Source organism: Pseudorca crassidens, chromosome 7, assembly GCF_039906515.1.
Source record: "Pseudorca crassidens isolate mPseCra1 chromosome 7, mPseCra1.hap1, whole genome shotgun sequence".
NCBI lineage: Eukaryota > Metazoa > Chordata > Mammalia > Artiodactyla > Delphinidae > Pseudorca > Pseudorca crassidens.
Genome location: NC_090302.1, coordinates 20,630,424 through 20,915,388, shown reverse-complemented (window position 1 = coordinate 20,915,388; position 284,965 = coordinate 20,630,424). Strand labels below are relative to the sequence as shown.

The 284,965-nt window shown below is 43.6% G+C and overlaps 11 protein-coding genes and 2 long non-coding RNA genes across 43 annotated transcripts; 6 read left to right on the top strand and 7 right to left on the bottom strand.

Moving 5' to 3' along the window:
• Positions 1 to 23,975: 23,975 nt before the first annotated feature.
• On the bottom strand, positions 23,976 to 69,256 carry ZFP37 (ZFP37 zinc finger protein). 5 transcript variants are annotated; one of them, XM_067743633.1, is made up of 5 exons: positions 69,116 to 69,256; positions 68,882 to 69,009; positions 33,741 to 33,867; positions 33,297 to 33,431; positions 23,976 to 26,544 (listed from the first exon to the last, which is right to left on the bottom strand). In XM_067743633.1, the coding sequence occupies exons 2-5, from the start codon at positions 68,915 to 68,917 to the stop codon at positions 25,034 to 25,036; spliced, it is 1,809 nt and encodes a 602-aa protein (XP_067599734.1). In that variant the 5' UTR covers positions 68,918 to 69,009; positions 69,116 to 69,256; the 3' UTR covers positions 23,976 to 25,033. The 5 variants fall into 5 exon arrangements, with proteins under 5 accessions (XP_067599734.1, XP_067599733.1, XP_067599736.1 ...); XM_067743632.1 differs by lacking the exon at positions 69,116 to 69,256 and having other exon boundaries at positions 68,882 to 69,091; XM_067743635.1 differs by lacking the exon at positions 69,116 to 69,256 and having other exon boundaries at positions 68,886 to 69,060.
• LOC137227552 (collagen alpha-2(I) chain-like) lies at positions 69,090 to 71,896 on the top strand. Its single transcript, XM_067743637.1, has 2 exons — positions 69,090 to 69,605; positions 69,933 to 71,896. Exons 1-2 carry the CDS (start codon positions 69,090 to 69,092, stop codon positions 70,002 to 70,004), a joined length of 588 nt encoding a protein of 195 aa, XP_067599738.1. The 3' UTR covers positions 70,005 to 71,896.
• A 13,439-nt stretch (positions 71,897 to 85,335) lies between these two features.
• Positions 85,336 to 94,524, top strand: SLC31A2 (solute carrier family 31 member 2). 8 transcript variants are annotated; one of them, XM_067743620.1, is made up of 8 exons: positions 85,336 to 85,442; positions 86,480 to 86,678; positions 88,135 to 88,188; positions 89,249 to 89,315; positions 91,487 to 91,534; positions 91,821 to 91,991; positions 92,214 to 92,403; positions 93,468 to 94,524. In XM_067743620.1, the coding sequence occupies exons 4-8, from the start codon at positions 89,249 to 89,251 to the stop codon at positions 93,634 to 93,636; spliced, it is 645 nt and encodes a 214-aa protein (XP_067599721.1). In that variant the 5' UTR covers positions 85,336 to 85,442; positions 86,480 to 86,678; positions 88,135 to 88,188; the 3' UTR covers positions 93,637 to 94,524. The 8 variants fall into 8 exon arrangements, with proteins under 8 accessions (XP_067599721.1, XP_067599720.1, XP_067599726.1 ...); XM_067743619.1 differs by lacking the exon at positions 88,135 to 88,188; XM_067743625.1 differs by lacking the exons at positions 88,135 to 88,188; positions 91,487 to 91,534 and adding an exon at positions 90,729 to 90,894 and having other exon boundaries at positions 91,758 to 91,991.
• Positions 94,525 to 96,973: 2,449 nt separating this feature from the next.
• FKBP15 (FKBP prolyl isomerase family member 15) lies at positions 96,974 to 152,622 on the bottom strand. Of its 5 annotated transcripts, none has more exons than XM_067743604.1 (28): positions 152,390 to 152,621; positions 143,826 to 143,941; positions 138,561 to 138,645; positions 138,106 to 138,175; positions 134,395 to 134,469; positions 133,818 to 133,916; positions 131,896 to 132,045; positions 130,705 to 130,773; positions 129,250 to 129,396; positions 126,375 to 126,505; positions 125,836 to 125,893; positions 121,523 to 121,630; positions 119,004 to 119,106; positions 118,412 to 118,518; positions 116,818 to 116,932; positions 115,322 to 115,431; positions 114,906 to 115,013; positions 114,295 to 114,389; positions 113,358 to 113,436; positions 110,202 to 110,367; positions 108,143 to 108,279; positions 104,257 to 104,448; positions 103,354 to 103,506; positions 102,260 to 102,388; positions 101,538 to 101,645; positions 100,582 to 101,225; positions 99,072 to 99,168; positions 96,974 to 97,614 (listed from the first exon to the last, which is right to left on the bottom strand). In XM_067743604.1, the coding sequence occupies exons 1-28, from the start codon at positions 152,440 to 152,442 to the stop codon at positions 97,537 to 97,539; spliced, it is 3,582 nt and encodes a 1,193-aa protein (XP_067599705.1). In that variant the 5' UTR covers positions 152,443 to 152,621; the 3' UTR covers positions 96,974 to 97,536. The 5 variants fall into 5 exon arrangements, with proteins under 5 accessions (XP_067599705.1, XP_067599703.1, XP_067599707.1 ...); XM_067743602.1 differs by having other exon boundaries at positions 110,202 to 110,373; positions 113,334 to 113,436; positions 152,390 to 152,620; XM_067743606.1 differs by having other exon boundaries at positions 104,257 to 104,412; positions 152,390 to 152,620.
• Positions 152,623 to 152,720: 98 nt separating this feature from the next.
• SLC31A1 (solute carrier family 31 member 1) lies at positions 152,721 to 179,077 on the top strand. Its single transcript, XM_067743627.1, has 5 exons — positions 152,721 to 152,880; positions 174,939 to 175,102; positions 175,611 to 175,683; positions 177,063 to 177,231; positions 178,729 to 179,077. Exons 2-5 carry the CDS (start codon positions 174,971 to 174,973, stop codon positions 178,928 to 178,930), a joined length of 576 nt encoding a protein of 191 aa, XP_067599728.1. The 5' UTR covers positions 152,721 to 152,880; positions 174,939 to 174,970; the 3' UTR covers positions 178,931 to 179,077.
• On the bottom strand, positions 155,862 to 171,806 carry LOC137227548 (uncharacterized). The gene is made up of 4 exons (XR_010944897.1): positions 167,699 to 171,806; positions 163,906 to 164,016; positions 157,441 to 160,991; positions 155,862 to 156,938 (listed from the first exon to the last, which is right to left on the bottom strand). It is a non-coding gene; the product is annotated as an uncharacterized lncRNA (long non-coding RNA).
• Positions 179,078 to 184,195: 5,118 nt separating the features above from the next.
• Positions 184,196 to 192,678, bottom strand: CDC26 (cell division cycle 26). Of its 4 annotated transcripts, none has more exons than XM_067743629.1 (4): positions 192,529 to 192,678; positions 189,743 to 189,852; positions 189,149 to 189,270; positions 184,196 to 184,631 (listed from the first exon to the last, which is right to left on the bottom strand). In XM_067743629.1, the coding sequence occupies exons 3-4, from the start codon at positions 189,227 to 189,229 to the stop codon at positions 184,455 to 184,457; spliced, it is 258 nt and encodes an 85-aa protein (XP_067599730.1). In that variant the 5' UTR covers positions 189,230 to 189,270; positions 189,743 to 189,852; positions 192,529 to 192,678; the 3' UTR covers positions 184,196 to 184,454. The 4 variants fall into 4 exon arrangements, 3 of the variants coding, with proteins under 3 accessions (XP_067599730.1, XP_067599729.1, XP_067599731.1); XM_067743628.1 differs by having other exon boundaries at positions 192,483 to 192,676; XM_067743630.1 differs by lacking the exon at positions 189,743 to 189,852 and having other exon boundaries at positions 192,483 to 192,677.
• A 39-nt stretch (positions 192,679 to 192,717) lies between these two features.
• PRPF4 (pre-mRNA splicing tri-snRNP complex factor PRPF4) lies at positions 192,718 to 209,474 on the top strand. 5 transcript variants are annotated; one of them, XM_067743610.1, is made up of 14 exons: positions 192,718 to 192,851; positions 193,628 to 193,808; positions 195,995 to 196,181; positions 198,920 to 199,007; positions 199,417 to 199,496; positions 199,676 to 199,769; positions 200,305 to 200,399; positions 201,863 to 201,921; positions 202,362 to 202,485; positions 203,860 to 203,949; positions 206,571 to 206,693; positions 206,804 to 206,911; positions 207,002 to 207,120; positions 207,643 to 208,549. In XM_067743610.1, exons 1-14 carry the CDS (start codon positions 192,825 to 192,827, stop codon positions 207,834 to 207,836), a joined length of 1,569 nt encoding a protein of 522 aa, XP_067599711.1. In that variant the 5' UTR covers positions 192,718 to 192,824; the 3' UTR covers positions 207,837 to 208,549. The 5 variants fall into 5 exon arrangements, with proteins under 5 accessions (XP_067599711.1, XP_067599712.1, XP_067599710.1 ...); XM_067743611.1 differs by having other exon boundaries at positions 192,719 to 192,851; positions 193,631 to 193,808; XM_067743609.1 differs by having other exon boundaries at positions 192,737 to 192,857; positions 193,631 to 193,808.
• Positions 209,475 to 212,296: 2,822 nt separating this feature from the next.
• Positions 212,297 to 228,570, bottom strand: RNF183 (ring finger protein 183). 2 transcript variants are annotated; one of them, XM_067743618.1, is made up of 2 exons: positions 228,433 to 228,570; positions 212,297 to 213,424 (listed from the first exon to the last, which is right to left on the bottom strand). In XM_067743618.1, the coding sequence occupies exons 1-2, from the start codon at positions 228,524 to 228,526 to the stop codon at positions 212,814 to 212,816; spliced, it is 705 nt and encodes a 234-aa protein (XP_067599719.1). In that variant the 5' UTR covers positions 228,527 to 228,570; the 3' UTR covers positions 212,297 to 212,813. The 2 variants fall into 2 exon arrangements, with proteins under 2 accessions (XP_067599719.1, XP_067599718.1); XM_067743617.1 differs by lacking the exon at positions 228,433 to 228,570 and adding an exon at positions 218,797 to 218,930.
• On the top strand, positions 218,916 to 221,002 carry LOC137227549 (uncharacterized). Its single transcript, XR_010944898.1, has 3 exons — positions 218,916 to 219,044; positions 219,894 to 219,973; positions 220,881 to 221,002. It is a non-coding gene; the product is annotated as an uncharacterized lncRNA (long non-coding RNA).
• Positions 224,449 to 250,409, bottom strand: WDR31 (WD repeat domain 31). Of its 5 annotated transcripts, XM_067743614.1 has the most exons (12): positions 250,261 to 250,370; positions 249,620 to 249,725; positions 246,594 to 246,690; positions 239,881 to 240,021; positions 239,305 to 239,437; positions 237,800 to 237,874; positions 236,940 to 237,084; positions 236,736 to 236,836; positions 235,479 to 235,546; positions 234,381 to 234,522; positions 232,650 to 232,812; positions 230,886 to 231,093 (listed from the first exon to the last, which is right to left on the bottom strand). In XM_067743614.1, exons 4-12 carry the CDS (start codon positions 239,991 to 239,993, stop codon positions 230,933 to 230,935), a joined length of 1,101 nt encoding a protein of 366 aa, XP_067599715.1. In that variant the 5' UTR covers positions 239,994 to 240,021; positions 246,594 to 246,690; positions 249,620 to 249,725; positions 250,261 to 250,370; the 3' UTR covers positions 230,886 to 230,932. The 5 variants fall into 5 exon arrangements, 4 of the variants coding, with proteins under 4 accessions (XP_067599715.1, XP_067599716.1, XP_067599714.1 ...); XR_010944893.1 differs by lacking the exons at positions 239,305 to 239,437; positions 250,261 to 250,370 and adding an exon at positions 224,449 to 226,341 and having other exon boundaries at positions 228,433 to 231,093; positions 249,620 to 250,254; XM_067743615.1 differs by lacking the exon at positions 249,620 to 249,725 and having other exon boundaries at positions 250,261 to 250,409.
• An 8,235-nt stretch (positions 250,410 to 258,644) lies between these two features.
• Positions 258,645 to 283,476, top strand: BSPRY (B-box and SPRY domain containing). 3 transcript variants are annotated; one of them, XM_067743599.1, is made up of 8 exons: positions 258,647 to 258,959; positions 262,158 to 262,256; positions 267,268 to 267,498; positions 268,644 to 268,669; positions 276,408 to 276,532; positions 277,714 to 277,928; positions 280,524 to 280,580; positions 283,338 to 283,476. In XM_067743599.1, the coding sequence occupies exons 1-7, from the start codon at positions 258,729 to 258,731 to the stop codon at positions 280,545 to 280,547; spliced, it is 951 nt and encodes a 316-aa protein (XP_067599700.1). In that variant the 5' UTR covers positions 258,647 to 258,728; the 3' UTR covers positions 280,548 to 280,580; positions 283,338 to 283,476. The 3 variants fall into 3 exon arrangements, with proteins under 3 accessions (XP_067599699.1, XP_067599700.1, XP_067599697.1); XM_067743598.1 differs by lacking the exons at positions 280,524 to 280,580; positions 283,338 to 283,476 and having other exon boundaries at positions 258,645 to 258,959; positions 268,647 to 268,669; positions 277,714 to 279,113; XM_067743596.1 differs by lacking the exons at positions 280,524 to 280,580; positions 283,338 to 283,476 and having other exon boundaries at positions 258,649 to 258,959; positions 277,714 to 279,113.
• On the bottom strand, positions 280,874 to 283,580 carry HDHD3 (haloacid dehalogenase like hydrolase domain containing 3). 2 transcript variants are annotated; one of them, XM_067743600.1, is made up of 2 exons: positions 283,444 to 283,580; positions 280,874 to 281,965 (listed from the first exon to the last, which is right to left on the bottom strand). In XM_067743600.1, the coding sequence occupies exon 2, from the start codon at positions 281,789 to 281,791 to the stop codon at positions 281,036 to 281,038; it is 756 nt and encodes a 251-aa protein (XP_067599701.1). In that variant the 5' UTR covers positions 281,792 to 281,965; positions 283,444 to 283,580; the 3' UTR covers positions 280,874 to 281,035. The 2 variants fall into 2 exon arrangements, with proteins under 2 accessions (XP_067599701.1, XP_067599702.1); XM_067743601.1 differs by having other exon boundaries at positions 283,332 to 283,551.
• Positions 283,581 to 284,965: the final 1,385 nt, after the last annotated feature.

The window sequence follows — 284,965 nt, the reverse complement described above, 5'->3', positions numbered from 1 at the left end:
ACAAGGTGGCAGAAGAGGAGAGATTTTATTTTCCTCCAGGAGAAAGAACTAATGAGAAAATAAAGTGTCTTAGCTGTTTTCACTTAGAAAGTTGCTTGTTTGTGATGTATTGATAAGAATCATGATAACACAGGTGAACAGTTAAGATCTGCTTATAAGTTTAAACGTCTTTTTTAAAGGAAATAATTTTTCAATTTTAATTAATTCAATGTGAAGTGGGACAATTTTGTTTGTTGTTAGTTTCTCCAGCTTTCTCCAGCTTACTCAGAAACCTATACCAAACTCATTGGATCATATTCAGGGGACAACTGCAGAAAACATGACATGTATCGAGTTGAACCATAAAAATTTTCCTTTTATAGGTGAAAAGACAGTTGATAATTGGCAGTCTCTTATGGTTCAACTGAATAGTAGTGATGCTACTGTTGACATTAATGGTTTTCTTTTCCTGACATGTAATTATTTTTCTTAAATTATAGGATTTTATCAGAAAGATACATGCACCCCTATGTTCATAGCAGCACTATTTACAATAGCCAAGACATGGAAACAACCTAAATGTTCATCCACAGATGAATGGATAAAGAAGATGTGGTATATATATATATATAATGGAATACTATGCAGTCATAAAAAGAATGAAATAATGCCATTTGCAGCAACATGGATGGACCTAGAGATCATCATACTTAAGTGAGGTAAGTCAGAGAGAGAAAGACAAATACCATATGATATCACTTATATGTGTAATCTAAAATATGACACAAATGAACTTATCTATGAAATGGAAACAGACTCACAGATATAGGGAACAGACTTGTGGTTGCCAAGGGGGAGGGGGCTGGGGAGGGATGGAGTGGGAGTTTGGTATTAGCAGATGCAAACTATTATATATAGAATGGATAAACAACAAGGTCCTACTGTATAACACAGGGAACTATATTCAATATCCTGTGATAAACCATAATGGAAAAGAATATTAAAAAGAATGTATATATGTGTATACCTGAATCACTTTGCTATACAGTAGAAATTAACACAACATTGTAAATCAACTATACTTCAATATAAAACATAGAATTTTAAAATATATTTTTGTCATTAATGTGAGAAACTTTTAAAAATGCTTAAAGAAATCCTTAAAACTGGACTATTAAGTGTGCCAAGATGAATTTGGAAATGAGTGGTATTTCCTGATTTTTGCCTTACTTAATTCACTTAATAGACATTAATTCAGAACTTGCAGTCTGAGTTTGAGAGTCAATTTTCTGGGATGACCATAGTTTTGATGTTGGCATTTAGGTTTTATTTAGAATGTAAAACAATGAAAAAGTTTTTGAATAGTACATATGGAACAGATTTTTTTAAATATATGCTTTAAAAATCTACCAGTTTCTTCAAATACATTATTTACAAGTCTAGTAACATACACTTTGTTTATTATAAAGCAGGTATATAAACAGCTTTGTACAGTGAGAACTGCCAAGTTTTAAAAGAATTTTTATTGGGGTATAATTGATTTACAATGATGTGTTATCTTCAGGTGTACAGCAAAGTGAATCTGTTAAACAAATGCATATATCCAGTCTTTTTTAGATTCCGTAGAAGTGACGATTTGTGTGATTTTCCATGTTAAACGACTGTAGCGTTCAGTCTAACTGCATGTGATGTAGTCCATCCAATCATGTGTTTTGGAGAGGGTTCTTTATTCAATAAAGTTTTAATTTAGTATATAGAAAAATGAAGGAGGGAAGGGGCAGGTCAAATGCTGTTGAAAAGCCAAGTAAAATGAGGACTGAAAAAAGGTCTGTGTAATTTAGTATTCTGAAGATAACAGGTGGCCTTAGAAAGACCTGTTACTATGAAGCTAGAGGGGCAGCAGCCTCTCCAAGATCTCTGCAACTGTCCATGCTTGGATCTGGCCCAGATCATCCAGAGATGAAAGGGAAAGAATTCATAACCACATTTTCCATCAGCAGCTTGGGACACAGCTGAAGCTGGTTGAAGTCAGAAGAGGAAGACAGCACAGAGCGGAGCAGAGGCGGAAAGTGCAGCAAGGTGTAGGATTGCCCCCTAGTGGCCAGCCGGAGGGATGACCTGCTCCCCACAGCCACACTGGCTGTTCCTGGGCCCGCAGGCGCAGCCTCTTACGGCTTCCTCTCCTCTTCTGTGCATTGTGAGGTTTCTGAGGTCAGGAGTACTGAAGGCTTATTTTTGTCATATACACACATGTAAATATAATTTGCAACTATTAGCTGAAGAGTCTCAGCAGAGTACAGAAGTGTTACCCATTATGGCGACCTTTAAAAACTGGAAAGTCTGGGGGATTCCCTGGTGATGCAGTGGTTGAGAGTCCGCCTGCCAATGCAGGGGACATGGGTTCGAGCCCTGCTCCGGGAAGATCCCACATGCTGCGGAGAAACGAAGCCCATGGGCCACAACTACTGAGCCTGCGCTCTAGAGCCTGCGAGCCACAGCTACTGAGCCTGCGCACCACAACTACTGAAGCCCGTGTGCCTAGAGCCTGTGCTCCACAACAGGAGAAGCCACCGCAGTGAGAAGCCCGTGCACCACAATGAAGAGTAGCCCCCGCTCGCCACAACTAGAGGTAGCCCGCACACAGCAACAAAGACCCAACGCAGCCATAAATAAATAAATTTATATTTTAAAAATTGGAATGTCTGCTATTTTAACAAATTTGAGAACTGCAGCAATGGCTATTGGCTCGAATCTTCATCTGGTTGATTTTCATTCACAAGTGCAACCTATTTTCTACACAATTTCCAGAGAAAACTTGTAAAAATGGAAATGAGATCACTTAACTGCTGAAAATCTCGATCTTTCCATCACTCCTAGAAAAACCATCCAAACTGCTTCCAGTGCTGACCTCTCCAAGCCCACCCTCATGTCCTGGCTGGCTCCCTCCTTCACTGGGCTTTTTGCTGTTCCCTGAACATGTCGAGCTTGTTTCCATCCCATGACCTTTGCGATTGCTATTTCCTCTAAAACACATTTCTCCTACCCGGTGGCAAGGCTTGTTCTTCCCAAAGTCACTGCGTAGCCTGCTTAGTACCTCCATAGCACATCGTCCCTGCAATTTTATTATACATTTGTTTCATTTGTTTGCTTATTGTCTGTCTCTCTGAATAGAATATAAACTCCCCAAGTACAGAAATTTTGTTTGCTTGTTCCCTGCTGTGTCCTTAATGCCCAAAACAGCACCTGGCACAGAGCAGGAGCTAAATGAACACATGGCAAATAAAGAATAAAGGAATAGTAAGACACTGGCTATGTGGCATGTCAAAAATCCTGCTTTGTCTGTTTCGTGCAAAAGTTGGTTTTTTTGTTTGTTTTTTGTTGCATCCTCTCAACTGAACATTTTTCAACTTTTCTGAAAAGAGAAAAACAGCCAATCAAAGACCTCGGAAAATTGCATCTCAGAAATAATCCATAAAAATTATTAATTTACTCTCCCTCAGATAGTTCAAATTGGATAAGTTGTGGGTATCCAGTCTTTTTTCTCCTCCCAGGTGCAAATCATCACAGCCACTTTGCCCAATGTGTGTTGGGGGCCAAGAAGCATAACAGGCAGGAAGCCTCTGAATTATCTCATTTCCCTGTTTTACTGGCTGCACTGACCAGCTTTCACGAGCCTCAGCTTCTCGGTGCCCATGTGGGGTGGGATCCCTGAATCACGTCCCTTGCCTTTGCTGCGGGTGGGCCTGAGGCTGTCAGCAGGGCCAGGAGTCGGAAAAAAGAGCCAGACACAGTGGGGCGAGCGTAGGGAGAAAGACTACCAGCTGGAATCTGCTGGGCACCTCTGCATCCATCTGTCCATCACCAGATCTGACTACCATGACCTTCAGAGAGCAATGAGCCCTGGGCTGAGACCTGAGGTCGAGAATGTGCCAACCACAGGAAGAATCCAGGCAAGAGCTTTCAGACAGAGGGAACAGTATGTGTAAAGGCTTAGCTTATGTGAAGAACAGAAAACAGACCAGGGCAGCTGGATCATAAGAAGCAGGGGAAGAATGGTATGAAACAGAGTTAAGCTATAGCCAGGGAATGGTCAGATTATTGTGGGATTTATAAAGTAACGAGTTTGGACTTTATCCAAAGTGCAAGTAATTGAAGGGTTTTAAGCCGGGAGGGGAACATGGTCAGATCTGAGTTTTCCAAAGATCACACTGGCTGCTGTGAGCTAAGATGCAGGCTTGGTGGGGCAAGAGAGGAAGCACTGGTACACATCCTCACACATGTATCTGTGTGCGTGTACTTCTGTAATCTGGATTCCTCGAAGTGGGAGTTCTTGGTCACAAGGTAAGCACCTTTGACCTTTCGATATGTATCCAAATTTGCTTAAACATCACCTCTCTGAAGAGCTTTCTATGGCCCTGCCATCTAGGTATGCCGACCCCTGCGCTTTACTTTGTGGCACCCTATCTGTTTTCTTCTTAGCATTGATAATGATATATAAGATCTTGTATTTAATTACTTTTGTATCATTTGTCTCACCCATGAAGGCAGGACTTGTCTTATTCCCCATTATACTCATCGCCTAGGACAGTACTTCGCGTAGTAGACAGACAGTAAGTGAGGATTTGTTGAATAGATAATTGCCCTCCAAAGAGCCTGCACAAATTTAAACTTTCAGCAATAATGTGATAAATATCAAAATGTCATTTATGTTTGCTCCCACCGAATAAAAAAGAGTAGTAATATCGTTTTTGGTTAAGTAATTTGGAGACCAAATTGATATTTTATTGTTTATTTACATTCTTTAATTAAAACTACAATATGATATTGCTATGTGCTAACCAGAATGGCAAAAAAAAAAAAGGCAAAACCCAAAACCTGACAACATCACATACTGGAGGAATGTGGAACAACCAGGATTCTCATACATTGCTGGTGGAAGGTAAAATGATACAACGACCGATTTACATGCCGATGAATGAAAAAAATCTAAAAGCCAGGACCATCCCACTTAAATTTGAGAAAAACAAAAGAACCTAAGAGTTACAAAGAAAAAAATAAGTCACATACAAAATCAGGATGGCATTCCGCACAGGACCACTGGAAGTAAGAAAATGGTGGAGAAATGTCTTCAAAATTCTGAGAGAAGATGATTTTTCAACCTAGAGTTCTACATCCAGTCAAGCTATCCATCAAGGGTAAGAGGAGAATAAAGACAGTTTCACAGATGAAGAGTGAACATTTTTACTTCCTTGTACCCTTTATCAGGAAGTTTCTGGAGGAAGATATTCACGAAATGAGGAAGGAAACAAAGAAAAAGAAAGATATGGGAAATGGGATGATACACAAGAGAGAAGCAAGAGGAACTCTTAGGATAATGGGAAAGGATCATCCCAAGACCAAAGCAGCAAAGTTGGCACAAGCGCAAATACCTGACTGGAGAGGGTGAAAAGCTCCAGGAGTATGTCTGCAGGTTTAAAAGAAGAAGGAGGAGGGGCAGAAGGAAAAAACCGAGAAAGAGGAAGAAGAAAAGAAATAATTAAAAGGCAATTTACACTTCTGCCAGCTACCCGAATAAGGGAAATGTACATGAAGAAACTAAACCTATAAAGAAATAACAACTCCAAGGAAAATGTAAGTTTTTAGAAGAAAATATAATGTAATATTACACTATGACGTTCCAGTGTAAATCGTATTTAAAGGGACCAAATAATGTAAAGTCTGGGTTCAAGCCACCTGTCTTGGCAGCCTGCGTGCCCAGCCTACATTCACGTTCTTCATGCACATGGGTGCACTGGGGGTCGTAGCCCTGGGCGAGCTGTCGGTTCCGGGGTCCAGCCTCCTGTGAGTGCCCACTGGTGGTGCACAGCCCAAGGTCCCACACTGCACATGGGAATTTAATTAATTTCTTTATTTTCTCCCATTCTAATTGACATGCCCTCGAGTCTAAATTCTGACTTCCTCATTCACCACCAGGCCAGAAGAAATCTCCATACTCGCCTCAGGTTCCATACTAAAATGAGGCCGAAACTCCTTTATTCATCGGAAGGTTCAGCAGTTGCCGGCAGGCAAGGCCCTGGGAAGTTGTAGTTGAGGCTAGTGGCCGCTAGGCGGCAACAAAGCTCTCAGAGTGAGGCCACTTCTGGCGCCACCGGATGCCTGGTCTAATGCCCGCTCCGCCAGACTTCCGCAGCGAGATCAGCCACCCACTCGCTCTTTTCCATCCCTCTCTCCCCACAGGGCCCTCACCAAGCCATGGCAACAGGTCAAGGAGGCCGGTCAAGAAAGCTCTGCAGGAATATTACTCAGCCATAGAAAAGAATGAAATAATGCCTTTTGCAGCAACATGGATGGACCTAGAGATGATCATACGAAGTAAGTCAAAGAGAAAAAACAGATCATATGATATCAATTATATGTGGAATCTAAAAAAATGATACAAATGAACTTCCGTACGAAACAGAAGCAAACCTACAGACATAGAAGACAAACTCATGGTTATCAAAGGGGAAAGCGGGGAAGGAGGGATAAATTAGATACACACTACTGAATATAAAATAGATAAACAACGAGAACCTACTGTATAGAACAGGGAACTATATCCAATATCTTGTAATAACCTATAATGGAAAAGAACCTGAATTTTATATACATATATATATATATATATATATAGCTGAATCACTTTGCTATACACCTGAAACATTGTAAATCAACTATACTTAAATTTAAAATAAAAAAAATAAAGAAACCTCTGCAGGTGATGAGAAGAAAATGGAGACCATGAAAAGAAAGTGAAGGGGCAACTGTGCCCAACCAAAGGGAGAGAAAAGGACAAACCTGACTCAAACCTGAGCCGGAGAGCAGACGGCACTGCAGAGGGCCCAGGCCCCACACTTGGCGTTTGGAGCATGGTGGTGCAGGGTGTGTGTGTGTGGTGTGTGTGCACACATGAGTTGCCTCTAAGGCCAAGTGCACAGGGGCAGGATCACAGGAAGGTGAGATTGGCTTGAATACCTAACGGGCTGAGATGAAGGCATCCAGGGCTTGGCCCAGAAGCCCACTGGAGCTGGGAATGGGTAGCTAGGGCCTGGGCCAAAGAAGAGATCACAAGAAAATTAGAAAATACTTGGGTCAGTTAAATGACAATGAAGATGTGATATATCAAAATTTGTGGGCTGCAGCTAGTGCAGTGTTTAGAAGAAAATTTGTGCTTTTAAATACTTCCTTTTTATGAAAAAAGAAAAGTCTAAAAATCAATGACCCAACGTTTCACTCCATAAGGCTTGTAGAAGGAAAGCAAAGTAAACTGAAAATAGAGGAGGTGGGCACCTCCAGCATGACCTCCACTGCTCCGCTCCTTGGGCCCCCTGGTGCCCCTCAGTGCCAGGGTCCCAGACCTGGCAGATCCTCCCTCTAGGCAGAGGGCACGTGGTGCTTTGACAGCCTCTGTCTGTGTGCAGGCCCGAAGCAGCTAATGGTTAGAGGTGGGAGGTCTGGGTGTGCTGCGGTAGTTCATTTAAAGCCCCAGTCCCACAGGCTGGTGCTTTCTACCAATATGAATCTTCTCATCCGGGACCATTTTCACTCTGAAAAGAGGAGTAAGATCGAGGAAGCACCCACAGCAGGCCCTGAACTCTCCTAGCCTGGCCCTTCTGCACCACTTGCTCTTGCTGCTGTCAAACACTTAGATGATACAGACAAACTTTATTAAACACTTCATGAAGTGGCCAGTCTCTTTTCAGAGAACTGCAAAACGGGGCAGAAAGCATGAAGCTTTTATAGGATAAAGAATAAAGAACAACAGAGAGACAAATAGAAAATATCTAACCGGTTGGGGTCACACAGTTTACCCACCAATATCTCCTTTCTGTACCAGCTGATCTACTGACATGAGGGCCCTAAAGACCAGTGGTAGGTCACAGTTTCACGTTCAGTGGACATCCTGCCCCGGAAAACAGGACCTCCACTCCAGCACAGCCTAAGTTTGTGGGAAAGGAAGGACAAGTGGGACTCTGGGAGTGATGGTGACAGGAGCTGGTCCTACTTTAACCCTTCGTTCCTGGGCCTGTGTCTAACAGCCACTGGGGGCTGTGAGATAACAGAAAATGTGTATTAGTCTCTGTCTCCAGTCCTGGCACAGAGGTCCCAAAACCCTTGTAATTTCCCAAGTGATAAGTGCACTAAGAGCATCTCTTGTTTTAATGCTTGTCTTTGACCCCGTCCCTGACACAGAGCTCCTGAAACTCTCGTAAATTCCTAGGTGATAAGAGCACTAAGCGTATCTGTTGTTCTAATGAGGTGACTCTGATTGGCCTCCTGGAGGGTGGCTGGTCACCAGAAAGACCAAGCCATGATTAGAAGCTTGGAATTTTCAGCCCCACCCCAATTTCTCCAGAGAGGGGAGAGGGGCTAGAAATGGAATTAATAATTGATCATGCCTGTGTGAGGAAGCTCCTATAAAGTCCTAATAGTACTGGGTTCAGAGATCTTCTGGGTCGGTGAACCCATCCACATCGGGAGGGTGACTCACCCCAACTCCACAGGGACAGAAGCCCCTGAGCTCGGGACCCTCCCAGGCCTCACCGTATGTATCTCTTCATCCGGCTGCTCCTCTGTATCCTTTATCATCTCCTTTAATAAACTAGTAGACGTAAATAAGTGTTTCCCTGAGTTCCGTGAGCCACTCTAGCAAATTAATTGAAACTGAGGAGGAGGCCATGTGAACCTCTGATTTGTAGCCAAACCAGACAGCAGTTGTGGGTAACTCAGGGACCTACTACTTGTGACTGGCGTCCGATTAAGGTGGGAGCAGTCTCATGGGACCGAGCCCTCAGCCTGCGGGATCTGATGCCATTGCCAAGTAGATAGTGTTAGAGTTGAGTTAAAGTACAGGACACCAGCTGGTGCTGTGCAGAACTGCTTGTTGTGAGGCAACAAACCCACACATTTGGTGACCAGAAGTGAAGGGTTCTGTGTGAGCGTGGCAGTGGTGTGAACATAAAAGAGTCACCCAGGAGGTGAGGGACTGGGTTTTCCCTACTCAGGAGGGAAAGAACTGAGCTTTTCTGGCTCAGGGATGGAGGACAACTTGGGGGGCACAGCTCCAATGTATGTGCCACAACTTGGACAACAGCACTTGAACTCTGAAGAGTGTCATTCCTAAACTGGTGGCTTAGCTGAGTCTTGAAGAGGCCAGCTGAAAATTCTACTAGAATGGCAGCTGGTAGGTCATACGGCATACGGGAGGACCAGTGGATTCCTTGATCATACACCCATTTTCACACAGCCTTCACCAAAAATGGGTACACTGACCTGGTTTAAAGACCTAAATGTAAGACAAGATACGATAAAACTCCTAGAGGAAAACAAAGGCAGAGCACTCTTTGACATAAATTGCAGCAATATTTTGGGGGGATCTGTCTCCTAAAGTAAAGGAAATAAAAGCAAAAATAAACAAATGGGACCTAATTAGACTTAAAAGTTTTTGCACAGCAAAGGAAACTATGGACAAACAAAAAGACAACATACTGAATGGGAGACAGTATTTGCAAATGATATGACCAAAAAGGGATTAATATCCAACATATATAAAAAGGTCATACAACTCAACATCAAAAAACAAACACCTCGATTAAAAAATGGGCAGAAGAACTTGTGAAATAAAATTTATATTCTATGGCAAGACAAGAAATATTTAAACATAAATTTTTTTCTGCCCTTTAACCTCTTCTCTCCCCACACTGTGCATTGTGTATCTGCATTATGCATCAACCACACCTCCCCCACTGGCAATAATACTTCCTCAACCATAAAAAGCAACATTCTCCTAGCATCAACAAGACAACTCCTTAAAAGGTAACATTCCTTCTTGATCCTGTGAGGGTACACATGACCCACCATAATGACGCTTAGATCTGGATTATGTAAACTGTCAATAATATGTCATTTGATGTACAGCCCTCTGTCTCAAGAGACTCATATAACTCTGCCTTGATTTCTAACCAGTGGAATATTTCTAAGAACTTTCTGAGATGCTCTTCCCCGGTTATAACCCTCAGATTTGGCTCAAATAAAATTTTCCATTTATTTCTTAGATTGACTGATTAATTTTTCATCGACAAACTAAATAGACATTTTTCCAAAGAGGAGATGCAGATGGCCAACAGGCACACAAAAAGATACTCCACATCGCTAATCATCAGGAAAATGCAAATCAAAACCACCATGAGACATCACCTCACACCTGTCAGAACGGCTATGATCAAAAAGAACACAAATAACAATGTTGGTTGGTGAGGATGTAGAGAAAAGTGAACACTTGTACACTGTTTGTGGGAATGTAAATTGATGCAGCCACTGTGGAAAACAGTATGGAAGTTTCTCAAAAAATTAAAAATAGAATTATCATATGACCGAGCATTTCCACTCCTGGGTATATATCTGAAACAAACAAACAAACAAATACAGTAATTCAAAAAGATACATGCACCCCAATGTTCACAGCAGCATTATTTATAATTGCTAAGATACGGAAGCAATCTAAGTGTCCATCAACAGATGAACGGATAAAGAAGATGTGATATATATACACATATATACATATACACGTTTATATACATACAACGGAATACTACTCAGCCATAAGAAAGAACAAAATTTTGCCATTTGCAGCAACCTGGATGGACTTAGAGGGCATTATGCTAAGTGAAATAAGTCAGACAAAGACAAATACTATTGATATATGGTATCACTTATATGTGGAATCTAAAAAAATACAACCAACTAGTGAATATAAGCAAAAAGAAGCAGACTCACAGATAGAGAACAAACTAGTGGTTACCAGTTGAGGCGGAGGGCAACATGGGGAGGTACAGGATACTGGGTATAAGATGGGTTACAAGGATGTATTGTACAACATGGGGAATATAGCTAATATTTTGTAATAACTGTAAATGGAGTGTAACCTTTAAAATTGTATAAAATTTTGGGGGGACTTCCCTGGTGGTGCAGTGGTTAAGAATCCACCTGCCAATGCAGGGGACACGGGTTCAAGCCCTGCTACGGGAAGATTCCACATGCCGTGGAGCAACTAAGCCCATGCGCCACAACTACTGAGCCTGCACTCTGGAGCCCGCAAGCCACAGCTACTGAGCCCAAGTGCCACAACTACTAAAGCCCACGCGCCTAGAGCCCATGCTCCGCAACAAGAGAAGCCACTGCAATGAGAAGCCCACACACCGCAACGAAGAGCAGCCCCCACTCAACGCAACTAGAGAAAGGCCGCGTGCAGCAACGAAGACCCAACGCAGCCAAAAATAAATTTAATTAATTTTAAAAAAACTTAAAATAAAATAAAATTGTATAAATTTTTTAAAATAAATTTAAAAAATGGGTACATTGGTCTTAGGCAATGATTTGGAGGATCCCACATCCATAACTTAGGCATTCAGTAAGCTCTCAATTATGCAGCCAGAGTCACTGCACACAGCAAAGGCAAATCCACACCCAGGTTAGTTGTCAGCTCCATTAAGAACAAATCACCACCTCTTCCAGGATGGAATGTGCCCATTGTAATCAACTTGCCACCAAGTGGCTGGCTGATCTCTTTAGAGATGTTACCACAGAGGCTTAGAGTCAGTCTCTGCTGCTGAACTTTCAGGTATTCAACAGCAACATTAGCTAGATCAGCTTTGGTGAGAAGGAGGCCATACTGTTGAGTCTTTTATGTAACACTTCCATCTCTGCAGTCATGGTTTCTCAATTCATGAGCCCACTGCACAAGCACTGTGGTGGAAAAACACAGAGCCTGGCTGACATTTGCTAGTACATCCAGTTGTTGAGTGCCTCTTCTGTAGGGGGTTGTTTCTGAGACACAAAAGTCTACAGCTGGTGCACAACCCCATGCACATGCCTCTTGCCCAGACTTCCTTGTCCACACTATCCCAATCTTAATCCTTTCAGGCCTCTTGCCAACCAACCAAGCCACTTGCCACTAGTCGGGAATCCTTGTAGGTCCTTATCTCAGACCAGCTGTCACTTCCTGTCAAGTGGATGACCAAATATAGTGCCGCAGACCTTTACTACTACCTTTACTACTGTTGTTCAAAGATGCTTTCCTTTCCAGCTAAAAACACTTAGGGATGAAGGTTGAAAACAGGTGAAAATAATTGTTTGTTTAATTACATAAAGAAGGCTGTTTGGGGAATCCCGTGGCAGTCCAGTGGTTAGGACTCCGAGCTTCCATTGCAGCGGACCGGGGGCACAGATTTGATCCCTGGTCAGGGAGCTAAGATCCCGCAAGCTGTGCAGCGTGGCCAAAAAAACAAAACAAAACCCCAAACAAACAGAAAAAAGAAGGCTGTTTTTAGCATTAATATTTTTATGTTCTTTTTGTCTTCTCAAGGGACCCTCCCTCAAGAGCGATACATTCTTTGGCAACAGTTGGGGTAATTTTTAAAGAAAAGTGAAGTTCTTAAAAATTTAGTTACTCCTCCTCCTACTTCTACTATAATCTCATGTTAGAAATCCTAACATTGGCCAAAGTACATCATTTCTAATCCCATAGTTCACCCTTGGCAGAAGGAAGCCATAAGGCTTTATGGTGTCTTCATTTATCACCAGAAAATGATAACCATTTTGTCTGGTATGCATTAGTGAAGTGTGGGATGAGTGAGGAGTATACTTTTCTTATGTAAACCTAGAGAAGAGTTGTTGTGAATACAGATTTGCTTTCAGATAATAAACTTTAGGAAAGAGAATATGGAAATTTATTAACTCCAAACCATACCTACATGTATTTCCATGTACCTCCAGGAATTCCTGTTTGAAAATCATTGCCCTGGTCTAATTTTACATGCATGTGCTAATTTATAGACAAACATAGTCAGGATTTTTTACCTCAATATCTGCCCCACCTCTTATCCTAAAACTCAGAATGGCTTCATCTGTTTGCTTTCTGCTTCGATTATGATTCATATTTGTCCTCCAGTTTCATGTACTGTTGTGGGTTGAATTGTGGTCCCCCAAAATATATGTCTATGTTCAAACCCCTGAAACCTGTGAATATTACTTTATTTGGAAAAAAGGTCTTTGCAGATACAAGTTAGGGTCTTGGGGTGAAATCACCCTGGACTACCCAGGTGGGCCCTAAATCCAAATGCCCTGATAAGAGACAGAAGAGGAGAAGACAAACACAGAAGAGAAGAGGCAGAAGATAGTCACATGGAGATAGAGGCAGAGATTGGAATGATGCAGCCAAAAGGAATGCTGACAGCCACCAGAAGTTGGAAAGGTGAGGAAGGATTCTCCTGTAGAGGCTCCAAAAGGAATGTGGCCCTGCCGACATCTTGATTTAAGACTTCTGGCCTGCAGAACTGAGAGACAATAAATTTCTGTTGTTTTAAGCCATGCAGTTTCTGGTAATTTGTTACATCAGTCCTAGAAAATGAAAATGCATAACTTTGGCTTCCTATGTCCGTATTCTGCCTATAATGGGCTCTACCCTATGGCATAGGCCCTTGTGTATGGTGTCATCGCAAAATTCATACCAGGTTTGTCATCAGAGCCCTACAGATTTCTTTTTGTCTACCTTTTTATTGTGAAAGTTTTTGCATAATTTTAGATGTATTTGTTTTGTAATCCTGGTCCTGCCCTTAAAAGCTGGGTAACCATGGATGAGTTAGATAACCTTAGCACCTTAATTTCTACACTATTTAATTTAGCAACCAACAAATGTTAGTTTTCCTTCCTGTAAATCTAATCTAAAAGCTGCAGCTTTTAAAAGGGATCTTCACTGATAAAATGGTTATACCCAATATTACTTGTTCCTTTGTTTTAGGTTTATTCCTTTTCTAGTGTTTTTCCAATTTTTGCAGTGATTTGAAGAGACATGCCATTATAATTCTATCAAACCAAAACCTAAGCCTGTCAAATGCCTCGACGTTAAGAAATCAAAACCTAAGGACAACCAATCACAAACAGCCAACAAGCTTTCCCAAATAAGGGAAACTACAAATAAGGCAACTGCTTAAACTACCAGCAATCAAATAATTTCCTTGCTTTGCTTCTGTCTTCTCTGTAAAAGTCTTACCCCCCAGCTCCTGCCAGTGGAGTACTTCTAACCACCTGTGGTTTGGTGCTGCCCAATTCAAATCACTTTTTGCTCAAACTCTTAAAAATTTTAATATGCCTTAGTTTACCTTTTAACATTATTACAGAATAGCCAGCCCTAACTAATGCTTAAAGACACTGGAGATTAATTCTCAGGGGTCACTCAGCTCTTTAAAATCAGATACAGGTGTACTTCATGCTTCTGGAATATCCTTCCCAACCATATGCCAGGAGAACTACTATTCATGCTTCAAAGCTGGGCTCCAACATCCTCTTCTCTCTAGGTTTTTCCAGATCCCCCAGGCATCTGTTCCTTTTTATGGGCACAGCTGAACATGCCTTCCTCTGTCACAGCCATGTTGTTGTCTGGAACTGGGATTTCCAATACTTGTGTCTTTCTCCCCTTTGGTCTGACAGCTACTCAGGGCAAGACTGTGTCAGAATCAGTTTAGCTCCCCTGATTTGTTAGCTATATATTTATGTCTCCCAACTTTTTCTCCGTAATGTAAAGCTCATGCATTCCTTCAGTCACACACATTTATTATTGCCATGCTTGATGATGCAAGGGAGGAGCTCAATCTGATAATGCCAGTGCAGTGTGATCAGTGTTCTGACAGGGGCATGATGTGTGCTGCGGGGGCACAGCAAGAGGGGGCTGACTCTGTCAGGGACTGGGTGGTAGTGATGGAGGTGTGGGAAGGGCTCTCAGGAAGGCTTAGGACATGATTTTAAAAACTGAGTCTTGGAAGAGGAGCAGGAATTTGTCAGGAAAACAGAGTGAAGAAGGGATTTCTCAACAGAATAGCAGGTATAATAAACCACTTTTCACATCCCTGGATCTGACATCCTGATCGTACCTCCACATCTTGATTCAGGTGACTCTCTCCGTTGGGAATGGCCACACACTCCTGTTTTGGGGGGAAATTCCTTGCCAAGGATCGGGGAATCTCCTTTGCCTTATGAGGCCCTAAATTAATAGTTCTTTTACATGTATAATCTAATTCAGGGGTCTGCAATCTACAGCCCGTGGGCAAATCTGGCCTGCTGTCTGTTTTAATAAATAAAGTTTTATTGGCCATGCTCACTCATTTACATATTGTCTATGATTGTTTTTGTGTTATAACAGCAGAGTTGAGGAGTCGTGACAGAAACCATATGGCCCCCCAAATCTAAAATATTTATCAGTATTATCTATCCCTTTAGAGAAGAAATTTGCTGACCTCTGATCTAATTTAATGCTGAGGGGGAAAACCATTATTATCCCTGTTTTACAGAGGAGGAATTTCAGGCACCAAAAGGTCACACAGCTTGTTAGCGGTGCAGCCAAGATATAATGATATATAGGAGATATACATAGATATATAGATATGTATGGAGAAGTATATCTGAGCAGAGCAAGGGATGGATTATGATAGACATAGAGGTGCATATCCAGATTCTTCTGCAAGGAAGGTCTTACTGCTCAGCTGTGGGGAGTACAACTAGAAGACAATTTCTAGCTGTCAGCTACTTAAAGGTGGGCCTCAGCTACAGAGAGCTGCCTCACCCAAGGTCATGCCCTTTGCAGGGAAGCCTGCATCTGGTGAATGAGCAAGGTTGGGGTCAGGGTATGAAGACCCAATACAGGACACTTGGAAGAGAAAAACACTCACCCCAGAGCTCCTCACCAGGTTGACATTTTTGGGCCTATAATGTATTTAAACTTCCTTTGCCTAATCCTGCTTCTCCCCCTTCCTTTCATGGGTATTGATCTTTAAGAAACACCTGAAACTTCAACTCTATCTCAGAATCCGTCTCCAGAGATCCCAATCACAATTGTATTGTGGTCAGAGAACAAACTCTGCATGATTTTAATTGTTTTAAGTGTATCAAGACTGGTGGTGTGGCCCAGCATTTTTCTATCTTGGTGTACATACCCTGTGCACTTGAAAACACTGTATATTTTACAGTTGTAGAGCTAATGTTCTAGAAATATCAAGGTTTTTCACAGTGCTCTTCAGGTAGTCTATATCTTCACTAATTTTTTCTGTCTAGTTTGTTCTATCAATTGCCTAGAGGGGGATGTGAAAATCTTCAATTACGATTGTGGAATATTGATATATCTGTTTAATTCTTTCAATTTCTGCTACATATACAGGCATACCTCATTTTATTGCGCTTTGCAGAAAAAAATGTCTTTTAAAAATTGAAGGTTTGTGGCAACCTTGCATTGAGCTAGTCTCTCAGTGCCAGTTTTCTAACAGCATTTGCTCATTTTGGGTCTCTGTGTCACATTTTGGTAATTCTCACAATATTTCAAACTTTGTCATTATTATTACATTTGTTGTGGTGATCTGTAATCAGTGATCTTCGATGTTATCACTGTAATTTTTTGGGGGTGCCACGAACGTTGTTGTCTTATTTTCGGAAACTGCCGCAGCCATCCCAACCTTCAGCAGCCATCACCCTGATTAGTCAGCAGCCGTCAACATCGAGGCAAGACCCTCCACCAGCAAAAAGATTACAGCTCACTGAAGGACCAGATGATGGTTAGCATTTTTTAGTAATAAAGTATTTTTTAAATGAAGGTATGTACATTTTTTTAGACATAATGCTGTTGCACACCACAGGCTACAGTATGGTGTAAATATGATTTATATATGCACTGGGAAACTACAAAGTTCATGTGACTTGTTTTATTGGGATACTCACTTTATTGTGGTGGTCTGGAACCGAATCTGCAATAACTCTGAAGTATGCCTGTACTTTGGAACTCTTTTAGGTGCATAGACATTTAGGTATGTTATGTATTCCTGATGAATTGATCCTTTTATCTTTTTTAATTGGCCCTCTTTATGTCTGATAACACTCTATCAAGAAGTCTGTTCTGATTAAAAAATGGGCAGAAGACCTGAATAGGCAGAAGATATTTTTCCAAAGAAGACATACAGATGGGCAACACACACATGAAAAGATGCTCAACATCGCTAATCAGAGAAATGCAAATCAAAACCACAATGAGATTTCACCTCACACCTGTCAGAACGGCTATCATCAAAAATACCACAAATAACAAATATTGGAGAGGATGTGGAGAAAAGGCAACCCTAGTGCACTGTTTGTGGGAATGTAAATTGGTGCAGCCACTGTGGAAAACAGTATGGAAGTTCCTCAAAAAACTAAAAATAGAGCTACCATATAACCCAGCAATTCCACTCCTGGGTATATATCTGAAGAAAACAGAAACACTAATTTGAAAAGATACACGCACCCCAATGTTCACAGCAGCATTATTTACAATAGCCAAGATATGGAAGCAACCTAAGTATCCATCAACAGATAAATGAATAAAGAAGATGTGGTACATATGTACAATGGAATACTCCTCAGCCATAAAAAAAGAATGAAATTTTGCCATTTGCAACAACATGGATGGACTTGGAAGGTATCATGCTTAGTGAATTAAGTCAGAGACAGAAAGACAAATACCGTATGTTATCATTTACATATAGAATTTAAACAATAAAACTAATAAATATAAAAAAAAAGAAACAGATTCACAGATATAGAAAACAAACCACTGGTTACCCATGGGGAGGGGGAAGGAGGAAGGGGGAAGGGGAAAGATAGGGGTAGGAGATTAAGAGGTACAAACTACTATGTATAAAATAAATAAGCTACAAGGATATATTGTACAGTACAGGGAATATAGCCAATATTTTATAATAACTATAAATGGAGTATAATCTTTAAAAATTCTGAATCACTATGCTGTACACGTAATATTTATGTAATATTGTAAATCAACTATACCTGTACTTTATTTTTTATTTTATTTATTTTTTTGCGGTACGCGGGCCTCTCACTGTTGTGGCCTCTCCCGTTGCAGAGCACAGGCTCCAGACACGCAGGCTCAGCGGCCATGGCTCACGGGCCCAGCCGCTCCGTGGCATGTGGGATCTTCCCGGACCGGGGCACGAACCTGTATCCCCTGCATCAGCAGGCGGACTCTCAACCACTGCGCCACCAGGGAAGCCCTATTTTTTTTAATTAATTTTATTTATTTATTTTTTTGGCTGTGCCATGCAGCTTATGGGATTTTAGTTCCCCGACCAGGGATCGAACCTGGGCCCTCGGCCATGAGAGCTGGGAATCCTAACCATTGGACCGTCAGGGAATTCCCTATACCTCAATTTTAAAAAGTTAAAAAGCTAAAAAAAAAAAAAGAAGAGAGAGAAGTCTATTTTGTCTGCTATTAATATAGCCATTCCAGCCTTTGTATGCTTACTATTTGTATGATATATCATTTTCAATCCATTTAATTTTAACTTACCTGTGACTTTTTAAAGTTTGGATCTTGTAGAGAACATAAAACTGGGTCTTGCTTTTTTTTCTCCATTATGTAAAGCTCTGCCTTTTAATTGGAGCTTTTAGTCCATTAACTTTTTTTTTTTTAATTTTTATTGGGGTATAATTGATTTACAATGTTGTGTTAGTTTCAGAGGTACAGCAAAATGAATCTGTTATATATATACACATATCCACTCTTTTTTAGTCTTTTCCCATATAGGCAATTACAGTGTAAGTTCCCTGTGCTATACAGTAGGTCCTTATTAGTTATCTATTTTATATATGGTAGTGTGTATGTGTCAATCCCAATCTTCCAATTTATAGTCCATTAACTTTTTTTTTTTTTTTTTTCCGGTACGCGGGCCTCTCACTGTTGTGGCCTCTCCCATTGCAGAGCACAGGCTCTGGACGCGCAGGCTCAGTGGCTATGGCTCACGGCCCTAGCCGCTCCGCGGCATGTGGGATCTTCCCGGCCCGGGGCACGAACCCATGTCCCCTGCATCGGCAGGCGGACTCTCAACCACTGCGCCACCATGGAAGCCCTTCATTAACTTTTAATGTAATTATTGCTATGGTTGGATTTAGATCCACCATATTATTTGTATTGTTTTTCCCCTTTGATTTTTTTCCTCTGTACCTCCTTTCCTGCTTCCATTAGGAATTTTAAATACTTATTAGAGGTTCATTTAAGTTTATCTGTTGTGTTTCTGGCTATACTTCTTTGCTTTACTCTTTAATGGTTTCTCTAGATATTGCTCTATACAACCTTGACTTTCATTCTACTTTCAATTGCTATTATTTATAGCACATAAAATTTAGAAACTCTCTACAATATAGGTCCACTCCCCTTTCTTTATGCTAGAGTTGTTATATGTACTGAATCTAAATACCTTACAGTCCACATAAGGCAATGTTATAAGTTTTGTTTTAAACAATCCTAAGTATTTTCAAGAAATTAACAAGTTAGAATAGTCTTTTATATTTACCTATGTATTTACCATTTCTGTTACTCTTTAATGCTTCCTGAAGAGCTGAGTTTCCATCTGGTATTATTTCCCTTCAACCCAAAGAACTTTATGGTCATTGGGAACAAATTCTCTTAATTCATTTATCTAAAATGTCGTTATTTCACCTCCATTCTTTTTTCTTTTTTATCAAAATTCATTTTTGTTAATAGAAAATAAACACTTATTCCAGTTGTTATACTTGAAGTTGCTAATAAAAAAAAAGAATTTAAAATCACCACTTAATAATCCTGCTTTAACTAAGACAATGAAACTGTGGCTTAAAAAAAAAACTAGCACCATTTGCTCCACCTCCATTCTTAAAGGATAGTTTTGCTGGATATAGAATTTGAGGTTGAGGTTGAAGGTTTTTTTGTTTTTTTTCTACAGCATTTTTAAGGACACCAATCCACTGTCTTCTGGCCTCCACAGTTTTTGATAAGTCACCAATCATTAAGATTGTTTTTATCAAATATGTGTCATTTTTTCCCCTGGATTTCAAGATTTTCTTTCTTTCTTTTTTTAAAGATATTGATTTGGAATATGCTCTTCTTTTTTTAAAAATATTTACTTATATATTTATTTTGGCTGTACTGGGTCTTAGTTGCAGCATGCAGGCTTCTTAGTTGTGGCATGTGGGCTTCTTAGTTGCGGCATGCAGACTTTTAGTTGCGGCATGCATGCAGGATCTAGTTCCCTGACCAGGGATCAAATCTGGGCCCCCTGCATTGGGAGCGTGGAGTCTTGGGACCACCAGGGAAGTCCCAAGATTTTATTTCTATCTTTAAGTTATAGAGCTTGTCTAGGAAGTACCTAATCATGGCTTTCTTAATTTTCATCCTGCTTGGAGTTTGCTGAGATTTTCAAATCAGTACATTTATGTCAATTACCAAACTTGGGGAAATATCAGCCATTATATCTTCAAATATTTTGTATGTCCCATTCTCTCCTAACTCTCCTTTTGGGACTTCATCTACATATATGCAAGACATGGTTTTTTGTCCCCCAAGTCACAGGTTAATGTCTTTTCATCATTTTTCTCTCACTTGTTTGATCATTTCTACTGATCTATTTCAAGTCAATGACTCTTTCCCCTGTAATTTACATTTGGCAAACTTATCCTGTGAATTTTAAATTTCAGACATTGTATTTTTCAGTTTGAGAATTCTCTTTTGGTTTTTCTTTGTAGTTTCAATTTCTTCTCTGAGTTAAAAATCTTTACATTCATTTTGAGCATATTTTATTTCATTAAGCATAGTTATAATAGCTACATTAATATCCTCATCAGCTTATTCCAATTTCTGGGTTGGTTGTCTGTTCTTGAAATGGGGTCACATTTTCCTAATTCTTTGAATGTCAAGTAAGTTTGTCTTGTATCCTGGATACCATGAATGCTAAGTTGTGGCAATTCTGGATTCCATTATATTTCTTGGAGGAGTGTTAATGTTTTTGTTCTATCAAGTAATTAACATCATTGAACTCAGACTTTAAATTCTGTCCCTGAGGAAGCAGCACAAATGAAAGCTCAGTTCAAAAGACAAAGGGTTAGGAGTTGTGCCATACCTGCATGATTCAGGGGTCAGCCAGAGACTTGTGCAGACTTTATTCACATAATTTGGGTTCCCCCCCTTTGAGTCTCTCTTTTCTGGGATTCTCCCCTCATTTTCCAGTAGCTGTGATTGCTATGAACTCAGTCTTGTGGTTTTTCATGTTAAAAAAACCTGCATGTTTTCTCTCAAATTATCAACGTCTACCACACCAACTTCTATCTTATGAGGGTGTCATACTTTATTTAATCAATTAATTGGCAACTTATGTTTTATCCAACTTCTCTGTGTTCTGTGATAATTATAGTACACCCTGATTGTGTTTCATAGAATAGATTCCTGGAAGTAGGAGTGCAAAATATTTTCAGGTTTTGATGTATACTGTCAGATTTACATTTAAATAGGTTGTGCAAACTTGACTACCAAAAGCAGTGTATGAGCTTTCTACCTCTCCTGCAAATCTGATTATTTTTCAAATCTTGATTTAATAGAAAAATTTCTTACTTTTTCCTCTTCTGTATGTCAGAGGAGTTCAGCATCTTTCTCTCTCTTCCCACTCCCTCAGATTCTAAAAAATGTATGCCTGGAACACTCTTCCATCATATATACATGACTTGTTTTCATATTCGTCAAGATTGTGTCAACACTAAGTAAACTTGAGCTTGTATCACCACTACCACCATATTTAAAACTGCATTCTCTTACAATTGCATTTCCTTTCCCTGTTTTGTTTTTTGCCATACCACTTGTCACCCTCTGTCATACTCTGTATTTTAATTACAGTTGACTCCTGAACAACACAGGTTGAACTGTGTGGGTCCAATTATACATGGATTTTTTTCAATAAATATATACAGTACTACATCATCCATGGTTGGTTGAATCCTTGGATATAGAACCACAGATTTGGAGGGCCGACTATGGGATGTAAGCATTTGCAGATCTTGGTATCTGTGGCTGGTCCTGGAACCAGTCCCCTGTGGATACCAAGGGACAACTATATTTAGATTTACTGCCTGTCTCCCACTCTAGAATTAAGCTCTCTGAGGACAAGATTTCTTTTCTTCTTGTTTTGTTGACTGCTATATCTCTAAGACTTAGAACAGTGCCCAGCATATAGTAGATGATCAATATTTCTTGAATAAAGAAATGTTTTAAAACTGTTAATAATTAATTTTATGGATATATGCCTCCTCCTCTTCTTTACATTGAAGAAATGTCTCAGGAACATTTAAAAAGATTTTTTAATTTTACTTAAACAATTATTCAGATGAGTGATTCTCAAAGTGTTGTCCCCAGACCAGTAGCATCAGCATCTTCTGGGAACTTATTTAAAATTCAAATTCTCAGGCCCCATCACAGACCTACTGAGTCAGAAATTTTGTGGGTGGGGCCCATTTCTAAAGTCCATGTTTTAACAAGCCCTCCAGGCCACTGTGATGCATGCCCAAGCTGGTGTATCATTGATTTAGACTCACATCTGTATGTCTATTTTCTTTCATTGTTTGCTTCTAATTTTTTTAAAAAAATATATTTATTTATTTTTGGCTGTGTTGGGTCTTCGTTGCTGCACGCGGGCTTTCTCTAGTTGCGGCGAGCGGCGGCTACTCTTCGTTGCGGTGCATGGGCTTCTCATTGCGGTGGCTTCTCTTGTTGCAGAGCACAGGCTCTAGGAGCACGGGCCTCAGTAGTTGTGGTACGCGGGCTCAGTAGTTGTGGCTCGTGGGTTCTAGAGCGCAGGCTCAGTAGTTGTGGTGCACAGGCTTAATTGCTCCATGGCATGTGGGATCTTCCCGGCTCAGGGCTTGAACCTGTGCCCCTGCATTGGCAGGCAGATTCCTTAACAACTGTGCCACCAGGGAAGCCCTGTTTGCTTCTAATTATTTTTAGACATCATTTCCTATTAATTGATACTAAATTTTAATTCATTTTTTACTGCACAGGATGACTTTCAGCATTCATTTTTACTGTTCAGGTATACCTATATTCTTGACTGTCCCAGGTGTGGCACTACCATGGGTTCTCCAAGAAGTGTAGGAAATTTCTAGCCATATGTGCAACTGTTTTATTCTTCTACAAAGTACAGATTTTCTACAGCTCTGGACAGTGATGATTCATTCGGTGCATAGTGCTAGATTTTCACCTGGTAATAAATTACTGATGGAAATGGCTTTCACATTTCATTTTCTTCCCTGACAGTAAATAAGTTACTTGGTAATGAGAGCATAATATCCGTGAGTTAATCTTTCAATATATGTATGTGCACATGTGCACACACACACGCACACGTTTCATTCTAAATATTCATACTTTTAATTCTCCAAAATGAGTTCAAGAAGGCAGGCATTGGAATAGGAAATATTTGCAAAGATGGCATTTAATCACATATGGTTGAGGGTCCATAATTATGCTAGGCTAGTATCTAGGTGAAATATTTATTGAGAAGTATTGACCATGACTAGACAAGTCTTTCCTATCAACTTATATGTTTATTCTGAGGAATAAATCAGGTAATGCAGTGAATGTGTTCTGAAAAATGTAAAAGGTGACATACATATCAAATATTATTATTACCTTATATTACAAAACCATTTTTGTCCTTATGTTACTGTTTTTAGTGTAACAACTTAAATTTTAGAACAGTTCAGCTGTATTTTTTAATCTATGACTCACGAGTAAAAATAGGAAAATAGGTTTCCTGTGCAAACCCAAATTGATTAACAGTATCTTCTGGAATGCATGCTTAAGAATGATTCTGAGGCCAAGTCTAGATTCACTCAGAAAGAGTGCAGTGATACATTAACAAGGTCTGCTATTGGGCAAGAACAAGAAGTAGTGCCATTTGCTGCAATATATTTGAAATCCCAGATTGAGGTATTTGTGTATAAGCACTTTGAATATGAGATAAAATGGAGTGATTGTGCAGAAAATCACTTTCATTCAGCTGCAATCACAGTTCATCTTCAGTCTTTAAAAATGTGATAAATAAAAGAAACACAGTGCTGAGTTATAGTTGTAATTCATTATTTTAATGAAAGAACATGTTTGATAGGAAAAACCTTTGTGAATTCAATATCAAATTTAATACCATATCCTCATTCATGAATAAGCATAGAAACTCTTACTTTGTCAAATAACATCATGGAGTGGGTTCAGTGAAATTTTTCATTAGTACTGATTTATACATATTAAAAGGATTTTAATTGTGAAAATAATATATGTACATGATTTAAAAATGTAAAGAGTATACAATAAAAAGGAGGTCTCCGTCCCATCCCAGACCCCATTCCTGTAGTCCTGTGCCCAATGGCAACCGCTAAGTTTCTTTTGTATTTTTTCAAACCAATTTACTCACATATAAATATACATATATATACACAAATACATACATACATACACACAGACAGACAGGAAAACACACACACCCTTTTGTACACAAGTGGGAATAAACTATATACACAGTTGAGCAACCTTTTTTCACTCAACAATATATCTTGGATAGCATTCCCTACCAGCACCTGTGTGTTCTCAGCTGATTTCTTTCATTTTCTCTTAATTTTGTGTTAACATTTTTTTTTACATAGATAATAACCCTTCTATAAAGTTTTCTGCTGATGCAGGTACTAGCAAAGACATTAAGAAAGAGCTGCATGATAGCATCAAAGATGAAACTCATATCAATGGTCACACACATTTATACATGGCAATAAACAGATACGCAAATTCAATTCTCACATGTGGTGCTTAAGTACACAACCCTCAAGCAACTCAGGAATTGTCAGAAAATGTAATTTGTTTCTCTAGTGCTCTGATTATTCAATTATTAACAATTTTAAAAGCTTTATATTCAATCTGAATATATAGATCATTTAAAATATTTTAAAAACAATATTTTATATAAAAGGTTTAAACTCTCCATCCATTTCTTCCATGTGGTGATTCATTTTCAAATTCTCTCATGGGTAACGAGGTGTAACTTCTTGTTAAAAGCTTTCTAACATTCTTTAAAGTTAGAATACTTCTAAGGTTAAATAAAACCTTTAGTTCAGATTTCCCACACTAATTTCACGCATGAGATTTCTCTTCTGAATGAGTTTTCATATGTTTAGTAAGGGATGCATTTTGTTTGAAGGCTTTTCCACATTCATTACATTCATAAGGTTTCTCTCCAGTGTGGGATCTCTGATGTATAACAAGTTGTGACTTTGCATTGAACGCTTTTCCACATTCATTACATTCATAGGGTTTCTCCCCAGTATGAGTTCTCTGATGTACAATGAGGTGTGACTTTTGGGTAAAGGCTTTCCCACATTCATTACACTCATAGGGCTTCTCCCCAGTGTGAACTCTCTGATGTTGAGTAAGACCTTCAATTTGCTTGAAAGCCTTCCCGCATTGATTGCATTCAAAAGGACTTTCACCGGTATGAGTTCTCATATGGTAAGTAAGAGATGAGCTATGTCCAAAGGCTTTTCCACATTCATTACATTTATAGGGTTTCTCTTTAGTATGAGTTCTTTGATGTATAATGAGGTGTGACTTCTTGCTGAAAGCTTTCCCACATTCACTACATTGAAAGGGTTTCTCACCTGTATGAATTCTCATATGTTTAGTAAGGGATGAGCTATACTTAAAGGCTTTTCCACATTCATTACATTCGTATGGTATTTCACCTGTATGAGTTCTCACATGTTCTGTAAGAGATGAGTTATACCTAAAGGACTTTCCACATTCCTTACATTCATAGGGCTTCTCGCCTGTATGAGATCTCACATGTTGAATAAGGTTTGAGCTATGTCTGAAGGTTTTCCCACATTCAGTACATTCATAGGGCTTTTCACCAGTATGAACTCTCAGATGGTCAGTGAGGGCATGTTTATGACCATGGGCTTTGCCACACTGAATACACTCATATGGTTTTTCTCCAGTGTGAGTTCTCTGGTGTACAACAAGGTGTGATTTTTGGCTAAAGGCTATCCCACATTCATTACATTCATATGGTTTCTCACCTGTATGAATTCTCTGATGGTCAACGAGTCCTTGTTTGTGGCTGAGAACCTTCCCACATTCATTACATTCATATGGTTTCACTTTATTCTGAGTTTTGTCACACTTGGTAGGAGATGAGCTATGGCTGGATGATTCCTTATGTTTTTCTCCAGTTTGAATTTTGTCCCGTTCAGTATGTTTCTTGCCAGTTTGAGTTTTGTCAGGCCTATTAGATGAGCTATGGTTGGGTAATTTCTCACATTTTTTTCCAGTTTGATTTTTGTCTTTCTTTGTATCAGATAAGCTATGGCTGAATGATTTCGTATGCTCTTTAGCTACATCAGGTTTCTTTTCTACATAATTTCTTACATGACCAGGTAAGTCTAAATTCTTTCCATGTGAATCAAATTTAAGAAGCTTTTTCTTTGAAGGAACATATTTTGTACTCACATTTTTTTTCCCCAATGAACTACATTCATGGCCCTTTTTCTTAGTCAGAGTTGTTTTCTTGAAAGCAACTTCCCCAAGGAGTTTGTTTTGAGATTCCTGGTGGTTCTCTAGCTGGTCATCATCTTGCTGGACTTCTTCTAAAGTGGAATTCAATGAGACATTCTTGTGAATCTTTGCACTCTCATATTTTGGAATACAACTTATAAAGAAATGCCTTGTTGTGGGGCTGAATCTTTACTCAAGCCTAGTATCCTAAAGTGAATGAAATATCAAGTGCAAATGTCCCTGTCTTTTTGGACTGGAGAGGCAAAGTGCTGTAGTAAAAACAGGAAAAAAAAATTGACAATAGTGATTAGAAAAGGCTTTGGCTGTTTATAAATATGACCTTGCAACCTGGGATAAAAGATGGAATAAACACAAGGAGCAGTGAATAAAAAACAGATGAAGTTAAAAGCTTGTAATTGTTGTTGACACTTTTTGAAGTCTCTCCTCAGCCCAAGCTGCCCAGATTTAATAACTGCCAATCCACCAATAGTATTTGGCTCTTACAGCCCATCTATATTCATCCAACTCTCCATAGTCACGGTTGGAGACAGCTGGCTCAAGCCAAGATGTCCAATAAGAGTACGTCTCCTAAAAACTTAGACCCAAGTTAGTCTCCACTGGGTGCTAAATTTAAAAATGATATAAGACAAGCACTACAAAGCCACATTTTCCCTATGTAAACAGAATGTTCATCAGTACAAAGAATAAAGCATACATCCACAGAAAAGCAGAGATGTAAGATCATGTGTCCTCAAAGAGACCATTTGCATAATCCCAGTTCCTAATGGCTTCCCAGTACTGGTTCTAGTCCCCAGCTGAAGTATCACCCCTTAGGTTACAAGAAGCCTTATAATAAATTCCTCCATTTACTTAGGATAGCTCAAGTAAAATTCTGTTATTGCTCCCCAAAGAGCCAAAATAAGAGAAAATAAGGTAAGTCAATCAAAGAGTACTGAACAGCATATAGATGACTGAGGGATTAAGCAGGAAAGGATGTTCCACTGCTACCACCCATGATTAATATAATAATGCAATTCCTGTAGTAAGAATCATCCCACAGTTTCTATGAGTTACCTGATGTTTTTACCATATTTTAAAGTTTGATATTGGCAAATAAACTTTACACCATTTGGATTTACAGTGTACACACACACTTGTTTTCCAATAGTTTGCTATGGAGCACACCTTCCTGTCAGGTCACTCTAATTGCCAATTATAAATTTTAAGCTAATTCCTAACGCTAAGTGATTGCTCACATTCTTTCCTCCATACATTATACAATTATACATTTTGAGATATCTTCTCAATCTATGCTTCCCTTCTCTGAGACCACCACCCACATTGACAGATGTAGGCAGCCATGTTTGTAGTATATGATCTAACTTCTCCTTGAAAACAATTGATCAGACAGTGGTAAACACCAGGCTCCAGCTATTCAACAATTCTCCTAAGAACTTAGAATTGAAACTTGAAGACTTCTGTTAGCTACATATGGATGTTACATATGTAAAAACCAAACAATTTAGAAGCTAGGACTACCATTTTGGGGGTGGCCTTTTTCAGCTATGGACATGGAAAAACAGAAAAAGCTTCAGGATAGGAATCAAAGAGACTCAAAGAGAGAAGCAGATATAAGAGTCCCCATGACCTCAGAAAGAAAGAGATAAAAAGTGAATAGTTGTTTTACTAGTAAAAGAACATTACATGGATAAAGTGAAAACTGAGTTCAAACAGAAAAGAGTTATGGTGTTTGAATATACAGCCAGGAAATACTATTACTTTTATGGAGAACTTGTAAGAGATTAGTTCCCATGGAGTAGATCAATTTTTATAAGTATACATAAAGTAGTGTTATAGTAGCAAGAATTGGAGTTGCCAGCTGCTTTTTCATTTAGGAAATTTTAAGTGATGCAAGCATCCTGAGAAAAAGAGTATAACAAGAACTTTTTTTTTTTTTTTTGGCGGTACGCGGACCTCTCACTGTTGTGGCCTCTCCCGTTGCGGAGCACAGGCTCCGGACGCACAGGCTCAGCGGCCATGGCTCATGGGCCCAGCCGCTCCACGGAATGTGGGATCTTCCCGGACCGGGGCACGAACCCGCGTCCCCTGCATCGGCAGGTGGACTCTCAACCACTGCACCACCAGGGAAGCCCAACAAGAACTTTTATGTAGCATGACAAGGCTGCATCTTCCAATGTCCAAGGATGCTGGGGAGGATGGAGGCAAATCTCCTTCTGGGAAGAAAAGGATCAAAACTCAAACCTTTCCCCTTGAGGTATAACATTATAAGAACCTCTTATTATGATGATTTGGGCTGGTCCCAACTGACATTGGCCAGTTGGAAAAGATATAAAGCACCACAAGAGAAATTTACCATGAGGGAGGGGAGGAGGCTCTGAACTAGTGAACTGGTATAATAATAGGGTAATACTAGGGGAGAGCTGGGTCTGGCAGAGCATGTAATTAAGGCTATAAGCTTGTCCTGAATCTGAGACAGTAACTAAGACATGAATTTTAAGCTAAAATGACTGTAACTTCAGAAACTGAAGCATGGAGCTCATTAGACCCAGCAAATCATTGGAGGTAATACAACAGTCCTTCCTTGAAGAAACTTCAAGAATGATAGAAGAACCTGAGCCAAGAATAGAGTCACTGTAGCAATGACAAAAATGTATTAAATGACTCAGAATTATTTTTTAGTTGTAACACCAAGTATCAGCGAGAAAAGTGAAGACAGCCAAAACTGGAGCCACTAATGCATGGATCAAAAATTCTATGAAGGACTTCTTTGGTGGCTCAGTGTTGAGAATCTGCCTGCCAATGCAGGGGACACGGGTTTGAGCCCTGGTCCGGGAAGATCCCACATGCCGTGGAACAACTAAGCCCGTGCACCGCAACTACTGAGTCTGCGCTCTAGAGCCCATGAGCCACAACTACTGAGCCATCATGCCACAACTACTGAAGCCTGGGAGCCTAGAGCCTGTGCTCTGCAACAAGAGAAGCCACTGCAATGAGAAACCTGCACACAGCAATGAAGAGTAGCCCCTGCTCACCGCAACTAGAGAAAGCCTGCGCGCAGCAACGAAGACACAACGCAGCCAAAAATAAATAAATAGAATAAAATAAACAAAAACAAACAAACAAAGAAAACTCTATGAAGTCTCTTCATTTGTCATTTGAAGGATTGGTCCCTCTGGTCTTGGGAAATTCATAGAGTCTTGAAAAATTCAATGTTAGAAGAAACTTGAAAAGATATTGTGGACATTCTGCTAATTTGGGGACTGTAGTGATATATAATAACTGAATATTTTAATGTTTGGTGGCAACATCTAAGATGAATATTTTTAAGGGGGGGATTTAATAAGCTACCTAAGAATTGGAGCAATTTAGGTATGGGACAATATGAATATAATTTGGGTGATGTCAGTCAGAACTGAGGGGGGAAAAAGAATCAGGAACTGAGGAAAGAATAGTAAGAGGGAAGGCAGAGAGCAAGGATTCATGGGAACTCCATGGCAGACAGGCCTAAAATCTGACCCTGATAAAAACAAGGAAGGTGGAAGGAAGCTCTAATTTAGAAAGAAAGATAAAGCTTTCAATTTCTGACCATCTGAGAATAAGCTATCCTGTAAGGAGGTAAAATATAAGACAAAGGAATTGAAGATTTATCTGGACAAGATAAATTTATCTTGGAAGTCACCAGTATAGAATAAATAGCTTGTATTTACACAATAGATTATTCCTTTGAGGAAAACAGAATTAAAAAAAAGAATAGATAGTAGAAGACAAAACCTTAGGGACACTTCAAAGTGAGAAAGAAGAAAATCTGGTGAAAAAACTGGTAAAGGAACACTTAAACGATAAAATCAGATTCAAGTGGTACAATTCAAGCTAGGTGGGCAAGAATTTCAGGCTGATCAAAACTATTAAAATATGCACTGGAAGGTTACCACTGCTGACTTTAAAGTCAGAAATTGTTAGAGGCATGGATCCTATGGAATTTGACTGCAAGGGTTAGGGAGAAAATGGAAATAATGCTGGTGGTATAGACCACAGATCTAGAGCATTTCACAGTGAAAGGGGGGAAATGGAAAGTAATGAGGGGCAGGAGGATTACACCAAGAGATCTGGATAGAGGACAGATTTAAGAATGCCTGAATCTCTAAGGAGAGGAATTTGATACTATGGGGTCTAAGAGTGTGGGTGGATGAAGGGAGAAAAGCTGAGGATATTAGGAAAAGGGAGGATAATTTTAAAAAGCATTGCTTTAGAGAGGTAAGCAGGAATGGGATTACTTAAGAAAACAGCTAAAAGGGTTCACTGCTCTTTCTCAAAACTGAGCAACAGAGAGCATGGATGAGGAAAGATGGCTATGTGGAAGGGTCAGTTAGGCATCTGATGGTCTGGTATCCAAGGTTTAGAGCCCTGTTTTTCACCTTTTTTCCTACCACAACCCGAGTGGTATGGCAGACTGTATTATTGTTCCCTGTGGATTACACCTCCCAGCCCCACTGTATGGCCATTTGAATCCTCCCTGTGAAAGGAGTATACGTTCCTACCCAGTTGAACTCGGGAGTGGCCAGGTGATCTGCTCTGACTAATGAACCAATAAAATGTAAGCAGAAAGAGATATCTACCACATCCAATCAGTGATTTTAAGTCATCATATGGTTCCACTCCCTCTTCATTGCCTCTGTAATGAGACCAGAATTGGCCAAATAGGGACTGCTCTTTCAGTGTAGGTCACAAGATAATGTGGAAAAGGGCTACAGCTTGAGCAAGAAACAAATCTTTCTTTTTTTGTTTTTTTTGTTTGTTTGTTTGTTTGTTTTGCGGCACGCAGGCCTCTCACCGCTGTGGCCTCTCCTGCCGTGGAGCACAGGCTCCGGACGCGCAGGCTCAGCGGCCATGGCTCACGAGCCCAGCCGCTCTGCGGCATGTGGGATCTTCCCGGACCGGGGCACGAACCCGTGTCCCCTGCATCAGCAGGTGGACCCCCAACCACTGCGCCACCAGGGAAGCCCCAAATCTTTCTTTTTGTAGGCCACTAAGATTTTGGGGTCTTTCTTTAATGGGACATAATTTAGACTAAGCTGACTGATACAAATGGTATAAGCAAATCCCCATAAGTCACACTGGCTCCCAACTACAGTGAATCTCCTATGAGAACCTCTCACGTGGACAGGTTCACAGAAGGAAGAGATATTAGAATCTCCAAGGTTGGAGAATCTTTGTAGTTTGAACTCTTTTTCCCCCAGGAGATTTTGATATTTTTCTACTGCTACTTCCTAGGATCTATAAGACGAATTTAAGAATAAATTATTCGAAGAATTCCAAACGCATGCATCTATTGTCAATTAATCTATGACAAAGGAGGCAAGAATATACAATGGAGAAAAGACAGTTCTCTTCAATCAGTGGTACTGGGAAAACTAGACAGCTACATGTAAAAGAATGAAATTAGAACATTCTCTAACACCATACACAAAAATAAACTCAAAATGGATTAAAGACCTAAATATAAGATCAGATACTATAAAACTCCTAGAGGAAAACACAGGCAGAACAATCTTTGACATAAACTGCAGCAATATCTTTTGGGACCTTCTCCTAGAGTAATGGAAATAAAAGCAAAAATAAACAAATGGGACCAAATTAAACTTAAAAGCTTTTGCACAGCACAGGAAACCATAAACAAAATGAAAAGACAATCTACAGAATGGGAGAAAATATTTGCAAACTATGCAACCAACAAGGGATTAATCTCCAAAATATAAAAACAGCTCATACAGCTCAATATCAAAAAAAAAAAAAAAGCAAAAAACAACCCAATCAAAAAATGGGCCGAAGATCTAAACAGACATTTCTCCAAAGAATACATACAGATGGCCAACAGGCACATGAAAAGATGCTCAACACTGCTAATTATTAGAGAAATGCAAATCAAAACCACAATGAGGTATCACCTCACACCAGTCAGAATGGCCATCAAAAAGTCTACAAATAATAAATGCTGGAGAGGATGTGGAGAAAAAGGAACCCTCGAATACTGTTAGTGGGAATGTAAATTGGTACAGCCACTATGGAAGACAGTATGGAGGTTTCTTAAAAAACTAAGAATAGAGCTACCCCATGATCCTGCAATCCCACTCCTGGGCATATATCTAGAGAAAAACATAATTTGAAAATATACATGCACCCCAATGTTCATTGCAGCACTATTTACAACAGCCAAGACATGGAAGCAACCTAAATGTCCATCAACAGATAAATGGATAAAGAAGATGTGATATATTTATACAATGGAATATTACTCAGCCATAAAAAAGAATGAAATAATGCCATTTGCAGCAACATGGATGGACCTAGAGATTATCATACTAAGTGAAGTAAACCAGACAAAGACAAATATCATACGATATCGCTTATATGTGGAATCTAAAAAAAAAATGATACAAATGAACTGTACAAAACAGAAGCAGACCTACAGACATAGAAAACAAACTTATGGTTACCAAAGGGGAAAGATGAGAGGAAGGGATAATTTAGGAATTTGGGATTAACATATACACACTACTGTATATAAAACAGAAAACCAACAAGGACCTATTGTATAGCACAGGGAAATATACTCAATGTTTTGCAATAGCCTATAAGGGAAAAGAATCTTAAAAAATATATGCATGTATAACTGAATCACTTTGCTGTACGCCTCAAACTAACACAATATTGTATATCAACTATACTTCAATAAAAAGAAAAAAATATATTTTTAAATTAATAAATAATAAAAATGTGAAAAAAAAAGAATTCCAAAGTTACCACTAAGAAACTAGGAACTTACTTCCATTGGCTCCTATTCCCTTGGGTCTTGCTATTTCACTCAGACCACCTTGTCTGGGTCTTTTCCCCTTCCCCAGCCATGGCTCTTCTCCTTTTCCCAACTTGGATATCATGTCTGGTTTGAGAGCTTGATATCCTATTCATGAGAAAAGATAGAAATTGAGTGTTAGAACAACAAACATTCCAGAAATCAAGCCCTACCATTTAAGCTTCAGAGCTTTTAAAGGATAAAAGAACACACGGCTTCTGAAATTTCACAGTGCAGATGTCCATGTACCCCATCTGAGTAGATCCTCCATTTTCAAGGCAGAGGAGCACAAGTATTCTGGCTAGTACCCAAAAGGGATTAAAACTCTTGGACTCATAAAAATTAAGGATAAACTTATCCAAGGACTTCAGAGAGAAGGCATCACAGTAGGCACACTTTGAATTACTTTGTCCTTACCCATTGAGGCTAGGTTGCTGTAATTCTCCAGCATCACATCCTTGTACAGGCTCTTTTGAGCAGGATCTAGTTGCTCCCATTCCTTCTTGGTAAAGGCCATAGTCACATCTTTGAATGTTACCGATCCCTGTAATAGCACATTCCTAGTTCAGTCCAATGTTATCCACATCAGTGAAAGATGCAGACTATAATGACTTTCTCTTACCTTGACCATTCACTGATGATCATAATGTTATACACGGGGCTTATTTTTCTACCCAATTTTGCATTTTTGTTTTTGAGAGACAAAAATCATATTAAGAAATGTCCCTATAATGGACTCAATGTTTGTGTCCCCCCAATTCGTTGTTGAAACCTTGCCCTCCAATGTGATGATATTAGGAGATAGGGCCTTTGGGAGATAATTAGGATTCAATGAGATCATGAGAGGGGAGACTTCATGAATGGGATCAGTGCCCTTATAAGAGTCATGAGAGAGCTTGCTTCCTGTCTCTGCTCTTTCTGCCAAGTAAGGATCCAACAAGAAGTCTGAAACCTGGAAGAGGGCTGTCGCCAGATCCCGACCCGATGTCGGACTTCTAGCCTCCAGAACTGTCAGAAACAAATTTCTGTTGTTTATAAGCCACTTAGTCTACGGTACTTTGGAAAAAAATCCTATGATTATCAGAGAGAAAGACAATTACAACAAACAAACAAACCAGAATCAGTCTTCATCTTTTCTTCTGTAACTAAAGACTATGGAGGAGTGTTTATAGAGTTCTGAGGTAGAAGAATCGAGACCCTTGGTTTTTATGACCAGTCAAAAAATCATTTATGTTTGGAAGCAAAAGTAAGGTATTTTAGGCATGTAAGGATGCAGAAAGTATATTACCTATGTACTTTAGAAATAAAGAGAAGGAGGGAGGGAGAAACTGGGAATGTGGTAGGAAGAGGAGAGACAGGAGGAGAAGAAGAAGAGGAATGATTTTTAAAAGAAGGAAAATTGGATCAGAATAAAGATTTCAAGATTGGGAAAGACTTGAGCATATATAAGAGAGAACTACGAATAATAAAACCAGTAAAATGTCTAGTTACATCCAAGTAACTTGATAACGTTCTTGTGCAATTGTTATAAAAGTAACCTTAAAATCAAGAGGCATGATATAAGAAAAATAAGCAGGCATATAACTGGTTAGGGACGGGGAGAAATTAAAGCATGTTAAACTTCTCCTCTTATTAGGCAGCTACTGGAGAATTCTGAAACTGATAAGTATACATTCAAACATGTCTGTTTAACATTTAAAGATCACCCCTGACCGCCATAAGCCACCAATAAATTAGCTGCATGTGTCACCAATCTCTGACCTCACAAACGTCGTCACTGATTCCTATAACTCCCGTCATTAATTGTCACTGGCCTCCCAATCACTGAGCCAGCATGGCCCTTCCTAATCACTAAGCCTATAATTCCAAAATTACTGATCCCAACAAACTCCCAATCACTAACAGCAACAGATCTCCCCAGTCACTTGCCGCACAAACACTCTGATTACATATTCCCACAGGTTCCTCAACTATTGATACCAGTGGAACATATCAATCTCCATCTCTGATATCACCCCAAATCCTATCAATCTCCAGTCACTGATGCCAACAGAACTCTCAAACAGTGCCTTTTACAGAAACTCTAATCACTGCCAGTAAACTTCACTACACACTCACCCTCTTTAGCCATCCCCTTTGCCTGCTTGCTTTAACCAAAACCTACCTGTCTCCTGAGGACTCTGTTCCCTTACAGTGATCCCCGTGGAGGTTGTTTGCCCACCTCCACTCCAACCCATGTACCTCAGGGCCTGAAAATGAAGTAAATTATACTTTCAACAGTTTTTCACTCATCCTTCAAAATCCCTAACTCGTTTAGAGTATCACCAGACTTTAACCCATTAATAGTCTGGTTCGATGATTCACTAGAAGGACTCACAGCGTTCAGCATATAGCTGTACTCATAGCTATGATTTAGCACAGCAAAAGAATTCAGTGCAAAATCAGCTGGAAAAAGCTGCATGAGGTGAAGTCCAGAGGAAGCCAGGAACAAGTTTCCAAGAGTCCTCTCCCAGTAGAGTCACACAGTACATACTTAATTCTTTCAGAAATGAGTTGTGCTAACACATGTGAAATGTTGTTTACCAAACGATGCTACTAACAAGGGCTTAATTTCCAAAATATACAAACAGCTTATAGAACTCAATAAAAAAAAAAAACCCAATAAAAAAATAGGCAGGGCTTCCCTGGTGGCGCAGTGGTTGAGAGTCCACCTGCCGATGCAGGGGACTCGGGTTCGTGACCCGGTCCGGGAAGATCCCACGTGCCGCGGAGCGGCTGGGCCCGTGAGCCATGGCCGCTGGGCCTGCGCGTCCGGAGCCTGTGCTCTGCGGCGGGAGAGGCCACAGCGGTGAGAGGCCCGCGTACCGCAAAAAAAAAAAAAATACGCAGAAGACCTAAATGGACATTTCTCCAAAGAAGACATAAAGATGGCCAATAGGCACATGAAAAAATGTTCAACGTTGCTAATTATTAGAGAAATGCAAATCAAAACTACAATGAGGTATTACCTCATAGTGGTCAGACGATCATCATTAAAAAGTCTACAAATAATAAATTTTGGAGAGGGTGTGGAGAAAAGGGAACCCTCCTACACTATTGGTGGGAATGTAAATTGGTGCAGCCACTATGGAGAACAGTATGGAGGCTCCTTAAAAAACTAAAAATAGAGTTGTCATAGGATCCAGCAATCTCACTACTCTTGGGCATATATTCAGAAAAGATGAAAACTCTAATTCGAAAAGATACATGCACCCCTATGTTCACTGCAGCACTATTTACAATGGCCAAGACATGGAAACAGCCTAAATGTCTGTTGACAGATGAATGCATAAAGAAGATGTGGTGTGTATATATATATATATATACACACACACATACAATGGAATACCACTCAACCATATAAAAGAACGAAATAATGCCATTTGCAGCAACATGGATGGACCTAGAGATTATCATACTAAGTGAAGTAAGTCAGACAAACACCATATGATATCACTTATATGTGGAATCTAAAATATGACACAAATGAACTTATTTACAAAACAGAAACAGACTCACAGACATTGAAAACAAACTTAGATTACCAAAGGGGAAAGGGGTGGGGGAGGGATAAATTAGGAGTTTGGGATTCGCAGATACAAACTACTATATATAAAAGAGATAAACAACAAGGTCCTACTGTATAGCACAGCGAATTATATTCAATGTCTTGTAATAAACCATAATGGAAAAGAATATGAAAAAGAATATATGTATATATTTTTTTCACTTTGCTGTACACCAGAAACTAACACAACATCGTAAATCAACTATACTTCAATTTAAAAAAATGCTGTTTACCAATGGTTGGTAAACAACATTTTTAGGGGTTGGTCAAATAGGCACTCTCTGCCTAGCATATACAAAAGTCCCAGATTCCCAGAAGGAAATCAGACATTCAGCATAAACCACATTGTTTACATAGTTTAGGCACAGTGAGCCACTTTTAAAATTCCCGGGAATAGCGGGAACTCTCCTGAAATCTAAGTTCTCGGATGTTGGCCAAAGGTTAACCTTGCAATCAGACCTTTCTAAGGACAGCTGTTTCAGGTCTTTCATGTCAACTTTTCTGCACAGTCATCCTCCCTCATTCACTGAAAACTTTAACATCAGATCCCTTTTCACCACAGCCCTGCACTATTTCTATATCGATGCAGAAGAGCCTTTCAACATCCTGGCCTATTGTAAACCATCATCATCATCTCTTCGCTTTAACTACTGCAATAAGCTACTAACTGACCTCCCTGCACCTCTGCACGCAGCCCGGGACAATCCAGTCTAACTACCAAAGGCACCGTAATCGCTGGCTCCCCTAGACATTCCCAGTTGCGACCTCCACAGACTCCCCAATCTTTGATACACCCCAAAGCCCCCATTTCTGATCCCCATGGCCTCCCAAACTCTGACTTTCCAGGAACCGCCACAGACCCCTCCCCTCCAACCACTGTCACCGTATATCCCTCAAACACTGATTTCCTCAAACTGCAGCAGTCACGGACTCCACAGACACCTCCCAAGCACTACTCCATCGATCCCTGAGTGTGCTAACACCATCCCCCCACCCCTGCAAGAGGCCCTCCAGTACCGACTCCAACTTCCGAATCACCTATCTTCACAGACTACAGTAACCCTCCAGTCACTGACGCCCGATTCGACCGCAGCTGACCACCAGACCACCCCTCCCCATCATCGCGCTCACCGCGGCGCTGCCCCCGGGCTCCGACACAGCCATCTCCGGGGGACACCCGGCCTGTCCCGTCGTCCCTACACTCCTCCTCCGGTCCGCGGTGTCTGGCTTTGTCAGGATCAGGGGGCAGGCGGAGGCCGACATGGCGGCCCCCCAGAGCGCGGCCTCTGCCAGTTCGGCAGCTGCGATGGCGCCGCCCCTGGGTATCCGCCCGGGCGCGGCCATCTTGACCGAGTCGCCGCCGTACAGTGGGGACCTGGCGCTCTCGGCGGGCTCAGGGGTGGGTGGCCCGGCTAGCTGAGATGGTCTCGCAGTGGTGAGGTGCAAGCGGGCAAAACCTGGCTCGCAGACTGCTCCCTGCAGAGTGCTTCACTGTGCCTGACAGCCCACCCCCGGCGCTCAAATGTTTCAACACTTGAGGACAGAATTTGGAGTTGCTTTTCCCAGTCAGTGCAGCCAGCTGCGGGGAAACCGGGAATCGCACTGCCTACCGCAGACTCCAGAAAGCTGGGATAATGAGAGAAATTGGAGGGGAAAAGCCCAATGGGGCAGATGCCATTGTTTTATAGAGAGAGAACGCTAATCTTTGAAATATATGTCTTTTCATTTATGGTATAAGAACAATGAGAAAACATGAAGCATCAGATTAAGTGAATACATCAATCCTCAGTGAGAACCAGTTTGATGGTGCTGTTTCAGCCAAATAATCAAGCCCAAATAATCAAGCAATTGGAGTAGAAATAGTTTCTCAATGGGCCAGTTCATTTACAAACTTCGTTCATTTAACAGTTATTTGTTGAGCTTTTATACTATATGCAGACTAGGTTGCTTGGGTTTGCTAGGTAATGAGAAAACTGGAGATTCAGACACAGCCTTTGTTCACCCTTGTGGAATTTACAATGAGGCAGAGGGCTGGTAAAATTATCACAAATATATTGTTCTTTTTTCCAGAGCCAAACATACCCTGTTTTGCACCTTCAACTTTTATGTGCTAAAAAAAACCCAAAATACAACGGAGTAAATTAGAAGATCTAATTGGCTTTATTAAATGATTCATCAATGGGGCAGCATCCTATCTAGCAAACAGAAAGGCCATCTGAGGAGTTGTACAAAATGGGGAGCTTTTAAAGGCAGAAAGGGGCTGGGACAGGGGAGTCAAAAACAAAACAAAGGATTATTTCAAGCAAGGTCACTTTCCTTTGAGGAAAAGGCGGGGGGTGTCCCCAGGCCCAGCAATGCTTTCCTAGTCTTCTGACATCAACTCTAGGGCTTAGCAAAATATGTTGTAAATATTATGATGCATAGAATCCTAATATGGCCCCCATTAACTCCGCTCCCTAGCGTAATACCTTTGTGAGATCTCCTAACTTTCAATGCAAGAGGAACCTGTGGTTTGGTGGAATATTACTTCCATGATTAGATCCCAAATCAGTTGACTCTGAGTTGATAAAAATGGAGATAATCTTGGTGGGGCTGATTTAATTCGGTGAGTCCTTAAAAGTGGCTAGACCCTTCCAGAAGTCAGAAATTCCAAAATTCCAAATGTGAGAAGGCCTGTGGAAGGAGCCACATGGCACGGACCTGAGAGCAGCGGCTGAGGACTGCGAGTGCTTTTTGGTCTACCACTGGCAAGACAACATGGACCTCAGTTCCACAACTGCAGAGCAAATGTTTCTGACAAAAACCTGAGGGAGCTTGGAAGGATATCTTTCTCTAGTGGAGCCCGAGATGAGGACACAATCACCCAACACCTTGATTTCAACTTTGTGTGCCCTTGAACAGAGCCCAGCCATACAATGCCCAGACTTCTGATGTCCTGAAACACTGATATAATAAATCTGTGTTGTTTTAATCCAGTAATTAGTGATAATTTGCTCTGCAGCAATAGAAAACTAAGGACTCAGCAAAAATTGAAGGATAATTGTGATTGAGATTCCTCTTCATCTACTGGAGACACAGCACCTCCCCTGTGTCCCTGACAGAGCATCTTTGAGCCTCACCTTCTGGGTGTGAGCAGTTGACGCCCATCCTCCTCAGATAAAGTCCTGACTTTGTCCTTACAGTACAGTCCAAAGAGGTCCATTACTTACATTAAAAAAAAATAGGGGCTTCCCTGGTGGTGCAGTGGTTGAGAGTCCGCCTGCCGATGCAGGGGACACGGGTTCGTGCCCCGGTCCGGGAAGATCCCACATGCCGCGGAGTGGCTGGGTCCATGAGCCATGGTCGCTGAGCCTGCGTGTCCGGAGCCTGTGCTCCGCAACGGGAGAGGCCACAACAGTGAGAGGCCCGTGTACCGCGAAAAAAAAAACCCAAAAATTCTACTTTCTATCTGATCCCAGCTAGTTGTGAGAGAAGAGAGGCAGTCCAGTTTCTCCAGACTTTGCTTTAACAATATCAGTGTTTCCTCACCGATCCAAACAAGTTCCAACCTATCTATAAACAAAATGCTGTCTCTATTGTAACAGCTCTCCAAGCCCTTGATTTTACTAATTAACTAATCATCCTCACATGGCCCTTAGGGGGCGGTATTCAGAGACAGAAGTGGGTGGAAAAGCATAGGAAAGGCAGGGTATGGATATTCCCTGCACTGAAGAGGAGGAAGGGAAGCAAGGAAGAGGGGAGAGAAATGAAGAAGATGAACGAGGTTGGTGAAAATAGGTCATGGAATGGTGACGAGGAACTTTCAATCTACCAGAGGAGTTCCATCATTTCTTGGCATGGCAGAGTCTGTCAGTTTCCAGGCTCAGGATAAATAGTGAAAGAGTGAATCTTCTTTTTCTTTTCCTTTTGGCCACACTGCGCTGCATGCTAGATCTTAGTTCCCTGACCAGGGATGGAAGCTGCATCTCCTGCAGTGGAAGCGTGGAGTCTTAACCACTGGACCGCCACAGAAGTCCCCAAAGAGTGAATCTAACACTTGAATCAATTTTGTCAAGACGGTAAGGATCAGTGTGTGGGTTGTACACTTACATGTGAGTTTTTGTGTATGTGCAGACATTTTCAACTGAGTAAAACAATTGTCATATCAAAGAAAGCCCAGGAAATTGTCTCTGCTTTCCATGATCTCTACTACCTCTTCTGGTCTCATGAGATTCTACCATCTGCACAATTTTAGGTACCTGATTTAGAAACTCTGTTCCCTCCATTAGCCTGTAGTCTGGCTCTTGACTATAAAGACTTTCTTACAATAGTCTCTAGGAAATGTCCTACCAACGGACCTTGTGTGAGACTTGTCCAGAAAAGTTAAGAGAACTGTGTGATCCCACCTATCAATGTTTTCTCATGCATGCATTCAATAATTCATTTTCCACCTGTAGATATCTATTGAACATCTATAATGTGCCAGGTACTAGGCCAGGTATTGTGGATACAATAATGGGAAAAATCTTGAAACGTGGGTCCCATTCAGGGAGCTTAGGATGCAGGGGAGGAAACGAGTATTATTCAAATGAGCACACACAAAATTAGGACTATGATAAGTGCTTCAAAAAAGATACATGGTGCCATGAGAGTATGGATTATAGACTTAGATTTATGTAAATTACCAGGAAGAAAGGACATTTCAGCTGACATTTGAAGGATGAACAAGAATTAACTATGACAGCATTACAGATTGAATAATTGCATGTGCAAAGCCTAGTGCCATCTCCCAACTCTAATCTTCACAAAGAAGAATCTGGAACCTTCCTTATCTCCCCTAGAGCCCTCCTGGGTCTCAAGAACCTCCTTTGCTCCATCCATTATTGGGTCCTCATTCTTCTCCTTTCTCTTTAAGGGACAGGTTCCCTTGGAGAAAAAGCCTATTTTCCATGTAAAGGACGTTGACTCTCATAGTTCGCGTTGCCAGGGCTCTTGCCTGGCAGCCCATCCCACATCATCCATGTATATCGTTCTATATTATTCAGAGACTGCAGAAGGGCCATGCCGTGCAAGTGGACAACTTTATGGATAGGCACAATACGTCAAATCAGTGAGACACAAAGCTCCATATAATGTCCAAGGAATTGCTTTCCAGAAAGACATGAGTTCACATTTTTAGGTTGGTTGGTTATAAAGATTGCACATGATGGAAATATTCTGTGTCTTGTGGGTGAAGTGGTGGTAACATGGGTTCGAATACATTTGTGAACATTTGCTTGATGTATGCACTTACATGCTGTGGAATCACGTTTAAAGTGAATACAGTGGAGAAAGGAAACAGGAAAATGAAGAGTAAAGGAAGGATTCAGGACACTACCAGAACACTTGTAAGCACATTCACAAAGTCACACTGACAAAGGACTGCCAGAGTAAAAAATTTATTGCAGTACATGGGAAACACAATGGTCCATAATAAGTAAAAATGTAATTTTACTTTCAACACCAAAAATCTACAAAGTCCCTCCTAGAACCCAGATTGCTCATCTGATAAAAAGGTTTGTTCAAGGTAGGTTTCTAAGCATAACCTCGAAGAAACCCAATCTCTGGAAAAACGCAAAGACAGACGTCTAATTGTTCTTTGCAGTGGAACATACCCCAGAATCGATCTATCTCTACCTCTATCATCTAATCTATCTATCTATCGACCTATCTATCTATCCGTCTGTCTCGTCCTCCTCCTCCTTCTCCTCATCCTCCTTTCCCCGTCTCTCTCTCTCCTTTCATTTTCCACATGAAACAGGAAAATATGGAGGGCTGAAAAGGCACAAATCACATCACTAAGGTTCGCCGTCTGAACCGCAGAAGAACAGAAGTGTTTTCCTCTGAACGCACATCCTGGCAGCCTGTCTTCTGGACACGGGGCCACATCTCCCTGAGCTGGGATGCGGCAGGAGCTGATGTCTGGTGCGTGCTGAACACCGTTCCCGGGACAAGTGGATTTCTGTCCGCTGTGGGGGAAGCTCGTCGCCTCCGGTTACACGATGCTGCCGCGGAGCCTTGCACGGCGAGGTGGCGGCGCGGAGTCCGGCTGGCTCTTGGGCGGAAGGGACCGGCCCTAGGAGGGGCGGGGAGCAGCTGGGTGCGCCCCTAAGGCGATGGCGCCCAGGGCGGGGAGGGCTGCGCGCCGGCGGGCCCGGAGCGCGCGGCGAGCAGGGAGTCGAGCGCCGCGATCGCCCAGTGCAGGGCCGCGCCCGCGTGCGCCAGCTGCCAGGCGAGCCAGGCGCGCTGCGCGGCCGTGGGCTCCGTGCGGCCGGTGGACAGCGGCAGGAAGGCGCCCCCCGGGGCCCGCAGCTCGCCCAGGACCACCTCCAGGGCGCCCATCTGGTTGTAGAGATGGGACGTGAGCGCCGCCAGGGGCGCGCGGGCTTCGGGCCCCAGGGTTCCGCGACGGCGTTTGCGGGAGGGGGGCCCGGCCTCCGCCGGGCTGTGCTGGCAGCGTCCCCAGCTCCTGGCCCACGCTGGCGATCGGGACCGGGTCCTCCTGCCGTGGAGGCGCCAGGGAGTGTGGGCGGAACCTGCGCGGGAGACAGAACGGGAGGGATTCAGGTGATGCGCGCCGCCCCGTGGGTCAAGGTCACCGTCGCCCTTCCCCGTCTCCACTCCCCCACCCTACGCCCCACACCCCACCACGCCTGACTCTGGTGGCCTCTTCCAGGATCTGCTGGCAACCGGGACCAGGTCCTGGATGCCTTGCTCTCAGCCCTTCTGCCTTCAGGGGCATCTCACCGGGGTCAGGGTCTTTCTCGGCACCCTGGGGGCTTGGCTTGCCCCTCAGGTCCTTCCCTCACATCCTCACCTCTGCCGAGGCCCAGCGCAGACACCTACCTCCTCTGCGGTGAAGTCCCGCTCTGGAGGAGTCGGGCTGCTCCGTAGCTCTCCGGTGGGCTGGGGGTGGTCGTCCCCTCACCTTCTCTTCTCCAGGTCTGTTTCCTTGGTGGCGACTGTCAGGGGAGCCATCGGGGCTTCTCCCCCGCTTGTGCCTGGTGACCGCTGTGGGTGGAGAGGAGGAGAGGAGTGAGTGTTCCCTGACCTACCTCTGGAACGTGGGGGGAGTGGATTAGAGGAGATTCCAAGTCCCACGGCTCTGCCCACCTCCATTCCACCCCGTCCCCCAGGCTCTGGTTTCCTCCTGCTCCCCACAGCCTCCATGGGCAGCTCCCTAGGGCCGGGCCTTTCCTGTCGCTGTGGCAGCTCCTGAGCTGCCTGGCAGGCGTGCCCCTCCCTCAAGTGCAGCCCCCGAGGATGGCACAGCTGGTAGAGAGCCCCGAGTCACAAGGAATCGGGCCTTCACCTTGGGTTTCTCTCACCACTTGCAGTGGTGTGAATGTCACGTCTGGCACCTGTTCCTTTGCTCCTTAGCCCAATATCTTGTGTCTCCCAAAGCCTCTCAAGCATCACTCAAAACAAATGTCTGCAAAAAAGGACCTAGACTTTTACCTCCTTTGCTCTGACAGCCCTCTCGGGTCTCAATGCTTCCTATTGCTCTCCGTCTTTCTGAGGGATGTGCATCTCCTCCCTTCTGTTTTAGAGACAGGTTCTCCTTGGAGCAAAGCCTTCCATTTTCCCTGTGGGAAAGACCTTTTCTCTGCTGGCCAGGCCGCCTGCCACTTGCTGCCCCTGCCATTTCATCCAAGCCTCCCGGCTGAGCCACAGGTCTGGAGGCCTGGGGAGTGGGAATGACTAGGCCAGCAGAGGCCCTGGCCTTTTATGGCTTCCCAGCAGCCCACTGCCGGGTCTCAGATTGGTGCGCCGGAGACCACACCCCCCAAAGAGAATTGCAATGATGAGGTTAAGGGCTGTTCGGGCTCTCCCACTGCCTGCCTTGGTCCTCAGGACGTTGTAGCTGTACATTTCGGAGCATTTCGGCTCTCTGCTGTATGTTAACTTCACAAAAGGGCACTTGTTTTCTGGTTCGTTTCACGGTGCTTTTTATCTGTTTGTTTCACCAGTTCTGTGTGTGTCTGCATGTGTTAGCATGGGTCACTCTTATGCCAGGGGTCAACAAGGTGCTGGTATAAAGGACGAGAAAACCTTTTGGTCCGTTTTACTTGCATTCCCTTTGGCCCCTACTCAGGTCTGCCATCCTGACAGGAATGCCACCATAGACACTACAGGATGAAAGACTGTGGTTAGGCCCCAAAATAATGTTTTTTACAAAATAGGCAGCTGCATACACCCAGCCTTAGGACCTCTGCCCTCCACAACATATCAAATTTTGAATTTAATTTTTTTTTTTTTTTTTGCGGTATGCGGGCCTCTCACTGTTGTGGCCTCTCTCGTTGTGGAGCACAGGCTCTGGACGCACAGGCTCAGCGGCCATGGCTCACGGGCCCAGCCGCTCCGCAGCATGTGGGATCCTCCTGGACCGGGGCACGAACCTGTGTCCCCTGCGTCGGCAGGCGGACTCTCAACCACTGCACCACCTGGGAAACCCTGAATTTAATTATTTTTTCACTCCTCTTTCTTCTTTTGTACTGGATATAGACTTTTTTTTTCAACTTGGTCCAAAGGGTACAAAAAGACATATTAGGAGAGTGTAAAAAATAACCTAGGACTCAGCCAGTGAAAGCAATGGTCCATGATTTCTTTGAAGCACCTGATGGATATATTTGCCGGCTCTAATGGCAAACAGTGTAGTTGTAGATGGAATAATTTCTGTGAGTGAGCAGGAGGGAGGGTATGGAGACCGATTTGTCTTTTGCACAGCTACTCTTCTATAAAAACAGTCTCCACCACATCAGTGGAGCCTGTAGGTCAGGTTGTTGCGGCCTATGGCTGATAAAACCAGCAAAAGCCAAACAGAATCTATTCTTGTTAGAGTCAAGGTACCCAGACCTCAGAGTAAGGAGCTCAGTCCCATTAATGAGAAGGTTCACTCTGCGGTACACCTGAAACTAACAACATTCTTAACTATACTCTAATAGAAAATAAAAAGTTAAAAAAAAAAAAAAGAAAAAAGGAGTGTCCTGTGGTTGCTGGGGCTTATGGAGTCCTTACCTGTTCTGAGGCTTCATGAACTGTTACTTGGACTCGGAGACGTATCATAGTATTTTTTCACCAGTTATCTTGGACCACGTATTGATATAGGGTGTCACATCTTGCTAGAAAGTGTATGAGTTACGAGAGTGGCAATTAATTCCAGGTGCTCATGTGTCTGGAAGTCCCTGCTCTCCCCTCATTCCAGGGTCACCATTGGGATGGTTTGTATGTCATGTCTGGAAATCCTTCAGCTGTAATCATGGCGACTGGCCACGTGAATGTAGGCTTCTTGAAGTGTTAAAATCCAATGTGGCTCTCCGAGCAGGTTCCCATGGGGGAGTCAGTATTCTTTATAATTTTGCTCAAAATATCCAAATTTCATATATCCCAGAGGTTTGCCTTTAATGGGCACAGAATTTAGATCCGAAGAGATCACAGATAAAACCAGTATAAAGTGGATGATTAAGGGCTACACGTGCACTCAGGGAAGGTGCTGTCCTCCTGGCCTGGATGTTGTGATTCATAATAAGAAATATATATTTGGTGTTTGCCAGGGTTTCTGGCTCAGCCCCTAAACCCACTGGAATTTCCTAAGTGATGAGAGTGATAAATGGGTTTTGTTATGTTAATGAGGCGACCTTTAGAAAGCACCCAGGTCACCAAAGGGTGGGGGCTGCTTTCCAGAAGACCCCACGTGGTGATTAGGGGATTAGCGCTTTGTATCAGAACCCCCAGGTTCCCGGAAGGGGAGACAATCTGGAGGTTGAACCCATCACCAATGTGTAATGAGTTAATCACGTCCCTGTAACGAAGCCTCCTTGAAAAAAACGAAAAGGCTGGGGTTCAGACAGCTTCCAGGTTGGTGAACACATGATCTGGGGAGATACCTTTTGTAAAGGCATGCCCCTTCCCCATGCCTTGCCCTATGCATGTCTTCCATCTGGCTGTTCCTGAGTGACAGCCTTTTATAATACACTGATACTCTAATAAGTAAAATGTTTCTCTGAGTTCTGTAAGCAAATTAATTGAGCCCAAGAGTGGTTGTTGGAACCTCTGAGCTATAGTGGATCCCCCAGAAGCACAGCTGACAACCTAGACTTGCGATTGCACCTGAAGTGGGGCAGGGGCTGTCTTGTAAGACTGAGCCCTGAGCGTGTGGAATCGGAAGCTGTCCCTGAGTAGATAGTGTCAGGATTGTAAGACACCAGACTGGTCTCAGAAATTCCCTGGCGGTGTAGGGAAAACGCACAGACACATTGGAACTTGTACTAGAATCTTCCCACCCTTACCAGGCTACTGTTACCGCCAGCTGCGCCTGCGGGCCCCTGCATTTGTAGGACCCCTCTGGGTTCAGAGCAGCCAAGCCGGGGAGGTCCTGTAGGCTTCAGGGAAACCAAAACAGTAGCAGGCATAGCTCGTGTGAGGCTGACTTCTCTTCATTTACCACGTATTTATACTTCCCATAGCAAGTATAAATTGGATTGTTTTCCCATCATTCACTCTGGACTCTCCTGTCTTCAGAGGTCTGATTTACTTCGTGTCCACAACATTGGGCCACATCGCCGTTACTAAGGGAGATCTGTTGCTTTCCCTCAGCCACACGCCATGAGCACAGAAGCCCTTCCAGAAAAAAAAAAAATTGTTTTTTGATCACTTTCCCTAAGGCAGTTATATCGGAGCATCTGGCATTGGCTGGTTGGTTGGTTGGTTTTAATAGTCTCTACTCACGGCATTTCTAAGTAGAAAAATGACCATCTAATCTATGCTAATGTGAAGAGAGGAAAGGACTCGCCTTGCCCCCCATCCCCGTTCTGGAAGGCTCACTTCAGTCCATATCTCACAGGACCATGTGAGATGAGTAACCTCAAGGAGAATGTGCCTTTGTCTTTTAAATTCTACCAAGTAGGTGAGTGGTTCACAAAGTGTGATCCCAGGACCAGCAGTATCACCATCACTTGGGAATTTGTTACAGATGTAAATATCAGGCTTCCATCCAGACCTAGAGGGTCAGAGCACTGGGGGCGGGGCCGTGTGATCTGTGTTCCAAGGCCCTCCAAGAGATTCTGATGCAGGTTCCAGTTTGAGAAGCACTGAAGGAGGATATTCAGATAGAGATGGGGGAGGAACGTCATTCACTTACAGCCAGTGATCAGGATCCTAAGGGAGCCGTCTGGATCGGGTCATTTTACTCTTTTTTTCTTATAAGGGCAACATACAGTAATTTTTGTGTGTTTATGCCAATATAGGTTTTAGGGAAATAAAAGCCAATTTTCTTGTTGGTACAAGTTGTATCCTAAGCTTATCTTCCCTAAGGTGTAAATTCAAAAATTAAACACAAGGGACGGAACTGAAGAATGCTCAATCACCCTTGTCACTGAAAAACCAAAAGAAAACTCTCGAACTGAAAAATACAATGTCTGAAATTTGAAATTCACAGGATAAATTTGACAAATGTAAATTAGAGGGGAAAGAGTCATTGACTTGAAATAGATCAGTAGATGTGATCAAACAAGTGAGAGAAAAATGATGAAAAGACATTAACCTGTGACCTGTGGGACAAAAAAAAAATGTCTTACATATATGTAGATGAAGTTCCAAAGGAGAGTGAGGAGAAAATGGGACATACAAAATATTTGAAGATATAATGGCTGATATTTCCCCAAGTTTGGTAAAAACATTATTTTGGGGCCTAACCACAGTCTTTCATCCTGTAGTGTCTATGGTGGCATTCCTGTCAGGATGGCAGACCTGAGTAGGGGCCAAAGGGAATGCAAGTAAAACGGACCAAAAGGTTTTCTCGTCCTTTATACCAGCACCTTGTTGACCCCTGGCATAAGAGTGACCCATGCTAACACATGCAGACACACACAGAACTGGTGAAACAAACAGATAAAAAGCACCGTGAAACGAACCAGAAAACAAGTGCCCTTTTGTGAAGTTAACATACAGCAGAGAGCCGAAATGCTCCGAAATGTACAGCTACAACGTCCTGAGGACCAAGGCAGGCAGTGGGAGAGCCCGAACAGCCCTTAACCTCATCATTGCAATTCTCTTTGGGGGGTGTGGTCTCCGGCGCACCAATCTGAGACCCGGCAGTGGGCTGCTGGGAAGCCATAAAAGGCCAGGGCCTCTGCTGGCCTAGTCATTCCCACTCCCCAGGCCTCCAGACCTGTGGCTCAGCCGGGAGGCTTGGATGAAATGGCAGGGGCAGCAAGTGGCAGGCGGCCTGGCCAGCAGAGAAAAGGTCTTTCCCACAGGGAAAATGGAAGGCTTTGCTCCAAGGAGAACCTGTCTCTAAAACAGAAGGGAGGAGATGCACATCCCTCAGAAAGACGGAGAGCAATAGGAAGCATTGAGACCCGAGAGGGCTGTCAGAGCAAAGGAGGTAAAAGTCTAGGTCCTTTTTTGCAGACATTTGTTTTGAGTGATGCTTGAGAGGCTTTGGGAGACACAAGATATTGGGCTAAGGAGCAAAGGAACAGGTGCCAGACGTGACATTCACACCACTGCAAGTGGTGAGAGAAACCCAAGGTGAAGGCCCGATTCCTTGTGACTCGGGGCTCTCTACCAGCTGTGCCATCCTCGGGGGCTGCACTTGAGGGAGGGGCACGCCTGCCAGGCAGCTCAGGAGCTGCCACAGCGACAGGAAAGGCCCGGCCCTAGGGAGCTGCCCATGGAGGCTGTGGGGAGCAGGAGGAAACCAGAGCCTGGGGGACGGGGTGGAATGGAGGTGGGCAGAGCCGTGGGACTTGGAATCTCCTCTAATCCACTCCCCCCACGTTCCAGAGGTAGGTCAGGGAACACTCACTCCTCTCCTCCTCTCCACCCACAGCGGTCACCAGGCACAAGCGGGGGAGAAGCCCCGATGGCTCCCCTGACAGTCGCCACCAAGGAAACAGACCTGGAGAAGAGAAGGTGAGGGGACGACCACCCCCAGCCCACCGGAGAGCTACGGAGCAGCCCGACTCCTCCAGAGCGGGACTTCACCGCAGAGGAGGTAGGTGTCTGCGCTGGGCCTCGGCAGAGGTGAGGATGTGAGGGAAGGACCTGAGGGGCAAGCCAAGCCCCCAGGGTGCCGAGAAAGACCCTGACCCCGGTGAGATGCCCCTGAAGGCAGAAGGGCTGAGAGCAAGGCATCCAGGACCTGGTCCCGGTTGCCAGCAGATCCTGGAAGAGGCCACCAGAGTCAGGCGTGGTGGGGTGTGGGGCGTAGGGTGGGGGAGTGGAGACGGGGAAGGGCGACGGTGACCTTGACCCACGGGGCGGCGCGCATCACCTGAATCCCTCCCGTTCTGTCTCCCGCGCAGGTTCCGCCCACACTCCCTGGCGCCTCCACGGCAGGAGGACCCGGTCCCGATCGCCAGCGTGGGCCAGGAGCTGGGGACGCTGCCAGCACAGCCCGGCGGAGGCCGGGCCCCCCTCCCGCAAACGCCGTCGCGGAACCCTGGGGCCCGAAGCCCGCGCGCCCCTGGCGGCGCTCACGTCCCATCTCTACAACCAGATGGGCGCCCTGGAGGTGGTCCTGGGCGAGCTGCGGGCCCCGGGGGGCGCCTTCCTGCCGCTGTCCACCGGCCGCACGGAGCCCACGGCCGCGCAGCGCGCCTGGCTCGCCTGGCAGCTGGCGCACGCGGGCGCGGCCCTGCACTGGGCGATCGCGGCGCTCGACTCCCTGCTCGCCGCGCGCTCCGGGCCCGCCGGCGCGCAGCCCTCCCCGCCCTGGGCGCCATCGCCTTAGGGGCGCACCCAGCTGCTCCCCGCCCCTCCTAGGGCCGGTCCCTTCCGCCCAAGAGCCAGCCGGACTCCGCGCCGCCACCTCGCCGTGCAAGGCTCCGCGGCAGCATCGTGTAACCGGAGGCGACGAGCTTCCCCCACAGCGGACAGAAATCCACTTGTCCCGGGAACGGTGTTCAGCACGCACCAGACATCAGCTCCTGCCGCATCCCAGCTCAGGGAGATGTGGCCCCGTGTCCAGAAGACAGGCTGCCAGGATGTGCGTTCAGAGGAAAACACTTCTGTTCTTCTGCGGTTCAGACGGCGAACCTTAGTGATGTGATTTGTGCCTTTTCAGCCCTCCATATTTTCCTGTTTCATGTGGAAAATGAAAGGAGAGAGAGAGACGGGGAAAGGAGGATGAGGAGAAGGAGGAGGAGGACGAGACAGACAGATAGATAGATAGATAGATAGATAGATAGATAGATAGATAGATAGATAGATTAGATGATAGAGGTAGAGATAGATCGATTCTGGGGTAGGTTCCACTGCAAAGAACAATTGTCCGTCTTTGAGTTTTACCAAAGATTGGGTTTCTTCGAGGTTATGCTTAGAAACCTACCTTGAACAAACCTTTTTATCAGATGAGCAATCTGGGTTCTAGGAGGGACTTTGTAGATTTTTGGTGTTGAAAGTAAAATTACATTTTTACTTACTATGGACCGTTGTGTTTTCCATGTACTGCAATAAATTTTTTACTCTGGCAGTCCTTTGTCAGTGTGACTTTGTGAATGTGCTTACAAGTGTTCTGGTAGTGTCCTGAATCCTTCCTTTACTCTTCATTTTCCTGTTTCCTTTCTCCACTGTATTCACTTTAAACGTGATCCCACAGCATGTAAGTGCATACATCAAGCAAATGTTCAGAAATGTATTCGAACCCATGTTACCACGACTTCACCCTCAAGACACAGAATATTTCCATCATGTGCAAACTTTATACCAACCAACCTAAAAATGTGAACTCATGTCTTTCTGAAAAGCAATTCCTGATTATGTGGAGCTTTGTGTCTCACTGATTTGACGTATTGTGCCTATCCATAAAGTTGTCCACTTGCACGGCATGGCCCTTCTGCAGTCTCACTTCATCAGTTACTCTTAATAATACAGAACGATGCGCATGGATGACGTGGGATGGGCTGCAAGGCTGGAGCCCTGGCAATGTCCTGTGATCAATGTCAGTGGTTGGGAGAGAGTTAGTAGAATTTGTCTACATGTAGTAAACGTTGCTTCTAGGGATCCATGCCTGGATGGCTGGGAGAGAGGGTGATTTCTGATTGATGATGGAAAACCTCCCAAACTCGTGAGGCAAAGTTGGGGTGGCCAGGGACCTGGTGGCTGAGGTCCATTGCTCACAGAGGCAGCTCTGATTTCTCGGGGTCCGGGCTCTGCACACAGCCTGACATGTCTTGGTTTGGACCATGGCTCTTTTTGATTTTCCCTCTTTTCAGTAAATGAAGACCCTGAAAAAAACACCTCATTTCTTTTTAATTTTACCCTTGGACAGAACCTGTGGTTCTCCCCAGGAGTCTCTGCTTATTCTGGGTCTGGTCCCATAGCCTCTTCTCTCAGAGACAGGAGACCTCTGGGGAGCAGGACGTGGTTCCCTCAGACACAGGTGCTGATCCTGAAGCCTCACAGCTCCTGGCATCATGACTCTGACTTTGACCTTCCTGTTGCTTGTTAAGAGCATTGTGACCTCAAGACCGCTCCAGTCTGCAGGTGTGGATTTGATGTCCTTCCCTGTATAGGGAAAGAGGGAGCCTTGTAATCTTAAGGGCTTTGCTTATTTGGTCCCCTCCTGGGCTGTGAGTACATCTTTGGGAGGACTTTTCTCATTGCATTAGCTCCACAAGCTACCCCTGCTTTGTAATTTAGGAACTGGTCCATGACTGACTTGTTCTTCAGAGTTTTAACATCCACCTTGTCCTGGAAACACCTCTGGTTTCTGGTGGGCCTGGGCTCTCTCTGCACAGAGCCAAACACCCTTGCCTCTGTGACATGAATCTTCTGGGCCCTCCCCTGCTTTCCAGTGGTGAAGCCCCTGAACAAATGCCTCATTGTATTTGGAAAGTGCCCTTCAGGGGAGCAGGTGACAGGCATGGGGATGCCTGGGGTGTATTTTGATTATTTACTATTATCTTGTGTATTTTTGTGACATTTAGGAGGTTTTGACATATAGCAATGATAATCCATCTTACCCTTCCCCTACATTCTGTTTTTAAAAAAATAAATGTATTTATTTATCTATCTATTTATTTATTTATTTATCTGTTTATTTTTGGCTGCGTTGGGTCTTAATTGCTGGGCAGGCTTTCTCTAGTTGCGGTGAGCGCAGGCTACTGTTCGTTGTGGTGGCGGGCTTGTCATTGCGGTGGCTTCTCTTTGTTGCAGAGCCCAGGCTCTAGGTGCATGGGATTCAGTAGTTGTGGCATGCAGGCCCTAGAGCGCAGGCTCAGTACTTCTGGCGCTTGGGCTTAGTTGCTCCGAGGCATGTGGGATCTTCCCGGACCAGGGCTCAAACTGGTGTTCCCTGTGCTGGTGGGCGGATTCTTAACCACTGCATCGCCAGAGAAGTCCCACCCTTCCCCTACAATCTTAAAGATTCTTTTTAATATTTGCTTTTTTGGGCTTTAAAATGATATCTCATTTTGATTTGCATTTATTTAGATTCCAAATATACTAAAACGTTTATTAGGCATTTATGTATCTGCTATTGTGTATTATATTATATCTTCATATATTTCCACATCTATTCACATTACATTTATCCTACATCACAGTAGATATGCCTTATTGAGCTAGAAAACTATAGGTTACACACTGAGCCTTATGACTCATGCACTATTATTATCCATATATCAGCAACATGAGGTATAGAGAGATTAAATAACTTGTAGTTTTTCTCTGCTACCTGACGCTGAAGACGAATTTCTTTGTAACAGAGATAAGAGAAGTCCTGACTAGAAAGAGTTCTTTTCAGCTTTGCTAGGAAAGCCGGAGGAGCTCTACTTAGGTCACACATGTGCTTGTCTGCCTTCTGCCCACAGGGATGAATGGTCTTTGTCTCTGGTGGCCAGTAGAGGGCGTGAATTCCCTCCTGTGATTTCCACCTCCCTACAAAGTTACTAGCGCCTGGATTTTGTTTCTTAGTAGATGCTGTCTTATTTTGGGCAGCCCTGGACTGCCCTCATGTCCAAGTTGGCTTTTCTTTTTCTTTTTTAAAATTTTCTTAGCTATAATTGACATAATATACGCTGGGCATATTTAAACAATACAATGTGATAAGCATTGACAAGTGTATACACCCATGAAACCATCACCACAATCAAGGTAATGAAGATATCTATCATCTCATCTCCAAAAGTTTTCCTGTTATAGTCCCTTCCTTCTGCTACCTGCCTGTCTCTTACTCTCTCCCCACCAGACAACTACTGAACTACTTTTTATCCCTATAGATTAGTTTACATTTCCTAGAATTTTATGTAAATGGAATCATGCAGTATAAATGATTTTGGGGGGGTCTGGCTTTTTTCATTCAGCTTCATTATTTGAGATGCACCCCTGTTCGGTTCCTTTTCGTGGGTGAATAGTACTCCACTGCGTGGATGTGCACATTACTTGTTCACCTAATGATAGGCATTTGGGTTGTTTCCAGTTTCTGGCAATACAAATAAAGCTGCTACGGGTTTTCCTGTATAAGTCCTGTGAGGACATATACTCTCATTTCTCTAAGCAAATATCTAAGAGTGGAATAGATGACTCATACTGAAGAGATAAATTTCACTTTTTTTATTTTTGCGGTGCACGGGCCTCTCACTGTTGTGGCCTCTCCCATTGCGGAGCACAGGCTCCGGATGCGCAGGCTCAGTGGCCATGGCTCATGGGCCCAGCCGCTCCGCGGCATGTGGGATCTTCCCGGACCAGGGCACGAACCCGTGTCCCCTGCATCGGCAGGCGGACTCTCAACCACTGCACCACCAGGGAAGCCCAATCAATTTCACTTTTTAAGAAACTACCAAAGTGTTTTCCAAAGTGGCCATGCCCCCACTGTACATTCCCACCAGCAGTGAAGGAGAGTTCCATTCACTCCACAACCTCTAACACTTACTAGAGTCAGATTTTAAAATTGTACCCATTTCATAGTTATGTAGTAGTATTCAATTGTGGGACTTTTTTGTTTTTTGTTTTTTTTGCGGTACACGGACCTCACTGTTGTGGCCTCTCCCGTTGCGGAGCACAGGCTCCGGACGCGCAGGCTCAGCGGCCATGGCTCATGGGCCCAGCCGCTCCACGGCATGTGGGATCTTCCCGGACCGGGGCACAAACCCGTGTCCCCTGCATCGGCAGGTGGACTCTCAACCACTGCGCCACCAGGGAAGCCCTCAACTGTGGTTTTAATCTGTACTTCCCTAATGACTAAGATACTAAGCATCTTTTCATGTTTTTATCTGCCATCCACACATCTTTTTTGGTGAAATGTCTCCAAACAAATCAAATCTGTCAAAAATATTTAAAGGAAAAAGTTTTTCAATTGAAGGAACATCCATTTTCCAGCCCCATCTTTTCTATGGGTTGTGATCTGGCTCAGGCCATTATCTGGGCAAAGGGGACATCTTCATGTTCCTCCACCAAAAAGTGAGTGTTTTATGTCTGCCAATCCGGGAGGACAGACCTGACTTCAGGCTCCCCAAGATGCAGGGACCAGCTCTGGGAGCCAGCTCCAGGGAGCCCTCACCATGGCTGCCTTCCCTGAGATGTCTCCGTGGAGTCAGTCAGTCCTCAAAACATGTGTGGATGAGGAATAAAGGTGTACTGGGGAAGAGGCTGGGATTGGGTCTCACTCATCCTCAACTGTGTTTCGTGTTCAAGGACATTAAAGAGTGGGCCCCACCCTGGTGCACCACAAACTGCATAATAAGGGCTTCTAGAAACTGTCAAGGACCTGAATAAAGAAAGAATAACTCCTGAGATGTTCACTTAACTGACCACATGTGAACTGAAGGACAGTAAAATGAAAGCACATGAAAGAGTGAGTCCCATTGCCAACCTCTCTGTATGCTGAGTGAAAGACCACATACATCATCCTGGACATGGGAGTATCTGTCATAGTCACTGACTGATGGCCCCAGTGTCAATCTCTATCTAAGTATTACTAAGTATATTAACTACCTTCTTTCTTATTTTGAGAAAACAATAGTCTAGGCTCTTTTTCAACTTTAATCTATGCTCTTGAAACAGTGTGAATCTCCCTTTTTAAAAAGAGCCGATGATTCTGTGAACCTTATGATTGACATCCCTGAGTGTATTTCCTGGGTTTAATATATGGAATTAGATTGTGAGTCACAGTTTTATTGGGTAAATTGTGTTCAAGCAAGAAAAGTGGATGTTAATTCTAAAAACCGAATTAGTGTTTATAATGTAAAAATCAACAGTGCACTTATTCACCAATCTCGTCTCTCAGTTACAGAGTCCAGGCTCACACTGCTTGCCCCATGCCTGGCCAATAAATCAAGAGACAAGTTGCTGGGGCAAGGAATAGCAAATTTATTCAGAAAGCCGGGAGACCAAGAAGATGGTGGACTCGTGTCCCAAAGAACCATCTTGCCTGAGTTAGAATTCAGGCTTCCTTTATACTAAAAGGGGAGGGAGTAAAATCAAACATTTCCTGGTTCTGGTCAGCCTCCAGAGGGGATGTGTTAATTTCTTCCTTCCTACAGTCATTCACAGGTGGACGTGGTCAGGATGTCTCTGGTGAGCTAAACTAAGGTGTTTTGGCTTAATGCTCATTACCCGTGAGGCAGAGTTCCCAAAGATGGGCCATAATGTAAAATTTAAATTTACAGGCAACACTCCTTTAGTAATTAACTTGTAATAAAATACAAAGGTTCTTCCCTATTACATCCCCTTCTCCTCAGTCACAAAATTAAGACTGTCTCACAGCCTCTTTATTGTGAGGTGCGGCCATGAGACTGAGTCCTGGCCAAGTTTACATGGCTAGAAGTGATATTTGGCCCACACAGGCCTGACCTATGAAAACACTCCCCCAAGAGAGGTAACACGCTCTTTCACCCTCTACAATGAGTGGGGTAGACCCAAGCACTGGAGCCAGATTTGAAGCCACATGTTGACAATGGCAAATTCATAAAAAAGATGGTCCTGGGGTCCCGGATCATTGTTGGGAGAAAAGCCATAAGCAAAGTCCCTTGATTTGAAAGCCTATATTTAGGTGTTATATGAAGCAAAGATAAGCTTGTATGGTGTTCAAACAATAGTCACGTGTTTTTCTGTTGCAGAAGCTAACTTCACCTTAACTGACAGAAGTCTGTACACCAAAGAAAGTTTTCCATAAATATATATATATATATATATATATATATATATTTCAAATTGGGGAAATATCAAAGACTCCCTGAAAATTTGCAAAACTAAATGATAAATGTAAATAATAAATGTAATTATTTAAGGAATTATAGATCATGTTCTTCTCTCTAAACTTTTATTTTTGTGGAAATTGAAGATGTACAAGCATGATTTTGGTTTCTGGTATTTTAATCTGATACAGAAATACAAGGGTAGATTGCCTTCTTGTACTTAGCAAACAATAATAAAATTAAGAGTGTTCCAATTTCACTTTTTTCTTTATTTTCTGATTTTTCGTAGGGATTTGTTAAATGGGGGGGAAATCTCACTTCAGTCTCCCCTCTAATAAGCTCCAAGGCACACTGGCTGAATGACCCCTGCTTCAGAGAGCTACTGAGTTCTTGGAAGTTCCTCTGAACAATTCCAAAACAGGTACAAGCCTGAAGAGATTCTACCTTTATCTTCTGCTCCAGTTGTTCCTGATTGTGATCAAAGTTAGAGAGAGATTTATCAAGGGGGCTCTTATCTCAGGCTTCACTGTAGTCCTCTGTCAAGCAGGTTGAAAAGCGGCGGATGGTCAAAACAGGTGCTTCAGTGCCTTTGGGGTTTTGATATCCCCTGTTCTTCTCCTGAAACTTGAAGTCGGTCCTGACATTATGGCATGACTTAGAAGAGATCCTTTCCAGATATCTTAAAGCCATGAATATTTCCTTGCTCTCCAAGCTATGGCACGAAGGCTTGTCCCAGGAAAGAGAACAGGTATGGCTAGAGCAGAGCATCTCCAGGGCCATTAACGAAAAGCAGGGCCTCGAAAATTTCCGTGATTCTCCGACATGGCCGCGAGGAGGCGCTTGGCTTTGTTCGCCACTCATCAACGGCCTGCAGAGGGCGTCCGACTCGCCCCGAGACCAATAGGCTCCTTAGTGGGTGCGGGATCCACGTCCCGGGTCCGGAATCCACGTCCTGAGTCCGAGAGATGTGGAGCCTTTTCCCGGACGAGAAACCCACTTACATTTATCACAGGTTCGCCTGCGTGACCCCTGGGGGCTGCGGAAATACTGAATAAAAAGTTGCTTTTCCCAGGCCCTGACTGCCAGGAGGAGCTTGGCCACGCAGATCTCTTGAGACTATTTTCTGAAAAAATGAGCACAGACCCTCCCGTTTTCCGCGCTCTCCCCATCTCTTTACTCTCAACTTTCTCGTATAACATTTTAGCGAGACTTATTTTACAAAAGTATCCATTTATTGAGGCATTTGGAGTATCCATTTGTTGAGGCATTTAGAGGCTGGAAATCATCACGTGCTGTACTAATTTTTCCATATTCAGGGTTGTTTCTTAGGAGAGATCCCGACACAAATCCAGAGAAAGGGAAAACATATCCATGATAGGGGCAAAATATACAAATACTGGGGCTTCCAGTTGAAAAAGCTGGGGCCAGTGCCCGCAGAGTCACGTAACATAATCACTTTTTTGGTGGAAATAATGGATTTTAGAACCTTGTGTGTACCTGTCACCACTGTTCCTTATATAGCTGACCACTAGCATTATGTCAATATCATCTTTTTCCGTAGTATCAATAATTTCCTAAGCTAAATAATATCTAAATTTCTCTTTCATTTCAATAAAGTTAATAAATCTTTCTTCTGTTGTTATGACGGTATTCTTAATGTGAACATGCCTTATAATCTGACATTTCTGCAGCAAGGAGTGCATTTGTCATACAATTAAAAAGTTAAGTATAATATTTTGCGTCTTACTTTCTCCATGGTATTTCAGATCAAACGTGATTTCTTAGCATTATAAATTTGTTTGGAATTTTATTATACAAATAAGGTGGGGGAAAGAAAGCAATACTAATGGAGAAACACATGTAATGGTCATAGCCTCCCGAAACAGGCTCATTCTAAGACTGAGATTTAATCAAAGGATTATAGAATGCTCCCCTCCCCCACAGTTTACCACCATACTAAAAGGAATTCAGTATAACAAGAGTGGATAACAGCTGAAAGAGCTATAAGACACAAACTCTCTCTGAGGAGGAGAATTTATGGAAGCCCAGAGTCCCAAGGGAATGAAAACAAGGACACTAGAGGTGTTTGAAGGCTCTAGAACCTAGAGTTACAGCAAACATTAAGAACAGCTCAACTCCTAGCCCAGTTAACATAAATCTTCACACAAAAGGCCTATTTACCTCAGTTCATATGATTCAATACAACATGTCTGGCTTTCAACAAAAAAAATTACAAGGCATGCCAAAGGGATATATTTTTTTTAAAAAAAGTCAGTAGCAGTAAGAACAGTGAGCTTTGTGGCATTTTAAATTGCCCTCTTCCATCCGTCTCTTCCCAGTTCCATGGTAGCTTGAAAATCAGCAGGTTCACAATCAAGGTAGCTGTAAAAAGCAGCAGCCTACCAGCCACAGGAAGGGACAACTGGTTCAGGAGCTCCCCAGAGCCCCATCTCCAGAGAACTGTCACTATCTGAACTATTTTTCAGCTCCCTGAAAGGGCCTCATTCACAGGCTTGTCTTTATTTGATCCAACTTGGAACTCACTCCATGGGAGAAGCCCCTGTCCCCAGAGAGAGGATCTAAAGCAGTCAGTGGCAGTTAACACCACAGCTGCCTGAAGCACTGATACTGCTTGCGGCAAACAGAGGCCAGCCAAAAACATAAGGAAAACCTAAGGAATGAGATGCCCATAGGAGGGTTGAAAGGCTCTCACATATTCTTGGGGATCTAAAAGGTTACGTGTGTGTGCAAGACTGTGCACACACCCAGGAAAGACCTAGGAAGGCCTAATCACTCACCTCTGGCTAACCTTAAGACTGTGCACAAAGAGCAAAGGCTAAGAGAGAATTATAAATTGCTGGAGTATTGAAGACGCGCCCAGAAACACACAACAGACGCTCAGCAAAGACTATGAGACTTATTGGTTCAGTTAATTTAAGGAAATCTCTATCTAATCATTGGCAGACTACTAGGCTGAGTACACACTTCAATAGCCAACATGATATAAAAATAAGAATGTTCAGCAGTAGTCCCAGAAAGTCACAAATCAAACAACAACAGCATCAATAACAAACCCTAAGGAGATCAAGTTCTGATTTCGAGATTTGTCACATTTTATTGTTTAAAATGCCCAGTTTTCAACAGAATAGCAAAAGACATGCAAAGAACCAGGAAAGTATGACCCATACAGAAGAAAAAAGCAGTCAATGGACTTCCCTGGTGGTCCAGTGGTTAAGAATCCACCTTCCAATGCAGGGGACATGGGTTCGATCCCTGGTCGGGGAACTAAGATCCCACATGCCGCGGGGCAACTAAGCCCACATGCCACAACTACCGAGCATGCGAGCCACAACTAGAGAGCCCACATGCTGCCCACACACTCTGGAGCCCGCATGCCACAGCTACTGAGCCCACACGCTCTGGAGCCTGTGCACCAGAACTAGAGAGAAGCTCACGCCCCACAATGAAAGATCCCACATGCCGCAACGAAGATCCCTCATGCCGCAACTAAGACCCAGCACAGCCAAAAATAAATACTAAAAAAAGAAAAGAAAAGAAAAAAAAAAGCAGTCGAAGAACTAGCCCTAAGGAAGCCCACACATTGGACTTATTAGACAAAGACTTTAAATCAGCTATTTTATATGATTAAGAACTCAGGAAAACCGTGAATAACTAACTAAAGGAAAGTATGAGAATACTATCTCATAAAATAGAAAATATCAATAAAGAGATAGAAATTACTTTTTTTTTTTTTTTTTTTTGCGGTAAGCGGGCCTCTCACTGCTGTGGTCTCTCCCGTTGCGGAGCACAGGCTCCGGACGCGCAGGCTCAGCGGCCATGGCTCACGGGCCCAGCCGCTCCGCGGCATGTGGGATCTTCCCGGACCGGGGCATGAACCCGTGTCCCCTGCATCGGCGGCGGACTCTCAACCACTGTGCCACCAGGGAAGCCCAGAAATTACATTTTTAAAAAAGATCCAAATAGAAATTCTAGATCAGCCACACTGGTGATCATTCACGTTTACATGACTGATCTCCAATAAAAACCTTTGACACCAAGGTTTAGGTGAGCTTTCCTAGTTGGAAATATTCCATGCATATTGCCAGACCCTATTGCTGGGAGAGGTAAGCACAATCCACACAATCCCACTGGGAATGGACAACTGGAAGCTCATACCTGGAACTCTCCTGGACCATTCCCCATGCTTCTCTTCCTTTTGCTGATTTTAGTCTGTATCCTTTCACTGTAATAAACCATAACTGTGAGTATAACAACTTTTCATCAGGGTTCTCAGTAATTGCTCTTAATTCTTTTTAAAAATTAACAATATATTTTTCCTAATTTAAACATAATGCTTGTTATACTAGATGTTCATTGTAGTGTTATTTAAGGTCTTGACAAACTGGAACCAACCTAACTATCCAACAACACAGAAATGGTGTCTCTCATAGATACAGAAAAAACATGGGTAGTTGCCAGAGGAAAGGGGGTGGGAGGAGCTGAAATAGGTGAAGGGCATTGAGAGGTACAAACCTCCAGTTAAAAAATAAATTAGCCATGGGGATGTAATCTACAGCATAAGGACTATGGTCAATAATATTGTAGTAACTTTGTATGGGGACAGACAGTTACTAGACTTTTTTTTTCCTCCAGTTTTAAAGATCTTTCTCTATCTCTCTTTTCAAGAATAGAATAACGGTATAACATATTCAAGAAGAGAAGAATAATATAGCAAATATCCATGCTGCTTCCACTGAGAATTGTCACCTCTTCCCTTCCGTGGGAGTAGGGAGATCAACCATCATTAATTATCCATGTCAGGTTCTCTGTTAAACAGTTTACATCAGTTATTCATTGAAGAGTATATGTATATGAGATGCAAGAGGGAGGAGATACGGGGATATATGTTTATGTATAGCTGATTCACTTTGTTATACAGCAGAAACTAACACACCATGGTAAAGCAATTATACTCCAATAAAGATGTTAAAAAAATAAATAAAGTAAAACTACAGATGAAAAAAAAAGAGTATATGTATATGTAGTGGATAGTATTATCCCCATTTTCAAGATGATGTGAAAGACACAGACCCAAAGAAACTTCCAGGATCATAGAGATAGTAAGTGGCAGAACCAAGACTGGAATGCAGCTCTCTCTGACCCTGCCACTGCACCACGCTGTCTCCTAGATCTGTGTCCAATTTACAATCCTATCATCACTGATTTCCCTCAGTGATGATAGGATTATAAATCCTACTGTTGGCAGTGGGACTTTTTTTTTTTAACTCCTGATGTAAGAAGCAGAACATAAAGCCTTTTGTTTTGAATGACATATCTTTAAGTTACCCGGAATGATTTTATCCGTGTGTGTTAACTAGTTTTTAGTGTGTTTTTTCCTTTGCAAATTATATAGTCCATTTATTTTAAATCTTAGTGTTTATTTTCATCAACTATATGAAGCCTTGCCTTTCAATATCTTATAAAAATTTTTAAAAATACAACAGTTGGGCTTCCCTGGTGGCACAGTGGTTAAGAATCCGCCTGCCAATGCAGGGGACACGGGTTAGAGCCCTGGTCCAGGAAGATCCCACGTGCCGTGGAGCAACTAAGCCCGTGAGCCACAACTACTGAGCCTGCGCTCTAGAGCTTGCGAGCCACAACTACTAAGCCCGCGCACCTAGAGCCTGTGCTCCGCAACAAGAGAAGCCACTGCAACGAGAAGCCCGTGCACTGCACCAAAGAGTAGCCCTTGCTCGCCACAACTAGAGAAATCCCGCGTGCAACAACGAAGACCCAACACAGCCAAAAATAAATAAATTTATATATATATAAAAAATAAAAGTTATGTGTGCCTTTTGGATAAAAGTTGTAATTACTCAAAAGTGTTTAACTGGAAGTCCAATACCCTCAGGCACTCTCAGGGTTTAAACTGTTTCTTCCATCCCTCCCTGTCCCCAGTGCTTGACTCTCAGAAATGCCAAGTCCAAGTAGCAGGAAGATCTCTGGGTCTGATAGTAAGTAAAGACTCACCAAAGCGAAGGGCCTTCTAGCCTTAGGAGTGATCGCTAATGATAGGGAGTCTCTTCCCACTAGGAATGGTGGAGGGTCGTCCAAAGACTACAGAGTCTGAGCAGGGCCCTTAGCTTGCCTTCATGTGGCTTAGACATAGATGCTTCCCTGGGGAAGACCCAGATTTTGGGGGGTGGCACATCTGAACACAATCTTACATTGAGCCAAGAATCTGGTGATAAATGAGATCAATTCCTCAGTCAACCAAGAGAGCTTGTTCTCCTTAGACTGGAGTGATGCTTGACAGGTCTTGGAGAGCAGTGTCCAACCCCAAAGACTGATCAGACCCTTTCCAAAGTTTCAACTTTTTGCCTTATAAAGATGCTCAGGGACAAATTCTGCTGTTTCTTTCTTTCCTCCTTAAGGATTTTCTTCTCCAATCTTGAAAACATTGAAAATTCAATAACCTGAATCTGTTAACACTGTCTAGTAACTTTCATTTTTTCTTTTTCATTTGTTGTTCTAACAGCAGTGTGACCAACTTGGAAAATAATGAGTCAGTAATCTTTGTTTTCCACATTTGCCAAAATCATCACTTTGGTTTCATTCTTTAAGACTATAGAAAAGAGTTCAGAATCAGGAATTAGAGAACTCTCTTCTTGCTGACCGCCTATAATGGATTTAATCATGGGAGAATGTCCCCATAACTGATTCATGTAGCTCCTCTGAATCTATTTATTCAACGACATTTATTAAGTGTCTACTGTGTGTCAGGCAGCACCATGTTATTAACTGGGGATATTCGACCTGGCCTTAAGGAAGTCTACAGTATAGCAGGGGAAGATGTAGAGACAAGTGCAACAAAGTATTATAGAGGCTGTGAAGTGTTTACAAGGTATGGTGTCAGGGGGTGGGGGGCAGAGGAGGGAGTGGTCAATTCCATTGGGAACAGAGTTTCTGGAAGTTCTTCATGGAAGATGTGATGCTTAAGCTTTGCTTGGAGGAGGCATCTGGTAAAGAGCAGACTTTGAAGCCAGTATCCTCAGTCCAACTGTGAAGCCTGAGATTTTCTAGCTGTGTAACACTGAGCAAGGGAAACTCTGAGTCTGCTTTCAGTCTCTGTAACATTAGGATCATAGTAGCAATCTCATAGTGCAGTGGTGAAGGTTACCTTAAACATATATTTTGAACACTGTTGGTGGAGGAGGATCAGCAGGGAAAGGGTATTCAGATCCAAACTACCAGGGCTGGAAGGAACTCCTCTGGGTCAATCTAGTGCCTGAAAACTGTCTGCCCTGGGAGCTGTCTCTGGTGCTGATTTCCCGGGGCTTCACACTCGTTATCTTGGGAAGACCTGCTCAGCACTCTGCCTGTGTCATTCTTCAGGGGTCTGAACTGCTGTCTCCATCTCAGTAGAAGCCTGGGCTCCAACAAGTGTGCAGACCCCACCTCCTCCCTGCCCATTCCCAGCCTGCCAGTTCAGCCCTTCTGTGAGCCTTGTGGAAGAAGGGCTGACTCAGAACTATATGATGGGATAGGGGTTCTCAGTATCCATACTCCTGGCTCTGTAGAGGTAGAATGGGGCAACTATATGGGTTTGTCCACATCCTCCACCTGTCTGAGAAGAGTGCCAGGCTCCAACTCTAAACTTCTGCAGAGGAAACTCACCACTCCCCCGCAAAGCCTAGGAAGTGTTTACCTCTTGCTAGAGCAACTGGGGAAAATTTTGTCCCCCGGGGGACACTTGGCAATGTCTAGAGATATTTTCAGATGTCACTACTCAGGGGTGGGGGCATTCATTACTGGCTTCTAGAGGATAGAAGCCAGGGATGCTGCTAAACATTCTACAATGCACAGGACAGTCCCCTACAACCAAGAATTATCTGGCCAATTAGGCCCAAAAACTAGTGCTGAGGTTGAGAAACCCTGCTCTAGGGTTTGAGGCAATTTGGTGTGGTGTCTAGAACCTTACCGGACATCAAGGTCTAGCTCAGTATTCTTTATTTACCAGCTATGACCTTAGATAAATCATTGAACTGCTCTGAGCCTCACCTTCTACATACGTATGTTTAGGTTCCTGGACTAGAAAGCCTCAAAGCCCATTCAAGTTCAAACTCAACATGTCTGCATAAATATTTGCTGAGTACACCGCTAGGAACCAACATTCTATGGTACTATGTACATAAAATATCAGGAAATGCATAAAATATCAAAAGGAAAGGAACATAATGGGGGGAAGGTGAGAGCTGATAACAGGTTACTACCCAAATATACACAGAATTTATGCAAATATAAGTGTTCAGATAAAATACAGGCTCTTAAACTTCAGGTGGTGACAAAAAATGACATCTTCACTAGCAATTAAAGAGATACAAAATAAAATAACTATGCCATGTTTGCTAATCTTTATAAAGAAACAACTCAAAATGCTTAGGAATGCAAGGTAGTATATGTACTTAGATATTCCTCTGTTTCCCTCTGAACAAACCCTCAGCCTGGGACTATGAAATAGCAGCTACAGAACTGGTTATGCCGCACAATCAAATCATTCCATCATAAAGAGGATATTTAAAGTTTCTTTCTATATCTATAAAAATTTGTGCCAGCCTTTGGACAGTAACTGAAACATCAGTTCTCCTGGATTTCAGACCTTGAGGCTCAGACTGGAACTACACCATCAGCCCTCCTGGGTCTCCAGCTTGCGGACTCACCTGCAGATCTTGGGACCTGTCAGTCTCCAAAATCGCGCGAGCCAGTTCCGTATACTAAATATCTTTCTGTATATATAAAAAATTAATGAGGGACTTCCCTGGTGGCGCAGTGATTGAGAGTCCGCCTGCCGATGCAGGGGACATGGGTTCGTGCCCCGGTCTGGGAGGATCCCACGTGCCGCGGAGGGGCTGGGCCCGTGAGCCATGGCCGCTGAGCCTGCGCGTCCGGAGCCTGTGCTCCGCAATGGGAGAGGCCGCAGCAGTTAGAGGCCCGCGTACCGCAAAAAAAAAAAAAAAAAAAAAAAAATTAATGAGGGACTTCCCTGGCAGTCCAGTGGTTAAGACTCTGCGCTTCCACTGCAGGGGACATGGGTTCCATCCCTAGTCGGGGGAACTAAGATCCTGCACATCACACGGCGTGGCTAAAAAAAATAAAAATTAATTAATAGGAACTTAGCATTCTAAAGTAAAGAACAAGGTACTAGATTACCCTCCCCCCTCCTTATTCACCAAACAATAAGGCACTGGATTTAAAGAATTAATTTTCAGAATTAGGAATAAACCACCTTATCACACCTTCCCTTCACCTCTTAATTATCTTGAATACCACCTTCAGGGTTAATGGGAGCCGCAAAGGGCGCAGAGATCCCAGAAGGAAAGGACTGTGAGTGTACTCCTTAGGAGAGGAAGATGTAAAGCTGCTGGTGTATCTCTTTCCATGTGGAAGTCCCTGTCTGAAGCAGTCAATGTGGATCCTCCTCATTTGTTCCCATACAAGAGGCTCTTTTATAAGAAAGACCAGAAGGAGGTCGCTTCTAGAAATGACACTTTCAAGCTGGTGTAATTTGGAGATGGAGACCTCCATCACACTGGTTTCAGTCATTTGACAAGGATGGGCCACCCTAGCTGTGCCAAGAGAGAGAGGGCACACAGCACAGGAAACAACTTTAATTACCCTTCTTAAAACCATCTTTTCATGATCCTCCATTGCATCACTCTGAGTGTGAGGAAACAGACCTTTTCACTCTGCCTGTAGGTCAAGGAGAGAGAAGTAGCCGACACCTCCCAGGAAAAGGTACTACCAGAGGAATGAGCCTAGGAAGTACTCCTCTGCTGGATACAGAGTGAAGGTGCAAAAGGTACACATATTTGGGCCTCAGAGAGAGAATACAGGCACTGTTGCTCACTGAGCAGTCCTTTATGTGGTACCGAGGACACCGCGTGACTTGGGAAGTGTCAGCTGGGAAGAGGCAGAAAAGCCTTACCAGCCAGCAAGGTGATGTGGCTTCCCAGTAAACTGTCAAAACCTGCCAGGGCTTAGGGCTTCACACTCTGCCAGGCTGTGAATTCATGTAGACAGGGAGCCATGAATGACTTGTTCACCACTGCCTCCTAAGCACAGCTCTGTGCTTGGCACATAGGTACACTCCACAGGTGCTTTAAAAAAAAAAAAGGTTAAATATTTAATGGAATCTTTTAGGTGAACATTCACATGACACTGGAAAGCATGAATAGGAAGAGGAAATTCTGTTTCTGGAATAGCTATGGTATGATAATGGAATTTGGCCCTTTTAAAATCAACAAATGTGTCTTAAAATTGGGTGAAACTCTCTTATTAGGAAATTCAACCACTTTCTGCAGGAGCACAATTGTTGCACTTCTCATCAAAGTGCTTTCTTTGGTCCCTTAGTTCAGTTATTTGATTTTTTTTTTAATGATGTAATAGTTTGAAGGTTGACCAAAAAAAAAAAAGGCTGAGTAAAACCTGGGACCTGGATACAATGTCATAATTAAACTGAGAAGTAAAATGTAGTAAAGGAATATGCTTTTATCACTTCGCCTAATAGTCCAAAGAATAACTCTTAAGAATAAGGGAACTCTACTTAAACCACACATAGTCTAGCTCAATTTACCAACCACCACCAAGCAACATAGGTAAGTACTATAAAGGAGTCACCCAACTCAACAAATCCACCTGCCAGTTTCTACTACATAATTCACTTAGGCTTTATACCCCTTAAATGCAAATGTTTCAGCAAGATGAAATACTAAAAACGCAATAATTAAAATCAAGCCCCATGGACTTCCCTGGTGGTGCAGTGGTTAAGAATCTGCCTGCCAATGCAGGGGACACAGGTTCGAGCCCTGGTCCAGGAAGATCCTACATGCCGCGGAGCAACTAAGCCCGTGCATCACAACTACTGAGCCTGCGCTCTAGAGCCCGTGAGCCACAACTACTGAGCCCGTGAGCCACAACTACTGAGCCCGCGTGCTACAACTACTGAAGCTCGCAAGCCTAGAGCCCCTGCTCCTCAACAGGAGAAGCCACCGCAGTGAGAAGCCCGCACACCACAACGAAGAGTAACCCCCGCTCGCTGCAAGTAGAGAAAGCCCGCGCGCAGCAACAAAGACCCAACACAGCCAAAAATAAATAAATAAAATTACTAAAAAAAAAAAAAAAAATCAAGCCCCATGATGTTCCCTCGCCTTTTTTTAGCTCCTTGATATTGTCCCCACCAGGAGCCTGTGATTTACTGGTAACTCCAACATTCTGGAAAACTATTAGATAATAAACACTGTGCAAGTCAATACTTAAAGGATGTCAAATTCATAAATCATCATGTGGCAGTCTCAGAATGAAGTTCACAAAGAGAAATTCCTAAAATGCAACAGAGTCTACAGGACAGGAGTAAAACAGACGATGCACCAATACCCCAGGTGACTTCGGGCACTGACCTTCACCCTCTGATTCCAAGATCAGTACAGAATCTTAATGCACACTGCAGACAGAAAAACACAGTCATGGCTTTACCTACCCCTCCCCTGAGAATCTGGAGAAATGTTTCTCTTCAGAAAAACAAAAACCAAACAAACAAACAAACCACCCCCCTACATTTCCAAATTCAATCAACCGGATAACCTGGCAGCAACCCCAGGCTAATCGCAGAGCTCCAAAACAACCCTCTCTCTGACGCCTGTCAACTTCACTGGGCAAAGGGAATCGGCAAACCCTGACTCTCCGGCTAGGTCGGGCCCCATCCAGGGAGGCTAAGCGCAGGGGGAGCTTCATACCAACCCATCGGTGATAGTAGACTGTGTGCCATTCATTGGGGCCTTTGGCGAGAGGTCCTCCTTTTATCCAATTTGCATCTTACAGCTGACGCCACCCCACTCCCAGCGCTCCAGGACCAGGCTCAACTCTGTAAGGAACACAAGAGTCCAACTCAAAACTCCATTCAGTCACCTAGAACGTCCGACTGGAAGTGGTCAAGGAAAGGAGATGTGGGTGAGAGCGAAGCAAGTTACCTCCCAAAGCAAACCAAGCAAGTCCGCCAGAAGGCGAGTCCTAGAGCTAGAGAGCGATCCTCCTCGGGAAGGCACAGGAGAAAACTTCGTCACGGAGGGAAGTCGGCGAGCCGCGGGGAAGGGCGCCCTGGAGTCCCTCCGGGGCCGGGGCAGGATTGGCTCAAGGCTGGGTGTCGGCTCCTGCGCCGGGTCTCGGGGGCCTGCAAGTCCCCGCCGCCGGGCCGGGCCAGCTAGGCTCCGCTCTCCATCTGGGGCTACCGGCCGGTCGTGGCCGCAGCCTCGGCCGCGTCTCGGGCCGGACTCCTCGCCGTCCCGCCAGGTTCCGAGCGCCGGAACTAGAGCGGATGTGGGGGACGGGGTTCCGACAGGCGGAAGTGACCGGAACCTGTTCTCGCAGCGCGGCGGTATGTTTCCCATGTCTCGGGGCCCCGGACTTTTCCTTGGTCTGCACCAGCGGCGGCGGCGGCGGCGGCTCCTCCCACACACGCGGGTAGGCGGCGGTTGCCTCGAGGGGCGGGAGGTGCCCGTCTGTCCCGGCCTGGAAGCGCCGGCCCCAGAGACCGGCAGCGACGGCGGCGACTCGGAACGCACGGCCAGCTCGCCGGGTTCCCGGGCCCTCGCGGGAGCGCGCTCGGCGGGCGGAGGAGGCCGCCGGCGATGGGGGCCGCGCGACAATCCCATAGATGCTTTTCAAATATATGAACCTATCATGTGAACTCTAAAGTAGTGTTGTAGAAATGAAAGACATTTTTACGCATAAAACTGAAAGTAGGTTCCGCTTAAACTATGATCTTACTTTGTCTTTTTATTTTCATAGGTGATATTCGTGAACCTCAGAGGTTCCTCAATAATAAATCCACCCAAGGTAGCGCGGTTGGACAGAAGATGAGCACTGTGGTTATCCTTCCAATCACTGGGCTTGCTCAACTGGTTGGGGGTAAATGCACCAGAGGGGTGGTTTAGTGGGAGGGAAAATTAGGTGGCCTGGGAGTTAGGAAACCTGTTTTCCAGGTGGCACCAGGAGCTGTGTGCGCTGTAGCAGGCCCAACCCCAGGACACAGGATCCCTTTCCACCTTTCCCTCCCCACAGTGCCCATCCCCCTCCAGGAGCTCACAAGCAATGACATCCCTGTACCAGGGCCACTTGCAACCCCTCTCCATGTACATGGGAGAGAATTGATCAAAAAGAAAGCTGCCATGCTGGGCACTTTCAGGATCTGGCCCAGTGTGTTTCTGAACTCAAGGTTTCCAGATTTGTCAGCAGCAAGACTGGCCCAGGCAAGTCACTTCTTGGTATCTCTCCGTGGAAAGAAGAGCTGATTCAGCTCCAGAGTCTGGACAGAGAGGGCCAGCCACAGCACCAGGTAGGTCGGGGAGCCTGGGTCTCGGAGTTGGAGTTGAAAGAGCACTGAGCAGGCGTCGGGAGACCCGGAGACTGGTCGGTAAAAGCTGTGAGACCCGGACAAGCTGTTTAGTATCTCTGGACTGTCAGCTTTGGGAAAGTCGGTGAGATGATGTATATAAAAAGCACGTTCCTGCACGACAAGGAAACAATCACCAAAATGAAAAGGCAGCCTATGGAATAGGAGAAAATATCTGCAAACCCTATATCTTATAAAGGATTAATATCCAAAATATATAAGGAACTCCTACAACTCAATAGCAAAAATCCAAATAACCTGATTTTTTAAATGGGCAAAGGATCTGAGGAGACATTTCTTCACACCTGTTAGGATGGTTATTGTTTAAAAAAAGGGGGGGGTGTTGGTGAAGGTCTGGAGAAAAGGGAACCATTGTACACTGTTGATGAGAATGTAAATTGGTGCAGCCATTATGGAAAGGAGTATGGAAGTTCCTCAAAAAATTAAAGTTAGAACTACCATATGATCCATCAATCCTACTCCTGGGTATGTATCCAAAGGAACTGAAATCATGATCTTGAAGAGATATCTGCATTCACATGTTCACTGCAGCATTATTCACAATTATTATAGCCAAGACATAAAAAGAACTTAAGTGTCCATTAGTGGGTGAATCAATAAAGAAAATGTGGTATCTACATACAACGGAATATTATTCAGCCTTAAAAGAGAAGGAAATCCTGCCGTTTGCAACATCATGGATGAACCTGGAGGACATTATGTTAAGTAATATAAATCAGGCACAGAAGGACAAATACTACATGATATGAGGAATCTAAAATAATCAAATATACAGAAATGGAGTAGAATGGCGGTTGCCAGGGGCTATGGGGAGAGGGAAACAGGAAGGTGTTGGTTAGAGGATACAAATTTTCAGTTATACACCATGAATATGTCCTAGAGATCTGCTGTACATCTTAGTGTCCATAGTTAACAATACTGTATTGTACACTTAATATTTTGCTAAGAGGGTAGATCTTAAGTTATATTCATATCACAAAAAGTAATAACAAAGAGGACAGGAGGAAACTTTTGGAGGTGATGGATGTGTTTACGGCATAGATTGTGGTGTTGGTTTAATGGCTGTATACTTATCCCCAAACTCACCAAGTTGTATACATTAAATATGGTCAGCATTTTGTATATCAATCATACCTGAATATGGTATTGGTTGTTTTTTTAAAAGCATGTTCCTTTACTAAACAGTTGTCAGATCTTAAATATGCGTTGTCTTGCCATGAAGCCTATTCTTCCAGTAAGTTCTAACAAGAACTTTATTCTTCCAAAGTTATTCTTTTCACAACCCCCTGAGTTCATTTATCCCTTTTGCACAGAGAACTTTAGTACAGGAACTGTTACCATTTTCTTTTTTGTGAGTCTGATGGACTATGGCTTGTCTCTCCATAGAAATGCCCTGTGTGCTTGCATGCACACACACACACACACACACACACACACACACACACACACACACTGTTTTGCATATAATTCCTGTGGCTTTTTGACACCCAGAAGTCCATGGATCTGGGTTTTAAAAATCCAGAAAAGGAATGTTTGAGTCCTAAAATATCTCAGAATCCAGGATTATGATTCTTTTTTCATGCTGGCCAAGCCAGTCTAGATAGTGTCAATATCCTGCTCTGCTTCTCAATCCTGCTCCATCTCCAGGGAATGTTCACTTCAGACCTACTGAAGTTGACTGTCCTGCGAGAGGTCATACCTTCAAATATCTCTTCCCTCACCCTCCTTGTTCCTCAAACGTCCTCAGCTGGCCTTGACTCATTGCACTGGTGTGCAATGGAGACGCACCTGGGGGCAGGTGGAAGCCTTCTCATGGTAAATCAGGGCTGGGCTACAGCTCATTTCTGCCTCCAGTGCTCCTGGGTCGTTGACAAGCCTGCTTCCTAGATCCCTGGCCAGCACTTCTCCCTTCCTCTGTTCCACTCCTGCCCTGGGTCCACCTGCAGGGCCACACCTAGAGAGTCACGCTTGAGGAAATAGACTGCCTCCTAACAGTGAACTCAACTTGATCAGGGGCTCCCAGCAAACACAAGAAGCTCAGAGAAGGGTCACAGTGCAAATGGTAGGAACTCACACTGAGCTTTCGTTCACAGATGGTGGCAGGTGTTCTAAATGACCCGTAAGTGGGAGAGGAATGGAAGTGATTCCCCCCTCAGTCTTCCAAAAATTGGGATCCAGAGTATTGCCCCTAAGGTGGTGTCTTTTTGGTGTTTCAGATCTCATGCTAGATCAGTGAAAGGTAAGAAACTTAGAAGGACAGTGTTCCCAATAGATCAGAATGCAGACACAGTACCGAGGCTGTGTGTGTTTCAGCCCTTCAATTCACACTTTTCATGCTGCCTCTAAAATGGGTAGGGATACCCAGATTCATGACCCATTCATTGGACTATCTCAGCCTGAGAATAATGTAATTCCCATGGACTACTCTGTCTTAGGGTGAAACTAGGCAAACTCTATTTGCAGGCTTAGTCTTCTTAGATGCAAAGTACATTTGTAATGAGTTTCTGTACTCCTCACCAGAGAGCAAAGAAAATATTAAAGCTTGTTTGCAAAGTTGGCACAAGAAAGAGCCTAGAGGCTAAAATTCCAAAGACCTCGTGGTTAGCTAGAATTTCCTATCAGATTATTTAGCTTCTTTCCAGATGATTTTTCTTAAGAAATGGGTCACAGGTGTATATTCTGCCTTTTCCTAATAAAGCTTTGATAACATCGACTTGGATATCCAAACTCCTTTGTAAAATTCTGCACAAGTTTCCCGTAAGACAGCACCTCTCCTTGTGTAACCTGGAAGCCTGACAGGACTCAAGGGCATTTGGCTCCAACTGGCATCCCTACCCATCACCTGGCTCTGCTGAACTGCCCCGATGCCCCAGCCGCGTGTGAGAACTCACCTACTGCTCTCTGGGAAGTCTGTGCCTAGGCTAGGCAGCAGTTCTTTGTAAGTGGGCCTTCTGAAGGAGGGGGAGGGGCAGGGGAAGGCAAGGACAGGGTAATAAATACCTTGCTTTGGCCTTACTCCTGTGTCTGAGTCTTTTCTCAAGTGCGGATCAAAATGGATAACAGCGCCACCCAGTGGCCAATCCCCAGTAAAACAGCATCACGTCTCTCTCAAGCTGCAGTTATCTAGTACGACAGCCACTAGCCACACGTGACTATTAATTACTTGAAATGTGGCTAGACAGGAAGCAAACCCAGGCAGAGAGTGGGGCCCAGGGAGTGATGCAGCATTCTCTTCTTCAGGTGAGCATCTTGATGCTCCAGGAAGAACTGACCCAGCATCAGCCAGCCAGGACTGCAAATTCCAGCTCTTCCTTTGCTCTCTAAGTGTCCTTGGAGAAAGGACTACCCTTGCTGGCATCAGTTTTCTCTTCTATCAAATGGAAAGTATTTAACAAGCTGATCTCAAAATCCTGTCAGGGCAAAATGTCCCATAATCTCTGTTGTTTCTTCTATCCACTCCTGACCAAGTGAACGGGGAACCTGTAAGGAAGTGCCTGGTTTCCGGCTCATCACGGGTTCCCACCATTTCCTAGGGGCTCAGGGGCCCTGAGGAGACACACACGCAGTATCTCAGCACAGTTCCCTCTTCACAGGACGCTGTCACAGCAGCACCTAGCCAGGTGATGATGGTTCTGCCCATTCTACAGATGAGAAAACAGTTTCAGAGGGGCTATTTGACTCATCCAAAGTCAGACACGGACTCACAGGATGTTGATGCTGGAAAAGATGTCTGAAATTAAAGGGAGGTAGTCCTCACTGTCATCTTACTGGTAGGGAGACTGAGGCTCAAGATCATGTGACCTGGCAGCAGCCTTGGTAGTGACAACAATGGAATCCTCAGTTTCTAAGACTCCTAGTCCTACCTCATGCTCCTTATCTGTAAACTAAGGGTAATAATAGTGCCCAACTCATAAAATGTTATGAGCACTTAGCACTCAGAGGTAAGTTCTCAATAAATACAGCTGGTATGTGACGTTGCCTGCGTTCACCTTTTTATCTCCAGTTAAGATCCCTTCCTGAGGTCTTTGGCTAGAACTACCCCAGACAGACTTTCCATAAAATAGTCACCTTAGGTCATCTGCAGTGGTGGACCGAGAATAAGTTGGGTGATAAAGATCAGCGAGGGACAAAATTGTTGAAGACATACTGTGTGGAGGGTGGGGAGGTGGCTGCGATTTGGGGAACGATTTTCCTGCAGGTGTAAAGGAATAAAGAGCCTGACAGTCCCCCATTGCAGAGATGAACACAATGGAGAGAGGTACCCGGGTCCAGCTGGCAACTCACAAAGAGTTACTGTCACCGTGTGTCTGACCTTGCCCGCAGTCTCCTGAAAGAAGGGCAGCTGAGTCCTCCTGGCAATAAGTGCCAGTCATCGGAGCACAAAGCAAGCTCTGTGTGTGTTCCCGCTTCTCCCCACATGGTGCCATCTCACGTTGCACAGCACTTTACAGTTTATCAAGGTGAGACAGGTAGATTTTATCTTAGCTCATCCTTACAGCATTCCTGTGCAGGGGGCAGAGAATGTCTGTCTTTGTTTCACAAGGTTTCCTCTCATTTTACAAGCTAGAAACTGAGATGCAGAGGTAGTTGTGCAACTTTGTATAAGGTCACACAGGTAGGACATGGCTTAGCCAACACCCAACATGTGGTCTGAGTCCCTCTTAATCCTGTCGAAGTCTTTACTCCAAAGGTCTGCAACGGCCAAGTGATTTTAGCATCTTCCATTGCTCTGCTCAAACCATAAGTGCTCTGAGAAACTTCATACAGTTCCGTGAACAGGTCATACTCTTTCTCTGTTCTCTTTTTTCTGTGCCTACTCGGAGCCCTGAATATACTGCCTCGTGTGCCAATTAAAGGAACACGAAGCATTCATGCTCCAGGAAATCTCCAGCCCTTATGATGATGATGTGCCATGTTAAGTGGTCACATTTCTGAAAAATAATTTGTTTCTAACAATTACAAAGGACTCTGGGTACCTAAGAAAATAGCCTGACACAGCAATTCCACTTCTGGGTATTTACCCAAGAAAAATGAAATCATAAGCCTACAAAATCACTTGTACATGATAGTTCATGTACAACCCAAATTTATATTGACAGGAAATAATATATCCACACAGTGAATACTATTCAGCAATGTAAAGAATGAACTACAGACAACATCATGGATGAACTCAGAGACATTAGGTTTACGAAAAGAGCCACATACAGAAGAGTATACACTGTATGATTCATTTAGATGATGTTCTAGGACAGACAAACTAAACTATAGTGATAAAAATCAGAACAATTTTTGTAGAGGGCAAGGGGTGGGAAGCATTATCTAGAAAGGGACACAAAGTAACTTTTTAGGATGTTGGAAAAGTTTATATCTTCTTTGGGGTGATAGTTTTACAGGTGTATATATTTGTCAAAACTCATCAAAGTGTACATTATACCTCACTGAGTAAATTAATAATACCTTATTAAATTATGCATTATTTCTGAAAGTCAAAATTGAGGAAAGACTGAGAGTTGCTTTAGGAAAAATGTGTTTTCCCCATAACTCTACTTACACATTTTGTTCTGCATGTATGATTCCATAGGTCAATGGTTTTATATATGTTAATTATGTGGTCACTTTGGGGAAATTTTCAGAAATCACCCTTGGCTTTTTGCTAGTCAGTCAACCCAGTATCAACTGAGCACCTACCATATGCCTAGAAACATCTAGGTAGTGGATTGGGAATAGAGAAGTAGGTAAGACACAGGTCCATCCTGGAGGAGCCCACAAAGGCATATAGGAACTAAGTCAGAGATCACTAAGGTAAGAATAAGGAAAAAGCACCAAAAAATGTTTTAAAAAAGGTATCCACAAGACAGTACTGTGTCCTTATTATGAGTCAGGGAAACTGAGCCCTGAAAAGGGATTTGGCAGACTGGGAAGGGGAGGGCATTCAACTGCAGGGAACAGCTTCTTTCACTGAAACAATATATTTTTTTTTCTTTTGCGGTACACAGGCCTCTCCCTGTTGTGGCCTCTCCCATTGTGGAGCACAGGCTCTGGACGTGCAGGCTCAGCGGCCATGGCTCATGGGCCCAGTCGCTCCGCGGCATGTGGGATCTTCCCGGACCTGGGCACGAACCCGCGTCCCCTGCATCGGCTGGCGTACTCTCAACCACTGCGCCACCAGGGAAGCCCAACTCAAATAATATTTAATCCTCATTTATTGAGCACTGTGATATGCCTCCTAAGGTAGGTGATTTTGTTTATGCCTAAGAAGGGGGCCTCTGGAATCAGACTGCTTGGGGTCTTCCCTTTACCAGCTGGGTGTCCTGAGCAAGCTATTTGGCCTCTCTGAAAAGATGGGGATCATCATGGCATCCACATCATCAGTTATTATGCTGATTAGAAAAGATAATCTGTGTGAAGTGGTCAGCATAGAACCAGGTACAGGAAATGTACAATAACTCTAGATTCCATTATTGCTATTGCCATCCTTAAATATATGCCAGAAACTCAGGCAAGCCCTGGAAATACTGAAGAAAACTCCACGTTTGCATTAGTCAGCTTGGGCTGCTATAACAGAATACCATAGACTGGGTAACTTAACAACAGACTTTTATTTCTCGCAGTTCTGGAGACTGGGAAGTCCAAGATCAAGCCAGCAGATTTGGTTCTTGGTGAGAATCCTCTTCCTGGTTTGCAGACACCTGCCTTCTAGCTGTGTCCTCACATGGCGGAGAGAGAGAGACAGACAGAGAGAGAGAGTCAGAGAGAGCGCGTGCAAGAGAGCTCCGGTCTCTCTTTCTCTTCTTATAAATACACTAATCCCATCATAGGGGCCTTACCCCATGACTTCATCTAAACGTAATTATCTCCTAAGGGCCCCATCTCCAAATACCATCACGTTGGGGGCTAAGGCTTCAACGTATGAATGGGGGTCAGGGGGACAGGAACAGTCTGTTAGGTTCTAGTGGGGGAGACAGATAAGTTTACAGATCATTAAAATACCATGTGCTAACCACTTGGAAAAGAAGAAAATTTAGAGATTCTGTGTTGTAGATTATCTTTATTCCTACAGACACCCAGAGGAGGGAAATGACTTTCCTGAGTTACTAGGGCAATAGCACAGTCTGGAGTCAGGTCTCCTGAGTCTCAGTTCAGGGGGGACATCCCTTACTGTTTACCCCTCTGAAAGAAAAAGACGTATCCTTGCTCCTTCAAATTCCCTGGAGCTCTGATTATAGTTTTCTAGAACCAGGTATCTCTCTGTGACTGGAGAGACAGGCCAGGTGACCTCTTTGCCTGGTTCTTGTGCTCAACCCACTTATACAGAAGCAACTCAAGGCTGCTTTCTGGAAGGTGACAACCCCATCTCCCCCTCTGCAAACGAGGCAGGGGTCTGCAGATGGAGACAGTCTATCAAGGAGGGGTCTCAGGGCACAAAAAAATAAGAGGAGGCTTTCAAATGCGGGTCTGAGAGTAGGAACCTGGACAGACTGGCCTTGGATCTAGAGAGGTACATTGTAATCAACCCTGGCTCCAACTGGAAGCAGCGCCAGCCCTGGGGTTTTCCAAGTCAGGGACCAGAGAGGTGGTTTCCCGTCAACCCTGCAGCATTCGTGTCCCAGGTTTACTTCCTGTGGGCTTTCTCATGGCCAACAGTGAGCATCCAGCCCTTCCTCCTTTCCCCCATCATTTGAAGTGCCTACATGTTCACACACACACACACACACACACACACAGACATCAGTCCAACATTTCCCCACATTCTCAACTCACACATTAGCTCACACAGAGACTTGCCACTCACACTGACTCACAAGTACAGAATCATGAATCTACCCAATGCACGTGCACAGTTACACACGTGCTCAATCATGCGTACTCTGACATATACACACTCACCACACGCACATCCACGTCCTGATCCACGTACAGGTGGCCCCTCATCCACAATGCTCTGCTGCCCTCTCCCTGCCAGTCACTTGTGATTTCTCAGAAGGGGACATTCAGGCATGTTTGGGAAAGCTGCCTGGATGTCTGTGTACTCACAGCAAAAAATCTCCCTGAACTGTAAACTTCCATGTGGTTCTTTGTTTTGCAGTACCAAACCAAACAGTACAAGATGTCTGAGCAAACAAATAAAGTACCAACTGCATATTATCTCATTTTTAGATTTGCCTCTGAGTCACTGTTGGGACATGACATCATGGGCTAACTTCAACTTGATGGAAAGTCTTCGGGGCCCCTCAGTCTTCCTGCAGGAGGCAGGTGTGCAGGGCCTGGGAGCCCTTGGCAGTTGGAGTGGACAACCTCATAGAGGTTGAAAAGGTGTCAAAGGAGCCCATCAAGACAAGTCCAGGGTCCCTGTGAAGTTGGGCAGAGAGCCTGTGCCTAAGAATTCTTAGAGGTGTTACCTCCTCAACCGCGGCTTCAAGAATGAACACATTGGGACTTCCCTGCTGGCGCAGTGGTTAAGAATCCGCCTGCCAATGCAGGGGACACGGGTTCGAGCCCTGGTCCGGGAGGATCCCGCACGCCGTGGAGCAACTAAGCCTGTGCGCTACAACTACTGAGCCTGCACTCTAGAGCCTGTGAGCCACAACTACTGAGCCCGTGTGCCACAACTACTGAAGCCCGTGCACCTAGACCCCATGCTCCGCAACAAGAGAAGCCACCACAATGAGAAGCCTGTGCACCACAACGAAGAGTAGCCCCCGCTCGTTGCAACTAGAGAAAACCTGCACACAGCAACGAAGACCCAATGCAGCCAAAAAAAAAAAAAAAAAAGAAAGAAATACCACACAGTGAATGGTCACAACTGTGGAGAAAGGAAAGCCCTATCTAAGCAAGAGATGGCTAGTGCTTCATCCAGCCAAAGAGGTTGAAGTGGTTCTGGAAACTTTGGTGGTGGTCACGGAAGTGGGTTCATAGGTCGGGGTGGCTTTGGTGGCAGCCGCCGTGGTGGTGGCTATGGTGGCAGTGGGGACGGCTATAATGGATTCGGTAATGATGGAAGCAATTTTGGAGGTGGCGGAAGCTACAATCATTCTGGCAATTACAGCAATCAATCTTCAAATTTTGGACCCATGAAAGGAGGAAACTTTGGAGGCCGAAGCTCTGGCCCCTATGGTGGTGGAGGCCAATGCTTTGTCAAACCACGAAACCAAGGTAGCTGTGGTGGTTCCAGCAGCAGCAATAGCTATGTCAATGGCAGAAGGTTTTAACTGCAAAGCTTAGCAGGAGAGGAGAGCCAGACAAGTGACAGGGAAGCTACAGGTTTGTGAACAGATTTGTGAACTCAGCCAAGCACAGTGGTGGCAGGGCCTCGCTGCTACAAAGAAGACATGTTTGAGACCATACACATGTGTACGGACAAAAAAAAACCCTCAAAGGCTGTATTTGTGACTAACTGTATAACAGGTTATTTTAGTTTCTGTTCTGTGGAAAGAGCCAAGCATTCCAACGAAGGGTTTTAATGTAGATTTTTTTTTTTTTTTTGCACCCATGCTGTTGATTGCTCAGTGTAATAGTCTGATCATGACACTGAATAAATGTGTCTTTTTTTTTTAATGCGCTGCGTAAAGTTAGTCTACTCTGAGGCCATTTTGGTAAACTACCCCAACAGTGTGAACTAAGAATTCCTTCAGGGTGATGCCAGGTTCTATTACAACCTGCTTGGATGGAGAAGCCATTGTCTTCAGAAACCTTGGCGTAGTTGAACTGAGAGTTACTGTGCTGTAACCTGGAGTTCACCATTAAAAGGGTCACCCAAGCAAAGTCATGGAATTTTTTTGTTATTCATATGATTGTTGGCACATCCCATGCAAACTATCTAAATTGAATTATGGTACCAGATAAAGTTACAGATGGGGATGAAGCTTGTGTATCATCCATTATCATGTGTAATCAATAAACGATTTAGTACCCTCAAAAAACAAAACCAACAAACAAAGAGACACGGTGCAAGTAAAGCATGGGATCTCAAGGCCCTGTTTGGGGTTGTCTCGGGAAGCATCTCAGGTACATTCGGGTAAAATGTGTGCACCTCCCCGGGGCCCCTTTTCCCACTGTAGTTGCGGGGAGGTCTCATCCCGCATCCTGCACATGCTAGTCTGAGGTTGTAACAGCTGCTCACAGCCTTCCACAGTGGGACACAGTGCTGGGCCAGGTGCAAGTTGGGGGGGCTTTTGTCTGCCACGGACTCACTGTAGACCCTGGGAAGTCCTATCCCCTCTCTGGGTGGCCACGTCTGGCCTTTTGGCCCCTGGATTGCTTCAAGAATCCAGGTTAACAGCGAGAGCCTTTGCAAACAGAGAGAAAGTGATTGCAGGGGGACTTGCTCCATGTTTACCCAGGAGGAATCAGGCTGATCTAAACGCCTGAGGTGATCGGTGAAAGGGAGTCACAGCCCAGACATGAGCAAAGGAGAGGGCTGAAAGGTAGGGTGCCCTCCAGGGATCTGTCTCCCACCTGCCTGTCCTCTGTTTAAGTTTTCCTAAGACTTCACAACTCAAGACCAGGGCTTCCTAAAGAAGCGCTCATCTTTTTTTAACCCCCTCTAAACAGGTTGTATGTTTATTTGTATGATCGGTGGTCTCTCTACCCCTGGTCCATGATTTTAGGAGGCAGGACCACACTTGGGTTTGCTATCATTGTTCCGACTGCAAGGTCTCTTGACCTCTCAGTTGCTCCTTCCCCAAGCTGGGGCATGGCCCTCTGTCCTGTCTGTCGCCATTCCCTCCAGGGCCTTCCCCTGGTGATCCAGAGGCCCCTCGCTTCAGGCTCCCTCTTCTAGGCTGAGGTATTCTGTGGGTTGGGGAAGGGAACCCCGCTTTACCTCGTGCTGCTCCACAAATTACTTTCTAACTTCTCCCACAAACCGCCCCAAACCTGCCACACTCTCATGGAGGCTGCCTCTGTTTCTGCCACTTCCTTCCTCTGAAGCCATGAAGCACAGAACGTGTGCCTGCTGGGGTTCATTCACTCATTCAATGATTGTTAATGGACAGTCTGTGTTGTGACATGAACTATTTACGGGACTGGGAGTGCCTTCTTGAATAAAAACACAGAAATCTCTGTTTTCCTTGAACTTGCATATGAGTGCAGAGAAAGGAAGAATAAATAACAAAATTAAACAGGATGCTACACAGTGATGCATACCATGGAAAAAAAACAAAGGAGAGTAAGCAGGGTGAAGGATACAAGAAGGATTGTAGTTTTAAATCAGGTGGTCAGGGTAGACTTCACTAAGAGTGACATTTGGGAAAGAAAAGGGAAACTGCAGGGAGAAAAACATACATTAAAAACACTTTGGTGGGCTTCCCTGGTGGCACAGTGGTTGAGAGTCTGCCTGCTAATGCAGGGGACACGGGTTCCAGCCCTGCTCTGGGAGGATCTCACATGCCGCAGAACAATTAGGCCCGTGAGCCACAACTACTGAGCCTGCGCGCCAGGAGCCTGTGCTCCGCAACAAGAGAGGCCGCGATAGTGAGAGGCCCGCGCACCGTGATGAAGAGTGGCCCCCACTCGCCGCAACTAGAGAAAGCCCTCGCACAGAAATGAAGACCCAACACAGCCAAAAATTACTTAATTAATTAATAAACTTCTACCCCTAACATCTTCTAAAAAAACAAACATTTTGGTGATTCTCTGTCCCAGAATAAGTTCCTCACTTTACACATGGCCTTCAGGTTGTCAGTGGCCTGGCTCCTGCTTTTCCCAACCTCACAAAGTCCATGCCACACACACACACACACACACACACACACACACAGACTCTGTCTCTACACTCTGATCAACCTCTGATGTGCATACTCTCCCTGTGCCGCACACACCAGATGCATAATGCTGTGTTATGTATTATGTATGTATTATACATTATGCTACTCAGAGCATAAATATGAAATAGTAGGTTTGGAACTTCCCTGGTGGTCCAGTGGTTAGGGCTCCGTGCTTCCAAAGTAGGGGGTGCGGGTTCGATCCCTGGTCGGGGAGCTAGGGATGCCACACGGCACAGACGCCCCGCAAAAAAAAAAAATAAAATAAAATAAAACAAAGTAAAATAAAATACTAGAGGTTTGTGGAAGAACGGGGGAGGTTAGCTGGATGGAGCTACATGGAAAACATGCTAAAATCCTAGCCATAGAGTGTTCAACCCCAAACTCAAGCTCACTTATAACTGCAGATCATCAGCATGTGAAGGGGCAGTTAGAGGTCATCCATTCCAGAGAGGCCCAGAGAGGGAGAGCGGTGCCCATGGGGTCACACAGACTTATCTGTGCATCAAGGTCAGATATTCTGCAGAAGTAATATTTTGTGCATGTAGGCTTTTCATGAGAACTCAAGTTCCTCTACTGAGCCTCAAAAGGAGAAATGACTAGTTGGATTTCCCCTCCACCAACTGACACGCATGAGCTGAGCACCCAATTTAAAGGGCCCCTGGCTGATCTCTGTGGCACCCGAGGCAGCACCATCTTTTCTGGCTGAGGATTCTGTTCTGTCCCAGGGCTCTGGGTGTGCACTGGAAAGACAAGGGCAGACTCTGTTGCTCCTCGGGAGGAGGGGAGTCTACAGGTTGTCAAGTACGGAATATGGAAAGAATCTCTTGCCATGGACCAAGGCTTGGCCATCTGTGGTATTATCTTATGAGCTGGGATTCTGTTCCCTGCCTGGGAGGCAGAGGAGGAGAGTCTCTGGTGGCTCAGAAAGAAAAGGGGCACTTCAGAACTTCAGGACTGTTAGAATCGTAACACACCCGAGGAAGTGAGAACAAAATGTGAAGGTCATCAGATTGTAACAAAGCCAACAAAAATAGTAAATGAATAAAGCTGTGTTGAAAATCCTTTGATGGGGTTTGGGGGAGTGGGGGAGTGCATGGGTGCCTGCCAGTGTGAAGGTCAAGTCTTCTTATCTCTGTTGCCCAGAGAGGTGAGAAATTACACCCAAAGCACCAAGCCCTTGGAGTCCAGATGCTTCAAGAATACCTCTTCTCCCCATTGCTTTCTCCATGGCACCTAGCACATCCCTGACAGCAGCGGCCCTCCCTCCCAGACCTCCTCACAGTGCTGGCCCTGTACTCTTTCCCCGAGGCTGCCCCAATCCCTGATTTCCCTCAACTCTCACTGTCTTTCAGATTGAGGCCCTTAGAAGCTGTGTGACCTTGAGCAAGTGGCTTGACCGTTGAAGTGGCTTCCTCTCTTAGTGTTGTTGAACCCAAGTTCGTGTGCCTGACGCACAGTGAGGCCAAAGAAACCAAAACGTCGGCGTTTGGAGCAGACATAAGTTTATTGCAGGGCCGAGCAAGAAGAACAGGGCAACTCACGCTCAAAAGACCCAAAATCCCCGATGGGCTTCAGGGAAGCATTTTTAAAGGCAGGGTGAGGGAGGGGCATCGCAGGGTGTGTGATCAGCTGGTGCACAATTCTCTGATTGGTTGATGGTGAGGTAACAGGTTGGTGTCACAGGGGTCAACATTATTAATCCTCAGGCTCCAGTGGGTCTGGGGGTTCCATTCTCATGATCATCTAGTAGTCAACTTCTTCTGTTAGTTGGGGTAAAACAACTCAGGAAATTTGCATCAGATACTGTTATCTAGGTACTTCAGGGAGGAATTAAAAAGATTCTGTGACTGCCACATGGCTGATTTACTGTTTAAATTCTTACCTGTTTCTCCTGGCCCAACTGCTATTTTTGTCACTACATGTTCACCCTTTCAATCACTAATTCTTGAGTCAGGGGAGGCTTAGGAGACTAAAGCTTTTCTACAAAGAAGAGGCAGACAGAGGACATGCTGGGAGGGGTCTGTCCCTGGAAGGCCCCATAGGGTCCTACTCAGTTACAACAGAACAGAAATATTTGCTGCTAACGATGACAATGGCTATCATTTTTTGAGCAAGCTCCCACTGCCAGGTTCTATGCTGATAATTTAACACACAAGACTTCATTTAAGGCTTACAATACCTCTATGACATAGATTCTACTATTCTTTCCATTTTACTGACTGACCAGGAAACCAAGGCTCAAAATATAAAGCCATTTGCTGGAGGTCCCATAGCTAGTTCTTGCTGGCTCAGGATTTGAACTGAGGTCACACTCCAGGTTCAAGGTCTGCTAGTAAGGTTCAAGGTCTCTGGAAAGGTTTCTCTAAGAAGCCACTTTCCTCATAGAAGGACTGGCAAAGAGTTCTTCTAAATATATTTAGGATACTAAATATATTTTAAATTAAATACTGTTAAAAGTCCCTCATCCCCTATAAAACTTCCCCAAAAAACTGAATGGGTGAAATGGACAAACAATACAGAAAAGTAGAAATACCAATAAGAAAAAAGTTTCCCATCCTAGTAATCAAAGCAATACAAATTAAATTTACAACTGTGTATTGCTTTTCACTTATCAGATTGGAAAAGAAAAAAAAAGAAGAATGGCTACATTAAAAGCCTAGGGCATAATTTCTTTAATTTACTTCTAATTTGTTTCTATTAAGTCCATAGGATGGACTCTTCAATATATAACTCAACATGTGTTAAGCTTCGTACGGTTTATTATAACAAGCAATAAATCTTTTTATGATAATTGCGAAGTCAAGTGCAAAACAGAATGGGGCCAAACGGAAGGCAGGAGGGAGTCCGCTGTGCTGGCGGCTCTGGCCCAGCGACCCGCTTGGCTTGGGACCTGGGGCTCGGCAGGGGGTCCGGCACGTGGGTGCGCCCGAGGACGCGCTGAGTGGGGCGCGCCGTGGGGACCACAACTCCCAGGCGCCCGCGCGCGCCTCGCCCCGGCCACGTGACTGCGCGGCATCTGCTGCGATCCCGGCGGCTGCGGGCGGGACTTGGAGCCCGGAGACCCGAGCGAGCAGACGCGGCTCCGGGGCCTGGCCGCCCAGCCTGCTCACCATGGCGGTGAGTCCGGGCGCCGCCGAGAGGAGCGGACGCGGGGTGGGCGCTGGGGCGGGGTCCCAGGAGCAGCCGACCTCTGGCATCCCGAGGTGCCCGCCGCCCGTGGCCGAGGGCCGGTGAGGGGGTGTGTTGGCAGCCTTGTCAACCGCGGGAACAGGGCTGGGGGCACGCGAGAGGCAGCGCCGGCCGCGTCTTTGGGGTTTCCTTTTTATTTGTCCCTCCTGCTGGGAGTCAGTCCCGCTCGACGAGCAGTCATTACGCGCAGCTGTGGGGCAGCTGAGGGTCGGGGCGCGGTGGGTGAAGACGGAGTTGAGGGTCCCCAGCTCTGGGCGCAGTGACTTGGGAGAGATTCTGGGAAGGCTCCCACGAAGAGGGAATGCCCGGAGCATTTCAGCCTGAGGCCGGGCGCGCACACACCCCCGGACCGGTTCCCTGTCTTGCAAGTTCGTGGTCTGATTCTTTTGGGGAAAAAAAAACCAGAGCCGGCTACTTTCCATCTTCCCTACACTTGGGTTAGAAATAGCGTTTCAGATAAACTAGTTTTCTTGGTAGAGTTCACCTGGGCTGGAGAGAATGACAGCTTGCAAACCTCTTTGGTCTTTGAATAAATCATATACGCAATTTTCTTCATCCCATGAAGAATGTCGTAGAATTGAAGATTCAGGAAGCCAATGCACGTCATTTAGTCAAACGCACACACCCCCCTCCTGCCGGTCCTCTAAAAGGGGAAACGGATGGGAAGAGCTTATGTGAAAAGTTACCCAGGGACTTCCCTGGTGGTCCAGTGGTTGAGACTCTGCGCTTCCAATGCGGAGGACGTGGGTTCCGTCCCTGGCCGAGGAACTGAGATCCCACATGCCACTCTGCGCGGCCAAATAATTAAAAAAAAAAAAAAAAAAATCCCCAGTCAGCGGCACGACAGCGACCTTAATCTTCCTCTAAACTCTTCGGGTTATAACTGAGGGCAAAAGTGTAAGTAACCCCAAATGAGAAAATAAAGAAGAAAGCAAGTCCCATGATTGCTCTCTTCTTCACCACAGCCCCTCCCTAGGAGGGTGGGGCCCTGAACAAGGAGCAGATAACTCAGCTACTGGAGGCCCGGATTTATCCTAAGCAGTGAAACAGGATGAGAGGCCCGCCCCTTGCATATCTGACCACGGGACTATTTAACTGAAAACTGCAGCTCCAAGTCAGGGTGTGCTGATTTGAATCTTTGTCTGCTGTGAAAAGGCAAGAGAGGTGAGTCTTTGTCCCTCCCTGGCTCCTTACTCCCCAGTGGGGTGGACACTCTGTATGGACACTTTCAGCTTGGAAATACTGGACTGTCCATCTTCCCCTAGCTGCCTCCTGCTTCAGAAGATGTCCTAGCCACCTGCCTCACTGGATGGGTTAGGTGTCCCCCAGGGGTCTTCATCCCCAGTACCCCAGCTGGCTCCCCTGTGCCTCTCCCCCTTGCTGAATACATACACCCCGTTGTAATATCTGTTCACTCCCTCTCCCCTAACAGATGCTAGCTCCTTGGGGGCCAAGGACTTGTCTCATTTATCTCTCTATCTCCAGCACCTGCATCCCCAGCACAGCAATGCTTATTGATTGAATTAATTGTACTGTTTGGTGGGTGTTCAGGTCTATTGCAAAAACTGTTTGGGGCCCCAGAGATAGCTGGCTCAGGCCCAAGGATGACAGAAGGAACCCAGTTATGGAACCTCTCTGATTAATTAGCCACAGGGGACATTCCAGTCATGCCAACTGCTTTATCACATGAACTCAGAGAAGGGGTAGAAGCACCTCCCTCCACCCCACCTGCAGAGAAGGTGCCAGAGGCTTCTGAAATTGCATGAGCGCACCTCCAGTATAAATGGAATTTCACAGGATTATTCGTACCCGTGTGTTTCTGCATATTAATCTTTTGTGAACATTTTGCCACCTCAACTGATATTCTCTTTGAAATCTTAACACGGCATGTCCCTGGGTAGTAGGACTCAAAATGAGTTTTACTTTCTTTTTGGTATTGTTTCAGCTTTCTACATTGAGCCAGTATCACTTTCATACTAGGGAGATAAAAAGCTACTTTTATTTTAAAATTATTCAACAGGATTTTTAAAAGACTGCCTAGGTTTCCATTTTCGTCTTATGAGGTCTCGGACAAATCCATTCCCCTATTGGGACTCCTTTTCCCCATCTGCAAAGGAGAAGGGGTTAGAAAGGGACTAGAATTGGACTAGATCAATGTTTTCCACACTGAATTTCAGCAGAGCTCCCATGTCTCTCCCCTCTTCACCCAGAGCCCTGCGTTTTATATAGTGGAGTTACAAGGAAGATTTTATTTGCTGGTGTCCCGTGGAAAAAAAGTGAAAACCAGGGGACTAAAAATTCTCTGAGAAAATAATTAAGTCCTGGAGATGTAATGTACCACCATGGTGACTAGTTAATAATACTGTATATTTGAAAGTTGCTGAAAGTAGATCTTCAAAGTTTTCATCACAAGAAAGAAAAATTGTAACTGTCTTGATGGATGTTAACTAGACTTCTTGTGGTGATCATTTTGCAATATATACATATATCGAATCATGTTGTACACCTGAAACTAATATGTTATTTGTCAATTATATCTCAATTAAAAAAAAACAACTTTCTGAGGACACTTCTAGCTCTGGCGTTTGAGGATTCTAATATTTGGCCATTGTCTTTGAAGGCAAAGGCTTCCACCAGCTGACCCCAGGATCTCAGCCAGGATCTCCTCAGCTGGGTGAGCACTGACAGTGTTTCTAGAGCTGCTTCTGCTGGCTGAGGTCTTACGTTGTGACAAGAGGGAAACTTCTGTTCCTTGAGAGGGTGAACTGATTGATCTCTCTGGCTTTAACCTTGCCAAACATAGTCATTAAGCCTGGTACAGGCATTTAGAATCACCATTCAGTTCCCATCTTGTTCTCCTTTCTTGGTCATTGAGAGGCAGCATAGATGGATAGGGCTTTGGATCTAACTAGGCTCGAGTTTGAATCCCAGTTCTGCCAACTTGTTAGCTTTGTGACCTTCAGCAAATTACTTAACTTTTCAGAGCCTGGTTCCCCGTTTTCCTTCCTGTAAGCTGGATCTAATTGGCCCTGTCACACAGAAGACTGGTGAAATGAGATAATATATGAAAAGCCCTTGATGCCACCCTGAACACAGGGTGGACCAGCTGCTTTTCGAGAAGAGCCTTCAGACAGATGCTGTGCACGCATTGCTTCTACCTTCATTCTTTCTATAAGACTGTGCGTTCATCAAGGGCAGAGACGTTAACCTTTGTCCATAATGTTGGGCACACAATTGGGCTCAGCAAATGTTTAGTGAATTTCAAGCCAACAGGTGGGCGGTACAGACTGAAGACAGCTGTCCCTGGGCCCTTTCATGATAAACACTGCTGGAGCAGAACAGCTGGGGCCCAGGGGGTAAGAAGAGGTAGTCATTCCTCAGTCTAGTGCTTCTCCCATTGGCTTTGGAGGGCACAGGGGAGTCATCTCAGCATGACCTGAGAGCACTGTGACCCAATTGGCCCAGTGAGGATGGGCAACTCCCCACCAACACCTTACTTCTACCTGGAACAGGGCCAGCTCAACTATAGCTGTACTGCTGACCCACTGTGGGACCCTGGGCAAGTCCCTGCCTTGTCTGGCCTCATTTGGCCCTGATGGCCCCTAATGGCCCTTCCAGCACTTAAGTCCAGTGACCTCATTTTCCTGGGCCTTTACAAGAGGTTGCTGGAGAGCATTAGGGAACACAGTTTCCACTGCCCTAAGCCCCCTGTGATGCAGTCCCTTCTCTTTCAGATGCATTTCATCTTCTCAGATGAGGTAGTGCTTCTCTTTGATTTCTGGAGTGTCCACAGTCCTGCAGGTAAGAATTGGGAAGCCTTGTACCTCCAGGCAGTGGGAACCTGGGTTCTCGTTATTGTTATTCTCGGTGGACAGTTTAGCGATCCTGACTCCTCTTGCATAAACATTGAGCGGGAACTTTGCATTTATAATTCCATTTGGAACCACTGCCCTTCAGATTGCAAAGGGCTCTGTTATCTCACTGATGCTCACAAAGGCCCAGAGAGAGGCTAGGAGGTGCAGCTTTCCCCTCTATTACAGGGGAGGGGACTGAAGCCCAGAGAGGGGAAAAGACTCGTCCAGGGTCACACAGAGTAAGTAAGCATCAGAGCCAGAACTAGATCAAAGCCTCTTGTTACCTCTTAGCACCTCCCTTATACAGGGTTCACTGTCCAGCATCAGATCAGAAGCCCAGAGCAGCTGCTGCAGCCGTTGACCTCAGATGAGAAGAGTATTCCTTTAACTTGAAAAGGCAGAGTCGGGCACTAATTCATGATGGAGTTTTATTTCCACTTAAGTACTTGCATTTAAAAAATAGGCTGGTGAGATGAGAGCTTTCACTCCCATGATCCAGTTATCTCTGTTAGGAGCCCACATCTCCCATTTGCCCATTCTCTCCAATCCTTCTAGCTCTTTCTAGCTCTTTCTACTTTCTCCTCTTATATACCTTTAGACCCGATTCATATTTGTGTTCTTCCACGTGTCGCCATTTTTACTTTCTGGTTTTATAATCTCTGCTGGCAACCTATGGATGGAAATTGCATTGATCACAATATTCAGTACACATCAGCCACCTACCAGGATCTCTAAAACCTGGGAATGGACTATGAAAGGCATTGTAACATTAGTAGAAGGAACACAGGCATTAGAAACGGAGTAGGATATGTTATTTCCTAGCTGAGTAGCTTTATTCAGTTACTTAGTGCATTGAAGTCTGTTATTACATCTGTTAATAGAAATAATACATGTTTCTCAAAAGTTATTTTGAAATAGTACATGTGATTTTGTTAACTATAGCTTGCTAGGCAGATTGTAAAATACAAGTGACTACAAGAGGACTGTTCTTACATCAGTGATGATAGTGGCAAAGGCAAAGATTATGAATAATCCAGTTCTACACAGCTGAGGTCCATTTAAAACAATTTTAAAGACTGCAGTGTTTTGGAAGTGTCAATTCTTAGTTCTTAATTTATTCATTCAATAAATTTTGTTGAGTACCTTCAAAAAATAAAATAAAAATAGACTGGAAGCAGCCCAAATGTCCATCATTGCAGGTACTGATCAAATGAACTATGGCCCTCCCTACAATGTGTTACCACTCCAGTAATCTACTGTGGGGTAGACCTAGTGGCTTAAAACAGCAGTCATTTTATTCTTTCTCAAGGTTCTGAGTTGACTGGGCTCAGCTAAGCAGGCCTCAAAGTCTCTTATGCAGGTATAATCAGACAGTGGCTGGAACTGGAGTCATCTTGAAGACTTACTCTCATGTCTACTGATTGGTGCTGGTTGTAAGCTGGGACTCTCAGCAGGTGTTGTTAGCTGAGGTCCTTGTGGCAGGGCGGCTAGGTTCCAAGAGTGAATGAGTGTCCCAGGAGAAAAAGGTAGGGGGGGAAGAAAAGAAAGAGAACAAGGTAAAAAAAACAAAAAACCCCACAAAAACTCATGCCTAGTTTTTAAGACCTAGCCTTGGAAATCAGAGAACATCACTTCCACCTTTACTGCTTGAGGCAGTCACAGAGGTCTTCTCAGGCTAAAGGGGAGGGAACGTGGACCACAGCACTTGATGGCGGGAGTGTTGACATTGTAAGATGAACATGTGGGGTGAGATACAGTGAGGTAGCCATCTTTGGAGAATCTAATCTATCACAGATGTTACGAAGCCAGAGAATAAGGTAGATCAGTGTGAACTAAGGGGAACGCATGCACGATGTACAGTTGGATGACAATGTCAGATGCTGAAGAGTATGCACAGATAGGGTGCTGTCATTTAGACAGAGGTTTATATATACATTGAGTATCTCTGGAAAGCTATATACACAGAGGCTGCTTTAGACAGGGGCATTGGAGTTTTGGGAGACTAGGCTGGGAAGAATACTTACTTTTCACTGTATACCCTTTTGTACTGTTTGAATTTGTACCATGTGCATGCAATTACCTGTAATTTTATATTTCAAAAACCTGCATCTTTTGCCGATGATTTCCTCCTGGAGGCCCCCCAGAATACTATAGCTGGACCACTTAGTATCCCTCCACTTGTAAAAGAGAAGTAGCAATTAGCAGTTAATTTTACACAGCAGTTCTAGTAAGCACTTAATGTTTTCTGTAAAATAGCTGGTTTCTTCCCACTATTACAAAAGTAGTACACAGTAGAAACTTAGGGAAATTCGGTGAACAGAAAATAAAAAACTGTATCCTAATTTGCTGAGATAATTATGACTCCTTTATCGTATCTCCTTCCTTCCAGACTTTTCTGTATATGCACACGTAAACAGGAACTTGCTATACATGCTTCTTCCTTAACAAGAAGTCAGCACAGAGACTTGGGCTGCCTGCTGGGGCGCAGCTGGAGCAGTGGGGCACAGATGGCTTCTCCCCCCACCAAGCCCCTCACCATGCTCCCGCCGATCCCCCCCACCCCCGGCACCGGCCCCCAGCTTTGCCGGGAAGCTTCTCTTCGTGATCTCAAAGCCACACTCCAGTAGGCCACCCCCATCAAGAAAGGGCTGGAGGGGGAAAGCAACAGGAAGTTCTGAGCCCAGCAAGGGTGGGGAAGAAGATGAGAGAGGGAGGGAGAAGGAATGGATTCACAGTGGCTGGGGGAGGTACCCTTTTGCCTCCTGTGCCAGTTCCCCGGGTAAGCTGGCAGAAGAGGAGCTGTGCTTGCCTGGCTGGGCCTCTGTAACCCAGCCTCCTTTGACAGGCATGGCCCTTTCGGTGTTGGTCGTCTTGCTCCTGGCTGTGTTGTATGAAGGCATCAAGGTTGGCAAAGCCAGGCTGCTCCACCAGGCCCTGACAAGCCTGTCCATCTCCACCAGCCAGCAGCTCATTGAAGAGACAGACCAGAATTCTACAAGCTCAGACTCCCCCCACGTCAGCAGAACCCACCTCAGGTAACAGACTCCGGACGGCGGGGGTTGGGAGGGGGGAAGGCAGAGTTCTTACATTCACCCTGAGAGCTAGCCTGGGCCCACAGGGCACTTAGCCCCACTTCCCAGAAAGGAAATTGAGGCCCAGGGAAGGACCAGGACTTGCTGAAGTGCTTACGGTTAGTAAGTAGTGACGTGAGCTAGAGCCCAGGTCTCCTAATGCCCAGGCTGGAGCTCTCTGAACAGCCACGTGGGAGGCTCCAATCTTCAGGACTCTGGTGCAGGCCTCAGTCTAGCAACAGGGGTGTCCACCCAGCCCTCCCCCAAATCTCAGCAGGCTTCCTTAGGTCACTAAGGCTTCCAAACCCAAGATGGGACCTGTGGCTGTCCCCCCACAAATAAGAATTGCTGTCAGCAATGTATCCAGCTTGGTGGTGGAGGCGGGGGTGGCCTCTCTCTCCTTTCTTCCCTTCTGTTCTGATAGGACAGCCACTTAGGATCCCCCTTCTGCCCTCTCTGCAGCTCCAGCTGTGCTTAACGGGCCTGCCTGTTTCTTACATGAGTGCCTCAAATAGTCACAACCCCGCTGCAAGGGACGTATTTTCTTACCTGTTTTACTGATGAGGAAATTTAAGTTCAAATAGGTTAAGACATTTGTGCTAAGCCACAGTTAGTAAGTGGCAGAGCTAGGAATTAATCTGTCAACAAAGTCCATGCTCTTTCCATTGTAATACTGCCTCTCACAGTAGATTCAGGAAAAAAAAATCTGCCTTACTGATGATTTTGTATTATCCCTTGTCAGATGTGACAGATTACATATCTCATTCTCCCTTTTTGCCCTGGATACCAGGAAGCTCAGAGCTAAATGTGGTGGAGAAGTGATTATCCTAAACTCCTTGCACAGGTCCCTCTTCCCCTCTCAATCACTGTTTTCTGATATGTCTCTTTAAAAAGAAATCTCTCCTGGGTTGAGCATACAAATTATAAATAAGCTAGTCCTGTAACTCAGCTGCTCTTTCTACTCCCTGACACCAACTCCTAGCTTCCAGCTCATTACCAACATTGACTTGGCTCTCCTTTTTATCCAGGTGGTTCTTGTGTCACTTCGGCCAGTCTCTACTTCATGTCGCTCAGGTGGTCATCGGCTACTTCATGATGCTGGCTGTTATGTCCTACAACACCTGGATTTTCTTCGGCGTGGTCCTGGGCTCAGGTGTGGGCTACTACCTAGCCTATCCACTTCTCAGCATGACTTAGCTGGTGACAGCGTGCAGGCTCTGGGAGCTGGAGAGAGCTGGGGCCCCTCCTTCCAGACATTGAACTTCCAGCCCCACATCTCCTTTTTCTTCTGTTGGCTGTTCTCACGGCATCCCCAGCTCCTGGAAACTTTCAGCTGAAGCCAGCACTTGCTCCCTGGAGTTGAGGCCACTGTAGCTCCTCAGCCAGGCTGCAGAGGGCCCAAACATAGTGTTTCTGTGCCTTAAGAAGGGTGCTGTGACCAGAGGGTGAACGGAGAGACCAGAACCCGGGGGGCAGGTTTCATGATGATGGCAGCATCTGCAGGACCTGTTTCCCTTTCTTGGGGGGAGAGTGACAGCAGACTAAAGGCAGAAAAGCAGGACTGTCAGCAAGGCTTTCACCTATCCTCCAAATAGAGTGAGCTCCTCCCATCAGACAGCACTGCCTGCAGGAAGATGATACTTCAATGGCTTTAGGTGTCAGGGAGCTCTTCATGGCCTTAATTCCCCCCTTATCCTGATCCTCCTTCTATGCAAAACCAAGAACTGCACTGAATAATATTCAATACAAATGTTCTTTATTTATTACTTACTGCTCACCCATAATGATCTGGTAGGGAAACATGATTCATCCATTTAAAATACTGAGTAAGCCACAGGGGGTACTGACTGAAGATGCAATAAAGCAGTCAAACCAAAGCATTGCACTAGTAGAGTTAGGTGGGGCTCTTCAGATACGTGAACCTTTTCACTTTCAAGAAAAGGAAAGAACAGACCCAGGGAGAGAAAATCACTGCTGTATACTGTAACGTCTACATTCAGGTACCTCGTGGGCTAGAAGAAAGATCTGAAGCTTTGAGAATTTAAAAAGAAATATATTTTAATAAATATATATTTTTAAATAGTCTGTGACTGTTTTTCTGTTTCTCCTCATTCACACAGCAAGCTCATGTAACCCTGATAACAACTGCAGGAGCTGAGTGGGGCCAGTTGCCTGGTAGTGCTGGCAGTAGGGCTGTCCAAAGACTGAGTCTGTCTGTCTGCTAAGAGGACAACTCTGTGCTCAGCGAAACCCAGCCCTGAAACACCATTCCCTCAGGCAGACACCCCCAATGCCAGCCTAGTCAACAAACCATTCTTTTGTGCACGTAACAGACATTGATGGTGAACCTGCTATGAGAAAAATGTCACATGGACTATAAACGCCCGTGTCAGCACAATTATTAGCACCTTCTCTCCCTGAGGGCAGAAGCAAAAATATATCAAAACCACTTTTAAAAATTTACAGTAAGAAATAGCTGTAACAAAGTATAGCACGTGACGCCTTCAGTATTGATCAGTCAGTGCATTCTCCCCAAATAAGCAGTTAGAAAGCTGCTCAGCGTCACAACAAGTATAAGATTTCTTGTCTTGCTGATGGAGGCTCTGGCATCCACTTATGTGTCCTGACCAGCTAAGGCTCCACCCCTGCCCTCGGGCACTGCTGAAATAAGACTCTCCATAGGTGGGTGACCAGCAACCTCTTCAGTTTGAGTCTATTTTTTTTTAAAATAAATTTATTTATTTATTTTTGGCTGCGTTGGGTCTTTGTTGCTGTGTGCTGGCTTTCTCTAGTTGCGGCGGCTTCTCTTGTTGCAGAGCACAGGCTCTAGGCATGTGGGCTTCAGTAGTTGCACATGCACTTAGTTGCTCCGCAGCATGTGGGATCTTCCTGGACCAGGGCTCAAACCCACGTTCCCTGCGTTGGCAGGCGGAGTCTTAACAACTGCGCCACCAGGGAAGTCCCTGATAGTCTCTTTAAATGCAGTAATACATCTGAGGCTTTCACAGCGTGAAGGGCTTTTTAAAAAAAATCTATGCTCTAGAGAAATGGACTATGTGGCCAAGTTAAGTAGGCACAGTCAACGTTCTTCAGAGCCAAATCACAAAAGGTGGTATTTTCTCTACTTGGTTTTTTTTTTAATTTAACAAACACCTATATAGTGCGTATTATGTGCCAGGCAGTGTTCTAAGCACTTTACAATATTAACTCATTTAATCCCCACAATAAGGTAGAAACTATTTCTGTCCTTGTCTTACAGATGAGGAAGCTTAGGCACACAGAAGTTAAATAAAGTCACCCAGCTAATAAGTGGCAGAGCTAGGATGCAGAGCCAGGCAGCCTGGGCTGGAGTCTGTTCATCAACTCAGATGAGGGTTGAGGCTGAGCGTGTATTTCTGACAAACATCACTGCCCTCCTCCCTCAACCCAAGATGAATGCTGCTGGGGTGGCCAAGAGCCCTGGCTCCGGAATCCAATGACCAGGATTTGAATTCTTGTCCTGCTGCTTACTAGCTATGTAACTTTGGACAGGTTACTTTACCTCTCTAAGCCTCAGTCTCTCTATAAAACAAGGACAACAGTGTCTCCTGCAAGGGTTGCTGGGGGTGAGACAGTCTGGGTAAAGTACTCCACAACAGTGCCTATTTGTTGAACAACAAAGTTTAGTAAATGGTAGGTTTTACTGCCTCCCAGGCCCACAAATGGGAGACACACTCAAAGCTGTCATCAAAAAGGATGATGTCAGGTCAGATGGAGTGGAATTCAGGTTCCTATCTTATAAACATTTCAAATCAGGGAACATTTTTATTAAAATTATTCTACTTTTTGGGCTTCCCTGTGGTGCAGTGGTTGAGAGTCTGCCTGCCGATGCAGGGGACACGGGTTCGTGCCCCGGTCCGGGAAGATCCCACATGCCGCAGAGCGGCTGGGCCCGTGAGCCATGGCCGCTGAGCCTGTGCATCCGGAGCCTGTGCTCCGCAACGGGAGAGGCCACAGCGGTGAGAGGCCCGCGTACTGCAAAAAAAAAAAACAAAAACAAACAAAAATTATTCTACTTTTTGAAGACCTGCTGCATGGTCTTTAGAAAATCCTGGAATAAGTAAAATGACCACAGATATTTTCTCAGTATTCCCTACATTAGTCCTGGGCCTAAACTCAGAGGGAATGGAAGGTGCTCTCAAAGTGAAGACTCAATCTCTCAGGTGCCATCATGGATGACAAGAGAACACAGGGACCCTCCCACCTTCTCTGCATGGCTTCCTAGGGTGTAGGACTACACCTGCAGGAGCCAGTGGATGACAGGACTGGTCCTCAGACAACCCTGCTGCCCTGAGCCTTAAAGTAGCTGGGATGAGCTGGGATAGCAGAGTGGTGACCTTCTTTGAAAGCCTAAAAGTTCCAGGGTTAAGTACAAAAGGGAACATGTCACAATGCTTTCATGCATGTTAACCAACCCAGATCTGTTACAGTTCCTACCCTTAGATTCCCAGAGAGCACAGACTGCCCTCAGAACCAAATTCGATTTCACCCTGAGTCAAGTTTCATTGCAAACATTTATTTTAGTTTTGTTAATTTCAAATATTCATTGACCTCTTATATCAGCTTTAAGGCAGAGAAAAGATATATGTCCCAGCACTGCAGGCAAGGCTGTTAACTGAACCGGGTTTAGATGGTATACTCCACCCTCGGTTCTACCAGGGAGACCTAACCCCAGGTGACAGTCTTGTTGCTGGGACACAGTTGAGTACTGAGAGGCAGATCAGTCTGAGAGTTCAGAGAATAAAAAGCTTGGGAGTGGGCAGGACTCTTGTAGGGACTGGCTGAAGGGGAGCCCCCCAGCCCTTCTTCCATGGGGGACTCTGAGGCAGGACCATGGCGGGCTGCTGACAACCCCAGCGTTCTGAAGACAGGTTCACACTCTGCTTCACCTGGCCAGGCGGGAGCTCAGAAATCGGCTAACTCAGATATCTGAACTACTGTCCTCAGGATGCTCACCTTCACCTCACCCTGTGGCTCGTCTAGACCCAGGGCTGGATGTGCAAAATCATGCTTAGGGAAAGGTTGGTAGAGAAACCTTTGCACCAGTTTCCTGGGTCTTCATCCCAGCCAGTCAATGTCCTCGTCATCATCATCATCTCCAAAAAGGGGTGTTGGGGGCGGGCGTCCCTTCATGCTCTGACAAAACAGGAAAGAGCAGTCAGTCCTCACTTGTCCCTGCACCACCAGATGGACTTCCCGCCTGGGCAAGGTGAAGTGACCAGCATCTGTTCCCGGCTCCAGGTTGGAAGGGAGGTTGCTGGTTAGGGTTTTACTGAAAGGACCAACCCTGAGGCCAGCAAACCCTAGGCTTCCAGAAAAGCTGAGACAAGCAGTCAGAGAAGGGAGGCAATCTTTCAACACAGAGACAAGAAGACCAACTTTGTTTGGCTAATTTTGTCATTTATTTAAGAAACGTGTACTGATTGGACAGGTTTCCTCTCATGTGGTAACTTACACATTTCGTGTCAGAAAGGAAGGGTCGAAGGGCAAAGTGGGAGTAGGATGAAGGAACAGAGAAGCAGACAGACCTCAGGGAAGAGGATGCAGGAGGATGAAGGGAAGCAGGGAAGAATACAATCACATTTGAAAAAATGACGCTGTGGCCTGAGGCGGTCTGTCTGGCTCTGGACGCGGCCCCACCATCTGAGAGAGAGTCGAGTTCAGAGGCTTGGCCACATGACCAAGTGGAGAATCCCAAGATGAAGAAACCCCAGGAACCCAGGGCCACAGCCTCCTAGCCCTAGTCTCCCTCCCTCCCTCACACCCTCCAATCAGGTAGGAGGATAAGGGGGATTAAGGGGCCTCCGAGGAAACTCTCCTCTCTTCTCATGACTTGAGCCCCTGGCCTTCTTCTTCCGGATTGGCAGGGAACAGGTCCCATGGGGGCAGCGGGGATTGATGCTGGAGAAGGCACACTGAGTGTCCTCTACTAAGGTACCTTCTGCTCTGGTGGCCTTCCCTTTGGATGGTCCCGTGAAGACTGATCATGGGCCAGAGTAGTTCCCGAGAAGTGAGGCTACGCTATCAGGGCTTAACCCATTTTCTGCCCAGGGATGTTGTGACAAAACAAGGCAGCTGATTAGAAAGCAGGCTGATGAAGCAGAAAATGCTTAGAAACAGGTGGTCTTAGTAGGAGCCTGGGGTTGTAGTCCTGGCTCTGCCATTAACTCACTCTTGGCTTTAGGTAAATCATCCTTCTGAGCCTCAGTCTGTTTGTGAATGAGGATGCCAGACAAGAAGATCATCAAAGTCCTTTCCAATTCTAAAATATAATCCCTTAGCAGAGCTGAGGAAGCCTGAGGCTTCAGCACTCTAGTACAGGACGAAGCAGCCCGACTTTCTTTACTTAAAGTAGAAACCACTGCTGCATGAATGGAGACTGTGGTCCTTTGTCAAGAATAAAGTGGTATCTGACCACCCCCACCATGCTTACAGAGCTGCCCCCTCCCAACCCCAAGCCTGCTCCCACAGGGCCCTGAGCACAGAGCCCAGGGAGAGGGCCACCAACAGACTCCACTCCTCTTCTCACAGCCAGCAGGGAAGGGCCCCCAGGGAGCAGTGTGAGGACTTGGCAGCGCCTGGGACTTCCTTACCACCTCGTCTTCATCCTCCTCCTCAGCCTGTGCTTTGGGCCTGGGAACTTTCAGAGTTGTCCCTTTAAACAGTTCATCCTCTTCATCCTCAGAGAGACTGAAAGAAAAATCAGGAAAACCAAGTCATAGGAAAATGTTGTTTCTGCTCCAGGCCACAATGCCCACAGGCTCTGGGTTAAGAATCCAACAGAATCCTGGGGTAATCACCCAGGAATTCCTCCCTCTCCACACTGGCCTCCCAGCACTCTTGACTCCCTCCATAACCTACAGAGCGATTTTTTTTTAAATAATTTTTAAAATAGATTTATTTATTTATATTTATTATTTATTTTTGGCTGCAGTGGGTTTTCGCTGCTGCACGCAGGCTTCTCATTGGGGTGGCTTCTCTTGCTGCAGAGCACAGGCTTTAGGCGTGTGGGCTTCAGTAGTTGTGGCATGCGGGCTCAGTGGTTGTGGCTCTCGGGCTTAGTTGCTCCGTGGCATGTGGGATCTTCCTGGACCAGGGCTCGAAACTGTCCCCTGCACTGGCAGGTGGATTCTTAACCACTGCACCACCAGGGAAGTCTCCAGAGCGATCTTTTAAAGCCGGTAAATCAGACCATGGCACCCTTCTGCTTAAACCCCTTTAATAGCTTTTCACTGCACTTGAAGTCCAAACTTCCAACAGTGACAACAAAATCTCACATGACTTGGCTCCTATTGAGTTTTCCAACCTCAGCATAACACCACTCTCCTCCCACTCACTGTGCCTTCTTCCTTGATTGTGTCATGTCCCTCCTACCGCAGGGCCTTGCACGTGCTGTTCTTGCTTTCTGCAAATGCTTCTTCCCACTCTTGGCAGGGAAGGCGTCTATCCATCCGTCAGGTCTCAGCTTAAATGTTACCTTCTCAGAATCCTTCCCTAATCACTCTACCTAAAGTAGAATAATTCCTTCTAATCACTCTATCTAAAGAAGAATAAGCCCCTCTTACCACTCTGTCTGATGCAGAATAACTCTCCCTTTATTCTCTATTAGACACCCTGTTTGTTTCTTTTTATGAAGCATTTGTCATGCATTTATAACATACAGTTGACCCTTGAAGAATACAGGTTTGAACTGCACAGGCCCACTTATATGTAGACTTTTTTCAATGAATATGTACTAAAGTACTACTCGACCCACAGCTGGCTGAATCTGGGGATGAGCCAACTGTAAAGTTACACACAGAGGGTCAGCACCCTTAACCCCTGCGCTGTTCGAGCTCAACTGTGTAAGAGTCTGTCTGTCTTTCCACCAGACTGTAAGCTCCTCAGCTCAGGAACTCTGCCTTGCCACCCACACTACCACAGTGCCTGCCACAGAGCCTATTACGAATACATGCACGCATGCATGCATGCATGAATGAATGAATGAATGAGTAAGCAAATCGGCCAGCCAGGCTCTGAGGATGAGTCACCAGCCCTGGAAAAACCAGAGACAACCTCCACACGCAGCCGCCTTGTTCCTGAAACTCTGCCCAGGGGACACACCTGGGATGCTGAGAACGGTGTTCGGATCCAGGCACTGCTCCTACGGCCGCAGACGCTGCCTCTGTGCCGTGCGGCTCCTGGGAGGGAGCAGCGGAGCTAGTGCCATCCTCGTCTTTCTGGAGCTCTGGAGCCTGAGGCTCTCCTCCTGGACTTTCAGGCCCCACAGCCAGCGGGTCCACCTTCTCGGGGTCTGAAGTCAGGGGCAGTCTCGTGGAGCTTTCTTGCTCCCCGACACAGGCATCTCCCAATGGGCTGGCTGCCAGCGCCTCCTCACCCGCAGAGTCCACAGTCACAGGGCCTGGAGGCACAGGGGGAATTGAAGTTGGGGGCCCCAGAGCTCTTCGGGAGGGGAGGCAAGCCGGTTCTTTTATCTCTGAGTGCGCCTCTGCTTCCGAGGGCTCCCCTTCCCTTCTCTGTGCATCAGCCTGGGGAGTGGGGAGGGCCTGAGGAGGCAGCGGGGCAGCTTCCTGGACCACCTGCTCTGACGGCACCATGGGGGGCTCCCGCCTCTCCCTGTTCAAGGGTGCCTGAGACTGTCCGGAAGCACTCTGAGGTCGCTCCTCTTCTTCTTCCTCTTCCTCTTCTTCATTGCTGCTCTCTCCCTTCTCTCTCTCATGTTGGTTTAACAGCCGAAGAGTCACCATCTGTTCAAAAGCCAAGAAAGAGGAGAGGATCACTGACTGGAAACAGAGGCACTCCCAGGCACTCCTAGCTCTCCTATTAACACAACTGGTCATGTAGTTCAAGTGACTTTGTTTTTCAGTTAGTTTTTTTCAGTTCAAATGACTTTGTTTCCTCCTCTCAAAGGAGGCTGTCCATATCTGTGCAGGTAAGTCATTCCAGGCATCCTAGTTACTGATGAACAGCCTTGAATCATTTTTTTACGCAGGATCCCTTAGACGGTACTTGAGCAACAAGATACCCATCTCGATGAAACAATCGAGAGCCAGCTGTACCTTGATAGTGTTCATGATGGTCCCCAGAATGGTCCTGCCATTGTAAGACTCCTCCAGCTCGAACTCTCCCCGCAAGGACTGAAACACCTGGTTCATGATCTTCTTGACCTGAGTGACGACATGAGGAGAGAAAAACAGTACCAAAATGTACACTGCCAAAATCAAGCGACTAAGGGATGCATGTAACTTCCAGAGAGAGGTTTGGAAGGCTACAATGAAGCCCTCTTAGAACTCTACAGTGGGACACAGCTGGTCAATGACTGAGACACCTAAGGCTGTCACTGTGGAGGGGACAATGTTCAATAATGAGCAGCACTTGAGAGGAGGGCTATGAAGGATGGGTAAGCTGTGGCCTGTGTGCCCAAGACTGCTCAAAGACCACTCACTGATGCTTTCCTCCCACCGTGGCCACCACTAGAGCTGTCATGGGCTATGAGGATTAGTGGCTAGAAGATGCTGGGCACACTTCCCACTCCTCCCCTGTGATTTAGAAACATTTCCCTTATCTGTCAAAGCCTCAGGATAAGGCCCTTTGGGGGTTGCCACCAAAGAGATAGATCCAATGGGTTAACTGTGACTTAAGTCAGATAAGTGGGAGATCGATAAAGTTAGGAAAAAAGCTAACAACACAACAAACTAACAGATGTTCTTTCCGAGCGCCTGATGTGTACATTCAATCCCCTGACATGACATGGCTCACTTCTCCGAAATCGGCAGCTCACCTTCTCTGAGGGGTCAGCAGCAGCAGCAGCAGCTTCAACCCCAGACATCTGGGACTTGCTCTCCAGGTCCTTGATGTGTTGTGCATTTTGCTCTGTCAGGGCTGTGACTTGGGCCTGGAGGGCTAAACACTGCAAAACAGACTGTGGCTGTGGCCTTGGAACCTGGACTTCCAGGTGAAGGTCAGGAAACCCAGGAGGAGGAGAACCATCCTAAGCTTCAAGTGTCAATCTCACTTCGTTTGGTCTGCTGACATCCACACCCTCCGCCCCCACCCAGGCCTGCTGACTCAGGGCACTCCATTTCCTCATCACTCAATCTCAACTCACAACTTCATCTCCTCTTTACCAACAAGGTCACTTGCCTTGTTCCTCATCAGGTCAAGAATAAAATAAAAAGGCGGGGCGGGGGTGGGGCAGGGTTTGATAACCCTAGTCACACAGACATATGAACAGTGGACGTTAGAAGCAACCTATTCACCTACAAGATTGCCTTCCTCTTTTCAACTGGGTACTTTAAGAAACTGACCTCCAGATATGAGGACTTTGGCGCTAAGCCATCCCTCTCTCTCTCTCATTTTTATGCCAGATGATTCCACCACACCTGTGCTCCAGCCCACCTCAGAGCCTCTGCCCAGAGCCTCTGCCGCCGCCCCCAGCCTTCCCCACCTCACCGAAGCTCCTTGTCCTTCTTGGCCGTGCTCCCCTAGGCACTTCCTCTTCTGGGTCTCACAGCATTTAATCCTTATCTCTGTTCCTCGGTCTCCCTTCCTTGATTGTGAGATTCTTGAGGAGAGTTCCTTTCCCTAACACAGTGTCTGGAACCCAACTGGCACTCAATAAATATTTGCTTAATAAATGAAGGATCAGATTATAATGGAAAACATGGTCCAGATCATGAGTGCTGCTGTTTCTAGGTCACTGACCTGTCATCCCAAATGAGTATGTGAAAGATTACTGATAAACTGGAGAGCTGAGCAAGTATGATTCTGTTTTCAAGCTATTAACATCTTTCAGGTACAAAAGGATCTGCAAGACTTGAACAACCTGTTTGCCTCAAATTAACCAGGCTGTCTAAGTCCAGGGAAAACACCCACCTTCTCCTCAAGATGGAGCAGCTCCTGCTGCCTGGCATCTCTCTGTGCACACGCCTCCTGGTACTGCTGCAGGTGTTCGTTCTTGGCAGAGGCCAACAGATGTTCACACTTGGCTTCCCACTGGGTCTGCAGCTCAGCCTGTACTAGAGACAGCTGCCAAGAGAAAGTAATACCCGTATGCTGGGGGGTCCAGTCGCATCTAAGGAAGCCCATCTTCAACAAGGCAAAAAGAGTAAGCTAAGAGCCCAGATTTAGCAAGGAAACAACGGTTTGGAAGACCTTGGTTGCTAGGACTCTAAAAGGTACTCCAACCAGGTAAAGGTGTGACTGTCTAGACACGTCCCAGGAAGGCAGGGCCCTAGTATGATCATACTTTTCAGGATCCAGGCCCTTAAACTTTATGGGTTCAGAAGAAACTTATTTTTGTCCAAATTCCCATAGGTGATCAAAGTGAGGGCACCAATTCACTCTAATTAAAGAACATGCAAACATGAATTTAGGAACTTACCAAAAGAAAGGCTGCTGTCAAACGGACTAGAGATCCAGCTGTGTACTGCCACTATCCCTGGTTTCCCTGCCTAATTACCTAAATAAGTCCCTTCTTTTCAAGGACGATAATGTGCCTGAAGGATGGTGTCTGGTGGGTGAGGACTTTGGCCTTATGTCTGGAATGTTTTTATAAAGAATTTTTTCCTTCATATTTTACTTATAGTAAAATTCTCACTAAGCTTTAAAAAAGGAAGAAGATTCTCCATTCGATTCCTGGCTCTTCTTCCACCTTTGTCCAAAGTTAGCCCATCAACTATGAGAAATCTCACCCTAAAGGATAAAGAAGAAACTAGAAACTTTTCTGAGTCCTTCATGCCTTCCTTTTATTTCCAAAGTGCTTCAGCTTCCCATTACCTGCTCTGCAGCTGCTTGGTCCGTGGACACCCGAGCCTTTTTCAAGAGCTGTCGAAGTTTGTCCAATTCCTCCTGGTGTGATTTACGAATTTCATCTATCTCCTCCTCAGCCTGACAGCGCTCTTGAGCTGACTTCTTTTTCCTTTCTGAGAGGTTCTTAGGAACAAGAGAACCATCATCAGCTCTAGTTGTCTGATAGAGGATAAATGGAGATGGTGATGGTTGGTGCTGGTAGTTATTAACATCACTGGGTCCTTACTTCGTTTCTGGAAACAATTCATTTTTGCAATTTAATTTCCCCTATTTATTTAACATTCTTGGCTACTGGCAGAAAAAAATTGTGACAAGAAGAAGGAAAACAAGAAGAGCTTTATCTACCATTCTATGAAGAGATGGGGAATATCTTAACAGTGGTGAGGGCAGAGGGAAGTAGATACTTTCACAATCTACTGGTAGGAAAATCAGAATCCTGTGACAGGACCTTCAAAATACGCACACACACCCAGAATTTACACAAATTATAATTTAAGGAAGCAGTAGATCATGTTCACAAAGATAATGTGCTACAAGGACGGTCACTGCAGGAGTATCTAGAACAGTGAAAAACTGAAACAGCCCCCAAGATCAGAAAGAACTGGTTTTTAAAAAACCTGAGAAAATCATAGAAGAAACTGAAAATACAGACCAAGATTTATCCCCTAAAAAGGCACTAGGCCAAAAGGACTTTACTAGAGTTTTATTAAAACCTCAGAAAGAGGTTGCTGTTTTCATATTTAAACTGTTTCAGAGCACAGAAAAAGACAGAACTGTTCCCAATCCATTCAGTGGGGCTAGTATTACCCTGATATTAAATTTATAAAACATCAAAAGATACTATTAAAGTTAAAAAACAGTAAACTAGAAAAATATTTGTAACATCTATGACTGACAAAGGATTAGCACCTTTAAGAGTGTTTCTAAATCAAACTAATATTACAATAGATAAAATAGCAAAGGACATTAAGAAGAATTCACAGAAGAAATATAAATAGGCATTAAATATATAAAAGCTTTAATACTAACAAAAACACATATTAAGACAAGATAGTATATTTCACCTATCAGACTATAAAGATTAGAAAAATCGATACGTGCAGAGTTGGAAAAACTATGGAGAAATGGGCTTGTTCACACAGTGCTGGAAATGTAAGCTAACAAACTCTTCAAGCATAATCTGGCAATATTTATTTCAAAAATTTAGATGTTAAGCACTCTTCTATGATGCAGCAGTTCTTTTTTTTTTAACATCTTTATTGGAGTATAATTGCTTTACAGTGGTGTGTTAGTTTCTGCTTTATAACAAAGTGACTCAGTTATACATATACATATGTTCCCATATCTCTTCCCTCTTGCGTCTCCCTCCTAATGCAGCAATTCTAATTCGAGTGATCCATTTTATGGAAATGCTCAAAAGAATTTGCAAAAATAGTTATATAGTACAAAGATGTCCACAACAGCAGTGCTTGAAATAGTGAAAAAAGAGAAACATAAATATCCATCAACAGGTGAATAGTTAAATAAACTATGGTACAGCCTCACAGTAGACTATTATGTAGTAGTTATAAAGAATGAAAATTAAAGACCTAAATGTAAGACCGGACACTATAAAACTCTTAGAGGGGCTTCCCTGGTGGCGCAGTGGTTGAGAGTCCACCTGCTGATGCAGGGGACACGGGTTCGTGCCCCGGTCCGGGAAGATCCCACATGCCACGGAGCAGCTGGGCCCGTGAGCCATGGCCGCTGAGCCTGCGTATCCGGAGCCTGTGCCCCGCAACGGGAGAGGCCACAACAGTGAGAGGCCCGCGTACTGCAAAAACAAAACAAAACAAAACAAAACAAACAAAAAAAACAACTCTTAGAGGAAAACATAAGAAGAACACTCTTTGACATAAATCACAGATCTTTTTTGACCCAACTCCTAGAGTAACGGAAATTAAAATAAAAATAAACAAATGGGACCTGATTAAACTTAAAAGCTTTCGCACAGCAAAGAAAACCATAAACAAGATGAAAAGACAACACTCAGAATGGGAGAAAATATTTGCAAACAAAGCAATTGACAAGGGATTAATCTCCAAAATATACAAACAGCTCATGCAGCTCAATATCAAAAAAACAAACAAGCCAATCCAAAAATGGGCAGAAGACCTAAACAGACATTTCTCCAAAGAAGACATACAGATGGCCAAGAGGCACATGAAAAGATGCTTAACATCACTAATAATTAGAGAAATGCAGATCAAAACTACAATGAGGTATCATCTCACACTGGTCATAATGGCCATCATCAAAAAATCTACAAACAATAAATGTTGGAGAGGGTGTTCAGAAAAGGAACCTTCTTGCACTGTTGGTGGGAATGTAAATTGATACAGCCACTATGGAAAACAGTATGGAGGTTCTTTAGAAAACTAAAAATAGAACTACCATACGACCCAGCAATCTCACTACTGGGCATATACCCTGAGAAAACGATAATTCAAAAAAGACACATGCACCCCAATGTTCACAGCAGCACTATTTACAATTGCCAGGAGGTGGAAGCAACCTAAACGTCCATTGACAGATGAATGGATAAAGAAGATGTGGTACATATATACAATGGAATATTACTCAGCCATAAAAAGGAATGAAATTGGGTCATTTGCAGATACGTGGATGGACCTAGAGAATGTCATACAGAGTGATGTAAGTCAGAAAGAGAAAAACAAATACCGTATATTAACGCATATATGTGGAATCTAGAAAAATGGTACAGATGAACCTATTTTCAGGGAGGAATAGAGATGCAGATGTAGAGAACGGCCGTGTGGACACAGGGCGGAGGAGGGGGGGTGGGAGATTGGGACTGACATATATACACTACCATGTGTAAAGTGGATCACTAGTGGGAACCTGCTGTATAGCACAGGGAGCTCAGCTTGGTGCTCTGTGGTGAACTAGATGGGTGGGATGGGGGTGGGTAGTGGGAGGTCCAGGAGGGAGGGGGTATATGTACACATACAGCTGATTCACTTCCTGTACAGCAGAAACTAACACACCATTGTAAAGCAACTATACCCCAATTTAAATAAATAAATAAATAAAAATAATCAACACTGCAAAAAAAAAAAAAGAATGAGAAAGTTCTCATTAGTATAATGGCCACAATACAATTTTTTTTTTAAGTATTAAATATGATCCCAGGGGCTTCCCTGGTGGTACAGTGGTTAAGAATCTGCCTGCCAGTGCAGGGGACAGAGGTCCAAGCCCTGGGAAGATCCCACATGCCACGGAGCAACTAAGTCCATGCACCACAACTACTGAGCCTGTGCTCTACAGCCCGTGTGCCACAACTACTGAGCCCAAATGTCTAGAGCCCGTGCTCCACAACAAGAGAAGCCACCGCAATGAGAAGCCCGCGCACCACAATGAGGAGTAGCCCCCACTCGCCATAACTAAAGAAAGCCCGCGCACAGCAACAAAGACCCAACGCAGCCAAAAATAAAAAATAAATTAATTAATAAAAATAAATACGATCTCATTATTGTTAAAAATGTTATCAGCGTACATATATGTATGTACATTTATTTTATACATACATGTATATACGTATGTGTATGTATATATTATATACACAGAAAACAATCTGGAAGAATAATCATACATCTTTTATAGTTGTTGCCTCTAGTGTATGAGAGGGGGAAAAGATAAATTTTATTTTTTATTTTATACTTTTCTGTATTATTTGTATTTGTTACAATGAGCACATGCAACTGTAATTTTTAAAAGGAAAATAAAAATGTTTATTAAACAGCTAACCCTGGCCACTTGGGCCCAACAGAGAAACTTCAGATGTAGAACTTACCTTTTCCAGAGACTCCTTCTCAGCTCGAAGGTCAGTCAGCTCCTCCTCCAGGGACGTCACCCTGAGTTCCAGTTGTCTCCGGCTTTGCTTTTCACTCTTGAATTTGGACTGTGCTTGCTCAGAGGTTTCTTGGAGCTCTGGGATATGACAGCACAGAGACTTGGCTGCAGAACCAGAGCTGCAGTGGGCTGTATGGCAACCCAGCACCGCCTTCAAAGCTGCATTCCATCATCTCCCAACCCTACCACACGAGCCTCTTCCACTCACTTCTTCCAGCATCACCTCACTGACCAACAGCAGGTTTATCAAGCCATAAACTGACTCCCCCATCCATCCATATTTATCTCTGCACCTACATGTCACCTTTGACAGATACAAAATGGAAGAGAAATGTTCCAAGCGGTCAGAGACCACCTTCGGAATATTACCACTCCCACAATTCCATTTCAGTCATCATCTCAACACACTGGACTCAACACATTGAGATCTTTGTTTAGTAGTGGTCCAGGCCCTTTCTCACTGCCTGGGTAAGATATTCTCAACTCTCCTGGTAGCTGGGACATTCTACGAAGAGTCTGCTTTCAAAACATTCCTTCTCAAATAAAGCTATTTGGAATATTTCTTAAAAATGTAATGCATCAAACAACAAGGTCCTACTGTATAATACGGAGAACTACGTTCAATATCCTATGATGAACCATAATGGAAAAGAATATTTAAAAAAATGAATGTATATATATATGTATAACTGAATCACTTTGCTGTACAGCAGTAATTAACACAATGTTGTAATCAACTATACATCAATAAAAAATAAAAATAAAAAAATAAAAATGTAATGCATCAAAATTAATTTTGTTGGAAGACTTTTGAGATCCTTATGGTGCCCTTAAGGTAACTGTCACAGAGCACCACAAAAACAGAAAAGAGGCTATCTGTACAACATTCAAATCTAAGATTTTCCCTCAAGTGCACCCAAGTGATGCTCTAAAAAGGAAGGGATTTATCTTCAAGGTATCACTTCACCAACTGACATCAGTGTTTTTTAGCTTTCTTTTTGGGCAAGTTAATTTTGCTTTTTCCTAACTCTGCTGCTATTCCAGCCACACCCCACCCACTGGTCCCATCTGTGCCTTCCACATGTCTTTCTTTATACAAAGTGGTGGATGAATCAACACGCCAGTCTTCACAAATCTGCTTTTCAAGTCACCATGTCTTGAGCAGCACCATTGTGCCAGGCACTAAACTAATACTAAGGGAAGGACTTTACAAAGATGAGAAAGACACCATCCTTGCCCTTCAGAGGCTTGCATTCTAGAAGGGAAAACACATATAAGTAGTGCTGATCAAAGGCTATCTCTGATAATGGGCATAATAATGCACTTGGAGATGAAGGATTTTAAAGGAGATCAAATATTCTAGAAAAAAAAAAGGGAAAGTTTCTGAAAGAGCCAGTGTTTGGAGAGAACTGGAGTCAAATCTTGGCGATGGTGGGCACACCAAGTCCAGAGAACAGCATGGATAAAAAGCAAGGCAAGAAATACAGGATGTGTTGAAGCAGCAGGCTGGCTAGTATGTCCAGAGCTACGTTGAATTGGGCAACATACAGGAAATAAGCCAAGGTGGAGGGGCCTTGAGTGCCAGGCTGAAGGACTGCAATCCATGCTCTAGGAAAGAGGCAACTGCAGCAGGAAGCACCTGCTTCTTAAGCTTCTACTGAGTCACAAGTTAAAGGAACCCTTCAGTTAGATTAGTTAGTCACAAGTTAGTTTAACTCTTCAAGGCCTATGAGGCCAATCCTAAGTACCAAGGATACTCAACACTCACCCACACAAAGCAGAACTGTGGCCACTGATCCACTCTAAATGGATAGTCAGTTCTTTTGTTGTCCTTTATGCCAAACAATCATGTAATAGGTTTATATTGGTTCACCTTAACCTTTGGCTCTGTCCTTCACAAACTTCATTAGCATTATGCCAAATGGACTGGGAGGAAGGAAACAGTGTAATTCTTTAAGTTTACATTGTCAAAATCCCAGCCCCCTCCAGCAAGGGCATACCTGAGAGCTCTGCCTGCAGTTTGGCGACTTGGCCCCTGAGGAGGTCCGTCTCCTTCATGCTTTCTGTCAGCTGTACCTGCAGCTCCGTTTCTTTCTTTTGGTGGGCGGTCATTTTCAGGTGTAGATGAGAGACCTGTGCAGTGGCTGCTGCTAACTCTTCCGTCACCTTGGCCTGAACAGTAACAAAGTACGATGTCACTTTAAAGATGGTGATGGCCCAACCTCACATACTCTGTGCTGGCTGAACTGGTAGGAAGATAGCTAAGGCCACCTTCAACCTGAATTAAGCCCAAATCAAGCCCTCAAATGTGCAAGGTCTCTGACTCAGGAATGCCCTTGCAAAACTTTGTCCTTAGGAAATACTATGCAAGAACACAAAAATTTTGCTACAAGGATGACCGATACAGCATTGTTTATAGTTGCCAAACAATGGAAACACAAAATAATTTTTAAAATGAGCTTAAGCAAATTGATATATCTATCCTGTACGCAACTATTAAGAATAGTGTTATGAAAAAATACTCAGTGGCTTGGTATACAGTCACCACCTATTGTTAAATCTCACCAATCTGATACATGAGAAATGGTATTCCTGCCATTTTCTAAGTTTCCTATAATGAACAAGCATTTTTTTTTTAACAAGAAAAGGGTATTTTAAATTTTAAATTGAATGCCTTTGATGGCAATCCACTTCTCAGGCTACAACTTCTCTCCAGCACTACTGTACTAATATTGGGTTGGCCAAAGAGTTCACTTGGAAATGAACTCTTTGGCCAACCCACAGTAGTACTATAAAGATCGGTCACGTGAGAGTAACTGCTTTGGGGGTTCTTTGAAGAACAGTGGTAATAAAAGAAGGGAACAGTCCAACTTCTTTGACTGCTCAATGCATTTTATTTTATTTTTTTTTCAATGCATTTTAAATGGTGCTCTGTACTGGCCAAACAGGAGCTAAATAGTCTCAAGTAACATCCGATGAAGTCAAAATGACTACCCTGGAAAAGTGTCTACAGATATTGTTTATGAAGGGCGATGATGAAAATGATAATTAAAAGGATGGTCAGTGAAAAGGAATGGTAAACAAATGACAAATACTACATTCATTTCACCTGAATTGATGTGCTCCTGTAAAAAATAGGAGAAATCAGATGACAGGAAAGGCAGTGAGCAACTGCTCCGCTGATTTTGATTTTTGGGCAGCAGTGTATTTACGGGGTTGGACCATCTCTCCTATACTATTACACTGCTACTACCATTACTCTTCCTATACCATTATACTTTACATGCATTCTTACTGCTGTCTACTTTCTTATTATCACTTGTCCCTTCTTAGGGTATTCACTGCGCCTACCTCAGTTTTAAACATTTATTCCAAAGCCTTAATCAGTTTTCTAGCTTACATTTAAAATCTGATATTTTGGCTCTCTTAAAGGTGGGGGAAATAAAACAAATTGTGTACAAAATAAAAAGAAATAAGCTATGAATGAGTATCTGAGTGTACACTGGCAAAGTCTCTCTCCTTGACCACACTTCAAGTTAGGCTCCTCTAAGCCCATGACCTTGTTCTCCCCTCCTGTCTTTGGCCGGACCAGCCCAGTTTTAGCAAGAATCCCTGCTAAGTCAGTTTAGAGTGAATCTCTACCCTTGATATCTGATCAAAGTTCTCCATCCCAACCTTTGCTGTCTAAGTCCTTGGCCTGTCGTTAGTAAGAATCCCCCTACCCAGGATGTCTCCTCTTAGTAATTTTCCATCCACTGACCCCCCCCTCACTCTGCTCCTTGGCTGTAAATTCCCCACTTGCCCTCTTGCCCTTAACTGTATTTGGAGTTGAGCTCAACATTTCTTCCCTATTGCAATAGTCTTTTTATTTTATTTATTTTTTTGGCCACACCGTGTGGCTTGCGGGATCTCAGTTCCCCAACCAGGGATCGAACCCGGGCCATAGCAGTGAAAGTCCAGAATCCTAACCACTAAGCCACCAGGGAACTCCCATCTATTGCAATAGTCTTCAATAAAATCTTCCTTACTGTTTTAGTAAGTGTCAGAATAAATTTTTTAGTAACATGCGACTTTTAGAGTGAGCTCTAAGATACTTATTTTTGCTGTTCAGCAGCCTTAGATTTTCATCTGTTAAACTCAGAGGACAATGACAGTTTGGACTTCCAGGCAGAAGAGGAATTTTCACCTGCCGCAAGTAGAATCAAAGTTTTACTCACTGTCTTGCCTCAACTGGCCTAACAGAAACTGAACTAACACAATGCTCAGAGGGCTTTGCGTCTATCGTGGCTCCAGAGTTCACTGATATCAGAGGGAAGACCACTTGCATAGGGCCTTGCAGCAGCTAAGACCACTGGAGGGGATGAATTCCAGAAGAGAGGCAGTGGGGTGGATGGTCACTCTCACCAAAGAACAAGCAGAGTGGAAGATCACTCAAAAGCTCTTATCTCAAGTTATAAAGTGCATTCCACTCAATTTTCATGTTTTCAAAAAAATTCAAATACAAAATATAAAACACTTCTTAAATCTGAGAAAATAGCAGATGAAAGGGTTGCGATGTCCCAGCTGATGAGGGGGAGCCCAAACAAGAAGGAACTCATTTCAGAAAACCAGTGTCACTGGAGCAAAGACAGGAGGAGTGGGGCTTCCAAAGCAGTCATCTCAACCCAAGACCCACAACAGTCTTCCTTCCTTATAGCTACTTCAGAAACAGGTCAAAATACCTAATTCTGAACTGACTGAAGTCAAACAGCAAAACTTTAAAATGCTTTGGCAGACACAGATGAAGGAGCAAACTAAACAGTCTCAAACTTCACAATAAATGTTTGTTATGTGGCATAACAGAAATCGTCTGTTGATTTTTTCAGCAGAATAGGATTAGTTTCTAATAAACTGTATAATCCTCACCTTAACCAGATTACTAACATCAGTGATTGTTTTTGAGTCAACTTATTGTAACACATTTATACAACAGAAATCTGGATGTTGGATATATTAAAAATCTGTTGGAAGATTTCTAGTTCTCTTCTCAATGATGGCAAAAATTCTAAAAAGCGAACTGGTAAGGACGTACAGAGGACACTCCTTGGCTCTACACATCCTGACTTGGGCTTTTCTCTCCCCAGTTACTTTACCTTCTCTTGCTCAGCATGCAAAACTCTTGCCTGTGTGTTTTCTGTGGCAGTTTGAAGTGAGTTGTTCCTCTTCTCCATCATCAGGTTACTCTGCTCAACATACCTGTGAAATAAACAGGGAAAAAGAAAACATTTATCAAGCACTCAATGCATACCAGGTATAACCCAATGTATCAATACATTCGGTCGTCAGAGCATTGCTCTATACCTTCATCAGGAACAATCTGAAAGCATTTTATTTTCCGAAGATCTGCAGTAATCAAATTTGGAGGCAGGAACCTGGACCGGGGTGAATTGCTTTGAATTTGAAGAATGAAGAGGAGGGGAATCTGAACATGTGTGGTGAGGGGAAATAAGAGAGGAAAGAGACAGGAGTATGAAGGCTACAAGGAGGGAAGAAAAGAAAGCCACTCCCCTTCCCCCTTCCATGTGGGAGACAAGAGACACTGGAGAAGAGAAATATGGGAGGATATTTTAAAGTGAAATGCTGCTGTAACATGTTCCCCTGACCCCTCCCCACAAAAAAAATTTTCAGAAGGATCTAGAAAAATTATACAATGCTTGGGTTTTATGTGGAAATCAGTGAAGTTCTGGTTGATAAAATAAGAGTCAGCCCACACAGAAGAGAGAAGAGGACATCAGGAGTTTTCTAGGCACTAACACTGCTTTTACAGATGAGGAAACTAGAGCCGGTGGGAATAAATAAAACGCCCAAAGCCACACAACAAATGAGGAGCAGAGCCAGGATTCAAACGCAGGTGTGCATTACATCACAGCCTCCTGAGCCCTTTCTCCTGAAATCCGTTCAGTCAACAAGCAGTAATTCACATGACAGGCAGGAAACAGAAAAGAGCAGAAATACACATAAACTTCTGTAAACAAACATGCTTATTTAACTTGGGCATTTACAAACTAAACCCTTTTTTGTCCATCCTAGCCAGTGCCCCGTACCTGTCATTACCTCTGATTTCGTTCAATTAGTTCACTAATCTTGTCATTCTGTTCTTCTATCCGACTGCTCTTTTCAAGGATCTCTTGCTTCAATCTTTCATTTTCCTAATTCGAAATATATGACGTTTAACTTGTTAAGAGAGAAGCACCAGATAAAAGGGAATACCAGATGATACTATTACACCAGATGATACTAAAAAATCTAGAAAAATCTAGAACTTATGTCCACATAAATATAATACTTAAAACAATGTATCAAATTCTACCTGATGGATACAAATCACTACATCCAATAGACTAAATGTATAAATGGCTATAAAATGAAGCGGGAACTTTGGAATATGGTCAAAAAAGAAATGTTTCCTTCTGATAATAGAGTGATAAGTCACTTGGAGTAATTAAGTCATAATGGATTTTCCAGAATTTCCCACCTCCGTGTGGCATTTATCACATGCTCTTATTCCTGGAGTAGAGGTTTCAAACAGTAGTACAACTCCAGAGAGAGCAGCGGCAAGATCTCCAGGTTGAGTGCTCTGTTCTTTTTTTTTTTAATGATATACTTTTTTTTATTAGTTACCTATTTTATACATATTAGAGTGCTCTGTTCTTGATCACTCTCACCTGAATAATTCGTTGGATGTTGCTCATAATCATGCTTGTTTCCATTGTCACCGACATGCTAGGAATGAGCAGGGAATTGCTAGTGGTACGTTTCTGTAACTCTTCAACCTACAAAAGGAGTGTCAGAAAGACTTTTCATGACATTTTTAAAAGGAGAAATACAATTTACCCAAGGTCTGACTACTTTTTTGAGGGGGTTAATAAGTTTCTGAGACAATCTCCAATGTAAGCAGGAGTTTTCTTCTGCTAACTGGATCCCCAAATAAAACGACCCTTCGAGGGAAATAACTACTAACTACTATGAATACAGAAAACCAGGAAGAGTTTACCTATAGCCCTGGTTGCTCCCTGTTTGTATCCCCTCTTTATACCCCCACTTTCAACACAGCCCCTTAGTCATGAGATGACTCAGTCACCTTAGTCATGAGATGATCCATTTTATCAGCCACTTTGCTGACTGCCATTCGAATTTCAGTGTTATGTTGCCGGGCTTCAGTCATGAGAAATGAAGCCATGTCACCTGATCCTGAACAGACATTAGCCAAAAAGAAACTTATGAAACTGTAGCAGAGGATACTGTATGAAGAAAAGCCAACAGCTCTATCAGCAGAAGAAAGAAAGAAATGAACATTTCCAAATACTGGAAAATGCTGTAGGTGACTTACACTGTCAGGAGAAGATGGAGAGGGGTTAAAGGCAAAATGGCTCCAAAGCTAACAATAACCAGCTATCCTCCTGCAAAATGCGTCAAGTGATACAGTCTGGGTCAAGGGCACAAGTTGTGCACTAGCAACTCAGATCGCTTCTCCATTCACCCAACTGCATGCCAGGTACTAGACCAGGTACCAAGGATACAGCAAGGAATGAAACAGGGTTCCTGCCCTTGGCAAGGTCAGTCTGGTGAGGAGACTCACGTGTAAACAGATCATTATAACAGAGTGTTGTAAGTGCAAAGAATGAACCATGTACGAGGTTACAAGGTACAAAAGAAGCACAGAGAAAAGCAAGATTAACTCTTTGGTGACACACGTATACAGTTATGTCTCTGGAAGGAGAGCAGAGAGGGATGGTAACAGGAAGCCTTCACAGAGGAGATGACAGATTCAGTGGTTTCCCAGATGGAGAAGGGCAGGGCTTCCAGACAAAGGATGCACCCAGGAAACCCTTACCACTCCAGGACCATACATTTCATTGTGGGATATACTTGCTTCTTCCTACCACTGTCCTAATACCCAAAGTGATTACTGTACAAAAGACAAGCTGCAGAACAAGAAGGCAGGATACCATCCCAGCTGTGTGCATTTTATTTTGCTTTGTTTTTTACACTAGGCAACCACACTTGTACATGTATACAAGATATCTGAAAAGTGACCGTTTCCTAAGGTCAGGGGGGTTTAATGATGGAAAAAAGTAACTTCACTTCACACCTTTTTGTGTTGTTTGACCTTTTTATAAAAGTATATTCTTTTCACAACTTTAAAATTTTAACAAAATAGCTTTCAGAGATACTGAACAGTCATCATGGTTTCTCCCAATTTCCTCCAATGTTTTTACTCTTTTACTATTAGCTATGAATTCTACAGAGCAACTCTGAGAGAGGAATTAAAAAGGGCTGGCAGGAGAAAATGCAAGAAACAAAACACAGAAAGTGGCCATGAGGGTTTTTGTGGGGATGATGTAAATGTTCTAAAGCTGGATTATGGTAATAGTTGCTCAACTCTGTAAACATCCTAAAAAAACCCATTGAATTGTACACTTAAAACGAGTGAATTGCACGGTATGTAAGTCATACCTCAACTAACTTGTTTAAAAAAAAGAAAAGAAAAAAAGGGCAGAGATCTACTGGAGTCAAAATGAAAAAGGGATGGGAGGGAGGAAAGCACAGCAAGAGCAAAAGATGAGAAACTCCTACCTTGAAAATGAGGAGACTGAGAGAGCGGTGCGGGGTACAAGGGCCGGACGGGCTGCAGCTGGGAAGCAACAGCTGGTGCCTGAGGATAAGCATAGGCTTGCATACCTGTATAGGGCTGAGAAAATGCCAAGTTACAGATGGCTTATAAAACAGTCATATCTCTCTTTTCTGCTTAGTTTGTCTTGGATGGAATAAAGTAGATAAACTGGAAGTAGACTCAAACTTATTGAAGCTGGAGATGTATGAGACCAGGGTTTGGTATTGGGTAATAATTGCAGCAGGAGAGTCATGTATGTAATCCAGTGATGCCTGGTCACTAAAGTCATACCTAGAGAGTGAGGGAAGCATGTCTCAGGTCACTCCCCAGTCCTCTTGAGATGATTTAATTAAGTAGGAATTCATCCCCCGGCCATTGGGCCTATTGATGGTCTAAAAAAAATTTAAAACTAAGCAAACGATGCTTGGTTTCATTAAGGTAAAAGAAGAGGTGTTCACTGCGATTCCAAACTAAAGTCACCAGTTTCCAAAGGATGCCTCTCCCCTTCCAGATTGTGATGCTTATCTGTATGACCAAGAGCTCTCATTTTCCTCTGAGCCTCAGCCACCTCAACTATAAAATGAAAATAATAATACCATTTCTTAGGGTTGTTGTGTGGATTAAATGAAGCGATATATAGGTAAAGTTCCTAACAGCTCGTAAGTAAGTGCCTGGAAGACAATAAATGCTCAATAAACAGCAGCTATCATTTTAGTGATGATGGTTATTCTTCCTTGAATTAAGGAAATCCAGCTCATTTCCAGGGATTGGTATAACCACCCATCCATTACTAAAAAAGAATCTTAGTCTATAGGATATAACTCTCCATTAGGTCCATTCAGGAGTGGGGAGAGGGCCAGGTAGGACTTTCCTCAATTCTGATACACCCCTTCCTAATGGGGCATAACTTGGCCACCATCACTCTGATCCCTCCATCAAGAATCACCAAGGAAGTGAGGGTCTGTTACCATGGGGAGTTAAGTCTTAACCATCAAATGTGTCAGGGCAAAAGAAAGAGTCCACTGTCCGGGCAAACAGTCAGCAGAGGCAGACAGGCTGTTGCCACTGCCTTCTGTGAAAACAGTAAAAACCTACTTTTAAGAGCTCACTTTTGGAGGATAACTAGACAAAGAGTTCAGCTGTATTTTCATACAGCCTCCATCCATTGACCTCCACCACAACCGTTCTGCTGAGTGGAGTGCAGAATCTTGGCCTATCAGCTGTTTGACAGAAGAGAACACAGAAGACTTGAATCTATAGCCCTCAATTAGACATGTGTGAAAAGGAAAACAAACAAACATTGCTTGGGCTTTTACTATGTGCCAGGCCTTGTGCCAGGTGCTTTGCTTGTTCTTGCACAAAATCTTTACAACCACCTATAAGGTAGGTAATCCCTTGCTTGTTTAAACATGAGAAAGTAGGAGTTGAGGAAGGAGAAAAATCATAAACTCTGTGAGGAACTGGTACAGTACAAATCGTGCAAGAAGAAGAAAGGAGACTGCCTAGAACCATAATCAATTATAGCTTATAACTGATATGGTTTAAAAATGTTGTTACCTGAAAGGACTGGGCGTTTCCAGATACAGCTGAGTGGGAATCATGAGATGCAACTTGCATCAAGGCAGCAGACGGTGTTTGGAGCCCAGAAACAGATGGCTGAGGTGCTAAGATAAAGCAAGAAGTTTTCACTGTTATCCATCCCTTGCTTCTTGGTACAAGTCTGGATTATCACCTTTCAAATCACCACCCTTCAGACTTGACCACTTCTCTCACCTAGTCTCCTAAACTCAGCTCTACTGGAGTCTCAGCAATGGGCTAGTGGAAGGAAATTGGGCATGCTCAGGTGCACGTGACTCAGACCTTCGACACCATCAGCTGACAGAAAGTGCAGAATTACACACAGGGAGATGGCTCATTAGCTGAGTGCTGATTTCCAAAACTGACAATGCAACACAGCAGAAGACACAGCAAGCAGACCAAATACATCTCCAGGTCTGAAAATGCCCTACCCAGGGACAAACTGACAAGTTTTATACTCTAGTTCAGTTCTCAATACTAAAACAATGCAGCCTAACATTTTAAGGAACAATGATGACAACTTTGGTACCGACCCAATTCAAGGCCACAGAGCCTCAGAGAGGTTCCTTACCTTGTGAGGTCATCTGTGGTAGCACTGGATGGGCTGGCTGAAGAGACGGCTGGATGGACGGAGTCACCATAGGCTGCCCAGCTCCTCGAAGAGCATTCACGTCCTGCAACAGCATGAGCATTTTGGTTACTGTGTCTATGGGTCCTTAATTGAAGACTGAGGGTGACTGTCCACCCTAAACCTGCTTACAACCAGTGCTTTTAGGCAAAGAAGAGGAAGGAAAGGCAAGCAGGAAGGCAAGAGTTTAAGGTGTGGGCTATGGGAAGAAAGCACTCTATTATATACTGGAGTAGGATCCCTTCTCCCTGTAAATTATATCAAATAATCATAGTTAATTTCCAGTATAAGTTGTTGATGTTATTTTGTCTGAAGCAGCTAGAGTGACTGCTCCCCATAATGTATCATTTTGCAAACCAGCAGCTAGCTTCCTTCAGACTGACCTAGTCTGTTTCCACAGAATTAGGGCCTCTTACAAGGAAACCCAGGGAATAATGCAGCCTTTCTCTTCTGCCAAATAATATACACAGACCTCAAGGTACTCACAGAAAATCAGATAGAGTAGGATTCACTGTGCCTCATTACGATGCTGTTTTTGACAATATAGTTTTAGAGTGTTTTCCCCTCATTCTTTCTCTTCATAAAAGCCAAGCAATGTTGGTCCCTACTATAATTCTAAACAAAGTTAACATACAAACATCTTCCTGATTCATTCAAGGAAAAGAAAAACTTGAGGCACAATATACAGTGACTGTGATCTGCTATGCTACAGTTTAAGGGCTGAAATCTCTTTGACATTCTTTTACTTCAGAACTTCCTCTTGTTTCCCAATATTCTCAGAAATGTATTTTGCATTTCTGGAAAAGCATCCCAGTTTTACATCATTACATAAATCAACCTAAATGTCTAACAAAAGAGTAAAAGGCATCATGATAAATCAATGTAACAGAGCACTGGGTTATCTTCAAAGGTGATAAAGCTTTGTTTTATTTATTTACTATTTTTATATTACTGATATTAACATAAATGTTCATGATATAACATTAAGTTAAAAAATCAGATTATGAAACAACATATAAACAATGTCCTTTTTGTTAAATATGTTTCTTCTTTTTAATTTACATTACTCTACAATTAATAATTAGAACCTAAAAATTTTAATAAGAATATTATCTTATCCAAATTTCATTTCCAGAAACCAGATAAAAATCAATCCTATAACAGATCCCAGAAATCCTATCTTCCTTTAAAATGTTAAATCTACACAGAGCTTTTCCGTGAAGAAATAAAACAAAATTGTGAAAAAAAAAAAAAGCCTATTTTGAAAATTTTTTTCCTCAAAAGCATCACGCTTGCTTTGTTTTACATCAATATCAAAGAATCCTAAAAATTAATCACTGTTAAGTGTTTCAATTCAGTTGAGAAAGAATTATTTTATTCAATAAGGAACTAACCAATGGGAAAAGAACTTAGTTGGAATTAAGTTACTTCTCACCGTTCACCAAATTCCAGATGGATTAAATATGAAATAATAGATCTAAACATATAATAATAAATATTTTAAAAAGACATGTGATGTTTACAGTATCTGAAAGTGGGAAGGCTTTCTAAGCATAATGTCAAAAGCAAAAAACAAAGGGAAAAATTGATAGAGCTGATTGCAATAAAATTTTTGAACTTCAAAAAAATCATGCCGGGCTTCCCTGGTGGTGCAGTGGTTGAGAGTCCGCCTTCCAATGCAGGGGACATGGGTTTGATCCCTGGTTGGGGAACTAAGATCCCACATGCCACGGGGCAACTGAGCCCGTGCGCCCCAACTGCTGAGCCCACATGCTCCAACTACTGAACCTACGCACTTTGGAACCCGCACCACAACTAGAGAGAAGACTGTGTGCTGCAATGAGAGATCCTGCACGCCGCAACTAAGACCCAATGCAGTCAAAAAAAAATTAATTAAAAAAAAATCATGCCACATACAAAGCCAAAAGATACAACAGTGGTTTTTTTTGGCTGCACCTCATGGCTTGTGGGATCTTAGTTCCCCAACCAGGGATTGAACCCGTGCCCTTGGCAGTGACAGTGCTGAGTTCTAACCACTGGACTGCCAGGGAATTCCTACAACAGTGTGATCTTCATATTAAATTACATCAGTGGAAAAATCAACATTTCCCAAGAGAATCTAAACATTCAATCAACAAATATGAGTTCATTCTTTTACGGGTCAGGCATCATGCTGCCTAAAGGCTGATGTTTGCTGACAACAGAGATTTTAGTAGAAAGCTAAATTAACTACTTAAAACTGCCCAGTTCTTGTGGCAGATATACAGAATTGCTTCCATTTCTCAGGGGAAGTGATAATTATAGCAGAAACACATGTACCAATACCAACCTGTATCATTCTGAATATAAGCTCTCTAAATAATGATTCTGGGTTAGAGGCAGAAAAAGCAATAATTTCAGTTAAAAGAACAGAAGACAGCAACATCTGCACTATTCATTCTAAGACAGCCAGTGGGACATACTTCAATTTCTGAATCATTGGAATCCAGCTGTGGTGGAAGAATGGGCAGCATGGGCTGGCCCATTTTAGCCATCCGAGAGATCAACTTGGCCTTGACTGTATCCGGATTCTAAAAAGAGAGGAAAGTCACAAAAATCACTATAATCAAGGTTCATTACCTTCAGTCAACTCTACGTCTTTTGGCTCTTATATCAAATCTTTCAACAAGTCCCCCCTGCCTTATCTATTTGAAACTATCTTCTAGAAAATGAGAATTAAAGATTTCTTGCCTAGACGCATACATGGGTCACAATTAATAACAGTAGGAAAAATAATTCCCTATATGTTGGAATGGACAAAGTGATTTCATCTGTATTCCTTCACTGCAATCAAGTCTCCCTACCAGGCATAAGTATTCTCATTTTACAGATAAAAAAACTAAAGTATAGATTAAGGGAGGGAGGCATTTTAGATAATAGTAACCTCTCAAAAGCCCAAGAGCAACTCAGCAGATAAATATTCAGAAGAGATTTAGGGCAAAAAGAAAACAGGAGCTCTGTGTTCTAAATTCAGGTTCATTTAACACTGACTTGGCACTGATGACGTACTAGTCCCTGAGCTAGACGCCTCTGTATGCATTAACTGGTTTAAAGTGCAGCCTTCAGAGCAGAATGTATACTCCTAAGGGTGAACAAGATGATCTAATGAGTGTAAAAAGAAATGACCATGACCTCTATTTTAAAATTATTTTTAAGCTACAGTAAACATCAGACATTAAACTTGTTTACAGGGATGGAGAGTACTTTATGTATATAATTTGTAAACAAACATATACTGAGAGGGTGTATCATTTTTTCTTAACTAATGGAGACACATAATCAAAAAAAGTTGGGTCTATCAAAAGAGGACTAGTTATATAAACCAATATTCACACAATGGAATATTGTGATCTAAAGATAAAGAAAAATGAGGATGCTTTCTATATACAAACATGGAAAGATACTGTTATTATAAAAAGCAAGGTAGATAACATATATAATATGCTATTTTTTTGTGAAGGGGGGAAAATAAAATATACATTCCTATTTGCTTGCATCTGCATAAAGAAACATTGAATACATAAGAAACTAATAAAAGCAGTTACCCAAGGTTGGGGATGAGATAAAACAGGGTACATGGGGGCAGGGGTAGGAATGAGTCTTCTCAATGTATATCTTGTTATACTGTTTTGCTAACTGTGCCATGTGAATGTAATTACCTATTCAAAACAAAAAATAAAAACTTAAATGTAAAAAGAACCAAAAGATGGTTAATTTTATATTATGTGAACTTTGCCCCAATTAAAAAACCAAAACTGTAAAATAAGAAAGAAAAAAAAGGTTGGAGAGCACTAGTCTACGAAAAGTTACTGAAGCTTAGAAATAGGTGACAAAAGTAGCTGTGTCTCGAGACTACAAAAGAACTAATATTGAACAATCGTGGCTATTCAAAGATCTGAGATTATAAACTGTTTTTCAATTTTCTTGATTCTCTGGCTTAACCTTCTGGGTTTAGATCACTTTTTACACATATCAGATCAATTATTTGCTTAATTAATTTCTGCTTTGGACTGAATATAAGCAAATAAACTAGTGTTGGAGAGAAATTAATCATCAATTTCACTTCATACAATTATCCTGTTTCCCAATGTGGCAGGTGAAAGCCACAGAGCTTTAGAACTTGAAGCACTTCAGCTATCATCTCATCCACATGTAGTAAACTCAGATGCCTTCACGGACCAGGCAGAGCAGCAGCAAACACAGTGTACATCTTCTAAAGGTCTTCAAATCCAAATTTTACTACAACAGTATGCTAGTCTTCTCATGTTACAGTTGGGGAAACACAGAGGCCCAGAAACCTGACAGAAGTCAACTAATTGGTGAATTAGTGTAGAATTCCTCTGAGAGAATGAAAGTATGAAGATATGTAGCATTAGCAGTAATTATGATAACAGAGCTAATGTTAATTGAGCTCTTACAATATGCCAGACACAATACTAAAAACTCCATAGGCATCATTTCATTTAAACCTCATAAAAATCTCAAGATTACTGAAGACAAGCTCTATGTAGGCTTTGAGCTTAGTGCTTTATAAACATATCACGGGAACACTTAGAGGGGCTGTGAGAATTATTTCCATTTTTTTTGTTTTTTATTTATTTTTTTAATAGATCTTTATTAGAGTATAATTGCTTCACAATACTGTGTTACTTTCTGTTGTACACCAAAGTGAATCAGCCATATGCATACATATGTTCCCATAACCCCTCCCTAGAGCCTCCCTCCTATCCTCCCTATCCCACCCCTCTAGGTCATGGCAAAGCACCGAGCTGATCTCGCTGTGCTATGCTTCTGCTTCTCACTAGCTAATTATTTTACATCTGGTACTGTATATATGTCGATGCTACTCTCACTTTGCCCCAGCTTTCCCATCCCACCCCGTGTCCTCAAGTCTATTCTCTATGTCTACATCTTTATTCCTGCCCTGCAACTAGGTTCATCAGTACCATTTTTTTTTTTTTTTTTAGATTCTATGTCCACGCATTAGCATACGGTATCTGTTTTTCTCTTTCTGACTTACTTCACTCTGCATAACAGACTCTAGGTCCATCCACCTCACTACAAATAATTCAGTGTCCTTTCTTTTATGGCTGAGTAATATTCCATTGTATATATGTGCCACATCTTCTTTATCCATCCGTCTGTTGACAAACACTTAGGTTGCTTCCATGTCCTGGCTATTGTAAATAGAGCTGCAATGAACACTGTGGTACATGACTATTTTTGAATTATGGTTTTCTCAGGGTATATGCCCAGTAGTGGGATTGCTCGGTCATATGGTAGTTCTATCTTTAGTTTTTTAAGGAACCTCCATAGTGTTATCCATAGTGGTTGTATCAATTTAGATTCCCACCAACAGTGCAGGAGGGTTCCCTTTTCACCACACCCTTTCCAGCATTTATTGCTTCTAGGTTTTTTGATAATGGCCATTCTGACCGGTGTGAGGTGCTACCTCATTGTAGTTTTGGTTTGCATTTCTCTAATAATTAGTGATGTTGAGCATCTTTTAATGTGCCTCTTGGCCATCTGTATGTATTCCTTGGTAAAATGTCTATTTAGGTCTTCCGTCCATTTTTTAATTGTATTGTGTATGGTGTTACGTAGTGTTCTAATTTCATTCTTTTGCATGTAGCTGTCCAGTTTTCCCAGCACCACTTATTGAAGAGGCTGTCTTTTCTCCATTGTATGTTCTTGCCTCCTTTGTTGTAAATTAGGTGACCATATGTGCGTGGGTTTATCTCTGGGCATTCTATCCTGTACCACAGATCTATATTTCTGTTTTTGTGCCAGTACCATACTGTCTTGATTACTGTAGTTTTGTGGTATAGTTTGAAGTTAGGGAACCTGATTCCTCCATTTTTCTTTCTCAAGATTGCTTTGGCTATTCGGGGTCTTTTGTGTTTCCATACGAATTGTAAAATTTTTTGTTCTAATTCTGTGAAGAATGCCATTGGTAGTTTGACAGGGATTGCACTGAATCTATATATTGCTTTGGGTAGTATAGTCATTTTCACAATATTGATTCTTCCAATCCAAGAACATGGTATATTTCTCCATCTGTTTATGTCATCTTTGATTTCTTTCATTAGTGTTTTATAGTTTTCTGAGTACAAGTCTTTTGCCTCCTTAGGCAGGTTTATTCCTAGGTATTTTATTCTTTTTGTTGCAATGGTAAATGGGAGTGTTTCCTTAATTTCTCTTTCTGATTTTTTGTTGTTGGTGTATAAGAATGCCAGAGATTTCTGTGCATTAATTCTGTATCCTGCAACCTTACCAAATTCATTGATTAGTTCTAGTAGTTTTCTGGTGGCATCTTTAGGATTTTCTATGTATAGTATCATGTCATCTGCAAACAGTGACAGTCTTACTTCTTCTTTTCCAGTTTGTATTCCTTTTATTTCTTTTTCTTCTCTGATTGCCGTGGCTAGGACTTCCAAATTTATGTTGAATAAGAGCGGCGAGAGTGGACATATGAAGAAGCTGAAGACCAGAGAAGTCAGATAATTTCCTCAAAGCCACATGCTTATAAGAATAAATATTTGAATCCAAGTCTGTTGATGCAGAAGCCCAAGCTAATTTATACTGACTCTCAAGTAAGGGAAAATGAATAAAGTAACCACTGATTTCTAGCCTAAATCAACATTTTTCAACATTTTTTTTCTCTAACCTACTATACCCTAGGCACATGAAACCCTTCTAGCCAACTGGGGATGAGGAGATAGACTTATATACTCACTGTATTTACTGTAAGCTGTTCACTGAGGGAGTTAGATTTGGAACGAAGAACTGACTCCCTGAAAGCAAATAAGACATATCCTAAGATAAAAACAAAATCCATAATCACGAGTCTAGATTATACTGTATAAACAAATTTTTTTAAAATGTTTGCCAATTTAATCTCTGTAAAACAGAGTTTTAACTCTTCTTTAGTTTGTATAATTTCTGAAAGCTAGTGAAGATGGACAATTTTCCATTCAAATGCTTATTATTTACATTTCTTTCCTTGGATATATATTTTGTGTTTATACCTTCTGTCCAATTTTCTTCCAGAGTTTGGCAGGTATTCTTTTATATCTAAGTTAGTGCTTTTATAGAGTATGAATATTAATCCTTTGTCAGAAAATCTGATGCAATTACTTTCCCCATTTCCCTCATCCCATTTTTTCCCAATTATTTAAAATTATTTTAGTTTTCAACTATATCCCTATTTCTGAACCCCTCTAAGAATCATTTACATGGACAATAAAAGAGCTTTATACAACTCCAGTATCTTACCCTGATTTGAAAGGAACAGATGTGGACGGTGACACAACAGGATCAGCAGCACCAGGTATGGGTGAAGGGGCTGCAGAATCCCGGGAACTAACACTGTGCCCATCAGAGCCGGAATCTCTAGCAAATTTGACCTAGGGAAAGATCAACCACAGATGGAACAGGCTAATACACCACAAAAAAAGGCACGCTTCCCCCTCCATTCTCCTTTCATTTTACTTATTCTTCATTATACAAGTCATTACCTAGTCACTGTAGGCAAATCAGAAAATGTAGATAAGCCAAAAGAGAAAAAAAAGGTAACAATCACCTGCATTTCAACCACTAAGCAATAACGTTTTTAGAATTTTGGATGTAATATTTTGCACTTATATTATCTGTGTGTGCGTGTGTGTGTGTGTAAGTGCGTGTTTTACAACAATGGGGCCATACCGTTTTGTACCCTGCTTTGCTTACTCACTGATATATTAACATATTTCCATGTTAACTAAATTATTATTTAGTTAACTAAATTATTAATCGACAACATCCTTTTTAACTACTGAAGAGTAGGTCTAAGGGTCATGCCCCTAACTGTTATCATCTACAGGAAAAAGTCTCCAAAGGATTTTGGGAACACAAGTCATAAATATCTATGTTATCATAAAATATATTTCACCAATTCCTAGTTGTTGGATATTCAATTTATTTCTAATTTTTTCTATACAAACAATACTTCTAAGAATAGCTTTATCTCTCTTCGCACATAATAATTTCCAAAATACAAATTCCCAGAAGTGAAATTGTTAGATAAAAGGTATGCTTATTTTTAAAACTTTTGATATATACCATTAAATTTCACACCGTAAAGGGTAAACTACTTTATACTCCGTAAGTAGTATATAAATCTTTCTTAACACTCTTGTCACATTGGGTATTATCGTTCTGTATCAGCCTTGTCAGTTTTTTTTTTTTTTTTGGCCACGTCTCACGGCTTGCGGGATCTCAGTTCCCCGACCAGGGACTGAATGTAAGCCACGGCAGTGAAAGCCAGAATCCTAACCACTAGGCCACCAGGGAACTCCCCCAGCCTTGTCAGTTTAATAATCAATTTGTAATTCTTTGATTATTGGTAAAATAGGGTATTTTTTTCTTATGTTTACAAAATGTCAGTCTTAATGGATTCAAAATGGTTTGTTATCTATTACCACCCCTGACTTCCTCAAACTCAAAGGAAAATTGAGAAAGAATATAAAAGCTGTGAAAAAGGCAGCTGGAAGCACATCAGTCAAAGAGGACTGGAATGCCCACCAGAGATAAGGGTGTCCAATTAGGAAAGAGTCATTAATAAAAAATGCATATCCTGGGCTTCCCCAGTGGCGCAGTGGTTGAGAGTCCGCCTGCCGATGCAGGGGACACGGGTTCGTGCCCTGGTCCGGGAAGATCCCACGTGCCGTGGAGCGGCTAGGTCTGTGAGCCATGGCTGCTGAGCCTGCGCGTCCGGAGCCTGTGCTCTGCAATGGGAGAGGCCACAACAGTGAGAGGCCCACGTACTGCAAAAACAAACAAACAAACAAAAAAAATGCATATCCTTTGTTGCAGCAGGAATAAAGGAATAATCACAATGAGGATGGTCATAATATTTATTTGCATTGTACTTTATAATTTATAGTCACAAACATTATCACATTCAGACTTAATAATCAAAGTATAAAGCAGAGTCTTTTTTTTTGGTGGTGGGGGAGGGGGAACATTAATTAACCGCCATTTGTTAAAACTTTATTATAGAAATTATTCTTGATAAAATTTTTAAATGGTACAAAGGGTAGAATGTAAAAAAGTAGAAGTTTCTGAACTCCATTTCCATTCTCCAGAGAAAATCATTTCATTTCTTTTAATGCCTCCAGAAATTTTATATGAATATATGGGCATATACATATATTCATTTGTATACACACAGACACACAGACACACAAACACAAGATCATACTACCATACTGTTTTTTGTTTGTTTGTTTGTTTGAATGTATTTTTGGCTACATCGGGTCTTAGTTGCAGCATGCAGGATCTTCATTGAGGCATGCGGGATCTTTTGCTGCGAGGCGCAGGCTCTTTGTTGTGGTGCACAGTCTTCTCCCTAGTCGTGGTGTGTGGGTTTTCTCTAGTTGTGGAGTGCGGGTTCCAGGGTGCGTGGGCTCTGTAGTTTGCGGCACGTGGGCTCTCTCGTGGTGCGGGAGCTCAGTAGTTGTGGCACACAGGCTTAGTTGCCCCGTGGCATGTGGGATCTTAGTTCCCTGACCAGGGATCGAACCCGCATCCCCCGCATCGTAAGGCGGATTCTTTACCACTGGACCACCAGGGAAGTCCCCCCATACTGTTTAGCAACTTGCTTCTTTCACTTAAAAATAGATTTTGGATATTCTTTAAGAACTACATAGAAGTCCACTCTATGAAGAACCATAATTTAACCAGTCTCATAATAATAGACACTTAAGCTGTTTCCAGTTTTTTACTATCACAAACAATGTGGCAGAGCGAGGAAACTATGTATCTATCTCTATTTATCTATCTATATATAGGTATCTTTGCACTCTTAAGTAAACATGTTGATAGCATACACTTGTAGCCATAGAATTACTAAATCAAAAGGTGTGAACATTGGGCAGGAATCACTATTTTACAGATAAAATAAAAAGGTTAGTGTAGAGAAGTGACTATGAATACAGAGCCAAGAAGGACATAAACCTTGGCCTTTAGATTCCAAAGCTGTTGTTCTCTCCAACTATACCATTTCTACTTAAAAAAAAAAAAGATATCTTCAGAATCTTTTTCGACACATTGATTTATTCATTTTACTTAACTAGCAAAGAGGACTCATCAAACACAACATTTCACTCACCCGCCTAATCTCCACCTCGAACACCAGGATCGAGTCTGTTGATGGAGTCCATCCTATTACCCCTTCAGAGCCAGCAGCGCAGGCTGGCGGGATGATAAGCAATCGCTTCCCTCCTTTTCTCATGCCCACCATTCCATCCTCCCAGCTCTTTAGGAATCAGAGAAGAGGAAAAGCTCATCAGATACAAACCTTTTCATAAGACAAAACAAAGTACAGGATCATCGGGTTTATATTCCCCCCTCCCCACTGGTTATAAGAATATCTAGAATACTGCTTCTCAATTCACTTGTAAAAGACAGCATATCCAGGGCTGTATGAAATATACTTACCTTAGATGATGAGAGAAATTGGAACAGAAGAATGGCATTAAAATAGAAATAAAAGCTATCACTTATTAAACACATTTTTCTAAGTACTTTGCTAAGTGCTTTACTTCCATTATGTTGTTTAATCCCTAAAATAACTTCATAAGGTTAATAGCAATATCTCCATTTTACAGAAGAGAAAATTGAGGCTTAAAGAGGTTAAGTAACTAGCCCAAGATCAGTTAGTAAATTGTTAAGCCAAGATTTCAACACTAGATGAGTCTAACTTTAAGGGTCATGCCCCAACTGCTATGATCTACAGGAAAAAGTTTCTAAGGGATTCTGGGAAAAGGAGTCATAAACAAAGCTATGGAGAAAACCATTCTGCCACATGGATAAATGAGTACTTTACAACGCATCAGTATGTCCTGACACAATGACACCCCACGTGTGTAAAATACTCTTTTTTTTTTTTTTAATATTTATTTATTTGGCTGCTCCAGGTCTTAGTTGCAGCACACGGGATCTTTTTTGCCACGTGCTGGATCTTTAGTTGCGGCATGCAGGCTCTTAGTTGCAGCTTGAGGGATCTAGTTCCCTGACCAGGGATTGAACCCAGGACCCCTGCATTGGGAGTGTGGAGTCTTGACCACTGGACCACCAGCGAAGTCCCTAAAATACTCTTTACTTTATAAAATGCTTCCACAGTTGCTAACGAAGAAATTCACAACATGAACCCAGGTCCTCAGACTCCAATCCCAGTGTTCCTCCTGCTATGTTGTACTTGCTTCCCACCATGATTTAAAGCATCCCAGACAAATCAGAATCACCCATTATGATACACTTCTAGAAGAAACAGTTTCACCTCTTTCTCAATTAGGCGATAGGAAGAATTTAATAGTTCCCTCAGAACCAAAGGATGAAAAATAAAATGTAGGGACTAGAGAAAAGAAATGTACCCTTCTTCAATATATTGTCTCACAGGTAAAAATTTCCCAAATGTAGGTAACATAGCACATTTTTCTCTTCCTATTTTTTTAACCAAGCCTTTCCAGATTCTCCAAAAATATACCCAGGTTAGAAATTTTACAAAGTAAGCCCACTGCAACTGATAAACCCATATATAATAAGAACACAGTTAAGCCTTTACCTTGATGACTTTTCCTGATCCTAATTTCAGGCGAAGCAGCTTATCTTTGTTAGCAGTGGAGTCAAAAACCTGAAAGTTGATCAAAATAAACAAGATTAGCCAATTTCAAAAATAATAATAATCATTATGATATTCAACTTAATACACACCAGCACAGTACTTCTGAAATAGGTAATGTCAAATAAACTGGAAAAATACTTCTTAAAAGACCTGAAAAGAAGAGACCACATCATGGCTAAAGGTGTTATCACACTGAATATCTCTGAGGCAAGGATTTTCCAGGTTTAGAAAAAAATAAACTTCTCCTACCAAGTGTTTAAAAATATTTTCATCTATAAAGAATTTTCAGATAAATTATCTCATTTGATGCCAACAGCCGTCCTGCCAAGAAAGCAGGGTGAGCACCACTAAGCTCCATTCACAGGAAAAAAAAATTAAGAGCTTAAATGACTTGACAAAGTCAAGTTAGGATAAAATTGGGACGTGAATCCACATTTTTTGGACTCATAGTCGAAAGCTCTTTCTATCACACCACACTACTTTTGAGGGCTTAATAATAAAAAAACAAAACAAGCCCAATCTATTCACAGTATCTAGTATAAGAAAACGGAAAAGGGCTTCCCTGGTGGCACAGTGGTTGAGAGTCCGCCTGCCGATGCAGGGGACACGGGTTCGTGCCCCGGTCCGGGAGGATCCCACGTGCTGTGGAGTGGCTGGGCCCGTGAGCCGTGGCCGCTGAGCCTGCGCGTCCGGAGCCTGTGCTCCACAGCGGGAGAGGCCACAACAGTGAGAGGCCCACGTACCGCAAAAAAAAAAAAAAAAAGAAAAGAAGAAACGAAAAACGGAGAAACAACTGTGAGAAAGTCTAAAAAGTTTTAAAACCTAATCCCCTAAGAATATATTCAAGTTTAAAACTGGTATAGGAAGAGACATACATATGAACAATTACCAAAAATGACACTCGCAAAACTGGTTTCCTTTCTCTAAGTAGAAGAGACATAGTGGCACTGAGCAGATTTTATACATTAGCATTTCATGGCTATGCCCCAAAAGCAGTTGTAGAGACTAAAGCAGGGCTCCTCAAAGATTTCTATTTGCCAAAAGCAGCAGTTCATAGTAATAACACCTTACATTTGAATAGCTCTCATGCTATTTAAATTACAAAAGAACTTGCAGGATACATTTTCTTACCTGGCCCAGTCCGTGATTCTGAAAGAGCCAGCTGGTATAGGCCACTTCCAAAGAATCTCCAACTTCTACAGCAGGGCCTTCTACTACAATAAGGTCCTGTGACAGCACTGAATCCAGGGAAGAGGTGCTGTTGCACTTGGCGATGCATACCTGTGCGATGAAGTCAAAGCAGCATAAACTTAGTTTAAGCTCAGTAAGTACTCACTCAGTTATTGCTAATGTTCTTTTCCAAACAGTGGCACCCACTAGCAAAACAGCTTACATGTTCAGAAGTAAACCATTCCAAAGTCAGTAATCTCGCCAGGAATCAAAGTGCCTAAGAAGTATGGTTTTGGAGTCATACTGTCTGGGTACAGATCTGGGCACTGTCACTTATTAACTTGTGACCTCAGCCAAATAACTTAACTGCTGTGAACCTTATTTCAGAGTTTTTTTTTGTAAGATGGAGATAAAAGCTTTGCATATTTCCTAGGGTAGTTATGAAGACTGAGCTAATACAAGTAGAGTACTTGGCACAGTGCCTGGCAAATAACAGTAAGTACACAATAAACATTAGCTATCATTACTATATTGATTTACTGCTTCAGTGTTTGGGAACCTGTGAAAGCTAGGGGAGCCGCTAAAAAATTTCAAAATGCATTTCTAAAGACAATAAAATAAAGGCCCTTTACAAAACCATGCTGTATTCCCAGAATTCATATCTCTACCACCTACAGATTTACCCATATTGCCTTAGCACAGATTCTAGGCAAGGAATTCAGATACATCTTTATGAATAATTTTTCTATAGTCAATGTTTAAACATAGTATACCTTAGAAACTTGCTACTCATTTTCTTTAAAAAAGTTTCGTTATCGCAATCACAGAAACGCTAACTAAAACAATGAGAAGTCATTTTTTATCAAGCGAATAAGACTAAGAAGGAAAAAAGATAGTAATTCTAAATGCTGGCAAAGGCATAGTGAGAGAATGACAGGGATGTAAAATTGTACAATCTCTCTGAAAAGCAGTGTGCCAAAGTGTATACAGAACCTAAAAATATATGAACCCTTTGATTCAATCTTTCACTTCTTCTAGACTAAAAAATAATCAGAGGGAAAAAAAAAGACAGATTTGTATACAAATCTGTATAGCAAAGATGCTCACTACAGTATCATTTATCTCAGAGACTGAAAATAATCTAACTGCCTAAAAGTAAGGGAATGATTAAATAAATTAAGGAACATTCATGTTATGCAGTTTTCAAAAATGTTTCTAAATAATTTTTCATGAGGTGAGGAAAGATGCATTTTACATCATTAAATAAAATAAGCAAGAGCTCTTAAAGGGCTATAACTACTTATGTAACTCATGAATAGAAAAAAATGAAACATTAACAGTGATTACTTTGGGTAGTAAGATTATGAATGATTTTTTTAAAAACATGCTTTTCTAAATTTTCTATAATGACCATGAAATAACTTTAAAAAATTCTCTTGAAACACTACTTTAAAAAGATAGTTGTGGGCTTCCCTGGCGGCGCAGTGGTTGAGAGTCCGCCTGCCGATGCAGGGGACACGGGTTCGTGCCCCGGTCCGAGAAGATCGCACATGCCGCGGAGCGGCTGGGCCCATTAGCCACAGCCGCTGAGCCTGCGCGTCCAGAGCCTGTGCTCCGCAATGGGAGAGGCCACAACAGTGAGAGGCCAGCGTACAGCAAAAAAAAAAAAAAAAAAAGAGTTGTGTTTATTCCTTAAGATAATTTATGAAGTGGAAAGTGTTTTAAAGATGTAAGTTTACATTTAGCCTTTTTTTTCTCCTTAAAGTCTCATTTTCAAGCAATTTCAATAAGTATTCTTATTATTTCCCTAAAATACAGTAAGCACAACTGATGAATTTAGTGGGTTTTTTAATGCTTGTCACTAAAAAATATATAGATATTACCTGTTTATTGAACTCCACAGCAGCCTTTTCAGACTCAAACATGATGGACCAGTTTTGTCTCTGATCATCATAAAAGGTGCTATAGTTATTGGGCCGAACCTGGGGAAAGGAGAAATGTTGGGATAACTCAACTGCAGGCAGTGTAGCAGATAAATCTGGCTGCCTAAGCTCATGTAGAAGGGCCTTGACTCAGGTGGACCCAAAGAGAGCTATCAGGGAACTTTCTTCTTCCCTCCCACCCTCCACCAATCACCCCTTAGTCCACATTCCCAGAAGGCAGCCAAGAGACCTTTCCAAGAAGCTCTGTTAAGATATCCACTCTGGGGAATTCCCTGGCAGTTCAGTGGTTAGGACTTGGTGCTCTCACTGCTGAGGCCCCGGGTTTAAGCCCTGGTCAGGGAACTAAGATCCCCCCAAGCCACAAAGCACAGCCAAAAAAAGGAAAAAAAAAAAAAAGCTATCCACTCTGCTCTCCAGAGCGGAAGTAGTGGATCTAGTTCCCACCAGGTATGCATAGATCAATCTCTCCTATAAACCAATCCCAAAGGATTGATGATTCCAATACAGGAAGCCTTACCATTAGCTCAAAGTTCAGATGAATCCTGGCAACAGTAACTGGCTGTTGCTGACTGATGTAAAGAAGAATCCTATACTGTACTCAAGCAAAGATGGGCAGGAAAAAAAGAGAGAACAGAAATTAAAAGGCAATACAAAATCAGCAGTAAGATGTCAGGAGTCAGGCTTCATATAGGCATAAAACTCAAAACTCAGTTCATCCCTTAAAGCTTAAAGTTTAACTTACATCTTCTCACCATCCACTTTAATCTCTTCTCATTTTGACCCTACTCTTTAACTATAGTTAGCTATGTCTTTATTTTGTTGGTGTTTTTATTTGTATGAGGGGTGACTATGAGATATACAAACGGCCAACAGGTACATGAAAAGGTGTTCAACATCATTAGGCATTAGGATAATGCAAATTAAAACCACTATAAGGTACTACTTCACACTTATTAGAATGGCTATAAAAAAAAGGAAAAATAATAAAGTGTTGGCAGGGTAGTAGAGAAACTGGAACCCTCATATATTGCTTGTGGGAATGTAAAACAGTATGGATGCTGTAGAAACAGTCTGGCAGTTCCTCAAAAAGCTAAACAAGGAATTACTATATGACACAGAAATTTCACTCCTAGTATACATGCCAAAGAACTGAAAACAGGGACTCAAACATACACTTATACGTCAATGTTCATTGCCTGTTATTCACAATAGTCAAAAGGTGGAAACAACCAAGTGTCCAAATGATGGATGGATAAATAAAATGTGTTATATACATACAATAGAATATTATATAGCCATAAAAAATAATGAAGTTCTGATACATGCTACAACATGGATGAATCTTGAGAAAACATTCTGCTAAGTGAAATAAGCCAGACAAACACTGTATGATTCCACTTATATGAAATACCTGGGGTAGGCAAATTCATAGAGATAGAAAGTAGATTAGAGGTTACCAGGGAGTAAGGGAAGGGGGATGGGGAGTTATTGCTTCGTGATTACAGATTTTCTGTTTGGGGTGACCAAAAAATGGAAATAGTGGTGATGGTTGCTCAATACTGTGAATGTAATTTATGCAACTGAACTGTACACTTAAAAATGGTTAAAATGGCAAATTTTATGTCTCCTATATATTTACTACACACACAAATACACACACACACACACACACACACACAAATTAAAATTCAACCCCAGAAGGGAGGGAGGGACTGACTATGGGGGCTCATACACAATCTTGCACCAGAAAGGACTTTCTTTACCCTATGTGAAGCAGATAGAGTGAGGAGCTAATCTTACAGACTGAGCTGGTCAGGAAAGGATCACAGATTTACTAAGAGCTGGTCCATTTCTGGTTGTCCCTACTCTTGAGCACTATCTTCGTAAGCTTCTGATTAAGAGTCTGGAAGGTCTCTGACTCCTCAGTCTTGACTTTTCTGCCCATCAGAGATTCTGAGCTGAGATTCTTTAGCCTCCTCCCCATGAAGTTCAAAATCTAGCACATGTATTGAGAGGAAGGTTGTTGCTTTCCCACCCTACAGTAGGATTTTATCTCCTATGCCCCACAAGATTGCAGAAGTTTCCCTCTGCTTTCTGGCACAGCCCTTGGACTTCCACACCACCTCCAAACTCATTAAATGTCCCACGGGGGGGCTTCCCTGGTGGCGCAGTGGTTGAGAGTCCGCCTGCCGATGCAGGGGACATGGGTTCATGCCCCGGTCTGGGAAGATCCCACATGCCGCGGAGTGGCTGGGCCTGTGAGCCATGGCCGCTGAGCCTGCGAGTCCAGAGCCTGTGCTCCACAACGGGAGAGGCCGCAACAGTGAGAGGCCCGCGTACCGCAAAAAAAAAAAAAAAAAAAAGTCCCATGGGGAAAAACTAATCTTGTGTTTGGAGCTCCTCTAGTTTTTACCAATGTCTCTTTCCCCCAGTAGTCTCTCTCTGTTTGGGACATACCTGATGTTTAGTCTACTCGTAAGCATCAGCAAAGGTCCCCAGGGAAGAGGAAACACTCAGTTCATTGGCTCTTTCCTCTCAAAATTTTAGTTCATCTAGTCCTCATAATTTCCATAGCTCTCTAATGAATTTTAAAACATAATTTTTGCAATTTATCTGTCTTTTTATAATGGTCACAGTGGGACTGTTGCCTGCCACAACATGCTACATCCTATCTGGAGGTGAAGGGTGATGAAGTCCCAATACCAGATTTTTGAAATCCAAATGGCAACTCCTAATGAATTAATAGATCTAGATAATAATCAACAATGGCTGCTAACATAACAAAATGAGAGACAATCAGACATTATTTACCTCCCAAAGGGCGAATGAAAGAGATTTCAGGAACACAGTAACCAACTACAATGCATGGACCTTATTAGATTAAAACAAACTTTAAAAAAAAGAGAGAGAGAGATAATCAGGGAAATTTGAATACTAACTGGTAGAGAATGAGATCAAAGAATTATTGTAGGTTTTGTTTAGGTGCGATAATGGCGTAATGGTTGTGTTTTTAAAAATCCTTACCTTGTAGAGATACATACTAAAATATTTACAGCTAAAACTGTATGCTGGAGATTTATTCAAAATAATCGGAGCAGGGGAAGAAGGAAAACAGGCTGCAGTTGAGATGAAACAAGATTAATAACTGCTAGAGACCGGTAATGGGTATCTGGGTGTTTGTTATTCTTGACCCACCATTTTTATAGGTGTTTCCAAATTTCCAAAATTAAGCTTTTTGTTTGTTTTTAATACAAATGAGTGTTGTCCATTATGTTAGTTACCCTGAACAGGTCATCTTCTCTCTCAGTGTCTCAGAGTCTCTGAGGTGCATGGACTCCATGTTACCTGGACCTCTGAAATTCTATTATTTCTTTTTTTTTAATAGATTTATTTAATTTATTTGTTTGTTTATTTACTTTTTGGCTGCGTTGGGTCTTCATTGCTATGCATGGGCTTTCTCTAGTTGCGGCGAGCGGGGGCTACTCTCCGTTGCAGTGCAAGGGCTTCTCATTGCAGTGGCTTCTCTTGTTGTGGAGCACAGGCTCTAGGCGCGCGGGCTTCAGTAGTTGTGGCGCGCGGGCTAAGTAGTTGTGGCGCATGGGCTTAGTTGCTCCACGGCATGTGGGATCTTCCCGGACCAGGGCTCGAACCCATGTCCCCTGCATTGGCAGGCGGATTCTTAACCACTGAGCCACCAGGGAAGCCCTCTATTATTTCTTATGCATATTTCAACAATGTTCAAAACCTTCTGGAGCAGAATTTGAAGCTAGATACAACCCACAAAAGGAAATCAGTCTCCACACTTCTATCCACATCTTTTTGACTCAAACCAGTATTTTGCTGTGTGATCGACTACCCAACTCATCAAACTTTCAAAGGATAAACGGTGGTCATGCTCTAAGTGGTACACTAAATGTTGTTCACTACCTAAAAAAAGGATGTCCTCGGTAAACGGTTTACTCTGAAACTCTCCAAATTCTTACGCTAGATCCATTTCACAAAGGTCAAACTTACTGACTTTGAGCAGTTGAATTTGTTTTAATACACAACAGTAAGCAAAATGTGACTATAAATATTATTATATATCTAACATTAAAAATTCACATTCAGTACAAACAATCAATCTAATCCTCTGATATGTAAGACATCAGACAAGTCCCGATAAAAACCGGCTCACTGATATAATTTGGGACACGTGAATATACATGAGACAAGGAGGCAATCTTACCTCTCTGGCTGTGTGATTTCCCAGGACTGCAGCACCAAATTTGCCCTGCTTTACATATTGACCATTTGTGCTACAGAAGCAAGAAAAACAGGTATTAATACTTCCTTCAACTAAGTAGAACCAGCTTTCTTTTCTGCCAAAGCTCACATACAACTTCTTTACTCTTTAAACATCTACTATTCATGATTATCTCAGTGGAGTGGCTTTCTTTGAGCGCTTAAAAAGGCAGTTGTTGAGGGTATAAGCAGTTCCTAGAGAAAGTACACAAGATAATGGCTCTTCAAAGTTTTGTGTGCAAAATTCTCCAAATGAAACATTAAAAAGCATTACTGATACTTTGTCTATGGCAGGACTGAGTAGCCATTTTGCAATGAACAGAAAGGCTTACTGCAAAACGCAGGAGCTTAACCCACACCCCCACCAACTTTATAAAGTGTTCCTTCTCAGCTACTTACTAGCGATATGCATGGACTGCTGTTGCAACCAATACTGTGGAAGTGCCTGTTGTGGTGGGTGCTGTTTTTGGTGTCGCCTGATTTCCTGAAGACGAAGAGATGAAGCGGAAAACAAAGTTGTCATTCATTTCTTGCTTGAAACTGATTTTTAACCCTTAAAGCAGCTTCAAAATTCTTCTTTAACCTTGTAGTTAGTGTTACAATGCTTTCATGACCATTGTCCTCATTTGATCCACAAAATGGCCCTATGGCCGTGTCTGGGGATGAGGAAACTGAGGCTCTAAGCCCCCAAGTGCCTTACACGATAACAGTAGCAAGGCTAGGACTAGAACCCAGGATTCTGGCTCCACTCCAAACAAGTCTTTGGGCTGGATGAGAAGCACTGTCTAGAAAACAAGGTTACATTCCATCTTCCTTTTCTCCTTCCAATATTTTGACAGCTTTAATAAATAAAAATGAAGCTGTTTCCCCTTCCCTTACTTCTGGGGTAGAAAACTTATGATATTAAGATTATATCCATTACTTTACTTTTACAGTGGTATAAAGTAACACTAACATTTAAAAATAGTGTATTTAGAGTAAATAACATATTCACACTCACCACATGAATCTGTTGAGAACACAGGCATGGCCATAGCAATCAAGAACTTATTTTCAAAAGTATCCTTGTTTGATTCCTTTTGTGGTTATTAAAAACAAGACAACAGGCCCAAAATGGAGTCACTTAGGCTAAGACCCACCCCACCAAACAGAGATTCAACATAATTACAGTTTTGGCTCTCCCAGAAATGGAATCTTAAACCAGAATGATCTGATCAGCACTAATTAGGTAATCTGTTTGATAGACCTCTGCTATCCCCTAAAGGAAAGTAACCTTGTAATAAGCAACCCACTTTTTTGCCTAGTGTTACACTAGACTCCCCCTTCTGCCTGGTTCCTGCTCCCTTCTGCCTATAAAGGACTTTCATTTTGTCAGAGCCCCTATCTACTAGATTGGATGCTTCTCAATTCATGAATCACTGAATACAGCCAATAAGATCTTTAAAATTTACTCAGCTGAATTTTGTTAACAGTACTGAAATACCTTTTTCTGGTTATAGAGTACATGTACAACTGTAGAAAACTTAGCAAATACAGAAACACATAAAAAAATTACCTATAATCTCACCATCCAAAAATAAACATTAATAATATGATGTATTTATTCCTAGTCCTTTTTCTATACACATAAACTTTCCAGCTTTTTCATCTTTTTTTAAAGAAAATTAATGATTTGACAATCTCCTTTTTTCACTTAGTGTAGGCATTTCCTTATACTTTTCAAAACAGTCTCCAAAACACAAAATAGTCCTAAAAACACTTTTTGATGGTTAAATACTATGTTGACTCTACTAGAATTCATCCAACTTCCTATTGTTTGACATTTCTTTGGGCTGTTTCCAATTTTTCTCTATGATAAATAACACTATGATGAGCGTCCTTAAAATGCACATTTTTGCATGTACCTCTATTTACTTTCTTAGAATTAATTCCCAAAAATGGAATTATGGCATGCAAGAGTGTGAAAATTTTTAAGGTTTTGTTACAACCTGCCCAAATGCCCTTGAGAAATGCCATTACCAGTTTACACTCCCACCAGCAGTTATGAGTAGGCCAGCTTTGCATCCCTGACAGCAAGGGGAGATAATCTTTCTAAATCTTTACCAATGGGATACGGGTGGCATTAGGGAAAGGGGAATGCCACCTGACTGTTGTTTTCATTTGCATTTATTGATTACAGGGAAGGAGAAATTTAACATTTTCTATAGATTTGTATTGGCCATTTACTTTGTTTTATTTTGATGAATTGCCCATTTTATGTTGTTGGCTTATTTTCCTAGTCTGGGTTGTTCTTGTTTTCCTTATTCTTTTGTAAAAACCTACAACATAGTTTTAAATTCAATCAGTACTTTCCAGTTGTATGTAATGCTACAATAAAACTTTTCTCCTGAGAAGCAGTGAATACCAAAAAACGGAGGAACTAAGGCCTCAGTTATCAGGCCAAGTCTGAAACACAGAAAAATTACTGTCTCCCCAAGGTCAGCCTAGCATCCTCCTTCAGGTTAGTTTCAACTTTTCCCAGTACACTCTCATCTCTCTACTTAACACCCTTGTTCATGGATTTGCTAGAGGGATAAGTGAGTCAGATGCCACAATCATGTGATCTTCTCATTGGTTAAACACGTCTTCCTCTCGGAAATCAGTATTGTACAGATTCTTGAATTCCCCGCTCATGAGGACTGCTTTTAATATGTATTTTCAAATCTTTTTTTTTTTCCCAAGGAAAGTTTTCTTGAATTATAGTTTTAGGTGCCTGTTTTCCCCCCCTATTTTTTTTTTTAAATTCTTCAGGGAATATACATATGTATATTCCACACGTTGGAAGTTGTTTGCTATCTTCAATATTGGTCACTTTCCTTTCAAAACTTTTTATCTCTTAAATTTTTTAATTCTTATTTTAAAAACACCCTCTTGTTAACCTTCTATTTCTCTTAAGGCATAATCTGTTGTGTTTATTCATTCTTGTGTTCCTTCTAGTTTAGTCTTCATTTCTGAAATAATTCTTCTGACATCTCTAATTCTTGCCTAAGTCCTGTCACTTACTTCTGAGATTTTAAAATTCTCACTTATGTTCTCATTTCATGTCTTATGTTATTTTCTTAATGGTAATAGGTGGTTTTAGTTTTGATCTATTCAGTAAGAAACATTCTCACAGAGTAGAGCTCTCACTGTAGGGATACTATTCTGCTCCTTGCTCTTATAACTTTGCATGGAGTTTGACTCTGATACTTTTCTATTGTTCATTTTTATGTGAAATTTGCTTTCCTGAACTTTTAGACAGAGGCATGGCTCAGGGTGGCTTTCCTAACTTCGTGGAACTCACTGTTCTGTTGGATACAGAGTTCAAAAAAGCGGGAAGAATGGGCTTCCTCCTGAGACTTCCTGATTCTATTCTAGGGCTACTTTTTTTTTTTTTTTTTTTGGCGGTACACGGGCCTCTCACTGTTGTGGCCTCTCCCGTTGCAGAGCACAGGCTCCGGACACGCAGGCTCAGCAGCCATGGCTCACGGGCCCAGCCGCTCCGCGGCATGTGGGATCCTCCCGGACCGGGGCACGAACCCGTGTCTCCTGCATCGTCAGGCGGACTCTCAACCACTGCGCCACCAGGGAAGCCCTCTAGAGCTACTTTTATCTGGATCTTTTCTTCTTCACTTTCAATATCCCTATCCTCCTTCATTTTAATTCCACTCTCAGCAGGTCCTACTCAGGGTGGGGACCTCTCCTGGAAGGACACCATAGTGGATGAGTTTCAACACTTCATAGGACCAAGACTGCTCCTGTTCTAGTCACCATCATCAACCCCTTGTACTTACCCATAACTAAAATGGGCAAAATGCTTTGCAGTTCCAGCTTGGCCTGCCACATTTCCCATGAACACCTGTTGGCCACTTTGGGTTCGCCCATTCTCAGATTCAAATATTCTCCCATTGCTTCCTTGTTTTCTCCCATGCAAATGTTGACACCACGGAAGCCTTGTGTCCATACCTGCTTGTATTGGGGGCGTTCATAAGGATACCTTTTCAATTGGTTTTATTGTAAATATTATCCAAGGTTTGTCCAGTTGCTCTGTTTTTCTAGAGATCTGAAGAGATTCAAGAACTATGCTGCAGCCACCTCCTTTCCCAAAAAGACTTGTTATATAAATACTCCTTGAACAGAGAGCGTCTCCTGTATTGCAAGTTTTTATTTTATTTGTAAATGCCTACATAAGACAGTAGTTTTAAGTTGAAATGCCTCTATAATTCCCCTTTAAAAGTATAATTAGCTCACAGTTGTTGTTTTCTAATTTTAAAAAGCAAGTTACTTCATTGGGTGGGGACTGAGATTGTTTGTTTTAATCCACATTCATTAATTCAACCACTTTAAACTGAGTTAGAAGTACACTGCTGAGAAGAGTTGTGCCACAGGAAATGTAAAAGCATAGCCTACTAGAAATCTGGCCAGGTTATGGCTTGGAGAACAGGGCCAGCAATCCACAGCAAAGCTGCCAAAAGTGACAGGTAAGACTTAGAGCAGGGGTCAGCAAACATTGTATGTAAAGGGCCAAACAGTAAATATTTTAGACTATGGGCCATACAGTATCTGTAGCAACTGTTCAACTCTAAATATCGTAACAACATTCTCAGTGTTGGCATTGCGCCTAGCATATAAAAGACATTCAATACTTTCTTCTTCATTCAACAAATATTTAATTTAATGTCCCTTACCACCTGTTTTGCTCTGGGCTATTTCTATCAGTCCCTCACTCCTCTTCAGATTCTTACACAAAGACAGCAAAGTGTAGAGGATGGTAGACAAGCTTTGGAGTAAGTCAGATCAGGGTTCAAATTTCAACTCTGTCACTTACTGCTGTATGACCTTAACCATGTGCCTAAACCTCTCTGAGCCTCTAAAATGGTGGTAGTCTCACCTATTTCACAGAAATGTTGTGAGAATTAAATAAGACAATCTAGGTGAAGCACCTGAGACCAAACACATAGGTTTTTTAGAAATATTAGTCCCCCCTTTTCTCCTTTCGTTCAACAAATTTTCATTCAATATGTCTTGTGTTCATCCTGATGAAATGTTCAGGGGATACAGCATTGAGCATCATTCTCTAGTTGGGAAAAATTCACTGTCAGCATATATCTAACCCACCCAGGTGAAAGATGGGAAAAGCAGCTCTTCCTTCTTGCCAAAATATTGGACGGCGCCTACGTAGAGCACCCTGGGCAAAGTTTTGGAGAGTGGTGTCCACATGGGGCAGAAGAGCTTGCCTGTGACCTTCCTCCATCAGTTTCCAAAAAACAGCATACTGGGACTTCCCTGGTGGTGCAGTGGCTAAGACTCTGCGCTCCCAATGCAGGGGGCCTGGGTTCAATCCCTGGCCAGGGAACTAGATCCCACATGCATGCGGCAACTAAGAGTTCGCATGCCACAACTAAGGAGCCCACATGCAACAACTAAAACCCGGCACAACCAAATAAATAAATTAAAAAAAAAAAACAAAAAACAGCATACTACCTAGCCGCCAGAATTCAGGATCTCAGAGCTCAGAGCAGCATGCACCTCGCTGGTGAGCTTGGCCAGACTGATCAAGGAGGGATGACCTGGCATGTCACTTTTAGAAGGTTGTTTATCATTCCAACTAACCTGTCAGGGGCCAATCCTAACCTCTTAACTTACCTGTTGGTGCTGTTCCCTGGCCTTTCTTAGGCTGCTTTGGGGCTGTGTAGTGGAAGAATTCATTTCCATGGCCAGCAGCTGCCTGATCCAGTCCGAAAAGAGAGGCCAATCTGGTACTGTTAGTAGAAAATGAAAATGACATTTCATTTGACATATCTCAAACCTGGAATCATTATAAAAGCTGCTCATGCTCCTACCTCGAACAAATACCTCCTTGACTATATATCCCACCACTCAGTAACAGAAGCAGCAACTAAGTCTCTTCGAAATCAAGATTGTATCTCTGATATGAACAGCATCAAATGACCTTGCCCATCCACAGGACTTTGGTCAAGGCATCTCTTCTTTCTGGACCTCAGTTTCTGCATCTGTAAATTAAGGTGATTAGTCCAGGTGCTCCCTATGGTCTCTTCAAACTGTACATTCTTGCCTTTAGCAGGTCATAGTTCCCTATTTTTCACTAGTTTATTACATTGAAGTAAAACTGTATTACAGGGAATTCCCTGGTGGTCCAGTGGTTAGGACTCCACACTTTCAAAAAATAAAAAAGAAAGAAAGAAAATCACCACCTTTAAAAAAAAAAAAACCATATTACAAACTTACTGCATCAAACATAGTCCCATATATGATTTCATCTTTTATCTTTCACAGCAGAACCATTCTTTTATCATCCCTTGTGATGAATCTTATGCTCCAACTATTCCACTGAAACTGCTGTTACTAAAATCACCAACAACCTATTTGTTAATAAACAGTTTATCGGTCCTTATCTTATTTGGCTTTCATGCTGCCTTTTTACACTGTCAACTAACTTGTTCTTCTTTAAACAAACTCTTCTGATTTCTGTGGGGATACCTGCAGGGGTGCGAGGAGGGACCAGCCCAAATAAGACATCAATAAATGTTAATGGGATCCCTCTCTTATTGTCTTTCCATCTCTCTGGCTCCTCATTTAACTCCTTGGACTCTTCTACTATTGCCCAACCTTTAAATATCCATGTCCCCAAGATTTCATACTCACTCTCCCTTGGCAATCTAATTTATTTACCTTGATATCAGTGCTATCCAAATTCTGATGGTGCTCAAATCTGTATTCCTAGCCCAGAATTTGTTCCTGGGTGCAGACAACACAGATATCCCACAGGGAACATAAATGCAACATGTCCAAACCAGAACTCATATCTTCCAATGCCCAATGCCCAGAAAACCTGTTCTTACTCTTGTGCTCCCTCTCTTGATGAATGACATTTTGTGCCAGGATCCTCAAGACTGCCCCCAGGCTCAGTGATTTGCTAGAAGGACTCACCGGACTTACCATACAATTATAGCATAATGTATTATATATATATATACACACACACACACACACACACACACACACACACTCAGGGCTAAGGTCTATTACAAGGAAATGATACACACCAAAATCAGCAAAGGGAAAAGGCACACTGGAGCAAAGTCCAGAGGAAACCAGGAACAAAATTCCAAAAGTCCTCTTCCAGTGGAGTAACACAGGACATGTTACATTCCTCCAGCAATAAGTTGTAACAACATGTGAGAGTGGTCTGCCAGGAATGCTCATTAGACACTCAGTTCCCAAGGTTTTTTATTGTGGGCTAGTCACATAGAAACCTTCTAACGTGTACCAAAATTCTAGACTCCCAGAAGGAAGATAAGGTTCAGTAATAAACCATATCGTCTGTACAAACAGTGTAGGCACAGTGAGCCGCTCTTATCATTTGTGGAAAGCTTTAGTGTGTGGAACTGTTTACCAATCGAGTTTCCAGCTGCCAGCCAACCCTGTAAGCAAGACTCTCTAAGGATAACCGTCTCAGGTCTACTATGTTAATCCTTTTCTGCAAACACCCACAACCAAAACTGAAATCTGGGCATCGACCTTGACTTTTCTTTCCCCTGGTGTTCATGACCAATCCTCAAGTCCATTTGATCTTACTTGCTATTTCTCGAACTCGTTCACTTCTCCCCAGCCTCACTGACACTTCCCTACTTCAGACCACCATCACATCTACAGAGCTTGAATTCCTGCAGCCACCTCCTGTCCCATCTCCCTACCCTGGTCGTGTCTGCTTCTTATCCATCCTTCCCACTGCACCCACAGTGACCTTTCTCAAAACCAAATTTGACCAAGTCTCTTTCCTCCTTAAAACTCTCAATGATACCTCAATATTACCAAGATAAAAGTCCAAACTCCATAAGACAGTTTTACAAGCCCCTTCAAGACCGCACCTCTCCTTACCTCCCCAGCTTCCTATCTGACCATTTCTCATCTCCAACTGCATGCTACAGTCACACTGTGGAACTTCTAATTTCTCATATAAGGCAAGATCTTTCTAATCTCCAGCTTCTGGATATGCTGTTCTCTCTGCCTGAAACATTCTTCCCCTGGAAGCTGACCCTTAATCTCAAAGTCTAGGTTAGGTGATCTTCCTTGGGGCTCCCACAGAACTCTATACTTCATTCATTCAAGAAATATGCATCAGGGCTTCCCTGGTGGCGCAGTGGTTGAGAGTCCGCCTGCCGAAGCAGGGGACATGGGTTCGTGCCCTGGTCTGGGAAGATCCCACGTGCCGCGGAGCGGCTGGGCCCGTGAGCCATGGCCGCTGAGCCTGCGCGTCCGGAGCCTGTGCTCCGCAACGGGAGAGGCCACAACAGTGAGAGGCCCGCGTACCGCAAAAAAAAAAAAAAGAAAAGAAATATGCATCAGACACTGTGTTAAGTGCTGGGTATACATTGGTGAGCAAAACTCAGTTCTGTTTTCAAGTAGCTTATATACTCTAACAAGGGAATTAGGTATATACTATATAATTGCAAACTATAACATGAGATATATAACAAACAGCTGTTATATGGAGTTACACTCCATAGAGATTAATAAAACTTATTCAGTCTTTATCATCTAACATGGTAATTGGTTACTATTAAATACTGAAACATCCCAACAACTTTTTTTGGTCTCTTTTCCCTGATAATTTTAATGTATAATACATACTAGCATTTTGCAAAATAAATTTAATATGATTTGAAACTATTACCGTGTATTCTCAAGGTAGTGTTGAGTTTCCTGTAAATGGGGCCAACAATGTCTACTTTAAAGGACTAAGAGGTTTAAATGATATTGCAATTATAGAGAGCAGTGCTGGCCTACATTAAGACATAAACAAATGCTAATGAAATTTAGAAAAGACCAAGACTTCTCCTTTTACCCAGGGCAATCTGAGCAGATTCCCTAAAAGAATAAGATTCTAGGAAGTTGAACAATGCCTTTAACCTCCTGAAAAATTTGCAAAGCTTAGAACCTAGTTAAGATTAACAGATTATGCACAAATCATTGATAAGAAAGAATGTCCTTGGTAGCTTCAGTAAACTATGGGTATTGGATTTGCTTTTTTAATTTTGCAGGTGCGTTTTATTTTTTTTAATGTAAAGACAAAAGTGCTGCAGGTAAACTAAGTTTCCACAGATGCCCTAAAGGCCAGCCAATTGATGATTGCAAAATCAATCCAAAAGCCAGGTCAACCTAATTATCTTTCAGATTAATTCTATTTTCTATTATTTTTTTAAAATGAACTCTACACAGACTTAGGGGCATAGGTTTTTTGTAAATTATTACACTTTCCACTTCTGAAGTGTTTTCAAATGTACACATCTCCCTAACTATGTTAGCAAGAATGAGATTGCTAACTCTGGACTTTAGTCTCTAAGTTTATAATTCATAGGAAAAGTCATTCCAGCATTAATCACATTTAAAAAATAAATGTTGGACTTTCCTGGTGGCTCAGTGGTTGGGAGTCTGCCTGCCAATGCAGGGGACACGGGTTTGATCCCTGGTCCAGGAAGATCCCACATGCCGCGAAGCAACTGAGCCCGTGTGCCACAACTACTGAGTCTGCGCTCTACAGGCCGCAAGCCACAACTACTGAAGCCCGCGTGCCGTAGAGCCTGCACCCTGCAACTACTGAGCCCATGCGCCACAACTACTGAAGACCTCACACTCTAGGGCCTGCGTGGTGCAACTACTGAGCCTGCAACTACTGAAGCACACACGCCTAAAGCCTGTGTTCTGTAACAAGAGAAGGCACCACAATGAGAAGCCCGTGCACTGCAACAAAGACTAGTCCCCGCTCGCTGCAATTAGAGAAAGGCTGTGCGCAGCAACAATGACCCAACATAGCCAAAAAATAAAAAAGATTTGTTTAATTTAAAAAATTTAAAAAATGTTAGCCTGTGCATTTAGTTATCAAAGTCTTATCTAACCTTAATTTTATACTCCTTTTCTTTTCTCATTAAAAACAGTAATACAGAACTTCCCTGGTGGTGCAGTGGTTAAGAATCCGTCTGCCAATGCAGTGGACACGGGTTCGAGCCCTGGTCCGGGAAGATCCCACATGCTGCACAGCAACTAAGCCTGTGCACCACAACTATTGAACCTGTGCTCTAGAGCCTGTGAGCCACAACTATGGATCCCGCATGCCACAACCACTGAAACCCGTGAGCCTAGAGCCCATGCTCTGCAACAAGAGAAGCCACCACAATGAGAAGCCCGCACACCGCAACAAAGAGTAGCCCCTGCTCACCACAAATAGAGAAAGCCCACGCGCAGCAACGAAGACCCACACAGCCAAAAATAAAAAACAAAACAACAAAACAGTAATACATGCATTTATGATTTATCAATGTATTTTAATAAACGGGGACTCTTTCAGTTGTTCAAATACTTCTTTTCCAAACTGTGGTATCAAACATTTACTTCTATAATAATAATAAGGCATACAGGCAGTCTGGTGGAAATCTGCTTGCCTGATTTCAAATCTAGGTTCTTTTACTTTTTAGCCGTTTGACCTTGAGCAACTTTCCTCTCTCTGCCTTAATTTCCCCTTTGCAAAATGAGTATAATATTAGTAAAAACTGCCTCAGAGAGTAGTAGAAAGAAATTAATACAATACTGTATATATAGTACTTAGTACAGTACCTTGCACAGAGTAAGTACACAATATGTTTTATACACGTGTCCACATCCTATTACCTTAAAATGTCGATTCAACTCAGATACCCCTAGAAGGAAGAAACCATGCCTGACACAAACTGACCTGCAACTATAAGCTGATATTAGCATAAATACAAACTACAGGATTGGGAAAAGTCTCAAAGATCACCTAGAGCAACCCCATTATTTAATAGACTGGGGAATGGAGAGTCAAGGATGGTAAGTGACTTGTCCATAAAGTCACACTCCTAACTGGGGACAGAATCAACATCAGAATCTAGGCTTTTCAGTATCTTTTAGATACCGAAAATGCTTTCTGATGATCAGTTCCAGATTTCTTTTTTCTACCTCTACACTGGTGATTTATCATCATTATGCTAATCAGATTTGCCTACATATAACTTTTTTTTTTTTTTTTGCAGCGCCGCGTGGCATGTGGGATCTTGGTTCCCCAACCAGGGATCGAACCCACGCCCCCTGCATTGGAAGCACGGAGTCTTAACCACTGGACCACCAGGGAAGTCCCTGCCTAGATATAACTTTTATATAATCTACAACACCGGTATATACATTCCTGGCCCCTTAAGAATGCTTTTTGATTATCATTATTGGATTGTTTTATTCTACTACTAAACTGGAAGTTTCTTAGGGGCAGGAACTGTTCCTTATTCCTATCTGTATTAGCTGAAGCCACGTACCATACACTTAGTAGGCATTCACATATTTCTTCATTTCAAAGTCTCAATGGAAAGAAAGGGCTAAGACCAAAAAAAAAAAAAAACCCACAAACCTTCTGATTACCACTTTACTATTGCTAGGTTAACCATGGACCAAGAGGCCTGGAAATTTGGAACACAGATTATCAATCATCTAGACAGCCATCCTAGGCACTAATACTCTCACTTCTGTTAGGCTTGACTATCTTAAGTGGAATCAAGTAAGTCACACATTTAAGTCAAGATACTTAAAAAATAATAATCAAGTAATATTTACAGTAAATTACAGTTGTACAAGAGGAACTGAAAAGCAGCCGCAGTACTCACTGTCATATGTTTTACTTCCTTAGAGAAAACTGACAAAGGAATAGCTGAATCAGGGAATGTTGGTGAAACTTTCTGTATTCTCAAACTTGATTTAGTTTTTCTGGTTATTATGGGGAACAAAAATAAGTCACCTGTATAACTTCGTTTACTAAGCCTTTTATCATTCAATTAGCTGTTGTCTGTGTTTAGGAGTACAGTCTCCTGCCTAGAACTAGTTTCTCAGGTCCTTAAGGAGCCTGCACAGGAAATCAGCATAGCTGAGCCACCAAGAACTTATCTCAGGCCAGGAACGTGGAGAAGAGCACATGACTGACGTTATCTACCCAGGAATTTTCAGTCAGCAGTGTACTGCTTGTTGCATCAAAGCTGGAAGCCCTAAACTCTACTCAATATTCTTTAATAACCTATATGGAAAAAGAATCTGAAAAAGAATGGATATATATATGTATAACTGAAATACTTTGCTGTACACCTGAAACTAACACAACATTGTAAATCAACTATACTCCAGTATAAAATAAAAATTAAATTAAAAATAAAGTTGGGAGCTGTAACATTCATTTACAGACTTCCCTCAAAGACTTTCACTTAGTGAAGAATGTGAATTTAAAGTGTATATTGTGGGCTTCCCTGATGGCGCAGTGGTTAAGAATCCGCCTCCCAACGCAAGGGACATGGGTTCGAGCCCTGATCCGGGAAGATCTTACATGCCACGGAGCAACTAAGCCTGTGTGCCACAACTACTGAGCCTGTGCTCTAGAGCCCGCAAGCCACAACTACTGAGCAAGGCCGCGCTCCGCAACAAGAGGAGCCCCGCTCGCGCAACTACAGAAAGCCCGCGCACAGCAACGAAGACCCAACACAGCCAAAAATAAGTAAATAAATAAATTTACTAAAAATAAATAAAGTATATCTTGTAAACTTTCAAAAGTCACAGCCATTTACAAAACAAGTTTGTCTGAAAAAACATTAATTCAAATGGCTGACTACACAGTCAACAGCAACAGGCTGGATGTGTGGAAACAGTGAATGTTTTGGGTGGAGTAGGGAAAAAAGGAACCAAAGCACTGCTTAACTCTAAAATAATTGAGCAACTGAAAGAACTCAAGGGGGAACTAAGTGGATGTAGGACATCCAAAGCGAGGGCAGGGGTGGAACAGGGCAGTGAGAGTGAAAAGAGGACTCAGGATGGCTAATGTAGAGCTGATCACAGTGTAAGTCAAAAGATCCTATTTAAGACCAAAAGGGAGCCAGTGTCATTTTAGGTCAATCATGTACTGGACTCTCCATCAGGACTAGGAGCAACCTGAGACCAGAGAGAACAGCTTAATCATTTTTGTAACCTCTAAATATTTCGTAGAATGAGGAGTATATATTGGTGTATTCATCATTCTTCGGTACATTTTTTTTTTTTTTTTTTTTTTTTGCGGTACGCGGGCCTCTCACTGCTGTGGCCTCTCCCGTTGCAGAGCACAGGCTCCGGACGCGCAGGCTCAGCGGCCATGGCTCACGGGCCTAGCCGCTCCGCGGCACGTGGGATCTTCCCGGACCGGGGCACGAACCCGTGTCCCCTGCATCGGCAGGCGGACTCTCAAGCACTGCGCCACCAGGGAAGCCCTTCGGTACATTCTTAAATTGGTTAAACAGATGTTCAAAGAAAGACTCTGCAAGGATCAGAACTTGGCAGCTCACAAGTTTGAAGGGAGTCAAGCTGTCTACCAACACAACATTGATTAGTGGAAGAGAGAAAACCCTGCCTCTTGAAGACCTGTACCCCAGGCTAGTTTATATAGTGACTGGGGACAGGGGACAGCAACTGCAGTTTCTTACATTGGCTTTAGGCTTTACAGTGCAATTTCACAGTCATTATTCACTCAGTAGGCACCTCCTGAGCACTCACTATGTGCCACGGTGAACCGTGCCGAGAGCAGAACAGTATGAACAACGTAAACAGTTCTCGTCCTGTCAGGGCTCAAAATCTAGTAGGTTCTGTGTACAAAGATAAAGGTAAGCACACCTAGTTGTGGGAATAAGTAAGAGAAAGCAATTTATTCTCCCTTGGGGCCGTGGGAGAAAGGAAAGCACCAAAAAGTGACATCCGAGCTAGGCCTTGAAGGATGCTGAAGCTGACCCACCAGCGCCAATTCTGAAGTGTCACCGCCTTGTCCACGGAAAAGAGAAAGTCTCCTATAGGCACCAGCTGACTCATAAAAACTCTGAGACAGGTATTTTCATCAATAATCACCCCCATTTCACAGAAGGAGAAACTGTGACCCAGAAAGCAAAAGTCGAACCCCAGGGTCCTACTGCGCGTCAGGGGAGATGCCAGGTCCAGAATCCAGGTGGACAGACGCAGCACAACTTCGAGCTCTGCCTGGATTCTGAGACCTGTGGAGCACCGGAATGTGGCAAGGGTCTGGACCCGGAAGTTGGGAAGAGGTCTAAGAAAGCGGTCCCTCCAACCGTAAGGCCAGGCTCTCTCAGCCACGCCCTCTGCTCCACGCATGTGTCACTCACCCGCCGCTAGGCGAGAGGAAGTCGGTGTCTTCTTCGTCGCCCGCACCGAACATCCCGCAGCCTTTCGCCCCGCTTCAGGGAAGAAGTCGGAGGGTTTCCGGAGCCTTTCACCGCCGACGTCGTAAAACGCCGCCGCGCCGTGCTGTTTTCCGGCAGGACGAACTCTCGCACTGTGACTCGGCCAGGAGGAGTCTAGGTTCTGGAGAAGGTGGAGCAAAGGCAAATGAGAGGACCTGGAGGGGGAGGCACGCCGCGTGACGAAAGGCTTCTCCGGCCCTTAGAGGCGGTGAGACGCACAGGCGCTCCGAAACCCTGCGCTGCGATTGGCCAGAGAGGCAGGGGGCGGGGTAGGGGCGGGAATCGGCGCTTCGGTGGCGGTCTTGGACACGTCGAGAGGGTCACAAGTGGAGGGGGCTCCTGAAGAGTCCTGGGAGTGTGACAGAATAAGGTTCTGAGAGGGAGGCGCCGGTGGCTGGACTCGATCTGGGAAGGTAAGGCCTCTCCCGCCCCTCTCGCAACCCTGGCACGAGCACAGTTCTTTCCCCTCCGAGACGAGGACCTCCACGCCATTCTTCTCAGCTCGGCGAAAGGAAAAAGGGCCCGGAACTGGAGGTCTGGAGACCCGAGCTTTCGGCCCGGCCCCCGTAGTGACATAACCGGAGTAACCTTGGGGCAAGGTATTCCGTGCCTCAGTTTCCCCGTCTGTAAAACCAGCCTGATCCCTCTGCCGCTTGTCCCCTGTGGCCGCCCTCGCTATTTATTCAACGGGCTGTTTGTCCAGTGCTTCCGTGTGCCGACTGGTCAAGAAGCTTTAAGACCTCAGAGGTCATCGAATTCAATCCCAGTCTCCTCCTAATCCCAGACTTTACAGGTAGGGAAAGAGAGGAACTAAGCACTTGGATGACTAGTCCGAGGTCACACAGAGTAAAGGGCAGACTGGGGCTGGATCCCTAGTCTCTTGATTCGGGAATTAGCGGGCTGCCGGGTCAACAAGAACCTTACCAGTCCTTAAGTACTGTATTCTCTCACAGAGTGGTTATTGCTCCACTGTGGCATACATCTGGAGAGAAGTCCCCTCCCTAGAGTCCACCTATGCAGGTGATGAGCAGGAGAGCTGGAATGTTCTGGGGGTGGGTGATGGAAAAGAGGAAACTTCAGAAGCTGAAAACCCCCAGCACCAACCTTGGCCTGGGTTTTGCTTAGTCTTCTTGCCACAGACCTAAGACAACATCAATTGCTGTCGACTTCTCTGCCTCCGGTTTCCACCCTTTCTGAATCTCATATAAGAATTTCTTTGGTTAACGTAGGGTCATTCTTGGAACAATCTCGGGGTAGGCCTGGCTTAGCGGAAGTGTGGATAAGCAGATCATGTCCCACTGTAGCTTCTGTTTCCATAGATCTCAGGAGAGCTTTCACTCTGGGCTTCTCCTCACAATCAGATTAGTACAACAGGTGTCCCTTACCTGAATGTTTTAATCTGTTAGCATGAAATCAAAGTGAAGTGGTTGGTAGCTCCTTCCCAGAGATTTTATACCTCTTGGCACTTGCCTTGTTCTGCTTCTTATTATAGTTTGTGTGCTTCTACTAAATTGTAAGCTCCTCAAGGACGATAACAGTTTTATTCATCTTGGTGTCTCCTGTGTCACAGAGCACTATGCCTTCTTGCCCGTAATGGGTCCTCATTAATTCTTTGTTAGACCAAGTAGTGGAATTCATCCTTGTTTCCTTATTCCTTAATTTATTCTCTTAGGATATTTTTTTCCGTGTGACCCAGAGAGCCCAGCAATGGCTCTTGCCTTTTATAGGTAGCTTCCAGAAAGATAAAAATGCTGTACTAGCTGTGAACTGTCTGGGTTGCTTAGTCTCTTGTGTCAATTGAAGATGATTTTCCTATTGTTTAAAGCTCTAGGGGAGGGGAAAGAGAAATAGGATAGCTAAAAATATTATATGTAGGTCTAATTTTTGTTAGTAAAGTATTCCTCTGTTAAACTGAAGGATAGGGCTGTTGTCTGCTTCCTGTGTTTATTTTACAGATTAAGATGGTTAAAGCAGTGAAGGCTGACAATGTTAAAGCAATGATGCAACTGGAATCCAAGCACTGGAACTGGAACCCTTTGTGGTAGCTCTCTGTTAAATGTGAGCTTGGCTACTCTCAGGAAAAAAAAAAAAAAAGAATAAGCTGCATAAGTAACAGCTCTTTCTTACCCCTCTCCCCAGTACTGGTCATTGTCATTCCAGCACCACAACATCTGAATAGTGCTTTTTAAAAATGCTGAAGGGGGGAAAAGAATGCTACATGGGATCATTGAGCCCTTATTTTGCATTCTTGAGTTGGGAGTGTTTTTATCCAGGGTGTTTAAGTCACCTTTCTAGATAGGCTGGAATCCTAAAATCTGGATCAGCCCTTTTGGTGATGGAAACACCACAAATATGGGTGCCCAGATTGCCACTGTGGGACACAGCTGCTGGTTCTGATTGGCAGTATGAGGAAGGGGAAGATAGTGCTGAGGCTTCCTCAGTCTTCCAGGCTTTGAACTGCAGGATTGAGGGTACCTAAAAAGCCACTGTCTTCCTGAAGTAGAATATTGGACTAGGAATCAGGAAACCTGAATGCCTGTCCCAGCCCTTCTAACTCACTCAGAGCTTGGGCCAGGCTCCCTAGACACTCCCAGATATCTATCAAATAGTACTGCTGGGAGGTAAATAGGCACAACCCTGTCTCAAGTTTGAATAAAGCATTTTTGTTTTTTTGTTTTGCTTAAGTAAACAGCTTTTAGATGTGTTTATAAAATGTATTGACCCCCTGAAGAGTAACCAGAAAGCATCAATTTTAACAGTTCCTTTAGAATTATCAGCAATTTTGCTACACATTAGATGACAATTTTTATATACAGGTACACCTATATTAATCTGTTCTGGTGGATGCGTTTTAAAATTAATAGTTTAAAATTATAACCAAGTTAGATCTTAGGTGTGGTGTTAGTGATATGAATTGAACGTAGGTTTGGGGGGGTATAGTGTTCTTTCTGTTCAGTCACTGAAACAGAAGAATGTCAGAACACAATTCAAGAAACATCACCTGAAACCTGCTATGTATACACGCTGTGCTGGGTGTTGCCTGGGATGAGAAAATGAGTAAGTCATTGTTCCTGTCCTCAAAGTGCTTATACTTGAATAATGACGATAATTGAAGTATGCAAATAGCCATAATAGAAGATATAGCAAAGTAAGTCTCATAAGTAGAAATGAATGATTGTAGGAATGCAAAGGAAGAAGAGATCAAATCTACATAGTTTGGAGGAAGGTGTGGGTTAGAAAATGGGCTTTGAAGGTGAGTGGGATTCCAAGTGGAAGTAAGGAAGTAAGGCTTTCCAGGTTGAAGGGAAAAGTTAACTGAAAAAAAGTAAGTCAAAGCAGGGAATCATACAGATATTAGTTACCTGTAGATCTTAAACATTTTATTTTAATTTAAAACTTAAAACATCTTTTTGCCATTCTTTTGACATAAGCCTTTTCTTGGAGTGTGGGTCTCAGGGATCTCCAAACTACAGTGTGAGGGCTAAATCTTGTCCTAGCCTGCTGCCTGTTTCTGTAAATAAAGTTTTATTGGAACACAGCCTTGCTCACTTGTTTATGTATTATCTGTGGCTACTTTCACATACAAGGTCGAGTGGAGCATAGTTATGTGTATCTTTATCTAGTCTTTCCTAAGCTTTCAACTTGTATAGCATAGTAGTTAAAGCTCTGGAGCCAAATTGTTTTGCCAATTTTGAGTTGTATAGGCTTTGGGCATGTTGTTCAGTCTCCTCCTTTGTGAAATAGGGACAATAATAGTATCTAGTTCCCAAGGTTCTTATGAAGATTATATGAGTTAATTCACATAAAACACTTAGAACAGTGCCTGGCAGGTAGTAAGTACTCAGTTAATATTAGCTGCTGATGTTGTTTTCCTCTTCTCATTTATACTTCATTGCTTTATGTAATACTTTATTAAGTTATATATTTAGAATAATAAACACAATTGGCATAAATTGTTTTCTGAATAAACACAACTGATAGCCTCAATAAGCACATAATTTCACTGAGAGTGAGAGCAGAAGTGTTGCTCCCATGATACTGGAGAATAGACTAGCTAATGTGTGATCAGTTAAACTGGTTAAGAGAGTTCTGTGCAATAGTTTGCTAATAGTTTACTGTTATCTTAAACAGTATACATAGGGAAATAGTGGATTAAAGTTGAAAAGGAGACCAGGGCCATATTTGTCAAATACCTTGAAGGCCAAGCTAACAAGTTTGTACTTAGCCCAGTAGGAAATAGAATTTTTTATTTTAAGTGACCTCAGTCCAGTTTTCCTTTTGATTATAATCTCAATTTTGAATTGAGAAAAATAAATGTTCTAGACTGAATGTGAATAAAATTAAATGACTTCTCTAAAGGTAACAATTTATACCATACTCTTAAGAGTCTCTGATTCTTAAGTCCGTTCCTCTCCTTGTTCCAGTTTGCCTCTGCTGTTGATTCTTCTTTTTGCCTTCCTCACCAGACATGCTGCAAAAGACAAAAAAGATGACATAGTTATCACTGAAAAAAGTAAGTGTTTACAGAGACAGAATGACTTCAACTAGTGGAAGATGTCAGATAAGTCAATAACCAGGCAGCACCCAGATAACTCTGCCATTTAAAGTTGGCAAGCCAGGCATGGTTGGGGAAAAGGGAGGCAAGAGAGAGGGCATGTTGCTGATTGATGCCTGCACTCCCACATGCAGCTTTTAGCATAAAAAAGCTGTTAAAAAAATCAAAAGTTTTCTATAGTTTGTGACTAAGTATGAGAAGTCAGCAAGGGTCTGATACTTAATCCATTAAAGTGAGCAGTTTATGCCAAAAGAAATCTTAGAGTAGGCACTGGGAAGGAAATGCTTTTGAAGTTCCATTGCTTTGAGTAATATCATTTCATGATTTAGGTAACATCCCCAAGCAGGGGGGGGGGGGGCCATCCTTAGGAATACAAAGCCCTGCAGAGAAGGAAAGGGTTGAGAAGGGTCCACCCTACCTCTTTTCCTTTGCACAAAGGCCCTAGGCTTTTGTATACAACCTGCTTTTGTAGGCTGAGGACATTGTGCAATACAGCATAATGACATAGAAACCTGCATTACAAAAGTAAATAAGAGAAATGATTTGGGGGGAACACATAAAGAGCAAAACTTTAGCAACCAGTAAAACGTTAGCGGGACCTTTTTTAGCCAGTTTGAGTCTTTCCCTAAATAGGTAGTAGAGTTATTATAGAACTATACAGAGTGTTTGTATAATTTTGAAGCAATTTGGAGCATGTAGAATGTATCCGTTCAGTTTATGAAATGAAAGAAGAGGAATGCTGCTAACTGTACCCGCAGGCACCCATTCCTGTCTCCTACCTTTCCTAATGGCTTTTTATCAGTTCCCACACAACCCTGTGCATAACCTATATCTTAGTTCATCTCATACTGTATTTTAATTATTTGTATGTATCCCTTCTCCATCAGACTGCGCTTCTTGAGGATAGGGTTTCATCATAGTACCTTCACTCAGTAGGTACACAATAAATTTGAATGAATGAACGAACAAATGAATGAATGAATGAATGAAGAGACCTAGTTCCTCGGGTCACACAGATAATAAACCCCTAGAGCCAGATATAGAACCCAGGTCTCCTGATTCCTAGCCCAGTACTTTTCTACCATGCCATGCAGTCTCTATCTGAGGTTTTGAACAACTTTTCTCTCAGAGGGAGGGAGGAGTAAAAAAGGAAAAGGTAAAATGTTTTCTAGTTTCTGCCTCACACCAAATTAATTCCCAGCATTCTCCACAGGCAAACCAACAACACTGTGATATAGACGATTGAAATCCCGTATAATATAACTAAATGGAAGGTTTAGCAAGGGGGACCTTTGTCTGCCTTTGATTATAACAAAGAGGCATTTAAAACAATGCTTTGCCAACCTATACATATCTAACTAGCTAGTGTTCTTTAAATCAGGCTATAAGAGTCTGTGTGTTTTAAGTGACATGAAAGTGAGCCCTATGTGTGACTTGGACATCTAATTTCAGAGATTAATTTTGTCCTCTAATGAGAAAGCAAGCTACCATTAATAATATCTCATATTTACTGTACCTTAGAATTAGGAAGTATTTTGACATATTTTATTTGATCCTCACAACCTGTGAGATTGGCAGGGTGGATATTTTTATATCCATTTTGTAATAAATGAACTAGTACATGTTGAGTTCAGGTGATTTGCTTAATGTCACATAGCTAATGTATGGCAAACTTATGTCTATAGTTCAGAGTCTCTGATGCCTAGTCCAGGGCTGTCTCTACTCTTATCACGCTTTTTATAAAACACTCGGATCTTTACATAAATCATACTTAAGCATTCATGGTTAGCATGGTGGAAATGTGTCAAGACTACAAAAGGATCCAGTTAGAGGGGTATGAAAGGGTGCATCTCGGGATTGCTTTATTCCAGGATGTGGCTTAGCCAACAACAAAAGGTATCAGAGAAGTAGAGTATAGTAACTGGGAGATCCACTCCCCATTGGACTTAGGCCCTTCTATCATTGCATAACTAAAAGACCTTTTCAGTTTGTTTGTTTGACATATCAAATTTGAGTTGTCCTATTCGGACCAGGCAAATAAAAGCTTTTCCAAAGGCCTTTGTGAAGAATGTAGTTGTACACTTGATCTTCTTTGTACAGAAAGGTGAGAGTGGCCAAGAGAAACAGGAGCTTCTATATTATTTGCCACTAAAACAGGATACATAAAGCTCAGAAACCCCTCCTACTTAGCTGCTTCCCAACAAACTATCTGGAGAAATGGGAGGGTTGGGGGAAGTAGCTAGCCTAGTGTTACAGAAGCAACGTACAAGAAGCAGATGTTACAGGTTCAGTTGACTAAAGAGTATATTAGCATCATTATTCAATGACCTAGGCCTCAGTTTCCCCATCTGTAAAATAAAGGAGTTGGACTTGATAATTTAATTTTTTAGTAGGAAATATATTCACATGGTTCACAATTCAAAAGGTACACAGGATGTATAATGAAAAATGTTGCGTCAAATCCAACCTACATCTGACCAGTTGCCTTCCTAGGGATCACAGTGTTACTACCTTCTTATTCCCCCATGCCCAGAGGTAGTATAGGTGTTTACAAATAATATGTATATACTTTTTTCCCTTTCAAAACTTTTTACAAAGGAGAGCATATAGTGCCCCTTCTTTTTTCATCTCATAAGGTACCTTGGAGGTCATTATCAGTATACAAAGAGCTTCCTCATTCTTGTTTATGGCTGCAAAGTAGTCCACGGCACATCTTATAATGTATGTATTTTCATCGCAAGATGGCGCTTTGAGCATATCTCGTTTCCTTCTCAAAATCCTAATGAAATGACTTTAAAAATATAAAAATAAGAAAAAGTATGATATTGTGATTTATAATGAATATATTTTTGGTCTTCATCCCATTTCTGGCTCAGAGCTAACACCCTTGGAATTTCCTAAGTGACTAGAGCTATAAAGATGTCTTTCGTTGATAAGGTAACTTCTCTGAGGATGGGGGCTAGTTGCCTGTGAAGCCAACCAAAGTGACTAGAGGGTTGGAACTTTCAGCCCCTGACTTCCTGGGAGAAGGGAGGGGCTGAAGATTGAGTTTAATCAACAGTGGCCAAATTGAATCAATCATGCCCATGTAATGAAGCCTCCATAAAAACCCAAAAGGACAGGGTTCCGAGAGCTTTGGGTTTGGGGAACGAGAATGCTTCCAAGTGCCACCATGCTGGCCCCAACCTACAAGGACAGAAGCTCCTTTGTTCAGGACTTCACTATATATATCTCTTCATCTGGCTGTTGATTTATCTCCTTTAATATACTTTGTAATAAATCAGTAATCTAGTGGGTAAATGGATTTCCTTAGTTCTGTGAGCCACTCTAGCAAATTTGTAGAACTCAAGGAGAGGGGATTGTGGGAGCCTCTGATTTATAGCCAGCTGATCACAAGCACAGGCTTGCAATTGGCATCTGAAGTGAAGAGCAGCCTTGTAGGACTGGGTCCTAAATCTGTGTAATCTGATGCTATCTCTGAGAAGATAGTGTCAGAATTGAGTTGAATTGTAGGACACCCAGCTGGTGTTGGAGAATTGTTTGGCAGTGGGGAAACCACCCGTAAAAAAAGTATCCTTGGGGCTTCCCTGGTGGCGCAGTGGTTGGGAGTCCGCCTGCCTATGCAGGGGATGCGGGTTTGTGCCCCGGTCCGGGAGGATCCCACATGCCGCGTAGCAGCTGGGCCCGTGAGCCATGGCCGCTGAGCCTGCACATCCGGAGCCTGTGCTCCGCAACAGGAGAGGCCACAATGGTGAGAGGCCCGCGTACCGCAAAAAAAAAAAAAAAGTATCCTTTATCATTAGAAAACAGAGAGAAAGAAGCCTGAAACTTCGAGACATTTCAAAGAATATAAATGCAGATTGGAATCAAATTGAAACAAATTACTGACCACCTGATTCTTTATAGGTGAAGAACATCCTTCCCTGTGAAGTGAAGTGGATAGAGTTCACTAGCACACTCTGAAAACTCCTAAAATGAGAACAGCAAAGGTTAGAAAGAAAGGTTAGCTATGGAGCAATGGGCGAAGGACAAATCAAAGGATTTGGGGAATTATACCTATGCCAAGTTTAGAAAGAACAGTAGATTAAGAAGTAACGGTAATGACTATGTATCGAGGGCTTACTGTGTTTAGGCACTGTGCTAAGTTGGTGTTTAAATGCACACTGTCACGAGGTAGGTGCTACTGTCATCCCTATATTAGAGGAAACTAACTTACCCTCTTAACCACTATGCTGTTGCCTCAGTGAATTCGTAACAATCCTGTGAGGGAGGCTACTTTTTTTTTTTTTTTTTTTTTTTTTTGCGGTACGCGGGCCTCTCACTGCTGTGCCCTCTCCCGTTGCGGAGCACAGGCTCCGGATGCGCAGGTTCAGCAGCCATGGCTCACGGGCCCAGCCGCTCCGCGACATGTGGGATCGTTCCGGACCGGGGCACGAACCCATGTCCCCTGCATCGGCAGGCGGACTCTCAACCACAGCGCCACCAGGGAAGCCCGAGAGAGGCTACTTTTATTACCTGATTTTAGAGCTGAGGCCCAGAGATATTAAGTAATTTGCCCAAGGGCCCACAACCAGAAAGTGCAGTTTTACTAGTTAGAGAATAACTTCCTTGCATACTTGGAAAGCCGCCATAAAAAAGAAAGAGAAAATATCTCTTCTGCCCACAGTTTCCTCCTCATGTTTTTTTTGTTTGTTTGTTTTTAGTGACCTATTCAGGATCTCTAACTGAACTCTCATTCTCAGAAATGCAGGAGTTGATGGTTAGGGACAGGCCCTGGAGTGCTCAGCTGGGAACAAATCTTAACTTCATTAATCATGTTGGGAACTATATACAGCATTTTCTTCACACAGAAGGTTTTTTGTTGTCTTATTAGTCAGCAATAAAGTCTGTTTTTCTGATAGTTCAATTCCTGTATTTCACAACTAATCTAGAAAAGTAGAACTGTAGAAGATATATAACTTCCCCTTCATCTGGAACTCAGATTTTATTCACACAGTGGGTGAAAGAAACCTCTCTCAAATCCCAAAGATGAGCCATTTGGTATTAAATTTAGTGTTAGCCCAGAAAGTTCTTTGATTAGTAGGTGGTGGTGTGTGTAAATTCTAAGTGAGACTGGGCAATCTTTGTGCCCTTTTGGAATATCAGAATAAACAAATGTCTTATTTTAGTTCCTGGTTGAATCTTGACTTTCTTTCTTTTCTTTTTTTTTTTTTTTATCTCCCTCTTCTTAAACATACAGTCGTTAGAGCCTGGTTACTATATCTATGTTGTACATCTCTGTAATTCAGAACTTTGGTTCTCAAATTTTAGAGCGCATAAGAATTGCCTATATATCTGGATATATACCTAGAGTCTGAGACCCCATTCCCTGAGAGGAGATTCAGTAGTCTGGAGTGGGGTCCGTAATTTTCATTTTTAGCCAAACATCTCAAATAATTCTGATTCAGGCGGTCCTTGGACCATACTTTGAGAAACCCTTGAGTTAGGAGGGAAGCAATTATCATTTATTATTTACTATGTATGTTATTAATGTGCCAGTCGTTTTCATATATATTTTTACATTTGATGTTCAAAAAAATTGTGAGATTTTATTAACCCAGGTTTCTGTGTATGTATTATCCCCACAAAGTTTTAGTAACTTGTTCTGAACTCCAAAGATGGCATGGCATTATGATACTCAGCAGTGACTCCAAGAACCAGGAGGGCTGTTGCTCTTAGTATTTCTGCTTTAGGTATTTCTCAGAAGAGATGATTGTATAAGATTGGTGAATTGGAATATATTAGAAAGTGATAGGAACAGTCTGTTAAGTTAAAGCCACTGAAATGTTGGAATGTCTAAAGCATATCATCTAATATTCAGAATGTTCCTAGAAAAGACAAGTATGCATTTGTTCTTCTTTGAAACGATATTATACACACCTAAACTTTTCTAATTGAAATAGGCCCTAAAGATGAGTTATGCTATTTCTTCACTAAGGAAATTGTGACCATAAAGATTAAATTGCTTAGTGTAATGGAAACACCCAGGCTAGAACCCGGGTCTTATTTTCTTTCGAGTTGTAATAATTATAAAGGTTAAGGTAGGCTACAACCCATACGTTGCCTGAGAATTACTCAGAAGACTATTGAATCAACGGTTGAGAGTGATGACTCTTTGCGACATTCACCATTTGAAAGTTCACACAGAGGCATAATAATTAAATGTGTTCTGGTATTTTAAAGGAGTAGAATAAATGGTGACTTTTTTTAACGGTGACATTTTTATGAGCTATTCTTTAAAAGTTCTGTTTCTGACACTGAAAATATATAGTCGAATGGCATTTGGGGCTTTTGTGAATTTTAATGGAATGCTGAAATGTGGCCTGAAGCTCCGGCTATGTGGAAGTCCATTCTCACTTAGAGCTACAGAGGCAGAGCAGCCAAGAATACTGCAGGTCATAGTTTTAACACAAATTGTAGGCCATAGCATGGTGTAAAGTGTTGCAAGACACAACTACTCTGGAGGTAGATAACAACTAGATTTAGCTCCTCCTGGACAACTTAATGGGGTTTATAGACTTGACAGTGCCCTTGGATAACTTGATCTTTGTTTACCCCAAATGTAGGGAATATTCACTTGTGCCTCCCAATAGAAATAGGTCTACATTTCTTTCTAAGTTCCCTAAAAACTATAACTGTTTCCTTATCTCAATTTTTCAGAATTGCCCCCATAAAGTAAAATAGCTACCTTTGTGTTAAGAGACAGGGACGCAAGTAGTTGGGTAGAAGTACAATGATACAAGTAATAGGTCACCGGACTTGAGGTCAGAATCTGGATTCTAATTGCAGACTGCCTCGAGACTGACTGACACGTGACCTTGGCTAGTCAGTTAACCTCATGTACCTCAGTTTTCCAGCTGTAAAATAAGCAGCCATTCTTGTTTAATCCAGGCCTGTCCTTCATGTGGAGTTAGGTCTAGAAACTCACTACATTGTGGTAGCTCAGCAGAAAAACCTGAGAACATGCCAGAAGAGAAAATGAAGTTACTATTGGGCCCAGACTTAAAATCATTCAATCAACAAATATTTATTGAATACAAACGTAAAAGGTGTATTAGATTGCACATAGCCTAACGTAGGCCTTAGAATGCATTCCATAAACAAGATGTGAGTAGTTTTCTTCAGCCTTGTTTTTGAGCACTCATAGAACATAATAATAACAGTAACTCACAGAGTAATAATAATGCTTTTATGTATGTTATATGGTCTTTTTTTCTCTCTCAGTATTTCTTGCCATTCATTATCTTATTTGAATCATACAATAACCCTAAAGGAGAACAAGACAGATGTTATCTCATTCCCCTGAGTTTCGGATGAGAGGCTAAAACTCAGAGATCAATAGTGGCTCTCAAAGAAGTAGGGTGATTCTGCCCCCCAGGGGATATTTGGCAAAGTCTGGAGACATTTTGGATTGTCACACATGGGACAGTGCTACTGTCATTCAGTGAGTAAAGGCTAGGGATACTTACTGTTAAACATCCTACAGTGCACAGGACAGCTCATACAGCAAAGAGTTATTCAGCCCCAAATGTCAATAAGGCTAAAATTGAGAAACTGACATTGGTGTTTTATCCAAAAGAATACAAAGTGACAGAGTTGGATGAACCAGAATCCAGATCTTGGACTCAGTCTAGTATATTCTCCACTGCCCTTAGCATTAAAAACTGCAGTCACATAAATTCTGGACTTACTGCCAATGTTTCGTGGAGGTGTGAGTGAAAAGTGGGGTTTGTCATATATCACTGTTAAAGGTTTCCATGTATAGTACAGATTGTATAATCCAATAAAAATCTACTAAACACTTGCTGTGTATCTTACAGTCTGCTGTCCATGTCCCACAGGGAGCTTAGTCTACCTTCGTCATATTTTTTAACTTATTGAGCAACTACCAAATTTGAGTAATTTACCCAAATGGTATTGAAATCTGGATATGGCCCCTTTAGCAGCCTCTATGCATAGTACCTACTGCCAACCTAAAGACTCATGGGACTTTTATAGGAAATGTCACCAAGATACTCAGAGAGAAATTAGCAGAGCCAGGATTTGGATCTTATCTGACTCCAAACTCATGCTCTTAACAATATTCAGTAAGCTTAACTCTCTCCTACAAAAGGTGATGTGTGACTTTAGAAGCTTTTACAACCCAGGACAGTCCTTGTAGAATATCCTTCAGTTTTGCCCCTCAAACCATTAAATAACCCAGAAATTAGAAGGTTCTTCTAATCCTTCTAAAGTTTTAACAGATGTCTTTCTGGATTCTGGCAAATTAAAGGATTATGGCCCATGGCTCTGTAGGGGATTTTTTTTTTTTTCCATCTGTGAATGCCTCACAGAAAACTTGAGCAGGAAATATTATTAGGGAAGAACAAATAAAAGCCAGTTATTCTACACATCAAAGTATTCTGTTAAAATATAAATCTGGCCACATCACTCCCCTGCTTATTACGCCTAAATATCTTCCACTTGCCCTTGGAATAAAATTTAGTCTCCTTTAAATGACCTATAAGGCCTTCTTCAGTATACCCCTTCTGCCTCTTTCTTCAACTTCATTGGCCTCTCTTCTCACTCAGTGTGTTCTATTCATACTGACCTTGAATGGCTTTGATTCTTTTCTTGCCTCAAGGGTGCTATTCTCTGCTCTTCTACCCAACTCCAGTAATTTATCAGTCTGTTTAAATGTTGCCTCCTTAGAGAGGGCTTCTCTCTTCTCTCTCCACCTAACCGCCTCCATCTAAATTAGTTCTTTTACTGTTATTCTCCTATCACAGTACCATGTTTACTTCCTTCATATTACTTATCAAATTTATAATTATATATACGTATACATATTTATTTTTTTCCATATTTAATGAGGATTCCTCCTCTAGAGTAGGTTCCGCAAAGGCAAGAATCTTGTCTTTTGCAGCTGGCTCCTTGTAAGTAGGTATGAAACCTACATGGGTTTTGTAAGAATTAAATACATTTTGAGTGAGTGAATATTTGTCCAGTGTTCTTCCAGGTGCAGTAAGGAGGTATAAATTAGTTACTTGCCCTCTAAGAACTTGCTGTGTATATGTGGTATTTTTTATCTCGTACTTTAAGAACTGTAAGTCAAATTTTCCATAAGAGAAGATTGCTAGAAAAATTCAGAAAAGAGAGAGAGATTTCTTCTGTCAAGAATTCAAGGAAAACCTCATAGGAGAGGTGGCATTTTAACTCAGCCTTAAAGAATGAACTAGATTGTAAACTCAAAAGAGCAGGGGCCGTATTTTACCTTTATCCTACTTCTGACACATTTTAAGTGCACTGTAAATGTTGAATAAATAATGATAGGATTTGCTCATATTCAGAAAATCGGGGGGGGGGGCGGGACTACAGAGAATGACACGGCCAAAAAGGCATACAAGTGTCAAAGTACTAAATTTATTCAGGAAAATTGAGTAAATCAATTTCGGTGGAATATTTGAATGTGAAGAGGATGAGATTGGGATAAGGCTGGAAAGTAAATCTGTAACAGAGACATAAATGCCACGCAGTGAACATAAAATAAGTGTATCAATATGAGAAGTTGGAGGTGAGGATACTTATGTGCCTCTTTGCAGAGAGATTAGTTTCTAGGAGTACAACCTAAAATGCAAATTACAGCTTGAGAAATACATGCAAATGGTATCTGGACACTAGTGTAGGTGGGAGTACTGGTTCTATTATCAACACCATCACCAAAAAATAGCAAAATGCAGGCTCCTATGAACCATCTCCTGTACTTGGCTTGGCTGGAAAGAGAGTGTTTGTTTCCTTATATTTCTGGAAGGGAAACATCCCCAGGGATGTGTTTGTGTTTTTTACGGGTTTTTTCCCTGTAACTGATTTCTAATCTCATAGCGTTGTGGTCAGAAAAGATGCTTGATATGATTTCAATTTTCTTAAATTTACTGAGGCTTGATTTGTGACCCAAGATGTGATCTATCCTGGAGAATGTTCCATGCGCACTTGAGAAGGAAGTGTAATCTGCTGTTTTTGGATGGAATGTCCTATAAATATTAATTAAATCTATCTGGTCTATAGTGTCATTTAAAGCTTGTGTTTCCTTATTAATTTTCTGTTTGGATGATCTGTCCATTGGTGTAAGTGAGGTGTTAAAGTCCCCCACTATTATTGTGTTATTGTTGATTTCCTCTTTTATAGCTGTTAACAGTTGCCTTATGTATTGAGGTGCTCCTATGCTGGGTGCATTTATAATTGTTATATCTTCTTCTTGGATTGATCCCTTGATCATTATGTAGTGTCCCTCCTTGTCTCTTGTAACATTCTTTATTTTAAAGTCTATTTTATCTGATATGAGTATTGCTGCTCCAGCTTTCTTTTGATTTCCCCTGGGTCCCGATGCGCACACGACTTTGTGTGTGCCCTCCAAGAGTGGAGTCTCTGTTTCCCCTAGTCCTGTCGAAGCCCTGCGGTCAAATCCCGCTAGCCTTCAAAGTCTGATTCTCTAGGAATTCCTCCTCCCGTTGCCGGACCCCCAGATTGGGAAGCCTAACCTGGGGCTCAGAACCTTCACTCCAGTGGGTGGACTTCTGTGGTATAAGTGTTCTCCAGTTTGTGAGTCACCCACCCAGCAGTTATGAGATTTGATTTTATTGTGATTGCGCCCCTCCTACCGTCTCATTGTGGCTTCTCCTTTGTCTTTGGATGTGAGGTATCTTTTTTGGTGAGTTCCAGTGTCTTCCAGTCGATGATTGTTCAGCAGTTAGTTGTGATTCCAGTGCTCTCACAAGAGGGAGTGACGTCTTTCTACTCCGCCATCTTGAACCAATCCTCCTGTTTCTTATATTGTAGTAGCTTGGTCCATTCATGTTTGCCTGGAAGGCATAGATGATTTAGAGATTGGAAAGTGGGTATTTAAAAAATTGAGTTTGTCCTTAGCATGCTTTCTCTTAAAAATGATAGCCCTCCATTATTATACATATAATTCTCCATGTAATCAGTTCCTCCAAGACAAACAGGCTTCTCATCTCCTTTGCTCAGCCTGAGCAGCTTAATAAGGTGGAGTGGACATAGGGAAAGATAAAATTTACGGTAGAAGGGGGTGACCTTGAACCAGTATCCGGAAGCAAAGCCTTTCTTCGTCTTATTCTGATTAGAATCGAATCACAGGTTTGCTTTCTGTCTTTTCTGTGGATAGTTAGAAAGAGATTCTCAGGGCAGCTCCTGAGTTATCGTCTTTTTTTACTAAAATAGGTATTCTTAGCCAAGAACTTCTATGTAAAAGAGCTACTCTCACTAATTTATAGCTGCTCTTTTATTCTTCTAAAAATTTGTCAGTCCATGGAGCATTTCTTATTTGCCTAGATCATTGGCCATTCATAAATGAAGGCCCTTTAAGTGTAAGTGTTTGAAGTCGTTTTCCCCTTTGTGTCTCTGGAAGTTGGTTACTTTTGATGCATCCCATTAGTCTGATGTATGAGTAATACAGCCACATAGACTCTGCTTATTATTTGAATATGTAGACTGTGCATAGGTTGGTTTCTTTCCACAAAAAGTGCTTTCAAGGAATCCTGCAACTGGTTTATTATCTTTGCTATTGTTACTGCTCTTGCCTGATAAACAGTCATTTGTTCTTATGTTCCCTTAAGGTCATTATTACTGAGACCTTTTCAAGGGCAAGCATGGTAGCCAGGCTTAGATGACAAGATGGCTTTGGCCTAAAATGGCTTCTCTTATATCAAAAAGCTATATCTGGCTCTTTTCTCTGGGGACTCCCTACACTATCTGCTTACAGTAGAGCTCACTTTGGTATATGGTGAAGAAAGAGAAAATAATATTGAAATCTGCAAGTAATCACTAAATTAATTCTCTGCCAGGTCTATCAACATCTTTCTCATCTCAACCCAACCACTGACACAAAGAAAAGCAAGTGAGAATTTGTTGTTGTTGTAGATGATCCCTTGGAATTATTTTTATTATCAACAAAGGCACAAAGTTAGAAGAGAAAATGGTAGCCTTAGTTTTATTGAAGGAGTTTTAAAAGGATAAAATCTAAGTTTTCTTTCTTTCTTTTTTACTTTTTTTGATGGTAGTGGTAGTGATGGTGGTGGGGTTTTGGCAGTTATTCTCCAGAGTTCTGTCTTTATAAACCTGCAATTGTAGCAAGTGCCCTATCAACTCCTATCACCTGCCACATTTAGTCTGGGGAGAACTCTGTGTGTGTGATTTTTAAGGTCTTTTCCATTTCCTCTTTTCTTATTGGCCTGACTTATCTTCTCACTACCTCTACTGCCTCATTTTACTGAACTGTTTTTAGTACACTGATACGGCAGAACTTTGGGAGTCAAAAGTTTTTGCCAGTTCTGGCTAGAACCTGTGTAAACCTATGATTTACTCAGCCTGATACTTTTTGGAAATGAAACTGGTGTAAGTATCCTTATGATTACTGCACCTCAAGAGGGACACAAGCCAAGGAAAGGCAGCTAAAATATCCAAAGCATGGTGTGGTTATATTCGAACAATTATGACCACTTTTCTGCCAGTCAATTTGGAGTAAGAATATGAGGCCAGGGCCTAGAGGATGAGTGGAACAACATCATAGCCATCAACGGGAAGGGTCTTCCCCATGTATATTCATCAAATTGTATTTCCCTTCCCTGGGAACTACTACGTTTTTTTCTAAACAACTCCAGTGTATTGGCCTTGAATGCCAAGTTATGGAGAGGCACCTAAGCCCTATTTGTTATTGCATTATATCAAAGTCTCCCCTTTATTCCTGCATCTCCTTTACCACCTCCCTCCCCCAAAGAACAACATAAGTGCAGAATTCATAAAGCCATAGGAGAATTTCAAAGTTCACCTATAGAGGCACTTGAAACAAAGCCAGAGCCATATCTCAGAATATCTGCTGGCCCCATACAGGTCATAAAAAGGCAGGATTAGTCCAGTGAAACTTGATCACATGAACATAGCCCATAAGCATGAGTCCCTGTTTATGGTAGTATATTATCTTTGACCTTGAATTTCCCCTATCTGTGCTTGCCAAAAGCTTGTGTCATCAATCATAAATAATGACTACAGAAAGCAGAAGAGTGACTAGATAGATTTCCCTTTGTTTAATGTTTTTACAAATCAAAAAAGGAACATGACCCTAATCATTTTTTTAAAATATTTATTTGGTTCGGCCAGGTCCTAGTTGCGTCAGGCAGGCTCCTTAGTTGCAGCACATGGGCTCCTTAGTTGTGGCTCGCCTGCTCCTTAGCTGTGGCATGCGAACTCTTAGTTGTGGCATGCATGTGGGATCCAGTTCCCTGACCAGGGATCGAACCCGAACCCCGTGCATCGGGAGCACAGAGTCTTATCCACTGTGTCACCAGGGAAGTCCCGACCCTAATCATTTTAAGAATAAAAACTTTCTGGGCTTCCCTGGTGGCGCAGTGGTTGGGAGTCCGCCTGCTGATGCAGGGGACACGGGTTCGTGCCCCGGTCTGGAAGGATCCCATATGCCGCAGAGCGGCTGGGCCCGTGAGCCATGGCCGCTGAGCCTATTGCTCCGCAACGGGAGAGGCCACAACAGTGAGAGGCCCGCATACCACAAAAAAAAAAAAAAAAAAAAGAATAAAAACTTTCTTCCTTATCATTGAAGTCAGGAAAGACTGGAGGCATTCTCCAAAAGAATTATCTGAGACTCCAGATTACATCTGTCTGAGCTGGAGGAGAGGGCCCATGTGGCAGATGTATGACCACTTCTGTGTAGTCTTTCTGTGGGGTCTAATCTCCATAGTCCCTATGGATTATTGTTTCTTATTCATCATTGTACAATACCAGGAAAATAAAAGAGAATTTGAAGTTTAGACTAAACCTGTTAGAAGTAAGGTCAGTGCTAAGACTCAGAATGGGTATCAGAATTTAGCCTTCTTGCTAATTCCCTAACTTCTGTCTATAAATTGATATTCATTTTTCTAGAGATGCTAGATTTTGCAAAGAATCTGGCCCTCTAGTTAAGCTTTACAATGCGTGTGTTGGGGGGGAGTGTTGGCAGGAACAGAGGAAACTTCTTTTTCATGATCCTCAGAAGTAGACTGAGAAGGAATTAGACCCTTGAATACAAGGAAGTTTTGAAACCTATTTTTATAAATACTGCACCATACTTACTAAATGGAGGAAAGGGGAAGGCAGAAAGAAGTGCAAGCTATATGGCATTCAATGTAGAATGTGCCATTTCATTTTCCATATCTAATAGTATTCAGGGCAATACAAACAAGTTGGCATATAGCCAACTTCAAGTACCCAGCTGAAGTTAAATGTTCCCTAAAAACTGAATAGTGTAAAGCCTTCCTGAGAAATAAAACTTCTCACCTATTTCGTATGAACAAATTTCCATAGAAACTCATACTTGATTTTTTTCTATAGCCAATTCCTAGACCATTTCTCTTCTGTTTCCTTAAAAATCAAAGAAGTTTTCTATGCTAGAAGGAGCTATTATGAACTATCCACATGTGTCGATAGTCACTTTGTGGTCTCAGGAGACAGGATAGGCAGAAAGGGGCTTGCAAGTGGTCTTGGCTGGCATACTCTGCAGGAGAGAAGCTAACAGAAAACTGACATTTGCCTAGGATTCTGTTATAAGAAATCCATTGTTGGGAATTCTCTGGCAGTCCAATGGTTAGGACTCCTTGCTTCCACTGTAGGGGACCCAGGTTCAATCTCTGGTCAAGGAATAAGATCCCGCAAGCCACATGGTGCGGCCAAAAAAATAAATAAATAAATTAAGATAAAGGCTTTTTGTTTTTTGTTTTGTTTTGTTTTTGCCGCAGGGCATGCAGGATCTTAGTTTCCTGACCAGGGATCGAACCAGTGCCCCCTGCAGTGGAAGCACGGAATTTTAACCAGTGGACCGCCAAGGAAGTCCCCTGATAAAGGGGTTTTTTTTAAGAAAAAAAAAAGAAGAAAGAAATCCATTGTCCATCGGCAATGAAAGGAAATAGATTCTATTCCTGCTCTATTTCCTAGTATATTTCAATGTGAAATGTATCCTACAAGATGACATTTCAAAATAGGTGCATACTTTGAAAGGCATTCTTGAGATTCGGGCATATGAATTACTGGGTCACTGATATGTCTGAAGAGATTTGATTATGGATCTTCACTGAGCAGGTGTCTCTGATTGGTAATGAGGTGCCTGAACAATTAGGAACCTTGGGTCTTCAAAAAAACCTGTTGATGGGAAGACTATAAAAGTTTATCAGGGAAATCAAGGGTACAAATCTTTAGTTTCTGGTGCTGTGTTCTTGCCTTTTTAATTGGCCTTTTGCGTTTCATCTTATGCCCCAAAATGAAAATTATGACTGTTCAGTTTCCCCTTCTAGCTTTTAGCCTTGAAGCTCCATGAGGAAAGAGTCTATGTCTGGTTCATCTCTGTATGTCCCTCAGTCTCTTACACCAAAAGGCACTCCACCAATATTCACTGAATAAAAGGTCAGGATTCATGTTGATAACATGAAATGAAATGATCCTTTATGGTTTTCTTATGATATAATCATTTTCTAGACCCTTATTAGAAGAGAACAAAATTTGTGACTTCTACTCTTTATGAGGATGTGCTATCAATTTTCTTGGCAGGCAAAAGTATTTTCATTCTTATTTCACTTTATTTGCTTGGTTCAACATCATAATTTATGATCACTCAGATACCAGTGATCTCTCCATCCTACTATGTTTCTTTATCTGAAAACTGCTGTCCTCTTACCATTTGTTCCATCATTGAAACTATGTGTGTGCTCTCGCTTGTTGATTATTTGTGTGTGTGTGTGTGTGTGTGTGTGTGTGTGTGTGTTTTTTGCTGTTCGCTATAAAACCTTTGTGGACAAAGATCTTATTGTGTCTCTCTTTGTACCTCCAATCTAGTCCCTTTATGGCAATGGTATTAATAATACCAGCTTGTCCAGCTCCCCAATTATGAAGTAATAAAGTGTCTGGCATGAAAGTTATTTAAATTCAGAGTTGAATTTTGATTATCGGTAACTGATGCTTTGCCTTTTCCTTTGCTGGAAATAAGAACCTATTTTTTTAAATTAATTAATTTATTTATACGTTGGCTGCGTTGGGTCTTTGTTGCTGCGCCCGGGCTTTCTTTTTAGTTGCAGGGAGTGCGGGCTTCTCATTGCGGTGGCTTCTCTCATTGCTAAGCGCCGGCTGTAGGCACGCGGGCTTCACAACTAGGCACGCCACAACTTCAGTAGTTGTGGCACTCGGGCTCAGTAGTTGTGGCTCGTGGGCTCTAGAGTGCAGGCTCAGTAACTGTGGCGCACGGGCTTAGTTGCTCTGCAGCATGTGGGATCTTCCCGGACCAGGGCTCGAACCCATGTCCCCTGCATTGGCAGGCAGATTCTTTAACCACTGCACCACCAGGGAAGTCCCAATAAGAACCTATTTTTTAAGCTTGCTGCCATAGTATCATAGGATAGGAGTTGAAGAGGGGAAAATAGATGGCTGAATATTTGTGCTTTTGATTAGACATCCAAGACTCCCTGAATCTGTATAAATTTCCTATCTGAAGTATGCTTCTTTTCAACCTCTTAGTGATACTACCATATTACCCTGTTTCTTTCCATCACAGCACTAATCGCTTCATGAAAGTGTTCTGTTTATTGTTTCTCCATCCTGTACCTTGTCTTATTCACTGTTGAATTACTAGCACTTAGCTCAGAGTTTGGTGCGTGTAAGAGCTTGATAATTAATAATAAGAGGCACACTTAGGCTCATGAACATGAATATCTACTTGGAATTTCTAAAGCACTCTTTCCTCCACAAACTGGAGTTGAGGGACGCTTAAGAGAATCCACCAACACCTCCCTCTCCACCTTCCTCAACTTCCCACTCCCCACCCCAGCTATAGGAGTTTTTGCTCCTTGGATTATGTCTCAGATGGACTTTTGCAGTAAAATAGTGAAGTGATAGTAAAGACACAAGAATGAATGTGCAGGTTGTCTAGACTTAATTTAATAGCGAATATCCAATTTATACCTTGTTTTCAGTGTTCTCAGCTCTAATGCCCTGCTGGGATTGATACTGTATCTAAATTCAGGGCACACTGCTTGCCTAGGGCAGCAATAGACCTTTTCTTCTAATTTAAATTAGCTGAAGGCTGGTTGTCCTTTATGTGAAAATGTATTCTTAATATCCTGATTGAACACAGGCCATCCAATTAGGTGAATTATCTTGAAATACTTGCTTTTTATCTACTGACATTTATGATTAGAAAAGCAGTTAAATTTCATTAATGCCATGAATTTGTCCACTATTACAAATTGTTTCCTGCAACCCGAAGAAGCTACTTTTCTTCTCTTTATCTCATGTTTAAATTTGAACATACATTGAACATATGTAGTAAAGGAGCGATTCTGCAGAATGAGTTAGGTTTCTGATAATGTATAACTGATTCACTTTGCTGTACAGCAGAAACTAACACAACATTGTAAAGCAACTATACTCCAATAAAAATTAGTTTAAAAAAAAAGAGTTAGGTTTCTGAAACCCTACGTGCAAATCCCTTTTGCCACAGTCTCCAGAGGTGATCCCTATTAGTACAGTTACTTCTCTTTCCATCTGTATATTATAAAAAATAATTATGAGTAAAGAGGCTAGGAGAGCATGTATTCACTGGCTGAAATCCCACATAGACAATTTATCAAGAATCAAGATTTGGGGACTTCCCTGGTGGTCCAGTGGTTAGGACTCCGTGCTTGCACTGCAGGGGGCACAGGTTCGATCCCTGGTCGGGCAACTAAGATCCTGCATGCCGTGCGGCTTGGCCAAAAAAAAAAAAGGACAAGATAAAACATCATGAAGATTTTGTTTTCAAATCAAGATTTTGTATTTTTAATTATTATATGTAATTCTTTTTCTTAAAAGAATCTTCTGCTGACTCAACTTTTCCCGGAAAAATGGGCCATTTCCACCACGTGGGGATGAGCATGGGGATGAGCAGTGGGGACGACAACAGTACCATGGCACCTTCTCACCATCACCCGACCTCTTCAGCCTCCCACTCCCACGGTCACATGATGATGATGATGGTAAGTGCCACAGGAGAGGCAGCCCAGGCCCTTTCCCACCCACATGGGGAATAGAAATAATCGAACTTTAGGACTGGAAGATGATTATCTTTAAAGATCAATTTACCAATGAGAAAAAACTAAGGTCGACCTAGAGAAGTCAAGTGATTTGACCAAGATTATATGGCAGGTTAGTTTCAGAGCCACACCAGAACCAAGATTTCTATGGTTCTTTCTTCAGTATTCCTTTCTGTCAAAAATGACCTTTTTCTGGATTAAGTTCTGGTCTTTTACACTTTGTGTAGAAAAGAGAAAAAGACAAAAGTTGACGGTGGGGACAAAGGAGAATACATGTGGAGAAGTGCCTGTGGTTAATACTGTACTATAATGAGGGAGAAAGCCTCCCACTTCAGTGAATGCCTCTTATTACCCAGAACTGCTACTTTTAAATGTTCTAAGCTTCTTGACCTGAAATTCTCACGTAGAAGCTTCAGTTGTTTCTAATTGACACGTTTTGGTTTCCTGGCAGCCTATGACCTTCTACTTTGGCTTTAAAAATGTGGAACTATTGTTCTCTGGTTTGGTGATCAATACAGCTGGAGGTGAGTAAGCCATCAGGTTTTGTTTGAAGGTGACACTCACATGAGAGACAGTGACAGAGAATCTGGAAACCCAACACCTCTTCCTGCCATAATTACTGAGTCATTATGGTTATGATCGTAACCATCTTGCTTCCTATTTCCTACCTGGAAGGTAAGGATACACGGTGCTTATTTTGGTCCTACAGTAAACCTCCCTTAAATAGCATGTGTATGTTTTAGAATTTCTGAAACATAATTTAGATACCAGGTAGGAGTCTTTTGCAGACCATTTCCTTTCATCTTTTTCCAGAGTGTTTCCTTGTTTGATAAATTATTGCTCTTGGATATAAGACTATAGTCGAAGCTCAAATGACATAAAAAGCATTATATATATACATACCACAAAATAACCCTAGCTTAAAAACTATTAATCAAGTACAATCCTTCCAGTTTACAGATAAACTAAACTTCAAATAGTGAAATGATTAGTCCTAAATCCCATAAAGTTAGTATGTCAGAGCTAGGACAGGGACCTAGGGCTTCTATTCCTGCCTAATCCAGTTCTCTTTCTAGCTTACCAAACTGGTATACATCATTCCTGACTCCTTGGCCCATCTTAGGGGCAGTCCTAGTTTTGGAGTACCTAATCACCCAGTTTTTGTGTGTCTATAATGTTGAGTTGGTGTGCCTTAAATTCAAATTGCACAAGTTCAGTAGTCAGGTGGACCACTTTAGGTACAAGATAAATCTTTGGACCCGCAAAATCAATTTGTTTAGGGAAGAAGGGAAGCATTTAATTCAGGTAGTATGTTAAATCAGTTTTGACTACATTCATATTGGTACCAGTGCTTCACAGTGTGAAAGACTTAGATTGAAACGCCCATTCAAGAAATTGTCAGCACTTTAAAATAAGTTGTTTTATTCCTCTTTTGCATATTCTACATTGTGTGTTTCAGTGTGACAAGCTAATTTAATGACATCAAGCAGCCAGACCAAAAGGTTATTGTTGTTCATTTTTTTTGTATCTTAATCAGAAAATGAGTATGATCTGCAGTGGAGGCAGTAGTCCTCACTGACACCATCTTAGTTCTTCTCTTCCATCTGTATGATTGAAGAGGTAACAATATAACATACTCTGAAATTAAGAGTAGAGAGTAGCAGTTTTTCAAAATTACCTGGCAGTCCAGTGGTTAGGACTCGGTGCTTTCACTGCCATGGGCCCAGTTTCAATCCCTAGTTGGGGAACTAAGACCCCACAAGCCATGTGGCATAACCCCCCCACCCCCCGCCAAAAAAAAAAGTGTAGCAGTTTTTCTGTGTTGTCTTTCTAGCTTGGAGAGCACACCAGCTAATGATTTTGCATGTTTGACATTACCTCCATCTTTTCCCTCCCTACTTAGAAATGGCTGGAGCTTTTGTGGCAGTGTTTTTACTAGCCATGTTCTACGAAGGACTCAAGATAGCCCGAGAGGGCCTCCTGCGCAAGTCACAAGTCAGCATTCGGTACAATTCCATGCCTGTCCCGGGACCAAATGGAACCATCCTTATGGAGACCCACAAAACTGTTGGGTAAGAATATTGAACAGATCCAGATGGAAGTTCTGGAGAGCTGAATCAGCTAAATAGGAAAGCAGCTATTTTATTAGCAACAGCCCTCTTCTTGAGTTAATGATTCTATATGACCTTGATCAAAACTGTTTTTGGAGGCTTGGGGTTGTGGGTCATTAGCAGGCCAAAAGAGGAATGATAGGAACCCTTCTGCTAATATGAACATTTATTCCAAATTTTAAGTATTGGTCACTTTAGAAGAAGGAAAAGAATCCATATTTTAACATATTAGCCAAAATAATAGTAAAGTTAAGAAATTTCAGGTCAGGGTATAGAAGAATGGCAGAATCCAATTCATTCCTTTCTATAAAAAGTTGTGCCTGCCCAGCTCTAGTCTCATTTTGTTACAATGTAAGACTGTATTAACGTCTGTATTCCACCTAAGCAAGTATATGGATGACTATCGGTTTTTCCCACAGATTGGCAAATGCTTAAGGTTTAGTTATAATAGAAATGTAGGTCTTAAAGCTAAACTGGAATTCAAGGAATCCTATAGACCAATGTCCTGCTCTCAAGTAAGCACAATATTATTTATTCCAATTGTACCAGTGATTGGGCTTATTGAGGGCCAAGCATTGTGACTTAACTAAGGTGAGAGAACGAGTAAGTGACAAAGGGGATAAACAGCCAGGTCTCCTGATCCCTAATTAAAAACTTTCTACTGTACCACCCAACCCTCAACTCTATTTCCAATTTTTTTTTTTGGCTGCGTTGGGTCTTCGTTGCTCCATGCTGGCTTTCTCTAGTTGCGGCGAGCAGGGGCTACTCTTTGTTGCGGTGCGCGGCCTTCTCATTGCAGTGGCTTCTCTTGTTGTGGAGCACGGGCTCTAGGCGCACGGCTTTCAGTAGCTACAGCACGTGGGCTCAGGAGTTGTGGCGCGCCTGCTCTAGGGTGCTCGGGCTCCAGTAGTTGTGGCGTGCAGGCTCAGTAGTTACGGCGCATGGGCTTCGTTGCTCCACGGCATGTGGGATCTTCCTGGACCAGGGCTCGAACCCGTGTCCCCTACACTGGCAGGCTGATTCTTAACCACTGCGCCACCAGGGAAGTCCTCTATTTCCAATTTTTTAGAGTATGAACTCTGCAAAGGTGGAAGGCCTGAGAAAGTTCAGGCAAATAAGTATGGGAGGATGTGGGTCATCCCTTTCAGTATCCAAGGTGGAGGTAAGTCAGCTTACTCCTCCTTCCTCTCCCCTCCTCCTGAAGAGCATTCCTCCTGCTGCCATATAATCATATCTGGCCGATGCTTATTAACCTCACAACCCTATCATGTTTCATTTCCAAGGACAATAAACAACCTGCAGAGACACAAGTACCCGTGAGTTGCCAGGGTGGCTGTGAGAGAGTCCAGCTCAAGCTGAGCTCGTGACTACAACTGTTGCCCCTTTCTCCTGATCTGCATGCAGAGCTGCCTGAACACGCCTGGGGCCCTGACTGTTGTGTCCCTGTTTACTCTCCAGGCAACAGATGCTGAGCTTTCCTCACCTTCTGCAAACAGTGCTGCACATCATCCAGGTGGTCATCAGCTACTTCCTCATGCTCATCTTCATGACCTACAACGGGTACCTCTGCATTGCTGTAGCGGCAGGGGCTGGCATGGGGTACTTTCTCTTCAGCTGGAAGAAGGCAGTGGTAGTGGACATCACAGAACATTGCCATTAACGTCTAACGCTATGGTGTGGCCTTATCGATTGCAGTGGAAAGCAGTTCAAGACTGGAAGACAGGATTCCAATCTCCTCTTCTTACTCCTTATCTCCTTACACACACGCACGCACACATGCACACACGCCTGCTCAACAGAGGTTTAGCTTACAGTCTCTGAGCTAAAGTGGTAATCTCCCTGCCTTTTTTCCCTAATGAGCTGAGTTTCCCATTTCTCTTGAGGTGAAGCCACCCATGAGATGTCCTCTCTTCCCCCGTTATCTTAGATCCAAATTATATGTTCTTATCTAATCCAGGTAGCTTTCTATTCGATGGCTTGATCACCTGCTTCCTTTTTTAGTCTTCTGTTCTTATTTTTTAACAGTTTGTGAATTTGGTGGGTTTTTCCTGGGTCAGTGATGGAAATGGATTAACTTTAGCCAGGATTGATGGTAGGTGAGGAAAAGTCTTGCCCAGCTAAGCCCAGAACCCAAACTTAACATTTAAAAATACGTTCTAGTCTTTGGACTCAATGAGTGGGAGACAGATTATGCCTTTCCCTAGGTGTGAAGTGTTGCACTGAAATCTCTGTAGGGGGCAGAGAGGTGGTTTGAGACTGTATAAATACAGGCCCAGACCTTGCAGGGGTGTGCATTCTTGGGGGGCTGACTCATCAACTTGTGTTCCCACTTAACATTTTGATTAGAATGAACTTGTCAATCAAAAAAAAAGATGACAATCAATTTGAGAAAATAGATATTTTAAAATGAAACCATTGACATTTTACTTTGACTTGGTACCTTCGTATGTCACAACTGAAGTAAGCGTTTAAATAATTTTCTCCCATTATTGTTTTCATGTGTCTGCCTCTAAACCAGTGGTTTTCAAACTTCAGCATGCATCAGAATCACCTGGAGAGCTTGTTAAAGCCCTGATTGCTGGGCCTCGACCAGAGCCCCCAAATTAGTATTTTTAACAAGCTCCCAGGTGATGTGCCTACTGATGATCAGGGGACCACACTTTGAGCATCTCTGCTTTAAACTGAGGGAGTATCACCTGGTGGGTGAGCTACCTGGTACTGGGCACAGGAATTTGACTTGCTATCAGTTGGTGGTGTTTCTGGGCTTAACTCATGTACTAAATGCTGCTGGTCAATACTTAATCATTCCACAAACATTTATTCAGCCCCAACTGTGTTTTTGTGCCCAGGCACACAAGCACAAAGGGCTGTAGCCAAAGTAACTTTTATTAGCATGTGTGAAATCACTAGTCCTTATTCTTAAAGATCTGTAATTTCTTGGAAATGGCTTGAAGGTTGAGAATCTTTGATCTGCAATGTAAATGAGCCAGTCATGGGCTGGAGGGGCAAAAGCCCAGCCCTCTCTTTGGAGAGGCCTAGGGTGTGGTCGGCTGATGGGCATCCACGCCCACACCAGGCAGAGCCTCACTCTCTGCATGACCATCTTTGTTACTCTCGGGGGGACTTAATTAGATCACAAGTGGCCAAAAATACTTTCCTCAGTAAGAATCACATTGGATTTTTATTCTGTTGTTAGTCTACACCGCAGTCTTGTTCCCAGTCCAACCTACCTCTGTAAAGTGACTCTTCCTGTGCTGGTCTATTAAATCCTGCCCTCCTTGGTGCTAGACTCCAGTTGTGCCTCAGGGCAGGAGAGACAAAACACAGCTATCCTGTTGGCCTCTTGTGGTTTTGAAGTTTGTACTTTCTCTGTTGGTGCCAGTTAAATATTGGAGGGCGAGAAATGTGTACTTCCGTGGCTTTGAACCAAGAGAGGGTTATGAGCTTACTGGATCGAGCTTAAAATCTAAGAACCAACATTTAGAGTTTTATGTTTTTCTCTCATTCCAACCCCTTGTAGTGCTGATACTTAGCATAAGTAAAGGGAATGACAGGTACTGATAAAAATCCAACATTAAGGTACAAATAGCCTGTTATTGCCTCAGAAGCCAAGGAATAATAAAACCCTGAGAAATCAATGTTTAGTAGTGATCCGGGTACTCTCTAGAAATCTTGACATGATCTGTTATAAAATACCCTTTCAGGAACAGGACCTTATCAGTAAGGTAAGAAAAATCAAGGCCAGTTTAGACAAAATGCTGTGAATTTCAAACTCTCGGGAGAGAAACATCAGTTTGGGATAAGTCTTCAGGTATCCAAGATAGAGTCTCATGAAAAACCTGAATTGTAGTGATCTTGAGCTAGGTTGCCAAAGGAAGAAACTAGCGAGGAAAAAAAAAAAGTAAAGCTTAAATTCTATCTTTCTTGAGCTCTTGGATCGTGATAATATAATGATCTTGTTGACTTTCATTTCTGTAACCCTGTTCATTTAGAATTTAGTGCCTGACTTCTTTGTTCCTTTTGAATCCAAATTTCTCTTCCTCCTGTTCACAACTATTAGAAGCTGTATCCCCATATCTTTGGCCCCTTATTCTGCTCTCCTTTTCCGTTTCTTTCAGTTTTTTATCCCATGTGTCTGGTTTATTAAATCTCCCTCACCCTCCTGATGCAGTGGATAATGCTGTGCAGTAGATGTGGATATAGATACCAACCAGAAGTTGTAAAACTTGATAGAGACCCTAAGCACACTTTGAGGAGCAACTGTCCCACTGGAATTTCTATAAGGCTGAGTAAGGGGCTACCTGGTACCATCCACGAAGTTACAGCATCTTAGGTGCCGTCTCCAATCTATGCTGGAAGAACACTCAGCCCCACACTGCCCACAAGCAGAGTCCTCTCTGTCCACCAGGGAATTAGAGATGAAGGTTTCTTCACTACTTCTATGGTAGGGTTGTCTGGAATTCCCTTTTAGGCTGTGGGGTACTGGTTTTGGGTTCTAGCCACAAGGGTTCCTTGTAGAAGCTGGAAAGGGAGTTAGCAGGGAGTACACTTTCATGTCATTTAATGTTGATCCTGCCCTCTCCAGCTGCTTCCTTCAGAAGATACACCTAAAGATACAGAGTCCGCATCTCATATATGCCTTAATCATTGGGTCTACAATTAATGTTGACTGTTTTAGATTGTAAGCTCCTGGAGGGCAGTATTGCTGTAGTAGGAATGTTTTAACAGTGTCATGTGCAAAAGAACAAATAAATATTTTGATTTTGTGATTCTATGCATGTCTTCTCCCCAGAGTGATATCAGAGTAAGTGGTCTCATCATTGTTCACATGGAGTCTGGTCATTATCATCGGTTTTTCAGATGTCCATCTTTTAGGTGGCATGATCCCTTTATGTTTTCATCTCACTCTCCTCCTACTCTCCTACTCTACATGACAAGCCTTGAACATGCCAGAAGATCTACATGACCTTTTGCACAGGAGACAGGGTCTTCATGAAGCTGCAGTATCTCAGTATACCAAGGATTCCTGAGTTTAAAAGCGAACTTGTCATATAATCGCTTCCCTGTGTTTATGCTGTCAGGTGAGAGGCTAGGAGTTGGCCCTGCCTGTCTGCTTTCTGCCAGAATGGTGGTGTTTTGTGCCTTTCCTGTTGGCCCCCAGATGGGCATCTTGCCATTCAGCACCACTCCTAGACTGTAGTGTGATGAACATGGGCTTTGGAGTCAGGTACACCTGGCTTTGACTCGTAGCTCCACCACTTCCTAGAAGTGTGACCTTAGGCAAGTTATTTTAATAATCCCTAAGCCTTAGTTTTCTCATTTATAAAAAGGCAATAATAGTACCTATTTGAATTAATCTCCTGATTATTGTCACGCCAGCTTTCAGGAAAATGAAAGGTACGTGCTTCTGGCTGCAGCTGGTATCTCTTCACAAGCACTTGACCATCTTCTTGGGTTTGGGCAACCCAGAAATGAACACTAGGACCTAAGAAATAAAGAATCGATACATGTGATTTCAGTGGTGTCAAAAAGATTTACAGGGAATTCCCTGGTGGTCCAGTAGTTAGTACTCTGCATTTCCACTGCAGGGGGCACGGGTTCGATCCCTGGTTGGGGAACTAAGATCCCACGTGCCGCGTGGCACGGCCAAAAAAATAAAAAGATTTATAGCTGCTCAGATTTATTACTAATCTGGTAATTGCCTCATTCTTTATAAATAAAATAGCATGGATATTTCCTGATAACTGAAACAGCAACCTCTCACTCTACCCCGAGGGAGTGAGACCTACTAGTGGGAGACCAGGAAAGCAGTGTAGCAAGGAGGTTTAGAAGCGCAGGTTCAAAAATCATTCTGCCCAGGTTCAAATCTCAGCTCTATCCCCTAACAGCTGAGAATTAGTTTTGCCTTTATAAAATTAGGTTAAAGTACTCACTTTGTAAGAGTTAAAGATTAAATGAGATAATCTAAAAGAAAATAAAAAATAAATGAGATAATCTGCATAAAGCACTTGGTACAGTTCTTCCACCCAGATTCCTCTTGAGTATTGGTATCAGGAGGCACCATGTTTTCATGCTTCTGTGCCTGTTCATGCTGGGAAGTCACAGTGACATGTTGAAGCAGTCTTGTTTGATCCTTTTCTTTTTTTCTTTTGCCCTTCCAGACTGAATTTTGTAGGATTCAAAATAATCAAACTCAATTTCCTTATCTGGAACCCATTCTTGCTGTGTTTTCAAGATTAAGATAAATGAATGGGAGATCCCAGATAAAACTGGAAGAACAGAGGTTTTGTAAGAATGGTTGGAGGAAGAAGGGAAACTATACATCCTCCTCTATTCCTGCCTCTCTCCCACATTCTTACTTCCCAGACTTAAGCTGCCCCAGAAAGGCTGGGTAAAATCCTGCTAACAGGTCTTTTTGGAACTGATGATTCCAGAGGTTCTTGCTACCACAGTTAGCAGTTCCCAGCAGTTGAACTAAACAGTGAAAACAATAAGACATGATTCTAAATTAGCCTCTGAGCTGCCTGGCAGATTGGCTTGTCAGAAAAACTTAGGCGATTTGGGAAAGGAAGGAAAACTGGAATGACGGTAATACTGATACTCCACTGCCTGTCCTCCCAAAATTACACCCAAACTGGTTACAAAGCCATTCTGTAAAGATACTGGAAATCCACAACTTGATCAAGCTTATACAAAATCATGAGAATCTAATCTCCACAAGGGCAGGGATCTTTGATTTGTTCACTGATGTTACCAAGTGCCTAGAATGGTACCTGGCACTCTCAATAAATACTTGTTGAATAAACGAGTTAAAAATCAGTGACAGGGATCAACTGGAAGTGTTCTGTTTAGGGTCTTTTAATAAAGATGGGAAAAATGTAGCAATTTAACGGTGCTATTATACTTCATTAAGGATGTCGCACACTTTTCCAAAAATATATTTATTTTTAAAAACAAAAATCAGACAAGTTTTATCGAGTCAGATTTTCCAGAGACAAACCAGAGCTTGAATTTCAGCTTTCCAAGTGAAAGTTAAGCATCAGCAATCTCATGCAGAAGTATCTCTCTCTGCAGGACGTAAAATATTCGGCTTGACTGCAAGCACTCAATTCTCTAAATCTTGTTTGTATTTCTGCCATCATTTTACTCCATTCCAGGGCTCTGGCACACAAGATAATCCACCTCTAAAATTCAAAACTTCCAAATTGAGATGAACGATTGTTGGGCTTGGGTTGGGGTTTATAACCAATTCGATCATTAATCATTTGTTCCCTGCCCTTGGGGTCACTGCCGAGCCCAATGGCACCTTCTCCATCACTGCCTCCTACAACATCCACATCTTCCTTTTGTTTCTTACGGGTCTGAAAGTATAAAAGTTTTAGTATTAAGGCAATATTCTATTCATTAACAAACATTTATTTAGCATCTACCATGTATTAGGCACAGGGTAAAGGATAGGGTTTGGGTCTACAGAACAATAAACTGAAATCCTAGGTTTAGATGGTTAGGGGCACAAGGGGGATACACGGATATAGCGATAAAAGATGTAACCCCTACCCTCCAGGATGTCACAGTTTAACAGGGAAACAGGTAAATAGACCATTACAACACAGGGTGATCAGGGCTATGACAGAAGGAAGTCCATACAAGAGATGGAAAAATAAAGCGACCAGTAAAACAATAACCACCAGAAATTAACAGCTCAGCTGACACCATGAGATTAAATGTAACGCAGGAAAAGAAGGTTTTGTGCTATCTTATCATGAGGCCTGATTTGGGAAATTCATTTTGTTTTCAGATAAAAGGTTTGGCTCTTAAGCCACAAGTAACTGCAGAATTCACAAAGTCTGTGTCTCAGTTTGATCATTTTCAAAGAGAAAAACTAACACCCCACAACTACCACTACCTGAGAGTTCCTTACCAGAAGAATAGCTCCACTAAACTAATCTCTGGAATCACTGCTATTCTTCACCACTTACTGCTGAACTGTGAGCATTTAAATGCCAGTGTCAAAGCATTATAGTGAATAAGTGAGGTATTACTTTTTATATATATACAAACATAATGACCTTCCTGAGTTACTCTCTAGGCTACATTACCCAATAAATAACATTAGAAAGTTCTCCCCAAACACCTTTGTGAAAACAAGTTCTAAAAGGCACAGGATGATATCGTTTCATCTTATAAGCCATGAGAAAGTCAGAATATCCAAGTAGAATGAAATCATTTAAAAGGCTTCCCACTATGAACAACTGCTGACTGTTTCAAAATCCAGAGTCAGGGCTTCCCTGGTGGCTCAGCAGTTAAGAATCCGCCTGCCAATGCAGGGGACACAGGTTCAAGCCCTGGTCCGGGAAGATCCCACATGCCACGGAGCAACTAAGCCCATGCGCCACAACTACTGAGCCTGCGCTCTAGAGCCCGTGAGCCACAACTACTGAGCCCACGTGCCACAACTACTGAAGCCCATGCGCCCAGAGCCCATGCTCCGCAACAAGAGAAGCCATGACAATGAGAAGCCCGTGCACGCAAGAAAGAGGAGCCCCCGCTTGCCGCAGCTAGAGAAAGCCCGTGCGCAGCAACGAAGACCAACGCAGCCAAAAAAAAAAACCAGAGTCATCAAAATGTAATCAAACTAATTTCAGTAACAAATAAAATACCAGTTTTCTACTGTTTTTATTTTAGTGCAGGGCAAAAACTATCCCTCTCTCCTAAGTTGCTCTAAAATGGGTGAAACCCATTGGATAACTGCCTTTAGTAGAAAGACTAAAAACAACAAAAATACCTAGGAATAAACGTATACCAAGAAATAAATTTAAGAAGGTGAAAAGACCTGTACACTTAAAACTATGAGATATTGTTGAAAGAAACTGAAGAAGATACAAAAGAATGAAAAGGTATTCCATGCTCATGGATAGGAAGAATTAACAGTTAAAATGTCTATAACTACCTAAAGCAATCTACAGATTCAATGCAATCTCCATCAAAATCCCAACAACATTTTTCACAGAAATAGAACAAAAATTCCTAAAATTTGTATGGGACCACAGAAAACCCCGAGTAGCCAAAGCAATCTTGGAAAAAAAAAACCAAAGCTGGAGGTATCACACTCCCTGATTTCAAATTCTACTACAAAGCCACAGTAATCAAAACAGCACAGTATTAGCAGAAAAAGAGACACACAGATCAATGGAACAGAACTAAGAGCCCAGAAATAAACCCTCACACATATGGATAATAGATTTATGACAAAGTAGCAAAGAACATACAATGGAGAAAGGACAGTCTCTTCAATAAATGCTGTTGAGAAAACTGAACAGCCACATGCAAAACAATGAAGCTAGACCGCTATCTTACACCATACACAAAAATTAACTCAAAATGGATTAAAGACTTGAATGTAAGACCTGAAACCATAAAACTCCTAGAAGAAAACATAGGCAGTATGCTATTTGACATTGGTCTTAGCAGTATCTTTCTGAGTATGTCTCCTCAGGCAAGGGAAACAAAAGCAAAAATAAACAAATGGGACTATATCAAACTAAAAAGCTTCTGCTCAGCAAAGGAAACCATCAACAAAATGAAAAGACAGCCTATCAAATGGGAAAAGATATTTGCAAACAATTTATCTGATAAGGGCTAATACCCAAAATATATAAAGAACTCATACAACTCAACAGCAAAAAAACAGACAACCCAAGAATCTGAATAACCATTTTTCCAAAGAAGACATACAGATGGACAACAGGCATATGAAAAGATGTTCAACATCACTAATTATCAGGGAAATGCAAATCAAAACCACAATGAAATATCACCTCATGCCCATTAGAATGGCTATTATCAAAAAGACAAGAAATAATGAGTGTTGGAGAGGATATGGAGAAAAGGAAATCTTCACACACTGTTGGTGAGAATGTAAACTGGTGCAGCCACTGTGGAAAATTGTATGGAGGTTTCTCAAAAAATAAAGAGTAGAACTACCATATAATCCAGCAATTCCACTCCTGGGTATATATCCAAAGAAAACACTAATTCAAAAGGGTAAGTGCACCACCATGTTTATCGCAGCATTATTTACAATAGCCAACATATGGAAACGTAAGTGTCCCTTGACAGATGAATGGATAAAGAAAATGTGGTGTTTAGGGCTTCCCTGGTGGTGCAGTGGTTGAGAGTCCGCCTGCCGAGGCAGGGGACACGGGTTCGTGCCCCGGTCTGGGAGGATCCCACATGCCGTGGAGTGGCTGTGCCCGTGAGCCATGGCCGCTGAGGCTGTGCATCCGGAGCCTGTGCTCCGCAACGGGAGAGGCCACAACAGTGAGAGGCCCGCGTACCGCAAAAAAAAAAAAGAAAATGTGGTGTATATATATATACACACACACACACATACACACAATGGAATACTACTCAGTCATAAAAATTACTTCAATTAAAAAAAAAAGTAACTCAATAGTGAGCTGACTCTGCAGAGTCAAAGTTTGGTATAAGACTAACACTTTATGAGACTCATTACAATTGAAGTTTTGAACCATAAAGGGCACTTCAAGAAAAGAGCAGAGTGTGCATAGGCAGTGAGATTAAAGATAGCTCAGCAGTGGAAGATAAAGTGGAGAGATGACCAAGGACCAGATCACAAAGGGCCTTACATGCCATCCTAAGGAATTTGGACTTTATTCTGAAGGCCAAAAAAAGAATTTAAGTCTTATCAATGGACATCTAATACCGTGGCGTAAGGCTATACTTAAAAATACATATTGGGGGCCTTCCCTGGTTGCGCAGTGGTTGGGGGTCTGCCTGCCGATGCAGGGGACACAGGTTTGTACCCCGGTCCGGGAAGATCCCGCATGCCGCGCAGCGGCTGGGCCCATGAGCCATGGCCGCTGAGCCTGCGCGTCCGGACCCGGTGCTCCGCAACGGGAGAGGCCATGACAGTGAGAGGCCCGCGTACCGAAAAAAAAAAAAAAAATGGAAGTAGAGAGACAACTTGGGATGCTACTGAAATTGTACAGAGTTAGTTGATGGTTATTTGGACTAGGGTTCTAATGGTGGAGATGAAAAGGTATGGGTAGATTCTAGAAATATTCTGGAGGTAGAGCCGAAGGATTTATGGACAGATTGAATATAAAAGGTGAGGGAAAGGGAGAACTCAAGATTGACTCTTAGGTTTCTGGCTTGAGCAACTACTTAGATACTGACATAGGGAACTCTGAGGTGAAACTCGTTTGAGGAAGAAATCAAGAGTTTTTTGTTTTAACATGTTAAGTATAGTATGCTGAATAATGACCTCCAAAGCTATCAGGTCCTAATCCTTGGATACTGTAATTGTTGCCCTGTATGTGAAAAGGGTCTTTGCAGATGTCATTAAATTAAGGATGCTGTGATGTGGACATTATCCTGGATTATCTGGGTGGGCCCTTAATGCGAACACAGGTATCCTTATAAGAGGGGGCAGAGGGAGACTTCACAGACAGAAGAGGAGAAGGCAGTGTGATCACGGAGGCAGACACTGGAGTGATATGGCCACAAGTCAAGGAATGCCAGCAGCCACCAAATACTGCAATAGTCAAGGAATAGATTCTTCCCTAGAGCCTCTGGATGGAGCGTGGTCCTGCTGACATCCTGATTTTGGATCAGTGATACCAATTTCAGATTTCTGGCCTACAGAACTGTGAAAGCATAAATATCTGTTGCTTTAAACCACCAAGTTTGTGGTAATTTGTTACAGCAGCCACAGGAAACTAATACATTATGTTTAAGATGCCTGTAAAGCATCCAAATAGAGATTTCGAATAAGCTGTTGGTATAAGAATCTGGAGTCCAAAAGTTAGAGTTATTGTTTTAAATATTCCTAACGGTTTGAAAGTTGCACTCTTACCTCCAGGTCCTTTCGAATGCTTTCAAACTCCTCAATGTCATCAAGCTTCAGCTCCAGACGGGTTGGTTTTCGTCTCAGCATAATGAAACCAACATTAAGGGACAGACCCAGTGAACTATCAGCTGTTAAAAATGGCAGAGAGGAGGAAAAATTGGAAGGGATAAATCTCAGCTACAAATATGTTCAATTTGTAAGCAGGCACACTAAAACGAATGGCGATACAAAAGACTCATTTGGATTCACACATTGACTTCTAAGTCTTTACGTGTATCATTATTACATTTTTATTACGTGATGGAGATCCACCACTCTGTAATTCTCAAAAGCTCTTTCTTCCAGAACTTAAAATAGCAAGCTGCCTGTAAAAGAGGATTCTAGGCAACAATCACTTTAATCTCATGCTCCATTCACAAAGAAATATTTTAGCTAAGAGAATAAAGTTAAAATATCACATTTTAATTCGGTACAGTTAGTAGGAGAGTATACAAACCATTAAATTTGATCAACAGTATGTGGGAATTATGAGAGATCTGTGATCACTCCCGAATGCTAAAATCAGTTTACTAAGTCTTATGAAAACTCCCTCTAACTCACCAATTCACAGGGTTATCCTCAGGGTCTAAATAGGTCCTAAATGGATAGGTCATTCATGAAACAAACAGTTCTTATGCTCCAGCTACAGAGTTAAGAGGCATAGTCACAGTCTGTGGGGAAAACAAACACATAAATGGAAAATTGCAGCATACCGTAATTAGAACTCTGATGAGGGTAATGCAATGGCATCACACAGACACACAATCCAGTGGGGTGAACAGGGACGTGGAAGACTTCCTGGAGGAGATGATGTCTTAGTTGCCTTGTGAAGGGCAGGCAGAGAGGATTAAAGGCATCCCAGGCAGAGAGAACAAGTATGCACAGAAGCTCAAGAGAACACTCTAGAATCTGAAAACCCAAAGTAATGCTTATGCTTTAAAAAAAAAAAAAAGAAGAGCTGGGTTTTTTTTAGAAGAAAATAAAACTCCCCAACTGAGTTTAAAAGCTGTTGATGGCATCATCTTTATATTCTCACAGCGTCCAGTAGAGAATGTCTGCAATAACCAGCCATTAAATGTTCTGTTGAATAAACTGGCTACACTCTTCTTCTGCTGAAGGGGGCACGGGTCTGATCCCTCTCCAGGGAACTAAGATCCCGCATGCCGCAGCAGAGCAACCAAAAACAAAAGTCAGCCTCCTGGGAAAATTATGTATAGGTCACATGGTGAGGATTAAATGAAAATGATGTAAGTGAAGCCTCCTTTAAAATATGTACAGATATAAATTATTATTACATGTATCTAGGATATAGCTAGGGACTGTGAAGTATACAAAGGAAGAAATGTCTCCTCCTACCACGAAGCTTGGGACAGATACAAGTGATGTTATCAACATGAAACAATGGCATATTACATTTCAAATTGCTTTGTACTAAATCAGATACTATCTTTTTCTTCTTTTATTATTTTTTTATTGGAGTATAATTGCTTTACAATGTTGTGTTAGTTTCTGCCCGAAGTGACTCAGCCATTCGCATACACACATCCCCTCCCTCTTAGACCTCCCTCCCCCCCATCCACCCAACTAGGCCATCACAGAGCACGGAACTGAGCTCCCTGTGCTATACAGCAGGTTCCCACTAGCTATCTATTTTATACATGGTAGTGTATTTATGTCAAACCTAATCTCCCAATTCATCCCACCCTCTCCTTCCCCGCCATGTCCACACGTCCGTTCTCTACGTTTGCCTTTCTATTCTTGCCCTGCAAATAGGTTCATCTGTACCATTTTTCTAGATTCCACATATATGCGTTAATATACGCTATTTGTTTTTCTCTTTCTGACTTACTTCACTCTGTATGACAGACTCTAGGTCCATCCACATCTCTACAAATGACCCAATTTCATTTCTTTTTATGGCCGAGTAATATTCCATTATATATATTTACAACATCTTCTTTATCCATTCATCTGTCGATGGACATTTAGGTTGTTTCCGTGTCCTGGCTATTTTAATAGTGCTGCACTGTTGGTGGGGAATGTAAATTGATACAGATACTATCTTGATTCCAAAGTAGACAAAAGGTAGAGGAAACCAAAGTTCCAAGGGGGGAGATTGCTTAAAAGAAAAAACAGGGACTTCCCTCGTGGTGCCGTGGTTAAGAATCTGCCTGCCAATGCAGGGGACACAGGTTCGATCCCTGGTCCGGGAAGATCCCACATGCCGCGGAGCAACTAAACCTGTGCGCCACAACTACTGAGCCCACGTGTCACAACAACTGAAGCCCACGCGCCTAGAGCCTGAGCTCCGCAACAAGAGAAGCCACCTCAATGAATGTGGCCCACGCACCACAACGAAAAGTAGGCCCTGCTCGCCGCAACTAGAGAAAGCCCGCGCAGCAACGAAGACCCAACGCAGCCAAAAAATAATTAATTATTTTTAAAAAGGGAAAAGAAAAAACTGATACATTTTAACTTTTCTGCAAACTATGAAAAGATAGCCACTAGGGAGCAGTATAGAGTAATGGGTAAAAGTGCTTGTTCCGGAGGTGAAAGGGCAGAGGGCACAGATTCTAATCCCATCGCCACTGATCTTGGACCATCAGCTTCACCTTTCACTAGATCATGGTTTCCTCGTCTGTACCTGTACTCTATTGTTGTATGGACTGAATGTCGTATTGCAGCGTAAATTCCTGTAACATAACCTGGCATTTAGTAAACGCTCAATAAACAGGCATTATTATTGTAATTGTCCTCGGGGAGGGTAAGGGGCTCTGTCCAGCTCGGGAAACACCAATATTTTGACCATCTCCACCCCCGACACGGGGACAAAACCTTGTCTTGTCCATCTCTGATGCCCCAGCACCCAGCGCACACGGGGCTGTGCAGAGTTGCTGGCGTGCAGTTTACCTGACGCCTCACATTCATCATTTCACTCCGAGTAAGATAAACCGGGCTGAAGACAGCAAAATCAGGCCTTGGCTCCTCCGCCAGGTCTTTATTTTCCTTTGGCGCTAGAGGGCTCTTCGAACTTATTCTCTCGCCACTGCCCAAATCCACCGAAAACCCAGCCAGCTCAGAAGAAACCGCCGAGAGAACTTCCTGACAGCGGAAGAGAATAGCACCCCCGCAGCTCCAAGGCCGCACTCGCTGGTCCAGAGCGAAGGTTTCCATGGCAACACGGTCCTTCGCTCCAGTAGGACTTAAAGTCCCTCGCAGGACCCGGAGCGACAGCAGGCCCCGGAAGCCGTCTATTCACTCCCCGAGTTCCGTCCGTAGCCGCGCGACTCGCCGCACCTACCTCTTTTCAGACCTGTTCAGCCCCTTCCCGGAACCTCGGCGCTCACCCCGAATCTCCGGCTAAGCCAACTGGACTACAATTCCCAGACTGCTCTGAGTCTCTCTCCTCGCAGAACCCTGTCCTTCGCGTGCTTTTCTCGGAGGCTCCACGGAACAAACCACTCGACGCGCCCAGACTCTTTCCTACTACGATTCCCATCATGCTTCACGCCGCCCAGGACGCTGCGTCCGCCCGCGGCCCACTTCCGGTAGGTGTCGTAATTCCGCCTTGCTGGGCGCGCGGTGGATGGTCTGAAACGTAGAGTTCGGCTTTCGGTGGGGCTTCGCGGCTCCGGAGCCCAGCATGGCCTCCTCACGAGCTTCCTCCGCGGTACAGGTCTCAGCTCACTCTGGCAGGGAGCGCGGAGGGTTGGGGGTCCCTGCGGAACAGGGCCGTTAGGGAACAGGCTGCGGCGGTGGAGGGCTGAGGAGGAAAGATCTCCTCAGACTCGGTCTGGTCTTAGAGAGCGGAGCAGCGTTTTCATGATCCCTGAGTGCTTTCGTATTTTAGCTCATTTTCAGCTCTCGCTACAACCCCGAAATGTAAATACCTTCTCCGTCTGGTTCAGAAACGGAGTTCTGGAAGGGAGTAGTGTCTTGGCCAAGATTTATGACAATGTCAGACCTCTTAATTGTAATGAGGCCTCCTAACTTCCTATCTACTGCCCCACGTCTGAAAACGTTTGAAATGTATAAACAGTAACTTTGTAACTTGTCGCCCTTACCATCGCGTTGGTTATTTCAGTTATCCTTGATATCGCCTGTGATGAGCAGAAACCCTGGAAGTTTCGTAAAACCCAGGAAGAGATTGCACTTGGAACTGAATGAAGTAAACATGTTCCAAAGCACGCCTTTGATAGAAAAATCACCAAGAGAAATTCACTAGTTTTATCTGTCTCTTCCTATCTGCAAAAGTTAAGTGACCGAGAGACTGGAATCACCCCCAGACCACGTCCAAATCAGGGAAGACACATCTTAACTGGTGTCCAATTTGTGTTTTCTTTAGAGAAGAAATAGGATTGAAGCTCTGGATAAGCGTCATCCTTCTGGAAGGTCTAGTAAATTGCTTAAGATTAAGTTTTAGGTTAATCCAGGTCTTTGATTTAGCAGGCAACCAAAACTAAGGCATCTGATGACTTAGTCGCTCCTGTTGTGAAGAAACCACACATCTATTATGGAAGTTTGGAAGAGAAGGAGAGGGAGCGCCTGGCCAAAGGAGAATCTGGGATTTTGGGAAAAGAAGGACTTAAAGCAGGAATTGAAGCAGGGAACATTAACATAACCTCTGGTAAGATGCAAACTGTGAGTCCGTCTTTACCTTTGGTGCTCAAATTATCTGTAATGATTACCTTCCTAAACTTAGATATCACTAGTTTAGTGTCAAAAACTTTCAAATATTAAACTTGCATCTATCTTAAGGCCATACTCTGCCCACTCCACTTAGTATCATCTGGAGAACCTTTTTCTTAAAACCTTTTATACAGTTTTTCTTCTATGAATTGTTAGTAATTTTACTAGGAATTTATTCATTGTGTATTTGGATTCAAGTTGATTCCATTTGTCTTACGGAGATCTAGCATAGTTGTGGCATTGGTTTGGAGCTACTGTGGTTTATAATATTCTTGCTTTTTTAGTTTTCCAATTATTTTTCACCCAAAATGAAATACCTCTTTTAGATTATAAAAGTAGTAGCCATTTTTATTTTGAAAGAAATCAAAATACAAGTTTTTTTCCATAAATGAAACCGTGATAAGCAAATTGTTTTGTAACCTGCATTTGTCATTCTGTATACTGTTGAGGATATTTTTTCGTGTCAGTAACTAGTGGTCCACTATATTTTTGAAATAAAATTATTTATGTTTGTCATGAGAAATTCAGAGAGTACAGAAGGGTATAAAAAGAGTTCTCTGCAGATAGGGCTTCTGTCAAGTTTCTCATGGATCCTCCCATACATTTTCTTTTCTATACACATGACTGTAGTGACTTTTTAAACCTTTTATGTTATTTTAAACATAACTGCATCACTACTATACTTTTCCTTTTTCATCGAAATGCTTGTATTTGGTGTGAGTTTTAAAACTAGCTGATAGATTATCCAAAAAACCTTACAAAGAATATCATTTTCATGGTAATTATTTCCAATTAGTGTCCCTATACTGAGACTATTTCAGAGAGTAGCTTTGGCAGTTGTTAAAATAATGTTTCTATTTTATCATGGATAGAAAGTGTACATAACTTATTTGTTAAAGATGCTCCATACTCTTATTGTCTCATGCAAGCTATGTGTTTATGTAAATTTGCCAAATGAAACAAGATGGCTTCAACTATTTTCCTGCCTTTTAAAACCTCGTTTAGTTTTCTGTGTTTGGCATACTTTATTTATTTTTAATTAATTAATTATTTTTTGGCTGTTTGGGTCTTCTTTGCTGCACGCAGACTTTCTCTAGTTGCGGGGAGTGGGAGCTACTCTTCGTTGCAGTGTGCGGGCTTCTCATTGTGGTGGCTTCTCGTTGCAGAGCATGGGCTCTAGGTGCATGGGTTCAGTAGTTGTGGCTCGTGGGCTCTAGAGTGCAGGCTCAGTAGTTGTGGCTCGTGAGCTTAGTTGCTCCGAGGCATGTGGGATCTTCCCGGACCAGGGATCGAACCTGTGTCCCCTGCATTGGCAGGCAGATTCTTAACCACCATGCCACCAAGGAGGTCCTGGCATACTTTAATCCACCTGGCAGGTGGATTCTTAACCACTGAGCCACCAGGGAAACCCTGGCATACTTTAATAAACTGAGAAACTGTAAAGTTTGTAGTAGATTAAACAGTTAACTTTCCCTAGAGGCATATAGACTCCAAATGTAACAAATTATTTCTGGGCTTCCCTGGTGGTGCAGTGGTTAAGAATCCACCTGCCATAGCTAGTGGGAAGCAGCCGCATGGCACAGGGATATTGGCTTGGTGCTTTGTGACAGCCTGGAGGGGTGGGATAGGGAGGGTGGGAGGGAGGGAGACGCAAGAGGGAAGAGATATGGGAACATATGTATATGTATAACTGATTCACTTTGTTATAAAGCAGAAACTAACACACCATTGTAAAGTAATTATACCCCAATAAAGATGTTAAAAAAAAAAAAAAAAAAAGAATCCACCTGCCAATGCAGGGGACACGGGTTGGATCCCTGGTCCGGGAAGATCCCACATGCCTCGGAGCAACTAAGCCCGTGCACCACAGCTGCTCAGCCTGTGCTCTAGAGTCCGCGTGCTGCAGCTACTGAGCCTGCCTGATGCAACTACTGAAGCCCACACGCCTAGAGCCTGTTCTCCGCAACAAGAGAAGCCACTGTGATGAGAAGCCCGTGCACAGCAACAAAGACCCAACACAGCCAAAAATAAATTAAATTAAAAAGAAAAAAAATGAAATTATTTCTTTCTCCCTACTTGAGGAAGATCTGGTGATTATGCTGATGTTGCCGGTTCTTTTTACAGGAGAAGTGTTTGAAATTGAAGACCACATCAGTGAGCGACAGGCCGAGGTGTTAGCTGAGTTTGAGAGGCGGAAGCGAGCCCGGCAAATCAATGTTTCCACAGATGACTCAGAGGTCAAGGCTTGCCTTAGGGCCTTGGGGGAACCCATCACACTTTTTGGAGAGGGTCCTGCTGAAAGAAGAGAAAGGTGCCCTTTCTAAGTATCTACTCTCTTCTTTTTTAATCACAGGGTTCCAGTTCAGTTGGAATTCGTAGCTAAAACTTTAATAGAATGTCTCAGGTAATGTTGACAGAATATCTTATTAGGTTGCATTAATACGTTTTAGCCCATAATTTAAGTCTTAGGCCAGTTTTTACTCCACTATTAATTTTTCTTTATAAACTATGAAGAAGATGTTAACACATTCCCTCCCTTCCTCTCCTCATTATGGAGTTGTGAGTTGGGTAAACATTTGTCACTGAACTCTGAAAATTTAAACAACAAACGCATTCTTTGTCATTAACGTAAGACATAATGATAAGTGTTTTTTGGGTGTTACTGCAAAAAGGCACTGTCCTCATATAATGCTCCTCTTGTGATTTTGAAGTTACAAAATCTCTTGGTGACAGGCTAGTCCTATGCAGTTATGCAGACCTGGCCTGCCTACCTGCTTCTTTAGGACTTGGGGCTCAGCTATTCCTCACTCATTATATTTACTCTCTTAAAGCCCTTACCGCTCATTTACTCTTCAACCTACTGCAAACTGATCGACCACTACCACATTGAAATTGCTCTTAATTAAGGTCATCAACTCATCGTTATCAAGAATAGCCCTAGTACACTGCCACTGATTCCCTCCTTCAAACACTCCGTTTCCTTGGCTCTCAGAAGACCAAATCATCCTGGTTTTCCTCCTGTTTCTCTAGCTAATTCTTCTAAGCCTCTTTTTTTCCTGTTTTAAAGTGCTGTTTTTTGCCCTTATCCTGCACTAACCCTGAGTGATCAAATCCATTCCCATGTCATGGTTTACTCTGTGTATATATATTCTGATGACTCCCAGGTCTCTGTAACCTAGATATTCTATAGGTACTCAAATTTGACATGTCTAAATTGAACTCATCTATTTTCCAGTTCTCCTTGCAAATAACAGTACCATTCACACAGTTTTCAGTTGAAAACCTGCTCACCTTCTGTGTAACCCATCAGCAAAATCTTGTCTCTTCTACTTGTGAAATGTACCTCCAGTGTTTCCTCTTTTCTCTACCTCCATTGCTTTCACATTTAGACTGTTGTAATAACCTCAAATGTGTTGTGTTAATTGTTTGCTTAAAATCCTACAGTCTTCTTTTTTTTTTAATTTATTTTTTTTTATTTTATTTTTCACCGTGTTGGATCTATCATTGCTGTGTGCGGGCTTTCTCTAGTTGCGACAAGCGGGGACGACTCTTCATCGCAGCGCATGGGCCCCTCATCGCGGTGGCCTCCCGCTGCGGAGCACGGGCTCCAGGCTCTCAGGCCTCAGCAGCTGTGGCACACAGGCTCAGTAGTTGTGGTGCACAGGCCCAGTTGCTCCGCAGCACGTGGTATCCTCCCGGGCTTGAACGCATGTCCCCCACATTAGCAGGCGGACTCCCAACCGCTGCGCCACCAGGGAAGCCCCCTACAGAGTCTTCTTATTAAACTTAGAGTACAAAGCTCCTAATCATGCTCTTCATCCTTGCCTTGTGCCACTCTTCCCCAGTTTACTAGACTTAGCAGCCGTAATGGTCCTCCTGGGATACTCAAGCTCTTTTGCTGTCTATCCACTGAATTTTTCTCTTTTTGTCCCCCTCTCTTGCCTTTTAGAGCTTTTTTATTCTTTTGGTTTCAGAATAAATGCCGCCTCCTCAAAAAAGCCTTTCCTAACACCTGACCCCTTGTAAAGTAAGTCCTGCCATTATTAAGAAAGTAACATACTTTCTTAATAGCCTTTCAGAGGTTTACTTCTACTGTTTATTGTTTGTCTTCTTCACCAGCAACGTCTGTCTTATTGTGTCCCTTAAATGAATGTCTTGAGTCCCCACTGCCACTGTCTTGATTCAGTCCATAAGACTCAGGGGATACAATAGTATGCCTTTGTTCTTCCCTCTTCAGTCCATTCTCCATACTTTTCCAGGGGTCTTTCTCAAATGTAAACCCTCCTTACCATGGCATTAGGAGCTCTTTGTGACCTGGCCCCTGCTTAGATTTGCAGCCTTATCTCTCACCAACCCTTTCCCAGTACTCTGTGCTCCAGCCATACTGAATTGTTGTGATTCCAAGTTCAACATGCTTTTCTTGCCTCCAGACCTTTACATTTGTTGAACCCTCTGCTTCAACTGTCCTTTCCCATTCTTGACCCATTGACTTGGTTACTTGAGGTCTCAGTTCAGGTAACATCTTCTCCATGAAGCCTTCCCTGATTCCCTCCAAGCCTAGGTTGTTTACTCCTTTTATGATTCCCTTAGCACCATGCACTTACCACTGTCATAATACTTAATGGAATGTACTCTAGTTCCCCGATTTTCTGTATGTCCTGTCCACCCCCCACTGCCTCACCCCTCACTATGCTACTTGAAATCAAGGACTGTTTCTTGGTCATTTTTTATACTTAGCACCTGAGCAGTATCCAGCACATTGTGGCATTGAGTGAAGGTTGTCTGTATCCACAGCCCGAGTGGTAGCGGTGTTGGGGCTAGTTGACTCTAAGTTTAACAGGGTAATTGCTTTTAGTTCAATTTAGGGAATCTTCAGATAAAGACTACTGAGTGAGAGAAATCACACTGGAAGTTTAGGCATCACAACTTGGCCCTTAAAGGAGGTTGCTTGGGATTTGAATGGTGAGAGAGTAGGGCAGGCTTGCTGCCTTCTTAGGTATACTTTTCACAGTCTTAACTCTGTTTAAATTCTAATCTTTTTTGTTACAGGTTAAGAAATATCCTTTCAGTGGTCGGTACTGATGCCTTAAAAAAGACCAGAAAAGATGATGAGAAATCAAAGAAGTCCAAAGAAGAGGTAAAATGTGTCTTTGGTTTCATAGTATAAACATGCAGGAAACAAGGGGGTAGTTCTTTCATTTTCTGTTTTCTGTGGGATGGGGAACAGGGGGAGTTGGAGACTCTACTGTTCCGGAATAGTTGTTGGCAATAGTTTGTGGTTCCTTTGTAGGTATAAATGGAGATAAGTGAGTTCCCCATTCAGGAAAGAACCATAGCATTCCTGGTGTCACTTTTAACAAGTAACCAGAAACTATCCAATAAGAGTTCATAGAAAGAGACACAAGAGAAAGCACATATACCTGATTTCATCCTATTACTGAACTAATTCATCTTTTTTCTGGGCAGTTAACAATAGGGAATTGACAGCTGTGAAAGGGGCAAGAATGCTTCAGACTTGACATTTCTGCTCTTAATTTAACTTTCAGTATCAGCAAACCTGGTACCATGAAGGACCAAACAGCCTGAAGGTTGCTAGACTGTGGATTGCTAATTACTCACTGCCCAGGTAAGGAGAGCCTCGAGAAGGAGGAAGAAACATACTTTTTCTTATTTCCTCTCAAGGACTGAGGAGGTGCTTTATAATGACTGTGGTTATTAATTGAAATTGAGTGGTAAAGAGACTTGTATGGACCTTTGTTTTGAACCCATTTGCTCAGGGTTAATAATGTTATTTCTGTGTCACAGGGCAATGAAACGTTTGGAAGAGGCCCGTCTTCATAAAGAGATTCCTGAGACAACGAGAACCTCCCAGATGCAAGAACTGCACAAATCTCTCCGGGTAAGATGCTCTCATCTTATATATATAAGATGCTTTCATATATATAATTGTCTAATATCTTAAAGATTCTTAAATATTTAATAGATGCTCTACTTTGGCCCACCTCTAGCAAGTAAAGGCAGCTATACTTATTCCTCTCTGCTTACACTGTTGCTATTTGGGAGGAACCATCAGTTAAGGTGGCAGGGAACCTACTGTGCTTTGTACTATGTAGAGGCCTATCGGTCTACTCTTTAATTCTCCCTTTTAATATGTCAGACTGTACTTTAGATCTCGCCATGGCCTTCCTTTTTGTATTTAGCTGACATAGAAGCTAGTGTTACTAAGACTGTAGAAGACAGCATGCTGGAGTTCCAGATAAGCCTTGACTTCATTCATTTGTAAAAGTGTCTCCTAACAGCAACAACAAAAAGGTGGTAGAAGATTCTTGGGGAGGGTTAAAACTGGAATGGTTTTTGTTTTTGTTTTTATGGTGGAAAAGCCAAGAAAGTCTTGGGTTAGCCTGTTAATGATCCCTTGTTTGTCTTTTTTTAAGTCTTTGAATAATTTCTGCAGTCAGATTGGGGATGATCGGCCTATCTCCTACTGTCACTTTAGTCCCAATTCCAAAATGCTGGCCACAGCTTGTTGGTAAGTCCCATTTTACAGTGACATTTTTTTTTTAAATGGGGTTCAGGGGAAAAAATCAGTATTTGTCTTAGAAGGCCATTTCAATACCATTTGCCTCTGCTTCTCATGATCACACCAAACTAGAGATGCTAGGAGTTACCCACTGTAGTTTACAATATAGCCTTCAATTAGCAGTTCTTACTGTTCACAAGGTACCCCAGAGACCCATGACATGTCAGTCATATTCTTGGCATTAGCATCATTTTGGATCAGATAGTGAGCTTATAGACTAGTATACACACCTTGATATAACTTTTCTTTTTTGGTTATGTGACCTAGGCAAGATACTTAATCTCTGTAAGCTTCACTTTTGTCATCTGTAAAGTAAGGTGAGATAATGTTTGTAAACATGTTGCCTTGATAGTGCCTGGTATGTGGTAAGGACTCAGTAAACTTGAATTATTGTTTTTATCTTCATTTTGTTTTCTACTCACCACATATGCAGAAAACTCTTAGGATGTGATAACTTTGTTGTTTTGTTCTATTTAGTTACTTAGTTGTTCTTGAGGAACATTGTCATCTAGTGAAGGGGAAACTCGCTTGTATTGTACGCACAAGAACTACTTGACTAGGCAGAAATTGAGACTGTGGTTCAGGAGAAAGCCAGGGACCTACACAGATCCCTCCACCTCTCCACCAAGCCTCAGTTACCTTCATTATAAAGTAGAAATGAGTATGTGTATAACTGACTCACTTTGCTGTACAACAGAAACTAACACAACGTTGTAAATCAACTATACTGCAATTAAAAAAAAATAATTACAAAAAATAAAATAAAAATAAAATAAGAAAAAAAATAATAAAGTAGAAACGATCATTCCTGCCTTATATGTACCTCAGAGGTCTGTTATAAGGACCATTTGATGATAGATATGAAAGTAATTTGTTGGAAATTTTCCAAAGTAAAAACATTTTTTTAAAAATTTAAGTACTTTGGGGACTTCCCTGGCAGTCCAGTGGTTAAGAGTCCGTGCTTCCACTTCAGGGGGCATGCGTTCGATCCCTGGTTGGGGAAGTAAGATCCCGCATGCTTCACAGTGCTGCCAAAAAAAAAAAAAATTAAAGTACTTAGTAAGCAGCAAAATGCTATTCGTATTTAAGAAGATAGTATCATTATTAGTATTAATGTTAGATAGTTTAATTTGTCCTACCTTCCCTCAGAAATTGATCCAAAAGTTAAGGAGAAGAGCAGCTTGTGCTATAATATTTACAGTCCAGTAGAGGCCTCTGTTTGCATGAGACCTGGGTGTAGCTTTCTTCTCTAACCCTTCAAACGATAAGCCTTTTCTGTTTCTTTTTGTGTCTGCCACTGTAACATTTTGGGAGGGGGGTGGTGAGAGAGATTGTCCTTTAGTAATGTTACCAAGGTACCTTTTCCTTCCCAGACCAACCCTGGCTGAGATGCTTTCCTTTGTGTTTGTTAGGAGTGGGCTTTGCAAGCTCTGGTCTGTTCCTGATTGCAACCTCCTCCATACTCTTCGAGGTGAGTCAGAATCTTGTCTAAATCTCAGTCTTTTTCTCACTGTGAACTCTGTCAAGCAAAACAACTCTAAAACTCTGCCTGACACTCAGACCCAGTACACACAGATTAATTCTTGATTTGATTTGACTTGGTTTGGTTTTCTCTGACTGCAGGGCTGGATGATAATGACTTCATACGCTTACCACTTTCCTCTCATGTCCAGCCCCACTCTGGCATTTACAATCTCTAAACCAAGAAACATTTTTTTGTGTGTTTAGCTTTTTTTAATGCAATTTATGTTAAAATAGTTCAACTTTTTAGTAGTTGAATAGCTACTTTAATACTCTCTAGGTCCACATGTCCTCTGATATGTGTATATATAATATTTGTCATGTATGTATTTACACTTAAGTTATAAGGGAGCAGGACCCCTTTAATTTTCATCTCTTACACTCCTTCAGGCCATAACACAAATGTGGGAGCAATTGTATTCCATCCAAAATCCACTGTCTCCTTGGACCAAAAAGATGTCAATCTGGCCTCTTGTGCTGCTGATGGTTCTGTGAAGCTTTGGAGCCTTGACAGGTGAATATTACCCTCTGTCCACACTGCAATCGCTAAAGTAAATAGTTGATTGGTTGGCCCTTGAGACTTAAAAATCTAGCATTTAACCCCAGAGATGCTCTGAGTCAAGGTAACTTGTGTGAAAATAGAATGGAGGATTTTTTTCTTAGACCTTTTCTCACCAGAGGAGTTGTGTCAGGTTCCCTTCTTTGTTAACTTTGTACCTTGATTTTTGCCTCTAACAGTAGCCACTGTTTCCTGGCTCCAGCTATTCTGGAAGGATCTATTATATCTCCCATGCAATAGATTGACATTGGAGAAATGCACTATTTGGTAGCTTGACTAAAAATAATAGTCTAGACAGCGCATTGGTTCTTAGCAAACAACCACAGGGGAGAGGAAGGAGGTTCTGTCTGGCAGTATTGCCAAGGAAGTGATGTCTACTCCCAATAGCATCATCCTTTACCTAGACTACGTTTTCCAATTACAACAGTTTTTTTTTTTTTAATGTGTTTGTGATTATTGTTTTCCAAGAAATTTTTGGAAGCACTTTGTTTGCCTAAAAGACATCTGAATTCAGTTGCTTAGTTTTCTTTCTTTGGGAAAGCACATGAGGCTTTTGTTCCAGGATTTTGTGAGGAGCTAATTAGTGTCTCCACTCTTTTCCAGACAAGATCTTACCTGTGAGCACAGCAAGTTTTAATTGGCTTTGGTAATACATAGCAATATTTGTTCCCCTAGCGCTTTCATTAGTTCTGTGTATGCCCATTGACAAAGTTCCCTTTTTAATTGCCCTCTTTAGGGTTCATGTTTATTTCCTCTTGCTGGTGTTCAGACTTTCTTTCTGTCGTTGCTGGTAGTAGAATTTAATGGCCACCAAAAGGAAACTAAGCCTCTGTTTGAGAGTTCCTTTCTTCATGTGGATCCTTGGACAAGCTGAAGTTTGAGATAAATTTATCTGTAATCCACTTGCACCAAAACTTTTTGATATAGCCTTGCATCTCGATCAAAGTATGTTTTCTTTCTAGAATCTCAATGCTCCTTTGGTGCAGAGAGCTTATTTTGCTTGTCAGGCTGAAATATCTTTAATTTTCTCTAAGCAAATGATATAGCATTAAGAGTTTATTAACATAGTGAATTGAAATAGACAGTGTGTATTGAAGAGCATTTTTGCCCCGTGGGCACATGAAATAGTCCCAGAGCTTTTATAATAACCTTGGGAAGTGAGTTAAATTATCATTAGCCCTAAAAGTTTAACAAATTACAGGTTTAGTTACAATTTGGCCTGTCAAACCATGCAGAATTGGGTGTATATGTGCTCAACAGTTAATAAATTCAATGAGTATTTACAGGATTGTAAAATAGTTTACTTACATACATTTGATTCCTTTTCAGTGATGAACCAGTGGCAGATATTGAAGGCCATACAGTGCGTGTGGCCCGTGTAATGTGGCATCCATCAGGACGTTTCTTAGGTACCACCTGGTAAGCCATCCTCTTATTGTTCTATCCATACAGGCCTGTGGCATCTTGTTAACCTTTTATGGCTAAACTGCCAAGTAAGTTTTTAGAGCAGAGATCTTCAAGAGATTTTCTTGGACTTCAATAAATCAGAATCAGAAAAGAATATATGACATAGTTAGGGCTAAGCAAATTTGATTTTAAATTGCAGTTAATCTGAAATTTCAGAGTCACTGACTCCCAGAAAACTAGAGTTCTTCCCTCTTTCTTCCCTTTCTTGGCCAATACTAGAGGTGTTTTGGTTTTTTTTTTTTTGCTATACAGTGTAATTTCTCTGCTTACAAATCAGTCTCCTTTTCTGGTTCTACAAATTCAATGAGGCCAGAATCTGTTAAAGAATTTTTTGAGATACAATTTACATGCAATGGAATGGATTTAAGTGTGTAATTCAGTCAGTCTTGACAAATGTATAGACTCATGTGGCCCACATCCCTGTTGTTGGAGGTCCAAGGGAACAGAAGGTGCCCACCAAACTGAGAAGCCATCTTGAGATTGAAAAACACGGCCAGCAGCTCCATATAGCCAATGGATCCGTTTATTATAGGGTCACTTACTCACAGGGTGGGATCTGGCAGGCAGCAATCCAGAAGCATTCACAGCAGCACTCTGCACCCCCAAGAGACCATTGAGGCAATTTTATAGTTAACCTAAGGTATGGGGGTACGTGTTTGGAAACAGGAAGTACATTCCTAAGTGAAGAATGGGTGGGTGATGGGAATATATCAGCAAAGGTCTTCATCATTGTTGGAGGACTGACAGAGCATAGAGGCCACCTGATCCTAATGATTATTAAACAATATCTATTAACTACAAAGCCCTTGACTATAGGAAAGTGACTTACCACACAGTATAGTTCTGGGTAGGGTCAGCAGAAGGACAGGAAGAACTGTACAGGCCCAAGACGGCATCAGTTATGCTCATAGCCATAGACTAGTCAATAGAGAGAACATTTGCATCACCCCAGAAAGTTCCCTTATGCCCTTTCCCAGTCAACTCCCTGTTCCAGAGCAATCACTGGCCTGATTTCTGTCACCATAAATTAATTCTATCTATTCATAGTCTATGAACTCATTTTTGTTCATATGGCTTCTTTTTGTTTGGCTTCTTTTACTCAGCATAACATTTTTAAGATTCATTCATGTCGTTGCATGTATCAGTAATTCCTTCTTATTGCTGAGAAGTATTCAGTTGTGTAACTCTGCCACAGTTTGTTTATTCATTCTCCTACTGATGGACACTTCGGCTGTTTCCAGCTTTTGGCTAGTCAGAATAAAGCTGCTATAAATACTCTTGTACAATGCTTTTAGTGGATGTGTTTTTCCTTCCTTTGTCTTGAATAAATACCTAGGAATGTAATTGCAAGGTTATAGGGTAGATGTATATGTAAGTTTTTTTAAACTTCCAAGTGGTTTTCCATAGTGTTGGTGCCATTTTACATTCCCAGAATTCTGGAGTTCTGGTTTTTTCCACATCCTTGCCAACATTTGTCATTAATCAATCTTATCATTTTGCTAAGTTTAGCAAATATGTAGTAAAATCTTATGGTTTCAATTTTTTTTACTCTGATGACTATTGGTGTTGAGTAGTTTGTCATATGCTTATTGACTATTTGTATATTCTCTTTTGTTCAGGGTCCAGGTGCTTTGCCCATTTTTATTATTGAGGGGTTTTTGTTTGTTTGTTTTGTCTTTATTTCCATATGTATTACAGTTCTACCATCATTTATGGAGGAGACTTTCACTATTGAAATTGCTTTGATGGCCTCATTGAAAATCATTTGACCATGTATATGTGGGCCTATTTCTATACTCTCTTTTCTATTCTATTGATCTATTTGTTTGTGATTGATTTTTATATGCCCAACATTCAGTTTAGGACATAAATACTCAATGAATGGAAGGACATAACAGTGAAATAAGGGAAGAAAGAAGGCAACAGAATCTTTGCTGGGCCATTCAAAGGAATTCTGTTTTTAAAACAACCACTGAAGGGACTTCCCTGGTGGCGCACTGGTTAAGAATCCACCTGCCAATGCAGGGGACACGAGTTTGATCCCTGGTCCGGGAAGATCCCACATGCCGCGGAGCAGCTAAGCCCGTGTGCCACAACTACTGACCCTGCGCTCTAGAGCCCACGAGCCACAACTACTGAGCCCGCGTGCCACAACTACTGAAGGCCTCGCACCTAAAGCCTGTGCTCCACAACAAGAGAAGCCACCACAATGAGAAGCCCGCTCACCACAACGAAGAGTAGCCCCCGCTCGCTGCAGCTAGAGAAAGCCTGTGTGCAACAATGAAGACCCAGCGCAGCCAATAAATAAATAAATAAATGTTTTTAAATAAATAAATAAATAAATATAAAATAAAATAGCTACTGAAGTAGGTTTATAGGAACCATGGTTTCCCAGTTAGCACCCAAGACAGATATGCTTAGTTGTTGAGACATTGTTTATGCCAGAAAAGAGTTTGTTAATATGGTTGTATGAGTAGTTTCAGAAACATAACTTGAGCTACAGCTGTTTATAGCACTTTATACATTGTAGAAACTGAACATCTGCTGGTTAATCGTTAGTTTGACTTTTTTAGCTATGACCGTTCATGGCGCTTATGGGATTTGGAGGCTCAAGAGGAAATCCTGCATCAGGAAGGCCACAGCATGGGTGTGTATGACATTGCCTTCCATCAAGATGGCTCTTTGGCTGGCACTGGGTAAGGCTTCTTCCACGTAGCGGGGGCAGCTCAGTAGTCTCACCTCTTAAGTATACTTGCTTCCACAGAGAACTGTATTCAAAATGTTCATTCATAAATTATTTTGTCAGGGGACTGGATGCATTTGGTCGAGTTTGGGACCTGCGTACAGGACGTTGCATCATGTTCCTAGAAGGTCACCTGAAGGAAATCTATGGAATAAATTTCTCCCCCAATGGGTAAATAAGCTCACTGAGTGAGGGGTGGAGAGGGTTATTGGTCAGAAAGTACTCTTTGTTTCTAACTTCAGTACTACATCTGATCCACAGCTACCACGTTGCAACTGGCAGTGGTGACAACACCTGCAAAGTGTGGGACCTTCGACAGCGGCGTTGTGTCTATACCATTCCTGCCCACCAGAACTTAGTGACTGGTGTCAAGTTTGAGCGTAAGCTTTCCTCCTGTTGTAGGCCTAATTACAAGACAGACAAATTGCACTTTTGAGGAATGCAGTCCGGGTGTTAAGACTTGGAAGTGGAACAGGAGAGAATTTGGCCTCTATTGAAGGAGAAAATTATAATCTCCTTCCCTCCACCACACTTTCAGACAGAGCTATGACACAGCCTGCGTCTTGTTCCTAGGAAGTAAAGAAAACTTCCATGAATGTTTTGCTTCATTTTTTTTTTTCCATGGAAGGTCCAAGCACTGAATCCTTAATATTATTCTGAATAGGTTGTCTATCAGGGAAAGAGCCAAAAGACCTTAATAATGTTATTTGTTTCCCTAAGTCTGCCTGTAGTTGTCTTTTTCGTAGAGGTCTAGTAGGAATACAGGTCAGAGTGTTGAGTTTTTCTGAATGTAGATACCTTCTTTTTCAAAATAGTATGTTCTAGCAGATTTGGGGTCTTTTATTTTCTTATGCTCTTCTGAGTACTTGAATTCCTGAAGCAACTCCCCTTTTCTTTTGTAGCTATCCATGGGAATTTCTTGCTTACTGGTGCCTATGATAACACAGCCAAGATCTGGACCCACCCAGGCTGGTCGCCACTGAAGACTCTGGCTGGCCACGAAGGCAAAGTGATGGGCCTAGACATTTCTTCCAACGGGCAGCTCATAGCCACTTGCTCATATGACAGGACCTTCAAGCTCTGGATGGCTGAATAGGCAGGACCATGGAAGAAGGATTCTAGCCTCACTCTCTCTTTAGAGCCATTTTCAAAGGAAAGGAATTGATGTGTTTTGTTCTTTCATGTATTTTGCTAATTACGATGTATAGATCCTCAAAAGAATTGGATTTCCATGTCAGCTCCCACTTCAAGCAGGCAGCCCAGCCCCTGGGTGTTGGTGAACCCCTTTCATGGTTGAAATTTTGATTTTCATCTTCAAGCCCTGCCATGAACTTTGTAGACATTGTTTTTATTAATCTTTTGTTTGAATGCCCTATTGCTTCCCTCACAGCACTCCGGATTGTGACTGACTCCATTTTTAATTCTTGAAACTTGACTTTCCATTACATGGTACATGCTTCAGGACTACATGTGACCCAGAGAGCAAGGTGGCTGGACTATATTCTGGAAGCCCTCGAGTAGAGAGACACGCCTCACCGTGCACTGGCTAAACTGTGCCTGACAGAGCAAGAACCCTGAGAACAGGAGGTGAAGAGGTAGACCACAGCTATGCTCAGGGCTCTGCAGTAGAGAATATTTTACCTCTTCCTGTTGAGTTCACGTGGAATGCTAACTGCATTGGGAAGCTCAGAGCTGAACATTTTCCTCGTCAGAAGATGTCTTCCATTTTGCTTTCAAGATTGGCATCCTTTGTGTTACCCAAAAGCTAGGCCGTTGTGTCAAGATTCAATGAAATTTTTAGAAAGCAAACATGATGTCTCTATTGTGCAAGTTCTTTTCTATTGGTTATTTAAAGAATGTACCCTTCATGTTGAGGTAACTCTGGAAAAAAATCCCTAATGGGTATTCCTAAACATAAACTTTTTCTTTATTATACACTTGCTAAAGAGTAAAATCCTATCTAAAAACTGCCCTTTAAAGAATTATCTTGTATAGTTAAGCATTTTCTGAATCCTAGGCATTGGTCCACAGAGGTCCCTTTTTTTTTAGTTTGAGATATAGCAAATGATCTCAAGTGTGGCGTACTCCAATTCTGTCTCCTTAGTAAGCATCCTGTTAGTAATTTTTTTTTAAATGGAGGGCTGTTGCATTGTGAGCGAGACTACCAGTGAACTGAATCTGGACTCTAATTCTTACCTATTGGCCAAGTAGCAGTTACTTTCAGCTCTCTCCACCCCAGGTATACAACCACTGAACTCTGGAAATACACAATAAATTCACACAAAAAATAGAGGAATTGGCAAGAAGAAAGGATTGTATAGAGAGAATTCAAGAAGGGCTTATATGATGGCTTCTCCTTGAACGTTCAAAACACTTTTCCTTTGCTGTTCCAGGGAGGATGAGAGTGACTTTGTTTGGCTCTATCGTGCATAACTAGGAATATGTGGTATGTAGCTAAATAGTCTGTTTAATCTGATTTCAATTATAACCAAGTAGTTGCATATCCTGTGTACCTGTTAAGCTTCTGGATTATCAGCTCTACTCTCTGTTGGGTACTTCACTGTTGTTTAAGTATTAATGGGCTCTATTTCCTCCATAGTTAGCCATGAGAAGAAATTATTTTTCATTACTACCTTTGTAGTGTGTTTAAACTAATAATGAATGTTAGTGTATTAGCATGCAACTTTCAAATATAGTGTGTTAAAGGTTTTCAGTTTTTCAAGTTGAAATTTAACCACTTGTTCCATTAAACTTGTCTTTTGTTTTGCGGGGGGTGGGTGGTTCCAAGAGATCTAGAGGGGTAGCAACTGGGTGAAAAGATTTCATCTAAGACTTTGGCCAGATGAATGTCTTGGCGGGATATACACTTCCTTACTGGGAGTATCATTGTCCAAAAGCCGTTAGCTGAGGAGCATATCCCAAGTGTGTCATTTCGTGCTAACAGTGAGACAAACGTCATCGTCATCACTTAACAGGACGCTTAGCGCTGTCTAGACACCACCAGGCACATTCAGACATCTTGTTTAATCCTCACAGTCTTAACGAGTTAATTATTATTCCCTCTTTTACAAAAAAACTGAAGTTCAGAGAAGTTAAGTAACTTGTTCCAGGTTACCTAGTTAGTAAATGGTAGAGTCTGGTCCATCTGTGACCTTATAAGAGATTTCATAGGGCTTTAGTGAGTATGTTGGCAACATGGGCCAGACCGAAAAAAAAAAAACAGTCCAGCCAGCGTGGCCTGTTCCCTGTACAAAGTCTGAACTTTTTAAGTGCTCTACCTTTTTTTTAAAAAAACTTTGCATTTATTTTTTTGCAGCATTTATTCCCAGACCGTAAATTTTTGTTTCTTCTGGGATATCTTTTTCTTCTGTGCAACCTCCTCTTCTGGTTTAGGAACAATCTGTTCCTTTTCAGTAAGGATCATCTCAGTGTGGCAGGGAGAGCTCATGTATGGGTTGAACCGACCATGAGCTCTGTAAATCCTGCGGGGCACCTTGGGGGCTTTGTTCACCTGGATGTGCTCAATGACCAGAGAATCTGCATCTAAGTTCAGCATTACTCTCTGCATTTTTGAGCATGTGCAGTAAAAATTCAGCACTCTTTGGGCCACTGACCCTGCATCCATCCCCACTGTTTGGCCTGGGCACACCTACCAACTCCACCATTGTAATGACGGAATGGCACACATTGCTTCTGTAAAGTGACATCCTTCAGATACTTGGTGGCTTTTCGGATGTGCATACCCTTAATGGCCTGGACGGTTTCACGAGTGTTCTTAAAGTGAACATGAAGATTTGAACTTCTTGGTCACCTCAGACCACTTACGGGGAAAGCCCACTCTACCATTTATACTGCCCTTTTGAGGAGTCACTGCATCTCTTACTCTGACTTCATGCCAAAGGGAGTTAATTTTACCACTTCTACCTTGTGAACTTGCAAGGAGCCTATAGTGTTATTCAACAGGAAACTATTTGCATCTTGGGACAGATGATACTTTGCTGTGTAGAAATGTCTTCAGCATTGCAGCATGTCTTAGCATCCCTGACCTCTAAGGCACTCACAGCCAGAAGCACAACCCACCCCTGCATCGGGTACCAGAGATTCCTAAATGCTCTCTAGAAGGACGGCACTGCCCAACGTTAGAACTGTTGAATGTGAAGACAGAAGATGCCACAATGTTAACTATATCCTTCCCTATCCCAGAAGACTCAAAGCTGTGTCTTATTTGGTGAATCAGCCACTCCAAGAGTGTTCTATTTTGACTGAAAGGCCTCCACCACATGCTAGCTGGGTGACCTTGAACAAGGTAACTAAACTTGGGGAGCATCAATTTCGTCTGCAACGAAGCCTGCTTAACTCGGAAGCAGTAGTCCCTAGTACAGAGGCAAGTGTTCTTCCCTGAACTTCCCCCGGCTCCTCTCTGTTCGTCATTGGCTCTGAGAACATGGTGAGATCATTGCCTAATTTACCCAGCACAAGAGTTAAGGAGCAAGGATGTGTAAAGAAATGAAGTCAGTGAGGAGACATCCAGTCCCAGCATTAGTATAATTATCTTCAATGGTGCAAATGGAGAGGTAGATGCTAGTCCCCTGGCAGGATATGTAGGCGGCTTTCCAATTTCGTAATGGAGAACTTTTTCTTCACAGTGGAGCTTAAGACTGTTTGGTTTTACTAAACATGAAGTATGTATGTCTTAACTATTTTGGAATATCTTGTACATTAAGACCCCTAAGAGTTTATAGAAGCTGGTTTCATTAAACTTACAAAATGTTATTTAGAGCAAATAAAACCAATTTCTGGCCTCTGAAAGCGTATTCTACAAATCCCAAAAAACAAAATGTTATCTTTTTGTGTTGGTGTTTTAACCGCTTTGAGATTGTTTCAGAGCCCTGAGCCACCAGGCAGTATTAAAAGTGAAGAAGAAATCAGGGTTTTAGATACTGCAGAGGTGGCAACCCGTAGTCAAGCAGCATCCAAATTCTATCTAGTTTTCCTTGGTTCCTAGATTCTGTCATGCAAAATGAAAACCAGAATCCCCTGCCTGCATGGCCTGGGATGGGAACTAAGGCTTTTACTCTATCCGGGGTTTCTGCCTTACGTCTTTTTTTTTCTTTTTTGGCCATGCGACACGGCATGTGGGATCTTAGTTCTCCGACCAGAGATCAAACCCGTGCCCCCTGCAGTGGAAGCACAGAGTCCTAACCACTGGGCCACCAGGGAATTCCCTGCCTTACCTCTCAAGGCCAGAATTACAATGGTTGGAGGAGGGGAATCAGAGCTCCCCCACTACCTACCAGGAGGAATAAAAATCTTTTCCTCCAAATCCCGGATTTCTTTTGATCACTGACTCTGGTTTCTTTCACCTTTAAACTTTTCTGCTCTTAACACTCCATAAACCACGCACTGACAAGAGGTCGTCTTGTACAAGAAGCAGCTGAGTGAACGTGCCCTCCTTGCTGGTAAGGACTCTGCCAGCCCTGGTTCATCCTACCCTTCTCTCCCCCTAGTTCTGACAGAGGACAAGCCAACTGGTTGTTGAATGAGTGAGTGAATGAATTAATGAATGCAGGCCATTTTTACTGGGACTGGTGGCAAAACATCCAAAGAGAAAACTGAAAGGGGAAGACAAACACATTTGCTCACAATTGAAGTTCACTTTCCAAATTTTTTAGCAACAAATAATAGAGCAACTCCAAAAAATGTGAACTGAGTTCAAAGCAGCTCCAGTAAGAATTGCAGCTTGCTGTCTGAGTGGGTCAGGTTCCTGGATGCCATCACCCAGCCCTTTGGTACAACATGCTACGTAGCCCTGGCATCACAGATCTGCTTCTCGGCCCTTCCATGACTCGTGGTTCACACCCAGAGCTCTCTTCGTATCTTTTCCCATTAGCTTTCAGAGGTTCTCATTATAGTAGGACTGTCTCCGTTCCCAGAAGCAGATGCACAGCCTAGCCGATCCCTGGATTGTAAAAAAGAACAATACTACAAAGGAAGACGACCCCAAATGAGGCTCTGCAGTCCTCATACCCAGCAGCAACCAAGAAAGGCGTGGTTCTTTGTCTGGAACAGATGCTCACCCCACACCCCCAAAAAACTGCTTGGTCCAAAAGATGGAGAAGATGAGCAACAGAGTGACGCTGAGGATGACAGCCAGCAGGTAGGCAAAGATCCGGAACTGCGGGTTGCGGAAACACCCCCTCAGAGAGTCGTGGTTGGAGCTGGGGATGGGGCTGGGGATGGCGGTAGGGGCCACGTCCCGGGGGGGCCCAGTCTGGCTCCCAGGCCCGGGGCCGAGTTCCAGCGTGTAGGCCCGGGGCTGGCGCAGGAAGTAGCGGCTCTTGGGCTCATCTTTGAGACAGAGCTGGCGGCCTTCCAAGATGACGTGGTGGGGCTCCAGGCGGAGCAGGGTGAGCACTGCAGTGTCCGTGGGCAGGTCAGTGACAGGCTGTCCGGAGGCCAGCACAGTGGGCTGGCGACAGAGCGGACACAGCAGCCGGCGCCGGGCCGGAGTCACCAGGCTGAGGTGGGCCAGGCATTCCACGCAGAAGGAGTGGCAGCAGTCCAGCACTTTGGGGGTGTGGAACGTGTTGTTGAAGGGGTTCCAGCACACAGGGCACTCTGGCTCCCAGCTCTGCTTCTCCGCCATCCTCAGACCAGACACTGGGAGGTCTGGCAGGAGATGTCCTGGCAGAAAGGGAAAAGGAGCAAAGGAACACCCATTAAGCTCCGTGCCTGTATTGGCCCTAGGCTGTGTCCTGTGGGTTGTTAAAAGGTATTACCGCCCACATTTCACTGATGAAAAAACTTAGGTTCAAAAGGTGAAGTGAAATGAACTTATCTACAAAACCGAAATAGAGTTACAAATGTAGAAAACAAACTTATGGTTACCAGGGGGTAAGGGGGGGACAGATAAATTGAGAGATTGAGATTGACATATACACATTACTATATATAAAATAGATAATTAATAAGGACCTACTATATAGCACAGGGAACTCAATACTCTGTAATGGCCTATATGGGAAAAGAATCTAAAAAAAGGATGGATATATGTATATGTATAACTGATTCACTTTGCTGAACACCTGAAACTAACAGGTGTAAATCAACTATACCCCAATAAAAATTAAAAAAAAAAAAATGAAGCGATTGTTTCAGATCGCCCAGTCCCTAAGCCGTAGAATTAGGTGTGGTGCTCCTGCAGCATCCCCTCTACCGGGCCCAGGCCTCAGGCACCCCACGATCATCGAGCTCCCTCAAGGAGACGGCACCCTGGCTTTGGAAATGGATAAAAATGCTCCTTGTGCTGCACGTGATTGCCCTTGGCCTCTTGGGCTCCAGGGAGAGGGAGAGGAGCCACAGTCAGTGCTTCCTGCTACAGGGCAAATATTTCCTTCCCTGCTGCCTCGGATCCTGACTAGCCCAGAGATAGGCTTTGTGAATTCCCTGGTCTATCCCTCCTCTGGGGGCAAATGCCAGGCCCTCTCTCCCTCCTCCCCTTGGGCTGCAGGGCCAATCCTCAGTGCCACTGGCCCAGTCTTTGTGCAGGGCACTGCACTGGCCTGGCAAGGGGGCCTCTGGGAAGGCTTTTCCCCTTGACCTGGAAACATGGAGAGGCTCCCCTGCCCAGATCAGCCCTTCCAGAACCTCCTCCCGAAGTTTGGCCTCCCCTGGCTCCTCCCCCACACACACACTTTGTCCTAGAAACTCCCAGAGCACCCACCTGGCCTTCCTTGGCACTACGGCTGTCAGGCAGACTACCCTGAAGGGCCTGAGGCTCCAGCCTCTTCCCCTCCAGAATCTGCAAAGCTTTGGGAGACTGCCTTCTCACCACCAACCCCGGGGCACGTCTCCATAGCAGCGTCCACGCAGCACCTGGAGCTGCCAGGTAGCCCAGGCGGCAGTCTCCTGAGCACACCTGCCTGCAGCGAAGGCCAGAGAGCTGCCCAGGTGGCGGGTAGTGAGGTGAGGGACCCGTGTTCCCCTGGGGCGTGGCAAACAACCAACCCTGGAAGCCTAGTTATCTGTGAGATTGTGGGCGGTCTCTTCAAGACCTGGGATCCCTGGCCTGGAAAGGCAGGGGTGGCAATTTCCTTCTTCTACATTGTGGAGAGGGTAAGTGAGCCTTCTGGGCTTCCTCTCTCCCGGGCCCTCATTTCTTTTCTAAAATGGCTGAAACCTCCTTCTCAAACAAAGGGGCTGCCTGCACTGCCCTTCAATTGCTATGAAATTCACCTGCTGCACAGCCTAACGTCTCTGAATACTCTCTGAATATCAGATTCAACAAGTCCTCTCCCATCCCCTTCCGATCACTTAATGTGCCCAAGGAGCTACACCCAGAACATGCGAGCCCGGCTGCCTTCTTTGTCCTTAGATGACACAGATGGTCAGCCTGGCAGGCACTGACCGCTGAGATCTTGGAGTCCAAGACTCAGCCCTCCCACCACCCTTGGGACTTAAAAGCGGGAGTCAGGGAGGAGGACCGCTCCAGCCCCACATCCCTATTTCACCCAGAAACACTTGACTTATATTGGTCATCTGAACAAGTTGAAGACTTGAGCTTCTGAGGAAAAAGAAGTTTAAAAACCTCTTCTCCATCCTAACCACTCACTTTGCAGATGGGAGGCAAGAAGTGACTCTCACCCAAGGTCACCCACTAGTTAGTGGTGACACCTGGACTTCCAGGCCACCACCATGCTGCTGTCAGAAAGGTAGAGCCCTCAGCCATTCAGTCCACCTGCTGGATGTGTGTTATTAACTGGATAGTGAGTGTTTGCCTTTCACTAGGAGATTCCTCGTGGCCAGAAGTCTCTCATGGTAGGAATCCAGGAACTGTGCAGGGGGGCCTTGGGGGTAATGAGTCTCCCTTGTGCCCCCGATATGACATCATCTACCCTGACTGAGTTGGCGCCTGCAGCAAAACCTGCTTACATTCTCACCCATGGCTTCCTGGTTTCCTTCTAGACCCTAGACCTCTGCCACTGCTTCGGGACAGGGAAGAGGAAGTGAAGACATGCAGGAGGAGGGTGGAACAGCTCTGGCTGAAGCTCGGATACTTTGCCAAAGATCCTCACCAATGAATGCCTCCCTCTGTGGACAATTCGTCCTTTCTACGAGCAGTCATTGAGTTAATGAGAGCTCGCCACATGCCAGGTGCTGTGCTAGGCACTGGGTAAATAATGGGGAACAAAATAGACATGGTCTTTGACCTCATGACATTTAGAGTCTAGTGAGGGAAAGAGACATTTAATGAGTAATGGGCAATAAATACACAATTTTAATTAATACTATAAAGGACAAAAAGGAAAATGGGCTTAGGGGACTTGTTGCTTCAGGTGAGATCACCAGGGAAGCTTTCTCCAGAGAGATGATATGAAAGCCAAGACCAGAGGATGAGAAGAATCCAGCCCTGCAGGGTGGAAGAAGAGCATTCGAGCTCAAGGGAACAGCACGTGTCAAAGCCTTAAGGTGAGAAAAAGCTCTGTCGTTGAGGAAGTGAAAGGAGGCCGGGTGACTGGGGTGTAGTGGGTGGGTCTGGATGGAGAAGTGGCTTTTAAGAAGCCAGAGAGGCTGCCCTGGAGGCTGGGGGATGCATCTGGGTTTTATTCTAGGGCTGAGCGTGTGTGTATGTATGTGCTTGCCGGCAGGGTTCGGGGGTTGGGGGGGGGGGTGACCTGATCCTATTTCCATTTTTTTTTTTTGCGGTACACGGGCCTCTCACTGCTGTGGCCTCTCCTGTTGCGGAGCACAGGCTCCGGACGCGCAGGCTCAGCGGCCATGGCTCACGGGCCCAGCCGCTCCGTGGCATGTGGGATCTTCCCGGACCGGGGCATGAACCCGTGTCCCCTGCATCGGCAGGCAGACTCTCAACCACTGAGCCACCAGGGAAGCCCCTGTTTCCATTTTTAAAGCAACATTCCAGCTGCAGAGCAGAAGACAGAGTGAAAGGGATGAGTGGAAATGGAAGACCAGTTAGGGGCTCTAGCCATGGTCCAGGTTGGGATGGTGGGGCTTGATGCATGTGAGGTGTTGGTGGAGAAGATCAAAGGGATGGGTGAAAGATATCTTTGCAGATGCAATTAAATATACTTTCCAAGAAGCAGTGGACAGCATAGATTCTAGAACCAGGTTGTCAAGGCTATTGACCCCCAACACACTGCTTGTTAGGGCTGTGATTCCAAGTGAACTGTTTAACCTCTCTGTTCTTCAGTTTCTTCTGAAGAGGAAGTTAAAAGTGGTGCCTCAGAGGGTAAAGCTCTTAGACAGAGCCTGGCACCCAGTAAAGACTATATATGAGGTGGTTGCATTATCCCCGCAAATGGATTTGAGAGAGAGGAAGGCTCCAGGCTGACTTTGAGGCCATGAAATTTTCTGCATTGAGCTTTGAGGAGCCCCTGAATTCCAGAGTGTGTCAGAAGCAGACCTTTAGTATTTACCAAAGGCCTTAAAATATACATAACCTTGATTCAGCAGTTCCCCCACTGGTAATTTATCCTGTGGAAATAATCCAGGACCTGTGCCAAGATTTGAGTAGAAAGCACGGCTCTAATGGTTAAAAATTGAAAACTGCCTAATTATCCAATAGTAGGACACTTATTAAATAAATTCTGCTCCATCCATACAAAGAGACATTCTGCAGCCTTTAAATGATGTGATAAAACATCTATTGATATGGAAATACGTTCATGACATGTCATTAAGTGAAAAGAACCAGTAATAAAACCATATTACAGGGCTTCCCTGGTGGCACAGTAGCTGAGAGTCCGCCTGCCGATGCAGGGGACACTGGTTCGTGCCCCAGTCCGGGAAGATCCCACATGTCGTGGAGCGGCTGGGCCTGTGAGCCATGGCCGCTGGGCCTGCGCGTCTGGAACCTGTGCTCCGCAACGGGAGAGGCCACAACAGTGAGAGACCCGTGTACCGCAAAAAAACCCCAAAAAAACCCCCAACATATTACAGTATGATCTAATTTTTCAATATATGTGTGCAATGGAAAAAAATGTGTGGAAAAACAAACACTGAAATGTCAACAGTGGTTGTCTCTGGGGGTAAGATTATAGGTTTGTTAGTTTGTTTGTTTTTCATTCTCTTGCCTGAAAATTTGAACTTTATTCTAACTTTATTGCACTAAGCTTACTACCCATAAAGATCTTCCCCTCCCCACAAAGCAGGCTTCTGTTTTCTGAAGTTCCATGGCCGAAGCTGTAAAGGGATGCTCAAGAGGAGGGATGATCACTGTTGAATCAGCACCTGGGCCCTTATCTGCCATGGTCACCTCAGGCCTTGTCTGTGGCTTCAGAGTCTGTCGCCAGGAGGGACTCTGGCCACTTAACCACCAACGACTCACTCTCAAGCCAGGACATCCCAATACCACCCCAAAGACATCGCCTCAGTCTGTGAGCAGGTCAGTCAGCCAAATATCCATTGTCTGTAGCATCACCCCAATACTTTCAACCTCCAGAGGAGAGAGGTGAAGAACTAGCATTTTTATAGGACTTCCCAGTTTACAAAGGGCCTCAGTCCTGGCCGGGGTCTAAGTGTGGTAACTCACATCTTGATGGTATAATTTGCCTTTTGCAATTTTTTTTTCCATTTGCATAGACCATTTGATTCTGTAAAACCACCCTCTGAAGGAAGCAGGATCAGGAGTCGACAGTGTGCAGCTATGGAACCAGACTTTTTTGCTGTGAGGTCTTAGACAAATGGCTTAACCTCTCCGAGCTTTGTTTTCCTCTGTAATATAGGCTAATGATCTCACCTTATGAGCTTGCTGTGAGGAGGGGATAATGACTGTTATGTGCCCAGCAAAGCACAGCAGATGCTCAATACACAGGTAGCATGCTATTTTTACATTCATTTTATAGATGGGAACATCAAGGCTCAGAATGGTGAAGTGACTTGCCCAGGACTTCACAGCTAAAGAATGGCTGAGCTTGAAAGATGATCCCAGGAGCCCTGCCTCCCAGGACAGCGTTCACCCGGTCGGTGGACGATGCTGCCTCTCAGGATGCAGGGCCCTGTGAGCCGTCCCTCCACGACCCTCCCTGGTTCCTTACCTGCTCCCTTGGTGCCTCCTCCACCTCCTCCAGCTCCTTTGCCTAGCACGGCCCTGCAGCATGTGCTCTGGGCTCTGACTTCTCCCGACCTGGTTTCCAGGCAGCTGTGGGCGTGCCTCATTTGCATGGTCTTCAGGAAGCTCTTGGCCAGCTCTCCATCTCAGGATTTTCTCTCCTTCCCTCTGCTGCCTTTGGACTGTCTGAGCCTACCAGGGACAGCCTGGAAGCTTTGGTTTCATCTTCCTCCTGTGAGTCACTCTTGCTTTCTCTCTAAGGGGGTCGAAGTCCACTCATCTTTGCAGGCCTCTGTTCTGCACCCGGTTGGTCTCCTGCATCACCTCTGACTGCACCGCCTTGGCTCACACACAGCCTTATGGGCAGTTGACAGGCAGGCAGGTTGTCTCTGATGCCACTTCTGCCCTTCGGCGCAGATCGACCCTTTCCTACTCTGCGCCCTGCAACTAAAATACAAAGGGCACTTGCAAAATATTGAGAAAATTATTTAATCCAAAAGAAAAACCATTAGGGGAGAGTCACTGAAGCATAAGCCTGAAGAGCCTGGGTTCTCGATCAAGTCAGATTTCTGGGTCAGAGTCAAGTCCTCGCTCAGAATCCAGACTCTACTTACTAGTGATGGAGACTTGAGCAAATTAATTTCTCTAAATATTATTTTTCTCAGCTGAAAATGGGCATAATAATTTTACCTATTTGATCCACAGGTTAAATGAGATAATGCATGCAGAGATCATAACACAGTGCCTGGTACACAGTAACATGCAGTAAATGTTAACTATTATCAAGAGATGATCAGGCAAATCACAGAAAAAGAAATACAAGTGGAATATATATGTAATTGTTCAACCTCATTTATAATTAGAGAAATTCAGATTTTAAATAAGATACTGCTATTTTTCCTATCAGACTGACAAACATTAACATAATATTAGCTAAAGCCCGCTGCTATCATTAAAAGTAATAATAGCAGTTTATGTGCTTTATTAAATGCTTCTGATCTGGGGCAATGAATCCTCCCAACACTCCCACAAGGCGCAATATGGATCACATAAAATAAATGACTTGTCCTTACTCTTCCACAGATAAGGAATCAGAAGCTCAAAGCAAGTAAGGGGTTTACCCAAGAGCTCATGAGAAGCAAGTTAAAGAGCTGGGACTGCAAGTATGACTCTGAAATCTGTGCCGTTGCCTCACTGTCTCCCAAAAGTGTGTTCATACGATCCATCTTTTGTTCCCTCTCCTATTCTCTGTACATATGGTCCTCTTCTTTTATTCCTTTACTGACCATTTAAATTGGGGTTTGGAGAATAAACAGAAATAAATGTATTTTAGGATGTAATCAAATGCCCTAGTCCCCTTATTTTGTGTTTTAAAATTTTTATTTTAGAAGAGGTAATACATTTGCATGTTCAGCACAAGAGGTTTCATTTTGCAACGAAAAGTTGTTCTCCCAGCTACCTAATTTCCCTAAAAATTAAGGAATTATGCCATCAGTTTCTTGTGTATCTTTCCAAAGACGCTTTATGAATACACAAGCAAAACTCCTATATCAAAATATCTATGTATTCCTGTTCCTCCTTTTTACACAAATGTGCATTTGGTATACATGGCTCTACACCTTGCTTTTTGCACTTAACGATGTATCTGAGATATCATTCTGTATTAGTGCATAAAGAGCTTTTTCAGTTTTTTAATGGTTGTATCATATTTCATTGAATGGCTGTACCACAGATTACTTAACCATTCGCTTATTGATCTAATCCCTTCATTTGTTGTTGTTTGGTTTTTTTTTTTTTGGCCGCACCTCAAGGCATGCGGGATCTTAGTTCCCTGAACTGGGATTGAACCCGGGCCCCCTGCAGTGGAAGCGCTGAGTCCTAACCAGTGGACAGCCAGGAAGTTCCCCTAATCCCTTCATTTTAAATATATAAATATTGGCTGGAAAAATAAATGCCAAAATGATTGCAGGATTTAGATTAGCCTTGAATTGTCTGAAAAATAGCTGTGTTCTTTGGGAAGTTGTAGATCCCTAACAAAGACCTCTAAGCATTTTTCCTCTTTCTGAGCAGGAGACAGAGGGATGCCTCAAGGCATGACCTGGTGGCCTGGAATTCCCTCTCAGACCTAGAACGCCCTGCTTTCCAGTATCACTTCTGGTTAACTAAGGTTAGTGAGAATTCAAGACACTGATTCAGCCCAAAGGATCTGGTTCGTATTTGAGAGTTTGGAAGCCATGCTTTCTGGTTTGGCAACTCATGCGAACCATGAAGAAGTTTATACACTTTTACATAATAATATAATTCCCTGTAAGTATCCAAAAGGTATGTGTGATATTGTGATTTATAATAAGAAATATATGTGTATTTGGCCTTCATTCTATTCCTGGCCTGGGATTGAACACACGCTCCCTGTGGTGGACGCGTGAAGTCTTAACCACTGGACCGCTAGGGAAGTCCCTTATTTAAAATGCTATTGCAGAAGAATTTTTATTGATCTGTGAAAATGGTCACAATATACTATAAATGGAGGGGGGCAAAGCAGTTACAAAATGTTATATGTATGATCCAGATTTTGTAAAACAAAATTTATATATAAAGCCTGAAAGCCCATGAGACAAAATGTGCCAATGGTTATCTCTGCATGCTAAGTGTACTGGTATTGACATTTTCTTCTTAACTATATTTTCTAAACTTTTATTAATAAATATGTATTACTTTTGCAATCAGAAAATTCACTTGGAAAACAAGGAAGTCTGAGTTTTCTGCAACCCGGGAATCCAGAACTTAAAAAGAAGCAAGGAGGGTGTGTAAGAAATCAGTCAGGGCATTGCAAGCATTGACATAAAAATAAAATAACCCATGGCCCTTTCCCGGGTCACTGCTTGTCTAGTGAGCAAATGCATTATCATTAATATCTCTGGGTGGTCAGGGCTAGGGAGTACTTTGCAAACAGTGGAAAATTTTCCGGGGAGATACCCAGGAGAGATAGTGAGCCATCTCAGGAATTTGAGAGTTGAACTAATTTAGTTCATGCTTCGGAGGTGAGGTCAGTCAGCTGGAAAAGCACCTCGTCTAAGCAGTACCTTGGAACCGGGTGAGTGAAGAGTCATGAGACTTGGGGAGGCCCAGCCAAGGTCGGGGATGGAGGCGGAGGGTGGCATGAACCATGCAGGGAGGAAGAGGCAGCAGAGGCAGTAAATGGGCAGCGGAGGATGGAGAAAAGGCGGTGACGAGGCAGGTTTTGGTCAGGTGATCAGTGTTGAGCGAGCTCCCACCCCCGCCAAGGGCAGGGGGCAGCTCTCCCTGTGGGGCACCACACTGTTATCACTTGGAGCCATGCCTTAGGCTTATCCGGAGGCCAGAACAGTCCCAGCAGCAGAGGCATCACCTGGAGATTGATAGGAATGCAGAAGCTCAGGCCTATTCCAGACCTACTGAATCAGAATTTGCATTTTCACTAGATCCCCAGGGGGATTCAGAGACACACTGAAGTATGAGGACTAATTTAGGAAAAATATCCCCAGTATATGCTCCTTGACTCATCCCGGGTACATTTGTCTTCAGGTTCTTAAAGACTTCTCAAGGATCTGACACCAGGAAGAAGATGTCCCAGACAGGGCTGGGTGAATCTCAGCCTGGGAATGGACACCGTCCCTCCCTCCCCATTTCCTGTGTGCAGCATCTGAGTTTGTTTTACACGTCACAATCCTCATGCAAAACCCTTGGGGCCAGATGTGTTTCAGAATTTTTCATATTTTAGGAAGATAATATGATGCATTTACCATATACTAGTGAGACCTGAGGCAGCACCTGGTAATCAAATGCATTAATATTCTGCAATTTATTTTATTTTATTAATATTCTGCAATTTATTATAAAGATTGATACCCCAAAGAATAAGCAACATCAGGTCAATTTTGGCACCAAATTTAATGAAAAAAACCTTTGTCTCCAGGGCTTCCCTGGTGGCGCAGTGGTTGAGAGTCCGCCTGCCGATGCAGGGGACACGGGTTCGTGCCCCGGTCTGGGGAGATCCCACATGCCACGGAGCGGCTGGGCCCGTGAGCCACGGCCGCTGAGCCTGCGCGTCCGGAGCCTGTGCTCCGCAACGGGAGAGGCCACAACAGTGAGAGGCCCGCATACCGCAAAAAAAAAAAAACAAAAACCTTTGTCTCCAGAACGGGGGGATTTTAAGCATTGTGGATAAGGATTATGAACTGTTTTATTATTTTATTTTATTTTATTTTAAAAATGTGTCAATTGAATAAATTTAGAAACACTGATATAACACTATTTCCCAGCCCTCGTTTACCTCAGACTTAGCAGGAACTACAGGATCTAGATATTCTTTCAAATATAAAGTAGTTCACATAATTCCTTTCATCAAGCAGGTCACATCTGGCATTGTTATTCCCAGATCAATTCAAGGGATTCTGTGAGGAGTGATTGGATTTTGATGAAATTAAGAATTTATCCCAGCTAACATCAATGCGAAACATCAGAGCTAAGGCTGGACCCCAGGGCCTCCAGCTCCTAGCCCTGCGCTTTCCTCCTCTCCCTTCATCTGCCTTCCCCTCCCCTCTCTGTCCCCAGGCAGAGGGTTCCCGGCTGAGGACACAGGACAGCAGGCCTCCTGCCTATGCCACCTGGTGTGTTTAGAAACACAGAACTGCAATTGGACGGTTCTTCCTCCAGCTGGGCTGTGAATGAAGCATCTTGTCTTCCAGTCCCCCAGACTTGCCGCCACATCAGGGTGGCAATAACTGCCCCCTGAAGGTCCTTGGAGTGAGTGGGGCCAGGCACAGCCAGGTAAGTCCTGACACTTACTCTGAAGCCTTTCTCCACATGACCCCTGCCGGGAAGACAGTGGCAAAAAGTTGCAAGAGGCCGTTTGTACAAGGAAGGGCCAGGGCAGCTTCCAGGAAGGTCTCAAAGGCCTTCTCCAAATGCCCGGAGAGAATGCTCCTGGACCAAAGTCCATCTCTGCTCTTGGAATGCTCAGCTTGCAGTACCGACAGAGGGATCCTTTCCCGGGGCTTTTAGTCAAAATCAAAAAGCCGGGCCCCTCCCCCCTCGCTGGGCTCCCGGGGCCTCATGGTTCGCACTCTTCTCTATGGCACTTTCTCATTTGTGCTCATCTCTACATCTGTCTAGTTTCCCTTCTCTCATGGGAGTTTATTCTTTAACTTTTATTGTAGTACATGTCCAATATGGAAAAATTAGGCAACTCAGATGAATATAACACTGACACTTAGGAACAATGCTAGGCACTATTCGAGGGGCTCTACCTGAATCGTATGACATCCCTGATGACAACTCTGTGAGTAGGTGCTGCCATCATACCGTCTCCATTGCACAGATGACGGCACTGAGACGCAGATTAAGTCTCTTGCCCAAGGTCGTGAGGCTAAGGAGCGGCAGACTGGGATTTGAACCAGGCATGGTGGTGCTGGAGTCCACGCCCTAAAACCAGGCCACACTGTCACCTATAAGGAGGAAATAAACTCACCCAAAATCCTACATGCAGAGATGACCACCGAAAAAATAAAGCTCAGGATCCCAACAATGTGAATAAAGCCCTCTCCACAATAAATAAGACTGTAAAAATAACATCTTCTGGATGAGAGGCAACTCAAAGTGGTTTTTTGTAATTATATTATTGTATTCTAATTATCACATGGTTCAAACAAATGGGTCATAGAATCTTCAGTATGAAATTTGAATTATGGTTTCACAATAAGAACTTTTCTATGGATGGTAATTAGAAACAAAGAAAAATTCTTTCTGGACAAAGGTATGTTTATCATAGCCTTTCAGTGTATAGCCTTTCAGTCTCTTTATAAGTATTTTAAATGCAAAATTTTTTCATACGTTATTATAAAATATGTCATACTGTTTTGTAGCCTTTCCGCTTATCTTTCCACATCATAAAATAGTCTTCTACAACCTTTTCTTCAAAATGAAAATAGTCTTGTTTTTGATCATAAAAGTGACAAAGGAAATAACAAATTTATGTATTTGCTTGTAGAATATGCATGAAATGTCTCTGAAAGAGTACAGTAGATGCTGGTAACACTGGTTACCTCTGGAGGGAGCCAGATGGAAGGCAGACGTGGATGAGAGGGAGGCTTTAATGTATAAACTCTTGCACTCTTGATTGTGACTATGTGAATGAGTTATCTATTTCAAAAATAATTAAGTTTTTAAAATGAAACTGATTCATCCTCATTACAAAAAAAAGGCATAAAGTAGAAGATAAATTCATCTTTAAACTCAATACCCAGAGCTAACACTGTTAACATTTTTGCTCTATTTCTTCCAGAACTTCATCTATGAATGTGCAGATTTATTTTTACCAAACATAGACATATGTGCAGATATATTTTTACCAAAATGGGATGAGGCTGTATGGGGCTGTTTTGTCACCTGTGTTTTTCACTTAGGGTGAATCATGGACAACATTTCATGCAGCCCCATTTTAAATGTGTACAAGTTTATTAGTCATGTGAAGGTGGCTGGTTTCCAAAAGACTATTTCTGGATGGACTGCGAGTTCAGCACCTGAACATGCAGTGCTAGTGGACACCAGTGTTATTTTATTGGAAGACTCAGATGAAATTATGATTGTGAAAGTAGTTTGTATAGAGCATATAAGGTTTTACTGTTAAAATTCTGGCCTCTTAACTGGAGGTGTCAGGAAGAAAGGTATAATCAAGACCAGCTGGTCCAGCTTCTTTCTAATGTTGGCCCGTGGAGCTGACACTTCCCTCGTACAGTCTTCACACTCATCTTTAAAACTGAGGCTTGCAAAGTTTAAGAGCGCAAAGTGTTAGCAAGGGTACGGAACAACGGAAACTCTGCCGAAGGTCCTCCACAGCTGGTGGGAGTGTGACCTGTGACAAACTTTTTGGAAAAGAGGTGGTATCTACTAAAGCTGGTCATGCACTCTACCCTATGGCCCAGAATGGCCTCCCCTGGTTATACAGTGAATACAATGCCTGCATATCTCACCAGATGACATGCTAATGGAATGTTCATAGCAACACCAACTATAAGAGCCCCAAACTAGAAACACCCATATGCCCATCAGTAGTTAAGTGGATAAATTATAATATTGTCACACAATAGAATACTATCAAGCAATGTCAAGCTATCTCACAAACATGTTGAGCCCAAGAAGCCTGACGAAAATTAAGCGCACACATTGTTTCACCTAACTCTACTGCTGGATAACAAACTGTCCCAAAACTTAGTCTTAAAACAATTTATTGTTTTTCATGATTCTGTGGGCTAGCTGCGCAGTTTCTCTTCTGATTTCATCTGTGGCTGCATTCAGCTGCAGGTTTGGCAGGGCTGGAAGGTCCAAGGTGACCTTGTTCACATGTGTGGTGGTACTGGGTTCTTCTCCACAGGGCCTAGGTCACTCCCTGACATGGCAGCCTCGGAGTAGCTTTCCAAGAGGGTGAAAGTGAAGCGGCAAGCTCTCTCTAAGGCTGAGCCTCAGACTTGCATAGCATTCGTTCTTCTGCATTCTGTTGGTCAAACCAAGTCAAAGGCTGTCACAGATTCAAGGGCTGGGAAAATAGATCCCAGCTATTAATGAGAAGTTACTTTGCGAAGGGTCACACATACAGGGATGGGAGAAGCTTGTGGCCATATCTTCCGTCTACTACAATATGATTCTACTTATATAAAGTAGAAAAGCAGACAAAACCGATTTATGCTGTTATAAATCCCTTGGCTGATAGTTCTGAAGGGGAGTATGAGGGAGGCCATCTGCGTTCCTGGATGTATTATGCTGCTTCATCTAGGTTACTAGAGTGTGTTCAGTTTAAGAAAATTCTGCCAGCTATAAACTTAAGACATATGAAACTCTGTGATGGCTAAACTTGAATTAAAAGTTTATGTGTGTGTGTGTGTGTGTGTGTGTGTGTGTGTGTGTGTGGCTTAAAAAGAATGAAGTTCTCTTTCAAGTCACAGTACAGCTGGTCAGGCTGTTGGAACAGCTCAGCTCCTGGAGGTTATTTGGGGCCCCAGGTTCCTTCTTTCTTCTTGTTGCATCATCTTGTCCTAATCTGAATAGCTGAAGCCGTTGCTGGCAGTCTGCATCCCACCTAGTGGGAAGGGACTCAGAGGGGAAATCCTGGACAAACATACTCCTTTTGATCTAATAGGGTGGAAGTTACATCACTTCCACTCACACTCCACTGAAACCAACTTATTCTTATGGCTGTGCCTAGCTGGGAATGCTGTCTTAGCTGGACTGCCCGTGCTAAGAAGTGCCCATTGCAGGAACAACTAACAGTCTGCTATGTTTTAATGATGAAGCTGTTCTTTGATAATTATGCTTTAAAAAGGCCATTCAGAAAAAGCTAAGTTCCTTTATCTCAGTGTTAAAAGATTAAAAAAAACAAGTGGGGGCTTCCCTGGTGGTTCAGTGGTTAAGAATCCGCCTTCCAGTGCAGGGGACGTGGGTTCAATCCCTGGTTGGGAGCTAAGATCCCACATGCCGCGGGGCAACTGAGCCCCCTGCGCCTCAACTACTGAGCCTGCGTGCTCTAGAGCCCGTGAGCCACAACTAGAGAGCCCTAGCACCACGACTAGAGAGATGCCTGTGCCGCAACAAAGAGCCCGCACCCTGCAACGAAAGATCCCGTGTGCTGCAACTAAGACACGGTGCAGCCAAATAAATAAATAAATATTAAAAAAACAAGTGACCTGAGTTCTATACTTGCCATTCCTGTGTCAAAATGAAGGCTGTTACAGACTGAAAACAACACGTCTCTCAATACCAGTGCTGAAAACACACATGTGAAGGTACATTTCTGCTGCTACAGCTAAAAGATCGGACATTATTTCTGTTTCAATGACTGTAAACTCAGAACTCCTGGGGAACCTTCTTTAATAATCACTGTTCAGGAAGATAGTGATAATGGGGACTTGTCTGATACTTGGGGATACCGATGATATTCACTGCATCACAGTACTTGCTGGTAGCTATTTTAAAGAAAATAATCACTCTTTTCCAGGTTATTTTTAACCTTTAGTAAAAATAAATGTCCTCTTATAAGCCAACAAAAAATAAATTAAAAGGTCATTAATAATCACCATGCATTTTTCCTTAAATATATAAATATTTTCAACTTATATAAGTAAATATATAATTTTTTTAAAAAATTTAATTGGCCAGATTCCAAGGGTTTATATACTTTCCTAGAAAAAACTTGGACTTCCCTGGTGGTCCAGTGATAAAGACTCCACGCTTCCACTGCAGGGAACGTGGGTTTGATCCCTGGTAGGGGGACTAAGATCCTGCACGCCACGCACCGTGGCCAAAAAAGGAAAAAAAAAAAAAGAAAAAGTCAAGTGTCTTTGGAAAATTCCTTTATATGGTTTTAGAGGAATAGCCTCTAAAATGAAGTGTTCAATGCACAAATGAATGCATTTTAGCAGCCTGTATCTTAGGTGCTGAGAGTACCTGATTAGAGCATATAAGACTGAAAAATCCTATAATACATTTGGATTTATTAATCTATTTTCTACTTAAAATGCACAGATAAGGAATTTTTATAGCAAGCATGTATAGAGTATAGGGAAACATTTATTTATTTATTTTTATTTACCTTTGGCTGCGTTGGGTCTTTGTTGCTGCATGCAGGCTTTCTCCAGTTGTGGCGAGCGGGGGCTACTCTTCATTGTACTGCACGGGCTTCTCATTGTGGTGGCTTCTCTTGTTGCGGAGCTCGGGCTCTAGGCGCATGGGCTTCAGTAGTTGTGGCGCATGGGCTTAGTTGCTCCACGGCATGTGGGATCTTCCCGGACCGGGCTCGAACCCGTGTCCCCTGCATTGGCAGGCAGATTCTTAACCACTGCGCCACCAGGGAAGCCTGGGAAACAATTTTATTGGTAATAGAACTGGGCTACTTCATCAGAGCCCTTCTATTTTCTCACATATATTCCCGCTGTTCCCCTTTCCTGGGACCCCTCCCAACCACTCCCTTGGATTTTCTGTCTTCCTTCTAGAAGAAAGGCTAACCTGTAGCACTAATAGTTCAGGATTTGCTAGGACTTTCCCCGAGACACCTGTCTACTGCTCCCAGGCACCTGGCCAGGAGGATCTCCTTGGAGCCAAAAAGTTAATAACTGGTCCAGAAAATACACAATGTCATGGCCTACAAATTTCTAAAATGAACTTTCTGACATCATGCAGAGGCAAAGGGGTGAGGAGGAAAGTCAGGCAGACCCAGGCCCAGATCTCAGTTCTCCCCTTCTTCCCCACGCGTGTAACCTCGGGCAGAGGACTGGATGTCCCTGGGCCTCAGCTTCCTCATCTGTGACATGAGAATAACACAACTGCAGTGAGGATACATGGATTCAGCCACCTGTAGGTGCTCAACGATGCAGCTTCCTCTCCCACCACCCACTTTGTCCTTTCAGAGCTCAAAGATCCATAACTTAGGGAATCACAGGGAAGCTGAACAGTGGCTAAAGGTTTAGAAAATACCATCTAAGGAGAACGGGTGAAGGAGTGGTAAATGTGTTGTGTGAGCGTTTAGTCTGGACAGAGCGGGTGCTAAGGAGCTGTGGCTGCCATTTGTAAGCACCCACTAGCTTGCCTGACATTTAACACAGTTGAATCCTTGGAACAGCCCCGTAAAAAACGTCTGATTATGAAGCTCCATATTATAAGTGAGGAAACAGGTTTTATAACTTTCCCAAGATCATCCAGCTGCATGGGGAAATGGAGAGTCCAATTCAGGTCTGACGCTTTGCACGAGCTTAAGATTCTCCTGCCTCGTGACTGGAGGCAGCGTGGGGGAGGTGGCCCCAAAGAGGAGCAGGAGGGGACAAGGAAGATGGCTGTCAGCCACTGGTATCAGGGACAGGCAGGGGCCAGAGAGGACGAATGCTAAATCTTTCTTTGGGACTCATCAGAAAGGGACTCTCCAGGCCTCAGCTGCCTTAGGTATGGACCTGCCTGATTGCAGGAGTGACTGTTTCCTGGAGGAAAGCAGGCTTGTGAGCACCAGGCTGGGGACTGAGCTCCTGGGGGCCACACAGACAGAGCCGAGCATCCTGCCCCTCCTCACCGAGGGGGGCTCAGTGGCTGGCACAGTTGAATCCATCTTTCTGCTTTTTTCTATATGTTCCATTGTTGTTGCAGAGATTCCCTTTGCCTTATTCTGGCCATTCCCCAGAAAGAGTTATATAAAACTAAGTAAAAATGTTAAAATATACAAATGCAATTTTTTTAGGCTTCATCTCTGCATTTTCTTATCCACGGAACGGGTTTGATAACTCGTCTAACTGTGGGCGAGGCGCTGCGGTGGCCGGCCTCTTCACGCCAGCGCAGGTCTCGTGTTTGTGCAGCCCTAGCACCGGTCTAGGGATTTGCCACCTCCCCTCTGCGACTACGCCGAGTAGAAGCCAAGGCTTTTGCTTTCTTGCCCTAACGTTGATTCTTCACATTGCTGAGGGGCTGTGATTAGAGCTTAATCTCATGTCTACAATCCATTTCCTCCATGGAGCTGCACTATTCTTTCCCATCTAGATAATTGCGAGGCAACCAAAACAGAGTTTCTCTCTTTGCTGCATTTTCTTCTTTCGTGGAGACATGGGAAAGGTCAGTTCAATAGACTCAGACCTGTGTTCTGACTCTCACAGACAGAGGCCTATCACTCTTATACCTACAGGTCATCATTCCAAGCCATAAACATTTTTTTAGAGAGAGATACACATTCCATAGACAGAATGCGGTCTGTCTCAAAAGGCGAGACAGCCTTGGGAGAAACACACTCCACGGACAGAGTGTGGGCCATCTCAGAAAGCAAGAGGCCCATTAACTTTTTTTTGAAGAGCAGTCCCCAAAGCTCACTAAAAATCGCATTTGGATTTAACTTAGTTTGAGAACCTTATGGTTGAGTCCATATTTCTAATCTCTGCACCTGAGTTTGAACCACTAGACTTAAATTGGCTTCTAACACTGATATACCTTCCAAGGGAGCCTAAGCAAAGAACACCATTCCACATGGCCCTCCCCGCAAGAGAACATGGAAAAACACAAAGTCACACTGAGTAAGGAGGGGCCACAGTTTGCTATTGTCCAGTGAAGGTGTCTTGGCCTCAGAATCCTGCCACTTCCTGCAGTTCCAGCCCTCGGCTATCGTCCACCCTGAGTAAGCGAATTCCTCTGCTGAAACTTGCACACAATAAGGAGACGGTGTCAGCCACAGCCAGGGAAGTCAAAGGTCCTGATCCATCCAGAGACAAGGTGAAAAGGCAGGCTGGGAAGGAAGGGGGAACCAGCACGTTAGGCCAAGAGTGCACATGTCATGAAAGGCAGTGTCTCTGTAAGAAACCCTCAGAAATAAAGCACGTGCTATGTGCATCTAACCCAGAAGAGAGAGGTACTGTGTGCCTCAGAGGAACGTGCATCAGAGGGGAAGTCAACCCCAAGACGTCAAGTCTAGAGAATGGCACGTGGACCCAACAAGACGTATGCCACCTGGAAGTACGTTGGACAACTGGGGCCTCACTGCAAGGCCATGTTAAAATGCTACCCTCAGACACCTGCCCAGAGAACAAAGCATGGGTCAGCTCAGAGAAAACAGATAAGAACACTGATCTTCAGCTGCTGGCTCCCTGGGGTCTAGCTCCCTTCAGGACAAAGGATGATGGGGGAGCTGAAGGGCGGCCTGAGGCTGCCAGCTGACCCAGTCTCCTCCATTTGCATCTTGCAGGCTCTGCTCGTCTAAGAGCTACACTTTCATGCCTAGCAGGCAGGGCAGCGCTTGCACACCTGGTTCTCCCTGGCTCAGGTTTTTGATTCCTGCATCTAGAACAGCTGCTCTCCCCCTCCTCCCACAACTCCACGGGAGGGTGCAGCCAGGCTGCACTCGCTGTGAGCCACTAGACGTGATCCCACACCTGGCTTGTGAGCCACTAGACGTGATCCCATACCTTTTCTCTGAGGGAGCGACCCTATCCTCCCCTGCTGGGAGCTGAGTTTCTGGGAGATGACTGTCAAAGGGATCTGGCCTGAGGTTCTCTAAATTAATGTTATCCCTGTGTCTGGCAGAAGCCAGTGTCCAGGACAGAATAGCACTGAGGCAGTGGGGTGCTGGTAAACTGGCTTTTTGGAAGGAAAAAAAAACTACCTTCATTCATAGCATTTGCCAGTTTTCATGGTGTAAATACTCCCACCACGACCGTATTAAATATTCCTGAATATTTAACAATCAGCCAGTAGGAGCTGGTTCTGCCGCACCACTGCATGGAGGACTCTGGGCAGCTTGTTCCCTAAACATCTTTTTCTCTGGTGCTTTGAAGTGTCACTACCTTACTGCGATCCCAAACCTTGGCTGCAGAGTCAAGAGAGGGCAGAGTCTTTCTGAGACTATCCTTACCCTGCATTTTGACATGGAAAAATGTCAAATTTTTCAACGGGGGCTACCTCATACCCTCTGAGCTAAGGGTCTCATTTTTGTCCTCGAGGATGAACTTTAAAATGGCAATTCTTGTTCTCTTTTCCAGACATTTTGAGCATCACAAGTTAAAACCAGATGAGGAACTTCAGGTAGAAAGAATAAAAGAATCAAAATACATTTGAGCTCTCAGGAATGAATCTGTACAACAAGACACCAGGGGTTACATGGTGACAGCTCCTAGCAGAGATTGGACAAAGATTCTGGCCTCTTGGTGTCACCTCTTAACCACTATGGGACTGGACAGTGGCAGGACATGGGTGGCTTTGTATATGCTGAGCTATGGAAGGAAGAGTTTTAAGGCAGCCTGTAGGGCTTCATGTATCCTTGAGAAGCATTAACAGCAGGCTCCTTACCTCCGCTGTCTTGGTTCCAGATCTTCACCTTGCAGTCATGCGATGAGGTAGCAATCATAGGCATCAAGGCTAATGCTCTTGGTAGAAAGACACAGGATGCTACAGTCTGGAAGTGCCCCTTGTACTCACAGATTCTGTTCCGCGTCTGCCTTAGGTCCCACAACTGCAAAGTAATGACAGAGGCTGGCTCACACGTACGTATTTCTCCAGCTTTAGACATGCTTCATTCACTGATATCCTCTCCCCGGCGTCTCATGATGCACCTATTCCCTCCACTTACCTCCTCATAGACACCCTTATCTTCATCCATCCCATCCACACACCCAAGCATCCAGCCATGCGGTGACTATTTCAGCAACAACTATGCCTCAAACAACCCAGGTTAAGGATGTGCCAGAGGGTTGTTGCCTTCATTATTATCATCATGGTTAGTGAAAGCTCCAAGTCCTGTAGCACGACGGGACAGAATGGGGTTCTTCTATGACAGCTCAAGAGCTGCCTTATAACAGCCTCTTGGCATCTGTGGGTCCTGTGGGGCCCCATAGTTAGGAGCACCTTCTCATAAGTACATACAGGTGCAGACCTTCCGATGTAATGCCTAGACACTGAATCTTGGTATAAGAAGACTAGATTCTATAACTAGGGAGACGATAGTCCTGCCAGCCCACTCTTGTTGATACAAATCAGACCACACCTGGAGAATAATGCTCACAGACAAGAGCAGATGGAATTGTGCCCAAAAAATAATGAAATCACTGGACACCATGTCATCCAAGGAACAGTTATAAGAGCTGGAAATGCTTAGCCTGGAGAAGAGATGCTACATCAATAGCCTGGGATTCAACACCTCAACCTACCATTTACTAGTGTGGTCTTGTACAAGAGATTTCAACTTGCCGTGCCTCTATTTCCTCATCTGTAAAATGGGAACTATAATAATACCTAACTCACAAGGTTGTTTTAAGGATTAAATGAGATAATGCACTATAATGTGCTCAGCCCAGTGCCTTGCACATAGTAAGTGTCCAATAAAATGGGAACTGTAATTGTCCTATTTGGATTATAGATAAGCCTTTAAACTGATATCTCACAATTAGAAATACAAGGTGCTGGGAATTCCCTGGCAGTCTAGTGGTTAGGACTCTGCTTTCACTGCTGAGGGCACGGATTTGATCCCTGGTCGGGGAACTAAGATCCTGCAAGCTGTGTGGTGCAACCAAAAAAAAAGAAAGAAAGAAAGAAAGAAAGAAAGAAATCCAAGGTACTTCGGAGGAGCCTAGGCAATCAATCCCGAAATTAACTGCAAGGAAAGGTATATGGGTTAGGGATGGGATGGGCCCTCAACCAACACTAGAGCTCCAAACTTCCCGAAGAGCTTGAACTCCTTTACTGTGACCACACGTACAGTGGGAACACACTTGGTTCTTCAAACAGTCCCTCCCCTTTCTAAGCTCTGTTGGGAGTAGGGACATTAACAGGCTGGTTCTGTATTTAATGCCTTCCTATCTTGACTTTCATCACATTCCTCTTTTCTGCGACCAAAGCAGAGAGCTTAGGCAATGGTGGTTCCTTGAAAGAAGTGTCTGGAATGCAAAGGATCACTGACAGTATGCACTTGGAATAGGCCTGAGACATTAGTAGAGCCTGCCTGTGTAGCCCAGTACAGGCAGGAAGCCAGAGGAAGTCATTTCTCATCAGCAACCAAACACCTGGAACCTTGCAGTTTCTCACCGTGGCTTCACAGCCTTCGCCTCCAAAGCCGCTGCTGCAGGAGATACACTTGTGTCCATCCTCACTGACCTCGCAGTAGGTCTGAATGTGCTGCTTTGCGGGAAATACATGAGCTACCTGCAGCCCCCGACTGTCCCATAATCTGAAAGAAATTACAGCAGGGAATGGGTTTATAGTAAATGTGCTGAAAGGCACCTGTAACAACTTGTTAACGGCAAAGTCTTGGCTCTTTGCCGCCTTGGCCAGTCAGAATGGAACGCCGTGATTTACCTAAAAACAGCAACGTGAACCAGATCAATCTCAGAGACTCCAAAGCTGGCAGGAAATAACCAAACTGAATGACATCTGAGTTCTTTCTATTCTGAGATCTAATTAACAGGAATTTAGACCAAGTATCTTAATTGTACAAGTTAATTTGTTAATTTGGTCCTTTGGGATACTACTTTCAACAGACAAGAGAATATTTCTGTGTCTGCGATTTAAAAAAAAATTTTAAAGATACTTATCATGATGGAGAGGAGCAGTCATCATTCCAGAATCAGATACAGAAGATTTATAGGTCTTGGCCAACCTGAGCCATGGGGTCTACTGGGACTGTTTTGTTTTGCCTCTTGTCTCATGTCCTTCCTCCCATTTTCTAAGTAGAATCTCTTCTGAGATCCAAAGTTTCTGGTCATGCTTTCTAGTCTAAGAAGGGTTTACTTCACCTGACTTGCCTGACGGTGATTCTGACCCTACTTCCACAGGGAGGGCTTCACCAGAGGGCTGAGTGATTGAGAACATATGGAGCCAAGCAAGGGCCGCTTGAGGGGCGGGACGAGTGAGTGACTGACTCTGAGTTTACTCTGAACACGTCTCCACAGTGGGGGCTGGCAGAATCAGCTGCTTGGAAACCGGTCAGAACAAGATGACCTCCTGCCACTCAACCTCTAACCACATGATCCATGATCCACCCAAATCAGAGAGACCCCAGCACTGGCGAGGGGCAGAGGGGTGGAAGGAGAAGCAATGTGGAGAAGCAGAGTAGGAACAGGTTATGTAAGCATGGGAGCCACAAACCTTCACCAGAAACACTTTCTTGCTGCTTAGTAAGCCCACCTGATGGTTTTATCTTCAGAGGTCTGGAGTATATAAGGTTCTCTGGGGACCCAGCACAGGTGAGTGACCTGGAAGAGGCAAAATTTTCAAAACTTCTCCATACCATGTCATTCCTCTGCTGTAATTCCTGGAAATCTCGCTAAATAGCATCTCTGCCATCACTTCTCAAAGATGTCGAACCTAGCACATCTGACTTAGAGGGATTTTATGTTTTGCAGATTCCCACCAGTCATGCGCGACCTGCAGCTCCTAGGTTATCAGCAGCAATGGAAGCAGCTGGGCCAGTTGTGAGCCCCAAAATGCATGCAGGCACTCTTAGAGTGCCTGAAACCCAAACACCGCTGGCTGGGTTACACCTAAGGAGAGCAGCCCCTGTTCTAAAGTGAGATCAACGAAACCCTAGCTTGAGGCCTCACAGGGTTCAGGAAGAGTGTTCTTGTTTTGCTTTATCCCTGCAGCCCCTGCTGGACAGACATGAAACAGTTTTCAGAACAACCCAGGGTAACACGATTTTCTTTTCTTCCAGAAACCTGCACAAATATGGAGGGGCACAGGGCAAGCACATGTTTCCATGGGCAGTTGTCTTCAAAACTGGAAAAGATGACTATGACTGACATTTGACAACCACTAAAGGACATTACCACGTGAGGTGATATAATTCTCCCCATTGTATAAATGAAGACACTGAGACTCTAAGTAAGTTTCTTGGGGTAGCACACCTAAAAAGTAAGGAATCCATGATTTGAATCCAGGTATGACTGACCCCAAAGGCTGTGGAGTTGATATACCAGTTTGCTACAGAAAACACTGGTCTTCATAAGCAGAGCAAATTACACATACAGCAAAAGGTCATGCTTATTTCTCTGCATAATGTTACATATACAGAACACACAATAAGCATAAACTGTGAGCTCCTGGAGCCCAGGGACTGCGCCCTGGGTCACTAACCCTGCTTCTGGCACAGTATCTGGTCCACAGAAGATATGGAATAACTATGTTTTGAAGGAATAAGTGAGGACACCATTTAAAACTCCAATATAAACTAGTGGAGTTGTTCTCTGGGGTGGAAGAACTTAAGAGATCGTCTAATCCAATAACCCTGAGAGGCCGTGGTCTGACAGAGAGTTGGGGGGTGAGCAGTAATTAGGACCCAGTCCTCTAGTGCCTGGTCATGTGTCTCCTGATCTCTTTCCCAGGCCCTTCCTCACCCCATGCTCCCTCCTGCTGCCCTGCTCTGTACCAAGTTTGAGTTCATACCAGGTTCCTGGAGACTGATGCTCTCTCCGCACACTGTCCGGTCCCCACATCCCACAGAAGGAGGGTGTTGTCACGAGAGCCAGTGCATAGCTGTGATGTGTCTTTGGAAACAGTGGCAAGAAGACGGTCCATGAGATAGGCCTGGAACAGGGCTTTTCAGAAAGTACAACGGTGTTGGGAAGAGATCAGCTAGCTTTACCTTACCTGGACTCACAGCCAATCCAGTGACCACCATGCTGTGGCCGGAGAACTGCTGCCTTGGTTGCGAGGAGCCTTGCAAGTCCCACATCATGACCATCTTGTCGCGAGAGGCACTGAAGAACTGGCCTGATTTGTGAATACAAGCTATCTGCTCAAGAAAAAAAAGCTCCAGTGTGTTTGTTTCATTGGACTTGAAAATGGGAAAAAGAGCTGGAGATAAGAGTGCTAGAGCCTGGAGTTCTTTCTCAGGCTGGTTCCAAATGCAGTGTACCTGGTAGGTAAGTATATTCTGTGCTGTGTGATTGTCGCTGATGCCTAGTTTCATTATGATGGAGTTTGCTTGTGAATTTTTAGTTCATTTAGGTGGACTTCAGAGAGGCGAGTTATATAAATTGACATTACCATTTTCACTGGAAGCTCAGTCTACTATGTAATGCTCTTTAACAAATTAATTTTTATTTAACTGTTGTTGGCTTTTTAAACATTTCCCCAGCTAGGCTAAAAGGTTCCTGAGCATGGAGGGTTTGTCATTTCCCTAGCTATAGTAAACACTCAGTAAGCCTTCAATACAAGACCCTGTTAGCTAGGATAGGTCAGGGAGAGTTAATCTCAGCCTTCTCTATTTCCCACTCGGGCTATGAAGGGCTTAATAATGAAACAAAAATTTAGTCTACTATACCTGCAACAATAGCTAGTGAATGGTTTGCTTTGCTTTTCCTGGAGTAGGGCTTCACACTGTCAAATGAAGCCCCAGCATTTTTCCTTAACACTGAATATTCAATCACTCTTACTACCTAGAGCTATTAGACATTCCTTTATTCAATTCCAAATTCCCTCCATGATAATAATCATATGACAATTACCTTTGTGATTTCACGCTCATGTCCTTTCAACCTTTTCACCACATTTCCAGTTCTCCAGTTATAGGCCACAACTGTCTGCAGAGAGTCATTAGAATATTTTAGTTGAACTGAATTTTAGTTGAACTGAAACAACAAGGCTTTACCTCATTCTCTACCTAATTTCTCCCTCTCTATCAAGGTTTTATTGTTGCTCGGTCCTTATGCCCCCCTACTTTCAGTTCTTCTGTCTCTCCCCAAGCCACTGGGCCACTCCTCTGAACCTTACTGATGGGCTTGGGATAACACTCCCCTGGGGGAACTGATTTAGGTTGAGGTTCTTCGGGTTGTAGATCCTGAAGGAAAATCTACATGGGATTAGATTTTTTCCCCTAAAACTGTATCATACTTTTTCTTTTTTCTCAAATTTACCATCTTAATCATTTTTAGGTGTACAGTTCAGTAGTGTTAAAAGTATAGTCACATTGTTGTGAAACAGATCCTTTTTTTTTAATTTCAAAATATCTCATCCATATCCCATCTGCCAGAGAGAATCATTGTTAAAATTTCCTTCCATCCTTTTTCCAGGTACATACTTTTCTATTTTATTGTATTTCTCCCCCTAAACAGGATTTCAGAGCATTCTCTGGCCCAGTCTCTGTAGTTCATTGCTAGGGAATAAGGAGTGTGTTAGCACTTGACCTAATTAAATCCCAGTTTATTAATCTGCAAAACAGAGGATAACCCTTCCTCTAGCTACCCCTCACAGGTGAGGATCATATATATAAAATTTCATACGTCTAAGATGATATAGATGTTAAGACAAAATGCTGCTAATTAAATGGTGATATCATCAATTTTTAGATGCATCCCGATTTCAGAGGTGTTAAAATGCAGAAATGTGCATCTTAGAATCAAGGAAATACAGTATGAAAATGGAATTTGAAGATTCTAAATGGCTACCGAAAATTAGAGGCATTATTTATCACAAAATAATCAACATTTTTGCCAGCAAGAGCCTAGATCTGAGTGCTACAATAGATCCAAATATGAGGGAGAGAAAGAAAAGAGATTTAGTGACAACGGGAGGAATCACGATGCACACCAAAGTAGACATTTTGGCAGAAGAGAGGCATAAAAGAGACTAGAAGTTTCCTTTTGCTGCTATAACTCCTGTGTCTGCAGGTAGGTTACAAATGGACGGGCTGGAATAAGGATACTTGTCATTCATAAAAATCATGTGGGTGGTCTGGCAGAGTACCAAGTGTCTTACCATTCAGTCCTCGCAACGGTCCTGTGCAGTTGGCATTACTATCCCCACTTAATAGATAAGGAGACTGAAGCTCAAGAGAATTAAAAGACTTGCCCAAAGTAATACAAAGTTGCAGAGCAGGAATTTAAACCCAGTCTTTCTAACTCTAAAGCCCATATTTTTAACACTACTCAACGTTGCTGCTAGAAATGCAGGGTTCCCTTCCGTTCCCTTCTCTGCAATAAGCTGGTTCCCTGGGAAGCACTGCACACCCCACCTTATCTTTTCCTCCGGAGACACAGAGGTCTGAGTTCAGAGCAGCAACAACAGAGACGGTATCCACGTGGGCTGGGCTATACTCTTGAAAAGCTTTAGTTTGAGTTCTCTCGTCTCTAAATCCATCGGGCCTGCTAAAGAGAGGATGGAAAATGAGGGGCCCAATGGTATAGGGTGCACAGTGGAGCAAGGGGAAGAAGAGTGTGGGTTATGGTAGGAATTCAGGCCAGGCTGAGGAGAAAGATAGAAAAGGAGTAGAGAAAGGAGACATGCTGACATCACCAGAAATGGTATTATTAACTCTGTAAATGCTCAGAATGAGTGAATGACTGGAATCTGATAAAGGAAGAAGCCCAGAGTCTTTGCTCACTCTAGAGGTGATTCCCAAAGATGTAGGGCCCCTCTCTCTGTGGCTGCAGACACTACCTACTAAGATGTTTCTTATCCAAAAGGAAACAGACCAAACTGACTGTTCAGGGAAGGTCATCAGTGATGGCTCTGGGCCTTCTCTTTCTTTAGGGGAGAATTGTAATGCAGCGTAAAACTTGGGATCCCACTCAAGGGAGGGCTGCTGTACCTGTATTTATAATTGCTGTATTTGAGTTTGCTCTGCAGTTTCCCCATCACTGCACAGAACCTGCATGAGACCTTCTGGGGACGAGCTCGTTTCAGATGGCACCCGAATAGCATCCCACGTGGCTGCTGGAAGTTGTGTTCCCTGTTTAGTAAAAAGAAGAATACACACTGTTAACTGTGTTAGGCACAATAATGGTAGGTAGTATGGTTATGTAAAAATCCTTTTTTTGAAAAAGACAAACTGTAGGTATTTGCTTTCCTCCTTTTTCTGCCTCACTCTTATGGCCCTGGGAATGCATCCTCCAATACAGCATTAGCAGATAAACAAAAGCAAAAACAAAACTAATTTTGAAAATATTAAGATGTTCCCCAGTAAGTCAAACATAGAATTATTATGCGATCCAACAATTCTACTCCTGGGGATATAGCCCAACGAATTGAAAACAGGTGTTCGAACCAAAATTTATACATGTATGTTCATAGCAGCGCTGTTCACGATAGCCAAAAGGGGAAAACAACCCAAATATCTATCAACAGATAAATGAATAAACAAAATGAGGTTTATACCCACAATGAATATTATTCAGCCATAAAAAGGAATGAAGTACTGGGAATTCCCGGCAGTCCAGTGGTTAGGACTCTGCGCTTTCACTGCCAAGGGCCCAGGTTCAATCCCTGGTAGGGGAACTAAGATCCTGCAAGCTGCGTGGCCCAGTGGAAAAAAAAAAAAAAGGAATGAGGTACTGATACATAGTATAACATGATGAACCTTGAAAACATAATACTAAGCAAAAGAAGCCAGTCACAAAACGCCACATATTGTATGAATCCATCTCTATGCAATACCCATAATCAGCAAATCTATAGAGACAGAAAGCAGATCAGTGGTTGCCAAGGGATGGGGTAATGGGGAATGGCTACTTAATAGGTACAAAGTTGCCTTGGGGCAATGAAAATGTTCTGGAACTAGACAGTGGTGATGGTTGCATAATGTTGTCTATGTACTAAATAATAATAATAAATAATAATAAATTGTATGCTATGTAAATATATTCTGCCATAATAAAATAAATACTAAGAGTGTGTATTTGGAAATAATGAGGGGGTTCCCTGGTGACCTAGTGGTTAGGATTCGGGCTTTCACTGCTGTGTCCCGGGTTCAATCCCTGGTCGGGGAACTGAGATCCTGCCAGCCACGAGGTGTGGCCAAAAAAAAGAGAGGGAGAGAGAATAATTTACACCAGTAATAAAGCTTCTTGAAAAAGAGCCTTAGTTATTCTAAAAGGCTATATAACCTTCCTAGCTTGCCAGATTGCTATTAAATAATTTCACTGTGACACTTCTCTAAATCAGTGTGCCAGGGTCATGAGGTTATGCTGTAGTAAGAATGAGATGTGGGAGACAGTGACACTAAATGAGACAATACAGCTGATGACCTGACCAGCAGTTCTCAAAGTGTGGTCTCAGGACTGCTGGGGATTCCTGAGACCTTTCAGGGAGTCTGTGAGATACTCCTTTTTCCGATACTCCTTTTTCCAACTATGTCTCTGTGTGAGGCCTGATTTTCTTCTTATACTATAACCCAAACAACATACTGCAATAGATTGAATGCAGAAGCAGATATGAGACTCCAACTGTCTTCTGTTTAAGCCAAACAGTAAAGAGATTTGCAAAAATGTAAAACAATACCACTCTCTTCCAACCAAGATTTTTTGTGTTTTCAAAAGTATGTTTATTTTTCGTAAAATTGTTATTTATGTTTACATGCAATAGTTTTATTTTTTAATGAGTTAATATGTAACTATTTTTAAAATATCTCAGTTTTAATGTCAAAAGGAGGTGGCAGAGTAGAATCCAATCTACAAGTTATATAAACAAAGGCTGTTTGAGGTCCTCAGTAATTTTTAAGAGTGCAAGGAAGTCCTGAGGCCAAAAACTTTGAGAGCCACTGGCGTAGAAATTAAATAATGTCAATAATGGATGATACACTATATTCAAATAAAAAGAATTATTAAATGTTTTCTAGATTTACTTGCATCACCCCCAACAACTAACAAGGCGAGAACTAAAGAGAAAGAGAGATACTCACGCATACACTCATTCAGGAAACACCCCCTAAGCACCTAATTTGTGCAGGTCCTATACTGGTTGCTGGTGAAACAGAGAAAAAAAAGAGACCAGAAGATGTGGCCAGTGTGGACATCTGCTAGGACTGAAGGTACGTGACTAGGACCTAATCTCAGCTACTCTGGGTAATGTTCCTCTGCAACTAGCTGTCCCCTGAGATGCCAGAGGGTGGAGGTGGGAGAACCCAGTCCCCATCTCTTCTGGGGCTCTGCTTAAAGAAATTCTAGGAGATGAGTCTCTTATGGGCATGACCAGCCTACCTAGTTCTAGGAAGAACAGTCTACAGGCAGAAACAGCAGCTAAAACTCACCAAGTATTCTCCATCACATCATTACCTTTTTTTTTTTTTTGGCCGCATGGCATGTAGGATCTTAGTTCCCCAACTAGGGATTGAACCTGGGCCCCCTGCAGTGGAAGCTCAGAGTCTTAACCACTGGACCACCAGGGAAGTCCCATATCATTCCCTTTAAAAACCACAGCTTTCCACAGTATGGAGGTTCCTCAAAAAACTAAAAATAGTATGATCCTGCAACCCCACTCCTGGGCATATATCCAGAGAAAACTATCATTCGAAAAGATACATGCACACCAATGTTCATAGCAGCACTGTTTACAACAGCCAAGACATGGAAACAACTTAAATGTCTATCAATGGATGAATGGATAAAGAAGATGTGGTACATATATATATAATGGAAAACTACTCAGCCATAAAAAAGAATGAAATATTGCCATTAGCAGCAACATGGATGCAACTAGAGATTATCATACTAAGTGAAGTAAGTCAGAAAGAGAAAGTGATACCATATGATATCACTTATACATGGAATCTAAAATATGACACAAATGAACTTATCTACGAAACAGAAACAGACTCACAGACATACAGAACAGACTTGCAGTTGCCAAGGAGCGGGCGGAGGCAGTGTGTGTGTGAGGGATGGATCGGAAATTTGAGATTAGCAGATGCAAGCTATAATATATAGAATGGATAAACAGCACGGTCCTACTGTATAGCACAGGGAACTATATTCAATATCCTGTGATAAACCATAATGAAAAAAATATGAAAAAGAATGTATATATATGTATAACTGAATCACTTTACTGTATAGCAGAAATTAACACAACATTGTAAATCAACTATACTTCAATAAAATAGATTAAAAAAAACACACACTTAAAACAAAAAAACCCACCACAGTTTTCCAGAAGAATTTCAGCCTACATTTGAAAGTTGCCAGAATTGACCTCCTGACAAGAATAGGTAACCAGTGAGAAATGGAATATTTCCTGCCATATCAGTAAACAAAGGATGTCACAGTCATCAGCGATTGAAGCCACAGCCTATGGTGAGCTGGTAAGCCCAGAGGAAACTCAGGATACGAAAACACAGGATACTGGCCCCAGTATCCTGCATATCAAAGGAGTGATTTCAGGGGCTTCCCTGGTGGTCCAGTGGTAAAGAATCCACCTTACAATGCAGGGGACACGGGTCCTGGTCGGGGAACTAAGATCTCACATGCGGCGGGGCAACTAAGCCCACGTGCCACAACTACTGAGCTCTTGTGCCTCAACTAGAGAGCCTGCATGCCCCAAACTACAGAGCCCATGTGCCCTGGCATCTGCGTGCCACAGCTAAAGAAGAGAAAACCCACATGCCACAACTAGTGACAAGCCCGCGTGAGGCAGGAGATAGATGGGCTCCAGGCTAGACATTTACACCTGGCCTCCTGTTCACACTTCCTGGGGTGAGAAGAAGATGGGCTCCAGGCCGGACGTTCATTACCAGCCCCATTTACATTTCCTGAGGCAAAAGACAAATGGGCTCTGGACTACACACTTATGACCGGACTCCTGACTACATTTCGAGATCTGTACCTCAATATAAAAACCAGCAACAGAAATAGGGTAAATCACCAGACATTGGACATTTTTATGGCAGGGACAGAGTAGGACTAAACCCTGTTAAAAGATCAAGAGATCATCCTTAGGGCATGGAAAACATTGCACATGTGCAGAAAGCCTCCTTGGTGGTCAAAAAAGTTGGGGGGCTTCCCTGGTGGCTCAGAATGGTTAAGAATCCGCCTGCCAATGCAGGGGACACGGGTTTGAGCCCTGATCTGGGAAGATCCCACATGCCACGGAGCAACTAAGCCCGTGAGCCACAACTACTGAGCCTGAGCTCTAGAGGCCGTGAGCCACAACTACTGAGCCCGTATGCCACAACTACAGAAGCCCGTGCACCTAGAGCCCGTGATCCACAACAAGAGAATCCACCGCAATGAGAAGCCTGCGCACCAAAACAAAGAGTAGCCCTGGCTTGCCGCAACTAGAGAAAGCCTGCACACAGCAATGAAGACCAAAAAATTAAAAAAATTTAAAAAAGGAGGGGGCACCACCCCATAATATGTGATGTAATATGTGATGCTAAGGCTGTCCCATAGGCCTCTGGGCTGTAATCCATCTTGGAAAAACGTTGCGCACACATGTTGTAGAGACTCCTAAGGCAGGTCACGTGTGGAAAAAGAAACCAGATAATTGGCCAAAGGTAAACAAAGACCCGGAAGAATTGCCCTATATAAATGACCTAACCACCTCTTTACTGCGCTCCTCCTCATTAGGGAGGATGCCCACACCCTTTCTCTCCGGGTGTGCGTCTCTGCCTTGCTTCTATCTTAACAAACTTTCTCTGTGTGATCTCCCACTTGTTGCTGTGCTATGTCTCTAACGATAAACTTTGTACCTGTTTTTACAGTTTTGCCTCCGTGAGAAATGTATTTTTTACTGGGGGCAAGAGCCAGGGGGTGTGGTGGCTGGGATTCCTGGTTTTCATCCAGGTTACCCAGGTTCAGTTCCTGGGCAGGGAATTAAGATCTCGCTTCACACCACCACTCACTGCTGCCTCTCTGAGATCAGGCGCACCACAATGAAGAGCTGGTGCGCCCCAACGAAAGATCCCGCATGCCCCAACGATGATCCCGCATGCCGCAACTAAGACCCGACGCAGCCAAAAATAAATAAAATACATAAATAAATAATAAATAAATCTTCAAAAAAAAAAGAGTGATTTCAGTGAGCCCAGACTCTTGCATCTTCCCATACCTAGAAAAGCCCTAAATTCCTTAACTTGACATATATGGTTTTCTTTAATTAACAGTAATCTTTTGATGTTCCCGACTACCTGCCCTTTGTTGCAAAACTCCTATATATCCTAGCTCCCCCCTCGACTCCTCGGAGCAGTTCTCTCAGGGCTACTTGGGATGCTGCCTCCTGAGTTGAAGTCCTAAAAATTCCTGCCGAATAAAATATAACTCTCAACTTTTAGGTTGTAAATATTTTTTAAGTTGACACCAGTGTAGAAGCAAATGCAGTGGAAAGAACACTGTGAGTGGCATCAGGAGCCCTGGGCTCTAGCCCCAGCCCTGCTTCATCTCACTGTGTGTCCTTGAGCTCCTCTATCCTCCCCTCTGTGCCCCAGCCTCCTCATGTATAAATGAGGACACCAGATTAAATGATTTTTAGTAGACTATATGCTCCATAAGAGGAAGGACTCTCATATTCTTCTCTGTACTTCAAGTGGCTTGCACAGTGTGACAAACACATTTGTTGTGAAATAGCGAACCTAAGGTCCCTTCTAGTTCAGACATTGTAGGATTCTCTATAACAAGCACAAGCATCGGCAGACAGGGCAGAGGGTCCTCAGAGGAACGGAACCAGACATAATTTCTTTGACGTAAGAGAAGCCATTTTAGGCCTCAGCCATTTTGTGATCTAAGCCTGGCCACAAGGCTTTTGCTCTTGACCAGGTCAGGGAGATAATAAATCAGTTGTAAAGACTCCCAGTTCTGTTTTGAAGGTAAAGGTTAGCCTGAGGCACATTCTTGAGCTATTTTGCAGGATCCAAAACCCCCTCAAGCACTCAACCCCAAGACTCACTGGAACTTAAGGAATGATGGTGCTGACCTTTGCTAACCCTGATGACTTCAACCAACTAGAGCTGAAACTCTGTCAGCCTTTGCCCCAATTCTAGGCTGAATTCTCCTCTGCTCAAGCCCCTCATGAATATGCATACACCACCTGAGCCCTTTCATAAATATGCATGCACCCTTATCGTAAAACTTCCCCAGTTTTGCTGTTCGGAGAGACACTGTTTTGGGAAATATCCCTGGTGTTCTTGCTGCAAGTACTAAATCCTTCCTTCTCTCCAAGCTCTTTGGCTTGGTTGTGTCTTTTGGCTTGACACCCACCAACAGGGGAATCCAGTTTTTCAGGTAACACAAATATGCCCACAGGAAAATGTTCAGGATAGTTTTCAAAAAGCTTGGAATGTTGTATTGTTTGTAGTTAGACAGAGGTTGCAGGGCTTCCTATCTGCCAACCTAACCCATTTTTCAACCCTGTCATCAAACTAAGGACAGATGGCATCCATAGATCTAGGTCACTGGAAACTGCATATGCTATAAATGGATTGTCTCTGCTTAAAACTGATTGGATTCTTAGCTGGTGTCTTCTGAGAGCCATACTTCCATCTGAAGTGTATTCATGGGACATTCTAAGGAAAAGAAAACCTTTAGAATTACTTACCCCCAAACTAGTAGGATCTTCTCGGTGAGCTGCTGTATTCAATACTTTTGTAAAGTTTATCCTTTGGAAAATAGTCCAGGCAGCCACTTCCTAATCTCTGTAATTAGTGAAAAGACACTTAAATTAATCTCTTCTCTAAGCATATGTTTGCACTAAAAGGAGATTTACAAGGTAAATAAGAGATTGTTAATTAAAGAGATTAAGTGTATTTTCCCTCACAAAGGAAGAGCTATTCTGCAAAATTCCAAGATTTTTTTTTTTTTTCTTTTTTGCGGTACATGGGCTCTCACTGATGTGACCTCCCCTGCCACAGAGCACAGGCTCTGGACGCGCAGGCTCGGCGGCCATGGCTCACGGGCCCAGCCGCTCCGTGGTATGTGGGATCCTCCCAGACCGGGGCACGAACCCGCGTCCCCTGCATTGGCAGGCGGACTCTCAACCGCTGCGCCACCAGGGAAGCCCAATTCCAAGATTTTATAACTGCACATTTCCAATAATTAGGGAAACTATACCATAATGTTAATTATACAACTATTTTTAAAATATGCAAAATAGGATATATTTAAATTCATCATTAAATATTTTAATTTTACTCATAGTACTTCTGTTCGTCAAAAATCTTCAGAGGTGACTGCTTACTTCAGAGCTTTCTGTTTTTGTGAGAAAGGCAATTTTTCCTGTTTAAAATAATACTTTATTAAGATGAATCATAGAATTTGAGATGGAAGTGCTTTTCAAAATCATCACATATAAACTCTTTATTTAAAGATCTGGAGAAAGTGGGCAGAAACATCATTTGCTCAAAATTCTAACTAGGTAGACCTCCTGATTTCTGGCCCAGAATTTCCATTATCAACATCTACAAAGAAGAAACACAGTTTTATTGCATTTTAACAACTCTATTTTGATATGGACCATTTTTTTTTAAGCCTTTATTGAATTTGTTACAATATTACTTCTGTTTTTATGTTTTGTTTTTTTGGCCCCGAGGCATGTGGGATCTTAGTTCCCCAACCAGGGATCAAACCCATACCCCCTGCGCTGGAAGCAGGTTGTCTTAACTACTGGACCACCAGGGAAGTCCCAACAACTGTATTTTAAGAATTCAAATAGGGACTTTCCTGGTGGTGCAGTGGTTAAGAATCTGCCTGCCAATGCTGGGGACAAGGGTTCGAGGCCTGGTCCAGGAAGATCCCACATGCCTCGGAGCAACTAAGCCCATGCGCCACACCTACTGAGGCTGTGCTCTAGAGTCTGTGGACCACAACTACTGAAGCCTGCGCTAAGCCCATGTGCCACAACTACTGAGGCTGTGCTCTAGAGTCTGTGAACCACAACTACTGAAGCCCGCGCGCCGAGAGCAGAGAGCCTGTGCTCCGCAACAAGAGACGCCCCCGCAATGAGAAGCCCGCGCACCGCAACAAAGAGTAGCCCCCGCTCTCTGCAACTAGAGAAAGCCCCCCACGCGCAGCAACAAAGACCCAATGCAGCCAAAAATAAATAAATACATAAATTTATTTAAAAAAAATTCAAATAAATTCTAATTATTGTTTGATAGTATGGCTTATTCTCATAATTTAGAGCAGCATAGTCAGAATAATATTTAATTAGGTGCATTAGCCTTGAAATGAGGCCTAGGTTTGAATTAGTTATACTGTGGCCTAGGGCAAGTTGCTGAACCTCTCTAAGTCTCAGTTTCCTATGTGTAAAATGGGATAATAACTATCATTGGGCTTCTGTGAAGATTAAAAATAGCACTTAAAGGACTGTTTAAGCGCTTTATATTTAACTCATTTAATCTATTCCACAAGCCTCTTAGATACATGTTGTTACTATCCTCATTTTGCAGATGAGAAAAGTCAGGTACAGAGATGTTAGGTAACTTGCCCAAGTTTACAAATAAGTTGTAAATAAGTGCTGAAGCTGAAACCTGAATCCAGGCATTCAGACTCCAGAGGCTTTGCTCCCTACCAGCATACTATACTGCATCTCTGCAAAATCTAGTGCATTCTAAACTCTTGGTTCAACCTGGCAAACTGTTAGGAACAAATGATGACTACTAGCATGATTACTAGATTAACAGTGATAGCAATGCTGAAAGCAGCAATTTCACTCTTATTAATTCTACTCTTAATACACATATATTAAATTTACATTACAAATATACACAGAGAACATATGCAAGTGGAAATGAGTCTGGAGGATATTAAACTGAAGCCAATGATGTCTCCTGACCAGAGTGACTGATTACTCTAAGGCTAAGAGTTCATTATGTTAGATAATATATAGCAAGGCAATTTAAAACCTTGAGAACAAAATATAGGTACTTGAATAATGTCCATGTTGTAATTTATTATGAGTAGACTAAGAAATGAAAATACTGTTCAGTTACCTGCCATGGTTTGTATTGTGAACATGCACTATACTTGAGAGGAGGGATAATGTCTTGTTCATTTTTTGTATTTGCACTTTAAGCATAGCCTGGGAAAACAGATGCAAGGCAAATATCTCTTGAGTGAATGAATGAATGAAATACTAAGGTGGGAGAGTCTGCTTGGCAAGAAGCTTTTTAAGGACCCAACAACATGAAGTCCTTTAAAACTCTCCAACAACAGATCCTTCAGGCGGTTACCCTGCCCTGTCCCCGATATCAGGCCTGGAAAGGCTACAGAGGACTTGGGAAACCCTGCAATTCAATATGGCTCTCAATGTCCTTGTTGGTTCCAAGGTGCAATCAGGCCTAAATCTCTAAATCTGAATCCCAGGACCCATTTCTGCCCCAATTTGCTTTTCAAAGGCTTTGAGGTACTCAGTGGTCACTATTTTTTTTTTTGGCCGCACCGCGCCACATGCGGGATCTTAGTTCCCCGACGAGGGATCCAACCCGTGCCTCCTGCAGTGGAAGCTCGGAGTCAACCACTGGACCACCAGGGAAGTCCCTCAGTGGTCACTCTAAACATAACTCTTAGAACACTCTTTTAACTCTCCAGTACAACATTCCTTGATATATTCCAGAATATACCCACCTGTCATTTTCCATGAAGAAACTGGGACTCAGAGTCATGAGTTGCTAAAGGTCACACAGGGGTGAAGATGGGGTACTGGACCTTATTCAGCTGGACTCCTGGTCGACTGTTCATGTAAATGATGATTTCATATCCCCCTCCCTCTCCTCACATCTCCCTCTGCACACATCTAATCTACACTCTGGAAGACCAAGGAATCTAAACCAAAGCTCAAACAGAAACAAAACCAGAAGCAAGTGGGAAACGGTCTGATTTGACCCACTAATGGTACAGAGGCTCAGAGAATAACAGCGTCTTGCCCAAAGTCAGTCAGGGAATCAGTACTAGGTCAGAACTCCCAAGGTTGCCCCAAGTTTTGGGGATAACCTGTGCGCAGTTTTTCCTTTCTGGCTGTTCAGATCACAAATGCCCCTCGCCCTCTCTAAGCGTATGGCCAAAGCTTATTTTTGATGGGGGTCGGGGGTAGGAGTGGGTGGAGGGGTGTTTGCCCAAGACTGGATGTAACGCCACCCAACGCAAGGCCGGACCTGGGAACCCCCTCCCCTCTTCGGTCAGGCAAGAGGCTTCGGCTCAGAGAGAGCGACGGCTCCCACCTCCCCTCCCGCCAGCTGCGCCTTTTCCTCCCGCCTCGGGCTCCATACCCTCCGGCCGGCCGGTCGGGCTGGAAGCTGAGGCCGACGGAGGACGCCGAGCCGGAGGGCAACCGCGACCTCCAAGGTCCACAGCCTCCCGCGCCTCCGCCCTTAGCAACAAGGCGCGCGTCGCTAGGGCTGGAGTTCTGGCGAAAACCCTCCGGGCGCCCTCGCCGGCCGCCGAATCGCCGTTCCTCTCGCCTGACGTCTCCCGGGGTCGAGCCGAGAGCGCCCCGCCCTGCCTTCTTACTGCAACAGTGCGTGGACGAGGTTCCAGAGAATAGGATCGATGTGCCCAAGACCGCGCTGCCAGAGAATCTATATAATCCAAGGAAAGAGGGTATCACTGTAATAGCCACGGAGAAAGCACTTAATAAATGTCCTCTTTTAACTTATTCTTCATCCAGATAGAGATGTTGCTTTATTTCTTTGGCGTTTTCCCTGATACCACCCAGGCAGAGATCCCTCTTTGTACACTTCCCCGGGTCTCCCACTTCCCTATTCCATTCATTCTTTCGTTCATCAAACCTTTATAGCCCATCACCATAGCAAAGAGACCCCGCAGTACTTCTTGAGGTCCAATGGGAAGACAGTTCCGGAAACTGACAGCAGCTACAAGACAAAGTTTTTGTAGTTGCAGTCGAATTGCTTCTAGACTAGAGCCTATTCATCTCTGTATTCCTAGTACAGAGAACAGGGTTTGCTAAGGGCTTGTTGAATGTTTGTTGAATGAATGAACAAATGAATAAATGAATGAATGAATGAATGGCAAGGACCTTAGCCAACATTTCTTTCACACCCTAACAGGTGCCTCCTGCAGTGTTGATCTCCCAGCAGAACTGTCTTCAATGACGACTTGTGCAGTTTCTGAAAGTTAGGTGTCTGTGGGAGTGGAGGTTGGGATGGTGAGGGAAATGTACCTTCATAGAATGTCAGGGCTGGCCATGGCGTCTATCATCCAACCGAGAGAGGGAATCCCCTCCACGGCTTCCCCATCAGGGTTCCTCTAGCCCCTGTTGATGCTGCCTCAGTGTTGATGCATTCATTACTTTATTAGTCAGTGACCTGTTGTTAGGAGACCTCCCGCCTGACAGGAACTGTTGCCACTTGCAACATTGATCTAGTTCAGAGCTGAGGGCTCTCCCTAGAAACTCAATAACAACCTGGCAATCAGGAGAGACTGATTGCTTTGCCCTGCGCTAGGCTCAGTGCAGCCACAGAGTTGACTTACCAGATCCCTGCCGGTAATATGCTCTGGGGATGCAGCCCCTCTGGAAGATGCTTTAGGCTTAAGGCACCTGAGACTCCCAAACTGGTATCTCTAGCCAGACTCCTCCTTAGATCTGCATATACACCTGTCTCCTGCCCATCTCCACCTAGCTGTCTAAAGGACACTTCTCCTTGACATGACTCACACTGGAAACATTATCCTCCCCCCAAACCTGTTCTTCCTCTTTTCTCTCTGAGTACTGGCCACCACCATTCATCAATCACGCAAGCCAAGGATCTAGGAGTCATTTGTAACTTCACCCTCTCCTCTTTGTTCCAGAACAAACCCCAAGACCTCTCAATTCTGACTCCAAAATATCCTAAAAATAAAAATCTCTCCACTTCTCTCTATCCACCGCCCTGGTTCAGGCCAACATCACCCCAGCGTGTAATGGATCTAAATGGCCACAAATTTGTTGTAGCTTCTCCTATCAGAGCTGGACTTGTAACTTCTTTTGACCAATATAATGTGGTGGAAGTGACATTGTGTTACTTTTGAATTTAAGCCTCAAAAGTTCTAGTAGTTTCTGCTCTCACCTTGGAACACTGCCGCCATGGGAAGAAGCCCAGGCAAGCCTGTTTAAGACACATGGCCCAACCAATAGGTAGCACCGAATGCCAGACCTATGGCATTTTAGACCATCCAGCCCCAGTTGAGCAATCAGATGACTGCGACCCCAGGAGTAACCATCAGAAAAACAGCCCAGCTGAGCTCAGCCCAGCCCAATTTGCCAACCCACAGAAACGTGAACAAATAAACAGTTGCCATTTTAAGCCGCTATCTTTGGGATGGTTTCTTATACACAACAGATAGCTAATATCCAAATTCCTTCATTAGGTCTATAAGGTTTGGTATATACCTTTTGAGCCTCATCTTCCACCTCTACCACCCATACTATACGCTATGATGGTCGAAACTGCTTGCAGCTCCTTGGCTCTTCAGCTGTCACCTGTGAATCCTTGCATAGTTGTTCCCTCTGCCTAGGGCTCCTTACTTCCCTCACCTATCTCTGCCTAACTATTTTTTTTTTTTTTTCTTTAAGACCTTCAGTTCCTCACCACTGCCTACAAAAGAAAACCCAGACCTTTTAGCACCTCGAACACAGCTCGCTCTCATAGTGCCCCAGGAAGCTTTAGAAGTTAGTAGTAGTAGCTAATTTAGTAGTGGTAAGCCCCCCACCACTTTGTACACACCTCTACAGTTAGATGCTTGGTTGGGTTATACCACCCTTAAGACCAGGGGTGGAATGTTCCCTGGGGCTGGTCACAAGGTCTTGGAGAAAGTCCCCACAATGGAAGCCTCTTCCCACAAGCTCTCCTAGGTCTCTTTTTTTTTTTTTTAATTTTATTTATTTTTTAAACATCTTTATTGGAGTATAATTGCTTTACAATGGTATGTTAGTTTCAGCTTCACAACAAAATGAATCAGTTATATATATACATATGTTCCCATATCTCTTCCCGCTTGCGTCTCCCTCCCTCCCACCCTCCCTATCCCACCCCTCCAGGCGGTCACAAAGCACCGAGCTGATCTCCCTGTGCTATGCGGCTGCTTCCCACTAGCTATCTACCTTACGTTTGGTAGTGTATATATGTCCATGCCTCTTTATCGCTTTGTCACCGTTTACCCTTCCCCCTCCCCATAGCCTCAAGTCCATTCTCTAGTAAGTCTGTGTCTTTATTCCTGTTTCACCCCTAGGTTTTTCATGACATTTTTTTTTTCTTAAATTCCATATATATGTGTTAGCATATGGTATTTGTCTCTCTCTTTCTGACTTACTTCACTCTGTATGACAGACTCTAGGTCTATCCACCTCATTACAAATAGCTCAATTTCGTCTCTTTTTTCTGCCTAACTATTTATCCTCAGCTTACAGACCATCTCCCTCTCTACCCTCAAGTCTTGCCTACCATTCCTGTCTTCCTCCAGACTGAGTTGGCCATCTTTCCTTTCGTGCTTACAAAGACCACACACTTTCCCCAGCCTAGCATAATTTCTCATTTGCTTGTTTTTCTCATGTGACTGGGAGTTCTGTGTGGGCAGTGACTGATTGATTACACCTGGATCTATTGCTGGTGTCTAACCCAGGGTCTAGCACAGGGCTGCAATAAAACATTCCAAGATGATGTCAGTGCCCTGTATCTGCACTGTCCAGTACCTGGCCCCAAGCCACCTGTGGCTACTGAGCACCTGAAATGTGTCTAGTGCAACTAAAGAACTGGTTTTTAAGTTGTATTCAATTTTAACTTTAAGTAGCCATATGTGGCTAGTGGCTATGGTATTGGACAGCGCAGTTCTAACACATAGTAGATGCTCATTGAGTCTTTTTGGCACGGCTGTATTTTTTTCTTCTCTTCCTTTTTTTTCTTTTCTTTTTAAACAACCACTTCTGGTCATTACGTTCACTTCTCACCCTCCAAATACTGATGCATATAAGGATGGATGGGATCCTCTACGATGTTAAGATTTCTTTCCCCTGGTTGTATTTTTTTTCTTTCTTTTTTTAATCATTGAGTATTTCTGAATAAAAAATGAAAGAGGGGCACAGTCATGGACAGCCGATTAGGACACAGATGGAACGCTGTGGGTGTAAGCAACATAAGCTCACGTACCGCCTCCTTCCCCTTCACCTTTCATCCCCTCGGCTTAACTCTACCCGTGCCTCGAACTCTGCCTTGTATAAATATAATCCTAGTTCTTGGCTTTTTACTGCCTGAGCTGGTTATTCTCTCCTGGACTTGCCCAGTTTGATATTGTCTCTCCTCTGAAGTGGGCTGGTCCTGAGAGCCTTTCGGAGACAAGATCTGGTCTCATCCGGTCCCTTCTGGATCTGCCCTGGCCAGAGCAGAGAGGACTCTCACTCCTCAGGGGCCTGGACTTCACCACATGTGGTCTGAGGCTGTCTGCACTGGCAGGCTGCTGAGTCCCTCTTAAAGGTGACAGCTGAGGCTGGTTGTGCTGTGAATACATCACAGGAGAAAAGAAGTCACAGTGTTGAGAGTCTTTTTGCCACTGCTGGAAACCATGCAGACCCCAGTCAGATGATTTCCAGCCCTGACACCAGAGACATGCAGGCAGTCAAGGGCTGGGTCTGCCATTAAAGAGCAGGCCTGCGGGAGAGTAAAGGCCGGGAATTGTCCTTTCCAACAGACTTTCCCAAATGTTCACTACTAAAAAGTTAAAAAAAAAAAAGACCAAAACCAAATGTCATAAGCAAGTGAAAAGTCATATTATAGAGCAGAATGTACAGATAATCCCAATTTTTAAAAAATAAATACGTTCTAGACTTCCCTGGTGGTGCAGTGGATAGGAATCCGCCTGCCAACGCAGGGGACACGGGGTTCGATCCCTGGTCCAGGAAGATCTCACATGCAGCAGAGCAACTAAGCCCGTGCGCCACAACTACTGAGCCTGAGCTCTAGAGCCTGTGAGCCACAACTACTGAGCCCACTGCTGCAACTACTGAAGACTGTGCGCCTGGAGCCCATGCTCTGCAACAAGAGAAGCCACCGCAAGGAGAAGCCCGCGCACTGCAAAGAAGAGTAGTCCCTGCTCACCACAACTAGAGAAAGCCCACTCACAGCAACGAAGACCCAATGCAGCCCAAAATTAAATAAATAAATAAATACTTTCCCACCTATGTCATGTAGTAGGAGCTAATGAATATTTTATCATGTGTGAGGATCTGTAAATATACTGGTAGCACCGTTTCAGAATGTAAATTGTGTACGGTTCTTTGGTGAGGGGAGAGAACAGAGTTCATGGTATAAAAGGAAATTGTGCCCTTGCTTGTCCCTCTGTATGGAAAGCTCCTTCCCCAGATATTCTCACAGTTTGCTTGCTGTCTTTATCTAGGGCACAGTTCCAGTGCCACACCTTCAAGAGACCTCCTCCATCATCCTCTCTAGATCAGCACCTCCGTCAAGCCCTCCTTCCTATATCACGTGAGTCTTTTTCGTAGCTCTTATCACTTAACCACATTATATTACATATCCATGTGTTTTATTTGTCCTGGAGAGCAGACTTTGTTCTTCTTTCCTATTGTATCCTCAGTGTCTTAAATATGGCCTGGCACATAGGTAGATGTGCAATAAATCTGTTGAATGACTAAAATGTAACAAAGGTGTCCATTCTTCTCTGTCCCCTGTTCACTGTGTCCTGTCTAGGCAAGCCCTAAAGTTCAAATTCAGCCCTCCCCCTCCCACCAAGGCTCCAGAGGTCACCTTAGAGCAGTAGCTTTCAAACATTTTTGATCATGACCCTCAGTATGAAATATATATTCAATCCCCAGTGCTCACTGAAACAACCAAAAAACCCTTACTATGAGCAATGTTTTCTGCTTCCTTTCATTCTTTTCTTTCCTTTCTTTCTCTTTTTCTTTCTTTCTTTCTTGCTTGCTTGCTTGCTTGCTTGCTTTCTTCCTTCCTTCCTTCCTTCCTCCCTTCTTTCTCTTTCTCTCTTTCTCCCTTTCTTTTTCTCTTTTTTTAAAAATAAATTTATTTATATTTTATTTTTGGCTGCGTTGGTTCTTCATTGCAGCGAGTGGAGGCTACTCTTCGTTGCAGTGCTCAGGCTTCTTATTGCGGTGGCTTCTCTTGTTGCAGAGCACGGGTTCTAGGCGTGCGGGCTTCAGTAGTTGTGGCGTGTCGGCTCAGTAGTTGTGGCTCATGGGCTCTAGAGCGCAGGCTCAGTAGTTGTGGCGCACGGGGTTAGTTGCTCCGCAGCACGTGGGATCTTCCTGGACCAGGGCTCAAACCCAAGTGCCCTGCATTGGCAGGCAGATTCTTAACCACTGTGCCACCAGGGCAGTCCTCTTTTTTTTTCTTTCTTGTCTCCACCGTCTTAGGGCAGTTGTTTCTAGGAGCAGCCAGAGGGCACATTTGTAGCCTAGTCTCAGCACAACTGCCACAAATGCAGATTCCTGGGTCCATGACAGACTTGTGAATGAGAATCTTACTGGGAAGTCTGTATGCTTAACTACCCCTCTCCCCTGACCACTCCAGGTGATTCTGAAGTCTGATGAAGCTTGAGAGCCACCACTTGGGAGTTTATGAGTATCCTGAGGCTTCCCATGGGGACATATGTTGGGCACACAATGTGTTGGATACACATTAAGGGAAGGGGCTGATCTTCCAGTTCTGGTCTAACTCAGCCCCTGAGTGCTGGAACACATGATTCTAATTTTATGAAAGTAAATCCATTCCCACCTAAGCCCCTTTCACTGTCTAGTCCCTCTGCCTGGGAGCACTTCCGGGGATTTTGTCCCTGCTTTTCTGCCTCCAGTCCTCCTAGGGCTACCACAGCTCTAAGGCCACACCCAATGAAGGGGCCCCACTTTCCCCAAGGACCTTAACCCCTTCTTCTCCCCCTGCTCTCCCCAGTCTCTTTTCCCTCCACACAAAATCACCTTCTGTTTTATGTTTAATAGCCCTCTGCTGCTTCGGCCCTTAGAATAACAACAAAAAATTCTAGCCACAATGTCTATGGTGGCTCATTTCCATCTCCATCCCCAGATGAGGGCAACACTGTTACAAGGACTTCACCCTTCCACTGGGATGCACTAGAAACTTCTTTTCATGCCAGGAACACTGCACCCCCTTAGCTGAAGAATCTTACACAATTTTCATCCTGAAAACTTGCTACAAGTATATTTACAGATCCTTACATGTATAATAAAACTTTTATTAGCCCCTAGGATATGCCATACACCCAAGCTAAGCACTTTGCAGATAAGAGCCCATTTAATTCTTGAAGCAGCTGTCAGGGATAGATACTATTATCACCCCCAATTTAGAGATGAGGAAACTGAGGCACTAAATAATCTGACCAAGTTCCCATAAATGTAAGTGGTGTAGATCTGGGGCTGAAGCTGTAGGCGCTGAGAGAAGGGAAGGATTCTCTTCTCTTTGTAGAGCTGTCGCTTAGATGGGCCTCGGGGTTGAGGTGCCTGAGCCCCAACATGCAGCAGGATGTAGTGATGTGTTTCTTTAGCATTTCATTCTTACAAGTGTCCAGTTTCTGAACTCAGAATACCCTCTGTCACCCGAGGCCTGGCCCCTTCTCCCTTTGGCTGAGTTCTCTCCTCAGCCCTCTGCCAAGACCTCCTAAAGTGGAGATTGGGGGCTGGGGAGCTGCACTCTCCCTGTATACCCAGGCAGACTGGTCTGGATCCCTCGTAAAGGGTTCTTTCTGGCTTTAGATTCCTTTATCAAATCCTAAGAACAAAAGCCCCAAGACAGCTCAGGTATTATTAGCAGTAGTTCCTTCTGGGGATGGGTTTTTCATCCATGTGCTTATTTGCACATTCTATTTTCTTCGGTAAAGATGCATTACTTTTTTCAATACTAGTTAAAATTTTTTTTTCAAATTAAGAAAACTAGGATGTAAATACTTTGGGGAAATCAGCCTAACACAGATGCTCTTCCTTGGGCCTTGATATGCAATTTAAAAAGTATGAATCACATTACCACAAGTCAAACTGCCTGAGTTCCAATCACACTACTACCAAATAGTAACTGTGACCACCACCACCACCCCTCGCCCCCGGCAAGATCCTAATCCTCATAAAAATGGGGATCGTAGTAGTACTTTCCTTGTACTATTAGCAGACTCTTAGCACTTGCAGCCACTGTCTGAGCTCCAGATACTGTTTTGTGTTTTAGTTCATTTAAACCTCAGCACAAGTCGGTGAGGTAGTTACCCACATAATGCCCGTTTTGCAAGTGAGACACTGGAGGGTACTGAGCCAGTAAGCAGCTAAATGGGATTTGAGCTCACACAGTCTGACACCAGAACCTAGCTTTAAACAACTTGTTTAAAGTTGCCTGTCAAAAGGAGTTGTTGTATTACATGATGGAATGCTTGTAAAGCGCTTAGCAAAATCCTGGCACTTAATAAGTGCTCAATTAATAGTGCTCAGTTTCCTACAATCACATAATATTTTGTGTTTTATGTTTATTATAAAACAAACACACACAAAACGCGATTTAATTCAGCAAAATATCTAAAAGACTGCTGAAGCGGGCGGGGTCTGTCCCGGGGTGGGGGCGGGGTGTGGGCGGACGCCCACCCGGCTGCAAGAGCCCGGCAGGAGGAAGAGTCGCGGCCAGCGTGCCAGGCGCTCGGCGGGGCCCGGGGGCGGGGTCAGGGAGGCCCCGCCTAGCCGCCACCTGCGACAGGTGGAGCGCGCGGCGCCGGGCGCTCGGCCATGTCAGTGGAGAGTGCGGGGCAGGGGCCGTGGCCCGGGCCGGAGCAGGGGCCGGGGCCGGGGTCCGAGCCGGGGTCCGAGCCGGGGTCGCTCTGCCCCGAACACGGCCAGGCTCTGAGGTGGTTCTGCTGCTCTGAACGACGGCCCGTGTGCGCCGCCTGCGCGGGACTGGGCGGCCGCTGCCGGGGGCACCGCATCCGCCGGGCCGAGGAGCGCGCGGAAGAGCTGCGGGTGAGCTGACGTGGGAGCTGGTAGGCGGCGGGCTGCTATGGAAGAAGGGGGCACCGGCGGGGAGGCGCTGGGCGAGACCCAGCGGGGACCCAGCAGCGGGTCCGGGAGTCCAGGCTCCGCAGTGGCACTGGTTGTAGAACGAGGCGGTTAAGGGTGTGGCTTCTGGAGTCCGGCTGACCTGAGTTCGATTCCCATCTCCATCAGGTCCTCCCTGTGAGTCTCGTAATCTCTGAGCCTCAGTGTCCTCACTTGTAGTTTGGGGGCATTTATTAGAGTTTTTGTGCGATGGGGCTGGCCTTGGGCAATAAAGGGCTTCACTGCTCCAGTTGCCTGGGACAACATGTGCCCCAGCTTCCGCCCCGTTAGTAACTTGATAAAACTCGGCCCCTCCTCGCTCCTTAGCCCCTCGACTCAAAGCCCCTCCCCTCATCCACGCTTCAGCCCTCCTGGTAAGGTGGTTTCTTTTCCGTTTCAGGATTGGCCTGGACTGTACTTCAAGCCGATTTCACTTGGGTAAACGGAGGGGGGCGGGGAAGATATCGGGAGGTTCCTACTGGAACCCTTCACCTAGGGTTTCTTTCTCCCCACCTCCACTTCCAGCTTGGCTCCAAGCTAGCCACCTTTCTGTCACCAACCTCCCCTGAGATTGGAGAGTCAAGTCACCATGGGGCTTCCTGCCTCCTTCCACCCCAGCTGTGGTCCCTGGGGGTTTCCTTGCAATTTGATTACCCTGCTTGATTCTCCCAACCTCTCCCTGGAGTTCTGCCCAGCTGTGAGGCCAGAGGGCTCAGACTGGACAGTAATAAACATACCTGACAGGGTGCTGGGACGAGGGATTCAGTTATTCAATGGCACCTGAAGGCTCCTGGTTGGTCCTACTTGTCACCACTTTCCCCACAGTGATGATGAAAATAAGCTTGGATAATGTGGTATAATGAACTTGCACAATGGATAGAGACTTTGCAAGTTCCAAAGCACTTAAATATCCGTTGCCTCATTCCAACCAGACCTTTGAAGCAGCGGCCCTACATTTTACAGATGGGGGAACGGAGGCCCAGAGAGGGGAGTAACTTTTTCAAGGTTCCTATTGTTCAGGGCCTGAACCAGGGGAGTCATTGACTAGGCCAGAGAAAACCACCTCTGCTTCAGTGGTTGGAGGGAGGAAGTGATGCTAATGGGAGTGAGAATTTAATAAAACCTTAAAAAAAAAAGTTTCCATCAAGGCTGAATCTGTGTGGTAGGAGTGAAGGCTGGGCCAGGGTGGCAGGTCTGCTGCTTGTTTTGCAATGCACTCTGCCCTGGAGCAGGGCGCCTTCCCTGAACCCTGCTGAGGCCCTTAGCATATTCATCTTCTTTTCCTGGAGGGATATGTGTCTTGCCCTCTCTCCCTCCAATTTTGAGTAGACTGGCTTTTTTGCAGGCTTCCCGTCCCTCCAGCCAGCAAAGAAATTTTGCCCCAGGGCAGGATTGTTACTGAACTGGGCAAAATCAGCCCCAGTTCAACAACCTGCCTCTTACCTTCTGGATACCTGCCCTGTAGCTTTTCAGAAGCTAGTCTCAGTTCCCTCGGTCCTACGGTGTGTGGTGACCACAGCTTCCTTCCAGTCGACTCAGTTCTTTAACTGTGTATTTGGACCGGTGAAGTGTAAGACTGATTCCTAATTGTGGTTGGAAGGATTTGCAAGAGCTGCCTAGAAGAGACAGCTGAGTGGCCCTTTGGCAGATGGAACTGGGGCAACGCTCTCAGGGGAAATGGTGGAGGAACTGCCGCTTGGAAGGGCTCCAGTTGTTACCTGGAGAAATGGAGTAACAAAGCAGGGGCCTGGCCATGTCTCCTTGGGCAAGTAACTTCTCTGTGAGCCTTAGCTTCTTCATTTCTAAAACTCTCCCCTGCTTTCATGGCCGATGCTCACAGCTTCGGGAGCTGTGAGCTGCTGAAACTCTTGTGACCAAGGAAGTGGGTGTTAGTCATTCAACAAATATTTATTCAGCGCCTTCCATGTATAGGAACTCTCTTCCAGGTCATAGGACATAGAGAACAAATCAAAGTCATGGTGCTTATGTGCCTGAGGGGGGGTGACAGATACCAAAAACGGTAAACAGACCCATGATATACAGTCAGAGAGTGAAAACTCAATGGAGAAAAATAAGCTAAGTAAGGGAATGGGGTGTGGGGATGGTCAGAGAAGGCTTCTGAAGAGGTAACATGGAGTCAGGGAGCAAAAAATATATGGGAGAAGACTGCTGGAGACAGAAGAAACAACAGGTGCAAAGGCACTGAGGTCAGGACAAATTTGGTGTGTTTATGGAATGGTTAGAAGGCCAGTGTGGGGGGTGGTAGGAGGTGACATTGGAGAGATATGCAGATATGCAGAGTCCCATCAGGTAGGGCCTTGTTGGCTAAGTTCTCACTGTGGGGGTATTGGAAAGCCATTGGAGGGTTTTGAGCTGGGATGAGACTTGATCTGATTTCCTTACCAAAGGTGGCAGTGGCCAATGGGAAGGTGGGGTGGGCGGTGGTCAAAAATAAAAGCCCAGTTAGGAGACTCTAACAGCAGTTCCTGTGAGAGATAAAGGTGATCTGGGTGGAATAGCAGAAGTAGAGGAGACCAGAAGTGGCCAGAGGAGAGACAGAATAATAAAGGGCCACCAGATTTAAGGATAAAGAGGGAAGTGGGGCCACAAAAGGGGATGATGGACAGTGAAAAGTGGTAAGACTAATGTATTGGTGACTCCATCTAAGCTGAATTGTTGGAATGGAGATTCCAGGGTACGTGATCTAGAAGGATGGGAAGTGGTGGGCAGGGTGCAGTATCCTTGAAATGAAGATTTTGGAAGTTGTATAGTTTTCAATAATGATGAGGTCTGAGATAATGACCGTGGGAGTGGGTGGCTGAGGTGGGGTAAGAGGAAAAAAGTCACTGGAATGGAGTGAATGGACCAGTGTGGATCAAGCTAGTGGGAAGCAGTCGCATAGCACAGGGAGATCAGCTCAGTGCTTTGTGACCACCTAGAGGGGTGGGATAGGGAGGATGGGAGGGAGGGAGATGCAAGAGGGAAGAGTTATGGGAACATATGTATAACTGATTCACTTTGTTATAAAGCAGAAACTAACACGCCATTGTAAAGCAATTATACTCCAATAAAGATGTTAAAAAAAAAAAAAAAAAGACACCATGGGTGTCATTTGTGTTGCAGAACAAGATTGTGGACCAGTGTGAGAGGCTGCAGTTACAGAGTGCTACCATCACCAAGTATGTGGCTGACATCCTGCCAGGGAAGAACCAGAGAGCAGTGGTAGGTAATTCTTCTGCTTTCCCTCCTCCTCTGGGCCCCCTCCTAGGATAAGACCTCAGCCTTAGGGGCTTGGACCAGTCTATGGTCCCTTCCCAACCTCACAGACTCATTGTGCTGTTAGCAAAGTTGGATGCCCAGGAAGGATGGTTTCCCCTCTCTCTGAGCCTTGGTTTTGCCATCTGGGAAGAGTGGATTATTCCCAGCACATATTTGGTGCAAAGACTCCGATAGAAGATGACTTGCTTCAGGTAAAGGATCAGGAAGGGTAGCATTCCCTTACCATCTTAATTATTTTGTGCTCAGCCCCAGTATTATAAAATAACCTATGGATTTTACATTGCATATTCTTTATGACAATCTTATGCAGTAGATGGTAGTAACATCCCTGTTTACAGATGGGGAAATGGGTCCCGTAGAGTTTAAATGACTCACAGCCTCCTGCCAGAGTTAGTTCTCTGAGCTGGGTCTTCTGACGCTCAGCAGGTGATCCCTCTGCAACACCTCACTGCGGATCCTTTATTCAGTTGACTCATTGCCACTGCTACATCTTTACTCTCAAGTATGCCCTTCAAGGGCAGGGGCTGTGAATTTCTTCCTGCACATCCCTCCCTCATTCCCCCAAAGTACATGGAGCAGGCTTGGCACTGTTTTAGTATTGGGCTGGCCAAAAAGTTCGTTCAGGCTTTGCCATACCATCTTACGGAAAAACCCAAATGAACTTTTTGGCCAACCTAATTAAAAAAAAAATGATTTTGATTGCAAGGAACAGAACCCAGTTGAACTGGCATAAGCGAAACAGAGAATTTCTTGCCCTGATACAAGAGTCTTTCAGAACCTAAAGGGGACCAGAACCAGGAACGAGGAAGCTGCTAGAAGTCTAGACGGCTCTTCTGTGTACATCTCTGCTTTTCTCTGCACGGCGATTTCTCCCTCTCTCACTCTCTTTTTCCTCAGTCTTTTTATTTTCTTGTCTTAAATGCACTGGCTAAGACCTCAGTACAATGTCAAATAGAAGCTTTTGTTGGGGAATACTTACAACATTTTGCCATTTATTTAGTTATTTAACAAATCTCTGTGAGCACCTACCACACACCAAGCACTGTTGGTCTATGTGCTAGAGATTCCACAGTGAACAAAACATTCGAAAGTTTCTGTTTTCATGAAGCCTACATTCTAGTCAGGGGAGAGGGGTAATAACAAATAAAATATATGCTATATCAAAAGGTGATAAGTGCTATGGAGAAATATAACAGGAAGGGGGATTGGTCATGTTGAGGATGGGGGTTGTAATTGCATATGCTGTGATCAGGAATCACCTAGTTAAGAAGATTGATATTTGCACAGAATTTACGGGAGGTGAGGGAATGGACCATATATCTGGGAGAAGAGTGTTCCAAAACGGGGGGAAAGGCAAGTGCAAAAGCCCTGAGGTGGGGGTGTACCTGGCAAGTTGGAGTAGCAGCCAGGAGGCCTATGAGGCTGAAGCAGAGTGATCCCACATGCCACAGGGCAATTAAGCCTGCGCGCCACAACTAGAGAACCTGCGTGCCACAACTACTGAGCCCACGTGCCACAACTAAGACCTGACACAGCCAAATAAATAAATAAAAAGTGGAAACAACTTAAAAAAAAAAAAGCAGGGGTCCAAGGACTGAGCTCTAGGGCACTTCAACTTTTAACCATTGAGAAGATAGGAAGAGGCAAAGTAGACCAAGTAGGAATCAATGAGCTAGGAGTAAAACTAAGAGTGTTGTGTCCCACAATAGGTTTCAAGGAGGTGGAGGAGATCATTGGTGTCAAATGTTGCAGAGAAATCAAGTCAGGTGAGAAATGAGAATGGACTATTTAGTAACATGCTCATCATTGGAGATCCTGACAAGAGGAGTTTTGTAGAGCATTGCCTTGAAAGTTTGATTAGCGTGGGTTTCAGAGAGGATAGGAGAAGAGCAATTTGGGATAGTTGGCCTAGATGACTCTTGAGGAACTTTGCTGTAGAAGGGAGCTGAGAAATGGGATGATAGCGGAGGGGGATATGGGATCAAGAGGGTAATATGTTTGCTTTGGTTTTTTTTTTTTTTTTTTTTTTTTTTGTGGTACGCGGGCCTCTCACCGTCGCGGCCTCTCCCGTTGTGGAGCACAGGCTCCGGACGCGCAGGCTCAGTGGCCATGGCTCATTTTATTTTACGTTTTCTATGCTTTTTTTCTTCCTTTCCTCCCTTCTGTTGAGTTAATCAACCCCTCCTCCCTCCTTTTTCCCTGTGCTAGCTTGAAAGTTATATCTTCTATTTACAGTCTATTTTCGGTCCCCTTAAGATTTTAACACAAATAAATAATGTCTAAAATGAATCAACCTGAATGATACAAGTACCATAAGAATGCTTTCAGTCAATAACCCCTCAGGTCTTACATGTTGTTGTCCAATATTTTAGTTAAAGTACATCTTTTAATAATTCCCCCATTCATAGGAAATTTTCCATTTTCATTTATTTATTTATTTATTTAGGCTGCGCCAAGTCTTTAGTTGTGGCATGTAGGATCCTTTGTTGCAGCACGTAGAATCTTTAGTTGCAGCATGCGGGCTCATAGTTGCCACATGCAGGCTTCCCAGTTGTGGCTTGTGGGCTCCTTAGTTGCAGCATGCATGCGGGATCTAGTTCCCTGACCAGGCATGGAACCCAGGCCCCCTGCACTGGGAGCATGGAGTCTTCCCTGGACCACCAGGGAAGTCCCAGAAGTTTTCCATTTTTGATCAGAGAGGTCTTTATTGTGCTCTAATTTTTGCATGATGGTTTAGATGAGTATAAGATTCTAAAGTAAATCACAAGCCCTATTCAGGGCAACTAGTTGAGTCCTCAGCTCTTGATTACACTGGTTTTCAGTTTCCTCTCTACTTTTGGACTCCAGGGGATTTCCTTTCCCGAGCTGCCAGAGTAGCTTCACTTTTTTTTTTTAATTTTATTTATTTATTTATTGGCTGCATTGGGTCTTCGTTGCTGCGTGCGGGCTTTCTCTAGTTGCGGCAAGCGAGGCTACTCTTCACTGCGGTGCACGGGCTTCTCACTGCGGTGGCTTCTCTTGTTGCGGAGCATGGGCTCTAGGTGCGCAGGCTTCAGTAGTTGTGGCTCACAGGCTCTAGAGCTCAGGCTCAGTAGTTGTGGCACACAGGCTTAGTTGTTCCCCAGCATGTGGGATCTTCCCGGACCAGGGCTCGAACCCGTGTCCCCTGCATTCGGAGGCAGATTCTTAACCACTGTGCCACCAGGGAAGCCGTAGCTTCACTTTTTTTTTTTTTTTTTTTTTTGCGGTACGCGGGCTTCTCACTGCTGTGGCCTCTCCCGCTGCAGAGCACAGGCTCCGGACGCGCAGGCTCAGTGGCCATGGCTTACGGGCCCAGCCGCCCCGCGGCATGTGGGATCCTCCCGGACCGGGGCACGAACCCGTGTCCCCTGCATCGGCAGGCGGACTCTCAACCACTGCGCCACCAGGGAAGCCCCTGTAGCTTCACTTTTAAAAGGATGTTTTGAGCTATTTTTCCAGCACTTCTGTGTTTTGTTCTGGGAGGCATTTTAGTTTATTCAGGCATATCTTTGGTGAGCAAAGTTTTCTTTTTTCTCTGCTATTTTTTTCTGGGAATGACTCAAGAAACATGTTGAAATTGACTGCAGCCTTCTTGTCCGGGAGTATCTGGTGTATATTGGGTCTGTCCTTGATCCTGATCACAAAGTACAAATGTGGCTGCAGAGACCCACCCATGGGAAAGGCACTGAAGTGGCATAGAGAGAAGAGCAATACCTAATGTCATCAAATATTTATGTGCTGGGCCTTGTTCTATTTACTTTATATGTATTAACTCATTTAATCCTCACAATAGCCTTATGAGGTTGGTACTATTATTATCCTCATTTGACATATTAGAAAACTGAGGCACAGGGAAGATAGTAATATGCTCAACGTTCCACAGATAGTAAGTGGAACAGCTAAGATTTAAACCCAGGCACTGTTTCTACAGCCTAATTTCCTAACCACTGCGTTATGTTGCCTCAAAAGAACACTGGAGTTGGAGTCTGAATCTCTGGGTTCACTTGGCCATTCAGTTAGCCACTCTCTCTTCTCCATTGGGTAAATTGTGGGTCTCAGTTTCTTCTGAAGCAGGTCTTTGGGGCAGGGAATGAGGAGAGCTGCTGGCTACCTGTGACTTTCTGGCATGAAGGAAACAGTTCTGCTCTCACTTGTCTGGCAAGAGTGCAGGAGCTTCATGCAACAATGCCTTTGAGGAGGATTGGTTACCAGATGGCATTGGTATAGGGGAATAGTGTTGGACTGAGAGTCAACAGAACTGGGTTCTAGCCCCTGCTCTGCCATTGACTTGGCATGTGAGCACTACCAAGAGATTTTTTACTAGTTGGAAGGAACTTTCCCATTCAGTCATTCAGTAAATATTTGAGCACCTACTCTGTGCTAGATGCTGTGCTACCTGCTAGGGGACACATGTTAACTTCATTGACTTACAGTTGATTGCAGCCCTCCTGCATGGAAGGTGAGAATTCTATCATGGAAGCAGTTAGAATGAACAGATTTGGGAAGTAATGAGCTTTTTGCCCTCAGCCATTGCCAAAGTATTAACTGGACTACTGTTGATGTGCATCCTGTTGATGGGGAAGACTTTTTAGTCCTTTCTGCTCTGCAGTTCTATGACTCTCTGACCTTGGTCTCTTGACCTTGGGATTTCCAACTGTGAAAAGCAGGTGATTCCAGCTGATCTGTAAGTCCTGCCCAGCTCTTTCATTCTGTCATCTTAGCTCCATGAGATATGGCCTGGATGTCTGTATCTCAAAGTTCTTTACCCTAAACCACATTTGGGAAATCTTAGGGCTCGGATGGTTTAAGCACTGCCTTTACTGTACCCATGGCAGACATTGCTAATCAATCTCAGCACTCCTTACGGCTGAGCCCAAGCCCTCCTAATCTTGACTGGGGCTCTGCCAGGACTCCTCATTTTACCTTTTGTCAGAGCACAGCCAGTGCAGCACGGGAACTGGTCATCCAGCGGCTGGGTCTGGTGAGGAGTCTGTGTGAGAGCGAGGAGCAGAGGCTGCTGGAACAGGTGCACGGTGAAGAGGAGCGGGCCCATCAGAGTATACTGACACAGCGAGTACACTGGGCCGAGGCACTGCAGAAGCTCGACACCATCCGCACCAGCCTGGTGGACATGCTCACCCATCTGGATGACCTCCAGCTGATTGTAAGTCAGGCAAGGGTGAAGACACAGCCAGTTGGCCAGACTCCCCCAAGGTCTGAAAACATCGAGAATGTTTATTGGTAGGAAGTAGGTGGAAAATGATAATTTGGAAAAGGGATGAGACAGGGCAATAGAACTATATGGATGTTTTTTTTGCACTTGGTAATTGTTCTTTCAATAGTGAGCAAATATTTACTGAGTGCTTGCTGTATGCTAAGCACTGTGCTATGGGGTGGAGGTATAGGATACAGCTGTCAGCAACCCACAGCCTTATGGAAGAGACAAATGTATAGAACTGATAATTAGGATATGGAGGGATACGTGCTATGGTAGAGGGCACTACTGGGATGTGGGGCCCCTGCAGTCCAGCCTCGAGGGAGTGGTAGTCAGGGAAGGCTTCCTGAATTAAGCAACTTAGAAGCTGATGCCTGAAAGACAAGAGTCACAGCTTTATTAAAAGAAGTGGGGAGGATGAGAGAGACCAGAAGCTTGAAGAGAACACTGCACTGACAAGGGGTCCACTGCAAATACAGAGCTCATCCTCACTCCTAACACCCAGAAATTACCATGGCCAATATGCTGGTACATATCCTTTCAAAGTATTTTATATATATATGCAGGTACCTGCAGTTCTAAGGTGGCAGTGCTCCATCTGAGTAGATGTGCCAAGCAGAGAAATGAGAATGTGCAACGACCAAGCTGTCCCGCTGCAGTTCAAGGGGGGCGGTTTCTGTGACTGTCCCAGATTGTGCGTTTATTTCATTACACAGCTTCCATGTGCCGAGCACATTCTGCCCCAAACCTTGGGACAGTCACAGTAGAAGATTCAGAAAGAGTCCTAGCCGTTGAGCCGGTGACAGGCTTCGTGGGAGATGAAATGTTGAGTAAATATGTGATTGTCCTGAAGTGTAGCTGAGGGAAACCCAGGATGCCATGGGACACAGGGGACAGAGGGGTTCGCTGATGGGGGAGGTATGTGAAGAAGGATCCATAAAGTTTTGTGCGGGGTCTTAAAGAAGGAGTAGACGTTTGTATTCTAGAGTTTCTGTCCACGTGGAGCCCTCCATGCAAGTTGATTATATTTAAGTCTTGATGACTGCCTGCTGGGTTTCTGGTGCCAAGCCTGACTCTGCTTTCTTTTCTCACAGCAGAAGGAGCAGGAGATTTTTGAAAGGTGAGTATGGCCCCCGGTTTTTGCTTGGGCAGTCACGGAAACCACGGCCTTAGGCCTCTACTTAGTCCATTGCCATCAGGCCCGCTGCTCCTGGGAGGAAGCTCATGGCGGGCAGCTGAGTACCTTCCCTGAAGCCAGGCTCAATGGACAAGGGTCTTCCTGCCCCTAGCTTGGAGAGCCACTTTAGACCCATGTGGAAGGGCAGTGAAATAAATAATGAGTCAGAGGCTTGCCATGGGCTTTCTTAAATATTATCCTATTAAAAAAACGTACAGTCACCCTGTGGAAGGGGTTTCCCACCCCCATCTACAGATGAGAACGCTGAGGCTCAAAGAGGGGAAGGGACTTGCCTAAGCCCCAGAGCTGGGGCTTGGACCCACACCTGACACCTGACCCAGTACTGTCTTCTCTACCTCACTTCCCCTTTCTCTGATGAAAGAATCTTTGAAATTTAAGTCTGCATTACCACTCAAAACTTCATTTTAATTATGCAATAATAAAAGAATTTCACCAGACCCTAACTGAGTTCTGAAAGGTTCTGAGATCCAAGAGCCTGAGGAAGTGGCCAAGAGGGTGTAATTTTCCAGGCAAAGAAATTAAATTCTTACACTGTGTGTGTGAGATTTCAGAGCTCTACTTGGGAAGCACAGTCTATTCTTCTTTATTTTTATATTTAAGTTCAATAGCAATACATGTGCATGGGAGAAAGAAAAAATTTTTCACCAGTTTAAAACCATTTAAAATTAAAAATGTCTCCATCACCTCTTCCCAATCCTGTTCCCAGTGGTGATCAGTTTTAACAGTTAGATGTGTGTCTTGTAGGCTTTCCTGTGTTTAGTCATAGAAGAGTGTGTGGGATTCTTTTTTCCTCTTAAAATTTTTTTTTGAAAACGTAGATGGGATTGTTTTATACTTGCTTGATAACTTATCAGGCTATCTTGGAATCTTTCCATATCAGTACATTTATATTTACCTCACTTTTTGGAAAGTCTTTGAACTATTCCACAGTACAGATGTTCCTAAATTTAATTTGCTATCTCCTTACAATCTTTCCATGCTTCTGCTAGTCTTCTCTTTCTCCTTTATCTTCATCATCTTCCTTTAACAGTCTGCCCTCAATACCAAGCTGATCTGATTTTTGAAAAAATGTTTTATCTTTATTTTTTGTTTTGAAACATTTTAAACTTACAGAAAAGTTGCCAAAATAGTATAATGAACTTAGAAATATTTTATTTATTTATCTATTTATTTTTGGCTGCTTTGGGTCTTCGTTGCTGCGTGCGGGCTCTCTCTAGTTATGGTGAGCGGGGGCTACTTTTCATTGTGGTGCACAGGCTTCTCATTGTGGTGGCTTCTCTTGTTGCGGAACATGGGCTCTAGGCGCACAGGCTTCAGTAGTTGTGGCACGAGGGCTTCAGTAGTTGTGGCTCATGGGCTCTAGAGCGCAGGCTCAGTAGTTGTGGCGCATGGGCTTAGTTGTTCCGTGGCATGTGGGATCTTCCCGGACCAGGGCTCGAACCTGTATCCCCTGCATTGGCAGGCGGATTCTTAACCACTGCGCCACCAGGGAAGCCCTGAACTTAGAAATATTAATTGATAATATTTGGCCACATTTGCTCTCTCTGTTTCTTATCTGTCTCTTTTTTCCTGTCTGTCATCCTGTCTGTCTGACTATCTATCTATCTAATGTATATATAAAACAACTTATTCTTTTCTGACCTATTTGAGAGTAAATTGCAGAAAGCACGACTTTTAATCCCTAAATACTTCAATGTGGATCTCCGAAGAACAGACCTTCTCTTACATAACCACAGCATACTTATTTATTTATTTAATTTTGGCTGCGCTGCACAGCTTGTGGGATTTTAGTTCCCGAACCAGGAATTGAACCCGGGCCCTCAGCAGTGAGAGCACAGAGTCCTAACCACTGGACCGCCAGGGAATTCCCCCACGGTGTACTTATTAAATATAGGAAATCTCATGTTGATGTAATACTATTATCTAATATATAGTCTGTATTCAAATGTTGCCAGTTGTACTAAGAATGTTCTTAACAGTGTTTGGATTTTTTCCCTCTGATCCATCTGGTCTTTTTAAATCTGTAATTGTGCCTTAACCTTTTATTTTCTAAACACTTTTAAAGAGTCTAAGGACAGTTTTATAGAATATCTCGCAATTTGAGTTTATTTAATGTTATCTCGTGATTAGATTCAGGTTATGCATTTTGAGCAGGAATATTTCATAAGCTATGTGTCCTCAGTCCATCATACCAGGGGACACATAATGTCATTTTGTCCCATTATCAGGGATATTAGGGGTTTTTTTAATAAATGTATGTATTTTATTTATTTAATTTTGGCTGCGTTGGGTCTTCGTTGGCTGTACGCGGGCTTTCTCTAGTTGCGACTAGCCAGGGCTACTCTTTGTTGCGATGCACGACCTTCTCATTGCGGTGGCTTCTCTTGTTGCGGAGCACGGGCTCTAGGTGCACGGGCTTCAGTAGTTGTGGCACGTGGGCTCAGTAGTTGTGGCTCGCGGGCTCTAGGGCACAGGCTCAATAGTTGTGGCGCACGGGCTTAGCTGCTCTGCGGCATGTGGGATCTTCCTGGACCAGGGCTTGAACCTGTGTCCCCTGCATTGGCAGGCGGATTCTTAACCACTGCACCACCAGGGAAGCCCCAGGGATATTAATTTTTTTAATTGAAATATAATTGACATACAATATTATATTAGTTTTTTTTAATTGAAGTATAGTTGATATACAATATTATATGTTACAGGTGTACAATATAGTGACTCAATTTTTAAAGGTTATAATCCAGTTATAGTTATTATAAAATATTAACTATATTCCCTGTGTTGTACAATATATCCTTGTAGCTTTTTTTATTCATAATGGTTTATAATTCTTAATCCTGTACCCCTATCTTGCCCATCCCTCCTTTCCTCTCCCCATTGATAAACACTAGTTCTCTATATCCCTGTATCTTTTTTGTTATAGTCACCAGTTTTTGTTTTTTAGATTCCAGATATAAGTGATATCATACAGTATTTGTCTGTTTGACTTATTGCATTGATCATAATACCCTCCAGGTCCATACATGTTGTTGCAAATTTCTTTTTTTTTATGGCTGAGTGGTATTCCATTGTATATATGTACCACATCTTCTTTATCCATTCATCTGTTGATGGACACTTAGGTAGCTTCCATATCTTGGCAATTGTAAATAATGCTGCTATGAACGTTGGGGCTCATCTATCTTTTTGAATTAGTGTTTTGGTTTTTGGGGGGTATATACCCAGGAATGGAATTGCTGGGTCATATAGTAGTTCTATTTTTAGTTTTTTGAGAAACCTCCATACTGTTTTCCACAGTGCCTGCACCAAGTTATATTCCCACCAACAGTGTATAAGAATTCCCTTTTCTCCACATCCTTGCCAACATTATTTGCATTCTTTTTTTTTTTTTTTTTTTTTCGGTATGCTGGCCTCTCACTGTTGTGGCCTCTCCCGTTGCGGAGCACAGGCTCCGGACGCGCAGGCTCAGTGGCCATGGCTCACGGGCCCAGCCGCTCCGCAGCATGTGGGATCTTCCCGGACCAGGGCACGAACCCGTGTCCCCTGCATTGGCAGGTGGACTCTCAACCACTGCGCCACCAGGGAAGCCCCATTTGTTTTTATTTCCTTTGCTTTAGGAGATGGATCCAAAAAAATACTGCTACAATTTATGTCAAAGAGTGTTCTGCCTATGTTTTCCTCTAGGAGTTTTATGGTTTCCAGTCTTATATATAGGTCTTTAATACATTTTGAATTTATTTTTGTATATGGTGATAGAGAATGTTCTAATTTCATTCTTTTACATGTAGCTGTCCAGTTTTCCCAGCACCACTTATTAAAGAGACTGTTTTTTCTCCATTGTATCTTCTTGCCTCCTTCATCATGTGGGTTTATTTCTGAGCTCTCTGTTCTGTTCCATTGATCTATGTGTCTGTTTTTGTGCCAGTACCATACTGTTTCAATTACTGTAGCTCTGTAGTATAGTCTGAAGTCAGGAAGCATGATTCCTCCAGCTCTATTCTTCTTTCTCAAGATTGTTTTGGCTATTTGGGGTCTTTTGTGTTTCCATAAGAAATTTAAAATTATCCTAGTTCTGTGAAAAATGCCATTGGTATTTTGATAGGGATTGCATTGAATCTGTAGATTGCCTTGGGTAATATGGTCATTTTAACAATATTCTTCCAATCCAAAGACACAGTGTATCTTTCCATCTGTTTGTGTCATCTTCAATTTCTTTCATCAGTGTCTTATAGTTTTCTGAGTACAGGTCTTTTACCTCCTTAGGTAGGTTTATTCCTAGGTCTTTTATTCTTTTTTTTTTTTTTTGGTATTGTATTCTTTTTGATGTGATGGTAAATGGGATTGTTTCCTTAATTTCTCTTTCTGACAGTTCATTGTTAGTGTATGGAAATGCAACAGATTTTTCTATATTAATTTTGTATCCTGCAACTTTACCAGATTCACTGATGAGCTCTAGTAGTTTTTGGGTGGCATCTTGAGGATTTTCTATGTATAGTATCATGTCGTCTGCAAACAGTGACAGTTTTACTTCTTCCTTTCCAATTTGGATTCCTTTTTTTTTTTTTTTTTTTTGCGGTACGCGGGCCTCTCACTGTTGTGGCCTCTCCCGTTGCGGAGCACAGGCTCCGGATGCGCAGGCTCAGCAGCCATGGCTCACGGGCCTAGACGCTCTGCGGCATGTGGAATCTTCCCAGACCGGGCCACGAACCCGTGTCCCCTGCATCGGCAGGCGGACTCTCAACCACTGCACCACCAGGGAAGCCCTGGATTCCTTTTATTTATTTATTTTGTTGCCTGATTGCTGTGTCTAGGACTTAGTTTGCTTGTTTATTCACTTATTTAGTATCAATGTAGACTCACTGATTCTTATTTTATTCAGTGCATTATAATCTGTTAGTACTATTATTAATTTTGATCTTCAAAATCTCTCAGATTTGGCCAGTAGGAGCCCCTTCAAGCCAGATCTTGTGTCCTTTTGACAACTCCTCATCATTCTTTGAGTACTTTCTTGCTTTCTGGCACAAGAAGATATCCTAGGCTCAACGTGTTCTTTTCCTGCCTCAGCCTGGAATCAGCTAATTTCTCCAGGGTGTCTTGGGTTTTTTTAGTGGGGAATCGTATTTAAAAACCAAGATTGAACCATTAGGTGTGTTCATTGCTACTAATGCGTCATTGCTTCCAGGCCTTCCCAGTGGACAGCATACAGAGCTAGGGAGTGTGTGTGCATGTAACTTTTTTATTCCTGAGTTTGTATCATAACTTCTAATTCCAATCAAACACCACAGGATTTTTCCTTTCCGATATATTTATTCATCTGTTCAGTCCTGTGATACATGCAATGTTGTTTGAGAGTTGCTAAACCCATAGTATGATTGACAAACCTACTAGTAGAGTTCAAGATTTGCTTGTAGTCCTTTGTGCCTTTGTGTCTTTAGACTGGGGGTGCATACTCTCAAAGTAGAGTCGGCCCTCCATTTCCATGGTTTCCCCATTCATAGATTCAACCAAACATGGATTTGAATGTTTTTGAATCTGCAGATGGGGAACCTCGGATACAGAGAGCTTGACTATAAGGGACTTGAACACCCCATGGATTTTAGTATTTGTGGGGGGTCTGGAACCAGTCCCCCAGGATATGGAGGGATGACCGTACTGTTTTCAAAACCTGTTTTTTTGGCCCCCAAGGTTATTTCCACATCTGTGGCTGAGCTCAACCCTGGCCTGCCACGGCAGCAGGTTCCCCTGCACAGACTGGGTATACTGGTCCTGGCCAGGGCCCTGCTGTGTCCCAGCCCCATTTCACTCCCGCTCCTTTGGGGTCACGAGTTTTCTCTTCTGTACCATGAGGTACCTGGACCAGCTGTTTCTCTAGACTCTGGTGTCTACGACTGGCCTCAGATTTGCTCTGATGATGATTTAGCACGGCTGACTCCAGCTCCTATTTCCTCCTCACCTGTTGGCTGGGGATTCTCCAGAGCCAGCTTCAGTGCTTTGAGGAGATGGCAACAGAGCCTCTCTTGTCCTGACCACAAGGAGCCTTTGTAACCAAAGCCTGCTTTCAGCTTTTCTAGGGCTCTGTTAACCTCGCTCCTCCCAAGCCAGAGCAGTCAGTGTCAGTCTTAAAAAAAAGAGCTCACATCTATGAGGAGACATGCCCCACCCTCTCCCCCCATCCTCTGTTTATGGACAGAGCCACAAGATTTGGGGAAGAGAGTGTGTGCTGTCACTTCTCTGCTGCCTGAGCTCAAAGGCCATCTTTGGGATTAGAGACAGTGGGAACAAGAGAAGCCACTGCAATGAGAACCCCGCTTTTAATATATTTTCTACTAAAAATCAAGCTGTCAAGACAGGAAAATATTACTGGTTTTGTTATGACAAGGGAACAGGTAAGAATTGTGAATTCATAAAGGATGAAAACACAAGACATTGTTCTCATTATACATACAGTATACATAAGCTGATTAGCTGTGGACTATTAAAACATTTAAGACGTCACACACACATGTACATTGAAACAAGAAACACAGGACAATTTTAATCTTTGATATGTCATAACTACCAAGAGAAAGAACATCACTGATTTGAGTCTAATTGTTTTCCTGGCATACAATCATTATATAGGCCAGGCCTAAAGCATACTGTATATTGTTAAAGACATCTTTAGGCAAATATAAACATTCTCACTTGGGAGCTTTTTCTCCCTACCCAAACTGGCTTTCTCAGAAGCCAGTTCAGAGGTCTGTGAAGCCCTGTGGCGAACCCTCACTTTGCCCCACACCCCTTCAGATTTTACTTCAAGTCAGGGGAAGGATTATGTTGAATGGTGCCTGGATCCCAGCCTGGGTTTGTTCTGTTTTTGCATGGAGGCAACAGTTGAATCCAGGTCTTCTTTTTAGCTTGGGTGCTTTCTCTGAATCTCCGTTCTTTCCTGTCAAATGGAATAACAACTGCCTCCCAGGTTATAGCAAAGATCATATGAGATTCTCTATAGAAAACAGCAAGCCCAGAGCCTGGCTGCTTAATAAATGGCAGTACTCCCCTCCTAAGCATCTTCTGTTCCCAAATCCCTTCCAACAAAACCCAGTCCCCCCTGTGAGCTGAATAGAGGTAGTTATTGGGAGCAAAGTGCTATGACTACTTTATGGTTGGGGTGATCACTGATAGTTCCTTCTTGCGTGACCCTTCGGGGCTGTTTGCATTTTAAGAGGAGAGGAATGGCTCTACCTTCTGACCACACCAGTAGATTTTGCTGCAATAGGTTTTGTAGGAAGGCAAAATTTTCTCCACGCAGGTCGGTGGAGCGGAAAGACTACGGCACAAGAGGCTCAGGTCCTCCTCCCAGTTCTGCTAACTCACCAGAGACACTGGCAAGTTGCTTCCTCCATAGGACACACTGACTACAAGTTCTAATACTGGCACCAAGTATTTACGTCCCTGTAAACCGTGTGCCTTGCTGGAATTAAGGCTCCAGGGCATAGAGGGAATGCCCACCTTCTCTTTTGGCTCCACCCCCCTCTGGGGGCTCCTGTGTGGGGCCTGGCTGCCATTCTTTGTGTCACCCTCGTGGGAGGAGGGTTTGACTTCTGTCCCCATCCTGTACTGATCCAGATGCATTTCCAGAGCCTTCCTAAATCTCTTTTTCTTCTTTTTCCTGCGTAAGGACGGAGGAAGCAGAGGGCATTTTGGATCCCAAGGAGTCGGAAAAGTTAAACTTTAACGAGAAGTGCACTCGCAGCCCACTACTGACCCAGCTCTGGGCGACAGCTGTTCTCGGGTCCCTCTCAGGTTAGGAGCTGCTGGAGCCTGGCACCAGTTGGAGTAACTGGGCTTCTGTCTGTCTGGGGTTTGCTGCTGGGTCACAGTGGGGACTGGTGCATCTGGGATCTCAGGTTAAGCAACCAGTGATACTGGATGCAGGCTTGTCTATGGAGTCAAGGTTCTGGACAGGCCTGGGGCAGCTGGGCCAGGTCCTCCCTGTTTCCAGACCAGCCTGCTCTGTGCTTGGGTCTGGGATAAATCTTGTTCCTGGAAATTACGTCCTCCTTAAGTCCTGCCCTAGTGCAAGAGCTCAGTATTATTTCTTGGAAACCTAGTTTCTCTTTAAGAAGATATAATTGATGGGCAACTGGAGAGCATCTTGAGCGAGAATTGAGCTTCCCGGATTCGTCTCACTTACTAACTTAACATTGATCAGGCCAGCTAACATGGTCTCCTGCCTCCAGGAATTCCCCGAGTGGGAGGGTTCTCAAAGCAGGCTTCCCCCAAGCTAGATGGAAGCTCCCACACTGCCCGTTGTGGTATTTTCACAATTCACAGAAAGGTTAGGCTAATGGATTGAATTTTTCTCAGTTTTAATCCTCCCTCCCTGCACGTTATCCCTAAAACGTTAGTACAAGCTATAGCTCGTCTCTAGATTCTGGTATCCAGTAGTGCCTGATCTGCCAGCAGTCCCATTTAGGTAGTTGTAGGAAACTGCATATCTGATGCTTCCAAGCCTCCAGGAACCGTGTCGCTAGGACAAGTCTGATCTGGAAACTGCAGATATGCCCAACTGGAATGCGGTATGATCAGTGTTAGATGCTAAATGTAGGAACAACATGCTGGGTCTTCATTTTGCCCCTGCCACCAACTTGGTGTGTGACCTCGGGCAACTCGCTTCTCCTCTCTGGGTCTTATATCTATCAAAGTTAACAGATGAGGGTCTTGGACTATTAATAGCTACTGTGGTCATGGCCACAATTTATTGAGCACTTACTAATGCTCGGCACTTACATGCATCATCTCATTTGATCCTCACATCCACCCTGTGATAAGTCCTATTCTGATCCCCATTTTACAGATGAGGAATCTGAGGCTCAGAGAGTAAATGGCTTATCTGCCAGTGAGTGGTGAGGAAGCCCTTTGCTACGTGGCCAGGTTAGGGCTGAGGGTGGGCCTTGGGCAAGTCTGAGAATTCTTTCTGGCAGGCACGGAGGACGTGCGTATCAACGAGAGGACTGTCAGCCCCTTCCTGCAATTGTCAGATGATCAAAGGACCCTGACCTTCAACGCCAAGAAGTCCAAGACCTGTGCAGATGGCCCGGAGCGCTTTGACCACTGGCCCAATGCCCTGGCCACCACTTCCTTCCAGGCTGGGCTCCATGCCTGGACGGTGAACGTCGAGAACAGTTGTGCCTATAAGGTGGGTGTGGCCTTAGGCCAGCTGCCCCGCAAGGGTTCTGGCAGTGACTCTCGTCTGGGCTACAATGCCTTCTCCTGGGTCTTCTCCCGCTACGACCAGGAGTTCCGTTTCTCACACGATGGGCAGCATGAGCCCCTGGCACTGCTGCGCTGCCCAGCTCAGCTGGGGGTGCTGCTGGACTTGCAGGCACAGGAGCTGCTATTCTACGAGGCAGGCTCGGGCACGGTGCTCCACACCCACCACGCGTCCTTCCCTGGGCCCCTCTTCCCAGTCTTTGCTGTGGCTGACCAGACCATTTCCATCGTCCGCTGACCTTTAGCCATGGGGAGACCAGGTCTACCTCCCCACCACTCTTTCAGGCCATATTTCTACCCAGTGTCTTTTTCCCAGATGTTGCCTGTGCCCAATGGGCAGCTTTTAGGAGGGGTTCTGGGTACAACCATTAAAAGCCAGGTATCTGTGGGGAACCTGCTACTCCCTGGGCCTTGGTTTCCCAAATGCACTGTGCATCTGCCCCTCTGAGGGTGTCTTGTTCACCACTTTCTCTCTGGCATCCAGCATGGTACCTGGTGCATAGTAAGCGTGCGATAAATATTTGGCCAGCAAGTGGACGTATGGACGGATGGATGGTGCATGGATGGGTGGATGGACAGGTGACCGGATGCACGTGGTAGACTCTTCTGGAGCAGCACTGCCCCCAGAAGATGCCGTTCTCTGGCAGAAAAGCCTGTGGCTGAAGCTCGTCATCCCCTCAGTTCAGTGTTTCTCAGTCCTTTTCATGACACGGCATACAGAGGAAATATTTTTCTAGCACAAGGACAGGCTGGAAGGGATTTAGAACTCCTGCCAGGCTGCTGTTGGCCAGAGGACTCCGGCCCGTAGGGCTGTGTCCTCACCCAGGTTTTGCATAGCCACTGGGAAGACTGAGGGGACCCTGTCTCCAGGTAGCCTGGCTGCGGCACACCCATCGGCAGTGCTGCCTTGGACTAGGCAGGGCTCCAGCCAGCACTCACCCGTGGCAACAGGGATGAGCTTTTTCCCCAACTGCAGCTGATGTGTGCTCCCAACTAATGCCTTCTCTAACATAATGTGGGGACCAGGGTGAGGACTTCAAGCCAGAAAGGGCTGAGGGAGTAAGAGGGCCAGCCTTAGGGAACATGTACATTATTAAAGGTTTTCAAAGACTGAAAATTTCTTCCATGTTCTTTGTTGGTAATTGGGCAAATCTCCCAGGTGCCAGCTCAGATCTTAGTGGTATGTTTGCTGGGAAAGGGATATCTTCCTCACCCCCATCCACGTTCTCAGGTATAGGTGGGAGGCAGCTCAGCATACACAGCTGAAAGAGCCTGGAGACAGGGTTCTGTGCCCTGCATTGCGGGGACCAAGGGCAAGTCCCTTCCTGTCTTCTGAGGAGGTCACTTTAGAACAGTGGTCCTCCCATTTTGTTTCATCTGGGAACACAGTTCAAAGGCAATCTTACCTGCAACTTACCTATAAGGCTCTTGGGCTCAAAGATGGGGGCCAGAGGGCTTCCCTGGTGGCGCAGTGGTTGAGAGTCCACCTGCCAATGCAGGGGACGTGGGTTCGTGCCCCGGTCCGGGAAGACCCCACATGCCACGGAGCGGCTGGGCCCATGAGCCATGGCCGCTGAGCCTGTGCGTCCGGAGCCTGTGCTCCGCAACGGGAGAGGCCACAACAGTGAGAAGCCCGTGTACCACAAACAAAAACAAAAACAAAAACAAAGATGGGGGCCAGAGCCCTCCCCACTCTTCAGTTTGCTCAATAATTTACTTGAAACACCGGGTGGATCAAATCAACTTTTTCAGTTGACATGACTTCTGAGGCCCTTGCAGTTCTGAAACCACAGCTCATGCCCCATCTCCTCACTGCCTGACAGTTGGGAATTAATGTTGGGTCGCCTGGCCTCAGCACCAAGCCCAAGGAAGACAGACCCACAAGAGGTTCGGCCAAGTCTGAGAAGAGCTTCCCTGCCTTTGCCTGGGCACAGTCTCTGCTCAAACCTGGGTCAAAGCCAATTTCTTCTACTTGGCACCCAAAGGCCCCCAGGCCATGCTCCCCCAACCACCAGTCCAACTCCCCACAGCAGTCTTCAGTCCACAGTTTGTGGGCCCACTGCCAGGAATGCCCCTCTTATCCCTCTGCCCATCTACGGGCCACCCCCAGCTCAGGGTCCACTCCAGAGTCCTCCCTGCCTGTTGGCACCAGAACATACACTGTGTATGCCTGTTTGTGTGCTTTTTACTTGTGGTACCCCCTGTGCCTGGCACTGGGCAAGGCACAGGTGTCCAGTAAATACGATGTAGAGAGGTGTGTGAAGGGGGAAAGGCAGGAAGAGACATAGAATTTTAAAAGCCTAACCTACTTCAATCTCCAGTGATTCCCCCCATATTCCCTGCACTCCTGCCACCTCGTGTTCCAGTCCCTGTTCCCTGTGCTTTCCCACCCCCAAGCTATTCCTATGACTGGGGTGCCCTTCAGGACCGCCATCCTTAGGACACCTTCTGTGTTCTCCCTGGATCCCCGCTGCATTACGCCTCGTGTGACACGGATCCCATTCTACTTGTAACCTCGCAGTCAAGCCAGTGGGCTTCGGAGTGAGACACGCCTAAACGAGACCTCCAGTACCCGCAGGTACTAAGCTCTGATCTCAGGCTTCTCAGGGGAGAGTCGCAGAGGCTTCAGGGCCTGAATGAAGGGCCCCAAGACCTCTGCTTCAACCCTAGCAGTTTCTCATTTTTCCTGATTTGCATGTTGGGGTTCCACATAAGCTCTCCCATGACGAAAGGCCCTGCTGCTAAAAAGAAAGTTTGAAAGTGTTGGTTTTGAAGCTAGTTGGGCCCTCATGAATCTTGTTGGAGGAGAGGGGGGACTCATGGTAGAAAATGGACACAGGTGTGAGGAATGAAGCATCTCAGAGACCAGGAGCTGGTTAGTGGCGCAGGGTTGAATGCCCCGCATTCACTGCTTTATAGTCGGAATGCATTATGGAGGCTGCGGGGGGTGGGGGGGTGAAGGCCAGATCTCAGGGAAGGAAGGAGCTCCCTGTCTCCAGTGTCTGTTGGGCCTGACCGCTTCCCTCGCCAGACTCAAAGCCCTGGGGGTGAGCCCTCCAGGCGGTCAAGGGCAGGCAGGAGATGGGACAGTGAGGGGAGAATGTGTTCTTGGGGTACAGAATCCTTGACCGCAGGGTCCAAAGGCTCAGGGCCAGCCACCAGGAAGCTGTGCATACCCACGGCCCGTGCTCCCTTGTAATCACATTGGTAACTGTCCCCAATGTGGGCTGCCACTGCCGGTTCCACCTGAGCAAGGCGCAAGGCCTCATGGAAAATGCGGGGATCGGGCTTGGGCCAGCCGGCAGCCTCGGAGGTCAGCACAAACTCGAAGTGTTCCTGCAGACCAAGACCCGCCAGGATGTCCTCCAGTCGTCGGTCAAAGTTGGAGACCACTGCCAGCCTCAGACCTCGTTTTCGGCACCCCCTCAGGGTGGCTTCAGCCCCCTCCAACACCTGCCAGGTGCGGGAACTGCTGAAGTCCTCGTACAACTGGTCAGCGATGGGGGCCACAGCCTGGGCATCCCGAATGCCTGCCTGGTGGAAGGTCTGCAGGATCACATCCAGCCACCACTGGCGGGAGGTGAGGCCACGGCTCAGGCCATAGCTGGGGAAGCTGTGGCTCTGAGCCCTATATGCCCGCCCGAAGGCCTGTCCCAGGGCCGCGGCCTCCACCTCCAGCCCGTGGGCCCGGGCCTTGGCGGCATATTCCTCCCCCACGGGGTGGCGGAGCCTGAGCAGCGTGTCCTTCACATCCCACGTCAGCAGTTGTAACTGGAGCCGACGCGCCATGGGTCTGCAGGAGGGGGGCCAGGCCACCCCACTTCCACCTCTGCTCAGGTCCGGGGGCCTCTAGGGGAGGTGGAGCTGGACGGCACCGCGCCCAAGAACCTGATGGTCTTCTCTTTCCAGGCTTCGTGGGTCAGATCTGCTGGCACTTAGGTAACGTCTTCACAGCAGAAGATCCTGGAGTGTGAGGGCAAGTGAGGTGGAAGTTCAGGCCTCGGAGTCTGAGACAGACTGGGTTCAAATTCTGACACTGCCAACTCACTGTGTGACCCTAAGAGTGTCACTCTCTGAAGCCCAGTCTCTTCATGTGTAAGAAGAGCACAGTGACTCAACCTCATAAGACTGCTGGACTAAATGAGATTATCTGTTCACTCCACCTATTATGTGCTAGATGTTGGGAAAGGGACAGATTTCTAGGCCTCATGGCATGCACAGGCATTAAAGAACAGAGGATACAGCTATCGGACAAAGAACTACATGAATACTTAAGCATAATGAAGACAGCATGTACCATGAGGAAGGATATCAATCCAGAAACCCGATTTAGTCTTTGTTGTCGGGGAACTTCCTAAGCAAGTGACGTGTCAGTGGAGATCTGAGAAAGCCTATTCAGGAAATGGAGATGATTAAATATTCCTGGCACTGGAAACAGCAAGTGCAAAGGCCCTGAGGCAGGGCAAGGAGTCTGGTGCTTTGGGTAGATAGGGGCCAGCTCAGGCAGGGCCTCAGCTAAGGAAACAGTTATTATGACTGCTATTACTATTGTTCGGAATGTGAAAGACAGCAGAGGCTTTGCAGACCATCTGACCCACCCCTTGACTGTTCAGCCGGGAAAGACTGAGCCAGAGAGGGGCAGATGTTTGCCTAAGGTCACAGCCAGCCAGCGGCACAGCCAGGACTAGAACCCAAACCTCCACATTCTCTGGCCAGTACTCCCTTCCACTGCTTAGACGTACTTGGATTTAAAAAAAAAAAAAAAATCTGATTTTAGTGAACCTGTACAGCCCAGGACAAAAGGCAGGACAGAGCAGCCTGTTCCTACCTGTCTTAAAGCCTCTCTCAGCCCCAGATGATGACACCTGCCTGGGTGGAGAGCCAGTGAAGGATTACTGACCCAGTGCACAGAAAACAAATTCCTCAGCCTAAAGTCTAGAGGCTGGACGCAGCTTCTTGCCCCAGACGGAACTGATTCCAGACATGCAACCTGTTCAGCTAAAACTTGAGGGGCCAGAGTTCAGAGTGCTGCCAAGTTGTTGCTGAGGGACGGACTTGGCTGCTGAATCTGGGGACAAGCCCTAGAGGAAGTTTGTCAAGGAAATGAATTTAAGTCAGTCTGGAACTTAGGGAGACCCGTCCAAAGACCCTCTCACTTTGCAGATAGGTAGACGGAGGCCCAGAGAAGGGCGGGAACTCGTCCAGAGTCACGCAGGGAGCCACTGGCATAGCTAAGACTAGAACAAAGGGCCCACAGCGTTTTCCATTTCTGGAAGCCGAAGTTGGGGCCTCTGGCTGCAGGCCTGAATTGCTCACTCTCCCTCCCCACCTCCAGGGTTCGGTGAGGCCAAAGTCCAGGTAGCCTTCTGCTAGAGCGACATCTCTACCCCTGCGGTATGGAGCGGAACCTCCCGCGCCAGTCCCCGGGGCACACGACCCACCTGCCTTGCGGGGGAAGCCGGTCAAGAAAGAAGCCGCAGCCGCACGCCCGCTCGGGAAAAGGGGCAGCAGCTCAGCGGCGACCCTCTTCTTCCGTGTCCCAGCACTCCGCCTGCCTCCTCCGCCTCGCCTCGCCCCGCCCCCTACGCCTCGCCTCGCCCCGCCCCCTACGCCTCGCCTCGCCCCGACCCCTACGCCTCGCCCCGTCCCCTACGCCACGCCTCGCCCCGCCCCGCCCCCTCCACTTCTTTCTGTCCTCTCCGCTCGCTCCCGCTGCAACTTCACCTTCCTCAACCCGGAACTCTAGTCCCCCCTCACCGTGCTCCTTTGCCCTCCCCGTCCCTTCCGTGACCCTCTCTGCCCCTTCTGAAGACCCACTCCTCCTCCCAAGGATCCGGACACCGCCCCCCACTCCCCGGAGGTAACCAGCCTGATTTGGGAGGGGGGAATTTGGGTCCCGGTCTGGCTTGCTGAGTGCTGGGTAAACTTGGGCAAGGCGCTGCCCCTCTCTGGTCTGAGTCCCCCGTCGGTACTAGGAGGGAATTGCTTTCAGGTGGAAGCCTGTCTTAACCCAAGACAATTTGCTGAGGGTAGAGTCCTCTGCAGTAACCTGCTGATTTTTTTTTTCTTTTGATGAAAAAAAAGTCGTTCATCTCAAAAACGTTTGAAAATACAAAGTGTACAAAGTGAAAAGCAAAAGCCCAACCTCATTCATTCACTAACTGCTTATGGAACATCTACTCTGTGCCTGACCCTGTTCTTCACGGAGGATATAACGAGAAATAAGACGGGGTTCCTGCCTTCATGCAACATGGCATGGCAGACAAAAATCAAGATTTCAGAAGTGGTAAGAGCTATGGAGGTAGAAAACAGTGGTTTCATGAGCAGTGACGAGGGACCTCTTTGGATGAACCAGTTAGGGGAGGAGCAAAAGATCTGAATGGCAGCCAGGTGAAGCTTAAGGACAAGTACAGCTGAGCAAGGGCAATGGCCTCCCCATTTCCCAACCACCTCCCAGGGATTGCTGCAGTTTTGGTTGTTATGCTATCAGACATTTTTCTAGGGCACACAAATATGCATGCAATCTTCTTTCTTCCTTCCCTCCACGCCCCCCCCCCTTTTTTTTAAAAAATAAAAACAACACATCCTTCTATATGCCAAGGCTGGTCTGTTCATTTCATTCAGAACTGCCTTACCCTCACTGGGCTCAGGCCTGTGAGGAAACACAAAGGTCAGAGTCTCAGACCTTGCCTGGCAAGGGAGAGCCTGACTCCAGTCCTTTCTTTCTCTGAGTAACTTTTTCAGCTGAGAAAAGGGAGCCTTACATGTCACAGGAAAGCCAATGAGAGGTCCTGCTATTTTGAAACAAGCTTCTTTTTGATTCGTCAGTTCAAAAATGGGTCCACTTCCTGGGTATAGTTTCCTTCCTAAGGCAGATGACAAATTCCTAGGGGGTTTCATCCTGTGATCTACCCTGTGTGGACTCTGGCCTGGTGATTGCTCCTGGAGGGACCTGGCATGTCA

Coding starts and splice junctions, on each gene's coding strand:
- HDHD3 (XM_067743600.1), bottom strand. CDS start 281,791: ATGGCGCGTCGGCTCCAGTTACAACTGCTGACGTGGGATGTGAAGGAC.
- FKBP15 (XM_067743602.1), bottom strand. CDS start 152,442: ATGTTCGGTGCGGGCGACGAAGAAGACACCGACTTCCTCTCGCCTAGC. Junction 134,470..138,105: donor GAAATCACACAGCCAGAGAG/GTAAGATTGCCT, acceptor GCTTGAGTACAG/TATAGGATTCTTCTTTACAT. Junction 114,390..114,905: donor ACATCCAACGAATTATTCAG/GTGAGAGTGATC, acceptor ATTTCGAATTAG/GAAAATGAAAGATTGAAGCA.
- SLC31A2 (XM_067743619.1), top strand. CDS start 89,249: ATGCATTTCATCTTCTCAGATGAGGTAGTGCTTCTCTTTGATTTCTGG. Junction 91,992..92,213: donor GATCTCAAAGCCACACTCCA/GTAGGCCACCCC, acceptor CTCCTTTGACAG/GCATGGCCCTTTCGGTGTTG. Junction 92,404..93,467: donor GTCAGCAGAACCCACCTCAG/GTAACAGACTCC, acceptor CTTTTTATCCAG/GTGGTTCTTGTGTCACTTCG.
- SLC31A1 (XM_067743627.1), top strand. CDS start 174,971: ATGGGCCATTTCCACCACGTGGGGATGAGCATGGGGATGAGCAGTGGG. Junction 175,103..175,610: donor GTCACATGATGATGATGATG/GTAAGTGCCACA, acceptor GTTTCCTGGCAG/CCTATGACCTTCTACTTTGG. Junction 177,232..178,728: donor GAGACCCACAAAACTGTTGG/GTAAGAATATTG, acceptor TTTACTCTCCAG/GCAACAGATGCTGAGCTTTC.
- CDC26 (XM_067743629.1), bottom strand. CDS start 189,229: ATGCTGAGACGAAAACCAACCCGTCTGGAGCTGAAGCTTGATGACATT. Junction 184,632..189,148: donor GCATTCGAAAGGACCTGGAG/GTAAGAGTGCAA, acceptor TTATACTTTCAG/ACCCGTAAGAAACAAAAGGA.
- LOC137227552 (XM_067743637.1), top strand. CDS start 69,090: ATGTGGGTGAGAGCGAAGCAAGTTACCTCCCAAAGCAAACCAAGCAAG. Junction 69,606..69,932: donor GGCTCCTCCCACACACGCGG/GTAGGCGGCGGT, acceptor TTATTTTCATAG/GTGATATTCGTGAACCTCAG.
- ZFP37 (XM_067743631.1), bottom strand. CDS start 38,274: ATGGCCGCGCCCGGGCGGATACCCAGGGGCGGCGCCATCGCAGCTGCC. Junction 33,868..38,061: donor AGCCCGGGGGCAGCGCCGCG/GTGAGCGCGATG, acceptor GTGCTATTACAG/GGATCGGTAACATTCAAAGA. Junction 33,432..33,740: donor CAGCAACCTAGCCTCAATGG/GTAAGGACAAAG, acceptor TCTCATGAATAG/GATATCAAGCTCTCAAACCA.
- RNF183 (XM_067743617.1), bottom strand. CDS start 218,923: ATGCAAATGAGGCACGCCCACAGCTGCCTGGAAACCAGGTCGGGAGAA. Junction 213,425..218,796: donor AGGAGGCACCAAGGGAGCAG/GTAAGGAACCAG, acceptor CCTTTCTGCCAG/GACATCTCCTGCCAGACCTC.
- PRPF4 (XM_067743608.1), top strand. CDS start 192,825: ATGGCCTCCTCACGAGCTTCCTCCGCGGTACAG. Junction 199,008..199,416: donor CAAAGAAGTCCAAAGAAGAG/GTAAAATGTGTC, acceptor TTTAACTTTCAG/TATCAGCAAACCTGGTACCA. Junction 207,121..207,642: donor GACTGGTGTCAAGTTTGAGC/GTAAGCTTTCCT, acceptor TTTCTTTTGTAG/CTATCCATGGGAATTTCTTG.
- BSPRY (XM_067743596.1), top strand. CDS start 258,729: ATGTCAGTGGAGAGTGCGGGGCAGGGGCCGTGGCCCGGGCCGGAGCAG. Junction 262,257..267,267: donor GGAAGAACCAGAGAGCAGTG/GTAGGTAATTCT, acceptor ACCTTTTGTCAG/AGCACAGCCAGTGCAGCACG. Junction 268,670..276,407: donor GAGCAGGAGATTTTTGAAAG/GTGAGTATGGCC, acceptor TTCCTGCGTAAG/GACGGAGGAAGCAGAGGGCA.
- WDR31 (XM_067743615.1), bottom strand. CDS start 239,993: ATGCTATTCGGGTGCCATCTGAAACGAGCTCGTCCCCAGAAGGTCTCA. Junction 236,837..236,939: donor TGGATTGGCTGTGAGTCCAG/GTAAGGTAAAGC, acceptor CTGTTTCCAAAG/ACACATCACAGCTATGCACT. Junction 234,523..235,478: donor TCTGAAGATAAAACCATCAG/GTGGGCTTACTA, acceptor AATTTCTTTCAG/ATTATGGGACAGTCGGGGGC.